The following is a 276,567-nucleotide window of genomic DNA, read 5'->3' as shown; positions in this document are numbered from 1 at the left end:
ACAACACACGTGCACTAGTACACATCACAACACACGTGCACTAGTACACATCACAACACACGTGCACTAGTACACATCACAACACACGTGCACTAGTACACATGACAACACATGTGCACTAGTACACATCACAACACATGTGCACTAGTACACATGACAACACATGTGCACTAGTACACGTCACAACACACGTGCAAGATGCTTGGCTGTGGAGTGTCTCTGCGTGAGTTGAAGAAAACCTGGAACCGCTCTAAGGCAGCGGAGATTGCACACACACAGCACAGTAGTATTATTATTAAAGTGTTTATTAATCACCTTGTAATAAAGATTTTTGCACATCTGCCCAGGGACGAAATGCGTTATGCATGCTGTCTTTCAGGATATTCTGCGGACATCTGGGACAAAAAGGGGTTATCAGAGGGACAAATTTCACTCTTGTCCTTGTGTGGGTTTAATATGGTCCCTTCCACGTGAGCATTTAAACGAAGGCTTTGTCACCCAAGGAAGCCTTCGAGTTTCCGAGCACTCATGAAAGTTTATATTTGATGTCCAATTATACAAATATTCCTTAATCACACGGCTTTTTGAATGTAAAAAAACATTTTGACGCGATCTTTGCTTTGAAAATCGGTTTGCCTACTGTTCAATCTGTTGGGTTGGCCAGATGAGGTCATTCTTACGTCGATATCGTGACAGGCTATACAGTATGTATAGTACAATCACCCGCTCCTCTGGGAGCCTGCTAACCTAACGGAGTTGTTCATCAAACAAGGCAGCGATGTCACAGAGGTGTGTAGAGACCTACGTCTAAGGGTGAACAATGGTGGTTGGCAGTGCTCCAGCCTCGACAACAACGAGACATCAAACGATGTGGTCTTAAACAACTGCAGTTTGACGATCGTGACATTCGTCAAATCGACCACCGAGGGCCACCACCGTCTCACGATGTGTTCCAGTTGGTTGCAAAACTGTCAGGACAAGCATCACGCTGACCTCACCACGAGATTCCTCTCCAGAAGGGCCACAGCACTGTGGAGTGACGCTCCTGCTTGACGCATGAGGAGCAGCAAGAGGACGATGGTCCGAGAAAGGTGTGGAGGAGACACGAGCGCAGGAGCCAGATAGATTGTGGCATTGGAGGCATTCGCGTGCACAGTGTCCATGCGACATACATGCTACATACATGCTACATACATGCTACATACATGCCACATACATGCTACATACATGTTACAATCCTTCGTGTGGCGTGTATAATGTGCACGCGATGTCATGGGCAGCAGCAATACGTTTCCCCGACAGTGAATGCATACAGGAGGCAGCGAATACTTTTGACAATCAATGATAGTTGTAAACAAACTAACGCGAACATTGCAGCATAGACCGCAGGTCGCTGCACACGGGAATTGGACGTGGAGAGCGAATCAATGACACGAACACATTTCGGTCTTCCTGGGCCGAGTTGTTCCTCCCGCCGACTGGGGCAGTCAGCGATGCTGCTGCTCATGTCACCAAACTGGTTCTCCCAGGGCCGGTGACACGTGGCCAGGCGGGGCCACACGTGACGGACCGGGGGAGTTCCCGCTTTGGTGCTCCTGAGATCGCCCTTCTCACTCACTCCTCACTCACTCACCCACACACTCACTCACCCACTCACTCACTCACCCACTCACTCTTCACCCACTCATTCACTCACCAACTCACTCACCCACTCACTCACCCACTCACTCACCCACTCACTCACTCACCCACTCACTCACTCACCCACTCACCCACCACTCCTCACTCACTCACTCCTCACCCACTCACTCACCCACCAACCCTCCCACTCACTCTTCACTCACTCACCCACTCACTCACTCTTCACTCACTCACTCCTCACTCACTCCTCACTCATTCCTCACTCACTCCTCACTCACTCACCACTCACTCACTCGCTCCTCACCCAACTCACTTACTCACCCACTCACTCACCCACTCACTCACCCACTCACTCCTCACCCACCCACCAACCCACCCACCCACTCACTCCTCACTCACTCACCCACTCACTCACCCACTCACTCACCCACTTACTCACCAACCCACTCACCCACTTACTCAACAACAACCGCCATTCGCCACGAAGTGACGGTGACATCAACACGGCGCTTGTGCCAGGCTGTGTGCACTTTAAGGCCACGTGAAGTGTCGAACGCCCGCCGGCAGGAAGTCACGGGACAGACCCTGCAGGTGCCACGTGGTGACAGAGGCGACTGGCAGATGCACCACCTGGGTACCCGACTGTGCCAACTTGCTGCGTTTTAGCCGCCCGGCGCGCCGCTCGTTGCTGTCACCCGCCCAACTCACCCACCCACCCAACTCACCCACCCACCCAACTCACCCACCCCTCCACCCCCACCCAACTCACCCAGCCCTCCACCCCCACCCATTCACCCAGCCACCCACCCCTCCCACCCACCCGCCTGAGCAAGTCTTGGCGAGTGACACGCAGCGCGTCAGGCCACAGGTGAGCGGACATCGTCGCTGAGCGCGCGCACCGCTCCACTGCCGCTCCCGACCCGCTTCGTCTGACCCCGCGCGGCTTCGCCTGACCCCGTCTGACCCCGCCTGACCCCGCCTGACCCCGCCGGCTTCGTCTGACTCCGCCTGACCCCGCCTGACCCCGCCAGCGAGCGGATGAAGCGAGGCGAGAAAACAGCCGCTTCCCCGGGGGAGCTTCCGTGCGCTGCTGCTGGTAAGTACCCAGGGTTATGAACCGATTGTCAGTGAACCGGTAACCGTTCTCAGAACCGATCACCTATTCCGATCGACAGGAATCGTTCAAGCTCTGATTGGTTGGCGGCAAACGTGTTTAGATCGAAGTGACCTACCGCGTCATTTGTCTTTGTGTGCTCTGGTTAAAGGGTAAAAGCGCTCTTACTAGTTCACCCTAACGATTGCAGGTCTGTGTGAGTGGGTGGGTGGACATGAGAGTCTGAGCGAGTCAGTGGGTCTGAGTGAGTCAGTGAGTCTGAGCGAGTCAGTGGGTCTGAGTAGTCTGAGCGAGTCAGTGAGTCTGAGCGAGTCAGTGGGTCTGAGTGAATCAGTGAGTCTGAGCGAGTCAGTGGGTCTGAGTGAGTGGGTGGGTGGACATGTGAGTCTGTGTGAGTCTGAGTGAGTGGGTGGGTGGTAGAGGCCGACCGAAACTGAATTTCTGGTTTCGGCCGACACCGAAACCAGATCGAAAGTTAAAAATTGACTTTCGGCCAAAACCGAAAGTATGCCGAAAGAGGCCTCTAGTGGGTGGACATGCGAGTCTGAGCGAGTCGAAGTGAGTCAGTGGGTGTGAGTGACTGGGTTAGGAGTGAGTGAGTGGGTGAGTGAGTCTGAGTGAGTTAGTGGATGAGTGAGTGGCGGATGGACCTTCACGAGAGGCCCCTCTAGAGGGCATTTGGTCTACTCTTGTACGCTGTTGGAAGAGGTGAGCGTAGCCACATTTCGCCCCTCCACACGCGACCGACTACTTGTGGTATTCACCCATTCTGACTTCTGGGCATGGGTGCAACGTGCACCAGGCCGACTCGACCCGGAGACGTCTGGGTGGCGATGAGCCCAGTGGCACTCTCGACTCGAAGCCACGACACCGTCACAGCCGCCGCCTGCCTTCCCAGTCGGCCCGGCACAAACAACGACAACTCTGGCTGCTGCTGATGCTGCCCACCAAACAAAGATCCCCCGTGTAGCCTTCATGGACCGTAGGGGCAAGTGGTGTTAGCGAGCACCTGTCAAGGACAGAACGGCACACGACGGGGTGGGTGGCCAGCACCAACGCCCAGCCACCTTTGTCTCCCCAGTGCCGAGTCGATCACACACCACAACAACAACACAACAACGCCACAAAGTGGCGGTGATGTCACCACGGCGCTTGTGCCACTCAAATACGCCCACACTCACACACAACAACCGCCATTCGCCACTAAGTGGCGCTGACGTCACTACGACGCTTGTGCCAGGCCATGTGCACCTTGAGGCCACGTGAAGTGTCGAACGCCCGCTGGCAGGAGGTCACGGGGCAGACCCAGGTGCCACAGGTCGACTGAGATGACTGGCCGATGCACCACCTGTGCCCCCTACTGTGCCAACTGCTGTGCTTTAGCCTTACAGCGCTCCGCTCGTTGTTGTGAGCATCGCTCCTCCACCATCTGTTGTTGTTCGAGGGCGACTGCCTCCAACTGCCCGGTAGCGTCCTTCACGAGCCTCCTCCACAGAGGCCGATCTTGAGGTCTTGTTGGAATTCCCTACACCTCTGCTGTAGCAGACGGACAGAAAATATGGCACTGCCCTTTCCTGAAACCGCATTGGGGCTCCGCAAGCCTCTCCTCAGCGTGCCTAGCAAGGCGATGTTGAATAATCCTTGCCAGGACCTTTCCCGGCACACTGAGGAGTGAGATTCCCCTGTAGTTGTTACAGTCTCTGTGGTCCCCCACGTGCAGCAGCTACACCGCGTGCAGCAGCTACGGGCCCCACACTTTCAAGGGCCCCGCGCTAAATGCTTTCAAGCTATCAATTCCGGTTCAGCGATTCTGCACTTGCTCTATTCCTATAGTACTATACTTGCCTTCAACTTTTATGAACGACTGGGTGTTGAAGGTTAGTGATTTGCCGTATTATCTGGCTGTATAGCAAATGAAAACATGCAATTACTTTACAATGCAAGCAAACATTTTCTGTTTTAATATATTTTAGTTTTTTTTATTTAGGGCCCCTTTATAACATACTACAGGCCCCGCACTAACTTCGTCCGGCACTGGTGAGTGGTCGTGGCCTTTGCTCAACTCGTGGGGGTTTCTTTCTTTCACCGTCTCTCGCAGATAACAGGGACGACGATGATGATGGTAATGATAATGATGATGATGACGAGGTTGTGATGATTGATGACGACGACTGACGAGGTTGAGAGAATGATGGCGATTAGCGACGATTCTCAAATATTTCCAGTGCGTAACAATTCTACTCTTGACGTGAAACTAATGCAGCATTGTGTTTGATCTCAATTGCAGATCAAATAAGCGCTGAGAAAAATATGAACTTTACCCTCAAAAGGTTGGTAACCTCGATACTTGCTCTGCTCCTGTTTGCCTCTTTGCTGCACCATGGCTTCGAGTCGCTCAACAAACGCACGCAGGGGCCTCTGCAAGTTACCAAATGCTGCGGCCAGACGTGTCTGCTGCGCACGGAACCCTTTACTCCAGCACTGCGCGGCAAACATTCTGATCGTGTCCGCCTTCTGGGACAACAGGAAGTGGCCAAACGTCGTTCGTATTTTGGCCATCGTGAACCGCAAGAGGCGTTACGCCCTCAGATGCAAGTTTTGTTCCAGCAAAAGCTTAATCCATTATGGAACTCCAGCCAAGGTGTACGTGCACAATGACCATTTCAACTTCCCTTGGGCTCTAGCAGACATCATATGTCTTCCTGTGTATTACAAAGAACATTACACTCCCGACTTTGTCGGCTTGCAGCACAATAAATCCACGTTTCCACTCATACCCATCGAGAATACGAGAATACGACTGTCCAAAGAGTTTAGCTTCACCCACGACTTTGGCGTCTGCATCTCCACCCTGTTCGGAGGCTACAACAACGTGCTGCAGTTCACGCAGGCCATGGAGATGTACCGGCTGCTGGGAGCGGGACGCGTCACCATCTACAAGAGCAGCTGCGGCCCCGAGTTGGGCCGGGTGCTGGCCCACTACGCGGCCACTGGTCTGCTCGAGGTGATCCCCTGGCCAATAGATCGGCACCTCACGCCGTCCACGGGGTGGACGTACCCAACTCACCCGGGCGACGTGCATTACTACGGACAAACAGCCGCCCTCAACGACTGCCTCTACCGGCACATGTACGACACGCGCTACCTCGTGATGAACGACGTCGACGAGATTATAATTCCAGTGGATTGCGCAGACTGGCGTTGTCTTCTTACAAGGCTCAACAGGCTGTACCAGGCCGATATTTACATGGTTGACAACCACGTCTTTCCGTACACAGCCACGGACGACTTTGGTAAGATGTTCGATAAGTGGAAGTTCATCCCAGGGCACAATATTTTGACGCAGGTGCGACGTGAACCTAACATCCCGGGCATCTTTAACCCAAACAAATTGATTGTCAATCCAAGAAAGGTCATTTGGACTTCGGTGCACTCTACGGAGAGAGCCATTGGTAAGACGGTGCGTGTGCCCGGTAGGATTGCCAAGATGCACCACTACCGCACACCCGAGCAGCCCAGACTGCCCAAAAAAGAACTCATCTTCGATGCTAAAATGTGGCATTACTATTCTGCCCTTATTGACAATGTAAACACCGTTTTGTATGAAACGGGGTTTCTTACCTAGAGTGGGTCGGATGGGAACAGCGTGTATTGTGTGCGAGTAAAGAGCTGGGTTCTGAAGTTGGCGCATGCGCGACTTCCACGGACACATTTGACATGTTTGGTTCCAAAATTGCTTTTTTGTGTGAAAGGTCCAAAGTGGTATGTTGTCGTCTCTAGGATTCTGGTTTCCCTGCGACATTGAGATATGCCCTGAAGCCAGGAGCTGTCGTGGTTATTCAGTGAAACATCTCAATGCTCGACTGATTGGGGCTGCCCGGTTATGGATGGGGTGCCTGGAATACTGCACGAAATTAAACAAGCCATTGCATTGACAGATAACACAACACATTCAATTCACATGTAGTAATGTGATAGCAAGTAACGAAGTATTTATAATTGTATCGGACTTGAAAATAATATCTCAATTTTATTCAGCATTATTCATGCAAATTGCATCTCGCAACACTGCACAATATGCAACACACGGAAGTGTACACTTATATTAAGATGTTTTCAGAGAATGAGAATGTGTACACGTGGGAGGGAACGGGAAAACGTGTGCGAGGGGGCAACACTCTATCCCGAACAGATGGGACAGATGACATTATTCCACACTGTGCTGTACCGCTGTCTCCTGGCAAGCCGGGGTATGGCACCTCGATGCCCCGTGCTGGATTACAGGTGTGCAGACCCACCACTTCCCGGCACAAATCGTTGAACAATAAAGTTTAATCCGAGCCACTTAACCATCACCGTGAAGCAGAGGATGAAGGCTGAGGTTCACCTCGTGTGGAAGGCTCCGTTTATTTTATTAAGTTATTTATATAAATATGAGAGTACACCGAGAGCACGTGGACCTGTGCAAGTGCACAGGTTCACCAAATTCCATGCAACAGACAAGCACTTGATGTGTGTGTATATAGAGCTTTAAACTGGTTGGTACACATACTTGTGTCAATTGTATTCACTGTATTACAATGGTCAGGCCTGCAATTGGTAGACAATCAGCCTATGAGCCAGGAGCAGCCCATGGCACTGCTATTGTCACCAACTGTCATCCTATCTGCTAGATCCCGGCACCTGTTGTGCAGCTAACACCCAGTCGTCACCAAGGCCCATTGTTGCAGTTGGCCACCATCTGCCTTTATAACCCAGAGGATACATTTTCAGAAGTACGTGTTTCTCAAGCCGAAGTTTATTTTCGAGAAGTGAATAAACAGTTGCTCAGTCTTAACACCAAAAAAATGGGTTTAACATAAGAAATGATGATTACCAGCTGAGTCCACTCTCAGTAATTAATTTGTCCAAAATAATATCTTACTACGAGCAGCTCGCTAAATGTTATTGTTTTATCAACAAAGATATTTCAAAACCTCGTCAAAATGCTGTTCATTACATAGTGCTTTCTAAAAGAAAGTCTGTTTATAGTTGTCAAATGTATATATCAATATATACAGTCCATTATTTGCTGATACCAATATGCTATATCTCGAGTGAGAATGGTCATGAAATGTCAGGTTGTAAGGGGCACAGTTCAGAAAACGATGGTTACCTGGTCCAGGGTGGCCAATTTACGTGCATTGTGACAGGTTGTCAAGGTCGGGTGATGTGCGACGTCTTCGTTGATGTAAATGCGATCGTACATTTCCAAACGGTCTCAAGTGTCTTCACACGTACAGCTGAATGAGCTCGTCGCTCACGGCAGACGGAGTGAGAACCCCCAAGTCGGTGATGAGCAAAGTGAGGAACGCGGGCGGCGTGTAGTCCGTGCGTGGGTGGGCTTCTGATCGAGCTTCGTTTGACAGCAACACATCCGGTTCGTACTGGCAACACAGCCACGGACAATACACAGTCACCGAAATACAACGTACTGGCAACACAGCCACGGACAATACACAGTCACCGAAATACAACGTACTGGCAACACAGCCACGGACAAAACACAGTCACCGAAATGCAACGTACTGGCAACACAGCCACGGACAAAACACAGTCACCGAAATACAACGTACTGGCAACACAGCCACGGACAAAACACAGTCACCGAAATACAACGTACTGGCAACACAGCCACGGACAAAACACAGTCACCGAAATACAACGTACTGGCAACACAGTCACCGAAATACAACGTACTGGCAACACAGCCACGGACAAAACACAGTCACCGAAATACAACGTACTGGCAACACAGCCACGGACAAAACACAGTCACCGAAATACAACGTACTGGCAACACAGCCACGGACAAAACACAGTCACCGAAATACAACGTACTGGCAACAAAGCCACGGACAAAACACAGTCACCGAAATGCAACGTTGCAGGGCAACACGATATTAAAATGTCATCAGCCCTGCATTTGTCTGCTCAGCCGGCGCTGCCAGAAGGGCCTCCACTAGAGGGAGCTCTCGAGGGTACTTGGCCTACTCTTCTACGCTGACCAGTGATGGGAGTACTCGCGGGCTTTGAGATTTAAGAAATTTGCCCATTTCAACTGCCGCGCCGAAAGATTGAATTGAATGCAAGTCCATTGTGCAACCATTACATCACAGCAGTTCCCTACCATGTCATAATGCAATAATACTAATAACACACGTTAATTTACATTCATATATTTTACCTAAGGGAAGACGCTGGCAAAACCAAACAGCTTCACTCGCGAAGAGAATAAATCCACTGAAATGGCATCACTCAAGTGCTCCTTGTCGATTTAAAACTGTTTAGCTCCGACTTTCAAGTCGTGTCAGGCACCTAACCTTGTATCTGCCAGAGCTGTTTGGTTTCTGGTTGACATCTCCATTGAATGGAATAGTCCAGTGAACAGAAAGTCAATCATCAGATAACGTCTCACCTGCAATGTTTCTCAGTACAGTCCGTCAATGGCTGAGTAACGTAATGCGACAATTGAATTCCATTGTGTGAATAAGTATAAGTATATTTGCATTCAGAATTTGGTGGAATAGTTTCCCTATATCTATGAAAGACTTAATGTCCACCAAAATATGTATTGGTGGAAAAACAGTCCAAAGCAGTAGACTCCTGATCTGCGTCTTGCGACTCGGTGAAGCTTCCCTCGATAAAGGGAATTATTATTAAGATAATTAACATTGGCCCTTAAAAACTTTAACAAGTACTTGGCACTAATTTTACTTCAATCAGATACATTCATTTTACGGACACGTATTATAACTATCTTGGCAACAGACTGCAAACATTCATTTATATTTTAAAATATTAAAAGCTAAAAAAGAAAAACTAACAATAAAAAAAGAAGCTTGCGCTAACAATAAAACAATAGGCGCAAAGTTCAAGAGTTGCAGCAAGTGAAGCACTCTAACGTGCACTCCCGCCGACGCACGCTTGTGAACTATTGCCCTACATGACACACACAGCCACGACCGGACACAGCTGGCGTCATTCTGCAGAGAGATTCGTGGCACCAGCGTGCAAACAGCGGCCAACGTCAAGTCCATCTCTACGCCCCCCCAGGTGAAGAAGGGCCACTGCCCAAAACGTTGGCCTCGTGGATTTATTGTTCTGTTATGAGGCAGTGTTTGTGAAGAATGTGTTGAGTTATCTGACATGTGCTTGTGCACCACTGCCAATGTAGCCCAATCAATCTCTGTTGGAAAAACTGCCGTTACATAATTACCTTGTATTTTTCAGGTACGTCCTGTTGGTTTAACGGGTAGAGTCTCATGAATTTGAAACTTTCTGCTACCACATACAGCGGTTTATTTTGCGCCTTAGCACATATTGCCATCTGGTACGTGCCGATCTGCAACGCACAAACGCACAAAGGTTAAAATTGAGTATGAATGGCTCAACAATGTTGGTGGTGCTCACTCTGCTTTATATAATATTCATGCAATTTATAACACATACAATATTTCACAAACATACACCGCAATGTCAATGCGCTTTTTTATATACACAGGGCATACATACTTCCACAGATACGGGTACAATAGACATGATTCAGATGAATAGAAATGGAATCAATGAATAGAAATGGAATCAATGTATCCTGTGCTCACCGCAGAGGTGCTATGGCCACAGACAAACACAGCGACATGCACACACCCCCACACACAAAAGCACACAGACGTACTCTCACGGCAAGACTAATGCACACACAGTATGCACGTGAGCAAACAATGAAATTAGATCCATTCGGCATTGACGCACGGAGTGATAAAACTCGACCGGTCATGTGCCCCCCACCCCATGCACCAACCCGTAATGACCAGGGTGGTGAAGTATGGTAACACAACGCCTATGACTGACATGGCATGGGCAAGCCTTCAGCCAGGCAGCGCGAGTAGACGATGACTCTCTGTAATTAGGAATAAATGTGTATATCATCCTTCAAGGATTTAAAAATGAGGACCTATTTGTGGTTGTTCTATGCACTGACCCCTACCAGACAAATATGGAATTCCAACACTGGTTCAGGGCTGGCAAAATAAAGATGAGCACTGGCCAGTGACGTGATAATGAATTGTGAGAATAAGTCAACAGATATATCGTGATAGGAAGGATGCATTCTGGATGGAAGTGGCTAGATATGAAGAGGATCTTCCGGCCTTCGGGTCCCGGTAAGTGGGGAGAGAGAATGTTAGTCACTTTATTCCAGAACCTGCGATGTTATTAGAAGCGCATAATATTAAACGGCAGGGAAACATGACAGACGCTCTTAAAAAGAGGTTCCAATGGCTGAGGTCAGTGTTCCGGACAACGGAGGAGGCTGGCAAGGCAGAGGCACCTAAACGAGGAAAGGACAATTGAAAAGTAGTCTTTGCAGATCAGGTGTTAAAGCTGCACAACCGTTACAGATTCTCGAATGTGTAAGCAATAGCGACGTTTGGTGCATCAACGGCAAAAGCCGTGATGCCACCTTGTGTCTTTGACAAGCACAGCTATCCCCACGCAGGTACACGGACGTGAACAAGCATGTGTCAACGCGCACAAGCTCACGAGCAAAGGCGCTTGGCATACCTTGTTAATGATTCCTCCGCTCTCCACAACTCCTTCTGCTCCCACAAACACCAAATCCACTTGCTCCATGATGTAGCTGAAGACAGTGCCAAGGACACCACAGAAAACCACTCAAAGCGTGTATGTACTCTGTCACTACCATCAGCACAAAATGCACCATGCTTATCACAGTTGTCATGGGTTGAAAACTTACAGAACTTAATTGATTTGTTTAGTGTCATAACTGGAGGTCGTGAGTTTGCATGTAATATGTATGTATGTGGAACTTCTTTCGCACCCTACGTAGCCACCCATAAACTTTCCACAGCAGAACTACAACAATCCACACCATTTACATCTCGGCCACGTGACGCTGCTTCGGCTGGCTGCCTTCTGTTCCTTGAGCTCTGGCTCCGTGCCGCCTCCCAGTTCTGGTTCCAACGCTCTGTCCCATTCTTGAAATATGCGCACGTTATAAATTGTGTTTATTATTCGTATTTAGAATTATTACGAGGGACGACCGTACCAACGTGGATCCCCCCCAATCCACGGCCCACCGCAGAGGTTGCGCAATCTGCCACAGAACACGTGGCCAGCGCATCGTGCCGCGCGTTACGGGAGGGAAGCGCGGCACGTGACCCGCCGCTAAAGTAATCCGCGATAAATTCACAATTACAAGGTATGGGTTTTTCTAAGAACTAAACGAGACATCTATCTGCCGTATGGGTCGAGGTTGAAGGATATTTAGCATTTTTTTATTTGACATGCAAGTTTAAAAAATGCTAAATAATTTTCTCCTAAACAAATGCAGCCAGCAGACACAGCTCATCTGTGCAGATGTAAAACCAAATTGGGAAAAAACCCTTGCCTCTGCGTTTCCCTGCAGCCCGACTCTGCAGCTCCACGTTTTCCCCAGCCACTTCCACGGGTTGCAGTTTGCAGTTCCGCGAGGCATTTTCACTCCGCCGCAGATTACGGGGGCAGTCACCAACCGCCAATAACTCGCAAATTACAAGGGATACGCGGATTACTGGAGTTCTGCTCTATCTGTAGATAATGTGTGGACTAAGGTGCGGCGATATATACGTATGATCTCCAGTCAAATTTATAACATGTCCCTGGGGAAGCTAAAAGCCAAAATACTCTCTGCTTACCCGACTGCAGCATCCAGGATAACAGTTACAGGAACGGAAAGCTCCCGGATTCGCTGGGCCATGGCATGTCTGCGATTCACAATAAACACAGTCACACACATCTAACGGAGCCCACCACGGCACATGCACAACAGTTGCTGAACAATTCAAATCTGTAACATCTCAACAGAAACATCAGCACAGGCCAGAAAAACGAATGGTTTAACAACATGCAAAAACATGCACTTAGTATATGTTGAGCCCTCTGCCTTCAGCATTACGCACAACCACCATTTCCTGAAGACCAAACATGACTAACTCGTCTGCAGTTGTTTCTTTATGTCACTGCTGCCTGTTTGGTTCATCATGGAGAATTTTACAAATGATGTTGTACAGCTCTGCCACGTAAAGGACCCCGATTGGTTCTTACCTGGTTTAAATAGGAAGGCATACACGAAACATTACGGTTGCCATAAACGGTGACAAACGTTCTCTACGCAGTGTCCACTGTAGTTCTCTGATGCATTTTCGGGTTGTACCGCGCATTGTTTAAACTATACTAAACTCTTTTTTGTTTCATCAGGTATGGCCCACGAAGCTATGTAGCTCTTTTTCAGAAGTGACCTGGCCACAAATGATAGCTTAACAAAGTGGCTTATCACGTGGAAATGTATAGCAGCCAAATACTCCAAACGCACGTTTCTAAATGCGGAGGGAAAAACCGGAGGACCCGGAGAAAAATCCACGCGACCACAGGGAGAGAGACACGCCAATTCCAAATTTCCAGGGATCAGGGTCAGGATCGAACCCACGACTTCATGCATACCAGGCAAGGTAGTCAACATCTCGCCACCGTGGCGCCATGTCCAACGTAGCTCCCGGCACGCACAGTGAAATGTCGGAAACGACGACGAGCCACACGCGGCACAACCCGGGCTCGCATGGGGGAGCTACACAGAAAACTCCGGACACTCCACGCACGGCGAGGGTGTTTACCCCGAGCGGTCGGGGCAGGACTCCGTGACGTAAACGTGGAAGCGCTTCTTGGAGGCGGCAGCCTCCGCCAGGACGCGCAAGGACGACCCGCGAGCTGGAGTGGGTCAGGATCGTCTACGAAGCAGAGCGTGACAGAAAACACACAGATATGTCTGCCTACTTCCAGCACGCGGCACATGAGACATCGGCAAAAACGTGTTTGGGGATTTCCAATACGATGTGGTTTTATTCAGCATTAAAACACGACGATGCTCAATTGTAACACAGTGATACAATATACACACACTTGTTACACGTTGTGTGTATTGTCAATAAAATACAAGCGGTCATATAGATATGGGTCCTAGTTCAACTCAAAAACATAATACGTAACACAAAACAACTTGAATAATTATGTCCAGCAGAAAGCTACTTGCCCATAAACATCAGGGAGTTCACGATAATTGGCCTGAGCAAGCCTGATGAGACTATGAATGTTGAAACCAGTACACTTTTTAATGTGGAGACACAAATATTTGTCTCTTTATTGATTTGGTTCCTCATTCTCCACAATGATGTGTCTCATCGTCCCAGTCTCCTGCCTTGTTCCCACTTAACTCCTCGGCCAACTCTATATGCCTCTTCCTAGGAACTTCCCCACTCTGCTCGTATTGGTTTATTAAAGGCATCCTCCTCCCGTGTTCCTTACGCATGTATAGTCAGGGAGAAAAGTGTTGATGCTCAAGCGACCTATGGCACTGTGCTCTATTGGAGGCCCTGAGCACACAGTAGAACTCCAGAAATGAATGGACGCATGAACTGGCATATACCGCCAGGTTTGACAGAATGTAAACATTTAGATATGAATACATTTTGACTTAAAACTGTCGTGACTGCAGGAATTCATATTCTTGGTTCTTTCGGCAAAGTCACGTAGATAGGAAAAGGATTTTTTTTTATAAATAAAAGCAAAAAACCACGTTTCGATCGCAACACAAGCGGTCTTCATCAGGTGGATTTTAATTAAATTAAATTTTTATTTTCTATCTATGTACCTTTACAGAAAGAACCGAGAATATAAATACATGTTTCACAGTATATAATTAGCATGCAGTGTTAAGGACAATTGAACATTTCTGTAGGCAACGCAAGAGAATGCGATCACGAGCGTAGCTACACACCACACAGTTGCACGGATCACTTACCGCGCCATCACGAATGAACGACTGCGACATCTTGGCAATCTTGTTCCTCGAGTCTGAGATCTTCGACAGAAACAATTCGCCTCTCTCGATCAGGATCTGCCGGCACTCAGCGATGGGCTGTTCACCACACGGTATTGTCGGAATAAAGACAGAGAAATATTAGGCACTGACACTTGGAAAGAGTCTTTGACTTTTTTTTACATACAGTGATAAAAATGTCAGCTGCCTGAACGTAAAACATTCCAATGATTCCTAATCCACAAATGGATGAAGGCCAACCCATGCCATGTCGGTTATGGGGTTTTGCTTTTGAAAGAACATTTCAAGATCGTACTGTCAAGATACATTTCTACATTGAGTTTGGCGATGGGCATCAGTGTTTGGCGAGAGTGAAAGCAAGTTAAACACGCTCTCTCACCTTCTCATCAAGCTTAGTGAGAGTGATGGTTCTCAGGAACAGTTCACAGCAAGAGGACATGGACACAGATGCGTCGATGCCACTCAACAGGCGCATAATGCTCTTGAGGCTCTCCCTCAGGCCCTGCAGGGTCTCCCCTATACACGCACAAACACAAGACAGAGGCCCCATCACAGTCTAACCTTGACAGCTGTTGGAACAAGTGCAGCACCTCCGATTAGCGCTGTTGGCTATGTACGGCGCGAAAGAAGTTCAACATACATACAAGAAAGTTCCTAAGGCAATGATGGAAAACAAAAGGTGGTTAATCACTTATTTCAAGTCAACATGGTGTATCCGATTTGTGGTCGTCCTCCGATCCACTGCGTTCCTTCGTATTTTTGTGTAATCCCCAACATGCATCTCTCCACGTTTCCTTTTTGCACTTTTCAGCTGTTGTTCAATTTCCATCGACACCGAACACACTGGATGTACGCTCCCACATGTAGCATGATGATACACGTGGTGCGCAAGAGGCTTACCGGTGTCCCGCTTGAGGAAGTGGATGAGGGTGCGGATGGCAGCCACAGCCGACGGATTGTCTGGGTCCTGCTCTATTTGACCTTTGAAGAATGCAACCACTCCTAAAACAAATATAAAATGTCACATCAACACAAATCCAGAACGGTGTGTAACCTTCCCATCAGTGCGCATCTCTTAAGTTGTTTAACATGGTTCCCTTGTTCTGATCTCATGTGCTTCATAACAGCACTTGCCTCATGCTTGTCCAGTTGCATGCTGCCACTCTCTCCCCGTGTGTTCCTCAGGCCTGGCTCACAAAGTCCACAATAGCTCAACGGGAGCTTACCTGGATTAAAAATGCACTGGCCAGGGAATAAATTCGGCTGGCATGCAGCACTGTGCATTGCAGCAGTCAATGTGGATGTGTGCAGCCCTTTGTAGATCCACTGCTGGATGAGGGTCTGTGCATGCTGTGTGGGTCGTGAAGGTCGTTTGACCACAATGCATGTCACAGTCCGTATGGTTTTGTACAGGCTGTCAAGGGCGCAAAGAAGCCACGGACAGAACCGTGGATTCTGCTGCACTGCCCTCTGCTGGCCACCACCACCGAAACGCATAACCACCAAACACACCGTGACGGACAAGCACAGCATTGGCATTCCCCCTTGGACACACCGGGACATGTCAACCTAACTTGACGTGACATCTCATTTGGCTGTGATGTCTACTGTGAAGATGGCCGTGCATTGTGACGCGCACCGCTCAAATACCTTCGTCGTCCATAACTTGAGGCATTGCGATCTCCGTGCGGCACCTGTGTCACAACGCGTCACCTAGAAGATAAAAACGCGACACAGTGGAGCATTGTGTAAGCGGGCCCCGTGTGTGCGGAAGTTATAACTCGGCCAAAAGCCTCAGCTGGGAAGCGTCACATTGACACTTGGCGATGAGGCGCAACCAGCGGTAGAATTCTCGTCGTCTCCGATGCCAACATTCAATTAAAGAGCAGCATCTTCACACGTGGCGTGAGGGCAGTGCCGACTCCACGGCAAAGTACGTGAGGTGCGTATGGTGGTGGTGTTAGTGGTGGTGGTAGTGTTGGTGGTGATGTTGGTGGTGTGGGTGTTGGTGGTGGTGGTGTAGGTGTTGGTGGTGGTAGTGTTGGTGGTGATGTTGGTGGTGGTGGTGTTGATGTTGGTGATGGTGGTGGTGTTGGTGGTGATGTTGGTGGTGGGGTTGGTGATGTTGGTGTTGGTGGTGGTAGTGTTGGTGGTGATGTTGGTGGTGTGGGTGTTGGTGGTGGTGTTGGTAGTGTTGGTGGTGGTGTTGATGTTGGTGATGTTGGTGGTGTTGATGTTGGTGGTAGTGTTGGTGGTAGTGTTGGTGGTGGTGTTGATGTTGGTGATGGTGGTGGTGTTGGTGGTGATGTGGTGGTGGTGTGTGATGTTGGTGATGGTGGTGGTGTTTGGATGGTGTTAGTGTGGTGGGTGTGTTGATGTTGGGTGATGATGGTTGGTGGTGGTAGTGTTGGTGGTGATGTGGTGGTGGTGATGTTGGTGTGGTGTTTGTTGGTGGTGGGTAGTGTTGGTGGTGGGTTTGAATGTGGTGATGGTGGTGGTGTTTGGTGGTGGTAGTGTTGGGTGGGTGGTGATGTTGGTGGTGGTAGTGTTGGTGGTGGTGCTGTTGGTGGTGGTAGTGTTGGTGGTGGTAGTGTTGGTGGTGGTGATGTTGGTGGTGGTGTGGTGGTGATGTTGGTGGTGGTAGTGTGGTGGTGGAGTAGTTGGTGGTGGCGTGATGTTGGTGATGGTGGTGGTGTGGTGTGGTAGTGTTGAGTGGTGGTGATGTTGGTGGTGGTCAGTGTTGGTGGGGGTAGTGTTGGTGGTGGTGGATGTTGGTGGTGGTATGTGTGGTGGTGGTAGTGTTGGTGGTGGTAGTGTTGGTGGTGGTTGATGTTGGTGATGGTGGTGGTGGTGGTGGTAGTGTTGGTGGTGGTGATGTGGTGGTGTAGTGTTGGTGGTGGTAGTGTTGGTGGTGGTGTTGATGTTGGTGATGGTGGTGGTGTTGGTGGTGGTAGTGTTGGTGGTGGTGTTGATGTTGGTGATGGTGGTGGTGTTGGTGGTGTTGGTGGTGGTGTTGATGTTGGTGATGGTGGTGGTGTTGGTGGTGGTAGTGTTGGTGGTGGTGTTGATGTTGGTGATGGTGGTGGTGTTGGTGGTGGTAGTGTTGGTGGTGGTAGTGTTGGTGGTGGTAGTGTTGGTGGTGATGTTGGTGATGTTGGTGTTTGTTCGTCTTCAATGCGCGAGCTCTGCCACTCACTCCACGCCGCACTTACCCGCGCGCCGCCGCTCGTGTCAGAACGGAGGTTTTAAATAAATAAAAACCTCCAGATCTCGAGGCAAACCCTCAGTATTGTGAGCAAAGATTTGACGATAGATCCCGTGGCCGGATTAGAAGTGTACGAATCGGGTCACACACAGCTCGCCTTATTAGAGGCGCCCCAAACTTTTGCTTTACAATAACGGAGGGAAGTTTGTCTTGTCAATCCGTAGAATGCGGTCAAGAACACCACAATTGTGCTCCCCTCCTTTGCAGACGTGTAGATCATAACGAGAACACGCGGGACAGACCTCGACATGCAGAGACCAGCACGTGGACGCGTGACTGCCCAAACTCCACGCCGATGTCAGCTGCTCCCAACTCTCCCAATGCTAGAGCATACACCCCTGGCGGGAAGGGGTAACCCTGGTGTTAGTTCTAATGTCTAATAGATAAGACAGCTTCGTCGTGGTGAAAAGCGACGTCGCGAAAATCGTGAAACCTCGATGTACAGTAGCAGCAGCGCTACTGTACCGCGCAGTCAACGATCCGTGCGGATCGGACACGTGCGGGAGTCGCATCGATTCCTCGAGTCGGAGTCACGAGAATCGATTCCCGGAGGAGAATCGGAATCGCCGTTTCATTGAATCGCGGCAGAGCACGTGGTCAGCGGCGTGCGGCGACTCCTCCCGGCTCCCCCCGGCCTCTTCTCGGCTCCTTCTCGGCCTCCGTGCCCTCGCCGCAGTCACCTCGCCATGGACCCCATGAAGGCGCAGCAGCTGGCGGCAGAGCTCGAGGTGGAGATGATGGCGGACATGTACAACAGGCGAGTGGCGGCGGCGTGGGGCTGCACGGAGCTGGGGCCTCCCGCGGCCGTGAAGGTTACCGCCGGCGGCGGCCCCGTGGCCTCGCGTCATCTCCGGGGCTCTGGCGCGGCCCCACGGGGTGGCTCGCTCGGCAACCCTTGCCCTGTGCGCTGTGCTTAGACAATCACTGCGCTCTGTGCTTAGACAGTCACCCGTGTGCAGTGGCGCCGTGGATCTGTGTTCTTCTTTGGTTTGGCATGTAAGCAAGTTTGTGTAGATGTCACAGTTGAATGTTGAGGTGCTTCAACCAATCCAAGGCGACGGTAGATGCTGGCGAGCGGTGAGGGATGACGGTGGCTTGGGGAGACTTAGTCCAGCAGTGGCTTGACCATGGCTGGTGATGAATACATGTACAGTACTGACATTGCGTGGTTCTCACCGCATAGAGCACGGACTCCTCGCAGTGGTCAAGGGTCAACCCTTGCTGCTGCTTCATCACCATCATCATCATGATGGGTGTAAACGTCTACCGTGGGCCCGGTTCCCCGACTGGCATTCGCGACAGGCGCGTGACCTTCACGAGCTGGACGCTCGTGCCGCTGCCGCTGCGCCCCACGTGGGGGCGCCGGCAATCTCCGTCTGTGATCACAGACGGGCGGTGCGGGGGGGGGGCTCCCTGTTGTTACCCAGCACTGCTGGAGGCAGCAGCAGCAGCAGCGAGGGTTGATGGATCACCGCGCACAAGTTGTGAAACTCCATGCACGACGAGGAGGTGCCATTCCCTGGCTCGCCACGACAAGGCCGCGGACAGCGAGTGGACTGATCGCCGTCTCTTTATTCCATCTGTACGGGGATAGAGTGTTTCCCCCTCGCGCGCGAGTGGGTTTTCTCCGGGTGCTCTGGTTTTTCTCCCGCATGTACAATAAACACTCGCCGCTAATTGGCTGAAAATATCTTTAAATAAAAAACAAACGCAGGACCCTCCTGAAAGAGCCCTGCGACTGGGTGTCGTTCTCCTGGGTTAACAAAAACTAAACTTTCCGGCAAGTCAACGGTGCTGTTTGTATGATATCATGGTACACTGTGTCTCGCCGTACAAGTGACACTCGTGGTAAGGTAACAGTGGTGAAATAGAACAAACGTCCCGTCTCCTTCAATAAAATAACGTTTTAATCGATCAACCTGCGTTGCTGCTGAATCTGTGTCATCCAGAGACGCATTTGTTGAAGGAGGAAAACCCTGGGCAGATCCTGACTTCAGGATGGGGCTCGTACAAAATCGCGGCACACCTGGGACCGAACCACGGCAGCACGCCATCCGCGTGCCAAGCACTGCTCTTGTGGAATCCCTTCAGCCAGCCGTGGCATGAAACTAAAAACTAAACTTTTTATGTTACCAGGTAAGGCCCACTGAGCTGTGTAGCTCTTTTTCAGAAGTGACCTGACTACAAATGATAGCTCAACGAAGTGGCTTATCACATGGACATTTACAGCAGCCAAATACTCTAAATGCATGTTTCCAAATTGGAGAAGAAAACTGGAGGACCCGGAGAAAAATCCACACGACCACGGGGAGAACGTGCAAACACCAAATAAACAGCAGGCATCAGTGTCGGGATTGGATCCACGACCTCCTGTGTTGCGGGCGAGGTCGTCACAGCTCCTAGCCACCTTGGCGTGAGATAATATTTGCAGGGCGGCACCATCGCCCGTTGAATCCTGCACGACGGCTGCGTGTGTGTGAGTGATGCGTGTCGCACAGAATTTACAAACGCGTCATCCAGGAGGGGTCCCTTCGCTGTGGCATTGACGGTGGCGCGCGTCGCTTGTGCCCGCAGGATGACGAACGCGTGCCACCGCAAGTGCGTGCCGCCGCACTACAAGGAGGTGGACCTCTCCAAGGGCGAGGCCGTGTGCCTGGACCGCTGCGTCGCCAAGTACCTGGACGTGCACGAGCGGCTGGGCAAGAAGCTCACGGAACTCTCCATGCAGGACGAGGAGACCATGAAGCGCTTGCAGCAGGCTCCCTGATCCGCGCCGCAGCCTTCGGGGATGCATTCCCCCCTTCCTCCCTCCCTCCCCCGCATTATAATCTGTACATACCTAAAAGGCTTCTAGGTTTGTGATTGAATGGTCGATCGTCTTGAATAGCGTCGCTCTTATCCGAGTGTCCACGTCTCGATGCCTTAGCACGTTAAAGGAGCCTTTGTCCCCGTGAGAGGATCGACATCGTCACACAGACAGACGGTGCGGCTCGTGACGTCCCCGCTTGACTGTGACGATGCCAGAGGTGGGAACTGAATTGCTGAGAACCTCCTATGCACATCGCCTAAAGGTGAAGATTGCTCCTAACTTTTGCTTTGTAATAACCAGGAATTTGTTTTCTATGATTTAAAAGTAATTCTTGGACTCATGTTAATTGTGCATGTAAGAATTTACTATTTATGATTTATCTCTCCACTAGATTCATATTATAGATTTCCATAGTATTATCTGCGGTGCATCACAACATCGGAGTTAATTGGGCAGTTAGAGAAGTATGTTACGTTTACACGACTTCCATTTGTTGTATCGCCGTTGAACGTTACCATTATTTTCAGAAACATTTTTTAATACATTATGTAAAAACATGAGCACATCCCCCCCCCCTGCACTGAGCAGATGTCCACTTATCCGTTGACGTGATGAATTGCATAGAAGAATCGATTTTGTTGTAATATTCAACATCCTTGGTGATGTGGCGAGTTGATTTGCAGACGTGCTCTTTTGCACGTGATGATGTGGTGTGTGCTATTCCCAAACAGGAAGCAGTACATGTGGATTTACCTGTAAGCGGATTTTTTGTATCGTATGGCTCCTGTCTATCTTTGCGGGAGATGTCACGCTGCTGATGGTGCTTTTCCGGTTCGAGTTTCCCGCGGGAGAAACGAGGCAAGACGGGGTGGTTTGCGATGTTACAATCGCTTTAACCAAAGTCGTCGCTCGCGACAGGATTGAAATGGTGTACATCGTCGACATGTTACGATGGGAAATTCCTCCGTCCTGTGATGCCATTCACTGCAACGGGCTGTTATTGTTGTTCGCACGGACTGGTGACCATCTGCGATCTTTATTCTCGGTGTCGCTGTGGCCGCCTTGCAGCGTGCGTGACGCTCGCGGCGCCGTGCAAATTGTGGGAGGGAAGGTGAAGTGCTAGATGTGGGAGGGATGGTAAAGTCGTCGATTAAAACTGAATTTTGGGCTCACGAAAACTGCATGTGAGAATGTGTTATTCACTCTTCGTGTGTACACTTGTAAGTGGATGCTACTGTAGAGGGTTGGGGCACCAATAAGGGAAACATTAATTATTCAAGGAACCTTGCACACAGTAAAGCGTGGAGAGGGAGTGACTCATTATAACCTTGGGATGCAGTTAAGGTTTTTTTTAAATGCATCTAAGCACCTCCACAGATAACAGGATCTGTATATTTGTTTTCTCTGAGTGTGTAGAGTATGTGGGGGAAATGTTAATGCCAATGTCTACCTAAATAGTGTTCTATCTTTAATTTGCATACCATTTTACTTCTGCACATTAAGTGACCTTGACACCAATGTACAGTATGATTTGCAGTCACAATGGCAGTGCATCAGCCCTGTTGCTCTCCCCTCAAGGGCCATTGCCAATCATTTCGAGTTGTACATCTTTTCTGTAACAAGGCAGTATTATTTTATGTATTAACTCATAGAAGGTGATTTATTTTTGCTTGTGCACCAGTCAGCATGGGTCCCATGCCGTATAACATTCAGAAAGGGAAACTTGTTGAACGGTAATATAGCAACAAATAAATCCACATGATTGTGTTTATTGCAGTAGAGTGAAATATTCCCACCAGTGACCTGTTAAAATGCAGCGTCGTCGGACACAATGCAACCCCCCGCTGGATGAAGACCCCTCCCCAAGCCGTCGCATTCTCATCACGGTCACGCGATGCACCGATCCATCCAGCAGCTGCACGTGAGAGTGGATTTCATAGCTACAGCCACCTGGAGATCACGACGACCCAAACCCACTTGACAGCCAATTTTATATTTATATGAACTTAAAAATATTTTAATTAATGAATGTATTAACATCATTACAGCTCAATGGTACAATATCAATTGTTGCATAATGGAAAAAAAAGCTTACAAGGTGATATTTTAGTTTTTTACCATTTTGGCAACATTCACAAACTGGATCTCAATTTATAAATGATTTTAAGGATATTCTAAGGTGTTTTCGGTAAAGTCACGTAGGTAAAACATCAAAATTAATACAAATAATAAAATAAAATAAAGATCACGACGTGTCGGAGGCAACACAAGTCTCCGTCATCAGGTGGGACAGTCACAGCCAGATCAGCTGCATCTTGATGCATCTTGACTTGTGTTGCCTCCGAAACGTCGTGATCTTTATTTTATTTTATTATTTTTATTAATTTTGATGTTTTACCTACGTGACTTTACCGAAAACACCTAAGAATATGATTCCTTGCAGTCACGAAAGCTTCAAGTCTAGATTTTAAGGATGTGTATTTTACCATTATTTTTAAATATGTTCAACTAAATTAGCTGACGAGTTTATTGCACGGTCAATTAATTAGATACATTTTTACCCTATACATCACATACATTTACCTGCAGTACAATATAGCTAACATCAAATCGCATTAAAATTCTGCACAATGGTGAACCATTCATTTCTAGAATCTTCTAAAATATTTGGCACGATGGAAAATGTGTTTTATCAGTAGAACATGCATTACTTTTTCAAATATTTTCATTTGAAAAAGCTCACGTTGCAAGAGTCAAATTGTCCAACCGGTCTTACCACCCTTCTCAGATGTTTATCGCAAGCATCAGCCCTTCTCATCATGTGTCTCCACATCAATAAAACATTCTTTGACATTCAATCTGCCACACGGCCTCTGGGGCGTGCACGCTTCTGCTGTGCACGCAGCCGCCACAGATGTTCACGTTTGGCAGGCACAGCGATGGGTTTCCGCAAGTCCTGATAATCCTACTCCAAAACTCTCATTGTGGCAACCATTTAAACGTACAATATTTACTGCATTTTACGAGCATTGTAGCAACAGCGAAAATACATTGAGGTATCAATAATAAATAACTAAATATGTTCAACTGGGCACCGTCCCCTGGGTGGGTGTGAATGCATGCGATGTGGTGTGGACTGCCGTGCCACGCGAGACGGTGCAGGGTAGGGCTGCGTGCTCCCATCACGAATCGGTTTCACGTCTGCACCTGTAGAAGGACAGATATTACATGAACGATACAATAAAACATGATATTCAGGTATTTTTTTTTAAGATCCCAATAGTTGTTTCTCTGTATTGCACCCAATAGCATTTGGGACAGCATTCTCCTGCCGAGGATTGGGAGTGCACTATGCGGATGGCAGAGGTTTGGAAGCTAGGACCTTGGTTGAGACGTCAATGATGTTGGCATGCTTTGGTGCTTGAGACTGAACACTGCGGCCTTTAAGGCGAGGGTTTTAGACATTGTGCCTCCATAGAAGCGGGGACAGGTCGCATGGATGTTGAACTTCTTTCACACCGCATGTCGCCGGCCGTGCTCACCGGAGGTGCAAGTTTCGAGGGAAGCACTCGGATTTCCCGAACGATAATTTACAATCATTAAAGACATCTTCAAGGCCAATTAGGTTCATTCCACAAGTTTTGACTGTCACTTTCCGTCTGCGCAATTCTTGAGCCCCAAGCTCTGATGATTATATACAATTAGCTGAATATGTTGGCTTTAAGTCTTGCCTTTCATCAGCGTTGTGGTGCCAGTCCAATGCCTGTCTCATTACCCGAGTGTTCAGCCGCAGGATATTTTATATCTCGCTGCACGGCATGCTCTGGATGTACATAAGTAACATTTCACTTTTTAGAAAATCTCTAAAGTCGTAGTCTGCCACACTTGCCTCTTCGTACTTCCTCTCTCGGTAGAAGGGGCTCTTCTTGCTTATGTAGAGCAGGACGAGGTCGCAGAGGAAGACTCCCTGAAGTTGGAGACAAACGCACAGGATGCGAGACGACGTGCTGCATCACGCGATACCATCCATCAGTGGAGCGATCATGGCTCGTGATGATGAAGATGATGATGAAGATGCAATCTCGAGTTCAGTCGGTGTGCGGCAAATGTGTGGTCCACTCTAAGCTGCATCCACTGCACAAGCCGAGGCATTGATGCGGATTCTCGATGCACAAATGGAAGCTGAGAGACTATGGGTCACCCAGAAGAGACGGCGCACGACAACCCAGAGCCGCGCGCGCTGATCCAATTGAGTCAGTTGCTGGTCAAGTTTCAACGTTGGGATATTTGGCCAATACCAGTGAGAGTGTGGAGTTTTGCTGTTGTTGTTGTTTAAGCTGTGGGAGGAAACTGGAGACACCCAGAACAGGGGGAGAACATGCAAACTCCATGAGCCGCGGTGGCTATGAGATGTTAACTACCTCGCCTGGTATACAAGAGGTCTTGGGTTCGATCCCGACCTTGACGCCTCTGTATTTTGAGTTTTCATGTTCTCTCCGTAGTCGTGTGGACCTTTCTCAGGGGTTTCCGGTTTTTCCTTTCACATTTAGAATCCACATCACGCGTTCAGAGCGTTTGTCTGCGACACGTGATGATGATGAGCCACTTCGTTGAGCTCTCATTTGTGGCCAGGTCGCTTCTGAAAAAGAGCTCTGGAGCTCAGTGGGCACTTACCTGGTAAAAAATAAATAGTTTAGTTTCAAAAAGTGTCAGAACAGAACCCAGACCCTTCGTGCTGCGAGACACGAGTGTGTGCGCTGCGCCACCCTGTGCCACCCTGTGCCACCCTGCGCCACCCTGCGCCACCCTGTTGTCACCCTGTGCCACCCTGCTGTCCGAAAAAATCGCGCTCCTTACTTGCGGAATGAGAACTTGGGAAAGTGGATGCTGTTCTTGATGAACACTGTGAAGTTCTCAGCTCCAGCCAAGATGAGATGCCTGCACACGCGCGCGCGGGTAGGCGGGTTATATAAACGTGCCGTGTCTGCATACGCGAACCATCGCGGAGCCAGTCAATGCTAACTCGTCCATGATGAGATTCCTACTGATGACAGTCGATCGGCACAGGCAGAGTGGAGTGGGGGCTCTATAGAGATCCCACGAGCGGAGGCCCTTCCCAGCAGCACTGGCCTGAGCCAGGAATTGGAGGGCTGCGCCTTTACCAACGACGACGATGATCGTCGCTGTAGCCCCGAGAGAGCGCCGGGGAGACAAGGGGACACCCGCGGGGGGGGGGGGGGGGGGGCCGCGCGCTCGCCGCGAGGAGGGTCGCCACCTGGGGGCGCCGCCGCCGCCGCCGCTCTCCACGGGGCACCAGGCGCGCACCTCGCAGCTCCGCCGCCCCGACTCGCCGCTCGCCACGCAGCGGCCCGTGCGCACTCCTGGCGCGGGGGGGGGGGCGGGGGGGTCCCCCAGGGGAGGGGGGAGAGGGGGAGGAGGGGAGGGGGAGGGAGGAGAGGGGGGAGGGAAGGAGGGGAGGGAGGGAGGGAGGGGAGGGAGGGGGAGGGAGGACGAGGGGAGGCAGGGGGACGGAGAGAGGGGGAGAGAGGGGAGGGGAGGTAGGTAGGTAGGGGAGGGGGAGAGGGAGGGGAGGGAGGGGGAGGGAGGAGGGAGGGGGAGAGGGGGGAGGGGGAGAGAGAGAGGGGGGAGAGAGAGAGGGGGAGGGAGGAGAGGGGAGAGGGGAGGGGGGGAGGGGGAGGGGGAGAGGGGAGAGGGGAGGGGGAGAGGGGAGGGAAGGGGAGGGAGGGGGACGGGGAGAGGGGGAGGGAGGGGAGGTAGGTAGGTAGGGAGGGGAGGGGGAGAGGGGAGGGAGAGGGGAGGGAGGAGAGAGGGGACATTGGGAACGTTCACACTGCACGAGGTAAACTCCAAGGGTGCGATGGCAAATGCTGAATTCCGAACCGGTGGTCTATTCACATGTACAGTTTGCCAGCATTAAGTAAAACATTTTAATTATAATTATCAACACAACAAAGGTCAGAGTGATTTCCCTCACACTCTACTCTTTGGTTCTTTCGGTAAAGTCACGTAGATAGAAAATTAATAGATCACGACGTTTCGATCGCAACACAAGCAACCGTCATCAGGTGAAACTACCACAGCAGGAGAACTACTGACGTAGGAGCGAGTTCAAAACGCCCGTCCTTGATGATGTTGCTAACGGTTTTCGTAGCGTTTTCGAGGATAGTAGCGATTTCAGATCTTGCTACGTCTGCCGGGATGTGTCCAAAGCCTTTGAGAGCTACGTCGACCTGGGCAATGATATCATCCACTGGGATGTGTTTAGGGGTGACTGCGAAATTCAACCCTTTAGCTAATACCGATTTTAGGCTGTCGAAAATTGCGCTGTTACTCTTATTGATAACAATCTTGTTGACATCGAACTTTTACTACTGTATGTGGCACTGGCTTCTTCTTCGACAGGAAGTTGAATTTAGCAATCGGGTTAACTTTACATTTGGCTGACATTGTAGCGGCTGAAGGAACAGTCATGTTATCTACACGGTCCCAATCAGATGTGGACATTTTATCTGTCAATGCTACGTGCGCTTGTAAGAGATTCTTGTCTTAATTATCAGGTTCAAATCGGAGCGGTCTGCTTCTCTCTGGGATCAGGGCTCGGCTAGGCCTGAACAAGATCCGTTCAATAGTTCACTGAAGCGGTGCTCATCTCGTGTTCACAGCCCTGAGACAGTGATTACAATTACACAATCTCATGGCAGGGTCGAGTCCGTCCATATGACAACCATTGTTGGCTTCCTCACGAAGCGACACTCATGTTATTGCTCCTGGAGGGGGGGGGGGGGCTGAGTCAACCCCCCACCAGGGTGTGAGTTGTCGACGAGGGATATCTACAACTCTCGTACCGTTGCCAGTCGCCATCGGTTCCCCAGAAGGGCAGTCGCTGTCATTGGAGCAATGCGCTCCAGGAATGTCAGGATTCTACACTCACGCAAAGACAAAGATCACCCGTGTAGCCTGAACAGACTTTTGTGGCAAGTGCTGTGAGCGAGTACCTGTGAAGGCCTGCACGGTACACAAGGGGATAGGTGGCTAGCACCACGCCCGGACGCCCTTGTCTCCCCAGTGGCGATGTTTACACAAGGCACCAGGTAGTCAATTGAGGCTGAGTAGACCGAGGGGAGGCCCAGAACCGGTTCAGATAATCGCCACTGGTGTTGGTGGCCGTGAGCAAAAATCCCACGGGCTCGTGACAGATCTCGCTAAACACGACACCGCCGTTCCCCGCTGAAGTGCACATACACATATATACACAATATATACGTGATTAATTCTAATACTCTCATTCTATGCATTAGTTATGTTTGTGGAAATGTACTTGACTGTTTCATGAACTGAGAGACAAAATAGCCCTTGTACGTGCGATCACAAATGGCATTGATCGTGAACACTCATCCCGTATTGAAGTCGAGTGGGATGTGCGCAGCAAGTGGTAAAGCACGCGTTTTCTATTTCGTCTTTCCCAGTCTTCAAACGTTTTGCGACACAGTGCGGGGTCTGGCGAGCACAGCACCCCGGAGGGGTCAGAGGTCAGGCGACAACACTCAGGGTCGCAGAATCAACCCCAGCTCGACACCGCTACAGAGCAAACAAGCCCAAGCACAACGGGAGCTGTATGTACAGCGCTAATGACTTCTCTCCTTTATTTGCTCGTCTCTCTATATGATTGATAAAAAAAAAATGTTACAATAGCGACACCTCCGATTTCTACGGTTGGCTACGTACGGTGCGAAAGAAGTCCAACATAAATACGTAGTAACTCGTACAACTATTACCTGGACACATTCATCAGATTACACTGCGGCCTTAACAAAAAATATACAAAATAGGCGACGTTTCAGGCAATGGTCCTTCTGCACAGAGACGCTGGGTCTCAGCGGCCTCTCAGCTGGTTATAAATACTATGAATACATGTGAAATGCATCACGTTATGCCATTAACACGACCTTTAACCATGTACCAAACGACGTGTAATTGTTAGTTCCAGGAACGTGTGTGTTTTGAAGTGAAAATGAAATTACGGTGTCACCGTGCGAGTTCTGTCCGTGGTGCACGCCCGCTGGGCCCCGTGATGGTGGCGTGCGGGTTACCTCGGGACAGACGCCTTGACACTGTCCAGGGGTTGCAATCATGTTCGTGACAACAAAGAACACATTCTCTCCCTAGGACACAGAGCGCACGCAGTCAATCACTCGGGTGCAGTAAAACATGCACGCCCCATCCACATGCACATGCACACATCACACTGCCCGTAGCCCATGGACTGCAGGACATCCGTGGCCGTGGCCTGGTCGTCCAGTCAGTACTCTCTGTCAACATTGCATTCATCTTCTTGGTTCTTTCGGTAAAGTCACGTAGAAGGAAGATAATAAAATAATATAAATATAAAACAACAACAATTCTCACGATATTTACATATTTTGAGTATCTCCCTTCTACGTGACTTTACCGAAAGAACCAAGAAGATGAATCCCTGCAGTCACGAAAGCTTTAAACCAAAATTGCATTTATCATGCAACTTTTGTTTCCATGTGAGAATAGCCGCTTATTAGTACGGTGCATATTTGTTTCAGATATGTTTCCACTACAGTTATGAATCGGCAATTGAACACACAAGAAGACAATGGAGAACACAAGAAGACAATGGAGAACACAAGAAGACAATGGTCCCTTGCGCACCGCCCTACGCAGGTGCAATACCGCCCTTGCCCACCAGTGGGGTGGTGCAGTCCAGTTGTGACGTCAAAGCAACGTCGTCGCCCACCAATCAGAGGGCGCCGGTTCAATCTCAAGGCACGGCGGTTGAAACAATGGGAAAGCGTTTTATCTTAATCTATGACAGTTCTAAAATTGTACATACGATGAAAGTGGTTCAGATAAAGAGTGGGGTTGTTATTCAAGGTGGTGGTGTAGTTATGGTGACAGGATAACAGGCAGGAGAAGTTAAGGTGGGGTTGAGATACAGTTAGTGATAGGGGTAAATGTAGTGATAGGGGTAAATGTAGTGATAAGGGTAAATGTAGTGATAGGGGTTGGGGTAGTGATAGGGGTTGGGGTAGTGATAGGGGTTGGGGTAGTGATAGGGGTAAATGTAGTGATAGGGGTAAATGTAGTGATAGGGGTTGGGGTAGTGATGGGGGTTGGGGTAGTGATGGGGATGCGGGAGGGATGTGCCGTGAGCCACACGCGGAATCTGGCATCCTCATTTGTTCCGCAAATATCATCGTGGACTTCGGCGTTTGCTCTGCTTGTCCCATGGAGATATGCTGAAGCAATAAAAGGGCTCAGGTGATAGCGACACTCTGCCCGGAACAGCTGCGAGATTATTGTTGCCACAAACCACACGCTCGACTCACTGGGGCCGGGTATCCAATGGTGATATTTATTTTGAAACTGTTCCCGGTATAGAGTGTCCCCAATCAATAAACAAACGCTCTCACCTCTTTTAGTTGAGGATACATTAGCCTGGCGCAGTGGTTCACACAGCTCGCTGCGGACCCAGTGACTTAAGATCGATACCCAGCCATGACTGACATTGGCTGCGAATGACCGCGCCAGTCACGTGTCCACCCTTCCTCAACCACAATGACCAACGTGGTGAAGTATGGCCAACACGATTCCCATCACCGAAATGGTGTGCGGATGCCTTCATCCAGCAGTAGATTGGCAAAGGGCTGTAAAATATGTAAATAAATTACCCATTACCTGTGGAGGTATGACATAGTCAGCGGCATCCCAAACATGTGCATCTCCGTGTAATGCACCACTTGTAAGTGGGACGCTGGGTTGGTCTCGTGTCATGTCGGGCTGGAGCTCAGACACCAACTCGCCAGGCGGCGCGGCATCTGAGCCTTGCGTTAACTTCCCCTCCTTGGGCTCAAGACGACGGGCATCGGTTTGCCGATCTCGGAATTTCACCTTTGACTCTTTCATTTCTGCACCCGCTCGGAGCGGCGTATTGCCCCGTGAAGCAGGTCGCAGAGATGCGGAGTCCGGCTCAGCTCCCTTCCCTTGAGTCTCCGACTGTTGGCGGATTTTCAAAAGTGCCTCTGGCAGGAACCGCCTATCTGGCTGCTGCTGCTGCTCTGTTGCGTCGGAGTCGCCCTCCGCGGCTCGCGGTCGGGGCGCTTGAGTTGGCCGTGCCGTGTCGGGCTCTGGCCGCCGGGCCCCCGGCCCGCGGGGGACACCGGAGTCGGGGCGCGCGGGGAGTCGTGGGGGGCGCGCCGGTGACGGCCGCGCCGCAGCGACGTCGCGCCCCAGCAGGGCGGCGGCTCCTTTCACCTTGGTGATGACGGAGCTCTCGATGCCGGTATCAGTCTCCTGATATGCTTTCTTGGTCACGAACACCCAACTTGGGAGGCGGGGGACGGACAGCGCGCGGGGGGTGGGCACAGAAGCGGGCAGAGGACGTCAGCTGGAGTGAAATCGTGTTGCGGTAAATTCAAACAAAACATCGCAGGGCTGCGATTACTCCCGGAGCAAGCTGGAGATCACAAGAAGAGTATTCCATCATCCCACATATCCACGATTGAGTTAGCCTCCACTGTACTGTGTTCATTGTATCGCCCAGGGCTAGAACGCCCAACAACGTACAATATGACAGCGAACTCAATCGTATATCGCACGACGCGAACGGCACTTGGCTAACGAGTAAATCTCAAAAACGTCGAAATCCATCAAGGGAGCTGATGTGATGTGACATGCCCTCGCGGTGACGACAGTGGAGAACTTCCACAGAGACCTCACTCAGTGTTGGGCGAGAGCAGTGGACGAGTGTGCAACCGGAGGCCACGGGCGATGAATCGGTCCTGGGCCTCTCTTAGGTCGACTCAGCCTCAAATGAGTACCTGGTGCGGTGTGTAAACATCGCCACTGGGGAGACAAAGGCGGCCGGGCGTGGTACTCGCCACCGATCCCCTCGTGTGCCGTGGCGGGCTTCATAGGTGCTACCTGCTAACAGCACTTGTCCCAACAGTCCGTTGAGGCTATGCGGGGGATCTTTGTCTTGGTGGACAGTGGGCAGAGCAGCCTCTGGACGTGTGGATGGTCTCTGCAGGTCGACACGTGGAGTTGTAAGCGCAGCGCGCGAGTCGAGGCGCGCTGCCGGCGAGAGGCGACGGCACGAGAGAGAGGGAGGGGGGAGGGAGGGAGGGAGAGAGAGAGGGAGGGAGGGGAAGGGACGGGGATGCTGTAACGCGAGCAGCAGTCCCGGTTCGCTACCCAGTGAGGGTTTGAAACTTAGATTTTTTTTTGAAACAGAAAAATCCCCTTTGCTGTACGATTAGTCAACTTGTCAAACAAGGCGGCGTGGCGCACGGTGACGCCTCCTCGGCTCCTGCGTCCCCACGGCGACTGGTGCTGCCTGTTTATAGTCTACACTCGCAGTTTGCCGAGCAATCTGCGGCATCGCTTCTTTACCCCCCCCCCGCCCGCCACTCGAACGCATCCTTCTCCAACAACAACAACAACACCAACAACCAGGGTGAGGACGCCTTCAAAGCAAAGCTGTCCAGCGTGTAGATGATACCAGGTGACATGTCGGGGGCGATGGCAGCTGCTCGCATCCCGCAGAGAGGTCACAGCGCTCGGTACTCCGAGAGCGGCACACTCGGCCAGGCAGTTTGAGTCGTTGCCTGCTTTGTGATTCTTCCAAGGCGCTCTTCACACAGAAGTAGCGTTGACGTGTCGCTCTTTACTATGAAACGGCACTCAAGTGAAGCAAAAGTTGATACGGGCAGCCGGAGTTCTCAACAAACCAAGGCCGAGGTCACAAACGAGCACGTAAATAATAACCCGTTTACAAAAAACGTAACAGCCACACTGGCAAGATGATGACATCAATACCCACGGAAACACGCCAACAAGCGACCAGGTGACCCGGCCTGAGGCCAAGTCGCACGCAGCGCCAAGGAACTCGAGATCTCTGTGTGAGCGGCACAACTGGGAAACAGCAGAAGGTGCGCGCCGTGCCATCGTTGAAGGCCGACCGGAATCAGAAATTACGAACTAACGGGGCAGACTGGAGGAGGAGGAGGATGGAGTGGTTTTGGAGAGATGAACTTGATCAAGGAAAGGTAACAGAGCAATGCGTACAAAGAAGAAAAAGAGTCGAATGAGTGGGTACCACCTGCTATGACCGATGTGGTTAATGAAAATAAATCCCTAACATATGAACGGTGCACAAATAGCCGTGGCGAGAGAGACTCGTACTCGGAGTTGCACCGAGAGACGGAAAAACACGCCGAGACGGCGCGAGACGCACGGCGGCCGTCAAGAACACGATGGAGTGGCAGCCACGTGGTGGGTGGATTATTGAAGAGTATTGATGAGTATTGATGAGTGAGTTTTGATGATGAGTATTGATGACACCGCGTGCCGGATCGCGAGATGGCACCGGCTCGAGGGAGACCTTCGCCCTGAGCGTTGAATCGATCCTCGCTGAAGACGTAGGGCACGTGCAAGAACACTAAAAACCCCCACAATCCTTCAGAGGCGCATTTAATCCACACACCGCCTTCTGACCGAGCATCAGCCTCCAAGCAACCCAGCCACGTACGACGACTCTGACGTATTGTTGTTTATTATTTGTGTTTGCTGTTCGTTACTGGCACGCGAAGTGTCAATCCGACGATGAACAGATTCGGGTTATTGGGGCCCCACGCGGCCAACTTGGCTCGAGTTGTCACAACAATCGGCACGCACGGCCACCCCGCACCAATGCTTGGTGTGTGTGTGTGTCTCTTGCCTCTGCGTTGCGACACGGCAGAGTGTGTGCTTATCCACGCATCATATCCACTGTAAGCTCCTGAAACTACACGTGGAAAATTCGTACAAAGAACAACTTTGCCTTCGAGCCACGTGGTGTTGCAACACGAAAACAAATTGGTTTAAGCCTTGTGCCTGGACTAAGCTGCAGGGATATATATAATGCAGTGTTCACGCGACGGATGCGTTGAAGGCGCACCGCCTTCCACAAGGCGGTTGCTGTAATAACATCACATGAAAAGGCGGCTCCGCAATTAATAACAATCACAGATTTGCCATTCTGTCAACAATTGCAGGTTTGAACACGAGGGTGCCACTTTGCCGCCGTGCGGTCGCGGTGGAGGCTTCAGCTCCCCTCTGTTTGCTCAATCGGCGCTCTTCATTTAAACACAAAAATCCGTGTGGATTCGCGGCTGTCCCGTGACTCACCAGGATAGTCGCAGGTCGGTGAAGCCGCGGACTGCATCGGCGCTGCTGTTGCTGAGGAAGGCGGCTCACGAAGCCGAGTTTCGTTGTGGCATTGCAGTAAACTCCCCTGACGGAGATTTAATATCTCTTGTGCTGAAGCGGCTTCACTTTAGTTGCAGTGCTATTGTATTGTGACGTCGGTATTGCATTGTGACGTTAGTAGTGTGAAGTCAGTAGTGTGACGTCAGCATTGTGACGTCAGTATTGTGACGTCAGTAGTGTGACGTCAGTATCGTATTGCCACTTGCACGGACAGCACACAAGGCGCTTTCACCTGGGTGACACGTTTGAGACTATGGCCAGATTCACCTGAATACATTTGAAAATCGTTGAAGACAAATCGTGGCTGATATTCGTTGGGTTTTTCGGTAAAGTCACGTCGATAGGTTCAAAGAAAATAACCAAAAATTAACACAAAACGACGACGTTTCGTCACCACGAGGAGGATGAAACGTCGTAGTTTTTTGTAAAAAAAAAAATAATGTTTTTTTCTTTGAACCTACCCACGTGACTTACCGAAAGACCCAAAGAATACGAATTCCTGCAGTCACGAAAGCTTCGAGTCAAGATTCCGTGGCTCGCTGCGCAGCATGGACGGCTACGCCACCTCGGCGTGCAGCGTGTCACTGACGCTGTGCAGGTCCTCATGCCTGCACAGTGCCAGCGTGCCAGCGAGCCGCTGCAGTGCAGCAGCAGCAGCGGCTGCGGCGGCTCTTGCACGCGATGCGTGGCCTGCTAATCCTGCCCCGGGGGATATTGGGGTGGGGTGGGGGGTTCTTTTCGACATCGCAGCTGCTCGCCGCACCACGCCCGGCGCACGCCACGCGCGGTCCGCCCTTCCATTGCTGGCTTCGACGCGCAGCTCCGTTTCTCGTCTTTCTGGATCTGCCATGGCCCCTGAGATGGAAGGGTGCCCGTCTCCCGCCCACCCCGCGGAGGCCGGCAGCGCGGCGCGCCTCCTCACCCAATGAGGTAGGCGAGCACCGCGACTTGTATGGCCCGGAACAGCACGCCCACGGTGCGGTTGTGCGCGATCACGAACTTCTCCGTCTTGTAGTCGAAGAAGCTGCAGAGGAGGCTCCTGGCCGTCCACGCGTGCTCCTCCATGCTGCACGGCCCGAACCGCGCACGCCGTGAGACAGAGAGACACACAGAGGTGGTGGTGGTGTTGGTGGTGGTGATGGTGGTGGTGATGTTGTGGTGGTGGTGGTGGTGGTGATGCTGGTGGTGGTGATGGTGGTGGTGATGATAGTGGTGGTGATGCTGGTGGTGGTGATGCTGGTGGTGATGGTGATGGTGGTGATGTTGCGGCTGCGTTATTGCGCTGCGCTTTGCTCGAGCCTCAACTCCTCCCTCCTCCTCGCTGCTGCGGCAGAGACGCTCCCTGCTAAGGCAAAGACAAAGATATCCCGTATGGCCTCCACAAATTTTTGGGGCAAGTGCTCTAAGTGAGCACCTATGAAGGCCGGCACGGTGCACGAGGGGGGTTTTGGCAAGCACCAAGCCCGGCCGTCTTTGTCTCCCGAGTGGCGATGTTTACACATCGAAGCAGGTACTTATTTGAGACTGAGTCGACTTCGGGAAGGCCCAGGACCGATTCAAATTTTCGTCACTGGCGTTAGCCGTGAACTCGGGTGGCCGTGTTCGTGGCGCGGTGCCCTAACCACTGCGCCACCGCTCCCCACGTAGCCCTGCGTACTACACGCATTGGCCCAGCCGTCTTTTCGGTCACAATGGTGGGAGCAAACCAGAGCACGGGAAACTCTCGCCTCTGATGGCACAACCCCCACGTGCCTTCTCTGATGGTCACTCGATTTCTCGGCCATTGCGCGCCGTTGCTCAAGTTCAAGGTCATTTATTTGGTGTAGCCCTGTGAGCCATTCGGCTCTTGAATCGGGTGCAACCGCAACAAAAAAAAACATGAACAAGAAAACATCTTAAAGTGACTATGTGCAAACAGAAAATCCAAGAAAAAACAGCAAAATATTGCAGAAAAAGCACCGTACACCAACACTATCTAAATCACTCTCATTCATGTAAAGCGCCTGGAGTTAAGGCTATCTCCGTGTCAACGTAAAATGAGATAACAATCTATTGTACTGCACTGTTGACGCTCCCTCCTTCACCAATCCATATTGACCAGCGTGGTGAAATTTGGTCAAATCATTGCGACGATGGACGCATTCATCCAGCAGTGGGTTCGCCAGGGGGCCGCGCGTGCACGAACGGGGCGACCCGAGCGGGCTGCAGCCGTCGACTCCCGCGGTTCAACCACGGACGGCTCAGACCCGGATTCAAATCCAGCTCCTCAACGGCGCCGACTGAGTGCCCTGAGACGCGGACGAATCCACAGCCCACATCGTCCATTCCTCGAGTAAGTCGACTTGAGTGGAACACGAGAACGTCCGTGCACGGCGGAGGCGTTGGGCGGTCGCTCGTGACCGAGACCATCAACTCGCCGTCACCGAGAATCCGTGCGGTGAGAATCCGGATTCGATCCCAGCGCGTCTCTTGCGCTGCAGCCAGGGTCTATGGACGAGAACAGCACCTTCGCAGCCACTGGGCTCGTCACGCGGTATCATTAGTCAAGATAAATCATGATCGCGATAGGTTTCCCGTGGCGCTGTCATTGCGATGCGTTTGCGTGTAGCTGCACCTCCAGCACGAATACAGATCGCCGGACTTAACTCCACACGCTCCTCGATGATGACACCGTGGCCGCAAAATGAAAAGTTTCCGAAGCTGATGTACTTTATATGCTGCATCATCTTCCCGTGTAATAATGCGCTCGTCCGTGTGTCTGGTGGACGATCCACCTCTCGTACCAAGTCAGCCCTGGAGCCTCGACATCTCCATGATTTTGGAACAAAAAGAATCGACAAATATCTTCACAAATCATGCAAAGCGATAAAAATATATATATATTTTAAACGCTGCGCGTGCCCTGTAAACATGACTGAGTGGAGTTTGTTTATTGTACATTATCAGGAGCTTGTCTATGTACATTATCAGCTTGTCTATGTACATTATCATCAGTGTCTATTGGACACCATTGTCGTGACAGAATGAGTCACTCGAGTAGGGACACGGGAAGCTCGGAGAGAGGGGGATTATGGGTCCAGCAGCCCGGCCTGCCAGTGAGTCACGTGGGCAGAGTGAGGGACCTTCTGATGAGAGCCAAAAGGGGCCGTGGCCGAGGGCGGAGCCTGGCCACGCCGGGGAGGATAAAAGGGAGGCTCCGACCGTCAGTCGGGGCTGTCGTCTGGGAAGAGAACTCGTCGTGCTGCCGGCGTCCTCGTCGTCACGTGCTCGGCATCGTCGGTCGGATGGCGTGAGGACCGTGGGTAGATATCCTGTGTGGCTATATGGAACGGAATAAAAGATGTGCCTCCAACTCTTAGTGTGTCCAGATTGATACACATCATCATCATCAGTGTGTCTATTGTACATCATCATCGTCAGAGTGTCTATTGTACAAATAATTTATCAGCAGCCAATTCCCGAAGCGCTTTGCGAGTCTTCCCTCTCCCGCCCTGCCATTGGTCCGAGATCATCACGAGCAACGATGATGACGTCGTGGCGTTATTTTTTAATACGTGAAAAGAAAAATCGAACGATACGATTATGGTGGATCTGGTATTGTACGATATATATTTCCCCGCAGTATTTCCGCATCGCGGCGACCATATCGATCACGCTTGCAACACCACGATCACACAAAGACAAAGATCCCCCGTATAGCCTCAACAGACTGTTGGGGCAAGTGCTGTTAGCGAGCACCTACGAAGACCGGCACTGTGGCACACGAGGGGGTGGGTGGTCGGCACCACGCCCGGCCAACCTTTGTCTCCCTTGTGGCGATGTTTACGACACACCGCACCAGGTACTCATTTGAGGCTGAGTCGCCCTAGGTGAGGCCCGGGACCGAGTCAGATGATCATGACTGCTGTCGGCCGTGGGCGGAAATCGCCGGGTTCGTAGCGCAGCGCGCTCACCGCAACACCGCCCACTCAGCCCGGCACGCACCCTTCTCGCCCCGTCACCTCCGAGACCCAAGACGAGACGAGCGTTTGCGGCACTGCGTGGAGGAGGCGCCACGCGCTCACGACGAGTACTGCCGAACTGCCCCGCGGCTCCTCCATCGCGCACGGCAGTTGCTGCTGCTGCCATCTGTGCGGCGCGACCGCTGAAGCCGCCCCACCGCCCGACTCGCGCGAGAGGAAATTGTCTCTCGAGAGGACGAGGAGGAGGAGTTGCCCACAGACATTTGAACATCGGAGGAGGTTTGCACCATGACCCCGACTGCCAAGAGACGGTGAGAGCCCTCGTCTCTCTGAGCATTGCCACTGCGACCGCGGGCTCCACTCGGAGTGCTTCGCTTGGACCCTGCTTCCTCCTGGCTTAGACACACACACGCACATCATTATCATCCTAACAACACAGCTGTTGTTTCTAGACCCGAATTACAACACTTGAACATTAATATTTACCTTTTATTTTTCTGTACTCGACTCTTCTCCTTCTCTTCGCTCCGTCTCCTCGTTTCATGTTTCTCTATTTGTTACTTTCGCTCCGAACCCAGAGACTCTCGTGACGACGCCGACACCCTCGGCTCGGCTCCTGCCGAGGGCGCAGCCTGCGGGAATAGCTCCGCGCTCACAGCAGCGCTGCTCCACATCTCTCCGCCTCCCTCACCACCCTCTCCCTCTCTTCCTCCCTCTCTGCCCGTCTTTATATTTACTTATTCCTCTTACCAGCTCTCCTCTCTTCTCCGTTAAATTTCGTTTTTTTTTCTTATTGTTTATTATTTTAGCGGCGGCCAATGTTGTCGGGAAGGCCGCACTCTTCACTGCCTCCTCTTCCCTGAACCACGCGCTCGGGGGGCACTCAACCCTTCACTCACTCACCCATCCATTCACTCACCCATCCATTTACTCACCCACCCACTCACCCACCCACTCACTCACCCATCCATTCACTTACCCACTCACTCACTCACCCATCCATTCACTCACACACTCACCCACCCATTCACCCACTCACCCATCCATTCACTCACCCATCCATTCACTCACCCACCCACTCACCCACCCACTCACTCACCCATCCATTCACTCACCCACCCACTCACTCACTCACTCACCCATCCATTCACTCACCCACTCACCCACTCACCCACTCACCCATCCATTCACTCACCCATCCATTCACTCACCCACCCACTCACCCACCCACTCACTCACCCATCCATTCACTCACCCACCCACTCACCCATCCATTCACTCACCCACTCACCCACCCATTCACCCACTCACCCATCCATTCACTCACTCATCCATTCACTCACCCACCCACTCACTCACCCATCCATTCACTCACCCATCCATTCACTCACCCATCCATTCACTCACCCATCCATTCACTCACCCACCCACTCACTCACCGACTCACCCACTCGCCCACCCACCCACTCGCCTACTCACCCACTCACCCACCCACTCACCAACCCACCCATTCACCCAGACATCGCATACAAATCAGCCCCCAGTACTATACTTAAGACGCTTGACTCAATTTATCACTCGGACTTAATATTTGCATTGAACTGCCCATATAGGACCCACCACTGCGATCTCTACATTGAGTGAAACTTAACTTCTCTTAATGATCGACGGCTTGTGCATCAGATCTCATTTATTCATGATGTACTTACAAAAATATCAGCAGACTACCTGCTGGATCTCCTCACTGTTTCGAAGAACAAATGTGACCTAAGGTCTTCGCTCATGTACCAGCTTCGCATTCCTTATTGCCGTACAAATACTGGAGGAAGGGACTTTTCTATTGATGCCCCCAGGGTCTGGAATGCTATCGCCAATAAACTGCAACTTGGATCACTACCTATGAGATCTTAACTGAAAACTGCTCTAGAGGAGTTGTACACCCCTAGCTGCCACTGCAATTCAGAGTGGACTGAAATCATATGTATCATTCCAGATGACTGCTGCATGATCTTGAGTTTTGATTATAGTGTGCTGATCTTTAAAGGTAGATTGAAAAATGATGATACTGATGCTCCTGCTGTTATGGAGTGACTCATGCAGCCAGCTCTGGCTGCAAAGTTTGGTCGTACATGTTGTGAATATCGTTTATTGTTCATTTTAATCACAGTTCCTATGATCACTGTTACATTGTTTTATAGCTTTATTTTGGTGATTTTGAAAACGTTTTGGTTTAGCCATGTTTGTTTGTTGTAGTACAGAGTTAGATGATAACTTTTATCTAAATTGTCTATTGGTTGTTATTGTTTGACTTGCACCCCACTGGGATTTTTGCAAACAGTGTTGAAATACGGTGTTTTTCTGGAAGACTTTGCTGTTTTTTCCTGGATGTTTCTGTTGCACGTAGTCATTTTAAGATATTCTTTGTTCATGTTTTGTTTGTTGCGGTTGCACCCGAGTCAAGAGCCGCATGGCTCACATGGTTATACCTAATAAATGAAACTGAAAAACTCACCCACTCACTCATTCGTCCACTCACACACCCATTCACTCACCCATTCACTCAAACATCCACCCACCCACTCACCTACTCACTCACTCACTCACCCACCCACTCACTCACCCACTCACCCCTCCACTCACTCAACCACTCACCCAGCCACTGACCCACTCACTCACTCACCCACTCACCCCTCCACTCACCCAGCCACTGACCCACTCACCCACTCACTCACTCACCCACTCACCCCTCCACTCACCCAACCACTGACCCACTCACCCCTCCAGCGTGGTCGCCCACGATGCTCCCTCCGGACTCCCTCCCGGGCCGCGCCGTTGACCCCGCCACACGGACACGTGGTGTGTTCGCAGCAGCACCCCCCCCCCACACCCCGCTGGCCCTGTGACATGTGTGTGTGAGGGTTCCTCTTTGATACCAACACGAGCCTTTTGCCCGTCCATGGACGGGTGTCTCGCAGTAAATCTGAAACTTGCACGCAAAGAGCAGACCGCGACGTGATATCCATTGCATCAATTCGTGTGCAATTTGTCAGGGCGCGGTGATACAGACTTGTTTAATTTTAAGGTTATAATCCCTTGTTCATCATGACGTCCTTTTTACTTCGATGTCTCAACAGCGTGATGGAGATCACGTGACGTGAGGGTTCTGCCTTTGTAGTGAGGGTTGTGAGTTGACGCAGAGGAGGGGGGAGAGGAGGCGCCTCGACCCCCCATGTGGAGTGACGTCACCCGATAATTATTATTAATGGGGGGGTGACCATTTGCAGGACGTCACCTGCTCATGATTATTAATGAGGGGGGGGGGCATGTGGAGGACGTAACCTGTTCATGAATATTAATGAGGGGGGCTGGTCGACGTGGAGTGACGTCACGAGCGTTGCACACAGACATTCTTGGCTCATTATAGTAGCTAATAATAATGGGGGGGGGGGAGTGTCTATTTGGAGGACGTCACCTGCTCATGAATATTAATGAGGGGGGCTGGTCGATGTGGAGTGACGTCACAAGCGTTAAGGATAGACATTCCTGGGAAAACTCGCCCCCTCATCTCAATTTCCGATGCTAAAATGCTCCTCCTCCTTCCCCTCCTCCTTCCCCTCGTCTTTTCTCGTCTCGACTCCTGTCATTCTCTTCTTCTTGGTCTTCCAGCCGACGCTTTCACTCCACTGCAGCAAATTGAAAAAGCTTCGGCCCCCAATCCTCTGCTCTCCATTGGCTGCCCGTCAACTGCCGCTCTTTATTCAAACTCCTCACCCTCGTTTGCAAATCGCTCCATCGTCCTGCGCCACCCGATCTCGCTTCCCTTATTTATTATTTCGCTCCAACTCGGCCCCTGCGTTCACAATCTCTATCATCCCTCACTTCCTCCTTCCTGTGCTTAGTCACGTTCCGTTCCGTGACTCTTCTGCCTCCCCTCCATTGGAATAAACTCCCACGCCACTTTAAACAGGCGACTTCACTAACCAGTTTCTTTCCTCCCTTAAGACTTAGCTATTTTCAATCGTGTATCCCACTACTAGTTCCTGACCTCGTCCTTATAACCTAAACTAGGGGTCGGCAACCTACGGCTCCGGAGCCGCATGCGGCTCTTTACGAGCTGCTTCTTGACGATATGTACGTATGTACATAGATGCATTGCGGCTCTTGAAATACTGAATTTTGTACCGAATTGGAAAGAAATGGCTCTTCTTGTTATTTTGGTTGCCGACCCCTGACCTAAACCATCCTCCCCCTTCCATTTCCAAACCTCGCCACTCCCTTTTCCTATCATCACCCTTCCTTGCCTTCTCTTACCCTCCTCCAATTCTGTTCTCATCATATATAAACAATCTTGGATTAAAGTTAAATCACTCATAATTACATCTCTTTGCCAACACGATTTTGATATAATTCAATATTAACTGTGATCAATAAAATTATCCTTAATCCTAAAAATATGGAGAACATGGTTTCTTCCTCAAACAAAAATCAAGTTTCTTTCTCTTCACCTATTATAGATGCCAGAAACAACACCATTGAACGAACGGGGTGCTTCAAATACTTGGGATTACTAACTGATTCAAAACTTACATTCCAACCCCATATTGATCACTGCCTGGGCCTCCTTGAAAACATGCTCCACTGGACTCGCTACTGCCATTGGCACTCCATCGCCAGCGCTTCACTGTCCTTTACACTGTCCTTTACAATAGAACAAGTTTCACCAGCATATCTTAAGAAATCAGAACTCGATACTGAGAACCCTGCCAGTTACCAGTCAATTACTAACCTCTCCGTGGTGTGGAGGTGAGTGGTTGTGGTGGTGGTGGGTGGTGGTGAGTGGTGGTGAGCGGTGTGGTGGTGGTGTGGTGGTTAGTGGTGGTGTGGTGGTGTGGTGGTGAGTGGTGTGAAGGTGAGTGGTGGTGTGGTGGTGAATGGTGGTGGTGTGGTGGTGAGTGGTGGTGAGTGGTGGTGGTGTGGTGGTGAGTGGTGGTGGTGTGGTGGTGAGTGGTGGTGGTGTGGTGGTGAGTGGTGGTGGTGGTGTGAAGGTGAGTGGTGGTGGCGTGGTGGTGTGGTGGTGAGTGGTGGTGTGGTGGTGAGTGGTGGTGGTTTGGTGGTGAGTGGTGTGGTGGTGAGTGGTGGTGAGTGGTGGTGGTGTGGTGGTGAGTGGTGGTGAGTGGTGGTGGTGTGTTGGTGGTGGTGTGAATGTTAGTGGTGGTGGTGTGGTGAGTGGTGGTGGTGGTGGTGTGGTGGTGGTGAGGTGGTGAGTGGTGAGTGGTGGTGGTGTGGTGGTGAGTGGTGGTGGTGTGGTGAGTGTTGGTGGTGTGGTGAGGTGGTGAGTGGTGGTGGTGGTGTGGTGGTGAGTGGTGGTGGTGGTGTGGTGGTGAGTGGTGGTGGTGGTGTGGTGGTGAGTGGTGGTGGTGTGGTGGTGAGTGGTGTGACCAGGTATTGTTGTTCAACTCGACATCCATTAAGCGTTGCCATGGAGGATCGTGCTGGTTTTTTTTCCATTTATTTCCAAATGGAAGTTGAATTTATCTTTTCACGCACCCATATTCGTACCGTATGCATTGCCATATTTAGTTTATATTTGTTGAATTTAAATGTTTTGAAATACCATGGTTTTTTATTGTTCCTGATGTAACCCTGCTAGCCCTCGCCAAAGAGGTGGTGATGATGATGGTGGTACGTCTCAGCGCCTTCAAGTCATCTCATGGCCCATTGAATGATACATTCTCTACTTATTTCCGTTGTTTTATACGTTTGTTAATTTTCACTCACATCGTCTGTTAACCCACAACTTTGTAAGCCACACACATCTTGAAACATAACACATGTAGGTGTTGTATGTAATAAAATAGTGAATTGCATTTGTGAACCTAACCAATTCATCAATTTCTCGTGTGCGCTGCAGGTTGAACTCTGCAGTTTGTGGTCACGTGAAATGGAAGGTTTTGGTGGTTTTGTCGCTTTTCGTGCTCGTGTGTTTACTGCTCAATCTTCGCAGCACCTCGCGGATGTTTGTCAAGCTGCGGAGAAAGCAGAGATTGAACGTCACAGTGGAATCCTCCCGGTGTTTTTCGCAAACGGAAATATTGCAACCGATTCCGAACGGGAACGCCCTGGTCGTGTCGGCGTATTTAGACTCGCGCCAGGAACCGGGATCAGTGCGCGTCCTGGCCATTGTGAAGAGATCTTCCCCCCTTGAGCTCCACTGCTACTTTGCATGCCGCAATGGAATTTTCGTGGGGGCTTCCCCAGCCGAAGTAAATTTGTTTCATAATCACTTCGGCTTTCCTTGGGCCGGAGCTCATATATTGTGCTCCTTGCATGATAGCCCGTGCGCCAAGCCGGACAAAGTGGCACTTGTGCCCTCTGAACAATCTGATGGGCAGTGCTTCGTGGCAAACATTCAAAACGCAGCCCCACCACAACCAGAGGACAGCTTCACCCACGACTTTGGCGTCTGCATCTCCACCCTGTTCGGAGGCTACAACAACGTGCTGCAGTTCACGCAGGCCATGGAGATGTACCGGCTGCTGGGAGCGGGACGCGTCACCATCTACAAGAGCAGCTGCGGCCCCGAGTTGGGCCGGGTGCTGGCCCACTACGCGGCCACTGGTCTGCTCGAGGTGATCCCCTGGCCAATAGATCGGCACCTCACGCCGTCCACGGGGTGGACGTACCCAACTCACCCGGGCGACGTGCATTACTACGGACAAATAGCCGCGCTCAACGACTGCCTCTACCGGCACATGTACGACACGCGCTACCTTGTGATGAACGACGTCGACGAGATTATAATTCCAGTGGAGTGCACCAGTTGGGCTTGCCTCATGATGCACCTCAACGGGATCTACGATGCCGATGTCTACAGATTTAATAACCACGTCTTCCCCTACACGGTGGTGGACGACTTTGGCCGTGTGTTTGATAGATGGAAGGGGATCCCTGGCCGTAACATTCTGACGCAAGTTCGCCGTGAACCAAACCCGTTCTTTGTATTCAACCCGACCAAGATGATTCTGAATCCGAGGCAGGTTGTCGAGACGTCGGTGCATCACGTGGTGTCTACCTTTGGCCAAAGGGCGTTGGTCTCGAGTTCACTTGCCAAGCTGCACCACTATCGATCGCCCGAGAGGCCGAATCTCAATAAACGGGATCTCATCATCGACCCCGTGATGTGGAAGTACAAGGCTGCTCTCGTGAGCAACGTGAGTTCCGTGTTGCACAAAGTGGGGCTTCTCCGTTAATTATTAAGTGATTTTTTTTTGTGATATAAAACCAATAAAGTTTAACTCGTGGTGCTGCCTTGTATCACTCCAGGGCACGTAGGTGCACGCGTTCAAACATCGCGTTTTAAAATGTGATCTCCCTTCTCCACACCTTCTCGTGTCTGCTGCATTTGGATAATGCGAGTAACATCCTGAAATTTGTGGATTATTTTTTTCTATGTTTTATAACGTTTTGGAAATTGTAAAGACTGCAAAAGGATACGGTGTAAAATAAATAAATAAATCGCGCATTTTCCACTTGTCGAGGTTTTTTTTAATGAAAGTTGACATTATCCAAGTTTCTGTAGGAGGACAATAATGCTTTCAATTTCAGACATTCATCGCTGTCACGGATGTATATGAACTCTCTAAACCCGGCAGTGGTAGCTGCAGTGTGTAAGTTTTGGCATCTGTTTGCCGTTGCTGATTAATAGCCATACGACGGCCCCGAGCCAGTAATAGAGTAGCTTGTGTTCAGTGAGCACAAGTTACTGAAGCTAGTTATTAACGTTAGTTTTGTAACTACATAAAACGAAGAGAATCCTAATGTAGGAAGCGCTTGCTGACGAGTGAGACCGGGCAGCGCTGGACGAGGAATCTCGCACGCGCCCCCTTCATCCACTCAGCCAATGAGAGCGACCCCCTCCCGCCTCCGTGATTTTATTATCACGGTTCTTGGTCGCAATTGAATTAAACAACAACCATCGTGTCATGCTCTTTGTTCTCCAATGTTATGAGTTCTTAGCCAGGTGAGAACTCGTAAGACCGGGATACAGCCTCAGGCTCCACCTCAGAGAAACCTCACCACAGACATCTCGAGTGAGGGCATCGCTCAGAGCACCGACGTCCTGGAGCTCTTCTCTGTCAATCACCCGGACTGGGAGCGCAGCAGCAGCAGCAGCAGTAGCAGCAGCAGTAGCAGCAGCAGTAGCAGCAGCAGCAGCAGTAGTAGCAGCAGCAGGCAGTAGCAGCAGCAGTAGTAGCAGCAGTAGCAGCAGCAGCAGTAGTAGCAGCAGCAGTAGCAGCAGCAGCAGTAACAGCAGCAGCAGCAGCAGTAGTAGCAGCAGCAGTAGCAGCAGTAGTAGCAGCAGCAGTAGTAGCAGCAGTAGTAGCAGCAGTAGTAGCAGCAGCAGCTCCTGCAACGTGCTCCCCCTCCTCGTCCCCCACCTCGTCTGATGCCGGCTCTTCCTGCCAAGCATCTGTGCCACCCTGCACCGCTATTAATGCCCCGAGAGAGTTTCACATCACAGCCCTCCTCCTCGCCCCGTCGCCCACGGACCTCCGGCAGCAAGGCACTCCGCGTTGAGCTGGGTGGTCACTCAGCTACGTGCGTGTGGCATCGCCTCCATGAGATGGTCACGTAACCAAGTGCGCCCATGGGCTCCTACTCGAGGGGACCCCAGATCACGAATAGCTGAGGAGTAGATGGCCGTGGCCAGTGTCCTTAACCATTCGCGTTTTTTGTGGTATTATAACAAGAAAAACTCACGTTGACCCTGCAACATTGGTGTGTTTGTCCGTCCCTGTGTTCACTCGGGACACAATAGTGTGTGGAAGTAAACTCAACACATTTATCAGAAAGAAAAACACTACTGTATAATAGGCAACGTTTTGGAAAATGCTCCTTTATAGCACGCCAACACAGAGGCCCGAGGGATGGGGTGGGTGGATACTACTTTACACCATGGGACCTGGTGATTTAAAAAAAATGTTTCCTACCTGGTGAACGGGTTTTAAACTAGCAAGTTAATAGTATGCCCAATGAGAAGTTGTTAATGCACACACGTTTGACGTCGGTGTAGGTGTCAGAGGGTATCGCAAGAAGCGTGGGATCGCAGAGGGGTGCCGGCAGGGCCTGCCCTTCGTGGCTAACCGACCCGATGCAGGAAATAAAAAGATAAATTCGCAAACTTGCTATTTCGGGACGTGGGACCAATTGTTACGTAAATGTTCCGATTGTTGTTATTGGTACGTTTGCATACCCAGGATAATCCTCACTGAGTCTCGAAGACTCTTTTTCAGGAGGGTCCTGCCAAGTGTTTTGCAGTCGGGGTGCGCTGTTCCTTTGCGACAGCCTTGCCTGCAACTCACTGGGGGCATTGGGCGGTGGGTATTGCCTGAGAACCACCCTTGTGGCGGGCGTTCGATGGACAGTGCAAAGGTAACTCGAGCGAGCTGTCACCAGTGGGAAAGCCGCCAGCTTTAGCATGCTCGACGTGGAGTGTGAAATGAAACACTGTACTGCAAAATCTCCCGGATTGAAACACGTGTATTTAACATTAACGCCATGAAAATGGAGCTAAATGGCAATGTCGGGGTTTGTGTAGTTTTTACTCCCCATCCTTTGAAGGAACGCAGACGACTGATTTACTCTACGGCTCATCGTTTGGGTTGCGTGGCCGCAATTGCACGACTGCGGCTTGTCTTGAAATCCCCATTCATCAAGGAGATGTGCGCAGTGACAGCTTGATGTGAAATGGCTCATTTACGTCCACTTCAAAGTGAAATTCTGAACGCCCGGTGTAAAAGTGTAATTGCACTTTTAAATCAAACGCAATACCTCCCGGTTTTTGGATGATGAATGAAAACGTTACGGTAACCTACTATTTTTTCATCGGTACAGTTAATTGGATTCATCTAATGCACGGTATATTTAACATTATTATTGGTAGAGTTGAAATCGCTAAAGTGCTCATTATGTAATATTTTGAACAGCAGGCATGCAACTTCATGTATTTTATAACATTTCAGTTGTATAAATTGCAAACTTTTGATACGTGTAAATTATTTTTCCAATAATGTGAATGTTTTTATTACTCGAATACAACCTGTTGCCGTGACTATCCCAGGTAAGAGTTCATCTTCCTACTTGGTGGCTTTCTTCACGCCACTTCGGTGTAGAGGTTCCACCATTATTTATTATTTTAACGATTTTTTTCAAATGTTCTTACACAAGCAAATTGGCGCACCACATTAAAGAGCCCGTTCTGCCTCAGTGTCTTATTAACCTGTAATTGCTCTTGCAATTCCCTATTCAGGGAATCTCCCGTATGCTTTTAGCAGCCTTAACCTCAAGGCCGATGGGAATAGGATAAGGATCGCAACAACCTCGTTGTGGATGTCTCATTGTCTTTATTGATATTCATCGCCGCGTTATTCACCATAAATGCCTACATTGCAGGATATTTGCTACAAAAGAGGAAATTATACGATAAACGGGAATATTTAAAAATGCTTACTTTATAAAAAAAACTACATTTTAATTCCGACTAATGTAAGCAACAACTACAGGTAAATTAAACAATTACATGGCACAACTTCAATGATCCCTAATGTCCCACTCTTCCATCGGGCGGCACAGCGAGGAGCTATGTTTTTGTACCCGCCTGTTCCTCCTTCCCGTCCCAAGAGAATTGTGAGTTAGCAGCGAGGCGTCCCCTGGGGCGTTCGGAAGAGCGCTCGGAGCAAGAGCGTCTGCGTGACGCCGGCGCCGATCACGACGATGCTCTGCAGCGTGGACCACATGTCCACGAGGGCGACGGTCTCGTGCAGCATGTAGATGTCGATGCCTCGACGCACGCGCATCATGTGGTAATGCCGCCACGTGGCAAACATATTCTTCTGCACGTGTCGCGATGTGAACTGCACGCACGAACACACCGCACGTGGCACGAGTCCAGAGAAAAGCAAAATGCAGTTATGGGTCTGGTGGATGTTTTCTGAAAGTCACACGGGAATTGCATAAAGGGTGAGTAGCAACATTTCTCTCGCATCACGAGCATTCCCATCGGCATTCTATACACATAAGAGTGATCTCCAGTCACGTTTTCCTAACGAATGCCAATTTGGATAAAATGTCTCAGATTTGTCTGTATTTTTATGCAAAGTGTCCGTATGAACGACTGCACCATTGGGCCGAGGCAGCACCACACAGCACCGCACAGCACCACACAGCACCGCACAGCACCACACAGCACCGCACAGCACCGCACAGCTCCACACAGCACCGCACAGCACCACACAGCACCACAGCACCACACAGCACCGCACAGCACCACACAGCACCGCACAGCACCACACAGCACCGCACAGGGTGCAAAGGTGGGTGCTGCTCTCCGACTTGGCACACTGGGTGGAAAAACAATCAACTGCAGCCTCTCTCTCCACTCAGAGCCCTGTTCAACAAATGATATGGCGATGTCGCTGCTGCTTTGGCAGTGGTGTACAAGCACGAATAACAAACTCAACATATTTGTCAATAACACTGTGGCCTTGAAAATAAAAGTGAATCATCGGCGATGTGTCCGGCGTTTGGCAATGTGTCCATGAGCTCGATGCTCACCACGAGAGTTCGTGCGATGCTGCTGCTCCTCCGCTGAAGGAGCGCAGGCTACAGTGGTTGACCACGTGAGTCCATAGTTCGAGTTGCATGGCCACAGTCGCACTGCTGTGACTTGGCCACTGATGGACCCGCGGACCTTGCAATCAAGACGAGTGGGGTGGCGTGCCGGAGCGATGCGTCTGAGATGGTCAACTGCAGAGGTCGTGCGCCCTCTATTGGGCGCGTGCAGTCTGGCTGAAGTTCACACGGTGGGGTTGTCGCCGGCAATGTTGCGATTTGTGCATTAATGGTCGTGGGTCTGGCCACATTTGTGTCGTTAAGAGCATCCACCGCCCGACACAGCCAGCCAAGTGCAATGTCCACGCGCACGAGCGTTTGACGAGCCAATTGCGATCGCTCCAACTCACTCCCCGATGGCGACTTGAAGAACAATCGACTTCCATATTATAGAGGGTTTTTTTAGGGTAAGATTGCGTAAATATAAATGTGTCGTTAAATCCGCCACCACCCGACGCAGCCAATTAGTAAGGGTTGTCACGTAAACACTTCGCGTAAAACAAAACAAACCTTACTAACTGGCTGTGGCGGCTTTGACGACACATTTATATTGACGCGATCTCACCCAAACAACCTCTAATTTTGATTTGGAGCTTTCGTGACTGCAGGTATTACTCTTTGGTTCTTTCGGTAAAGTCACGTAGAAAGGAAACAAATTAAATAATAGCATACGACCGAAACGTCGTATGCTATTATTTAATTTAATTTCTTTCTACGTGACTTTACCGAAAGAACCAAAGAGTAACCTCTATTTTGCGTAATATTTCTCGCGAAAGCCAAGCACGTGTGAAACACTCGACTTGCAGAAGAGCAGCAGTCCACGTGGCCGGGCCGGGTGACGGTGACTGCGAGTGGCGGTGTGGGTCGCACGTCGCAAACCTCGATAGCGGCCAGGGAGTCGTTGCGCTGCGCCGCCTCGGCCTCTCGCTGCTCCGCCTCGAGCTTGTAGAAGATCCCCAACTCCAGGAAGACCTGCTTCTTGCCGAAGCGGGCCGCCGAGTTGTCCACACACACCTCGTAGGCGCCTGGCCGCACCGGTACAAGGTCGAGAAAGAGGGGGGCGATTGGAACACTTAAACACACACGCACACGTGTTACACTCTCACACACACACGTGTTACACACACACGCACACACGTGTTACACTCTCTCACACACACACACGTGTTACACTCACACTGCACACACACACGTGTTACACTCTCACACTGCACGCGGAAACGACTGGACATCTGTGAAAAAGAGCTTTCTCGCTCATCGGATTCCTCCAGTATCAATACTGTTTCTCTCATGGTTCCTAACATTGGACTTGCAAAACAGAGATTCTTGGTTCGATCTCCCGGCACAGAGGTTTTAAACAACGGGATAGTTTCTTAAATGTCCTCTCTCCCATGCATCTGCCGCTGTCCGTGATTGGGTTCCGTGCGATGGGGTAAAGTGTGAGCACACTCACCTCTACCACGACGTCTGGTGAGCGTGAAAGGGTAGGACAAATATCCTCAAAACCGGGGTGCTCTCTGGAGCTCACCAAAGCAGAATCGTGGCACACACTTCATTGTACGAAAGGTCTTGGGAATGTTCGGCATGCGGCCGACAAACGCAATTTCTGTTGGATTCCAAATGCCATTCGCACAGACACACGGAGATGTCCAGCAAGCACCGACTTGCTCCCCCAATTAGCGCACACACGTGGAGATCCCCTGCACGCTGCGCGTACCCTCAGTCGTGACTTGGAACTCGATGGTTCCACGTTGTCTCTCGTCCAGGTTCGCCTCGAGACGTCCCGACGGGCTACGCACGAACGCCCTGACAGCGTTCTCCTGCTGGAAGCCCAACGTCCACTGCACCTGAGACACGTGGACACACAGACGCACGTCACTCCCTGCGGGGGGTGCGAGACCTGTGACACGACTGACGCCCTCATTCTGGCGAAACGGACGTCGTTAACTCGAATCCAGTCCGTATTTACGTAGAACTTCTTTCGCACCGTACGTAGCCAAGCGTGCTAAACGGAGGTCCGTTGAGAAGAACAACAATCAGTTCAGCTAAATGCCGAAAACAAAGTCCCTTGCAGCACCAGAAACCGATCGGACGAAATAAATGTTGAAAGCCTGAATACCTACACGTGACTTCCTGCCTAGAGACCAAAGGCAGTAGTAGTATAAAGTAGTGTAGGTATCGCAACTCGTTGGGCATGATATTTCCTCGTCCATCTGGTGAGGGCCCACCCGCCTACGTGAACTACAACAACCCTGTGAGCATTAATGAATGGAATGAGTTTTCAACATGACTCTGAGCTGCAAAAACATGCGGGCAGCTTTAAGCTATTCCGCAATGCAGAACGGGGAAAATAACTGCAGACAACGTCGGATAAGAGGGAACCACGGAGGTTGCGGTTGAAGTGAATATTTACGAGCGGTGGTGCTGCAGTTAACGCGCTGCGCTGCGCTACGAACTCGGCGACCCGAGTTCGATTCCCACTCACGGACAACACAAGTGACGATTATGTGATACGGTCCTGGACCCCCTAGGTCGACTCAGCCTCAATGAGCGCCTGGTGCGGTGTGTCAACATCACCGCCGGGGATACAAAGGCGGACGGGCGTGGTGTTGGCCACCTAATCCCCTCGTGTGCCGTTCTGGCCTTCATAGGTGATCACTAACAGCACTTTCCCCAACAGTATGTTGGTGCTACACGGGGGATATTCGTCTTTGTGTGTGTGGCATATCGTGGCCCCTCTTACCTCAAAGGTAAAGAAGAAATCTCCACCAGGACGCGCCGGGACGAAGTAGCACTCCTGCTTGCCTGCGGCCACGTGCACTGCGAAGTCGTAGCGCGTGCTGCCCTGGTGGTCCCCACTCCACGGGGCCTGCGAGAGGACCAGCGAGCGGGGGGGCATCGTCAGGGCCAGGCCGAGGAGGAGAAGGCAGGGCAGGAGTGGAGAGACTCCCACGCTGGCCATGATGTGTCTCGAGTCAGGCTCGGTGTTAGCGCAAGGGAATGGGTGCTACCGCAGGCAAACGCCGCCGTTTTTATGCCCTTGGGTTTGGGAAAACAAGCAGGTGCCTTTTTTTGTGACATCCACACCCCACGTGAATCGATAATTATCATTCGGGGTCACATTTCCATGAAAGTAACGTGTGATGACGATGAATAATGTCGTTTCACGATAATAGTTATGATGAATAAGGTGGCATTAATGACAATTGTTATGATGAATCAGGTAGCGCAGACAATGTGTGATGGAGTTTTATGTCCAGGACGTCATCACCACCACCATCACCACCATCATCATCACCACCACCATCACCACCACCACCATCACCACCATCATCACCACCACCACCATCACCACCACCACCATCACCACCACCATCACCACCACCACCATCATCACCACCATCACCACCATCATCACCACCATCACCACCACCACCATCACCACCACCACCATCACCACCATCATCACCACCACCATCACCACCATCATCATCACCACCACCATCATCACCATCACCACCACCACCATCATCACCCCCACCATCATCACCATCATCATCACCACCACCATCATCACCATCACCACCATCATCATCACCACCACCATCACCACCACCACCATCATCATCACCACCACCATCATCATCACCACCACCACCATCATCATCACCACCACCATCACCACCATCATCACCATCACCACCACCACCATCATCACCACCATCACCACCACCATCATCACCACCACCAGCACCACCATCATCACCACCATCATCACCACCATCACCACCACCATCACCACCATCACCACCATCACCACCATCACCACCACCACCATCGCTGCTGTCACCGCCAACACACGAGGCAGTCGCGCACGTCTGTGGAATATCGTTTGATCTTCGTTTGAGTCATTAATGTTTTACATATCCATGCAATATTTGTATTGGCTATATATTATTAATTATTGCCAATATATTACCGCATCCCCGATTAGTACGGTTGGCTACGTACGGTGCGAAAGAAATTCTACATACATAGATATTGCACAACTAGGATGGATATATGTGGGTGGTGGGGGGAGGTGGTGGTGGAGAGGAGGAAGGCGGTGGGGGTGGTGGGGGGGGCGGTGGGGGAGGCGGTGGGGGTGGTGGGGGGAGGAGGTGGTGGGGGGGGCGGTGGGGGGGCACAACCCGGACGTGACGTCCCACGTGACGTCACTTCCCGCTCTGCCACCCTCGGGACGTCGCCATTTCGGAGTGGTGTAGCGAGTGGCGCTGTTCGAGGTGAGGTCGCGGCGCGTCCCCCGCGGGGTTCCTCGCGGGGGGTTCTCGCGTCTCGCCGTCGATTATCTCGCTCTTCACTGGGCACGCGGCGGGTGACGCGCTCGCCACGACGCGGGCGGTGGCCGCTGGCGACGCGCCGCCAGTCCGTGCGGCCTGGCGGCGTGCGCCATGCGGGGAGGGGATGAATGGGGAATGGCGGCGCCTCTGCGCTGCGGCCTCCGCCGCCGCGGTGGCGGAGGCGGTCGCGGCCTCCGGGGCCCCCTTCGTGGCAGGGCGCCGCGTGTGGCCACCTCGCCCCGCCCGGTCGCAGCCGCCCTGGGGCAGCGCCTTGTTAGAGGGCGCCGCAGTGGCCAGGAGATGTTGACTACCTCGCCCGGTGTGCAGGAGGTCCGAGGGCTCCATCCCCGACCCTGACCGCCTCCTCCTCCTGCTGCTGCTGATGTATATTTGGGGTCTCTGTCTCTCTTCTGGTCGCGTGGGTAAATTATCGGGGCTCCGCCGGTTTCCCCCTCCACATGTATAATTAGCATCACGCGTTTACAAGTATTTGGCTGCTCTGACTCTCCGCACGACAAGCCACTTGGTCGAGGTTGTAATTTTTGATAGGCAGGTCGCTTCGGCCGCTTCTGAAGGAGAACCGCGTAGCTCAGTGGGGCCTTAGCTGCTACATGAAACTAAAATAAAACTAAAATAAACGAGAGCCTGCGGGGGTGACACCGCCGCCTCGATCCAGCACAGGAATCGATTCGCTGTCATTGTGCTTAGGGGGGGAGCGAACTAAATACATATCGATTATCTTGTGTTCACAATCATATTATTCATGCTGGAGGACTCCGATGAGCTATAAAGCTTTTATTCTTTGGGTCTTTCGGTAAAGTCACGTAGATAGGTTCAAAGAATCGATCGCTTGTGTTGTGATCGAAACGTAGTTTTGTTATTTTTTTCTTTGAACCTATCTACGTGACTTTAGCGAAAGACCCAGAGAATATGAATTCCTGCAGTCACAAAAGCTTTAAGTGAAGATCTAGAAAGTTATTTTTTCGCAGATGTCCAGTAGGGGCAGGTTATAACGCTACAACAACGACACAAACTACGTCGTTTTGCGTTGGAACTATGAACCCCATGTCCAACCAATCGGGGTATTTATTGCCTATAAACATTTGCCTGTTCAGCGTTTTTTTAGATAAAAAAAACCGCGAACCGGACTGCTGATGATGCTGAACGTTGAAACCGCCGTTCCAGTGTTGAGCCCCAGTGCTGCTGAGATGATGAGCTCTCAGAATACCGTGTGGCTGATGGAATGTGTAAAAACATACATTTGTTTACGTGGAGGGACTGAGATGGGATGGTGGTGCGAAACGTCTGCTGATTGTGGAACTTACAGGATGATACAATTGGGGATAACCCCACTCAAATTAGCAAGACATTTGAGAGAAACGGTTTCAAAGGCTCTGTCCTTCCAATGTCAAGACTGTACCCACGTTACGTGTGTGTGACTTTCTCCCGATACACGCCGCTTGCGGCATACAGTGCTGGAAGTCGCCATTCGTTATCCGTGGGTGTTGTTGGCCTCCTGATGAGCCGTGAGCGTGCTTCCTGCTTTAGTTTGTGCCACCACTGCCGATGAAATCCTCTCGTGTCCAGTTGGCAGCTTCCCAGTTTCTCGGCACGCTGCTGCTGATGGGGTTGGGTTGTTGAATCGCGACCTTTCGTGAGAACCACAACCCGCGTAGAGGCTGTGAGATTTAACATTTGAATGAATGAACGTGGATTTTGAGAGGAGAGCGAGGGTCCCTCCGGTCCAATATGTGACGGACTTCTTTTGACCTTGGCTCGGTAGCCGTTTGCTTTACAAATCACCTTCACTTCCCAGTAGGCCAAGCCATCCTGTCAGCTGTGCCGCATTGCACGGCGAGGAGTGGGCTCCCACGGAACGATGCGCAGACGACTGAGGGATGATGACTAAACGAGGCGTCACTTCTGTAGACTTTGAAAAGCAACTCTTTTGTCGATGGATTCGTCGCCAAGTCGATTTATTAGTGAAAAAGTTTTTTTTATAACACGTTGAAGTTCGTGAACACTAAACTGCGAGTCTTAATTTATTATCAAAGTGAATCGTGGATAAATATGCATTAAGTGTCAACCACAAATATGCTAACGGAGCGAAAACGAAAGTTCTTGGTTAAAGGAACGGCGATGCATAATATGCAAACAAAACAGGCTTATTAGATTTTAAATCGCCATGGAAAGGACGCTATATAGGTCCGGAATAGAATAGAATTACGGCAGGTGGGAAGTCCCCCCAGCAGTCATGAAAGGCCTCACGTTGCCAATGGATTTCTGCGATTTTATTCACCGATGTAGGGTTGGGGCACCCCTCCTATACAAATAACAACTCGACACAATCGTCAATACCAATGGCCCTTCGTCGAGAAAGGATTTTGTGTTATAAGGGCATCTTTATCGGCAGTGTTACTAATGAATTAATATATTGAGTTTTTGTGAATGCATCGTCACAATTTCATTGACCATTTGAGCAGGGAGATGCACTGTCTTGTGTACTTATAAATTCCCCTTTTGTGTGCGTTTAGGTTTGCAGAGTGAGCTCCGGTTAAAAACCCCGCGCAATGGATGCGAACATGAAGGTAAGCCGCTTCACAAGCGGTGACTGTTCAACGAGAACACGAACGCCATCAGATATGCCGTACAAGATTCTCTTGCCTTGTGCCAGCAGTCGCAAGCCTTGAACGAGCCTTGAACACCAGATTCAAATCAATGTTCATTATGAACAATGCTGATTACAATTATAGTTCTGCAGCAATAGCTAGCCCCCCTCATCAGTGCAGTACTATTTCAGATGAAGGTATGATGTTTAAAATAGTTTTAACCTTGACATTGGTCAGGTTCGTAGTCCATACAAGTGGACATGTGTTGACTATATGGAAGAAGCAATGCTGTACAATTAGATTTGTCTGTCAATATGGATCAGTTTAACACGTATGGTCAATATGGATGTTAGTATTTCAAGGTTGCTCTCCCAACATGAGTTTTATAATGAAATGCCTGGTACACACTAGAGCAGATACAATTAGTTTTGTTATTCATTACATGGTTTATTATAACAGCTGTATTCTCTTTTGTAAAATAAGTGAATATGGCTCACCCTTGAATCTATAGAAATTCAGTTGAGCATTTGTTGAACAAGATTTATTTTTATGTCACTCTATGGGAGTCATAGACATGTCATAAGTGTGTTTTCTTTACTTTGGTTGGCTCACTCAAACATTGAATCAGAATTTAATAATAGCTACCTGTGGCCTCAACCATTTGTAATCCCCCTTTGTGGGATCAGGAATGGTGATATATAGCTGTTGATAATACAGTGTAAATTATCTTCTGTGATGACGCAACATTTGCACAAAAACGCTTACTAAGCCTGGTTTAAATAATGAGTTGAATCTTGGCTGTGTTTGTAAATGACCACCAATATTGGTGGTAAACAGGTTTTTCTGTCAGTAAACCATGTTTACTGGCTCCATTTCTCGTAGATGTTGGCCATGAAATAGTCTGTCACCAAATACGGTCTTTGCCGAGAAATAAAGAAATCAAGGCTGCCGTGTCTAGTGTGTACAAGGCAAGAGGCTATGGTTAAAACGTTTCCTCTGAACCACACGGAAACATTTTATTTCCAAGCCAAATTTTTTCTCTCCAAGCCATCGAGCCTTCGTGCGTGCAGCTTTTGGGCATTATTGCCGAATAACGGAATTATCTTCTTGTGAAAGTAGGGACGCAGAGACAATGTGGCATACGCCTGCATTGCACAGCTGGCAGAGGGGTGGAGGAGAGGCGACCTTGTGGAGGAGAGCCCTGGGGGCCACACAGGTGTTGTGTGGCCCCAGGACACGCGAACCGCTCACACTCTCCCTTGTGGGCGGACGCAGTTGGGCTGCGTTGTGTTATAACCCACTTTCCAGTGTTGTATTCCAGCCCAAGCCTAGATATTAATGTTACTAAACTCGCTCCCCTCTGCTTGCTGGTTTTCCGGACAAATTTGATCCATGCTGGTGACGTGCCGAAGGCCGAAGATTTTCAGTCCTCCAACGGTAAGTAAATCAGACAAGCAAACCTATTTTCTCACATACCCATATTTTCTAGGTCCATAAACAAGTGTAATCCAATTGAGTGTCATTGGAGATTGTAAGCAGTCGACTCCAAAAAAAAATCTATTGCCAATAACGGCTGTGAGGTCTCGCCTCCAAATTGCTCAGATTTGGGTGCCTATTTTCCCACCAGCTGTGTCGGCATAGATTTTCACTCGTGAGTAAAGGCTTTAAAAAAAAAAATCTGCACTTATGTTGGAGCCAAAAAAGAGTAAAATTTTCCAGAACTATGGTTTACACGTATTGCCGATTCATGCAGTTGTATTCCGGGGAAATTGAAAAATGTATAGCATTTTAATTTCACCCGAAATACCACGTATATACAGTGTGTGCATAAACATATACTGTACGTATTCGTATGGATACATTTCCAGTCGTGTACACACATAGTTACGTGCTGAGTCTGGAATGCCTTGCAGCAATCCAACTGCTTGCGCTGTTTGACACTCATGTCCTGACACTGTCGGGACTTGGTGCCAAACATTACCAAAGTAACCAAATGCATATTTGGTATTCGAAACATCTTGTTATTTATGCTACTTCAGTGCAGGTATCTACATATAAAAACATTCCCAAATGATTAAGTTTAAATCTCTGTTTATTGTATGACTGCTATTGTAGAAAACTAGGTGTTTAACGATTCATTGCTAAAAGCCCGTTCTTACGCTTGCGTGAGAAAATATTAAAAATATCTGCAAATTACATGGTCGGGTGAATATTGTACAAATGAAATGGTTGATGAGGAACTATCGAATTGATACAAATAGAATTGGTTCTTGAATCAAATCATGGTGCCATATCATGACGATTCATCCAAATTGTAAGGCGGGTGGATCGTTACATGCCTAGTAGGAATCCTGTGCCGCATTAACAGAACGTGTTTAATTTAAATATTTATGTGAAATGTATCTGTCCACAATATCAACAGCATACATAAATGTGCATATACGGACACGTTAGGGATGCGTTGCCGGTTTTCGGAAAACGAAAATCCAGCCGAGCTACAACATTTCGGATGATCTGGAAACCGTTTTGTTTCGGATTGGTCTGAAAGTATAACGTCACATGTCACTTCCGTGCTTTTCCCAGCATAAGTGACAGTCAAGTGTCATCGGATGACATCACTTTTGTGAGCACGAAGACGTGTTAAATAATTATAATTACGTTGTGTGCGTGATCAGAAAATGTGAATCCGAAATTGTCATTTTAAGTCCGAAATGTTTAAATCCGAAATGAATCCCTGATACACGCTTACGCATACATACGGTATAGAATTATATTGAAAACCACACTCTTTGCCCAATTGATGTGATACTTTTTTGGCTCATGGGAGGGTGAAGACATCAGCTGGTTCATCCTCCATCTTTTGTAATAGCTTTGGTTTGGCCAAAAACTGTGCAGCAGTGTTGGGGTATGTGAGAAAAATATAACTTCTTAGCATTTCTGGCTTTAATTAGCCGAACCAATGGAACCTTTGACCAGCATTAAGTTGCTGGTTACTTCCATTAAGTTTTGATTGTGCTTTTTTAAACTTTATCCAATTAGTGACGTTTTAGTTTGTCATAAGTTGATTGAGCTCTTTTATTTTTTTAAAGCATCCCCCATTTTTGTATTGAAAACCTTGCACATTGGGATGGTAACAGTAATGAGCATAATGCAGTCAGTTGGAAGAGCACATGTAACCATGAGTGTCAAATGGCTCTTTGATGTAGCCGGTGGGTTTATTGGATGAGTGGAGCTACTGGAGACAGTTGTGTTTTCAGTTTTATATTTGATTACAGATCTCGGTAACCTCTGTGAATACAAGCCATTCAGCTGTGAACATAATATCTGTATTCTTTGGGTCTTTCGTTAAAGTCATGTAGATAGGTTCAAAGAAAATAACAAAAACTACGACGTTTCGATCACAACACCAGCGATCGTCGTCAGGAGTAGAAAACAGAAAAGCTGCTGAGGCAGACTGTTGTAAAGGTTTAGAATTGTTGTAGCCCAAGGGTCATACACGAAATGGGCGGGGCTCGTGATGTTTATGTGAGAAATTAGCATGTTAATGTTAGATGGGAGAGCTGCCTCCAGGTGTGCGTGGAGGTGGCTATGTTAATGTGAGAGATTGGCATGTTAATGTGAGAGATTAGCATGTTAATGTGAGAGATTAGCATGTTAATGGAAGATCGCAGAGCAGCAACGTCGAGCTCGGCGAGCGAGGTGGCTGAGTTAGCGTGGGAAATGTAACCTGTTAATGTAAAATCAGAGAGCCGAAAATAACAACTAACATCGGAAGGTGGCAGGATGGGAACATCACAGCCAGTTATGACTTCAACTGGTTGATAACCTCCTTCCAATCATTGCTCAGTTTATACCTATCTTCTCAATTGAAGTTGTCTGTCTGTATATGTGGATGGCTTCAGGAACAAATCTTTGTTGATAGCCAGTGGGTTTGCAAAGTACCATCGTCCTAGAGAAATCAATTATATAATATCTGTGTTTCAAGCTGTAGCTGTAATAGATTTGTTTTAGCAATTGTTTAAAATCCTCATTTACAAAAATAGTTTGAGATTAGTGAGTTGTATTAAAAACACATACGCTTGCCTTCCTGGTGTCTACCACGGTGAGATTGGTGTTAGACAAAATTCTACGCTCTGGGGCAAGACGACCATTAACATGCACACAAATTTATTCATTAATTCATGAAAATGTAAACTCTCCATTCTAGTGCGTACATGCATACAGTACAGCTTTCAGGTATAAAGTTAAATACGTATCTGTCGTCTTATCTGTGAACCGTGCATGGCTACGGTTTAGCGGATCTGCAGTGCTTGCCGTGACGTGAATCTCCTACGATTCGCAGAGAAAAAAGTTGAGAGATGGGAGAAGAGTTTGAGTGCCATTGTAAAGTCTTATCTGTGGCTTAATCATGCACTGCACAGTATTATAGTGGTCCACATGAATTACTGTTCGGCTATATTTCCCACTTTGGGGAGAGGTGGGAGCACTTCTTTACTACCTATGACTTAGAATCGTCTGGAAATGCCAAAAACTGCATCAACATTAAGGCATATGCATTTTTTAGAGAGTTATGTGGAAATGACTAGGAATTAAAGGCCGAACTCGGGCAACGTGTGGAATTTCTAGAGTAGTGGGAGAAACGGCATCCGGATCCAAAGTGTGTATTCAATGCACGCCTCTTAAGCATATCCTCAACAATATACATCCTCAAGAATAGACACACAAGCTGTGGTAGATACTAATTACATAGAAGATAGAAATATTATGGATCCACATCTGTTCAGCATCCATTGATTTTAGCATTAGCTGGATCTGCTAAATCCAACTTGCGTGGTGCTTTTATCGATGTTGATGCACAGCATTGCGATAGTTAAACGGCTCTCACTACACATACAAGATGCTCATTTCAACTCCGCTTCCAGCTATAAGTCACTGGCCTCCAAAGGACCAATCTCACCATTTAATGTGTCAATATAACTGAGCTAATGGGGTTCGCATTGTGAATGGAGGCGTGATGATGATGACTGGGTTAACGTTGAGCCTGCACCAACACTTGGTAGCTGTATGGCAGAGTGACTGTGCAAGTAGGTTGGGAGGCTCATAGTCTGGTATCTGATGACCGCTCTGATCCTTCCCCCCTTAACAGTAAACACTTCCATTTGCATGCAAGGCTCTGCCAATCTCCTTGCAGTTGTCCACTTGATGTTATTTTAGGGTGCTATATTTCCAAGTCTAAAAATTGTGTTCATGTGAACTATTTCAATGATTGAACTTGGAAGAGGTGTTGGGCATCTTGTGATACAACATAGGTATATAACTTATACAATAACACCTTAATGAGTGCATCTTTTCTTGAGCAATCCAGGATGTGCTGCTGTGCAAGTAATAGATCATTATCCATGCTAAACTGTTCTCAGTTCTATCTGGCTGATGGGAATTACATGAGTGCATGATCGATTATCAACATTTAAGCCTAATTATACTCTTGCATTGTAATTCAAGATGACCATCACAAAGCTTGTACAATGTGCATTTTGAATGTATTAGAATGTTGTGACTTTTAGCTTCTATTAGATGAGGTCACTTAACATTAGCATCCTTTAATTCTGTGTGCGGAAATGCTTTTACAAGTACCCCATCGTATTTGATATCTTGCATGTGGAGATTCTACCATTCGTTAGAGAACTACGAGATCATTTCATCATCATTTGGATATAGACTTGTGTGCTTTTTTATATTTATAAGATATTCAAATACTTTTATCATAGGCGATGAACTGATCAACAACTGTAGTCCCGTGATGTCTGCTTTTTATGCCCGTTTTTAAAGTCAATTTCACAAATTGAACCATTTTCCCCTGACCGGTATCCACTCTGGTGTTTGCCATCTAATGCCCCCAGTTGCGCTGAAGTGGTGGTAACAATGCATGTTTGTGCGATCTTATCGTTCCTCTCTGTGTTGAGCGTGAGTATTTATGTTTACGCCAACGTGTTTTCGTCCAGATGGATCTGAGTACGGTCCGAGCCTTGCATCGCACCTGCAGAAGCAGCCACCGGACTTCCCAATTGTGGGTACGTTCAAACACATCATGGGGTTCCTCATTTTATATTCCGTAAATGCCAGATATGTTGCATGTTTTCTCTCACAACAGTACATTCAGCTCATATTTGTAAATCTGTCACAAATTAACCTGAATTTATATTTGATATTTCCATTCGTTAGTAATAGCATTATATAATATGCAGCTGATCAATATGATAAACAGCCAACAACCACAATGATACAATGACTGCAATATCAATAGGCCTGCATATATTATAACAATACTGTAAGGCCTCGTTTAACACGGTAGATGCGTTCCTGAAAAGTGTCGCGTTAAGTGAAAAGTGCATTAACGCAGTGATTAAGTTTGGCACGTTACGATGACGGTGCACTCAGTAAGATGGCGGAAGAAATAACTGAGGGTCGCTGCCGCGGATTGTATCACACCGCACGGCCGCACAGGTCGAGAAAATAGTTTGTCGTCTGCCGCTCAGAAACCACGTCATAACGGTGTGTGTTATAATGGTGCATGTTATAACGGCACGTGTTATAATGGTGCATGTTATAACGGCACGTGTTATAATGGTGCATGTTATAACGGGCATGTTACGTGTTATAACGGCACATGTTATAACGGGCATGTTACGTGTCATCATGGTACATGTTATAACGGTGCACGTTCCACGTCCTAAAAGTATTCCCAAATGGATGAACCACGTTATTGTGAAAACGTGTTGTGTGAACACTACGCGTTAAGCGAGGACTTGGCGTACTCGCACGCTTTCAAATATTTGGTGTCTGCTGTAGCTGGTGTGAATTGATGTAAGATTGTTGATAAAAATTCATTCAAACTATTGCTGTACATTATGCAATATAATGCAATATAATGTACAAGGAAATGTTGCGCAACTGTCTTTACGTTGACTGTGTGGCACTGTCTGATGTAACACGCTTCGGTTTGCTTTCACGTAAAACCTGCTTGCTTCGTGACATAAAAAATAAACACTGTACGTATCATTATCATTCTACACGTGTTAAAAACAGGATTTGTAAGATGGTAGCAATTAACGGAAGCGTGATCAAATGTTTGTTTTGCCTTGTGTCGTTTGTAGGGTTGAAGTGTATTATGGAGCACCAAAATGAAGGAATGGCACTCACGTATTCGTGCAGTCAGTGCAACGTGGAGGGCACCATGCACCTGGCCGCAGCTTTGGCCCACATCCGCGGCTATAAGCACATCCACAAGTATCTGGTTCGTACAGATATTGTCTTACAATACCATTTATTTAGTGTCCAAACACAACCGCATCTCCGGATGATTCACACGGGGAACAACATAAAATGTTTATCTATACGCACATGAGCACAAATGGATCGTGCAGTACTTTATAACGTGAGCTCTGCAATGTTGATGTCGCTCAATAACGATTTGTATTGCATTAAATGGGGGGAAATTCAATAAAAAATTTATTGGTTTTAATTGCACCTTTTTGGGGGAAATTGCCAGTACACCACACGCAGAAGAGCATGCTTTAATGGTGAGGTAGTCATGTGGAAAACCTACATGTTGCCTTGCAATATTGGGGAAGGCACTCATCCATAGCAAAATGTTTCTGGTAAATGGGAAAAATTAAGGCACCCCATAACTTTTAACAATGGTGCTGGTTACAATTACAATTGTAAGAAGTTGTGCTTTAATTTTACATTTAGTAGTTTTTTTAATCAACATATCTTCTGTTCCCTGGAAATACAGCAATCGTTTTACCCTGAGAAGTTAAGCGCGATTGGGCCAGAATGTTCAAAGTCTGAGCAGCTGCAGCAGCTTATACCAATGGCTTTGGAAGTAATGCAGTTGGAAGGCTGGACTGCTGACCAGGTATGCGCGCGTGCACACTAAACACGAATTTACCATGAGAGGTTTTAATAATTCTATCTGGACACTTTTAGTTGAGCTCTGTTTATACATAGGCACCTCTACGTGAAATTGTCCATCAATGTTGTAGAGTTAGTTTAACACGTAGTAGTCTTTCGCGACCATTGTTATTCATAATAAAAGTTTTTGGGTTAGATCGCGGAATTAGAAATGTGTTGCAACCCTCCACCATCTGACACAGCCAGTAAGGTTTGTCACGTTAACAATACGTGCCAATTAGTTACTACTTCAGCCCAGCAGTGTGTCGGAGAATAAATCCACAATTTACAATTTGAGTACCACGTTTCGCTGGTAATTACATCCACCACCAGCACCACCACCACCAGCATATTTGCCTGAATTGTGCCGCAATCCACCTGTTTTCGGTCTTAAATAGAGCAAGATGACGTCATCCCTCTAAGCCAATCATGTGCAGAGGGGGAGGGTTATTGTAATTCTATAACAATAGATTGTTAATTGCAATTGATTTGCATGCGTTGCCTTTCCTTGTAAAGGCAACACATGCTAATCAACGGTGAATAATTTTTTTTAAAATTAATAATCTTTTGTTAATCGCTGGTGGTGGATTGCAGGTGTATTGTGTCACTATTGGCTCACAGTAATTTTATATAGCGTCATTCATGCAAAATTATATACGCTGAAATAAAATATATTTATTTTTAATTATTTGCCATATTGGTTTTCATCTAAGCAGGTAATGTCTTCTGTGCATGCATTTTGTAAAGTATAAATATGTTAATCTGGTGTGTGCAATTTTTTTTATTGTTGTAGATAAGCAAAACCAAAATGTATGTTAAAAAACCTACTTATGAAGATCATATTGAGAAAAAAATTGTGCGTATCGAAGGGAAAGGTAAGGAGTGATTTTTGTGTGCTTTTGTGATGTATCGCGTAATATGATGATGTCACGTAGCTGGCTTGCCGGGTATTTGAGGTAGAACCAAATTTAGAAAAAGGTCAGATACATGACAAGATGAACAGCGCACGAATAGACTACTGCATAAAAGTAACGCACAGACACCGCTTTAATAATGGGGAAACTGCTTTACGGTGCTTTTTAAAGGAAGCGAATGTACTCGAGAGTAAGGATGCGTTGTGCTGTATGTGAAAAGGTTAGATTATGTGAATATCCATAGAAAACGACTTGACGCCATGGACCATTACCGACCGGGGTGTACATCACAACATATGCAGCGGGCTGCCCCTTTATTATTGGACATTACTACTGTGGTTGTTTTGTACTTGCACATTGCTGCCTCTACAGTATATCTTGGAATGTTTAATTTGGAGTCGGCTTTGTTGCTTGTTTCGAATTTGAATGTTTTTATTTCTCTGCGTTAGGTCTGAAGGAGCACATTAATGCTTGGTCCAAGAGTGAGCCCCTGCTTGGTGAGTCTACTGGACATGTGTGAAAACGAGCTTCATAGCTCACCTGATTCCTCCAGTATATATAAATATTCTGACTCTTGAGTCAGCATTACATGGCAACACGGTAGCGCACCTCAGACATGATCTCCCTCATTAGGTTTTTTTGCAGGGCGATTGCCATGTTTGTCCACGTGTAGGTTTGTACCTACGTGTTAATGCATGTAATTTTAATTCACATGCTAATGATTACACTAATATAATTATAATTTACAGTTTGTCAATCCACTATCGGATTGAATCCGTCACTGTTCGGGGTTGTTTGACAACGCTTCACCACGCTGGTAGTCAGTGCTGACTTGTGAAGTCAGGGGGGACAGGACCAGCTCAGATCTCGTTTTCCATCGGTGTTCACCGTGGCCAGGAATCAAAACTCTGTTTGCCAGCTACACTAACGACTGGCCCCACAATTCCTCCAACGATTGTGTGTGTGTCGTATTTATGTTGTATGTCTGTATTTGCAGGTGTGGAACACATTATCGAGAATCGACATGTAGGGAGGCCTTCCGAACTCTACTACACATGTGACCTGTGCTCAGTCTCTTCCACGATGATCAGCATCCTCAGCCATCTGGCCAGTGGAAAACACCGCACCAAGTACCTGGTGAGCGTGCATTCACGTCGCATTGTCCCTCATCCTCCTCATTGGCCACTCTTTTGGAGGACTGACTTGCATGTGGATAGATTTGCTGAAGTTTCATTGTTTGTGACGGTAAAGCCACGTAGATAGAAAAATAATAAAAAAATATCACGACGTTTCGATCGCAACATCTTGCATGTTTGAGATTCTGCTTGGCCTTGATAGGCCTCATTGTATAAGGGGTCACTATTCGAACCCCCATTTTATTCATAATGTCCACCATTCACGTTGACAGTGTTTGTGTACCATATTGTGTGATTATAGCCACATAAAGCAACATCAAAATATGCACCCCAAATAATGGCCGTGTCTAGACCCTCTGCTGAAACATTACCATAACCTGCAAGTGCGTTCTTGCCAGCCTTGGTACCAATAATCAGGAGCCTGAAATGTGCCCTGATTGTGTTCTATACACCCAGTGACCAAGTTAAAAAATGGTTATGGGCTGCTTGCCCCCCCCCCCATGGACATGCAGGTGGTTACTGCAAAAATAACCCTCCAGCCTAAGCAGCTGGAGTATTTAGCTGCCTTAAATTTCTGCACGATAAGCCACTTCATTTGGCTGCCATTTGTGACCAGGTCGTTTCTGAAACAGCTGTATAGCTCAGTGGGCCTTGCCTTGTAAAATAAATAAAATAGTTGAGGTTTATTGGTGCCAACTCCAGGCTCTCTCTTTGGATTACGTCGACTGTGGTTCTGTGGCACCAACCGCTCTGAGCCCAGCAAAGAACGTTTCTACCACTTTCAATTAACTCACTTGATTTTATTCGAATGTCCAGCACTCTTAACAGCACATTAGCCCACACAAGTACAGCCTGGCTGGGAGTACAACTTCAAATACAAGGCAAATACATGTATTTAATCTAAACTAGTGAAACCAAACCCATCTTGATGGTATAGTGCAAGAATTTGCAGGGTTAACCAAGCACAAGTGACAGCATACCAAAATTGAGGTTATATCTGAGTGTAGAAAACCTAACTGGAAATATACTGCAACAGTGGCTGTTATACTTTATTTATTAAGTAGAGTTACCAATGTGCTCTTTGCATTTTACGTTCACAGCAAACGTATCAGCCGCTGGAGGAGGCTACAATTCCCAAGGAGCTGAAGGGGTCTGAGCGCATGATGCGTATACGTGATATTGCTAAAGAGATCGTCAAGAAGGAGGGAGTGAAAAACTTCAAGGTAAGCGTGTGACCCAGCCCTGCTTCATCCTCCAGCCACTTACATCGAGACATGAGCAGGGGTTTGACAACCTGCGGCTCCGGAGACGCTTGTGGCTCTTTAAGGACTGCTGCTGCTTCATGACGATATTTATTAAGGACCACCGTGTCTCGTATTCACATTGCATTGCGGCACTTAAAATATAGTTTTTTACTGAATTTGAAAAAAAATGACTCGTTATTTTGGTTGCTGACCCCCTCCCCCCCCTGGGCATGAGCAACAAGTGAATGTGCAATGCGACTACTACCTTGTAAGCTCATAAATCGTGAAGATTGTTGCACATTTGAAAAATCGCACATGTTAATTGCTGTACAAACAGTGGTCTTGTTTGCAGTGATTATATTCACATTTTATAAAACAAGGTGAAGTGTAGTCTATTGTATGTGGCAATATGTTCAAGAGCTGAATGCCATTGGGGGAGACCGGTGTCTTTCTCGCCATCCACCTGTGGCTTGTTTTCGTGGAACTTTGAACACAACTAATACTCTTCTTTGGGTCTTTCGGTCAAGTCACTTGGGTTTCTTTGAACCTATCTACGTGACTTTACCGAAAGACCCAAATAATAGGAATTCCTGCAGTCACGAAAGCTTTAAGTCAAGATACAACTATTACTGTCATCTCGGCAACGTGGTTGTCATTCATTTCCATCCAGATATAATCGGTAGAGCTAAATAAAGTGTATTAAACAAGATATCAACACGGAATTATCTTAGGAGCACAGTTAAAACGCTAGACCGAGGCCCGGCCCTCACCTGTTGGAAAGCCACGCTGTGCGTGAACAGTTAGATGAGGTTATACACACCTTGACGAAGATGTAGGGGTCGTAGGTCATGCTGCCCTCTGAGGTCCAGGGAGGCCTGCACGGTACGTAGCCAGCCGTGCTAATGGGAGGAGCGGGGCGAGCAACTCCACGGCACTCCTCGTTAACTAACACACGTGTGTTGTGCTGCATTGTTATGTTCAGGTGAAGATGTTGAAAACCGATGAGTTCAAGCCCCCTGTGCCTATAGCACGCCAGACTGACAAGAAGGTTATTAAACGACCGTATGTAGACGGTAAGGTCTTGTTACTTGTAACACCTGACTTCACCGATTGTGTTTCATGTCTTTGCTTGTGGCTTATTGACAGTAACATATCAAACGCTTACATTTATTTTAATTGTGAATCCTTTAAAGCGCCTTATGGTTTTTATTTAGAACATGGTAAAATATGTAACTGCACAAGGTTCGAGCAATAGACCCCAGTAGCGAGAAACTGCAGTTCCATAACTAAACGAAATGTGGCAATAGCGTGGCACAGTCTGCTGCACCTGGAGATGAGCGCTTCTAGTCGCATTGCTTGTTATGTTGTTGGAAATGTCAGCAATCTCAGCTGCATAGTTTGTTTAGGAAAGGGAGATTGTTGTCCTTCCCCCTCACCTCCGATGAGCACGATTGGCTACGTACGGCACGAAAGAAGTGCAACATAGATTACTATACAGACACAGATTGCAAGTCGTCATTGCTTTGCATGCAGTTTAATTTCTAAGCTTTGGGAGTGCAATTTAATCCCTCTGCTAGCACCACTGTTCTCCTTGGACTCTGTGCTTTCTGTTGTGTGGGAAGGGGCCAAGGCACACGCCACTGTCTGCCTCTTAGTATCTGTTTGCTTGCAGAGCAGTAAAGTATTATGGGTAAATTGATTTTCTGCAAAAAAGGGCACAGACTTTTTTAAAGTCAACTACTTAATACCTTTCTAAACCTTGTAACAGTCTTGATATCAAATGCCATGATTACACAGCAGGCAGTTTTAACAAGATTTACAACAGTATATTAAAGTGTTATGTTTCCATGCATTTAAAGGATTAAATAGGTATTTTAGTTTTCAGTTAATTGACGAATGTGATTGAGGTGGATGTGTTTCTGCAGGGGGTGTGAGCTGGGTGTGCCCGTCTGTGTGTGTACTGCTCGACTCCGTCCACAGCTCCAGACGGGAAGTTCATGGCAAACAAGATGCCTCGCTTTGGCATGGGACCCCCTCCACCTCCACCATTCGGAAGAGCAAGTAAGCCACCTTTGGAGTTGCTATTTAAAAAATGAAGCTACTATTTCATGCAATGTAGTTATTTTTTTTCAATCAACGTCGTTGGGAATCGTGAGTGAGCTAATTTGTCGCGATTGTGTAATTGTTATCGGTAATGTTTAGACTTCTTACATCGTGGGGGGCCCTACGGCATGGATCGCAATCCCATGTTTGGACGGGGGGCACCCAGACCGATGGGGCCACCTTTACCACCCCCCCTGGTTCCCAGGTACCACGTGGCACACACACAAGCGCAGTAAACATACATAACCAAGTCTCAATTGTTGAGTGATGGCGACAGACGTGGAGAATAGGTTTATCGAATTGAAACATCCATCAGGAGTTTCTCGCCATCATTGCTAAATGTTTTAAGCTAATATGCACTGTTAATTGCTTTAGTTTTTTTACTGACTTTGCTTTTGTGCAAGCGCTGAAGTTACAGTACATGTAATAGACCATAATAAAAATGACACATTAAACATTGCACAGAATTTATCAGACACTCGACAATATATGTGGGAAGTAGTCTGAATTAAATTTTCCCCTCAATGTTGGCGTATAAACGCGCTGTTCTCCAAAGACACGTCTGACTGTATCGCCGCCGCCCCTCTGTCTCAGAGATCCATACGGATATGAACAAAGGCAACGTTACCAACCTCCGCAAGCAAACTTTTACGAAGAGGTGTGTAATGATGTTTGCTATTATGTCTGTAGTGCTCGAGTAAGAATACTTAATGCCTTTTTCTGCTTGTACGTTTTTGATCCACTCAATGGTTGGACTAAGAAGTGCCAATTATTTGTGATTATTTACAGGAAGATGATTATCTACCACCACCACTGCCACAGGGGAGACTGACAAATGATCAAATTCTTGACAGCCTGGTAAGGAGAGCAAGCACTGCACGTGCTTATATGTATTTAATTATCTCAGGTGTTCACATTGTGCTTTTTTATACAACCCTTGAGTAAATACAGCAGCTTTAAAGGCCCAAATAATATTTTCCTGGAGGTAACATATTTCACTCTTGGAGGCTGTGGTTGACATGTTTGAATTTTGCCTTTCAATACCCAGTCTTAGGTCATCGGCATAATCAGCGATGGTCTATTCACTGCTAGATGAATTCCGAGCCATCGCCATCCCTCGTGGCTCGCGTAGTCCACTGTTGCCAATGAACGTTTCACCTTTGTTTGCGTATGTGTAGGTCAACTTTAAAATAGCAGGAGAGGAGGAGGCGTCTGCAGCCCTCAAGGCATCCAACATTCTGACCCAGGCCCTGCTGCAGTACCGTCTGAGAGACATTGGCCGTCCGGTAATGTGCTCATGTTTATTTGTCCACAAGAGCTTTTTAATGTTATACAATGGTAGTTAAATAAGCTTTATAGTTTGACATTTATATTTTGAGGCATCACCAGAGTCGTGCTTTCCCATGGACTGTTGGGTAGCGAGAATTTGCTGCTTTCTCCCTGCAAGTTCTGAATTCACCGGTCTATGCAGAGACATTAACAAAACTTTTCTTAGACCGTTTAAGGGATGAATGCCAAGTCGTAACAGACAAGTTTTGAATTGTACTATATTAATTCAAACCATGTTGGATATGAAAAATACACAGCCACCAAGAAGGGAGTGCTGAGTTTTAAAAATGACAATCGTATTTTTGTGTAATTGATAATAAAATTGTAACATTTTTCAAATTAAACTTCTTAACAGGAACCAAGGGAAGCACAAATGGGCTTCAATCGCACCCGGAGTTACGGTATTGGATTTGCATCTCACGTAGTGCACATTTTTCTTGCATCTTCGAACAATTCTAAATGTTTACCAATGTACAAAACTTAATGAGTAACGGTTAAATGTAATATCTATGTACAATCAGTGAGTGGTGTATTTGCTTGTGTGTGTGTGTTCAGACGACGGCTACGCCTCTGATCTGCCTCCCATGAGGAACTCGGGGATGTCTCCGCTCCGCATGCCCCGTCCCCCTGGGCCCCCGCGGCCCAGTGCCATGCCCATGAGAGCCATGGCCTCCGCTGGGACTGCATCCAGAATGAATGACTACTCCTACTCGCAGTATGACTCTTACATGTGAACCGCTAGTCCATTCTCCTTGTAACGCTACACCAGTTATTGCAAGTTACTGGGGGGGGGTCGGTCTTTAAAAACGAGACCACCCCGTTCTCTTGAGTTCTCACCTGGTTCAACCCTAAATAGGTCTTCAGAATAATTTTTTTTTTATCAATTCCGTATTTTCATCCAAATGTCATTCTACCAAGTATCCATAATCTTTATTGATGTACTAATGCTTAACAAATACATTGTAGATTGTTTCAAAGCAATGTGTGTTAATTTTGCTCGAGAAATGTGACAATTGAATAAGATTGTACACGCAGGATTTAACAATTTTCAAAAAGTTTTGGACTGGAGCTGCTTGTGAAAAATAATGCAACTCTTCCAAAAACTGTGCTTACTCAACATAGGTAAAACATGTTTCGGCACTTAAAGACATGTAGTTAATTTTGTGGATCTGAAAATATTGATCAAGAACACACAGTTTCAGCGTTAGCCTTGAGCGTCCACAAGCAGAGAACATCTACGGCTCATCCAACAGCAGCAACGGGCTGCTTGAGTTCAAATGTCGTGCCCCAAGATTGTTTTGTAATTCTTCACTGTTACACTTTCTAGTAAACACACATGTTGTACCACATTTGTTGCATTGAGTAAAGGTGTGGAAATAATAAAGTTTTTTTTTACACATAAAAGCATATTGTTTAATTGGTTTTCACCTGTTGTAAAGATGGTCCTTAAGTATATCTAGGATAACCTTTTGTATCTAACATTTTCCCGTGAGTGTAATCTGTTTTTAAGACGTCAATAAAGTGGTTGCTTTTCAGTAAAATACGTGTAGTTGTGTGGGCATCAGAGCAACCAACTGGTAGTGTTATGAATATTTAAATGAAGATAGACATCAATAGATGGCTTTGGCAGTGCTGAGCAAGCACACTTCCAAAGCATCGTTAATAAGTAATTTTGCTTTGTATAAAAATGATTGCGTATAGTTTTTTACCCCTCTGTCAAACCAGGGTATGATACATCAATGCCTCCGGGAAGGGCGTGTCACGATGTTTGTGCGACCCACCAACCCCCCTCAACACTGCCGTATTGCAGGCGTGAGCCACCACCACCACCCGGCTAGAGGAATGTCTTCCTATTGATGACTAAACCTCGGCTTTACTATTCAGCACAATTTAGCACAACGAAGGGTAAAAAAACGGGTACATTTGCCAAGAGGTCGTGTGATTTGTGGCGTATGATGGCTGATCACCGTGTTAATTATTTGCACAATGATAGAGCAGATTAAAACATTACCATCAATTTAAAAGCTACTACTTTTTGACGTTGGTCAGTTTTTCATTCTTGTCCAGAGCCTCTCTACTTTGTACCGCACGGGGAAAGAAACGTAATGTTGATTAAGTACAGTGGATAATGGGATCATGGACATTGTCGTCCGATCTCGTGATTATGTTTACGCAATAAGTCCAGGTTGTAACATGATGTGTGTATTAAACACGTGGATTCATCACTGCGACTCGCCCGCCCACTGGTCAGGCGTCTGAACACGAGGCACTTCTACTGGGCCAGCGGTGAGCAAGGAGCGCGTCTGTCTTTGTATTAAAAGAAACATTCTGAAAGGAAATGTATTTGCTGTGGGGTGTTTGCGGTTTTTGTCTCGTCATGTGTAACTGCCCGTCGGTTTGTTGTGGAAACAATTTAGTGGTGACCTCAAGTATTGTGTTGCGTGGTGAGCATTTCTCCGACAGCAGACTGCCAACTATCTCTAGATTTAGCAAAGCATGTTTTCAAACATCAACTGTAATATAAAAAGCTTAATTATACAAACTAAAGGTAGACAATAACACCCCAACCCCCTACCAAATTACTCGATGCAAGATTTACTTCCATCTGTCAAACTGAAAGAGCCAACATTAAAGTTCTCTTAGTTTCAGTGTGTTTAAGTTCCTTGTGCTAGAGGATAACATGTTGATCCATGTGTAAACCCAAAACGATATAAAATGCCTTTCTCAACTCATTGATCGTAAACAACGCGGTGCCCAAGCGCAAACAAATCGCCTTGCGCGTGCAGAGCGCCCGCTGGATGTATTCGTATTCGCTCTGCAAGTTACTCGCTGGTTAGGGATACTTCACAAAGTATACACTTGGTTAAGCTATTGATGTTCATTATTCTTACATTTAGTTCTCAGAACCCGTGCTGGGTCAGGCAAAGAGGGGGGGGCGGTCCTCGGTTTGAAACTAAAAATGTCCAACAAGGGCGGTAGCAGCATCAGACAAAGGCTGAGAGAACAACCTCCTGGCTGCCGCAGTGCTGCACCATCGCCATCATTCAACCCACTTTGTTTGGCCGTGGGAGCCGCTGCTGGTTGCCAGGGCGCCCTCGGCTCGGCACTCCAAGGGGCAGGGGGCGCATTCAACCGCGAAGGGCAGCGACGTGGCTCCCCACCCCCCTACCCACCCAGCCTCCAGGCAGTGTCGAGTCGCCGTCGACCTGCCGCAGAAGACGCATCTCGCTTCTCCCACCACCACCAGCTGGGCTCGTGCCGTCACGTCCCTCCACGTCGTCCCGGGCTGGAGGCGAGTCGCCCTCTGCTTCCCCGCAATGCCCGTCGCGTGTGCTCCACGACCACTCGGCATTCCAGTGGCTCGTGCGGCTGTGTGCTGCTTGAGTAAATGTGTGTGTTGAACTTCATACTCTTGAGTCTTTTCGGTAAAGTCACGTAGGTAAGAATAAAAATAAATAATAAAAAATATAATATTAATATTTGTAGTCTTACCTACGTGACTTTACCGAAAAAAATCTAAGAGTATGAATCCTTGCAGTCACGAAAACTTTAAAATCTATGTTGAACTTCTTTCGCACCGTACGTAGCCAACCGTGCTCGTCGGAGGTGCGGGGCGACGTCGCGTGCGCCGTAAAGGCTCGCGAACGCTCGCGTGGCCTGTGCTGCTGTCGGGGCGATTCGGTGTGCGCACAAATCACTGCGGTCTCTTTGATCGCGTGCGCATTGTGAATGCCATCGCGAAATGAGAACGTTGCACTTGCCTTGGTATTCGCGATAATGCTGCCAGAGGTTTCCCTTCTGACCCGTGACAATGCGGCGTGATTACAGGAGACCCGTGCTCGCGTCGTCCAGCACTACAGACGCTGCCCTTCGGGCTTTCGACCCAACTTTATTTGTAACAAATACGAATGCGGCCGAGAGCAAATTAGTCGGTGGCGGCAAGAGAGCAATTCGTCCCGAGCGCTTCCGTTGCTTGTCTCAGAGCGTTGCGGTTCGAATCCGTCAGTCCGCCCTGGTTATTACCTGTCGAGTGTATGAACCGTAAATAGACTGCGCTGTGTGGCCTTTACAGTGGACTTTAAAGATCCCGTGCCGCCATCGTTCAAAAAGAGTGGTTCAGGCCACAGCGTCTCTTGCTCAGAGCTGCTGGACATTCCACATTCCCGTGGCGGAGGCCCGGCGCTTCACCGGCCGGCAGGCACAAGCGGAACTGCCGCCGCGTTGGCTCCATTCACGGGGAAGTGCCCCCCCCCCCCCTCCACGGAGGGAAGCTGTGCAGCGGTATCCCCGTGGCAACACGACACACTCACGGCTCGCACGTGTTCGTTTAGAGAAAACCCACAGGGCGATGAGTTACTCACCTCGCTGCCCAAAGACGGTACAGTACCTTGTTTCTAAGTTGGTATGGTTTATAATGTGCTACGATGGACACACATTGGCAGTGAACTGTGTTCATGAGTGGCGCTTTAACCCCCTTCACACCCCGGCGCTGTTGTGTGCGGTGCGCAGCAGCGCTCTCGAGAGGGAATCGCGTTCATGGAGCAGCAGCAGCAGCAGCAGCCGCCGCCGCAATCACAGTAAGATTCACTTTGATCCTCACAGGCACTGCGGCTAATCGCGTAACTGACACTGCTCGTGATGCACAGTCGTTGTGACCGGCACGCACGTGGTGCCGCTTGACCTGGAGTGCCCTCCCACGTGGCAGGGAGCCGAGGGGTGGCGGCCCCGCGCAGCGCCACGCACACCCCACGGCGCGCACCCTGCAGCTCGCTCAGCCTCGCAGGGCGAGCGGCAGGTGAGGAGCGCTGGGCACGTGGGGCTCGCCACAGACACTTGCCCGCTCACTGCTTCACAGTCCACGTTCACGTGGCTGTGGGCAAGTCGTCCACAGCACAGCCACGTGGTGTTCCCACGCGATCAGAATCATCATCACCATCAACTTTGCTCTATCCTCTGCTGGATGATGAAGCCCCCCCATCCCCACTATGTCGTCCCCATCCACCATCCACCATGCTTCTGCGACAACACAATCCATTACATTCGAGCGCATCAGCTCAGCTCACCTCTGCCTCTCTGCGGTGGTCACCCTCTTGGTGTTGTGTCGTCTCCTCCGGCTTCCCGCGTGTCCTCCCGGCTCATGCAGCTGCTCTAGTCCCCCTCCAGCGATGCGCCCTCATGCAAGCACTTTCAATTGCCACCATGTCATCGTTACTAACGCCTTTTTATATATACACATCGTATTTCATGTTCTATGTTACGTGCATGCTTTGTGCTCTGTGTATGAATGATTCGCTTTGTTTGCTGGGGAACTCTTGCAACTGCTGTCAACTGGCACAAGACCCCCTTGGGAATGAGACGTGAACCTCAAGAGTGTTATACCGGTTAAATAAAGACTGCTATTCATAATACTGTAATAGTCATTGAGTCATAAACGAGTAAAATACAATTGTTTTGTCCCTTTTGGCCTGTGCTCCGAAATGGAGATTTTAAATTAAAGTGGCCGAACACTCGCGCGTATCACGTGCCTGGGCCACTGACAATGCCGGATCCCTCGTCTGTGTGCACAGCTGCCCGGCCTCCACAAGCAACGACAAGTCCGAGTCACCACGGCGGCGTCCTCCTGTCTGGCATTGAGGATGGCATCCACGAATTGCGCTCGCGCAGTGCTCGTGATGATACACTCACCGGGTTCAACATTTCATGCAGTAACCTAACCTACATTTAATACATATTTTCACGTGAATAACACATCTCGTTTTTTGCACTAGAAATAATAAGGCACTCGTAATATGAATTGTAACGTATGGAAACGTGTGTGTATCGGGAGTGGGTAGGGTGATCGTCTACCCCAGCGCTCTTCATGGCAAGCCCCGCGGGCTACTGACGGCCCCGGGGGCCTTTAGTGCGGCCCCTGACAATACGTCCGTCCTGTGTGGGGTATTTAACATTCTGATTGACCCACACTAGTGGTGGATGGTGCCTCCAGTTAGAGGCAGCATCACTGGCAGCGTAACCAGAATGAGAACGCAACCAATGTACAGGGTGCTTCAAAACAATGTGAACCCTTGCGAGAATTTGCAACGATGCCACGAGAAGTGCTGCCTCCTCCGAGCTCTGGAGACCACCTGGGGAAGATTCCAGGCACGCGTTGACAACGATGGCGAACACGTGGAGACTCTTTGACTTTTTTGAAGCTATTAACATCCATATCTTATCATGTTGCAGTGAATTACCCGTTCTTTTTCCATTACAACGATAGTCCCATATAAGTGTTAAAATATCCTTGAAGCACCCTGTATTGCACCAGTCTTGGGCTCCCACCACATCTCAAGCCGAATACACTGCAAGCGCCTCTTTAATGGAGAGCAATGATGATGCAGCCACTGCCATCACACCGCACACACAGTCAATCAATCCACCCACCTGCACGCATTACCCGAGATGAAGCCGGACGTAGACTCTTGCCTGCTCAGCCCGGAGCGACGAGTTGCCACCATTGCATTCTGAGACGAATTAAAGTATTAAATTAAACATTTAGAACCAGAAAACTTAGAAATGTGGATTTTACTGTTACAGTCAATGCAGATATACCACCTTATTCTCGGTGCCTTGAGGTACTGCTGCGTTTATAGGACTCATGCAACGAATGGGCCTGCCTGCAGTGCAGTATTCAGTGCACCGTGAACCCAGTGACCCCTTACCTGCGAGTATTGACACATTTTCCCACTCGTTTACAATATAAATAGCAAGCTAACATTCAAGTTATTTCGTTTTCTTGCTTTCTACAATGAAAAAATTATGTATGGAGCCAGCATTAATAAACTTGTGAATTCACCATCGGTACTCGTTGTCATGATTGTTGCTTGAAGCGGTCTTTGTACACCGATGGCGTTCCAGCACACAATATCCCTCCAGTGAGGATGGTGATGGAGCAGCCAACACCATGCCAGCCATTCAACCCAATCGAGCAGACACACACCTGTACAACTGGTTGCATTACGGTGCCATTGCTTGTATCTGTTGATCCCTTGCCCACAACTATTATCTGCGCGGTCAGGTCGAACTGGTATCCGTATTACCCACAATTCTACAGATAATAACAAAAGGGAGGATGGCGTCAAGAAGCATAAACCATCAGGCAAACTTCGGTCATCCTCGCAGTGGCTTTTGGCTAACCGTTGAACAAAGATGATCACTGTATCGCGCGCTTTCAGATGCGCTTCTGCGGCCGTCTGGAACGCTCTTCCTTCCGATATTCGGAAGCCACTTGAGCTATGCACTTTTTTAAGTAATGTAGATTGAAAATTAATTTCTTTAGAACTGATTTTTGTGTTGTTTGGCCTTCCCCCGCACCTCCGATTAGCATGGTTGGCTACGTACGGTGTGAACGAAATTCAACTTATTTACATGCTATAAGTGGCCGATTGTTCCCAGCATTGGCATATAAAAGGGAGGCTGTGCACTGACCTTGAACCTGCTAACAACGCCACAGATGGGCTCAGGGACAACCAACTTTCACTCGTGGAGATGCACAAGTGGCAGAGAGGTGGGCACTAACTTCGTCTGCTGTTTCTCATGGATACGATAACTGCACACAAACACGTTCTGTCATTTTTGCACTTTATTTTTCCCACCAGCTCTGAGAGATACAAAATGTATATCGAGTAAAAAACACATTCACATAGTGCTTTACACAGATTATAGCCTCGTTCATTCACACTGGAAATGAACTGAGTCCTTCAGTGAGTCATTCCGTTTCCTGGTCCAGGGCTCTGTCAGCATGGGTTTCTCTGCTGTGGATGACGATTCCCACAATGCAACAGAGGAACTATTCGTTGTAATTGAATCATACTTTTAAAAACGCTACTTTATCAATATATTGTGATACATTGGGGCATGGGAATAGAGCGAGAGGGGGAGATGACTCATCTGGGAAACTGTATGACAGAAATGGAAAACCTTATTTCACCAAGGAAGTCTTCATGGGCCCACGTGGCTGCTTTATGAGTGACACGAACCCAGTGCTATTCTCTACGTCCAGATTCCAGGTCTGATTTCTCGCTCTTCCAAAGGCAATCCAAGCACAAGATAAATGTTACCCCTCTTTGCCACACTGCCACATGCCGTGTATGTGTGTGCGTGAGAGGCAATTTCAAAAGGGTGGCCGGGTGGCACAGTGTAACGTTAGTGCCTAACGGCAATTGGCTCCTGGATTCGATTCCCAAGCGACAATTATCTTTGGAGTTTGTTTGTTCTTCCCGTGTTCTCCAAAGGTTCCTTCCGAGTTCTCTGGTTTCCTCCCAGAGCTTAAAACAACCCCCATAATGTAACATCCCGATGCTGACAAAAATACCAGCAGATTACGTAAAAATCGGCCCCTACTGCAAACCTTTGCAGGACCATTCTGAAAGAGTCTTGAAACTCAGCGAGGCTTACTGAGTAAACAAGTGAATGAATAATAACATAACAATCAAAACCAGTTTGCCCACCACCACATTGCAATATAAAGAGTTAGTGTCCATGTATCTCACAGTATTCTCAAGATTGTAAGTATTTTCCCACAGCCCTTTTGTTGTGATACAGTGCATAAACAGGACGATTGTAATATTGAGCCATTTGTGTCTGTACGTCAATCATGAATATAAAGCATTCAAATCCACACGCTGGTCCTGAGCAAGAGTGAGCATACACGAGACGATTGTGTTCACCAGAGAGTGTGTGCATGTCTCACACCAGCTCATCACGGCGTGTGCGCGTGTGCCAAATGTCTCATATAGAGATTTGATCCTCAAAGATGGCCAGCAGCACCATGATGGCCCACCCTGCCAGCAGGCCCACGTTCTGCAGCGCAAACACCACCCACGGGAATTTGCCGGTGACTTTCATCAGCTCCGGCATCTGTGTGGGGGAGCGCACAGAGAGCGTGGCCATTAAATATCGCGTCCCAGCGTGCCGCTTGAGGCAATTTCGTGCACGCGTAAACTCTACGCGTGTGTGAAAATTATTTTACCATTTTACGAAGTCGTATCAATAGTGTGGAGTATATTTAAATGCGTGCTGCTGTGGAATGCTCGTCGCACAGACTACGTTTGTGAACAGGGCACAGTGCATTCATGCACCAGGTGTATGCATACATCTTGCCATATTGAAGAATAATACACAATTGACATAAACACACACTAGAGATCTCCTAACTATGCATGACTTGGGAATTTACGATTTTCCAAAAACAGATTTTCATATTTCTACGCCTAAATCTTCAGATTCATTTCATACCTTCGGTTTAAAACTTATAACATTTGAATAATTTGTATTTAAGTACTAAATGCAACAATTTCAACGTAAAACATGAATTCATAGCTTTAAATGTTAAATTATTCATTAGTTTTTTTTTAAAATAAAGTTCAAACTGTAAAACGATAATTCTGATATAAACATTTTAAGTTGTATTTTAGACGTCACTCCGTGTCAGGTCAGTTCTAAAACGATGTTAATTTGGGAATACCCGAAATTTGATATCTAGGTTTCTGTGGTTCTTCAGATGAATTAGAAAATCGGGGAATATGTTCTTAAATGGCAGAGATAATATCAAAAAATGAGATCCAAATTCAGTTCCATGAAGAGATTGTCGACCCTATTCATCGTTGACATCGACTTTCAAAGGCTTTAGTTGTATCCCGTGATAAAGAATATTAATGAATATTCCATCAGCTATGAAATCAAAATAATTCTGATGATGATTAAAACAATGATGGATAATGAAGATAATGATGCCAACCATTATGATCTACGTTGTTTGAAAATGCTGAGAAATTGCTGCTACCATCGCATCCCAGGTACTGGTACAGGGCATCGCACGACTTCCCATCTGGCTGCAACCCCAGCAGCAGGCACTAGAGGGCAGACAGCGAACAGCACGAGTCGCCATAAACTAACATGCAAGGTGGGTTCCTTGGGTGATATCGATAATTATATTATCTAGGCTCATGATGCACGCATCCAGAGCCGGATTCTGGGAGGCAATCGGGATAATTCTCCAGGCCCCAAGCGGCGGGGGAGGAGAGGGGTCTGTTCTGGTGTCCTGGGGCAGATCAACAATCATGGTTCTGACGCGTCGTCTTTGGAGAGCTGTCCTGGTGAGATGTGCATCGCACCCTTAGAGGCCATGAACAACATGTGTCCAAATTTAACTGTGGAAAGTTCACGTGGATTCACATTCTACATTGCAGCCACTCTGAACTGATCATGGTCTCGGGTTGTTAATTCCCTAGGTACTCATCAGAGCTGGGTGTAGCGTGTAGCCACCACGCGTGGCGCGTCAGTGGCTGCGAGTCGGTGTGGCGTGGGTGGGGCACTGACCAAGTCGACGAGAGAGATGTAGTAGAACATTCCGGCGGTTACAGAAAATATCCACTGCTGCACGATGGTGTCATTGGAGAGGGACAGGCCCACGTAGAGGCCCGTGAAGGCCGTGAGGGAACTAATGAAGTTGAGGACGAGGGCTGGACACACTCTCATCCCGGAGTTCAGCAGCGCTGCAAAGTCCCCTGAGCGTCCGAGGAGAAAGGGGTGGTGGGGGCGTGCGGTGTGAGCACACTCGTCAGCAGCTCTACGGTTCTGAGATTCACAAGCTCTGTGGCATTGTATGTACGTGTGTTGAACTTCTTCCGTACCGTACAGACTATAGCAATCCAACATTGATCGCTTCTGTGATCAGTCAAATTTAAAAACCCTATTTAAAACGTTTAAACGAAGTGCATTCTTTTATTTTATTTCTAACTACGTGACTTTACCGAAAGAACCAAAGAGAATTGATTCCTGCAGTCACGAAAGCTTCAAATCAAGATTGAAGCGCATTCTCACCACAATTATACAGAGACCGACCGACGACAGAGCGTGGATTTGAAAAGCGTCCAAATGCGCCCCCATTTCAAGATGCAGCCCAAACACACAAAAGCAGGGAGGACGTGGGCGAATCGCACGGAAGCAGGTCACCTATCTCGTGAGGAACCTCGTGAAAGAAGATGGCGAGCGAAGTGGTCAGGCCCGCGCGGTTTGAGGCCGAGAAGGCAGCACCCATGGCGAGCCCGTCGGCGAAGTTGTGGATGCTGTCGCCAACCAGGATCATGATGGCCAGGGAACTCATTCCTGGGGAGTCGCGCAGGCATCACCACAGATGTGCTCGGGTCAAGCAGCGCTGCAACCGTTGGGAATTGTGGAGCATTAAATGCCCGCAGATGTGCGTCCACGTCCATTTGCCCCCTCAAATAGCGAGGCAGAGGAGGCGGACAGCCTGCTGCAGCAGGAGCCTGGGAGAGCAGTCCAGGCCACGTGGACTCGTTCACAGCCATCGAATGTTACCAAGTGAAACCACCGCAGTAAAGCTGTGCAGGGTGGATCAGGGGCGCACCGATTAGCACCGCACTGCACTATGCATCCAGCAACACGCGTTTCATTCCTGTCCGCAGCTAACATCATTATCTGAACCAGTTGTGGGTCTCCACGTTCGCCAACCTGCATTGCACAGCGTGGTGAAGAATGGTCAAACTTCTCATGACTGAAAGGCCGGTAAGAACAACAAACTAAAGACAAAACGTGAATGGACAAAGGGCGGTAACCTCTAATTATCATTGCAGCTCAGAGGGTTGGTAAATCTAACCCACGCGATAACAATCGGGCATAAAAGCTCAAGTGAAGCACACGGCTGTCGAGGATCTGACCTTTGAACGTGCCACGATGCTTCGGAAGCGCGGCCAACGTCGGTGTCACGTCGGCCTCTTCCTCCGTGTCCTGGGAGGGGGCGGCACGGCACATTGGCAGCCCCCAGTGCCAGCGGCACAGCAATCCTATCTCTCACACCCTTAATGTCGCTTTCAAGTGGCAGACACTACTGATAATACTTGAAACAAGTGTCATTATTTGCATTATTATCATACTATTACTCTTTAGCGGAGATAGATTTGGTATTATCCTGCAGGAAAGCGAGCTCGGTGATTATACTATGGGACCGATGTGGAACGACATGGATGGCAGCAGCATGGAGCGTGCGGTGTTCCGTGTGAGCGTAGCCACGTGGGTGGCGGCAGCGCTCACGAGGCGTGTGGTGGAGGCCGTGCCGCGTCCGGCCTTGCCGGCTCTGAACGAGTCGCGCAGCGCCAGGTCGTGCGAGTGTCCGCAGTGGTTCTGCTGCTGCTGCTGCTCGCGTTCCTGGCCGCCGTCCTGCTGTGGATGAGGAGCAGTGGCACTGCGGTTAGCCGCAAACGCACTGCCAGTGCACGTCCAGCAAGGTCGGCTCTTCCCCAACACTGCTCTGCTGTTCTCCAAAACCTCACATCCGATTGGCACGGGTGGCTACGCACGGTTGGCTACGCACGGTACGAACGAAGTTCAACAAACATTCAGACATCCAGCGATCGGCTCGTCCCCAACACTGCTCTCCTCTTCTCGGCAACCTCCCACACATGCCCCGTATATTATCTAAAGCAACGTAATTATAATCACATCTTGACACAATCTGCTGATAAGTTCGTTTTAATGTTTAATTGTGTATGTGGGATGGCAGATTAAATCTCGAGCTGCTTTATGTGTAAATTACTCTCACGGTGTAATACTGTGCTCAGAGATTTTGCATATTATAAAAAAATATATATGCAGACACGCAAGTGTGCATTTATCAACGACATATTTTGTCCTGCCAGGTGATTGTTGTTAAAACCAAGTCAGGCAGCCACCTGTGTGGTCTGTGTGTTTGCTCTTTGTCTGCTGCATCGGCAATAAAACATTCCACACGCCCAGCAGGTCTGTCCGTGATGAAGCGTCGACCAATCACTTGCAGCATTCACCCCAGACACAAAAGATGTCGGCATGAACAAACGTCAACACACTCTGTGGCCAGACAATTGTAAACGTACGATGTTTATGTTCCACGTAGAAAGTGTTTCTTGTTTTCACTTAAAAGGCTTCTGCTCCGAATTAATTATTGACTGGCAATCCCAGCTGTAATTGTTTTATACGTGTGAAGGATATCACATTCTCATTTCGCAACGTGCAGTTTTTTTACATTCACACAACTTCAGTTGTTATTTTACAGTTTGCAAATGTTTTGGCAATTGCCTCTTTCTTTGCAGTGTTTGTTTCTAAATCTTCCTTCCTGTAGCTGCTGTTCTGCATTTGACACAAAGTGGACCCCCGCCTATCTATAGGGTGCAACCTAAACCTTGTGTACGGGATGCCAAGAGAAACAGCTACACTCCGCGGGTCTAAGGGCTCCTCGTGAGTTCCAATGGCGTGCCCGGCACTCATTGACGAGGAGCGACCGTGGGGGCGGAACCGATGCAGGGCACACGATCGGAGTTGAAGACGGAGAGCATTCACGTCGAATTGGTTGTCAGGAAAAACACTAAATAGATATAAGGGGTCGTTTGGGAGACCGTTCTAGGAGAAATTAACGGGATTGGCGGAGAGTCGTGGAACGTTCCAGAAAGGACAGGGAAGAGAATGAAAGGAGGGAGAGATGGGGGTTCGGGGCGCCAACTGAGCGCAGCGACTCCCTGGTGTGTGACGACACGCTGTGCGGAAGACGTGATAAAGACGAGGTTCAAGTCTCACCCGGGCTAGAACTCCTCTACACTTGTTACGCCAGAAGTGGTAAAGTCACACGATTGAAGCCCTTCAGCTGGAAAGAGTCAACCACCCATCAGACATCAGCCAAGTCTCCCCGTGCCGTGCGTGTCAGCTTTCCTCGGCGCTGAAACACGTTTCTATGTTTGGGTCCCAGCGTATATATGAGGTGCTTGTTCAAGGAATTTTCAATGAGTGCTTATCAGGGATGATTTGGCAAAATAACGAAATGCTTTTGTAAAGAGGCTGCTCTTCCAAATTACATGCCTGAACTTGAATCAGTAAAACAAAGGGCCCTTGTGCATGCGGCCTTACACCCAGACGCGACACGCGCCAGTGCCGTGCACGTGAACTCGCTGCGATGCGGCATGTCGCTATCGCACGCTACTGACAAAGTAGCTCACTCCAAGGCCCTGCCCGCAGACCGCGCCTGCATGTAACGCTTGCTTCGTCACAATGAGGTGCCGCTCGCGTACCCCTTGAGATGAAGCGATCAGCAGATGGAAGATCTTCTCCACCAAGAAGAAGATGTAGATTCCTCCCAGGAGAGCCATCAGCTTCCACACGTGACTGTTTTTCTCGACAAAGTCCTCCTCGGCGTGGTCGTGACCGTCACCGTGGTCGTGCAGGGCCAGCATCTGAAAGGGAAATGGTTTTCAACCCTCACCAGCCACTCTGAGATTTGTTCCTGCACTTTAACACGTGGCAGGCGTAGTCAACAGGTCAAAGTGCATTCCTGCTCAAATAATGAGCATTGCGACGTTGGTGCTCATCTCCTCTATAAATAGCTGAGCCAGTGGTGGTAAATTCCCATTCCCATGGCAGGGTGTGTGATTATATCCAAAGGACCGCCACTGTTGACTTCTCCATAAAGTGGTACTCATTGTATCGACCTGCAGAAATGACGGGATGAGTCAACCCCAACCAGGATGTGAACTCGAAACCTTCTATCGCGAGTCACTCACTCGACCGGTGAGCCACCTGGCCGGTTTTACATAACCGAGTGATTGTATTCGAGTGTGTAAGTCAAGAGGCGGAGATTTCCCCATTGGATATCTGCAAAGCAAACTCACTTGGTGCTGCACATTGTGATGACTATGCTCGTCGTGCTTGGGATTGGTTGGCAGATCCCATGTGTATGGGTTACCTCTGAATTCACAACTTAGCCTGAACACATCCGTGTTGCTTAGCCGGATCATCACGTGACATTCGCAAGATGGGCCGATAATTGCGATGTCGATTCCCTTCGAGTAATTGGAGGGACATTTTTCAAATTTGGATCACGACGCCACACGCGGTGGCCTGCTCTTGTGAATGACGTCACGGGATCTATAAGGCCCGCCGCAGTATTAATCAGGGCGACCGCTGAATTCGAACCGCGAATCTCTCAAGCAAACGGCGAGCCCAGCGCTACCGCTGGGCCGCGTCACCACCCACGGGCCTCGATGCAGTTTCACCGCCTGCGCCCCCCACGGCTCCGCCACAGCAGACATCCTCACGGAGCACGGCCCCACTAGCCTGCTGATAACCCGAGGCCCACATCGCCCAAATGTCATGACTACAGTATTATTTATATATTTTTTTAAATTCCTTGGAGTAAGCACTTTTCAAATTGCGAGCGATTGACTCTCACGGAATCCCCGCAGTGTGTAAGAGCAGGGCTGTTACAAACACTGCTGTTACAAACACTGCACCATTGTTGAGCTGTCGAGCAGTGGGGATATTTAATCCGGATTATGGGTTAATCCGGAATGCGGCTGTTTCTTTAACTATTTACTAAGGGCACCCGAGCTTTTAATGAGTGGCGCCTCGCTCATACTTGTGTGACTACACCTGCACTTGGGGTGATAAGGGCACCATGTTTATCCCGAGCAATTACTGATATTTGTACATACAAGTATATGGCCCTTTTCGTCACTCCACTGCTGGATGAAGGCATCCCGTGCCGTGTTCGTCGTGGGGGTTGTTTGACCCGCACGTCGCTTCACCATGCTGGGCAATGTGGGGTGAAGCAAGACGCTTAGACGTGGGGGCATAGAAGTACGGTACAACGTGCCCACCGTCTATAATTTCTGTAGTCACCTATGACAATCTACGAGTGTGCACGGTGAACATCTATGCAAGAACTATGCAGGCTCAAACCTGCTTAGCTTCGGAGATCTTGTCAGAGCAGGTGCATTTTTATTTTTCAAACGTGGACCTCGGGTGATGTGTTGTCTCGAACCAACACTTCTCTAATTTAATTAACGAATTTCATAAATTTCAACAACAAAAAATAAGCAGACGAATGATCCATTCCCCATATATGTACTTCCACATCCAAAATACAAGTGGATTGCATACATCCCATCAGCCAAGTGTTGTTCAAACCAGACGCACCTCGGGAATCAGGTGCAAGGTGGCATCTCCGGAGAGGGTGCCCACAGCCAGAGCGATGAACGTCTGCAGGATGACTCGGTACGTCTCCTGGCACGACGTGAACAGGATGACAGCGACTCCCATCAGGGAGGAAAGGCTCACCACCAGCACCGCCAGGGTTCCATACCCATACTCTGGGGAAGGAAACAGAAAATTGCTCATGAAACAATTGTCGTGATTGACAGACCTTGGTCAACGCACTGCTACGTGAAGGTGTCCTCGTGTGTCGTTTCGGTCGTGGGGGTTGTTTGACCATACTTCACCATGCTGGTCAGTACAAGTTGGTGATGGGCGCAGGCCAAGGATCGGTTTAGATATCGCTCGGCAACGAGACTCGGGCCACCGGGTTCAGACTGCAGGGTCATAGCCGTCGCAACGCCACTCCACCGCAGCTTGTGTACACGTCGCGAAGAGTGCCACGTGTTTACGATTGGCGTGTGCTAATCTCGTGTGTGCTTAGGCAAAGGCAAAAAGGGTGGCCTTAAAAATATGTGTGTGAAAGGTGGAGGTGAATGTGTAGCAGAGGTTTAAGATTGACAATAAAGGTGACCGAGATGTTTTTTTCACTGCGCGCGGCCTATTCTTGTCTCTGATGTCACGGGGTTTTTAATCTTTACTGTGGGCCTAATTCCAAGAATGGCCACTTTCATGAACTCATAGCAAACTCCCAATTCTAGCACTGTGCACCGAGTGCACGTGACGGATGTGTTCCCGATGTTTAATTTATTCATCTTAGAAGAGGGCCGAGGCACGACATTGCAACCGATTCTAGAATAAAAACGGGTTTTGGACTTATCCGAGGTGATGACGTCACGGCACACATGCCGTGAAGTCGGCGTGCGCACGTTGGAGCAAATGGTTGGCAGATCACCGAGAGATTCATTAAACTTTCCAAACCTTAAATCTTGACTTAAAGCTGCTTTCGTGACTGCAGGAATTCATCTTCTTTGGGTCTTTCGGTAAAGTCACGTAGATAGGTTCAAAGAAAATAACAAAAAAAATAACAAAACTACGACGTTTCGATCTACGTGACTTTAGCGAAAGAACCAAAGAATATGAATTCCTGCAGTCACGAAAGTTTTAAGTCAAAATTTAATTATGTTCTTACACGAGAAATAGAATTTCTTAGGGAGATCAGATGCCAACGTGACTGAGCGCGTCATAATAAAGCAATTGGAGCGTGAATGCTCACAAAATAGTGTTGAAGATTGGTAAAGCTTATGGAAATAACTAAGTACATCAAGAAGAAATGTGATCAATATTTACAAAGATCAGGGCCACGTAAAGTATTGGCACATTTGACGTGCCAGCTTGACTGGCACATGGAATATATATTCATGAATTACACACAAGGCGACGACGCGTGGCGCTGTAAAGTGATAGAATGAGTCTGGGAATAAAATGGAGGCCTAAATTATTAAAAGATGAAGTAGGTATGTCATGCTTAATTAAGGTTAAGCTGAGCGTGTGTGTGCTTGTCCATATAAGGAGTTGCAGAGCAAGATGCTAGAGAAACAATAGCGATTCTGATACCATGCTCGAGCCCATGCTGGATCCCAAGATCTAACCCGTGCTCAAACACACGCTTGACCACATTGCCGTAGACAGCTCAACCCCGTGCCAGATCTCTCCGCACGTGAACACGCGGCCATTCCGATTCCGACTAAACGTTTCTGCGACGACACAATCGATGCCTTCCATTGGTTGGTGACCGCGTGGCATCGTTTCCCATTGGCCACGCACGCGTCGTCCCTCCTTAATTCACGGACAACATCGTGTCGCCACCACGGCGCGAGCGAGTCGAGGTGAGCGTGGGGTGACGGTGGGTTAGGCTCCTCACTCTCCACAGTGGTGGGGGGCGCGCCGGGCGCCGGCGCCTCCTGGTCGCCGTGGGCCCGGCAGGCCCCGCTCAGCAGCTGCTGGACGATGGCCACGGCGAGCGCGGAGAAGTTGCGCCGGACGACGCCGCTCGAATTGAAGTCGAAGACGTCGCAGAGCTCGTGCGCGCTGTAGCACGTCTCCTCGGGGCCGCGGTGCTTCTCCTCCTCGTCGTCGTCGTGGTGGTGCGCCTGCTCCTCGTCGTCGTGGTCCCCGTGACCTTCCTCCGTCTTGCCCAGATGAAGGCGCTCGAGCAAGGCCGCCAGGTCTGCCGCACGACAGCGCGCTCGTCAGCCCCGAGACGTGGCCGAGGCGGCTGCGGTGGCTCCGTGTGCGAGTGCGAAAACATATTGGGGCGCATCACATAATGCCGGAGGTTGTGAGCGAGACCGATTTGTGTAACTGGATTGACGCCAGGCACAGGTTTGGGGTGCGTCTTCCTTTCCGGAGCGTCTTATAAACCGGAGAATATGGTAATGGTGTTGTGTGTATAGCAGATTGTGGATATGTTACACAATGTACAATGTTTGGCTTTCCTGACACTCATCTAAAGGTTCGCAATGCAGGTTTTAACATTTTGTGTCCTGAATGATCAAACCTTTAAAACCTGGCGGTGGCTGGGGGATTGTCCTCCCTCACCACTCACTGCCCCCTCTTACCTCGTGAGAATCGGTGTTCTTTGCGCTCATTCGCAATACTCGGTTGCCTTGGTATTTATGATCGCTCCAAGCCCGCGCCAACTGGATTCAGAGTTTTGTTAGAGGCTCTATATTTTTGCACTCATTTATGATTCTCTTTATTTCACAATATCTGGTTATCGGGGTCCGTTGCGGCAACTCGCACACAGGCAGCGTGCTATGTATCATCACAGAGCCATGCTGCCCGATGTCGCAGTGATTCTTCTGCACTTAACCGGTGCCTAAGCCACGCCGCCGACTGCACGGGCTGCGTTGAAGTCTCCCGGCTACACTCTGCACTCTGTTCAGCCGCGAGACTGATTGTGGTCGTGAAGCTCTGCCCGGTTCAATCCGCAAGTGGGAACAATGTGGCTGCTATGTTCCACATCGCCATGAAGTTACTAAAGGCCTACTTTGTAAATCAACATTGCAGCTCCAAGCGTGTTGCCCATCACCAAGAGTGATCTTACAAGTAAGCGATGTCTGAGTTATTGGTGTGGTTGTCACGAGTAGAGGTGTTAATTTCGGATCGAGTCGTCCGGCCAACGTACGAACAGCGACATCGTCTCGTAGTCTCTGGCTCCAAGAGGGATGTTGGTCGTGAAGTCACCCACGCCGCTAACACTGCACTCACTCCCCCGCTTGACCACAGGGTGTGAACGCACCTCGCAATCTCTCTTACGTCAGTGTTGCTCCGAGCAGCATCAGAAGGTATGTGTTGTGTTGGGATACTACATTCATACAATCACCAACACCGGTTTCAATCGCTATCTATCTGTGATCGGCGGGATGAATGTCACGTGAATTCCAACGAGACCTAACCATTTGAAGGGCTTGAGAACGTTTAAACACAGCGCCTTTAATTTATAATTATTAATAACAGGATATTCACCCTTCTCGGATGTGTTGATGGATTGCGCCGTGTCTTTGTTGGGCACAAAGTCCGACGTTTCGCTTCGTGAGCTGGGACGTCGCTCCCCGAAACCGCGCGGCAGAGCCGCCGTGCGGCGACGGCGGCGGAGCGACAAATCGCGAAGCCACCGAGAATACCTTGCTCGGTCATGGCGTCGGCCGCGCTGCTGTGCGTGCGGAATATGTGGTCGAGGAAGAAGTCTGGGCCGAGGAGCGAGTGCCTCAAGCAGCGGTGCGCCCCGGCGAGGAAGAGCGCGGCCACGCGCCCGAGCTGCCCTGCCTCCACCGCCCGGGCCGGCACCGCTCTCCGCGCGGCAGCGTCCATGCACTGCACATTTTTTAAAACAAATATTACATAGAAAACAGGGGGAACATAGACATAGGGTAGGGAGGGGGGTAGAGAGAGAGAGGGAATGGATAAAAAGGAGGAGAGCAGAGCGTGAAATCTTTTGTGAAATATTTCATTAAAAAAAGCATTGAAAAAAACGAACTTACGAACGAAGCAAAGTGCAGACTACACCGAGCATCTTCTTGCTTCCTCTGATCGTAAAAAAAGAGGGAGGGATTGGCTTCTCCAAACCCCCGTGGTGTCCTTCTCTCTCTTGATCGGTAAAAGCGAGAATCGGTGTTCTGCGCGCTCAATTGCAACACTCGGTTGCATGATTATTTATGACGGCTCCAAGCCCGTGCCAGCTGGATTCAGTCGTATTAGGCTCTGTATTTGTGCACGCATTTATGATTCTATTCACTTGACAATATCCGTTCAGAGGGAACCCCTGCTCCTTTGCGGCAACTCGCACACAGACGCAGGCAGCGCGCTATGCATCATCACAGAGCCATGCTGCCCGATGTCGCAATGATTCTTCTGCACTTAGCCGGTGCCTAATCCACGCCGCCGACTGCACGGGCTGCGTTGAAGTCTCCCGGCTAAACTCTGCACTCTGGTCAGCAGCGAGACTGACTTTACCAAAAGAACCAAGAATATGAGACTGATTGTGTTCGTGAAACTGTGCCCGGTTCCATTTACAAATGGAAACAATGTGGCCGCTATGTTCCACATCGCCATGAGTTTACTAAAGGCCTCCTTTATAAATCAACATCGCAGCTCCATGCGTGTCGCCCAATTGCCGTAACGATGATGCACAAACGATACGTTGGTTATAGAATTTGATGTGGATATGCCCGAAGCAATGAACCCTAACGTGGGCAATGGAATTGATCCCATCATGCTTGATACCCATGTAACGTGCAGCGGATCTCAATAACAACCGCAAAGCACCACTGTCAGAGTCAGAGCCACTGGGGAGACAAAGGCGGTCGGCCGTGGTGCTGGCCAACCACCCCCTCGTGTTCCATGCCGGCCTTCATAGGTGCTACTCCCTAACAGCACTTGCCCCAACAGTTTATTAATGCTATACGGGGGATCTATTGTTTTGAGTACCCTGTGTGTGAGTGTAGGGACGAGTGTGGTTTGTATACACTGCCACACTCAGGGCTAAACCCTCGTGTGTGTGTGTTAGTGACTGTGTGTGTGTTAGTGATTCTGCCTCGTGTGTGTGTGTGTTAGTGACTGTGTGTGTTAGTGTCTGTGTGTGTGTTAGTGATTGCGTGTGTGTGTGAGTGACTGCGTGTGTGTGTTAGTGACTGTGTGTGTGTGTTAGTGACTGTGTGTGTGAGTGACTGTGTGTGTCTGTGTGTGTGCGTGAGTGACTGTGTGTGTGTTAGTGATTGCCGCTGTGTCCCCTCGCTGTGTCCTTGCTCCTTGACCTCCGCATTCCTCTTCCTTCCCCACGTGTTCACACAGAGCGGCGGTGGTGGTCCATGATGCGATGGTCGACGATTCGCCTCTGGGCTCACGAATCTCGCGGTGCCTAAACTAGACCTGGGATCCGGCTTCTGGATCCATCTCAACCTCCCGTTACTAATTAGAGCACCGACTGTAAGAGAAGTTTGTTTTGGGCTAGATCGCGTAAAAAGATAAATGTGTCGTGAAAACCCGCCACCACCCGACACAGCCAACTAGTAAGGGTTGTTGACACGTAAACAGAAAGTGCCAATTCGTCACTAGTACAGCACTAACCGGTGTGTTGGAGAGCCAAGCCACAACATTTACAATCTGAGTTCGACGTTTCGCCAGTAATTACAATTAGCTTCATCAGGCGACGTACATGATGCATGTGCATTATGCGAGCCCTTTGATCTTGTCCTTCCTATCCATTGTGTGTAATAATCCCTATTGAAGTACGCTGCCCTTTGTAGACACGCACTTAAACAATGTATTATTAGATGATTCGCTTCCACGCAGCACTAAGGCGGTAGCGATCCGAACGGTTAAAGTTATTTTGATTTCTTTCAATTTTTATAGATTCTCTAATTAGTCTTGGCCAGTAGTAGCTAGTTTTGCACAAAACTTCAACATTATCAAAATCAATTGAGTGTCCTTGTTGGCACTCGTGCTCTGCTACTGCTGACGTTGTATTTGGGAGTATTTAATATTTCTCTGATGTTCTTTTAGTCTCGTGCTGATCATTCGTCCTGTTTGCCCAACATAACATTTACCACACGTGCAGTTAATCCTGTACGCACCTTCTGTTGATAGCTTCGGTCTACATCTTTTGATATTGGTCGCGAAAGCCTCCGTGTTAAACAGCGACGGTGTCAGAGTGACGCGGTGTGGGGAGTTGTGACACTCTGCTGAACGCGCTCCCTGCACGGCGCCTTTGCTCACGCATCGCGAGCCAAAAGAAAACCACTTTCTACTACTGGACAATCTGTGAAAAAGAGCTTCACAGCTCATCGGATTCCCCCAAAATTATAAATAAAGATTCTGAGAGTGATCAAGAGTCTGGTTCTGACGTGCGGTGGGTCGGAATCCGCCACCAGGAACCTGAGCCGGAGCGCGTCAACACGGAGAGCGGCGGCAGCGTTTGGCGAGAGAGGAGAGAGAGGGGGGACATGGAGTAGGGAGAGAGGGGGTAGATTGAGAGGGGGTAGAGAGAGAGGGGGGGGGGGTAGAGAGAGGGGGTAGAGAGAGAGAGAAGGGGAAAGGAGAGCAGAGCAAGATATTTTTTTGTTAAATCTTTCATTTAAAAAGGGGGAGGGGTGTACGTAAAGCAAAGCATTAAAACAACGAACTGATGAACGAAGCAAAGTGGCGACTACACCGAGCATCTTCTTGTTTCCTCTGATCGTAAAAGAGAGAGAGAGAGGAGCGAGTGGAGCGAGTGGAGGGACAGAGAGGAGCGAGTGGAGGGGCCGAGTGGAGGGGGGGCGAGTGGAGAGAGGGGAAAGAGAGGAGCGAGTGGAGGGGGGGCGAGTGGAGAGAGGGGAAAGAGAGGAGCGAGTGGAGGGGGGGCGAGTGGCGCTCTGGGGCCACTCCACCGCCCCAGCTGCTCGCAGGGGACGAGGGCCCCGCCACCCGGCAGCGGTGGACAAAAATAATAATATAAATATTTTGTTTTTACTATTATTTCTATTTGTATTTCAATTATTTATTTTGTTACCTACGTGACTTTACCGAAACAACCTAAGAGTATGAATCCTTGCAGTCACGAAAGCTTCAACTCCAGAATGGCTACGGCTGGTGGACCTGCTGGTAACGACGTTATGTACTCCAACAAAATTATACTTTTTGGTTCTTTCGGTAAAGTCACGTGGGTATAAAATAAAATGAAGCACGACGTTTCGGGCGCAACACAAGCGTCCTTCATCAGGTGCTTTCCCACCAAAGAGTATGGATTTCTGCAGTCACGAAAGCTTCAAATCAAGATCTAACAACATTGTGACGTTCTCTACAACATTGTGACGTTCTCTACAACATTGTGACGTTCTCTACAACATTGTGACGTTCTCTACAACATTGTGACGTTCTCTACAACATTGTGACGTTCTCTACAACATTGGCATGGTTGGCTGCGAACGGTGCGAAAGAAACAAAACGTACGATGAGAAAGAGACGTTGCCAAAACCGTCACCTACTATTATATACACGTTTACATTTTGACTTAAAACTTTCGTGACTGCAGTAATTCATATTCTTGTTTTTTTCGGTAAAGTCACGTAGATAGAAATTTTTTAAATAAAATTTAAATGAAACCAAATTTTATTTTATTTGTAATTTTTAATAATTTATTTTATTTTTATTGTATTTTCTATCTACGTCACTTTACCGAAAGAACCAAGAATACGCGCACGTTCACTTGTCAGGCCACGGTCTCATTGACAGATGCTGTGCTGTGTACACCACTGCTCAGACAGCAGCAGCATCAGCAGCATCAGCAGCAGCATCAGCAGCAGCAACTTGCAGCAGCAACTTGCAGCAGCATCAGCAGCATTATCATCATCAGCAGCATCAGCAGCAGCATCAGCAGCATCATCAGCAGCAGCATCATCAACAACAGCAGCAACTTGCATCAGCAGCATCATCATCAGCAGCAGCATCATCATCAGCAGCAGCAGCATCATCAGCAGCAGCATCAACAGTAGCATCAGCAGCAGCAACTTGCATCAGCAGCATCATCATCAGCAGCAGCAACTTGCATCATCAGCAGCAGTATCATCAGCAGCAGCAGCAACTTGCATCATCAGCAGTAGCATCATCAGTAACATCATCAGCATCATCATCAGCAGCAGCAGCATCATCATCAGCAGCAGCATCACGGGACATGCCACCCAAGCGGCTCCCCCGTGGAGGCGCCGCGCTGCGCGCTGCCCGCGACCTTCTGGAAGAGGCGCGTGGCGGGAGGGAAGCCGCTCCGCGTGGAGTCCAGCAGCCCCAGCGTCTGCGAGGAGGAGAGGCTGCCGCTGCTGCCGCCGCCGCCGCCGGCGGCCCTCACGAGGCCGTCCAGGAGGAAGGCGAGCGGCAGGGTGGCGCCCTGTCCCGGCCCGCAGCCGCGGCCGGGCTCCCTCAGCAGGTGCAGCAGCAGCAGCGCCGCGTGAGCGCCACTCACGCCGCCCGCCGCGGGGCCGAGCGGCGCCCACGCGCCCGTCGTGTCGTTGAAGCACTGCGAGCCAGGAGCGGGTGGGTGGGTGGGTGGGTGAGTGGGTGGGTGAGTGGGTGGGTGGGTGAGTGAGTGGGTGGGTGGGTGAGTGAGCGAGTGGGTGGGTGAGTGAGCGAGTGGGTGAGTGAGCGGGTGGATGAGTGGGCGGGTGAGTGGGTGGGTGGGTGGGTGGGTGGGTGAGTGGGTGGGTGGGTGGGTGAGTGGGTGGGTGGGTGGGTGAGTGGGTGGGTGAGTGGGTGGGTGGGTGAGTGAGCGAGTGGGTGGGTGAGTGATCGAGTGGGTGAGTGAGTGGGTGGGTGAGTGAGTGGGTGGGTGGGTGGGCGAGTGAGTGAGTGGGCGAGTGAGTGGGCGAGTGAGTGGGTGAGTGGGTGGGTGGGTGAGTGGGTGGGTGGGTGAGTGGGTGAGTGAGTGGGTGGGTGGGTGAGTGGGTGGGTGGGTGAGTGAGCGAGTGGGTGAGTGAGCGGGTGGGTGAGTGGGTGGGTGAGTGGGTGGGTGGGTGAGTGGGTGGGTGGGTGGGTGAGTGGGTGGGTGGGTGAGTGGGTGGGTGAATGGGTGGGTGGGTGAGCGAGTGGGTGGGTGAGTGAGCGAGTGGGTGAGTGAGCGGGTGGGTGAGTGAGTGGGTGGGTGGGTGGGCGAGTGAGTGAGTGGGCGGGTGAGTGAGTGGGCGAGTGAGTGGGTGAGTGGGTGGGTGGGTGGGTGAGTGAGTGGGTGGGTGGGTGGGTGAGTGAGTGAATGAGTGGGTGGGTTGGTGAGTGAGTGAGTGAGTGGGTGAGTGGGTGGGTGGGTGAGTGAGTGAGTGGGTGAGTGAGTGGGTGGGTGAGTGAGCGGGTGGGTGAGTGAGCGGGTGGGTGAGTGAGCGAGTGGGTGAGTGAGTGGGTGAGCGAGTGGGCGAGTGAGTGGGTGGGTGAGTGAGCGGGTGGGTGAGTGAGCGGGTGGGTGAGTGAGCGAGTGAGTGGGTGAGCGAGTGAGTGGGTGGGTGGGTGAGTGGGTGCGTGGGTGAGTGGGTGCGTGTGTGAGTGGGTGGGTGGGTGCGTGGGTGAGTGGGTGGGTGAGTAGGTGGGTGAGTGAGTGGGTGAGTGAGTGGGTGGATAATGGGGGGGGGGGAGAGACGCTGGCGGTGAGCGCGAGTCGTGCGAGCCGCTTTGTTGTAGAGGTTCACGGTTCGGTAGCGGCGGGCCGCCCTGGTCAATTCAGAACTACGCGACGTCGTCTGCATCACATGGGATGTTCAAGAGCCACCCGTGGACGTGGTTTTCTCTCCGCTCTAAAACGCAAACCATTGACCGCACATTCCCAGCATATGGCTTCTAAAATAGGATTTACAATCAATGTCTGCCATGTGTGAACAACGTGTAAACTATAATTTTGTGTATTAGGAAATCGTAAATTGCGCTCAGTTTCCTGAATATTTACCCCACGTGTCATCGGGAAGGGAATGCCGAGCTGTGAAGAAGTTTGTGTATTCAGGTGTGCACTGCTCAGTGAAGAGCTTTTCAAGGGCGTTACAAGGCGGAATCTCGAGATGTATGGCCTCAAGCTGGCTGTTTAAAAGAACATTGTTTTACAATGGGGATGTTAGGCTACGAATCAGGAGTAATAGGATCCTGGCAAAACATTTAGAAAATAAGCCCCTTGCCTCTGACCCTATGGACATTCAAAGGATGTCGGGAATTTCATGGCAGGCTAGAGGGGGAAATGACTCGGGAGCTTGAAGAGAACGTGGAAGGAAGAAACCGTGGACACGATCACGAGGTGCTGGGATGGGCACGTGTGCGGCTTGGGCAGTCAGCGAGTGGCACCCAGAGGCGTGACACTGCCGGAGCGCGCCAGCTGAGAGAGATCGCCAGCTAGTCGTGCCGGCTTGGCGGGAGAGGCTGGCGAGTATGCGGTGTGGACACCGCAAGCACCATTCACCACTTCGCCGTCGTCGGCAGCTTATTCCATCGTGAAAACAAGTTGCCTTGATCGAAACGCCTGCATGGTGACAACAGCCATCCCGAGCGTGCTAGCGGTGCCCAATAACCACCACGGGAATCTTTGTTGTGCCTGTAGACCAGGGTCGCTCCCGCACACTCGCACTACATTTATTTGGGGAGCGGTGGTGCAACGATTACAACTGGCAGAGCACGATGGTCACCAGCGTCATTACAAGCATCGTCACGATCACCATCATCATCAACTCCAGCGTCAGGGTGAATCCGCTCATCATGACTGAAAGAGAATGGTGATGGTGATGATTATGACCGTCGTCCTTAAGTTCAGGATGAAGATCATCCCCATCGTCTTGTGCTTGTTAAGAACCCCAACGACAGCATGTCACGATCGCCGTCACGCCACATCTACTGCCATCAACCCATCGACACGGACACCATCACTGCCATCACGATGGTGAGAGACCGGACCGAGTCCAGCGACTCTGGGATTCGGGGCCAATCGAGCTGCTGTTGTGTGGCCACACCGCAAGCGGAGTCCAACTTGGACGGCTCAAATCTACATTCGGTGGTGCAGGGCCCACCCGGCACCCACGGAGCGCGGGCCGTGTGAGAGACGCGGCTGCCATCAGCGCTGCCCCTCCCCCTCGTACCGGCACGCAGAGCGCCTCGTCCCCGCAGCGGGAGCGCGCCAGCAGCGCGGCCAGGGCGCGCGTCTCCTCGGCGCTGGGCTCGGACGACTCCCCGTCGCCCCCCGAGTCCCAGTCGGGGTTGCCGTTGCTGCTGCCGCTGCTGCTGCCGCTGCTGCTGCTGCCGCTGCTGCTGCTGCCGCTGGGCTGCGCCTCCACGACGGTGCCGAGCAGCGCGGCGAGGCAGAGCGCGGCGAGCGGCGCGGTTCGCATCGCGAGTCCGAGCGCGCGGCGCGCGGCGCGTGGCGGCGCAGGTTCCTTGGAGCTCGCGGGGGCAGCGGAGAGGGCGGCTGCTGCGGGAGAATGGGAGCTGGGTCCGCGGAATGCGGGGCTGGAGGAGGTGCCAGGGTAGTGGCAGGAGGCGTAACAATGAGGGGGGAGGAGGAGGAGAGGGGCGAGGAGGAGGAACGCGACGCGGGCTCGAGACGCGCAGAGCCTCCCGCGGCGCGCACCACCTCAGACTCGGAGTCTTTGTTTACACTGCAGGACGAATCCGATGAGCTATAAAGCTCTTTTTCACAGATGTCCCTGCCCGGAGTCATGCCTGAGCGTGGCTTCACGGTTGCACGGCGTTGGCAGCGGACTCCGTAAAGGCGAGCACGGCCCTCCGATTAGCACGGGTGGATACGTACGGTGCGAAAGAAGTTCAACATACATACACACTGCCTCTGCAATGTCTTCTTAACGCGACTTCTGGCTGGTGGGTATACACTTGAGGGAGAAACAGGTAGCTCCTCTATGATGTATTTGGCCTACTCTTTCGCGCGGACGTCTTGGAATGATGTGAGAGTACCCGCACCCGAAACCGCATCCACTGCACCAACCATGGCAGTAGATGCGGATACCTGCTGATGATGCACAGATGGAAAATAAATAAATAAACTCTCCAGGAGTAGCGTGCGACTGTGGTCATCCAGAACTGACCGTACACCAAACAACGATGCAATGCCCAGATCCGCAAATACGAAGGAGACATCGTCACAGCGATCCACCGCGCTGCTCCTGACACGGTGAGCTGGGCCTGAGCACCTGAATGTGACATCGCAGTCGTCGCTCTGCGTCTACATCAGCTGCCGTACGACCAGAAGATGATGATGATGAAGATGATGATGATGAAGATGGTGGCGGGGTGGCGCCCAAAGGCTGAGCGCGTCCCAGGGAGGCAGCTCTAGTCGTGCCCTCTGACCTTGGAGGCGATGGAAATTGGACTCAACCACGGAACCAAACTATCCATTTAGAATGGAGGAATCCAATGAGCTATTAAGGTCTATTTCACGGATGTCCAATAGAGGCGGGTCAGCAATAATAATAATAAAGTATTTAGAAACGATAACTTCCATTCACAACGTCGTAAGAGCCACACAGAGATGACGTGAAGATAGCACAGACAGAGATGACGTGAAGATAGCACAGACAGAGATGACGTGAAGATAGCACAGACAGAGATGACGTGAAGATAGCACAGACAGAGATGACGTGAAGATAGCACAGACAGAGATGACGTGAAGATAGCACAGACAGAGATGACGTGAAGATAGCACAGACAGAGATGACGTGAAGATAGCACAGACAGAGATGACGTGAAGATAGCACAGACAGAGATGACGTGAAGATAGCACAGACAGAGATGACGTGAAGATAGCACAGACAGAGATGGCGTGAAGATAGCACAGACAGAGATGACGTGAAGATAGCACAGACAGAGATGACGTGAAGATAGCACAGACGGGCAGACGTCGTGGGAGCGGAGCCAGGCCACGTGACTCGCTGGAGACAAATTGGTTCCCAGCAACTGGAGGAGGAGATTGTGTTGCGAAGGTTGGGTTGCCAGAAACAGTTGCATGAATGGGAATGGAGAAAACATCTTGAACCACCTCCTTAGATTTGCTGGGGGGAAAAGTTCATTGTAGCACCCAATGGCGTATGAACTCCACAAAGTGTTACACGAGCTTAATGAAAAAGGCTGCCGTGCACAGAGTTGATGGAGCGATGAATCGAGCTCGTGTGGAGCTCCTGAGATGACCGTTCAAGACCTTCGATCGGGGGAGATGACAGCGGCTTGGGATGGCCTTCTTGCAACAGTATATTGATCATGGCTGATGATGAATTTCCAGCTATCAATTCCGTGACATGACATTTAAAGGTGGTCGTGCAATACAACCCATAGGCTCTGCAACACTGCCGTGAAAGCGCAGAAAATTGACTTCACTCTCGCACGAAAAAAAAAAGCCACGACAAGATTGCAGATGAGCACAAGGTGACCTGGTTTATCGGGTGTTTTATTAAAAGAAAAATTCACTGACCACGAATTTACAAGCGCTCCGCGTTGAGTGGGCGTGTGAGCGGTGAGCGGTGAGCGGTGAGCTTGAACTGCTACGCCGCGGACACTCGTGAACCCGTTGCCCACGATGGAATGTTCGACAATTTAAGTAATCGCGTTACTAAATCCCTCACACTCGCAATATTCTTGCCAGTTTCACTTGTTGCCCTGTCAACGAAAAGGCTCAGTTCCAAATCAGTTGGACTTTGCAATGGAGATGGGAATTGGGCCGGAATGCCCTTGGGTGTTAAGGTGGCTACGAATCCAACTGCAGCAACGCAGAGTGATCACAGCTGATGGCAATGATGATAGTAATTCGATCATGTACCGATGTCGAAGCAATACTCGCCACAATGCTTACAGGAAGAGTGAACAGGAAGGCATTGTAGGGGCTTGAGGATAAATGTAAAAAGCAGCGATATATTTTTAGCCAAGAGTTGGCAATTTCATTGAGGAAGCCCGACTTCTTTCAAGACCAATTGTGATGGCCCGGACTCTGCAGCGTGCGGCTGCCATTGCAGTTACCGCTCCGTGTATTCCTGATCAGACTCCTCGGCGAGACGTCTCATGTGCATGGAATTAAGCTGGGCATTCCTCACGTGGCTAGGAGATGTTAACTACCTCGCCTAGTATGCAGGAGGTCGTGGGCTCGATCTCGACCCTGACGCCTGTTGCTGCTGTGTATGTGGAGTTGGCGTGTCTCTCTCCCTGCGGTGAGATGTTAACTACCTCGCCTGGTATGCAGGAGGTCGTGGGCTCGATCTCGACCCTGACGCCTGTTGCTGCTGTGTATGTGGAGTTGGCGTGTCTCTCTCCCTGTGGTGAGATGTTAACTACCTCGCCTGGTATGCAGGAGGTCGTGGGCTCGATCTCGACCCTGACGCCTGTTGCTGCTGTGTATGTGGAGTTGGCGTGTCTCTCTCCCTGTGGTGAGATGTTAACTACCTCGCCTGGTATGCAGGAGGTCGTGGGCTCGATCTCGACCCTGACGCCTGCTGCTGCTGTGTATTTGGAGTTGGCGTGTCTCTCTCCCTGTGGTCGTGTGGATTTTTCTCTGAGTCGTCCGGTGTTTCCCTCCACATTTAGAAACCCGCATTTGCAAGTGTTTGGCTGCTGTACATTTCCACGTGATAAGCCACTTCGCTGAGTTATTCTTTGTGGCCAGGTCGCTTCTGAAAAAGAGCTCTAAAGCTCAGTGGGCCTTACCTTGTAAAACAAATTAAGTTTAGTTGCACGAGTATGCTGAGATTGTTGGTGTCCCACAGTACAGGTCGCTCCCTCTGACTCATGGACGGTATCAAATACCCGATGTCCACTGGCACATCCGAGCCAGCGCAGGGCTCAGCCCACGCCGAGCTGCGACACATCCGTGATACGCTGGCCTCACGAGACATCTGAATCTGGCTCGGGGCAAGAAGAGCCTGGAGCGGCCACTGACGCATTCATTGCACGCGATGTCCGTAAACAGAACGTGAGGAGGACGCGCCGGCGGCGGCGTCGTCACGTCGCGCCGTGACGTCGGTGACGCGGCTCGGCTTGCGCAGTGGACAGACAACCCGACCCGTGCCGAGGCGCGATGGCCTCGGCTCAGCTCGGCTGTGGGAGGCAGTCACTCGCCGAGTCCCATTGCCCCCAAAGTCTCGTGACATGATTATTTTCGGGTGGAATGACATTAATATGACTAAGCTACGCACGTGACCGTTTGAGGTAGTTAAATACTACAACACAGACAGGGATACAGGGCGATCTGGACTCTCAATAATGACTCTTGATTTTCAGTGATCAGTGATTTTTGGTGATAAAAAATACATTAATGTTCGTAAATTATACAATGTGTTCCTAACCACGAGCATATAAAATACAACATCATTCGTTGCAAATTAAGTTGTATGCCAGGGGACTTTTAATTGCTCCCAAGTTGGGAGATACGGTGCCAACTATACACACAAGAGGGGCCCTTTTTGTTCTACCAGCATCAAAGTCTGAGAAAATCAGAACAGGTTCGCTGTTCGACTTTAGGCGTTGTCTGGCCTGGCACTGGTGAGACTGGGCCCTGAAGAAAGCTGTCTCTCTGTCAGTTTCAAAGACGATGCATCATATCATTATCAGAGCAAGTTTGTCTGCATGTTCACCACCAATACTAAGTGTGCTCAATGCAGACTTGGTGCCTTGCAAAAGGTTTCTATTTGGCGTTTGAACATCCTGTTTTATTGCAATAAAGGAAAAAAAAACCCTATTGTTATGTATCCACATACACGTCAGTAGCACGACACAGTTACACGACGTTTCGCAATACGCCTCAAGCAGGTATACGGCTATGCGGTGCGCTCAGGGCCGAGACGGATGTCAATTACATCTCAGAGGCGGATATATCCCCACCTTCAGTAAGTAGACTGCGAGTTCCAAAAGAGAGACGACCTATTTTTTATGTTACAAAAAGGTTGAGATGCTCCTCCTGCACACACTGCCACGGGGATCAGCGGTGGTCTGTCGAGAGCGAGGCCCGTGGGTGACTACAGCACGGTGGACTGTCGAGGGCGAGGCGCGTGGGTGACTACATCACGGTGGTCTGATCCTGCTGGCTGCACGAGAGCTGCGTGCCCGCGCTGCTGCCGCGCAGCAGCAGCGAGACCCGCGTGTTGCCGCCGCTCCCGGCCGCGTGCTGCTGCTGATGCTGCTGATGCTGCTGCTGATGCTGCTGCTGATGCTGGTGGCGCTGCTGCTTGGAGCTCCGCACGAGGAGACGCTCCGATCGCCAGCCGCGCCACTTCCGCCTCAGCTCCAGCTGCACCTGCACAGAAGCCGGCGAGACGCGGTCACGCCTGAGCAAGCCGCAGGTGGAACACGACAAATTCCCCCTCCCCCTATAGCCTGGACAGGCTGCTGGGGCAAGTGCTGTGAGCGAGCACCTGTGAAGGCCGGCACGGCACACCAGGGGCTGGGTGACCAGCACCACGCCCGACCGCCTTTGTTTCCCCAGTGGCGACGTTCACACACTGTACCAGGTACTCATTCGAGGCCGAGTCGACCTAAGGGAGGCCCAGGACCGGTTCACCGTGGTTCGTGACACAGACGGGTTCACCGACATAACGTGCGCGAGAGTTGCTGTGTGAATGTCTGCGGTGCCCCCTCACCTCGCCATTGAGGAAGCAGTAGAGGAGAGCCACGACGAAGCCCTGCGTGCACACGCAACAGCAGCGAGCGCACGGGTCACACTCGGGGCGTGTCGCTTGCCAGCCACAAGCCGCGTCTCGTTACAGCGGGTGCTGCCACCGAATGAACGCCGATAGAGTCATTCACTTGCCCAGAAGGCCGTGGGGCCAATGGGTCGTGTAAGGGATATTGGCCACGCAAGACAGAGAGAGTGCTTACCGATTCCAATTTACAAACTTGCGGGTGAACGTGAGGAAGTGTCTCAAGTAGAATAAAAACAAACACAGTGGAGAGCTCAGGGTCTCTCTGCGTCTCTGGGAGAGATGCAGCACAGGTTTGGTGTCGATGCGGAGCCTCGTGGTGTGCAGGCCATGACCCCAAGCAGTGGAGATTTGATTGTTTTGTTAATGTCACATTTTCGTGAGCAATATTATCCACAATAAAGTTGTCTGGGTTCGTAAATGTGTCGTAAACCCACTTCCACCCGACACCGCCAATGAGTGAGGTTTGTCACAACACGTGCCAATTAGTTAGTTACTACTTCAGTACACCGGCTGTGTGTGGAGAGCAAACCCAGCGAAACATTTACAGTTTGAGGAAACGACGTTTCGCTGGTGATTACAGCAACAACAACAATCAGCATCATCAGGCGATTGCCAGAATCGTGAAGAAGTCTTCCTGCTTCCGGTCTGCAACCACCTCACCAGTGAGTCCTGGCCAGTAATAATCCCTTTTATGCAAAACAGATTTAAATATTCTATTAAAATTATTATTGATCATTGTTTTGTATGTCCCATGAAATAACGGTTGGCGAGATAATGAACCTCAGCTCGCTATTCTCCGGCTACATCTGATTTAAGTGTGAATTCTTGAGCATTAAAACATTGACATTATAATTCTACATCCCTCGCCGACACCAAACACAGGCCTTGTGGATGAGACGATGACGAGTAGAGGATGTTCGTTCTCGAGATAAATGAACGGCGGTTTAGCTTTGGAGGCGCTGTGCGTTCTACATAACGCTCAGGCGAAGTCGAGACAAATCCCCCCGCGGGTATCCCGATCCTAGGCCAGAGATATCTTCTTGATCTCAAGAAATAACTAAGACGGGAAATTGTATTTGACCTTGAGAGAGATGTGTGAATGTTCGTGTTCGCACATGACTGCCGCATTGAAGGCGTTCAAATTCTATGCATTTAAATCACATTTTATAAGCGTCTATTTATTCACAAATTACCTTGCAGTGTTGCCAAAAATCGCGTGTTATTGCTTTGCATTTAAACAGCGATGTCTACTACATTGTCGTGTTTTTAATGAGAGCGGACAATTACCGCGGGCTTCCATTCCCAAAGGTAATAAAACATAATCGTTGGCGACTATAAATGGCACGCTCCAAACAAAGAAGCGTTTTGCAAATCCGCCTGCGACGCCACGTGACTGCATGCCGCACAACGCCTCCACGCATTGATCAGCGGCCAAATGCACATCAGCGGTGTCAGTGACTGGGACACCATACATAGTAGCTGGCGTTATTAATATGTAACCCGACCCGCACCGCCGGCAACCCACAGTCCCTCCTGCTCCTGCTGCCCCTGCTGCTGCCCCCACGCTCCCGAGTCACCTGGAACGACCCGAGCGCGAGCTCCAGGTAGAGGCGCGTGTGCGTCGCCAGCTCGCCCGCCTCGTCGGGGAAGAAGGCGAACACCGCGTAGTGGACGCCGAACAGCGGGATGAGCAGCAGCGTCGACTTGGCGAGGCGCCTGCACCCCCGAGCGCGCGCACGGCACCCCGTGAACGCGCGCACGGCACACCGTGAACGCGCGCACGGCACCCCGTGAACGCGCGCACGGCACACCGTGAACGCACAGGAACAAAGACCCCCCCCCCCCCCATTCCTCGTGCAGAGTACGAGCGCGCTTGGGGCTGAGTGGTGTTGGGCGAGCGCTGGAGCAGCAGCAGCAGCCCGGTAGATGGGGCCGCGCGCTCGTGAATCGCGCCAAGTGAACATGTAGAGGTGGCACAGATGTGGGAAGGACGAGCATAGACATACATTGTTGTAGCTATTTTATAATAATATAACATAACAGATATATCCCTTCCGAACACAAGGAACACCAACTGGGCTTCCTGGTATCCAGCTGAAGTGCTCTGTTAATTGTAATTATACACATGTTGAACTTCTTTCGCACCGTACGTAGCCAACCGCGCTTATCGGAAGTGCATAATCAACCGTTGTAATTGCGCATATACCGGATAACGTCACTGGTTATAGTGTTGTTAATTTAAAGTTTGCTTTGTAAATGTTATCAGACTGACTCATGCACAGGCCTTCAACACCACAGCCGCAGTTCACACACGAGAAAACAAAGACAAAGACCCCCGTATAGCCTTAACAGACTGTTGTGGCAAGTGCTGCTAGCGAGTCCCTATGAAGGCTGGCACAGCACACGAGGGAGTGGGTGGCAATGTTTACATATCGCACTAGGTACTTATTTGAGGCTGAATCAACCTAGGAGAGGCCCATGATCGATTCAATAATGCCCCACACACTCACACACTCACCCACCCACTCACACACTCACCCACTCACACACTCACCGACTCACCCACTCACCCACCCACTCACACACTCCTCTACTCACACACTCACCGACTCACACACTCACCCACTCACACACTCACACACTCACCCACCCACTCACACATTCATCCACTCACTCACTCACCGACTCACACACTCACACACTCACTCACTCACCCACTCACACACTCACCCACTCACTCACTCATTCACACACTCACACACTCACCGACTCACACACTCACCCACTCACCCACTCGTGCACACGCTCACACACTCACCCACACGCTCACACACCCACCCACTCACACACTCAGCCACTCACTCACCCACTCACTCACTCACACACTCACCGACTCACACATTCATCCACTCACACACTCACACACTCACTCACCGACTCACCCACTCACTCACACATTCATCCATTCACACACTCACACACTCACCGACTCACCCTTTCTGCTTTGGCGTTCGCAACGTCTCAGCTTTGGAATCCCCTCCCATCATCCACCATCCCTATTCCCACCGTCCCTATTCCCACCATCCCTATTCCCATCATCCACCATCCCTATTCCCACCATCCCTATTCCCAATCTCTTATGATCATCTTGCTCAATTCTATAGGTGTTCGCTCTGATCTAGTACGACTTTTATCGTGTTGTTTTTTACTCTGCTCGGCACTTGACATTCTGGGCCTGCGATCAGCAACTGTGTTAACATAATAATATATAGTCACGCTACAAAACTGATAAATGTAGTGGCTAATCAATGTGCATTGATTAATTGTGTTGGTTTATGCGGTAACAAGCATTCAGCCATCAGCTGTTTTTTTTTAAATGACCGGAGGACATTGGTCAACGATTGAACGTCCAGCGACAACATCAGCACGTGGCAGACACTGAGGAGCGAACACAGTTGAGGAAAAATAAGAAGAAGTTTTACCCTTTCTGGCAAAAAACACGTGTTAAGATGTTCAAAAAACACCAAAGAGATACCATGTGCAAGGCATCATGCCTGCATTACCCACACATACTTGTGGCAAAACGTTCAAACAAACATGCTCTATACTCTTTGGTTCTTTCGGCAAAGTCACGTAGGTATAAAATAAATAAATCACGACGTTTCGGGCGCAACACAAACGTCCGTCATCAGGTGATGTCGTGATTTATATTATTTTCTACCTACGTGACTTTACCGAAAGAACCAAAGAATATGGATTCCTGCAGTCACGAAAGCTTCAAACATGCTCTGATACGACATGGGGCATTGTCTTTACAACTGATTGACCTGCACCAGAGACAGTCTTCTTCATGGCCTTGTCTCCCAGTGTTCGAGCAGAGCTCGCCAGAAGGCGAGCAGTACAGAGACAACGCCAGTATCAGAGCACTTCGAGCTCGCGTCGAGGAAAACAACATTCAAGCCACGCGCCATCCAAGTCACACGACCGGCACCATCGACCTCGCAGCACCGTGCAGGGCTGGAGCGCACATCTCGGACACGGAGGCGCCCCGTGGCGGGGGCTCTCTCCCCCCACCGAGGCGTTGACGCATGACTAACCACAGTGCACGTCTTTCCATGACAAAACATTCTCTCAACATGTAAATAATGGGGTTTTCCCGCACGCAAATACAATTTTTAGCGCTCGCGCACGTAGACATTAATGATTCTGGGAAAGCGTATTGTGTAATCGTAACCCCTCCACAACTCTGAAAATGGTTCATTGCAAAAACAGTAGCACAATCATTAACTATGCAATTGAGTGGCCAAGCAACCTTGAAAATACAATTTAGCTCAATTCACGTTTCAATGGGAGAGTGTGTGCCTATTGTTGTGTTCTTGTCCATGGAAGAAGCCCTGCTCCAAGTGAAGTGTTGCTGTTTCATCCAGTCGGTAATAATAATAATGATCGCGCTCTCCTCTTGAGTTACAGAGCCCTTGTTTTTGCCACAGAGGGCAGCGAATCCTGGGGAACACAGAGCTACTGCCTCACAGTCGTGAGGGCAGCGTGGGGAGTCTCCTTAGAGTCGTGAGGGCAGCGTGGGGACTCCCCTGAGAGTCGTGAGGGCAGCGTGGGGACTCCCCTGAGAGTCGTGAGGGCAGCGTGGGGACTCCCCTTAGAGTCGTGAGGGCAGCGTGGGGACTCCCCTTAGAGTCGTGAGGGCAGCGTGGGGACTCCCCTTAGAGTCGTGAGGGCAGCGTGGGGAGTCTCCTTAGAGTCGTGAGGGCAGCGTGGGGACTCCCCTTAGAGTCGTGAGGGCAGCGTGGGGAGTCTCCTGAGAGTCGTGAGGGCAGCGTGGGGACTCCCCTGAGAGTCGTGAGGGCAGCGTGGGGACTCCCCTTAGAGTCGTGAGGGCAGCGTGGGGAGTCTCCTTAGAGTCGTGAGGGCAGCGTGGGGAGTCCCCTGAGAGTCGCGAGGGCAGCGTGGGGAGTCTCGAGGGAGATCACGACAGCACTCCCGTGGCGAACTACGTGACCCCCGCGGCAACGGGAATGAAAATGAAACATGAAACAGTGACTCGATGGGAAGCGAATTGAGCTCAAGTGATGGGACGTGAGCCAAGTGATGGGATCGAGGTCATGGGGTGGGATTTGAGCCATGGGAATGGAAAAGGGAGTGAACCGTTGTTACGCGCACGCATGCACATGGTTGCACTAATTGAAACTAAACTCTTTTATTTGCTAGGTAAAAGGTAAAGCCCACCGAGCGTTTTAGCTCAATTCAGAGGGAACCTGGCCACGCATGTTTACTCATCAAAGTGGGAATATCGAGCAGCCAATTCATCTCAACGCACGTTTCTCAATGTGGAGGGCAGACGCGTAGGACCACGTGACCACCACGGGAAGAGAGAGAGACACGCGAACTCCAGACTTACACGAGTCACGGCTCGGGATGTCACCCACCACCTCCTCCGTTACAGGCGACCGGGATGACGTCTCCCCGTCACCACGTGACAAATACATTGACGTAATTCTATTGCCACGAAGGGGTATTGTGATTCGATTTAAGCATAATTGTCACAGTTTTTTTAAGCGCCATTAGTATTATTTCACAATTAACTGCGTCTAGTTTGGTCCAGATTCTTGAGCAGAGCAGCGGGCCAATTGCCCGGTACACTGCAAGAGGAACTCAGTGACCAGAGCTCGATTCTGGCCACGGCATCGCGCAGAGCCTCGCGGGGCCAGAACGCGTCTCAGACGCAGCGCGCTCCCAGTCGCCGCCAGGCGGCGTGCGAGAGGCAGTGGCGATGCCATCCGCACACATTCACGCGCATGTGCGATGTCTGAGCTTAGCTCATCGCTCCTCTTCGCTCCCTGTGGGGCACACGGCCGCGACAAAGCCCACGCCGTGGCGGACGGCCTTTAGCAGCTTTCTCCACCTGAATTTAAGACAGGCCCATGGTCTTAAGTTGGTTTATTTGCAATGTCTGACGTTCTCATTATTGATCATTCCTGAAGATGCTTGACTCATTGTCAAATTGAACGTCGTACCTAAAATGAGCTGTGAGAATCGTTCTTCAGCGCACCGCTGAGTGAGCCCAAATGAGAAGACTCAGCGCGTTAAACGCTTGCACACGTGACAATCGTTTGGCTGTGTTGGGTGGTGGAGGGTCTTAATGACACAACTGTGGCCAATTCATTACGTAGCCTAAGCAGGAAATAAATTATGAATTGATTCATGTCCACGTTTGGCTCCTCCATTCCATAATCAATTGTATGCTCTCTATGTAAAGGTTATAGTAGGTGGGATTAGGGTTGATAGGTCATCAGAAGTACTTTTTTCTCGTTATTTACGTATGTATCTTTTAGTGTTTGATTTGCTAAGTAGTGGGGGTTTGGTATTGTATCATTTGTGGAAGGAACTCGCTAATTGATGTGCAGCGTTGTGGGATGCAATTGCATGAATGGCGCTGAATAAAGTTAAATTATTATTTTCAACATCACCATCTTCCTTTGTCATCATTAGAACTATCATCATCGTAATCATCATCACCGCCACAATTATCATCATCAACATCATAATTGTCAACATCGCATGAAAACCAACGCCACGTGGACCGGGCCCTCATTGTCCAGGAACGCCGTTGACGACCGATGCCGCACGCGAAAGGCCGACATCGCGTCCACGTATTAATTCTAGATTTGAAGCTTTTGTGACTGCAAGGATTCATACTCTTAGGTTTTTCGGTAAAGTCACGTAGGTAAAAAATAAAAATAAAATGTATTAATGTTTATTTTTATTTTATTTTTTACCTACGTGACTTTAATTTTATTTTTTACCTACGTGACTTTACCGAAAAAACCTAAGAGTATCGCGTCCACGATTCATCGCGCGGCGCGTGCCACTGACTTGTAGTGATGGTTGCTGCGTGCTCCTCTGACGAGCGGCGAGCTCAGCTTCTTGAGCAGCATGTGGATGATGCTCACGAAGAGGGAGAAGTTGATCTGGCAGCACACGCGACCAGACGATCGTTAGGCGCGCGCTGCAGAACCTGGCCACGGCGATGTTCTGACGGCTCGCCAGCTCGTCAGAACCTGGACACGACGAGGTCCTGACGGCTCGCCAGCTCGTCAGAACCTGGACACGACGAGGTCCTGACGGCTCGCCAGCTCGTCAGAACCTGGGGGGTGCCGCCGTGTCGACCGCCACTCGCACCAGGGCCCTTCCCAGCTCACATCGGGCGCGCACGGCCGAGGCCGAGGTCGTTGCACGAATGTTTGGTCAGAACGAGAACGAAACGCAGCGCCAGGAGGAACAATACACGAAAAATGTACGGAAAAGCCACTTTCCACACGGGATGTTTGTATACTGCAGAGGGCATTGCCAGTCTACATTAAAGCCTGGAGCTCTGCTTTGACCCAAACTGTGACGAGATCGCGGTTCATTGCCGGCCGTGTTATAAACGCGCCTTGCGTGTATTTCTACTGCTCACAGTGATAGTTCCGAACAGTTAAGGACTGTTAAGTCACCGACGGCCGTGCTCACAGCCTGGCACTCAATTCCAACAAAACAACCCGCACGCCACCGATGCCTCCTCCACGGGCGATACGGACGGCGACGAGCATCTCCGCGACTGCTGCTCACCAGGATGGAGAGCAGAATGGGGCCCTTGATGATCCACCAAGGCAGCGTGCTGCCGTTCGTGTCCCAGCAGCTGCCACGCACACGCACGCACACAAACAAAGACCGCCCCGTGTAGACTGAACACACTCGGAGCAAGTGCTGTTAGCGAGTAGCAACCTATGAAGGTCGGCACGGCGCACGAGGGGATGGGTGGCCAGCACCGCACCAGACCGCCTTTGTTTCCCCAGTGGCGATGACTTTTACACACCGCACCAGGTACTCAATTAAGTCTGAATCGACCTACTCACACACACGCGTGCAACCCAGAGACAGGTCATACGTATGTATGTAGAACTTCTTTCGCACCGTACGTAGCCAACAATGCTGATCAGTGTAGGTGTCTACACCGCTGCTAGTCGAGCGGCAAGGCACACGTGATGGGTTATGGCCAGTGTGGAGGAGGAGTAGGCCAAAGTACAATATTGAGGGGTGCTCCCAAGAGCTCCCCCGAGTGGAAGTCCTTCTGCTCCTTCACCCCGCCACACGCCCCTCCATTCCTCGGGGCTGTTGTGTTGAGTCTGCTCTCCTACTCCCGCACCTCCGATTCGCACGGTTGGCTACATCGCATACACACATTGTCTGCCTGGTAAACTATTAAACCTGATAATTGGGTTTTTACCCTTTTATCTGGCAACAAAACTGACACCTTTTTTAACAAGGAGTCATGTTTGCATTGACCACAATACCTGCAGTCGGAATGCAAACAAAAAAAACATAACTCTGATAATGTATGCACTGTGGACCAATCAATTTCAAGGACAGTGCATACATTATCAGAGTTATGTGTTTTTTTGCATTCCGACTGCAGTTATTGTGGTCAATGCAAACATGACTCCTTGTTAAAAAAAGTGTCAGTTTTGTTGCCAAATAAAAGGGTAAAAAAACAATTATCATATTTTGCTACTGGCAAATGAGCTTCCAATGGTGTAAACTATTAACCAGTTGAGGCAATTCAATGCAAAGCGCGTCGAGCACGTTTCGGATGCCTGACCGGCACCGTGGGCTGCCCGTGCTCGGCGTGAAGAGCCCGCGCGTGCCGTGCGGCGCTCACCCCGTGTCCTCCAGCAGAAGGCGCGAGGCCACCCAGGCCAGGGCGCACAGCGCGGGGGCTCCTGCGCACACGCGGGACAACTCAACTTGACCTCGCCCCGCATCGCCGCCGCCGCCTCGCGCCGTAGTTTGGCTGTGAGTGCGCACGCACACACGCACGCACACACGCACGCACGCACACACACACACGCACGCACGCACGCACGCACACACGCACGCACACACGCACACACACACGCACACACACACGCACACACGCGCGCACGCACGCACACACGCACGCACACACGCACGCACGCACACACGCACGCACGCACGCACACACGCACGCACACACACACATGCGCGCACGCACGCACGCACGACTTGCCACCGCGCACGCGTGCTGCGCTCACCCCAGCCGAAGGCGATGTAGCAGTAGAAGTAAGTCCGCTCGGGGAAGAAGGCGACGAGCAGCAGCGTGTGCAGGTAGAGGCCCTCGACCAGCAGCCAGCTGAAGTTGACCACGATGCAGTACTGGAAGAACACCATGGCCAGCTTGCACCACGGCTGGCGCAACGGGGGGCGGCACAAGCGGGCGGGGGGGGGGGGGTCGGGGGGGGGGAGAAGCTGAAACGGAAGTGGCGCGAAGGCGGCGTGCACGGCGTCACCCGGCACCGTGCAGGCGAGGGTAGGTGGATCACGCCAAGGTCGTGACAGCTGTGGGCACCGATGTCACCACCTCGTGGCCTGCCAGGGAACGTCGGCAGCGCAGCGCGTGGGCAAACTTCCATCGGTGGGGGCACCGCGCGCCACGTGTGAGAAGACTCGTGGACGGAGTTGATGAAAACATCGCCATGTCGGACCGTAAAGCTTGGACAACTGTTGGCACCAGTTCTTGCTGCCTTCTCACTTGCTTGTGGTGTTTCAGCATCTCTGAATCATCCCCTCTCTCTTGAGAGTGAACAAAAACTGTCAGCGTTACACATTTTAAACCATATTATAAGCACGAACTCTTTATTTCTATGCACTACAAACTGCTGTATACAGCAGTGCCCTCAACATCAAAGCGTGACGCTACGAAGAATATTGTACTTAACTCTTGTCCTAGAATCACCAAAGGGTCGTGCTATGTTACAGCAGCTATGAAAGACTTCCCGCGCGCGTGATTATAAAAGCACGCGCGCCTTAATGGATAATCGATTTCATCTCCATCATCCACCGGTTATGTTGCTCATGGTGTGACGACGCCACCAGCCGTTAGCGAAATGAACGACGGTATTTTTTTTAAGGTATTACACGGACACTGTCAAAGATAACGAAATAAAAACACAGCACGAGTCACGTCAATGCCGCGCTTGATGTAAAGTGGGCCACGTGGCCACGTGGACGCCTCCCAGCGCGAGCGTGGAGAGGGCCCCGCTCAAGCGCGCCAGGCGCAGCTCCCGGGTCTCGAGGAGTCTCGAACGAGCGACGGGGGCGGGGCGGTGGGGGTGATGGGGGGGGGTGATGGGGGGGTGATGGGGGGGTGATGGGGGGTGATGGGGGGGGTGATGGGGGGTGATGGGGGGGGGGGTGATGGGAGGGTGATGGGGGATGATGGGGGGGTGATGGGGGAGGTGATGGGGGGGGGGTGATGGGGGGGTGATGGGGGTGGTGATTGGGGGGGTGATGGGGTGGTGATTGGGGGGGTGATGAGGGGGTGATAGGGGGGGTGATGGGGGGGTGATGAGGGGGTGATGGGGGGGTGATGGGAGGGGGGTGATGGGATGGTGATGGGGGTGGTGATTGGGGGGGTGATGGGAGGGGGGTGATGGGGGGTGATGAGGGGGTGATGGGGGGGTGATGGGAGGGGGGTGATGGGGTGGTGATGGGGGTGGTGATTGGGGGGGGTGATGGGGTGGTGATTGGGGGGGTGATGGGGTGGTGATTGGGGGGGTGATGGGAGGGGTGATGGGGGGGTGATGGGAGGGTGATGGGGGTGGTGATGGGGGGGGGGGTGATGGGGGTGGTGATGGGGGTGATGGAGGGGACATCACAGCTCCATCGTGTGGGCCAGATCCGGTTACATCCACAAGTAATGGCCATGTCCGCATCGATCAATACGACACTCGAATCTCTCCTCTCTCGCGGTGAAATCGAGATGCGACTGCGACAGACGATGGCAGGTTGCTGTAGTCAGAGCCACGTTGCATGGAACATTGCAGAAGATCGCTCGCGACAGTCGGCAACGCAACAGTTGCGGTGTTGCCCAATTCACTCTGCCTGTTCACGCAGTCACACAGCGCGTTCAAACTCTGCGAATCAGTCACTCGAAATATCCATCATCACCATCATCACCATCATCATCACCATCATCATCATAATCACCATCATCACCATTATCACCATCATAATCATCACCATCATCACCACCATCATCATCACCACCTTCGCCATCATCACCATCATCGCCATCATCGCCATCATCACCACCATCACCATCATCACCATCATCACTACCATCGCCATCATCGCCATCACCGCCATCATCACCATCGTCACCATCATAATCACCATCATCACCATCATGTCCTGTACTCATCGTGTGTCCTGCACTCATCGTGTTCATGCCGACGGTGCAGGGCACCCTCCTTGGCGGCGGACAGAGCTGGCGAGCAGCAGCCCCCTGCCCACAGCCCCCTGCCCCGGGCTAATGTCACATTGACGCCGCGGTCCACCCACACGGCCCACCCGCACGGTCCACTCCGCATTCTTGAACTGGGAAATTGAGTTTTCAGGTCCAGACGGCGTGCAGCCGTGTCGACACGGGCAACATCAGTTTGTGTCTATGTGTTTGTGTGTCTCCCTTGCGAGGGACTTTGTAGGATGAACGTTGACATGTATAAGGGGCACGGCGTGACCAGCAAGGTCTGCATGATCTCTACTAAGGTGGGGCACTGACAAGGGGCTGACAGGCGTGTCTCCAGTCAGTCCAGTGCGCCGCGTGGAGTGGCCACGTGGGGCCGGCCTGCCCTGGGCGCTGCGCCGTGCTCCGGGTGCGGGGAGGTTCGACTCGGTGCAGGGCGCCGCCGTTACCGTGGGCGATCCGCAGTTGTCGGAGTCCTCGTTGGAGAAGAGCACGACGTCTTTCACCAGCACGGAGCTGGCCCGCAGCATGTAGGACGCGAAGAGCTGCACGTGGATGTAGTTCCTCGTGCAGCGTAACTTTCTGCAGGTGCACATACAGAGACACACACAGAGAGACACACACAGACACACACACACACACACAGACACACACACATAGACACACACACAGACACACACACAGAGACACACACACACAGAGACACACACACATAGACACACACACAGAGACACACACACAGAAACACACACACAGACACACACACAGAGACACACACACATAGACACACACACAGAGACACACACACACAGAGACACACACACAGAAACACACACACAGAGAGCATCACCGTCGTGCCCCGCGAGAGGTGAAGGTAGCTCTGAGTAAACAAGGCGAAGTGTTTGCTCACAGAGCGCCGCTCTTTATTTGAAAGAGCCCCACAGAGCGTGCGGTGCCAGGAGCAGAAAACTATGGTGGGAACACCACGGGACGCCTCGCAGCCTCGCTCACTGGGCCAGTCAGTGCCCTGGTCGGGGCCACGACGCTTGTGCCAGGCCATGTGCACCTTGAGGCCACGTGAAGTGTCGAACGCCCGCTGGCAGGAGGTCACGGGGCAGACCCAGATGCCACGGGTCGACTGACTGAGATGACCGAGATGATTGGCTGATGCACCACCTGTGCCCCTTACTGTGCCAACTTGCTGTGCTTTAGCCACCCGGCACTCCGCTCGTTGTTGTGAGCGTCGTTCCTCCGCCCTCCGTTGTTGTTGGAGGCCGCGACTGCCTCCAACTGCCCAGTAGCGTCCTTCACGAGCCTCCTCCACAGAGGCCGATCTTAACACCGCTGGTACCAGTCCACTCAGCCTCACGGCCTCCTGCACCACATCACTCCATCTCATCTCTAGCCCGTGCCGCGCCCGTTTAGCCCCCTCGATCCGGCCGAACAAAAGTTGTTTAGGCATGCGGTGGTTGGGCATGTGGGCTACATGACCCAGACAACGCAGCCTTGCCTGCCGGAGGAGCTCACCGATGGGACTTTGCCCAGATCTTTCAAGGATTTGTGAGCTCCTCACACAATCTAACCTGGTTAAACCCAGGATGGATCGTAGGCAGGCCAGCCTAAATGTTTCTAACCGGCGAAGATGCTCCATTAGGGGTGTCCACGTTTCGCAATCATAGAGAAGGGAGGGAATGACTGTGGTCGAGAAGACCTGAAACTTCGTGCGGAGCGACAGACCAGGTAGCTTCCACACAGCGTTATGCAACCGATGAAAAGATAATGCCGCTCGACTGATTCGGAGTGAGACCTCTGCTGTTAACCTGGAGCCGGTCATAAGCACACTGCCCAGGTATGGGAAACTCTCCACTCTCTCCACAACTGCCCCATCACCGATTGGGAGTTGTGGGGGTGGAGTGTCCGATGGTACAAAATACTCAGGCAGGTACTTAGTTTTGGTGGGGCTGATGGTAAGGCCCCACCTCTTAGTGGCACGCTCCAGTCTCAGCAGCAGCGTCTCCAACTCGTCCTCTGAATGAGCAGCTATTACCAAATCATCGGCATACATAATGTGGTTGACCAATAGGGAGCCATCCCTTGACCGCACCCAGGCATCGATCAGCCTCCCATTATATCTGTACCAAATGGAAATACCCCTGGTACAGCTATTGAAGACTTCACGAACTACGTGGTCAAAATAGATGTTAAATAATATGGGAGCCAGAGGACATCCCTGTCGCACCCCAAGGTGTACAGGGAATGGCTCTGACTCCCGGCCACGTAGATTTACCCGGGCCCGCTCACTATCATGAAGGTCCTTAATGATCGTGAGTAGAGGGTCAGGGACTCCGAAAGCACGAAGAACAACCCAGAGCCCAGGCCTACTGATGGTATCATAGGCCTTGACCAGGTCAATAAAGCTGAGATGTAGGTCTTGTTGGAATTCCCTACATCTCTGCTGTAGCAGACGGACAGAAAATATGGCATCCGTGCAGGACCGCCCTTTCCTGAAACCGCATTTGGGCTCCGCAAGCCTCTCCTCCGCGTGTCTGGCAAGGCGATGTTGAATAATCCTTGCCAGGACCTTTCCCGGCACACTGAGGAGTGAGATGCCCCTGTAGTTGTTACAGTCTGTGCGGGGTCCCCCTTCTTCAAGAGGGAGATCACCAGGGCATCCTTCCAATCCTGCGGAACCCGTCCAGTGGTCCAGACTGTTGTTATGATGTCATATAGGGCAGTCTGTGCACAAACGCCACCCTCCCTCAGCATTTCGCTTGGGAGATCATCTCTGCCCGGTGCCTTTCCTGGTCTCAGACTCCAGATCGCCTTCAGTACTTCTTCAACAGATGGCACCTCAGCCAGCCACTCACAGGGGGTGACTTCTTCCAATATTTGAGGCACCGCAGCCTCAGCAGGGTCATCCCCACTTTGTGCCACGATGTTCTCGTGTGTTTTTTGGCTACGTATGGTGCGAAAGAAGTTCAACATACATACAAACAGCAAGGCGCACACGATGCCCGCTACCCACCTGAAGAGGCACAACACAAGCATGGCAGCAGAGAGCAGGGCGAAGGAGAGGCTGTAGCCGACCGTGTACACCTCTTTCACGGCCAGGTAGTACAGCCTCTGGGGCGCGCACGGCAGACAGGGACCGCGTGGCACTGTTAGCAGCGCCTGCAGCTCACGCCGACACCAAATCCACAACAACCTCCCATCCGAAATGCAGACGTCCGTGCTGGACACCGGCCTCGACTCTTCTGTCAGCCTGGACAGGATGCCCCGAGCCAGCCGCGGGGAAAGAGCCGCGTCCCAAACGATGACCGCGCTGAAGAGCCCACAAAGCGCTGATGACGCTTCGTGAGGTCTTCAGCGGTGAAGACGCTTCGTGAGGTCTTCAGCGCTGATGACACTTCGTGAGGTCTTCAGCGCTGATGACGCTTCGTGAGGTCTTCAGCGCTGATGACACTTCGTGGGGTCTTCAGCGCTGATGACACTTTGTGAGGTCTTCAGCGCTGATGACACTTCGTGAGGTCTTCAGCGCTGAAGACGCTTCGTGAGGTATTCAGTTCTGGACTCTCTCTGCTGCCGCGATGGCAGTGGGCACCGCTCTCAACCGAATGAACAACAACAGGCGAGGAATGAGTGGGAGTGGGGATATTGATTAATACATAGAATGATCAGGAACTCCACCAAACTGTGAATGCGTTGGGGCGCAAACCGTCAGTGTCATATGACGACTGATGAGTGTCCGATACAACAGCCCTGATGTGTGTAGTGGGACAAGCGGTCTCCACTCAGCTACCACCACGGATGCTGCAGTGGAATGTCTCCCAACAGTAAACTTACAATCGTAGCCCTGCTGCTGCTGATTTCTAACGCCGTACGAAAGAAGAAGAAGACGACACCGCACCACACTTTACAATGCACAGAGCAATACACGTCAGTGCAAGGTGAACCTGCACGTTCTCGACTGGACACAGCCCAGCAAACTTGAGATCACCCGAGGTGATGAGGGAGAGAGATGATCTGGATAACAGAAACCACAGCTGACCTGGGGGTCTCGTGTCTACCAGCCACGAGACCGCGTCGTCTCACCCCCACTGTGTCCAACTTCCACACTGCAGGTCACAGCAACACAATCACTCACTCACCAGCTCGCTCACTTGCTCACCCACTCACTTACCAGCTCACTCACTCACTCGCTTTCTCACTCACTCACTCACCCACTCACTCACCGACCCACGCTGCGAGGGCTCCGCGCCGCGTGCGAGAGACGCCGCTCACCTTGTCCACGTCCGTCAGGCTCGAGTTGTCGTAGCCGCACGCCACTCCGTAGGGCGGCTCCGGCTCCGTCCACCCCTGCGCCGTGCAGCGCTGCGTCACGGCGCCTTGCGGCACAGAGACAGCGCGCTCGCGTCACGGACACGCCGCTACTACCACCGTTGCTGCTGCGTGTAAACACGCCGCGTGTAAACACGCCGCGTGTAACGAAGCACACTCCCGGAGCACAATGAGGGTGATGGTTTTTTTCATTACAGAGAAATGATTTATGACTCTTTGCCAAATTCACTGCTGGATAATGTCTTCCCCATTGTAGTTTTCAGTCATGGGGGTTTATCGGCCATGCTTCGCCATGCTGGTTGGTCAGTGCAAGTTGGTGAAGGGGGAGTATAACCCAGGACCGATTCAGATTTAACTCGTCACTAACGTCAGCCGTGGCCAGATGTTCCGCCGTCTTGGTTCCAAAGCCTCCAGGTGACCAGCGGCTTTGGGGTTTTGATTTTAGGCCAGGGAAACAATTCCATTAATTCGATGCTTCTGTTGTGCCCGATTCTTCTGGGCACATGAGGGCCGAATGGGCCTCCTTGAACGCGAGCAACATGCGCGAGAAGCGAAACGTGACGTTAACAATCTAGATACAGCACTACCACTGGGATCATTTTACGAAAAAATGTGCGCTGCATTTTTTTTTGCTCAGCGAAAATGTTCGGAGAATAAACAGCGTGCTTGGCGGAGACAGCCTCCCAGCGAGATGTGCGCACACACACACTGGCACACACACACTGGCACACACACACTGATGCCCTCCCGCGATACCCGCGGAGCAACCCCCTGGGGTGACACCAGCCTGTGGCATAGACTTCGGATCAGTGATCAGTGATCAGTGCCTGGCTGCATGAAGCCCTCTTTGGTGCTCCCCGTGAGGGCGAGGCACAGGCGGGATGGGTCACTTACCCGAGGCACCGTGACACGGGAGCCGCTGCAACGCCTCATTAGAAAGCAACAATGAGGCGTGCAGCGATCGATTATCCCGCGCAAGTAAAATAGAAATATCAATGGTACGCTAAAGTTACGTTTAGGCTAACGGGGCAACTCCGATTTGCGCGGTTGGCAACGTACGGTGCAAATGAAGTTCAACGTACACACATACAAACAGAACGGTGCAAGAGATCCAGAAACAAACGATGCAATTGGGAACGGTGAAAAAGGAGACAAATTAATAATTGACTCCTGAATAAAATGGTCACCCCAACCCATAACCACTCCGTCACTGCGTGCCCTTGCGCCCTGCACCCTGCACACTGCACACTGCACCCTGCGCCCCGCGCCCTGCGCCACTCCGCGGCCGCGTTGGCAGCAGTGGGGGTGGAGGAGGAGGCCACGGCCTCTGGACGCTCTTTGTTCGGCTCACTTCGCCTGGTGCCGGGTCGTCTATTTTCATTGCGGGATCAAACCCCACTTCGCTGTTCCAAGTGGGTCCTTGTGCAGGCACGCCGGCCATCCCCTGGCGCGTGTGTGGGAGCTCTGCACCTTTTCATCGACCCGGCAGACGGAACACGAGCGGCCAATTCGACGTTGACACGACGCTGCGTCACGCGCAGAAATCCGCAGTGGAGCTGGGGATGTGTCCAGCGTGCGCACACCTTGTTTGTTGATGAAAAAGAAGATGAAGTCAGGGCACGCGAGGGTGACGTTTTGGCCCAGGGCGGTGTGTGGCCAGCAGGAGACTCTGTCCCACGTGCCTTCGCAGCCTACGGGCAGAAGGGAGCGAAGCGAGTGTGACGAGCGATTCGTTTGCACCCGGCCAGCAACAGACATACACGCACACACGCACGCACACAGACGCACACACGCACACAGACGCACACGCACACACGCACACAGACGCACACACGCACGCAGACGCACACGCACACACGCACACAGACACACACGCACGCACACAGACGCACACACGCACACAGACGCACACACGCACACAGACGCACACACGCACACAGACGCGCACACACGCACACAGACGCACACCTCCAGCAGAGACCACGAATTCCACTCCCTGTTCCCCAACCCAGCGGTGGCCGCGTGGCGTCTCCCGAGTGGCATGCGGCTCTTTAATCCACCACATGCGGCTCTATCGAAGTACCGTAGAATGTGCTGTCACAGTAGCAGCAAAGAGATAATGAACGAGTGTGACGTGGGGCACGTGGGTGACGTGGGGCACGAGTGGGTGACGTGGGGCACGAGTGTGACGTGGGGCATGTGGGTGACGTGGGGCACGTGGGTGACGTGGGGCACGTGGGTGACGTGGGTGACGTGGGGCACGAGTGTGACGTGGGGCATGTGGGTGACGTGGGGCACGTGGGTGACGTGGGTGACGTGGGGCACGTGGGTGACGTGGGGCATGTGGGTGACGTGGGGCACGTGGGTGACGTGGGCACGAGTGTGCGAGTGGGGAGCGATGATCGCTGTGCATCGTCCCAATGGAGCAATCTGCGGGGCACGCGGTGGCTTGTGAAGCAGACGGTGTGTAGTAGTAGTAGTATGGCTGCTATTACAACTGCGGTATTAACCAGGGCGGACGCTGGATTCGAACCGTGAGCCTCTACAACAAGTGCAAACGCGCTCCCGCTGTGCCCCGTCACTGCCCGTCAATGTTGATACATCACAGTGGAGCAGCGGGCTCCGTGTGTTCAGCGCTTTTAAACCTCCACGCGTGGCAATTAGCACTCGGTAATAATAATAAATACATAAAATGAAAATAACTAAACTCATTTTATTTATTTTTTCACGTGACTTTACTGAAAAAAACAAAGAGTATGGATCCTAGCAGTCACGAAAACTTCAAATCTAGAATTAAGTATCAGTCTTTGAAATGGGCTGGTAGTTTATGCGTGAGAACGCATTCATAATATTTAAAAAACACATTATATGCGGGAAATAATTGCTAGTCATTAACTCAATTAAGGATTGGCGTTCAATCATTTGTAATAAAACTGTGGAATGCAAATGTGATATTCCATCATATTTAGCGCCTATATAATGATGTTAAATTATGCATTAAATTAACCGAGACCGTAAATTATGCATGCAATAAACCGGCGAATCTTACATAATCACAAAATAGCCTCAGCAAGCTAATATGATGTTAATATGATGTTAAGTATGAATAACGTCCATGCTCAAGGATTAATCATGGGCCGTGTGTGTGTGTATCTACAAAATGTTGACTGTAGAATTATGATGAAGGCGACATCCACATTATTCACCCAGAATTTCCATCCAGTGGAAATGATTGTGTGCAGGCCGAGAGAGACGACTACGTGGCATCTGTTCCTTGCTGAGGCCATCAGCACACTCAGTGAGGTCCGCCCTGCAAGGGACCCCCGCAGTGACAAAGTAAGCGACAGAGCGGGTTTCCAGGTCGACAAAACAACCTCGGAATACCCGACAAAGACAAAGGGCAAGTCGCGAGCAAGGTCGCTGGGCAAGAGCAGGCTCTGTGTGAGGGACACAGCGGCGAGAGGGTGGGCCGAGAGCAGCCGCTCAAGGTGACGTGTAATGCAGGTGAAGTGGGATCCAGGTGAAGTGGGATCCAGGTGAAGTGGGATCCAGGTGAAGTGTAATGAAGGTGAAGTGGAATCCAGGTGAAGTGGAATCCAGGTGCAATGAAGCGTCGCAGGTGACGGCGCTTTGTGGAAAACTCAGCTTGAGAATGCAAAGTAACAAATCGATCTTCCGAAAGAAGAGGGATTCCTATCGGGGACGCATGATTGCAATCACATTGAGAGGCAGGCACAGCAGCGCGTGGCTTTGAGGACAAACGCAGGTTAATGAAGTGATTCAAACGTTTAAGAAAAATAAGCGGCCGTGGGCAGGAAACCTCGCCAGAAGCATTGTTGGCACACGGTCAAGAATATTCATGGCGCTGGCTGCCAAGGAATGGAACTCGTCTCCCGAGGAGATGGACCAATGAAATCAGTTCGTGCGCAGATTCCGGGTGGATTGTCATCCCGCAGTGGATTGACCATGTCTGATCATGACGATGACGACGGCGATGTCGACGGTGAGGACGACTGTGTAGGGGCTGCCCCTGTCAGTGCTGCCGAGGGGGTGCGGTGCGCACCCACCCGGCTCGTGGCTGTCATTGCGCGTGGCCAAGAGCCCCTCTGTGCAGCGCTCCTCTGCGTGTCTCAACGCCAGCATGAACCTGCACTCGCGGTGCATGACGTCCATCTGCCACAATGCACGGTCACAGACACAGACACAAGCGCGCCTACTGATGAAGCCACCTCTGCATCGGAATATATCATCGCAGCATTTTAAAAGCGCGTTTATTTCGCACACGCGTGGCCGCGCCGCGCCGTGATCACACGCGCAACCAAATCGACACCACCCCTGTGCAGCCCTCAGATATCCGTGAAGCACACCCCGGCACTCTGTATGTGCAGCTCATGCGCAGCCTGGGACGCGGGTACAGCTGCACATCACCGTCTCTAGCCCCGTGTCCCCGTCCCTAGCCCCATGTCCCTGTCTCGCTCTCGGGCCCCGTGTCCCCGTCCCTATCCCCGTGTCCCCGTCTCGCTAGCCCCGAGGACGCGGGCACCGCGCTCCGCCCCAGGCTGAACCGGCACATCGCTGAATCGTCCAAAAGCGACCACGCGCACGATGCCCGCCCCATGTGGCAATCCACAGCTCGGTGCTGGCCTGCCCACGTGGGGATTATATGGCCATACTTCACCTCGCTGGACAGTGTGGGTTAAAGGCGGGGAGAATAGAAGTGCGGTACAACAATGTGTGTGCTGCGCTGCCCTCTGCCGCCCCTGTGGGCGGTCAACAAGACACGGGGAGACAGACACGGGGAGACAGACACGGGGAGACAGACACGGGGAGGCAGACACGGGGAGGCAGACACGGGAGGCAGAGACGGGGAGACAGACACGGGAGGCAGACACGGGGAGGCAGAGACGGGGAGACAGACACGGGGAGGCAGACACGGGGAGACAGACACGGGGAGACAGACACGGGGAGACAGACACGGAGAGGCAGAGACGGGGAGGCAGAGACGGGGAGGCAGACACGGGGAGACAGAGACGGGGAGACAGACACGGGGAGGCAGAGACGGGAGACAGACACGGAGTCTGCGAAGAGCTCTCCGGGGCGAGACGCAGCAGCGTGAGTCGAGTGGAGACGATCGTGGGCATCCGCATCAAGTGTCTACAGTCGTGCTTCGTGTAGCGAGGCCACGATCGGAGGAGTCTCATTCTCAAGAGTTAACCCCGCGGTCAACAAAATGCAAAAGTAAGAACATAGAGCAAGTACCGTACAACAATGAGCGCCCATAGAAATGTGCACAAAAATCAGCCGAGTTACAGATGAAACAGCCCAAAAAAATTGTCCAACAAACATAATCAGCATCAAACATAATACGTTTCCAATGATATAAGTTGGCTGGGATAAATTACTTTTAAACCCATTGGTAGTGAAAGTGAAGTGACCGACCCCGTGATGGCGCGACGGGGACGTGCCACATGCCACGTGCGGCGCCGCGGTGGCCGCCGCGTGCCGGTCGAGCGTCTCGGGTGGAGGGGGGGGGGTCCCCCATTAAGCAGCAGAGCTCCCTGCCGCCGCGTGCCCCCCAATCGGGGTGGCTGGGCGGACACGCGAGATTCAAGCTCAATAGGTCACCGTGGACAAAGTCGTTGATGGCCCCGCATCTCGCCAATTCTCTTCTTCGACACGTGCATTGAGAGAGCCCACACCAGCGCCTCTACCCTGAGCGCGTGAGTCGTAGAATCTACACGAGCACGGCATCCCGGTGATGCACCCACCTGGCTGAGATGATGACGATGGTGGCGATGCCCCGGTGCTGAGATTGGGTCAGCCCCGAGAGGCGACAAGGTTCGTGGGAAATCTCGAAGCAACGGAGCTCGCGTGCGCCACAGTGAAGACCCCAGCGGTTCTCCACCACCCTCCTGGGAAGAGGTCCCCTGTCACTCAGTCACCACTCCCGTCTGGAGTCCAGGGACTCGGGTGCTGCCTGCACACCCCGCGGAACCGTCATCGGCAGCAGCGGCAGCGATAGCGGCGGCAGCGCTGCGCGTGGCCGCTCGAGTCGCGCACGCGGTGCTGAGTGCGCGTGCAGCGGAGAGCGCAATTATGTCGTGTGTGTGTGTGTAAGGGCACGTGTGTGTGTAAGGGCACGTTTGTATGTAGGGGCACGTGTGTGTGTATGAGCATGTGTATGAACACGCGTGTGTATGAGCAGGTATGTGTGTGCCGTGATGGCCTTCATAGGTGGTACTCGCTAACAGCACTTGCCCCGAGGGTCTGTGAAAGCTATACGGGGGATCTTTGTCTTGTGTGTGTGCACTCTGACTGAGCGGGTAGCGGGGTCATGCAGGACAAAAATAACCTGAGCAGCACCAGGCGCTGGGGGAAGGGGTCAGCTACCGGGATTCCACTTCACCTGGCTATCTCACTCTTATTATTATTATTCATTCCATGCCCGTTTAGCCCCATTTATCCGGCCAAACAGAAGCTGCTTGGGCATGCGGTGGCTGGGCATGCGGTGGCTGGGCATGCGGTGGCTGGGCATGTGGTGGCTGGGCATGCGGTGGCTGGGCATGAGGGCTTTTCACCCAACCAACGCAGCCTTGCCTGCCAGAGGAGCTCACTGATGAGACTGTGTCCAGATCTTTCAAGGATCTGCGAGCTCCTCACACAATCCAGTCTGGTTAAAGCCAGGATGGATCGTAGGCAGGCCAGTCTGAATGTTTAAAAAAGGCGCGGGTGTTCCTTTAATGGGGTCCACGTTTCACAAGCGCAGAGAAGGGAGGGAATATCTGTGGCCGAGAAGACCTGGAGCTTCGTATGGAGCGGTAGGACAGGTAGCTTCCACACAGGGTCACATACCACCTCTCACACTCTGCAGAACACGGCAAAGCAGAAACAAGCTCCACACAGAAAGACACGTGAGTCGGAAATCGACCCCAGGACAGTGTTGCTGTTCGGCACACGCACAACCACTGCACCACACCGCCGACGATTAATTTCCGTTGATTCGAAAACAAGTTTTTGTAAAATGAATATGACGTGTTAACTCAACGACTTTTAAGTTAACTAATTCATGTTTTTATTTTGAAGTTTCGGTCAGGCGCCCTTTTATAATCTACTGCTGGATGAAAACCTCCCCATATCTTGTCGGTCAGGAGGTTATTGGACCATACTTCACCCTAACTGGGGCGGGGACAGGGCTGGTTGGGATACCACTCGTCACTGGTCACACTCGCCACTGGTACCACTCGCCACGAATCGCTGCACAACCGCTCATTTTAGCTGTGAGTGAAGGTACCACAATGACATGTTCAGAGTGGTATTCGAACGCTCTTAACTGATGTGAAGCATGCCTGGACAACGTGGACACCTCTACACCACTCGGGCTGCCGTGTGTGTTCTGTCTCCCGTGTCGTCGCTGCGATGTAGACACGTGTTTTTTGTACAATATGCTCTTTAAATGTTTCAGATTTTTGCGAGATGAGCGAGCCTGCGTCGGAATCGCGTTGATTTCCATGTATGAGCAAAATTGGACGACATTCTAACACCAGGTGTCATGCGTGTTTAGCTGTGTGACTTTGCAAATATGAATTCGCATTTATTGCGTTGGGCAGTAATGCAGTAACGCAGCGAGATGTGGAGTGGTAGTGAAGTGGCCATCGCACTGCGCTAGCTACGAACCCAGTTACCCGAGTCTCATCGAGTTCCATTCCCGGCTGTCATCAGTGGCGATTAATATCTGAACCTGCACGAGCGCGATCTGCCGGTGAGAATCGATTCAGATTCACGACGGCAGTTCACAACTGCTGCACTGCCTTGACAATGTCACGTTAGGTTCTTGGTGGTGACAAATTATCCATACGTCACCTACGCTAAACATGATCGGACACGGAGTTGATGTGTTGTTGTTGTTATTGTTGTTGTTTTTCATCACTATCTGACCATCAACCCCTGGCCTCACTTGCGCATTCGGTGTGGGCCGTTCTCGAGCCGTTCTCGAGCCGTTCCCGGGCCGACCTGGAGGCGGTGAGCACGAGGCGTGGCAGCGCTGTCGTGATTGTAGCCGAGGTATTTCTACTTTCGATGTTGTATTGTTGTTTAAACGTGACATGTACTTTTGCAATTATCATACAAAAAAAATAAGAGCAGTTTTTTTACGTTTGCAAGAATTTCATATGCTCATTGATTTTTTTCTGTGGAATTGTATATATCAAAGCACGCGAATACGATGTTATTGATACACGGAAAACTTTGTTTTGTTAAACTATAACGGATCGCCTGTTTTGCTCATATTTTTACGGGTTATGTCATGTGCAAACAGCAGGCTGTGTACAATTTGTGCTCTGTTATTAAGTTAACCGTGCAATTATGGCATTTTCCACATGGTATCGCGGTGCATTGAGAATGCAAAATAAACATCTGAAATTATTTTAAAAAATCAATCGCCAAATGCGAATCCAATGCAATATCTCGCAGTGACATTTCATGACACCGCTGCAATGCTGGTCGGAACAGTAATTTATCGAATTTATTTTTGTTATCACCATTTCACTCAGCTCGTTATCGCTGCCCGAGATTAAGCGTTCATGCCTGGACTGGCAATGTCGACCCAGGCAGAGAATGAGAGGTGAGGGCCACGGCATTCCAGAAAGTCGACTCGAACACGGGCTCGTGCGAGACGCGTCGCCATGGCGGCTCCGTGAGTGAAGCGTGGCGGAGAGACCCACGGAATGATACACACGGAATGAGACCCACGGAATGATACACACGGAATGATACACACGGAATGATACACACGGAATGATACACACGGAATGAGACCCACGGAATGATACACACGGAATGATACACACGGAATGATACACACGGAATGATACACACGGAATGATATACACGGAATGATACACACGGAATGATACGCACGGAATGATACACACGGAATGATAGCTACAGAATGATACACACGGAATGATACGCACGGAATGATACACACGGAATGATACACACGGAATGATAGCTACAGAATGATACACACGGAATGATACACACGGAATGATACACACGGAATGATAGCTACAGAATGATACACACGGAATGATACGCACGGAATGATACACACGGAATGATAGCTACAGAATGATACACACGGAATGATACGCACGGAATGATACACACGGAATGATAGCTACAGAATGATACACACGGAATGATACACACGGAATGATACACACGGAATGATCGCCACGGCATGCAGCTTTGATACCCTTGGAGTGTTTGTTTATCGGTGTGCATAGCGGAGGAACGTGTGCCAGCAAGTTCGTGTGCATGAGTGTGTGAGTGAGTGCCGGGTTAGCGCGATTCGATTCCCGCTCACAGCCAACACCAGTGACGATTACTTGAACCGGTCTTAGGCCGCCCTTAGGTCGACTCAACCTCAAATGAGTAGTACCTGGTGCGGTGTGTAAACATCGCCACGAGGGAGACAAAGGCGGTCGGGCGTGGTGCTGGCCACCCACCCCCTCGTGTTCCTTGCCGGCCTTCATAGGTGCTCGCTAACAGCACTTGCCCCAACAGTCTGTGACTACGATGGGGGCGACCTTTGTCTTTGTGTGTGCACGTGCAGTCGGGACGCGCCAGTCACAATGGCACGAGACAAATTGGCGATCCGCCACAGAGGCAGCTCCCAGTGGCACCTTGTGGTTGATGGCTGTCGTGATGACGGCAATTAAAGGGAAAAAACACAAACACGCGCAGTTCAAATACAAGCCGTGTCCGACCATTATAGTCATTTAGTGGTCACACAGGATCTCAAAAACTAAGGCGTGTATTAAAACAAATGCATTTAGAAATATAGAAGACGATCTTTTATAGTGCGTTTAGATTTTAACGAAAAGAAGACCGTGATAGAGCAAGTATGTGGGGTTCGTGGGAGGTAAGAAATGATGGATGTTTGGTATGTACAAGGTGCAGGTCATATCCTGAAGGTCACAGCCCTATCGGTCCTACGCAGCACAGCCACAGCAAACAACACGATAAATGTTTCCATAGGAAGGCTTTAAAGACCAATGGTACGATTCATAGTTCGTGTTTTGGGTTGGAACACGCCAGTTACAGCTGTGTGCCCTCCACCACCCAGCACAGCCCACCACATTGAGTCGTGGCGTCTGCACAAACAAACTCAAGTGGGACGTTTTGTTCACGCGTGGCGACTCTACGTGTTGGGTTGCGTGGCGTGGTGGAGGGTGCCCGCCTCCGACTGGCGCGACACCCACGTGTTCTAACCCACAACACGTGGCCACCGCGGTGGCGAGACGCTCGCTCCCTCGCCCGGTATGCAGGAGGTCTCGTGGCTTCTTCGGTCCTGACCCTGACGCCGGCTGCATATTTGGAGTTTGCGTGTCTCTCTCCCCGTGGTCGCGTGGATTTGTCTCCGCGTCCTCCGTTTTTTGTTTTTGTTCCCCTCCACATTTGGACTCGACATCGCCGCGTTCAGAGTATTTGCCTGCGATGTATTTCCACATGATGACAACCAACTTCGTTGAGCCGTCATTAGTGATGGCCAATGTCGCTTCTGAAACAGAACATCGCGATACCAGTGGGACCGCAAACCTCTGTCCGCGGTCACGGCCCAGCGCCGTCTGCACAGTGCAGCAGGTGGCGCTGCACTCCTCGCCGGGGGTCGCAGTCGGTGTGCACCGCGTGGCCATCCAAGTGATTTCGCTGTGCCGGGTCGTGTAGGCTCTGAGCGATACACACTCAGTAAGATCGTTACGTGGCCTCACCCTAAATCAATGATGAGTCGGTGTCCCGTACGAGCTGGCGATCAAGGCCCGAGTGCGTCCTAGATCACGCTGCGTTGGATCACCACCTGGCACCTCCGATCAGCACGGTGGGCTACGTACGGTGCGAAAGAAGTCCAACATACGTACCATGTTCAGGTGCAGCGTCTGTGGTGCACCTCCTACTGGAACACGCGTTTGTTTACAAGACACGTTCCATTTCTCAGTCAAGTTCGAAAGTAAAGGCAACAAACACCCTCAAACAAAGCTCATTGAAATTTCCGAAGTACATTCACCTGCCCCTCTCACAGGGCTCAGGAATAGGCGCCACGGTGGCTAGGAGATGTTAACTACCTCACCCAGTAGACGGGAGGTCGTGGGTTCGATCCTGACCCTGACGCCTGCTGCTGTATATTTGGAGTTTGCGTGTCTCTCCCCTTGGTCGCGTGGATTTTTCTCCGGGTCCTCCGGTCCCCCCCCACTCCACATTTAGAGTCAACACGCGCTTATAGTGTTTGTCTGCTATACATTTACACATTCTGATAAGCCACTTCGGCGAGATATCATTCGTGGCCAGGTGGCTTCTCACAAAGAGCGACACAACTCAATGGGCGTCATCTGGTCAAATACAAAACGCGGTTGTGTTGACAATGTTCCCCACACCTCTGGCGAGGGGTCCGCCTCGGGATGCATCACTACGGGGATGGCGCCTTGACCCCAACGGTGATACCCAGCGTGCAAATACGCCTGCAACATTTTACAATTAAACTTTTACTATAAATTAGTCTATTCCGCAGCAAATCATTGTGGTTTTTTAACGGTTTGTTCGTTCCTCAATAGGTAGGTGCCGATTTAAAAACAGTTTATCCGGAAACATGTGTAAACTGTAGTTAGTATATTCTTTGGGTCTTTCGGTAAAGTCACGTAGATAGGTTTAAAGAAAATGACAAAAACTACCTTCCAGCCTGATGACGACCGCTTGTGTTGCGATCGAAACGTCGTAGTTTTTTGTTTTATTATTTTCTTAACCTACCTACGTGACTTTACCGAAAGACCCAAAGAATCTCAATTCCTGCAGTCACGAAAGCTTCAAGTCAAGTTGTAGTTAGTATCCGCGTCCCGCGGTGTAAAGTGCGGTCTCCAACTCGTATTGCCACCATCTGAGCAGCATCTCCAGTTGTGTGCTATAAAAAAGGGGCATTGGTCCAAACGTCGATTATTTTAAGGCTGCACGGAGCTGTTGACGAATGTTTAGAGTGCGATTGTTACGTACATGTAGTGGGTAATAAACTAGAGGAAACTTTCTTTGAGGCCACACGTTTATTACAACTTATGAAACTACAATACAAAGGAGTAACGGCCCCTTCCACCCGATGTCCTACGTAGCCGGCTAGCTCGCCTCTCCGGCTATCACGACGCCTACACTACTGGGGCTTGAGTCTTCTCTGGAGTCTTCGCTGGCTATCAGCTGGGAGCGTCACTGGTACAGCTCAAGCCTCACCCTGGCCAGGGGTTCGGCTTTGCCCACAGAGCTCTTCTCTCGTCAGGGCTCCAGGTTGATCTTCAGTCTTCAGCCGGACGACACTGAGCCGAGCCGTTCATGGCCCTGCCTTATATACCGGGTCCCGGCTCACTGCGCCTTGGCCACACCTCCCTTCCAGAACCTTCTCGAAGGCCCTGGGGAATGACCTCATCCCCCAGCCCCCTCCCGAGGGCCTGGGGTCCCAACCGCTGGTCCCGATGCTCCCCCCAGGGATTGCCGAGGGCCAACTGCCCCTCATCATCACCCTCGAGCAGGTCCGGTCTCCCTTCTGCTCTCTACTGGCCTGAGCTAGGACTGCCGGCTATGAGGAGTGGCGATCGTGGCTAACTATGCCACGACATTTACATTTGTCACGTCGCCTTTAGTTTACTGTAGAGGGCAAGAGAAGAACTCCGACAACCGTGTTCGTTTTAACCCACGTGCGAACGGCGATTTAATCAAATATAGTGCTCCACAATTGTAACAATGGGGAGCGTCATTGGAACCTCATTTGCCAGAAGAAGAAATATGATAATTGTTTTTTTTACCCTTTTATCTGGCAACAAAACTGACACCTTTTTTTACAAGGAGTCATGTTTGCATAGACCACAATACCTGCAGTCATAATGCAAACAAAAAACATAACTCTGATAATGTATGCACTGTCCTTGAAGTCCTTGAAGTTGATTGCTCCACACCCGAGACAGCTTTCCTTAGAGCCTAGTCTCACATGGTGTTGGACCAGATGACGCCAAAAGGCGCACCTTCAAGGACAGTGCATACATTATCAGAGTTATGTTTTTGTTTGCATTATGACTGCAGGTATTGTGGTCAATGCAAACATGACTCCTTGTAAAAAAAGGTGTCAGTTTTGTTGCCAGATAAAAGGGTAAAAAAAACAATTATCAAATTATCAATGGGGAACTTGTCTACGACTCGTCACTCTGTCCACAAAGAACTCTCCCTAACCAGCCGCGCCGTCTTCCTCTCCAGGCTTATCTCAACTCTGCCATTCCCACAACTCCGATCTGCCCTTACTTTGACTGGACTTCTCTTCCACTTCATCGAAGGCATTGACTGCTGCACCTCCGATTGGCTACGCACGGCCCGAAAGAAGTTAAACACACATGTCCTGTACTTGGCGTGAGTCATCCTTAGTGTGGGAATGTGTATGAGTGATAGTGTGTGTGAGTGATAGTGTGTGTGATAGTGTATGTGAGTGATAGTGTATGTGGGTGATAGTGCGTGTGGGTGATAGTGTGTGTGGGTGATACTTTATGTGAATGATAGTGTGTGTGGGTGATAGTGTGTGCGTGTGCGTGAGTGATCGTGTGTGTGAGTGAGTGATCGTGTGTGTGAGTGAGTGATCGTGTGTGTGAGTGATAGTGTATGTGAGTGATAGTGTGTGTGAGTGATCGTGTGTGTGGGTGATAGTGTGTGTGAGTGATCGTGTGTGTGAGTGATCGTGTGTGTGTGACTGATACTTAGTGTTTTGCGAGATTCTGGTGAGCAGGATCGTACCGAAGAGTGAACACCAGAGATGATGGCACGTGTTGTTAATTCCAGAGTGTTGTAGGTGAGTGCCAGGCAGCTGTGTGATTGATGCGAGTGTCCGTGTTTTTGAGTTTGAGCGATTGCTCGTTAGTGCGTGTTTGTCTACTCGTGAGTAAGGGTGTGACCCCTTGACTGCTGCTGCTGCTGTTGTTTGTCGGTGTCCTAATGATGGGCCACTTTGTTGAGCCATCATTTGTGCCCAGAGCGCTTCTGAAAAATGAGTTAATACCTCAGTGGGCTTTGCCTGGTAGGATGGGGATGGTTTAGTTTAATTTGAGTGTGTTTGGGTGATTTGTTTACCTCTCTTGTACTTGACACGACTATCGTGTTGTTGTGAACAGAGAGGAGGGTATCGGACAGATTATGCTCGTTTACCCACGAAGCCTCTCTGAGTCTCAAAGCTGTTCTCCAGGAGGGTCCTGTCGGGTTTTCCGAGTCGGGGCGATGCTGTTGCTGTGTGTGTAAGGAAGTTGTGGGTCATTTTTCAGCGTCGGGATGTTTGGCCAATACAAGCGTTGGCATTATGTGCAGCCCGCTTACTGGGCATAGTACCACCAGCCCTAGCGGGGCTTGGGTGAGCGCTGGTCAGCGCGGAGGCACCGCGTGCAGTGTGCGGTGCGAGCTACTGGTGAGGGAGCGTCAGCCAGCCAGGGTTACGTTGGGGCACGATACGCTGGTTGACCTGCCGACACGTGACCGGATGATATTGGAGGGGGGCCATCGGTGGACGGGGGCCGCTGGGCGGTCACGTGGTATAGAAGAGCTCTCGGGAGCCTTCGGGAAAGAGTTCGAGAGATCGAGAAGGTGGGCGGGGCGAGGGGCGGAGCCAGCCCCAGCCCAGGCCGATATAACGGGGGCCCCGTGAGGGGTGAGGGGTTCTTCGTGTTGCTGGTGATGAAGATCCACGTCGGGTTCAAGAAGCCTCGAGCCACGCGGCCCGGGACCCAGATTGTGGTCCAGGCCGGGATAGCGAACCGTGTCTAGTTCTGCCGTAGCGTGGCTAGATGAGCATTCAACATCCAAGTGTAGGTTGTGTTGTGTTGAGTTGTGTTGAGTTGGTGTAATAAATAGTGTTGCTCCCAAGACAACGTCTGTGACTCAGTTGGACTCACTAGACAAGTTACATTGTGTGTGTGAACTCGAAGGAGACCCATGCAGGATAGGGGAGACATACACACTACACACAGACACATACACACTACACACAGACACATACACACTACACACACACTACACAAAGACACATACACACTACACACAGACACATACACACTACACACAGACACATACACACTACACACACACTACACACAGACATACACACTACACACAGACACATACACACTACACACAGACACATACACACTACACACAGACACATACACACTACACACACTACACAAAGACACATACACACTACACACAGACACATACACACTACACACACACTACACAAAGACACATACACACTACACACAGACACATACACACTACACTACATACACACAGACACATACACACTACACACAGACACACTACACACATACACACTGACAAATACACACTACACACACACTACACAAAGACACATACACACTACACACAGACACACTACACACTACACACACACTACACAAAGACACATACACACAGACACATACACACTACACTACATACACACAGACACATACCCACTACACTACACACAGACACATACACACTACACTACATACACACATACACATACACACTACACACAGACACATACACACTACACACATACACATACACACTACACACAGACACATACACACTACACACAGACACATACACTACACACAGACACATACACACTACACACAGACACATACACACTACACACACTACACACAGACACATACACACTACACACAGACACATACACTACATACACACAGACACATACACACTACACACAGACACATACACACTACACACAGACGCAGTGCGAGTGTCAGCACTGCGCCACCCTGACCCCAATTGTCAATATTATTGGCTACGATACAATGTTTTCATACACCACAGTTTCCTGTGTGGTACAATAAAGTAGTTGTGCATGTCTCATACACATAAATGTACACAAACGGCAGGGTTAAGTCATAAATTATATAAACTCTGCACCGTGACGCTAAATGTGGCAATGCTGGCCCTAGTTGGCATTGCACGCCCTTAAAAGGGCAGGACGGGGAGTGATGAGGTTGTTGTTGTTTTATTGCCGTTATCTCCTCCGCCTCTGATCCAAGTCCACCGCGGTGTCTTCGCTGTCGGGTAATAAACTCAGCACATGGACAACGTCCGTCCTGGCATCTTGATGTAGTCAAATTCGTTCAGGTCAACGTACCAGGGGCCTCTCCACTGCTAGATATTTAGTCCACGTACAAGGGACGTGTGACGTATCCTTACGTATCGCTATGGACCGTGGCGATGGCACGCTCCATCTGGTCTGTGTGATAACTGTGCCAGCACCATGTCGATACCACCGAATCAACGTGGACACGATCAGCACGCATGTCGCTAGTAAACTGAGACACCGTCAAACATTCGCATGCTCTCTTCTTTGAGTCCACAAAGGCCCTCAGTGACCGCCTGCTCTCCGACCCCTCATTATCCTCATCTTGTATGCAACAGTACGCGACTAACAATGACGGACATTGTATCTAATGTGTGTCTGTTGAACTTATTTCGCACCGTACGTATCCCACCGTGCTAATCGGAGGAGCTAAACCGGGATGAGGGACAACACGTGCTGCGAATACAATCCCGGAGTAGAGGATCGCTAAATGAAATCAATGGAGCCAAGCTCGCAGCGAGTGTGGAACGTTAACGGTGTTTGACGCCACGTTTTCATTTGACCGAGTTAAATTAATACCGATGTCAGTGGCGTTGTTACATTTTTATAGACGCAAACACCCCGATGCAACGCGGAATGTATTCCTTGTAAGACTAAAAATGTAGAGAGATTTTTTTTAAAAGGTGGCACATTTTACTTTCGAAATATGCTGCGGCGTTTTGTTTCCGATCATCGCCACTGTCGAGCAGACCGACAGATGCGGCTCACGCGGCTCAGCCGAAGCTGGGCCACTCAGCTGCTTCCAAAGACGACGAAGGAGGCCACGTTGAGAGGCGACTCGGGCTCCTCAGCGCGTGGCTTTGAGCCATGGCTCACCGGGCCACAGCCAAGCGTGAGCCTGGCATCTTGTACAGAAACAGGCGTCGTCTTACAATTGCAATCCCTGTAGATACATCATCGAATCTACAGTCATTCCGTTATTTGACGACTGTGATGTATCCTATCGGGTTGTTTCTTCGGTTGAACTTACACTCACACAATCTGTACACTCACACAATCTGTACACTCACACAATATGTACAGAGGTGCTGCGTGAAGGAGGCATCACCGTGTCGTTTATGCCATGGCTGGCCAAGTGTCCTTGGAGGTGAGAAGACATTTTGATTGCAGGGCTATTCTCCATCCCAATGATATTGTCAGTTGCTCTGCTTTTATTTGTCTGACCTCTTGTTGTTGTTGTTACCGTTGGACAATCCCCCCAGAAATCAGCGACGCGCATCTCATTGTCTATGAACAGTTCCCCAGATTTCTCACGCAATTTGGCTCACAACGCATTTAACCGAGCTGCTGCCACAACCTTTTTGGAACCACCACCCAGTTTCGCCTCTTGACATCTCTGCGCTCATTTAAACTTAATTTCTTAAAATCGCCAACGTTTAAAATGTGAATGCAATTTTATAAGATACATTCTTTTTTTTCAAGTTTGTGTTTTTAAATCTGTAATTGTGGAATTCTTTGATGTTGTCTGCCGGGCGGAATAGCCCTTTTACAAAAGAGCTTCCGATCTCAATGGGGCTTCACCCAAAGGGAAATAAACTTGTGAGTTGTGATTCTGTATATGGGGGGGCTCGTCGTCGTTGGTGAGCTGCACGCGCCGGAGCTGAGGTCGCCCCTGCCTGCCGAGTAAACACCACGAAGTGGAACGCGTCCATTGGCTGGTGGTAAAGTCGAGCTGCGTTCATTGGCAGCAGGTAAAGTTCAACTGCGCGTGGAGCTGTACCAATCCGTCCCGGCGCGCTCTCTCGCAGCAGCAGCAGCAGGTTTGTGTCTCATGCAACGGCATTCGAATCGTAATAATGATAATAATAATGATGATGAAGAGTAGTAACTTGAATGTCACATTGATGGTAGATTGTTGGATGTTATCCAGACTTTGTTACGTCGCTATGGGTCACGCGTTCTTGTTCTTGTATGTTAATCGATAACGCTTGTCCAACAAATGCTATTGGTTGGGAGTAACATATGTACGCGGGTTGAACTTCTTTCGCACCGTACGTAGCCAACCGTGCTAATCGGAGGTGCGGGAGAAGGATAACAAAAACTGTTGTTAATAAATTAGTTTTCAATCTAGATTTAAAAGTGCATAGCTCCAGTGGCTTCCTAACATCGAAGGTCTATAATCCAATATGATATTTTTAAAAAGCTGTTGTATAATCAAATAAACTATTCATCATCCAGGGTCTCTCTATGCAACAATCCATCTCGTCCCACGTGGTGGTCGTCCTCTGCGTGTGCAGCTCCCCGCCGGCGGCTGCCGCTGTGGCGCGAGGCGCCACCGCCGTCGCCCAGCGCCCAGAGACCTCGCGGGGGCTCTCCTCTGCGCGGCCACTCCGATCCACCTCTTCATAGTTTTCGTTTCCCACCAATTTCCAACGTCTCTTCTCACTTTCCAACATGTTCTGCTTTTGAGTCATCTTCTCCTGCTCCGCATGGCCGATGTCTTGATGTAGAGTAATGTTGTTTTTTAGTTTGTTACATTTTCTTTGTCGTTGTCCGTGTTTTGTTATCCACGTGACACACTGAGCAGCAGGGAACGCTCACGCTGAGCACCACTTTCATGTTTAGGAACGTTGTCACGTTGGTTTTCATCATCATCATCAACATTATTGAGTGTTTTTACAAAAGGACTGAAAGCCGCTCCCAACTTCCTCTATTTCATCGTCTTGATCTCAGTCCACCTGCAACAACTGCCCTCGTTGTGGCACGCCCGATGTGTTTTCCAGTCTCAACACATATAGGGAGCTCGTTTTAAAATGTTTTTTGTTTTGCTCATATTTCTCTAGTGTGACGAGCTTATTCAAGCATCACCTGTTTTTCTTTACCCATGATGATTGTAACGACGAATATATATCTTCAGAAAATCTGAGATGGTGAATGTTTCTCAATATAATTTTCTGAAAATATCTTCCCGTGTTGATGGGAATAAGGTTAGCGAAAGCCTGGCTACATGCACCACTTCCCTGCTCACGTCTGTTTGTGGTACTTCATGCAATTTCAGTCGCTCTTAAAGTTTGTAAGTAGTTAGTATTTATAAACGTGTGTATTTACTTCATGAATCTCTATGTGATTTCAGGAAAGCACAGTAGAATGTCAAGTGGCATATTTCTTGTGGACTTCATGAAATAATTATTGACAGTATGTTCTTTAAACATGTGATTTAAAAAAAATATTTTATCTTCAAAAATACCATTCAATTCTAGATTTGAATTGAATGGTATTTTTCTAGACATAACTTCAACCGAGATGATGGATTCAAATTGAGCAATCATTGGAAGGATGTAATTAACCAAGTTAAACTTTAGCTGCCGTGCAGTTTACTGCTAGACAGCCAGTTTAGATTTATTTTCATAATCAAATCCATATTCCCAGTCTGTTACCCCCAGCTTCACACACTACCATCACCATTACCACACGTCGTTTTTCATCTTGCGCATTTCTAATTTACCCCCCCCCCCCCCCCCCGGCAACATAACAAGAAGCTGCTTAATCTTAGCTTTCTTATCTACTTCCGCCCCCTGCATCACAAAGCTTCAGTTTGAACTCCATGCGTTGCCTCCCAGCGTCCGTTGCTTCACAACGTTGCCTCCCAGTCTACAGCCCGCCCACACACTCACCATGGCCCCTCCCCTCCCTCCATCCCCCGCGACTCTATAATTTCTCGTCACAGCCATCTCTTAGACACACTTAAGCGGTTGTGCTTTCGCTACGTTGTCCCCACCTGAAGAAGGACGCTTGTGTTGCGCCCGAAACGTCGTGATTTAATTTAGTTGTTTTCATTTATTTTATTTTTTACCTACGTGACTTTAACGAAAAAACCAAAGAATATGAATACCATTCAAGACAAATACAACTGAATATCGAACTTTCTTTTACGGAAACAATAAATATATAATAATTGTTTGCAGAGAGCTGTGTGCGGCTACATTTCACATTCTCTTTATCAACCGACAGCTGAGTCTGGTGTTGTGTTGTGCGTGACTTGTTCTGTAGGCACGCAAGATGAATAGAGTCATAGCCACCGGAGGTTCTTCAATGGAATACCACCAAAGTGTCCAGCACAACAACCACAATTCAAATGCCTACTCTGGATATCCCGAACACAACCGCAATGCAAATGCCTACTCTGGATATCCCCAATACAACCCCAATTCAAGTGCCTACTCTGGCTATCCCGAACACAATTCCAATTCAAGTGCCTACTCTGGCTATCCCGAATACAACTCCAATTCAAATGCCTACTCTGGCTATCCCGAACACAACTCCAATGCAAGTGCCTACTCTGGCTATCCCGAAAACAACCGCAATGCAAATGCCTACTCTGGCTATCCCGAAAACAACCGCAATGCAAATGCCTACTCTGGCTATCCCGAACACAACCGCAATGCAAATGCCTCCTCTGGCTATGCCCAATACAACCCAAATGCAAATGTCGAGCCTGACTATCCTCAATACAACTTCAACCAACAGCCATACCCCATGACAAGCGCAATCGCCTACCCCCCTCCGTACGAGCGCTCTGCGAGTGGACTCGGCTCCAACGACTCACCACCACCACCCCCCGTGCAGAATTACGAGAATTTGTCGGTGGTGGATGACCGCGTGAGTGAGTCGGGGAGCGCAGGGAACGAGACGGCGATGCATTTCTCGGAGAAGTCTATCCGCCACGGTAAGCCTTGAACATTTAAAATATACGCTCATCTATTTTGACAGAGCAAATTATTGCAATTTTAAGTGGTTCGTACTGCGATTTCAGCGGTTGCAGCGTCCCTGTGACGTCTGTGTATATGTAGCATGCACGCACGCTGCAGGCACGAATTTCACGTGCGTGGTGATATGGACAAACTTGGAATGTGAAACTTAGCTGGTGAGCTGAGCCACCACCACTGAGAGGCTGGGTTCGATTCCACGTTTCAGACGCCTGTGATTAAACCGGTCACCAATGACGGCGCACGCAAAAAATAATTCATCCAATTACGTTTTTTGGTTGTGCATTTAATTGGGCTACATTCCAACTCTGAGAATATTTTGTTTTGTGTTTTGACAGTCGTGTAGCAGGGCGGGTGGGAACGCGCCACCCAGTGCTGTGTTCACCAGAGGGCACTTGCGAGATGTAGCTCTGTGACAGCCTCTTCCGTGTGCCGTTCTCCGGCACGAAGGGGTGGCAGCAGTGCTCTGCTCATGGCACCGTCGCCGCAGTGGCGTCTGCTTGCTTCTGTGTTGAACTTCTTTCGCACCGTACGGAGCCAACCGTGCTAATCGGAGATGCGGAGAGTTGGGGGAGAGGAATCACGTGCGCGGGAAGTTGTCTACGATACGAACCGTTGCCGCTTTGTGAGTCGTGTGATGTGTCTATATCTGCATTGTTTACAAACGTATAGAGCCTGTGATGTGTGTGTGTTTCGTCTCTGTGGCAGCATTCATCAGGAAGGTTTACGCCATCCTTATGGCACAACTGATTGTCACAATTGGTATCATCTGCGCGTTTATTTATTGGTAAGGAATCTGTATTTCATATATAAACCTTTAACTTTGTAAATGTTTGCACATTCTGTTAAAGTGTATGCTCAAGTGATGACATTCACATGCAACACACTATATTGTGTTCCGCAGTATTCTCGTTTTCATTTGATTACAATCACCCAATAGTGCCGCGAAACAGACTTTTCTAGAGACTTCAGAAGGACACTGATCTCTTGTTCATCAGATGCTTTCTTTCTTCACTTTCCCCTTGACAATTTCCAGGGAAACGCTCAGGAACTGGTCCAGTGACGTTCCGTGGCTCGTTTATGCTTCAATGTAAGTTTCATATTGCGTAGCATTTCTATAAACCGTAAACCTTTACAATAATTTCTACACGAACATTTTAATATATATTTATGAATTAATGGCTTGTTATGTCCGTAGATGCATTATTGTTAAGTAATTCCCCAATTAAACTTCACAACATTATTATGCAACACAAAGTGTGGATTTTGTCGCAAAAGCGGTAGTTATCTCGGTTTAATGGAGGAGGGTTGGTGAATCACAAAGATGCATGAAACTTCCTACCCATGGCCTGCCAGGCTACGGCAGTACAGCAAGCGGATTAATTTCCATCTGTACGGGGATTCGGAGTTACAGCCACCCCACCTCCAGCCCAGCAAGGGTTTCTCTCCGGCTACTGCGGTATAAAGACTCACTCACCCAGTTGCCCAAACACCCCAACATATCGTCGCAGAGGTTGGGAAATTGTTGCCACCTGTTCTGGCCGCCTTCACACTCGAGTGTGGGTTCCTGTGCGTCCGTGTCAGAACTGTGCGCATTACAATTCTCCAGAGATTTGAGATGTAATTTACTTTAATGATGCTTATATATGAATTCAACACGTTGTTATTATTGTTATTGCATTGATATTAATAGGGTCTCTTCTGGTGTGACTGTTTCCCCAGACCGGCTACGTTCATCCTGCTCGTGTGCTTGTCCTGCTGCAGCGGGATTCGCCGTAAAGCTCCCTGTAACTTCATCTTCCTGCTGCTCTTCGTAAGACATTTACGATGGGTCCTATAACCCGGTCCAAAACTTGTCCCGTGGGTCGAACCCCATGAATTGTCGTTTTCACTTCCTGCAACATGACTTGAAGATGCTTGACGCAGTTTCAAACGAAACGTCAGGTCTAGTTGCTAAACTCGGTTGTGAGAATTGTTCTTCGGGTCACAACGACAATTGGTACATCAGACGCTCATGCGCCACGTGACAAATTTACTTGTGTGGCCACGTCGGGTGGTGAAGGGTTCTTCCTGACACACATTTGGCCAGATCATGGCGTTGGCCTCACACAAAAATAAATTATGAACAAACAAAACCCACCTTGAACAACCCGCACTGACCGACTTGTTAAAGTAAAATTAAATAACCACGACGATCCACACGGTGCGGCCCTTATCCAGCAGAGGATAGATAACTGCCCCGTGACCAATTGGGCAGTGCTCGTGCACATTGGCCGGTAGCCTGTAGAGAGCGAAGTCACCGTCGTGGGCTCGCGTGACTGGAGGTGGCTGGGATTGGGGAGGCGGTGCAGGAGGTTACGCATCAAATGAACCTCATGGCGGTACCCCGGGGTACCAAAGTACCACATGCAGTCATTTTTAGCCTGTTGATGGTCGGCGATGCGGCAATCGACTCATCTCGACGAGCTGTACACTATGATGCACCACTTCGGTGCGTACCGCGAGCGTTCAGGGTTTCATCGCAATAGTCCTCGCTGCGTTTCGACATCGCGGAGTGGCACTGATATCGGATTGATTGGTACCCAGTCACGGAGTTAAACACACCCCTGGAAAAAATAGTGTCCCAGAAAAAACATTGAATTGCCTCGGCCATTTTGTATTGTTTGATACCCCGAGGCACCGCCATGAGCGTCAAATGACCAATTACTCGGTTGGGATTACACAGCAGCAGCAGCAGCGTGACCCCATCCTGCAAAACGCAGCCATAGAGAACGGAGTCTTGAGAAGCAGGAAGCCTGCAGGGCAGTGACATAGTAACAACATTATCAGTGGCGTAGTAACTACATTATCAGTGGCGTAGTAACTACATTATCAGTGGCGTAGTAACGGCATTATCAGTGGCGTAGTGACTACATTATCAGTGGCGTAGTGACTACATTATCAGTAGTGTAGTAACTACATTATCAGTGGTGTAGTAACTACATTATCAGTGGCGTAGTGACTACATTATCAGTGGCGTAGTGACTACATTATCAGTGGCGTAGTGACTACATTATCAGTGGCGTAGTGACTACATTATCAGTGGCGTAGTGACTACATTATCAGTAGTGTAGTAACTACATTATCAGTGGTGTAGTAACGACATTATCAGTGGCGTAGTAACTACATTATCAATGGTGTAGTAACTACATTATCAGTGGCGTAGTAGCTACATTATCAGTGGCGTAGTAACTACATTATCAGTGGCGTAGTAACGGCATTATCAGTGGCGTAGTGACTACATTATCAGTGGCGTAGTGACTACATTATCAGTAGTGTAGTAACTACATTATCAGTGGTGTAGTAACTACATTATCAGTGGCGTAGTGACTACATTATCAGTGGCGTAGTGACTACATTATCAGTAGTGTAGTAACTACATTATCAGTGGTGTAGTAACGACATTATCAGTGGCGTAGTAACTACATTATCAATGGTGTAGTAACTACATTATCAGTGGCGTAGTAGCTACATTATCAGTGGTGTAGTAACTACATTATCAGTGGCGTAGTGACTACATTATCAGTAGTGTAGTAACTACATAATCAGTGGCGTAGTAACTACATTATCAGTGGCGTAGTAACTACATTATCAGTGGTGTAGTGACTACATTATCAGTGGTGTAGTAACTACATTATCAGTGGCGTAGTAACTACATTATCAGTGGTGTAGTAACTACATTATCAGTGGTGTAGTGACTACATTATCAGTGGTGTAGTAACTACATTATCAGTGGTGTAGTAACTACATTATCAGTGGCGTAGTAACGACATTATCAGTGGTGTAGTAACTACATTATCAGTGGTGTAGTAACTACATTATCAGTGGCGTAGTAACTACATTATCAGTGGCGTAGTAACTACATTATCAGTGGCGTAGTAACGACATTATCAGTGGCGTAGTAACTACATTATCAGTGGCGTAGTGACTACATTATCAGTGGCGTAGTAACTACATTATCAGTGGCGTAGTGACTACATTATCAGTGGTGTAGTGACTACATAATCAGTGGTGTAGTAACGACATTATCAGTGGCATAGTAACTACATTATCAGTGGCGTAGTGACTACATTATCAGTGGTGTAGTGACTACATAATCAGTGGTGTAGTAACGACATTATCAGTGGCGTAGTAACTACATAATCAGTGGTGTAGTAACGACATTATCAGTGGCATAGTATCTACATTATCAGTGGTGTAGTAACTACATTATCAGTGGTGTAGTAACTACATTATCAGTGGCGTAGTGACTACATTATCAGTGGCGTAGTAACTACATTATCAGTGGCGTAGTGACTACATTATCAGTGGTGTAGTGACTACATAATCAGTGGTGTAGTAACGACATTATCAGTGGCATAGTAACTACATTATCAGTGGTGTAGTAACGACATTATCAGTGGTGTAGTAACTACATTATCAGTGGCGCAGTGACTACATTATCAGTGGTGTAGTAACTACATAATCAGTGGTGTAGTAACTACATAATCAGTGGTGTAGTAACTACATTATCAGTGGTGTAGTGACTACATTATCAGTGGTGTAGTGACTACATTATCAGTGGCGTAGTAACTACATTATCAGTGGTGTAGTGACTACATTATCAGTGGTGTAGTAACTACATTATCAGTGGTGTAGTAACTACATAATCAGTGGTGTAGTAACTACATAATCAGTGGTGTAGTAACTACATTATCAGTGGTGTAGTGACTACATTATCAGTGGTGTAGTGACTACATTATCAGTGGCGTAGTAACTACATTATCAGTGGTGTAGTAACTACATTATCAGTGGTGTAGTAACTACATTATCAGTGGTGTAGTGACTACATTATCAGTGGCGTAGTAACTACATTATCAGTGGCGTAGTAACTACATTATCAGTGGCGTAGTGACTACATTATCAGTGGTGTAGTGACTACATAATCAGTAGTGTAGTAACGACATTATCAGTGGCATAGTAACTACATTATCAGTGGCGTAGTAACTACATTATCAGTGGTGTAGTAACTACATAATCAGTGGTGTAGTAACTACATAATCAGTGGTGTAGTAACGACATTATCAGTGGCATAGTAACTACATTATCAGTGGTGTAGTAACTACATTATCAGTGGTGTAGTAACTACATTATCAGTGGCGCAGTGACTACATTATCAGTGGCGTAGTAACTACATTATCAGTGGCGTAGTGACTACATTATCAGTGGTGTAGTGACTACATAATCAGTGGTGTAGTAACGACATTATCAGTGGTGTAGTAACTACATTATCAGTGGTGTAGTAACGACATTATCAGTGGTGTAGTAACTACATTATCAGTGGTGTAGTGACTACATTATCAGTGGCGTAGTAACGACATTATCAGTGGTGTAGTAACGACATTATCAGTGGTGTAGTAACTACATTATCAGTGGTGTAGTAACGACATTATCAGTGGCGTAGTAACTACATAATCAGTGGTGTAGTAACGACATTATCAGTGGTGTAGTAACTACATTATCAGTGGTGTAGTAACGACATTATCAGTGGTGTAGTAACGACATTATCAGTGGTGTAGTAACGACATTATCAGTGGCGTAGTAACTACATTATCAGTGGTGTAGTGACTACATTATCAGTGGCGTAGTAACTACATTATCAGTGGCGTAGTGACTACATTATCAGTGGCGTAGTAACTACATTATCAGTGGTGTAGTGACTACATTATCAGTGGCGTAGTAACTACATTAGTAGTGACTAGATTATAAGCTCAGGGGGTGCGGTAATCGGTCAGGTGGGGCCCCAATATTTGGTTGTCTGGAGGAAACCCACGGGCGGCTCTGTCAACCGCGATGTGATTGCCACTTGTGGACATTTCAAACGTCTTTCGACCAACTCCACATTCCGTGTATCCGCAGACCCTGCTGGAAGGGGTATTGCTGGGATCTGTGTCTTGGTAAGTGTCCGTTCCTACCCTCCTTGACTGGAATCAGTCGTCGTTTGGATTCTTGCATCACCAAGTGGATTACGCATTCACCTCAGTAAAGAAAATCCCAGAATGCAATGTTCCAGCAACATCTCATCATTTGTATATACATTAGTTCATGCCATCCTCTTGGAATATTGAAGGGTCTGTGTCTGTTACTCACGAGCTCCTATTAGGTAACTATTCATATGCCAATTTAAAACACTGGTCATCTGGAAACTTTTTCAATACAATTCCCACCAGGCGCATGGTGTGAACGGGTGCAGTCTCCAACTGCTGTCCACCGTCTCTCGACGTGCTATGAAGAAGCGCCATTGCCTGAAACGTCACCAATTAATCACTTTCCTTCTAAGGCCACAGTGTTATTGACGAACGTGTTCAGTGCTTTTTGTTATTTGTGCTTGTGCACCACTGCCAACGCGGTACAACCAAATAATTTGATTATGATAATTCTATAACCATTACTCAAACACATAATCGCATGTTCAATGTGAAGAGAAGGAGCGCCTCGTCAGATCCGCGTGGCTGTGGAGACGCCGGCGGCGTTAATTTTGGGATCTGAAGAGCCTCACAGATTCGCGGTTTTGAGGCCGAGGTCGTAAGAGGAAAATCAAACCGACAGCCGGACAAGAATATAAGAAGAGACACTTTGAATTAGTTACACCATAAGGAACACTTCTATGGATTACACAATACGGGACCCTTGGCTTGGTGACCGTCTTCCAGCTTGTATCTTTCTCTCCACTCCTCATACTCTCCCCCTTCTATACCCCTCAGCCCCCCTCTCTAGAATGTCCCCTCGCCCCACTTCCCTCAGCCAACCTCCCCCTGTCCTTCAAATCGAACCGTCCCAAATCGTCGCCTCTGGGTTCCACCGCCGTTCTTTTCCGCCAATTCTCCCTCAAAACGTTCCCGCTAATGCTCCCTCAAACCATTCCTGCCAATTCTCCCTCAAAACTTTCCAGCCAATTCTCCCTAACAACTTTCCCGACAATTATCCCTCAAAACTATCCCGACAATTCTCCCTCAAAACTATCCCAACAATTCCCCCCCTCAAAACTTTCCTGCTAATGTTCCCTCTAAACTTTCCCGCCAAATCCCCCTTAAAACTTTCCAACCAATTCTCCCTAAAAATATTCCCGCCAAATCTCCCTCAAAACTATCCCGCAAATTCCCCCCTCACAACTTTCCCGCCAATGCTCCCTCTAAACTTTCCTGCCAAATCTCACTCACAGCTTTCCCGCCAAATATCCCATAATACTTTCCCACCACTTCTCCCTTTAAACTTTTCCGTCAAATTCTCACTCGAAACTTTCCCGCCAAATCTCCCTCAAAACTATTCCACCAATTCCCCCTCAACACTTTCCCGCCAATTCTCCCTCAAAACTTTACCGCCAATCACTCCAGCATCCCCGCCCCCTGAGCATTCCCTGCGGAGACGTTGGTTTATTCTATTGAATAGCCGTGAGGTTGCACATCGACTTCGGTCATGACACAGAAACTATCCAACACCCACACAGCGGGTGATTAAACAACGAGCATCACCTTCACCCTGCCAACCCCGGCCCCCCATCACGACTCTTCATTCTCCTCTTGGTATCCCCTGCCCCCCTGGATATCCGCTCGCCCAGTCACAAACGTCGTCTCCCCACGCCTCCATCTCATCCACGCGCTGCTCCGTCGCCACTCGGTGTTGCAGAGAGGCGGCTTCCTCAAGGAGGCTCGCCGTCCTCACGACGGTGATCTCTACCCGTGCTGGTCTCCATGCCGGATTATCCTACTAGTACAAGGAGCTCCACCTGCAGTGTAGTAGCTACACGTGTAATAGCTACACGTGCAGTAGCTACACGTGCAGTAGCTACACGTGCAGTAGCTACAACACGTGTAGTAGCTACACATGCAGTAGCTACACGTGTAGTAAAGCTTTGTGACGTCATATTTGAGGGGGGGGGGTCAAAAATCGTCCAAAATCGCGTGACGTCATTTATGGACGGCCCCTTGCTCTATTACTACAGTACTATACCGCCTTCAACTTTTATGAACGATTCGGTGTTTAAGGTTAGCGATTTGTCGTATCTGCCTGTATAGCAAATGAAAACATATAATTACTTTACTATGCAAGTTAAAAATGTGTGTTTTAATATATTTGTTTTATTTATGGCCCCTTAATAACATACTACAGGCCTCGCACTAGCTTAATCCGGCACTGTTTGGCCTACCGCTCACCACATTTGGTGCTCACGTTGTGCACTGCCGACCGAAGAGCAGCCGGGGGCTGATGCTGCCAGGGCCACGTGGCAAGCAGATGTGGGGGCATCGACGTCTCGAGCTTGACCTTGTCACTTCAGCAAACCTGTCAACCCATACGGGTTACCCGTATTCTTGTGCAGGGAAATAGAGTTTTCGTCTATTTTTTGTGTTTCTCCCTTGTGGTGAGGGGATTTATAAGGGCACGGGGTGACCAATAGGGTCTGAGCGGGACTAATAAGGTAGGCACTGAGAAGGGGGTTGACAGGTTTGCTAAAGGAGCAGCAGCAGCAGCATCATATCATGTTGGGATATCGTCCCCAAGACACCACGCTGCTTTCGATCATGAAACTGCTACTGAGCGTCATCTTCTACTGCCTCGGTTGGGCTTCAGCTGCTGCCCCACCACAACGCATGCGGCACCCCTTCCTAGCGACTCCACGCAGTAGTCAGGCGCGTTACTCCAAGGCGATACCAAACGGGGCAATTGTCGATCTTCGACTCATCTCGCTCTGTTGCTGTGCTCGGTGAAGGACCGCCACGGTGGGTTCTGTGTTTCTCCCTGGGGCAGCTACTACTCGGCCGCCTCGGTGATGTGGGCAGCGGGCATCACCGCCTTCATCTCCCTGGGCCTCACCATCTTCAGTTTCCAGACCAAGGCACGAGCTGACACTGACCACCACTCACTCCCCTGTGTGACCACCACCACTCACCCCCCTGTGTGACCACCACTCACCCCCCTGTGTGACCACCACCACTCACTCCCCTGTGTGACCACCACTCACCCCTCTGTGTGGCCACCACTCCCTCCCCTGTGTGACCACCACTCACTCCCCTGTGTGACCACCACTCACCCCCCTGTGTGACCACCACCACTCACTCCCCTGTGTGACCACCACTCACCCCCCTGTGTGACCACCACCACTCACTCCCCTGTGTGACCACCACTCACCCCCCTGTGTGACCACCACTCACCCCTCTGTGTGACCACCACTCACTCCCCTCTGTGACCACCACTCACCCCCCTGTGTGACCACCACTCACCCCTCTGTGTGACCACCACTCACTCCCCTCTGTGACCACCACTCCCTCCCCTGTGTGACCACCACTCACTCCCCTGTGTGACCACCACTCACCCCCCTGTGTGACCACCACTCACCCCTCTGTGTGACCACCACTCACTCCCCTGTGTGACCACCACCACTCACTCCCCTCTGTGACCACCACTCCCCCCCCTGTGTGACCACCACCACTCACCCCCCTGTGTGATCACCACTCCCCCCCCTGTGTGACCACCACTCACCCCTCTGTGTGACCACCACTCACCCGTCTGTGTGACCACCACTCACCCCTCTGTGTGACCACCACTCACCCGTCTGTGTGACCACCACTCACCCCCTGTGTGACCACCACATTAGCAATGTCATATTAAAGCTCCATAGTAAGCATATGCAGAATAGGCATGGATAAACATATTCGTAGAAATTATCTATTACCCCCATCAGATTATAGTAAAAGTAAATATTAATACATTACCTCACTTGGATTTGTTCTTAAATAAAACATGCTAAATTAAACCAGCTTAATTAAACGTGCAAAATAAAACCAGCTGCTTGTGTTGTGGTTATTGCAAACATGATGCCTTGTATAAAGGTGTCAGTTTTTGTACCAGTTGAAAGGGTAAAACCCTTTTACTAAAACCTGCTATATTAAACCTGCTATAAAAACCTGCTAAATTAAACCTGCTATATTAAACCTGCTATAAAAACCTGCTAAACTAAACCTGCTAAAACAAGGTGGTTGCAGGATCATCAGGGATGTGAAAATTCTCAAACTGATTTCTCTCGTAATCTCATCGAGATCTTTATCCGATGAGGTCCACATTCCATGGACGTGATAGAGACCCGGATCAGGTCCTGGTGGACTGTTGATCCACGTATTCCTGGTTATTACACACGATTTTGTGCAATCACCGAACCCCAATCTTCTCAAGAGAGATACCCACGACCGACATCTCCTGCCACAGACTTCTGCGCCCAGGATGTAACCTCTGTCACTGTTTTGCGGCTGTCATTTGCAGATTGATTTCACGATGAAGTCCGGGATAATGTTCGTGTTTCTCATGGCGCTGCTGTCGTTTGGATTAATGTGCGCCATTCTACGCAGCGACGTGAGTCGTCACCTTACACTGCTTCACGCGCTGCTGATTTGAATAAAATTGTATCCAATGCTGCAACGTCCATCGTATGATATCGGTGTTGTCATTCTTTAACTATTCCACATTCCCGCAGTGATTACCGTATGGTTCGTGTGCTTTCTTTCAGTGGGCCAACATCGCTTATGCCACACTTGGCGCTCTCATCTTTGCAGTCGTAAGTACAGTAGTTGAGAGTATTTGCAAAGTAGGTTTTTTTTTAAGAATACATTTTCATAAAATCCAACAGTTGTAAGCAAAAGAAACCACGCAATTGTGCAACCCAATCAATTTCAAGGACGGTGCATACATTATCAGAGTTGTGTTTTTTTTTGCATTCCGACCGCAGGTATTGTGGTCAATGCAAACATGACTCCTTGTAAAAAAGGTGTCAGTTTTGTTGCCAGATAGAAGGGTAAACAAACAATTATCAACCCACGTTGGTTTTTCTTCATTACGCAACTGCGGAGTTCCATCGCATTACGCGAACGCGCCGTGCGGTTTTGGTGAAGGAATCTATTTTCTATTCGACGAGAATATTCACGGTCACAAACACTTCGCATTGTCTGCGCTTCTCGTGGTTAATAAGCCAAAGACAAGACGAGCCATGTTCCTGATATCGCTAAGAGGCATCCCTCTGTACCAAACGTGTACAGCCTGTCTGTGTGCATGCGACGTGGATGGCACGGCAGCCCAGCCACGAGAATTCGATTCCCGTTCACGGCCATCACCTGAAGCTGCTGTCCTGGGCCTTGCCTTGTCCTCAAATGAGTACCCAGTGCGATGTGTAAACATCACCACTCGTGAGACAAAGGCGGCCAGGCGTGGTGCTGGCCACCCACCCACCCCCTCGTGTGCTGCTACTCACTAGCAGCACGACCGTGGTGAGTGACGCTCTTCTGCGTGCGCGCAGTACCTCGTGATCGACACGCAGCTCATGATGGGAGGGAATCACCGCTACAGCCTGAGTCCCGAGGAGTACATCTTCGCGGCACTCAACCTCTACATCGACATCGTCAGCATCTTCCTCTTCATCCTCACCATCTTCCAGCGGTGAAGTCGGCACCGCCCGAACGAGAGGCGCGTCCTGACGACGTCCACCGTTCGCGATTGTCCTCGAAGGAAATCAACAAATCTGTCCATGTCTCTAAATTTGTCTTATTTCCATTGTTACAAAAAATTATGTTTAGACATTCTATAATTGCAAGTTTAGAGCATAAAACCTATATTTTGGGGTCTTTCGGTAAAGCCACGTCGATAGGTTCAAAGAAAATGCAAAAAACTACGTTCCAGTCTGATGACGACCGCTTGTGTCGCGATGTCGTAGTTTTTTTTATTTTTGCAATTTTCTTTGAACCTATCTACGTGACTTTACCGAAAGACCCAAATAATATGCATTCCTGCAGTCACGAAAGCTTTAAGTCAAGACATAAAACCTACTTTTAAACATTATGATCTGTGGTAATGTAAATAAGTTGTCGCGATGCGCTACTGCAATGAGTGATTATAGTCTCATAATGATCTATTTAGGCGTTTGACATTGATACTTGTGTGGAACATTATTATGGAACATTGTTTACTGTGGGTAGTACTAATCAGGGTTTCTTAACATCGTGCTGAAGCAATTCTACCAATATATTTACGAATGAACTGCAAATATTGATTTCAACTGTGATGAGATTGTGAAATATTGTCTGGGTTTATACGTATGCTTTCACTAGCAACATTGCTTCGCGAACTTGATTTTGTGAGATCACCGCTCCCACCCCCTTGCACGACAGAACACCTCGCTGTGCCACAGACGAGGCCCCTCACGTCCAGACGTCGATCCTCTGTGGCAGGCCCCCTCCGTCTGGAATGTCATCCCGCCACACATTCACAGCAGCATTCAATATACACCAACTTTTAAGAGACACTTAAGGCCCCAACCTCGACCGCCTGGCTTATAAGTGAGACCGCGCTTGGCCCCGTGTCTCAGTCACAATCGTTCCCATTCTCCATGTTATTATAAGACCACAAGGGCTTTCTCCAGTCAGCTGGGATGGAACCAAACTGCCGCATTGCATAAACCACCACCTCCACAACCCCCATCCTTTAGTCCACTCCGCCGCTCGCCACCGGCACTGCACGTGCTGCCCAGTTCAGTCAAAGCAAGCGGAGGGCAGCTCTCATTGTCAGAGCTCTCGTTGCCGGATACACATCACCGCTGCTAAGATGACTCTGCAATACGAGCACCAAATAAAACCTCAAGTATCAATTCACTGCAAGCACACAAGGCATACCAAAACTTGTTTTAATCCATAATACTATTGGAGTGTAAAATATATCAGTTGCACTGCATTGTACATCGGTTAAACATGATTCGTTTCCGCAAATATCACTTTATTATGCAATTCTTTATAAACACAGAACCACAGCTGTGCCTTATCTTTACCCCATATTCTCTATAAACACTGCGGTGCACTCAGCGAGTCATCTGCACCACTCCCTTGCTCAAGCCAGAGTGCTCTCACCCATAACATCTGGTAATCCAGCAGCATGCGTTTACAACAAGATCGACCCTGCTGATGACACCCAAGTTGAAGCCGGCCCAGAGGTTTCTTGCTTCAACAAATTCTGCTTCATAATATTGGGCTGGAAAACCAAGAGGCTGATGGACGTAAAAAGTTTTCAGATTACAAGAGCACATCTGTTTTGATCAAGGTATGCAGGGTGGAGTATGGTGGCCCAGAGTTTGTGCATTTTGCCACTTGTTCCAGAGGTTCGCAATAAGAACCCAGCAGCAGCCCTAGTTATTACTATGGTTTATCAAGCATACAATGCGTGCCGTCTTATTCACAGTGGACGTTATTCGATATGAGGTCATTGACATCGTGGCGGAAATTTACAAAATTCTGATTACCTGCGAATTACTTAATTGGGATTACAACAATCTTCAGAGTATATATTAATTTAGGCCAGGTGCTGAGTCACCTTGAACCCACTGGGACAGCTGCTACTGGGGATGCCCTTTCAAATGCTTGAGATGAAACGTGATGTAAGTACACTCATCACGTATTAAACGCTCCGAGATGCCCGAGGGAAAGGGCACTCTATTAAACAAATTACTATTCTCATTACCTGTACAATATTATATTAATAATCCAATGACCAGTATATGTGCATCATATATATATAACACTACTGTACAAAATAAGAACATGAATCAGTGCTGTCACTGCAAACAAAGGCCCTTTTCCAGAGCAGAGGGCACAAGTATTTGAAGCAGTCACTTCCCAATATCGTAGCCCACAATAAGTACAGCTCTTTGACGTGTTTTTTGGTTGTACCAAGTTGGCAGAATGTTCGTTTCTTCAGTTCCTGAAGGAGCTCCCAGCATGTGCAGCGAACCATCAGATATCGTTCCCAACGGCACGCGGTACAACCCAAAAACGCATTGGAGACCCACATGGCACAACCGCGAAAATCCAGGCAGTAGCACGGTATACATTTCGCACCTCCGATTAGCACGGTTGGCTATGTACGGTGTAAAAGAAGTGAAACATACATACATACAAACATACATTTCTCTCATAAAACCAGTGTGAATAACGGAGGTTTTTCTTTTTTACAAAGGTGTGTGCACCACTGCCAATACAGTCCTGCCAATCATTCGAAATCAGCGAAAATGTCCAGTGGCCAGGCTGGAAGAGAGTTCACTTTGACTCTGCAGGCAGGGAGTCACTTGGCCGAGCCGGCAGCGTTGCTGGGCACCACACCCAGGTTGGTCCACACGAAGCCCCTCTCCGGGCGGATGGGCACCGTGGGGAATGGAGACGACATGCACTTGAAGTACTCGGAGGGCGCGTGGCACACAAACTCAAAGTACTCCATCTTCCTCGGCAGCTCCTCCTCCGGTCCTGATGGGAGATGGCGAGTGCACGAGTTGTAATTAACACGACGATCATTTAAAAAATGCACAAATTGTGTACGACTATGCTGCGATACCCTGTGATCAAATCATATGGAAGACCACCAGTCCCCACGGATCTCTGAAGCAGAATTGAGCCTGGATAGTGCAAGGATGGGTGGCCACCGTGCGTACTTGACAGGTGCAAGTACGCACGTGTGGCGCCCTCACCCAAGATGTAGGTTGCAGGGTCGAAGCAGCCCCGCGGGCTTTCCTGCGTGGGCAGCAACCACGTGATGACGGCGCTCTTCTCGCAGTACTGGTCCTGCAGGAAGCCGCGAAGCTGAGCGTAGTAGAGGCTTCCATCTTCATCCAGCACAGAGACCACGTCTCCAACTTGGTAGTAAACTCCCTGCGGCACGGCACAGAGGGCGAGGAAGGGATTGCTCTGCCACGGCGGTTCAAGTCACTCATCTGCTACAATTCTCCTCTGGGCAGGTTGCGACCAACTACTGTTCAAGGCCTTAGGCTATGCTAGATAACACACATGGTCATGTTTTAGATCAATTACTCAATATAGTAAATATTGGGGCCATGTTATTATTCTAAACAGTAAAATATGGCACCTTTTAATGTCTAGAAATCGCCATTTACGTGTGTTTATTAGTACTCTTGATTCCAGCACTTACGCACTTTCATTTAGGATAAGTTTCTCACTCGGAGAAAATGTTAAAAGTTGGTTTGAAACCCACTCCCCGCACCCACCAATCAATACAAGAGGATCTTTAAGTGTTTGATTGTACATCCCCAAGCGCCTAGAAAACCCAAGAGCTAGAAAATATTCAACCACAATCTCTCGGTGTTTAATCTCACCTCATGGAAAATAGAATCGCTTGTGACAACGGTGGACACGGCTTCCGATGCACGCAGAGGCTGAAACAAAGTGAAGTCACATGTCAAACACTGTATCACTCTCATCGTTTAAAGTTATTGCTCGCGCTCTCTGCAGTGAAACACGTGGTGGAGGAGAAATCACTCCTCCACTCCACGGCAGTTCGGAAAACGTGATCCGTTGAGCTTTAAAAATATATATATTTTCAAGGGAAAATTAGATTATAAAAATACACTAAAAACATATGAATATACATTTCTCAAAACTTTAGCTTGATGTACAATAACTTGAGAAGTGAGATCATTCTGCATAGAATATCAATGAGAGTTCCTAGCGAAAAATGTAAAGGTGTTATCGGTTGATCACAGTTGATTATATGATTTCACAAGGTCAGAGCAGAACAATTTTCATACCAGATTCTTTCTCAATGTCACCTCATCTGTGTTTAATAAAAGTGCATTACCAGTGACGTAAATATCACAAACGTTATGTTACAATGATGTGCAAAGATAGGTAAAAGGAGGTGGTAGTCAGACCATCCGGGTTTGATTTTAAAATGCGACCGCTTTCCGGACGATGGGCTTTAATCGCAACCCGTTAAACAAATTTGCGCCAGTTTTCAAAATGACAAACCCAAGTATCTATTTTACTCAGGATGATGGAGTCTGTACACAACACCGCATGGATGGACGGCGTTGTCTCCAGAGCACGGGGGATGGAGCAGACACGGCAAGGGCGCGTACATGCTTGAGTTTGAAGATGTGGCGTCTGCCCTTGCCCTTGGCAAACACCTTTTTCTCGGCCACTGGCTGCGACTTGGCCTTCGTGTTCCTGAGACGGGCCGAGCGCCGATGAGTCTCCGCTCTTCCCTGCAGACACATCAACCAACAACACACAGTGTGTGTGCATCTGCCATTAGTGGGGAGCGGTGGGTGCAGCGGTTAGCGCTCTGCGCTATGAACCCGGCAACCCCAGTTCGATTCCCGCTCACGGCCAACACCAGTAACGATTATCTGAACCGGTTATGGGCCTGCCCTAGGTCGACTCAGCCTCAAATGAGTACCTGGTGCGGTGTGTAAACATCACCACTAGGGAGACAAAGGCGGCCGGGCGTGGTGTTGGCCACCCACCCACTCGTGTGTCGTGCCGGCCTTCATAGGTGCTCGCTAACAGCACTTGCCCCTACAGTCTGTTACAGGCTACACGGGGCATCTTTGTCCTTTGCATCTGCCATCTCTGTGGCTAATGAGTCAGATATAATCAAAGGGACTCCCAGAGGCCGTGCCATTGCCTGCAACGTTGACCTCGCGTATATCGTGTGTAGTGTGTATATCGTGTATAGTGTGTAGTTCGTGTGTATAGATTGTGTATGTCGTGTATAGTGTGTATATCGTGTATAGTGTGTATATCGTGTATAGTGTGTAGTTCGTGTGTATAGTGTGTAGTTCGTGTGTATAGATTGTGTATGTCGTGTATAGTGTGTATGTCGTGTATAGTGTGTATATCGTGTATATCGTGTATAGTGTGTAGTTCGTGTGTATAGATTGTGTATGTCGTGTATAGTGTGTATATATTGTGTATACCGTGTATATGTTGTGTATACTGTGTATATCGTGTATATTGTGTATATATTGTGTATACTGTGTATATCGTGTATATTGTGTATATCGTGTATATATTGTGTATGTATGCTGTGTATACTGTGTATGTTGATGTTTTGACGCAATGCACGAGAGGGTCCTGGTGAAGGCAGTCAAGACAAGGCACTGTACAGACACTGTACAAACACTGTACAGACACCATGCAGTCGAGACGAGACACTGTACAGGGACTGTACAGACACTGTACAGACGAGACACTGTACAGACGAGACGAGACACTGTACAGACGTGGCACTGTACAGACACCCTGCAGTCGAGGCGAGGCAACTGGGGGGGGGGTCTGGGCTTCGGGCTACGAAGAGAGACCGTGGGGCACGGGGGGGGGGTAGGCACGGGGGGGGGCAGGGGGGCACGGGGGGGGGGCAGGGGGGGCACGGGGGGGGGGCACGTCCTGCACGCCGCTGCGCTGCGACTCACCTGGCGCCCTCCTCCACCGCCTCCACCCCCGCCGCCGCCGCCTCCTCCACCACCGCCCCCGTTGGTTCTGGGGGGCCCTGGAGACGCGGGGGGCCCCGGCGCGGGGCGGCTGGTGCAGCCCTGGCACAGAACCTCGCCCTGGAGGCCGCGGCGCCACATGGGGGAGGCGCACACCCCGCACGCACTGCAGCTCGGCTTCAGGCCCAGCGGCATGGCGCCTACACTCACTCACTGAGCCAGAGCCCCTCCACCCACTGAGCCAGAGGCTCCTCCCCCCACTGAGCCAGAGGCTCCTCCCTCCACTGAGCCAGAGCCCCCCACTGAGCCAGAGCCCCCCACTGAGCCAGAGCCCCCCACTGAAGGGTCCCGGGCGCGACTCGCCGCGTCCCGCGAGTCGCGCGCTCTCCGCCTCTCTCCCTGCACCGCCGCGCACTCGCCTGGCGCTGCTGCTGCTGTTGTGATTGTTGTTGTTGTTATTGTTGCTGTGTCGCTGTGTGCGTGTTTATAGAAATCGACTGGCGTCTCCGACCCCGACACGCTGCGTGCGCCGTGCCCCCCACTAGGCCGTCCTGGGCGTGTGTGTGCCCCCCACTAGGCCGTCCTGGGCGTGTGTGTGCCCCCCACTAGGCCGTCCTGGGCGTGTGTGTGCCCCCCACTAGGCCGTCCTGGGCGTGTGTGTGCCCCCCACTAGGCCGTCCTGGGCGTGTGTGTGCCCCCCCGCCCACGCGGAACAGGAATCTGTTTTAGAAAGAGCGATTTCGATTCCGTGATCAACCCCCAGCTCAATCCCGTGCTCAAAGCCATCGAACAGATCGATCCCATCCATCCTCGACCCGGATCCAAAGCTGGTGAAATAATGTTCTTAAGAAGGCCGTGTTGCTGATGGGATGTGTAAAGCATAACTGCATTTATGTGGAGGGACAGATCTATGCGAAAGAAGCGTGCAGAGTCTGCGTAACCAATTTTATTACCGTCAGAGAGTAGATTGGGACCGCACATTTCGGAATCGATAATGGAACCTTATTGCGATTCCGCGTGTACATGCGGTGTTGTTTCATCGGTTAATACGCCTCCTGTTTGTGGCCACCAGCGTGGATTATGCCTCCTTGTCAATAGCATAGAATCATAACGGTCAAAATCTATTGAATCTGAGTGAATAATTCCCACCACAGCACGCACATGGAGCCAAACAGATTGGAGTTTATTTTTTAAATCGTGACGAGGAATCGTTACTGAATGAATCGTGGAGAGGGTGAATCCGACACGGATTCTGTCATTCTAGATTTGAAGCTTTCGTGACTGCAAGGATTCATACTCTTAGGTTTTTTCGGTAAAGTCACGTAGGTTAAATTTTTTTAATAAAATGGTGATTTAATTGATTTATTATTTTATTTATATTATTATTTTATTTTTTACCTACGTGACTTTACCGAAAGAACCAAGAATATGAATCCTTGCAGTCACGAAATCTTTAAATCAAAATTTGGTTGAAGAATGTAAATAATTGTCATATGTTAATAAGGGCCACTTCTCAAGGGCTGCGCACTTCGATTCAAGTGTCCATTTTCTGTTCTGCCATTTCGTGGTCACCTTTCACTCCAACACGTGTTTAAGTCTGACAGTCCTGCCTCAAGCACAACGTGCTGCGGGCGTGTGGCAACTCCATTGTCGTGGTAGGTCGCTAACTCCACTTACCCCTGCAGTCCAGGAAAGTGTGGCATGGTGGGTCAATTGCTGTTCGACGATGCTGGTGACCTGAGTCAGATCCCAGGTCACGAAATAAAGGTCTGCGCGATTTCCTTAAGTGAGTTTGAGGAGGTGCTCATCTCTTTACAGTCGCGAGCCGGGAGTTGAAATTCTGCATTCCTACCGCTGCAGCGAGCCTATCCCCAGGATAAACAATATTGATTTTCCGACAAAGTTGTGCTCATTTTTGGAGTACAATGACCCTAAAAACGATTACTCATGAGACAAGTCAATCCCCAACCAGGATTTGAACTCACAGCCTTTTGTTTTGCCGAGCCGATGTCTTTACCGCTGAGCTACCCGTTGTTGAGTCGGCAGTCCATGTGTATCTGGTGAAGTGAGTGAACATCGCCACTGGGAGACTCGGCGTATTTGACACACACGCTACTTGTGTTCCACCCATTACAGTGCGCTTAACACTGGGGACTTGGATTTAAACAGGTTTTTATTTTTATTTTTTGTGAAAAGTCTCATCACCAATCAAATAAAAAAAATACTTTTACAAATTTCCAGATAATAAGCATATCATTATTAATACTGTGTTCAATTTTTTTTACCAAGATTTATATCGATACAAATATTGCCAATATGGCCGACAATAGCCAGATTGATAGCATTTAATGAAAATGTTAAACACCGTGTGTCCTGATTAGTGAATACATGTAATGACTATAATAATTGAACATTTAACTACAATATTTCTTGTTAGTCATGTGCAAAATGTTACGTAAATTAAAATTTCTGCAAAAATATCAATGTCTGATTTGTTACATTGCATTCAGTTAAAACATTAAGCTTAGCTATATGTGCTTGGGTTATGTGACGGAGCGTGCCTTATGTGAGCCATTGCAAGATGCACTTCTCGAACGTGTAGCGATCAAAGGGAAACTGCAAGTGGCGCACGTATGGCACGACACACTTGGTGAGGTTCCCAGCTTCATCCAAAGTGCGCAGTCCAAACGAGTCCTGGGTATACACCTAGAGATTTCACGCACACACGCTCAGGATATTTCAAAATATACACACAGCAGTGTTTAAAATCCCTGCAACATTGTTAAAAGTACTTGTGTGAAATGTGTAAGACGCCAGGAAGGGCGATAGTAGCATCGTTATGGATGTGAGTGCTTCACAATGTATGTTTGTGTGAACCTGGAAGTCAAACGGGTGTCCAAACTTGTACAGGAATGGTCAACATTGACATGTGTGGACATTTTATTTTCCATTGGGCATTGTTCTGTACACCGAAGCCAGATCATTGTAAACCACTTTGGCAAGAGGGTAAACTCCTTCCTGGCTGTGGTAAGTTCTATTGGTCCCTTCTGGGAAATGGCAAAGCTTTTTAAAATTGTTCCTCATAAACAAAATGTTTCCTTAAAAACAACACCATTCAATTTAGCAGTTAATTAAAATATTTTAATAATTATTAGATTCAGTGCAATGTTTACATTGTGCATAAAACTGCGGCGGCATTTTATGCTACTGTAATTAATATTCACTGTTGCTTCGTTGCATAGAGTGGAAATGAAACGCTGCGGATAACAATGCAACAGACGATACCTCCTGCGCTGTCATGCCCAAGATCCCCAGATGTTCGTCATACGTCTCAAAGAAACTGTGGATATATTGAACAGAAAAGGAAGGTTGCCTCATTCAACAAGATGGTGAACACTTACCGAAACGATAACCTTCACACACGGCGCTAGCCGCATTAAAATACTGCACACACTTATTCAGTTTTATTTATTAAAAATTATATCTCATATATGATGGCAGTTACTGGCGAAAATTCGTACTATAAATATATTGTGGGTTTATTCTCCAACACACCGGTGTGCTGTACTCGTAACGAATTCGTTTACGTGACAACCCTTACTAATTGGCTGTGTCGGGTGGTGGCGAGTTTAACGACACATTTACATGTACGTGAGCTAACCCACAACACCTCTATCATGGATAATATTGGTCGCGAAGGCGATGTTTGTGTTTTTCCCCTCACTCAGATCGCATCGTTGGTCACTCATGTGTAAAACATTTCTCGTCAGGACGAGGACTCCTCCCTTCATTATCATCATCATCAAAGGCAAGCACCATTTAAATAAGAGCACAAACATGCATTGAATAATGTTGTCATTGCAAGTGATGTGGAATTATCCAAGAGACAGTGCAACTGTTAGGTCACTTTTGCACGTTAGTACACCACACGTGAAATAACCCCCACTTTGATCAGTGCTCATTCGCACGTTCGGTCGGTAAAAGTCTCGTCCCGAACCCTCCCAGTAGTGCAGTTCGCGTCGAGCTGTGCAGAGTCCGGGCACCACCACCCCCCCACAACCTCCACCACCCCCACAACCTCCACCACCACCACAACCTCCACCACCCCCACAACCTCCACCACCACCAACCCCACCACCACAACCTCCACCACCACCACCACCACCAACCCCACCTCCACCACCACCACCACTAACCCCAACAGGGCCCTCACCACCCTCACCACCACCAACCCCACCACCCTCACCACCCCACCACCCCCACCACCACGAACCCCACCACCCCCACAACCCCACCACCCTCACCACCCCACCACCCCCACCACCACGAACCCCACCACCCCCACAACCCCACCACCCTCACCACCCCCACCACCCCACCACCCTCACCACCCCCACCACCACTAACCCCATCAGGGCCCTCACCACCCTCACCACCACCACCACCACCCCCACCACCCCACCACCTCACCACCCTCACCGCCACCAACCCCACCCTCACCACCCCACCACCCCCACCACCACGACCCCCACCTGGGCCCCACCACCCTCACCACCACCAACCCCACCTCCACCACCCCCACCACCCTCACCACCCTCACCACCACCACCACCACCCCCACCACCCTCACCACCACTAACCCCACCGGGGCCCTCACCTGGACTGCCACGGCATCACCACATCCTCGCCAGGTCCCCCGACCATCACCAGGTTGTTGATGCGCAGGAAGTTTCTCTTCCACGCTGCAGGGTCCGCGCGTGTCAAGCGCGAACATTAATCTCTTGTTGATGCAAACACTTGGAGTCGTGTTTGTGCGACATTTGAAACGAATTTCTCAAACCGATTGAGACCTTCCCTCCCAATGCGGTGTTGGCCATCTGCGATGCCAGCGCAGCCTGCCATCAGGGCTGCACCACCCTGCGGGACTGTTCGCACTGCCTCTTACCCCAGATGACACAGAGGACAGGGAGGTTTCAGTACCAGGCCTTGTATCATTCCGCCTAGACCTATTTACTAATATATTATTGGTGCTTTCGGTAAAGTCACGTAAAGATTTAAGTCACTATATACTACTATGATGAGCCAAGAATGTCTGTGTGTCCCGCGTGTGACGTCACTCCATGTCGACCAGACATCGAAGTAAAAACGACGTCTTGATGAACGAGGGATTATAACCTTCACATGAAATAAGGCTGTGTCACCGCGCCCTTACAAATTGCACACGACTGGATGCAATGAATATCACGTCGCGGTCTGCTCTGCGCTTGCAAGTCTCAGATTTACTGCAATACACCCGTCCTTGGACTGGAAAAAGGCGAGTTTTCTATATTTTTGCAGATAAAGCAAGGTCAATATGTGGAATGCAAGAAAAAAACAGATTACGTTGACCACAGTGACGATAAGAAATTTGAATACGAAAGTTGAATATAAGTGTGGTACATTCGCTTGGGTTATCAATGTGCTGGAAACATATATGTAGAGAAAATGTAGAGAACATGTAGAGAACATGTGGAGAACATGTAGAGAACATGTAGAGAACATGTCGAGAACATGTAGAGACCATGTAGAGAACATGTCGAGAACATGTGGACTCTGTACTGCGTGTCCATGTAAGGTTATATAATCGTCCAGCAGCCTATGGGGTCTGTGAAGCAATGTTGTGGCAGTTGTACCAGGCACCTGGCAGCATCTGTTTAACAGGACGCGCTCTGCTGGTGAGACTCAGAATTGTAAACAGTCCAGGGGTGGTCGTGCGGCTTCAACAAAGAGCAGCAGGGAAAGACGGATTCCGAGGTTTGCAAAGATTTATGGGAGTAAAATATTATATAATCATAATGTGCTAAAACAGACGCATGTCTGTTTATTTTATTTCTATTCCCACCAATCCATCATCGCAGTATATCTTGCAGTTTGTGTAACGTCTAAGTATATACACACATGCATTAATAATTATTGTGTAAACATACATATTTTGATGAATTTTCTTGTACCATTATTTCTTCTAAAATGAACAGCTTCAAAACATACGATTTCCAATTTTTAATTGTGTAACTATATAAATATGTTAGGGATCCTAATATCTTGCATTGTAAAATCTGAGTTGGAGCTCATCTCGAACTCGGAAGTTATGAAACGCAGAGAGTTTTGGTAGAATTCGCATCAGCAAGGGAGGAGGAAGGCCGTGGCAGATGACATTCGTGATGTATACGTACACAACTCTCTCCCTTTCATAACCAGTCTCAATTCCTCCACACGTCTGTGCTTCTGCTATGCAGCGAGTGGCAAGCACAACTATTGGTTGCATAACAGGGGAAGTTTATGGTGCCGTATTTAACCAAATTGCCATTTCTCTGATACAATCTTAATACAAACTTGTTCCAAAGCAGTAAAGTACATATTGCGTTAAATCGATTTTGGAATAAATGTGATATCCAAGATGATTACATTACTGCTGTTTACACTTGCACGATGCTAAAGATTGAATGAAACACATTGTACGGATATCTGGCTTAACTCGGATGTATGATGTTGCAGGAAAGTGTTTCAGTGAACAGCGACGTCATACCGTCGGCGTGAGGGCTGTGCGTCTGGTTGTTGATAACTGCCAGGAACTTGCTGTTTGTCTCAAATTTCTCTTGATGAAGAGGATCTGGACACAATTATACAATTGCAACTCACACCTACAAGTTGAACATACCGTCAGTCGCTTTCAATAATCAGACGCGTAATCCGTCAAGTACTCAGTCGATATGCCGGTGATGATCCCCTGCCACCAGTCCCAGCACGGGGTCTCGTGAATTCTGACTTGAGATTAAAATATATTTACCTTGTTTATGCATTGTTTGTGCCGTCTTGTCTCGACTGCCTTAGCTGCACCAACTGTCTTGTTTGTGTTGTCTTGTTTGTGTTGTTTGTGTTGTCTTGTTTGTGTTGTTTGTGTTGTCGTGTTTGTGTTGTCTTGTTTGCAGTCTCACTGATGTCCGTCTTGTCTCTGCTACCCATTTTCTTCTTGCAGGAATAAAGTAAAAACAAGTCAGGTGATGCTCAGTCTGATGCACGTCAACGTGAGCATAATAATCGATTCTAATTGATGAATGGTTACACACCTGCCAGTAGGTAACTCACAAGGCGTCAGCAACCACGACATAGGCGTGAGAATCCCACGCGCGTCGCCACCGCACGGAGAGGGCCACGTGTGCGTGGCCGGCTCACCGTTCCAGTAGTTGCATATGGAGAGGCGCTGCCCAAGGCCGTTGTAGCAAATGTTGTGGACGTGCGTCCTGGCCATCGGCAAGGCCTTCTGGAACAAAGCTGGAACTGCAGAGGAGAGAGATTGCGTGTTTGGGGAGAGAGAGAGAGGAGAGAGAGACGGAGATGAGGACGGTGGTGGCACTCCGAGCCGTCGCGTTTGCGTCGGTGAACCCCGCACGGTGACCCCGGCGAGGAATCGACGCGCGCCTCTGGCACATTTACCTCCGTACTGCCCCATCTGCGGGGACGCGAGCGAGATGAAGGTGTCCACGTTGTGAAGAGACAGCAGAGACAGCGCCGCTCGACACAGCAGGCCTCCTGGTCGGGCGAGGGTGGGAAACCATCGGCGTCACGTCCACAGGAGTGGCTCCCCTCTCTCTCTCTCTCTCACTAAACACAGCAACCTTCGCTGACGGCCAGCCACGGCGCATCGTCTCGTGCGTCAGAATGACCTGGGCTGAACATCTCGAGGTGATGTCTTTGCAAAAGAGTCGCGAACTAAATACAGAGACGGGGCGAGAGCAGTCGCCTTCACTCCATCACAGACAGCGCGTGGAGGGGCATCGCATCCTCTCACATCACGACGACGTTTAACTTTCAACGTCATCCTGTCTCATCATGTGCAGATGGCGTGGTGAGCACCTTGTGAGTAGCAGAGGAGATGCACACCCTGGGGAGCGCGGCTCATGATGGGCTGCATCTTGTGGATGAGGCCCCGCGCCTGATCCCACATGGGGGCCAGGCTCCTGTAGCCGTCGTAGAGGCTGATGGTCGACACCTCCGTGCCCGGGTGCGCCTGGGCCCACACGAACCGTCGGACAAGGCACGCGACTTGTCACTGATGCGCGTTGATAACAGCTGAAGGGAGCCCGCCGCTTCACAGCTTCAACGCGGGTGCACGTGTGCAGCAGATGTGTGCGTCTCGCATCGTGCGCAGCCAATCATGCTCATCGGAAGCGCGGGAGAAGGACAGCACAAATACGGTTCTAAATAAATTAGATTTCAATCTAGATTTTAAAACGCAATGCTCCAGTGACATCCTAATATCGGATGCAAGAGCGTTCCAGACGGCCACAGAAGCGCATCTGAAAGCGCCACGCGATGCAGTGGCCGCCGGCTTTGTTCGATTTCCAGCCAAAAGCAGCTGCGAGGATGGCCGCAGTGTGCGTGATGGTTTATGCTCCGTGACGACACCAGCGAGGTGCTGCGGTGAATTCGTGACAAGCACTTCGCGTGGAATGAGTGCGACCTTGCCACGTGTTCGCTCAGCAACCGGCAAAAGTGGACCGCCACATCCTAACAAGGAAAAACACTCTTCACACTCGTCAAAAGAAACACTCTTCACACTCGTCAGTAGAAACACTCGTTAGTAGAAACACTCTTCATACTCGTCAGCAGAAACACTCTTCACACTCGTCAGTAGAAACACTCCTCACACTCGTCAGTAGAAACACTCTTCACACTCGACAGTGGAAACACTCGTCAGTAGAAACACTCCACACACTCGGCAGTAGAAACACTCTTCACACTCGTCAGTAGAAACACTCGTCAGTAGAAACACTCCTCACACTCATCAGTAGAAACACTCTTCACACTCGACAGTGGAAACACTCGTCAGTAGAAACACTCCACACACTCGGCAGTAGAAACACTCTTCACACTCGTCAGTAGAAACACTCTTCACACTCGTCAGTAGAAACACTCTTCACACTCGCCATTAGAAACACTTTTCACACTCGTCAAAAGAAACACTCTCCACACTCGTCAGTAGAAACACTCTTCACACTCGTCAGTAGAAACACTCTTCACATTCGTCAGTAGAAACACTCTTCACACTCGTCAGTAGAAACACTCTTCACACTCGTCAGTAGAAACACTCCTCACACTCGTCAGTAGAAACACTCCTCACACTCGTCAGTAGAAACACTCGTCAGTAGAAACACTCTTCACACTCGTCAGTAGAAACACTCCTCACACTCGTCAGTAGAAACACTCTTCACATTCGTCAGTAGAAACACTCTTCACACTCGTCAGTAGAAACACTCGTCAGTAGAAACACTCTTCACACTCGTCAGTAGAAACACTCCTCACACTCGTCAGTATTAACACTCCTCACTTGTCAGTAGAAACACTCTTCACACTCGTCAGTAGAAACACTCTTCACACTCGTCAGTAGAAACACTCCTCACACTCGTCAGTAGAAACACTCTTCACACTCTTCAGTAGAAACACTCTTCACACTCGTCAGTAGAAACACTCTTCACACTCGTCAGTAGAAACACTCTTCACGCTCGTCAGTAGAAACACTCTTCACACTCGTCAGTAGAAACACTCTTCACACTCGTCAGTAGAAACACTCGTCAGTAGAAACACTCTTCACACTCGTCAGTAGAAACACTCTTCACACTCGTCAGTAGAAACATTCGTCAGTAGAAACACTCGTCAGTAGAAACACTCTTCACATTCGTCAGTAGAAACACTCCTCATACTCGTCAGTAGAAACACTCTTCACACTCGTCAGTAGAAACACTCTTCACGCTCGTCAGTAGAAACACTCTTCACACTCGTCAGTAGAAACACTCTTCACACTCGTCAGTAGAAACACTCCTCACACTCGTCAGTAGAAACACTCTTCACACTCGTCAGTAGAAACACTCCTCACACTCGTCAGTAGAAACACTCGTCAGTAGAAACACTCTTCACACTCGTCAGTAGAAACACTCGTCAGTAGAAACACTCTTCACACTCGTCAGTAGAAACACTCCTCACACTCGTCAGTAGAAACACTCTTCACACTCGTCAGTAGAAACACTCCTCACACTCGTCAGTAGAAACACTCGTCAGTAGAAACACTCTTCACACTCGTCAATAGAAACACTCGTCAGTAGAAACACTCTTCACACTCGTCAGTAGAAACACTCCTCACACTCGTCAGTATTAACACTCCTCACTCGTCAGTAGAAACACTCTTCACACTCGTCAGTAGAAACACTCTTCACACTCGTCAGTAGAAACACTCTTCACACTCTTCAGTAGAAACACTCTTCACACTCGTCAGTAGAAACACTCTTCACACTCGTCAGTAGAAACACTCTTCACGCTCGTCAGTAGAAACACTCTTCACACTCGTCAGTAGAAACACTCTTCACACTCGTCAGTAGAAACACTCGTCAGTAGAAACACTCTTCACACTCGTCAGTAGAAACACTCTTCACACTCGTCAGTGGAAACATTCGTCAGTAGAAACACTCGTCAGTAGAAACACTCTTCACATTCGTCAGTAGAAACACTCCTCATACTCGTCAGTAGAAACACTCTTCACACTCGTCAGTAGAAACACTCTTCACACTCGTCAGTAGAAACACTCTTCACACTCGTCAGTAGAAACACTCCTCACACTCGTCAGTAGAAACACTCTTCACACTCGTCAGTAGAAACATTCGTCAGTAGAAACACTCGTCAGTAGAAACACTCTTCACATTCGTCAGTAGAAACACTCCTCATACTCGTCAGTAGAAACACTCTTCACACTCGTCAGTAGAAACACTCTTCACACTCGTCAGTAGAAACACTCCTCACACTCGTCAGTAGAAACACTCGTCAGTAGAAACACTCTTCACACTCGTCAATAGAAACACTCGTCAGTAGAAACACTCTTCACACTCGTCAGTAGAAACACTCCTCACACTCGTCAGTATTAACACTCCTCACTCGTCAGTAGAAACACTCTTCACACTCGTCAGTAGAAACACTCTTCACACTCGTCAGTAGAAACACTCCTCACACTCGTCAGTAGAAACACTCTTCACACTCTTCAGTAGAAACACTCTTCACACTCGTCAGTAGAAACACTCTTCACACTCGTCAGTAGAAACACTCTTCACGCTCGTCAGTAGAAACACTCTTCACACTCGTCAGTAGAAACACTCTTCACACTCGTCAGTAGAAACACTCGTCAGTAGAAACACTCTTCACACTCGTCAGTAGAAACATTCGTCAGTAGAAACACTCGTCAGTAGAAACACTCTTCACATTCGTCAGTAGAAACACTCCTCATACTCGTCAGTAGAAACACTCTTCACACTCGTCAGTAGAAACACTCTTCACACTCGTCAGTAGAAACACTCTTCACACTCGTCAGTAGAAACACTCTTCACACTCGTCAGTAGAAACACTCTTCACACTCGTCAGTAGAAACACTCTTCACACTCGTCAGTAGAAACACTCCTCACACTCGTCAGTAGAAACACTCGTCAGTAGAAACACTCTTCACACTCGTCAGTAGAAACACTCCTCACACTCGTCAGTAGAAACACTCTTCACACTCGTCAGTAGAAACACTCCTCACACTCGTCAGTAGAAACACTCGTCAGTAGAAACACTCTTCACACTCGTCAGTAGAAACACTCGTCAGTAGAAACACTCTTCACACTCGTCAGTAGAAACACTCCTCACACTCGTCAGTAGAAACACTCTTCACACTCGTCAGTAGAAACACTCCTCACACTCGTCAGTAGAAACACTCGTCAGTAGAAACACTCTTCACACTCGTCAGTAGAAACACTCTTCACACTCGTCAGTAGAAACACCCCTCACACTCGTCAGTAGAAACACTCGTCAGTAGAAACACTCTTCACACTCGTCAGTAGAAACACTCTTCACACTCGTCAGTAAGACTGCATTAATGAGAAGGTTGTGGTTCGGGAACCACGTTGAGGTTTTTGAACGCGTAGCTCATCACGTCTGATAACACAAACCACAGTGCATACTAAATATCATCATCATACATTACGTACAAATCAAAAAACATCGTAAAAAAACTAAACAGATATATCCTCTCAAAATGTCATCTCAACTGCGCCCAAGGTGATGATGGAGCAGCGGAGTGGACCGCCGTGCCCAGAGGGACGCGCTCTCTCACCTGCTCGATTCTTCGTGCCATCACGAGGAAGTTGCACGGTTTGCCGAACAAGCCGTGAACGATGACGATCGGCTTGTATGCAGCAGTAGCGGCGACAAAGGCACTTAGGCCAAACAGTGTCACACTCACGATGAACTTACTGCCGGAGAACATGGCCCTGGAATTAGACTTCATGGTGGCACAACAGCGTGCATTTAAATGCATTCACCAAAACAAACAGGACAGCTCAGCGAAGCTGACCGTGCATTGAGGACTTGGAGTTGGCTGCTCGAATTTATACCCTGCCTGAGAGGAACTCGTTTGCTGCTGCTGCTACTGTGGTATGTGAGCAGGGCGGGGTGGGGAGATTCTTTCTCGGATGTTGCTGCAGCGTCTTAATGAGGGTGGAATTGAGATTGGAATTTTCCAGTCTACAATGTTTAGCCATAATTTTAGGCCACATGACCAGGAAACGCTCGCGGCGGCGAATCTCTCGACAATCGCGCACATGTTGTTGTCATGATCGCGTTCACATGTGATTCGATTAATCAACATAAACGTGTCAAGAACCAGACAGCTCGACGGAGGTGAGAAGGTCGTGGAGCCGGCGTCCTGGCTGACATCCCGGTGCCGGGTCTGGTGAGTTTCAGCTGCCCGTGATTAGAACCAGACTGTCAACTGGAGCACGCGAAAAATGCGTCTCATTACATTTGGTCTGTAGCTGGATATTACATGCTGATGGACCATAACGACCAACCACGGATGTGTCTCTATTGCTGTGTACCTCTTGTGGTGTCTATGATCGGCCGATACTCCCTTTCTGTGCATACCTCGATCTCGGTTGCGTTCTTGGGGTGATCGGGAGCTTTACTACGGTGACCCCCGCCCCCCCCCCCCCAGGTGTGGAACTCCCTCCTGGTGACCCCCCCAGGTGTGGAACTCCCTCCTGGTGGTGCCGTTCGAGTCCAGGCTCTCCACCAGTGCTAATATATTTAGCTGCCTACTAAACACACCGATCTGTTTAAGTTAGATTTGCCTCTAATTCGCGTTGTTCTTCTCTGGCATGCACGGTGCCCGACAACTCTCTTGTGAAAGGCGCCTTCTCAGTGTGCATTAGTATGACGAGCGCATGATGCTTTCATGGAGTAGTGTCGACGAGAAGATTGAGCAGTGTTTGACAGCGTACAAAAACATATTTTGTTTAATTTTAAAAACATCTTATTTTACTCTTCGCTTGTGTTTTACTGTCACTTTACACGAAGCCGACACGAGCCATGAGCTAAGAACGGGGGGAGATTCGGGAAAATGTATCACGATCATTAATCATCGTTTTTTTTATGGCGTATGAACTTGAATGTGAAATGTGTTGTGCCAAAATGTTGGTTTGTAGCAATGATAAAAAAAAACAGAGAAATGTTCCCTGCCATGAACATATAATAATCAAACAAAACTATTCTAATTGAATCTAAGATACTATCGCTGTAAGATTTTTTCCCACCGTTTATAGGCTAGCCAGGCACCAAATCGAGTAAACATTGTTCAATGCTTGTGGGAGAACAGCGGCCTAATGCTCCGTTGCAAAAGACGTTCAAGATACTTAAAACTATGCTATAAGTAAGCAAACAATATAGCAGTGTCATTGTGTATGTACGTGGGTGTTGTGTGTGGTGGCGTACACAGCACGATACTATTATTATTATTACTATAAAATCATTATCTTTATCAGCCATGCTCCATCCGCTGCTGGATGGAGCTTTCCCCGTGCCCATTGAGAAGCCGGCGAGGGAGGCGAGGGACGAGCTTGTGTCGCAAGCTCCAGCCGCCTCCACGTGTGCACGGGGTGGGTGTCGAGCCCTGTGCACGGGGTGGGTGTCGAGCCCTGTGCACGGGGTGGGTGTCGAGCCCTGCGCACGGGGTGGATGTGCACGTGCCGCAGTTGACTTGAACGCCGGCGTACGGCCGATTTCAACTCAATTGAATTAAATCTACAAATGTGTAACTCATTAATTGATATTACATGCAATCCATTGTTTAGTTCATCAAAGCGTGTGAGAATAAGTTGTGCTGTACTATGGGGACCTCATTTGCCAGTAAAAATATGATAATTGGTTCTTTACCCTTCTATCTGGCAACAAAACTGACACCTTTTTGCAAGGAGTCATGTTTGCATAGACCGCAATACCTGCAGTCATAAATACAAACAAAAGACATAACTCTGATAATGTGCACTGTCCTTGAAGTTGATTGGTCCACACCCGAGACAGCTTTCCTTCGAGCCTAGTCTCATATGGGTTGGACCAGATGACGCCAAAAGGCGCACAACTCAAGGACAATGCACCATCAGAGTATGAGAGCTCGGGGCAAGCATCTACACTATGGGGACCTCATTTGCCAGTAAAAATATGATAATTGGTTCTTTACCCTTCTATCTGGCAACAAAACTGACACCTTTTTGCAAGGAGTCATGTTTGCATAGACCGCAATACCTGCAGTCATAAATACAAACAAAAGACATAACTCTGATAATGTGCACTGTCCTTGAAGTTGATTGGTCCACACCCGAGACAGCTTTCCTTCGAGCCTAGTCTCCTTGCAAAAAGGTGTCAGTTTTGTTGCCAGATAGAAGGGTAAAGAACCAATTATCATATTTTTACTGGCAAATGAGGTCCCCATAGTGTAGATGCTTGCCCCGAGCTCTCATACTCTGATGGTGCATTGTCCTTGAGTTGTGCGCCTTTTGGCGTCATCTGGTCCAACCCATATGAGACTAGGCTCGAAGGAAAGCTGTCTCGGGTGTGGACCAATCAACTTCAAGGACAGTGCACATTATCAGAGTTATGTCTTTTGTTTGTATTTATGACTGCAGGTATTGCGGTCTATGCAAACATGACTCCTTGCAAAAAGGTGTCAGTTTTGTTGCCAGATAGAAGGGTAAAGAACCAATTATCATATTTTTACTGGCAAATGAGGTCCCCATAGTGTAGATGCTTGCCCCGAGCTCTCATACTCTGATGGTGCATTGTCCTTGAGTTGTGCGCCTTTTGGCGTCATCTGGTCCAACCCATATGAGACTAGGCTCGAAGGAAAGCTGTCTCGGGTGTGGACCAATCAACTTCAAGGACAGTGCACATTATCAGAGTTATGTCTTTTGTTTGTATTTATGACTGCAGGTATTGCGGTCTATGCAAACATGACTCCTTGCAAAAAGGTGTCAGTTTTGTTGCCAGATAGAAGGGTAAAGAACCAATTATCAAGTTGTGCTGTGTTTTGAATTGTATCGATTTTACTCCAAGGAACGTCTTACGTCGTGATGTGTCACGATTCTTGTAACCACTCTCGATAGACCACGCCACTTAGGACCAACAAGACGTCGATCAATGCTGTTCTGCAACTTTGTTAGACTTAAACCATATTATTATGTATTCTATCACATTTTATCTTGGATTTCTTTCTTGTCCTGAAATACTGAAAATCCATCTCCACGCTCTCACAAGGATGTGTCACCGTTTGACGAACGTGTGTGCAAGCTGCACATCATCATCATCACTGCAGTCGTCACAGCCATTAAACTCACTACGTAAGGGCGGTCCAGATGTCTTGTGACCCACAATTGATTAACCCCAAAATAGACTTTATCGAAAGAACCAACGTTTTTCATTGCACATGAATTTATGTTTAAAATGAACCATACTTTAAAAAATATATTACGTTTAAGAGAATGAATTGGGGTCACAAGACATCTGGACCACTCTGTAGAGTGTCTCTATCATTGTTGGTTCCTAATGAGACACGTCGTTAGAGTAACACCTCTCATTGTCCACTGCTCATTCGTGTGTTTTATTTTTCACGAAAAAAGGCAAATGTCACTGTGGTCGGAGCATCTTTCCCCTTTTGTCCGAGCTTCAGATTTCTCTTCCCGCTTGTGCGCAGATTGCGTGAAGCCACAGTCAGGCAGCAGGCAGCAGGAAAGCCGCAGTCAGGCAGCAGGCAGCAGGCAAGCCGCAGCAGGCAGCAGGTAACAGGCAGCAGGCAAGCCGCAGTCAGGCAGCAGGCAGCCGGCAGCAAGCAAGCCCCAGTTAGGTAGCAGGCAGCAGGCAACAGGCAGCAGGCAAGCCCCAGTCAGGCAGCAGGCAGTAGGTAACAGGCAGCAGGCAATCCGCAGCAGGCAAGCCGCAGCAGGCAGCAGGCAACAGGCAGCAGGCAATCCGCAGCAGGCAGCAAGCAGCAGGCAGCAGGCAGCAGGCAAGCCGCAGCAGGCAGCAGGCAGCAGGCAGCAGGCAACAGGCAGCAGGCAATCCGCAGCAGGCAGCAAGCAGCAGGCAGCAGGCAGCAGGCAGCAGGCAAGCCGCAGCAGGCAGCAGGCAGCAGGCAGCAGGCAACAGGCAGCAGGCAATCCGCAGCAGGCAGCAAGCAGCAGGCAGCAGGCAGCAGGCAGCAGGCAGCAGGCAGCAGGCAGCAGACAAGCCCCAGTCAGGCAGCAGGCAGCAGGCAGCAGGCAGCAGGCAGCAGGCAAGCCGCAGCAGGCAGCAGGCAGCAGGCAGCAGGCAAGCCGCAGCAGGCAGCAGGCAGCAGGCAGCAGGCAGCAGGCAGCAGGCAAGCCGCAGCAGGCAGCAGGCAGCAGGCAGCAGGCAATCCGCAGCAGGCAGCAGGCAGCAGGCAGCAGGCAGCAGGCAGCAGGCAGCAGGCAGCAAGCAGCAGGCAACAGGCAGCAGGCAGCAGGCAGCAGGCAGCAGGCAGCAGGCAGCAGGCAGCAAGCAGCAGGCAACAGGCAGCAGGCAGCAGGCAGCAGGCAGCAAGCAGCAGGCAACAGGCAGCAGGCAGCAGGCAGCAGGCAGCAGGCAGCAGGCAGCAAGCAGCAGGCAACAGGCAGCAGGCAGCAGGCAGCAGGCAGCAGGCAGCAGGCAGCAAGCAGCAGGCAGCAGGCAGCAGGCAGCAGGCAGCAGGCAGCAGGCAGCAAGCAGCAGGCAGCAGGCAAGCCGCTTCCCTGCAGCTCGGAGCGGGCCAACAAGCCTCGTTGAACTTGTGCAACTTCCACAAGCTCAGTCTAGTTTTGCTCGTGACGGCTGATTGCTCACTGACACGTCAATAACTGTTGTTCTAGCAATGAAAAACGGCCTTTCGCAATGACTTTGACTTTTCCATGCACTGTTTACCCAGATGGGGTGGAGTGGTCGCAGTGTTGCGGAATCAGAATTTTGTATTTTTGTACTGGAGGAATCTGTTGAGCTGTGAAGCTATTTTGCACAGATGTCCACTAGCGCGTGACACAATGAGTCCAACTACCTGAAATCTATTCCTGGCCATGGCGAACGGCAGTTGCGAGTGATGTCTGAACCGATGCGAGGCTCAGCCCTTTCACCACCCCCCGCAAAGTTGGCTCATGTGGTGAGGCATGGTCCAAAACCCGCCATGACCCAACATGGCATGGGGAGGTCTTCACCCAGAAGTAGATTGACAAAGGCCCATCATTATTATTTATCGTTATATGGAAATATCCCAAATTCTCTCGGTAACAGTAATAAGGCCAATATTGTTCTAAGTTACGGAGCGCATCTACAGACTCTTCAGAAAGAGAGTGCATATCATCACACCGACGTGCCATTATGAGATAAACTATCAGGGGTGGACCGGGGAAAGAAATATGTCCTGGCCCAACTCACATAACCACCACGATCAACGTCAAACGATACCATGTCAAGAAGCGTTTATTTTTAGCATGTGACCAATTGAAATCGACCATAATGCGTCCGATCTCATTGGATCTCAGAAGCTAAGCAGCTTGCAGCCTGGATAGTACTTGGATGGGATACTGGCTGTGAGGATTCTCATCGTGCAAGCTAAACAGTGTAAACACTGCAAAGTGTCTGTACACACGAACATTTATATTAAAAACTGAGTTTGTGAGAAAAAAATCGAATACAATTAAATGTTAAATCTAAACTCCGCAAAATAATACAGTCAATATAATAAAATAAATATAACGGAACGTTCCACTGCACAAAAACTAGCTTAAACATGCGGAGTAAGTGCTGTTTACCAACAGTAAATTGACTATCACGCGACATGTAAACACCAGCTTAACAACACACATCAACCCATCTCATGAGCTCAGGAATTTAACAAAAACTGTTTACGTCAATTACTTGCCTATTTACTGTACTTATTTTTGTGTAAGCAGAGGCGTTGTGATTCAAATCTTGGATTTTGTAGAGGGTTCTCGAAATCAACAACTCGTTGTTAAGGTTCTTTCTTACGCAAATCTTCGCCAATGAAATGTGCACATTACAAAGACTGGAGACCTCTCTCAAGCCCCCCACGCACGGAGAGACCCAGAGTGTGTGTGGAGCAAGGGACTTCTGTAAACATATTTGCGGTGGCGGCTGGTCTGATTTATTATCACGACTACGACTACGCTTGTTTCGCCAGGAAAGCTTGAGTCTCAAGCCGGTGCTGATGAGCTGTAATAAGCACGAACCCGGTCTATCACTCTTTGTTTCCTTCGGTAAAGTCACGTCGAAAGAAATTAAATTAAATAATAATATAATACGACGTTTCGATTGTAACACAAGCAACCATCACCAGGTACAAAAGAATAAGAAAGCAAACATAGTAAACTTGGAAATATAATGCAATACAACACAGAGAGTCGGCCAACAAAACACAAAAAACCAAAGAGTAATTCCTGCAGTCACGAAAGATTCGAACCGGTCTATCACTATATTCTTGGTTCTTTCGGTAAAGTCACGTAGAAGGGAAATAATAAAATAATATTAAGTCACGTAGAAGGGAAATAATAAAATAATATAAATATAAAACAGTAAAAAATATATTTCTATTATTTTATTATTTCCCTTCTACGTGACTTTACCGAAATAACCAAGAATATGAATCCCGGTCTATCACTGTTGCACTGCTGCTGTCAGTCGGTAACATTTGCTCAAATTTATGTTCATGGTGACCTTTTAAGGCAAAAAAAAAAATCTTAATTCAAGTCTTCAGCAACTGCTGATGGTTTTTGCGTAATGCGAAGTGGCTGTTTGGTTTGTATGTATTGTAGCTTGTTGCTTGAACCCGGTGGCCGCCACTGCATCCTTGGTTCCCACATCAGTGCCGCTATTTCCTTGAGAATGTCGTTCTCGAAGGCGCCTGATTATTGCTGTTTTCGTTGTCAATGTTCATCATAGCCCGAGGTATCACCTTGCAGGAGCATCGCAACTGCTACGAAGCAGGAAGAGGCGTCACGGCGCTCCACGGAAACTCCTCAGACGGATTTGAGTTGCGAGATTAAAATTGAAGGACATTTTACCAGTCAACTATTAATGCTGCAGCTGCACAAATATCCCCCATATAGCCTCAGCAGAATTCTGGGACAAGTGCTGTTAACGAGCTCCTAATAAGGCCGGCACGGCACACGAGGGAGTGGGTGACCAGAACCACTCTCTAACCCATTTCGTTGTGCCGTGTGGATCATCCTCTCCATCAGCCATGATCAACCCACTGCTGGGTGAAGGGCCCACAGCCGCTTATTGGTTCCACGTGCTGCGAACATCGAGGAAGCTCCAAAGTGAGCGCCGTGCAGTGAAATTGAAGAGCACCGCTCCCCGAGATGACTGTGTTCCTCATTAGAGCGGTTAAAGTCATTAGGGCGGTTAAAGTCGTGATGTTGTGTAACAACACGCAGGACTGGGGGCCGCACGTGGAACAGGAGCACCCCACGGTGAAACGCGGTGAGCGGTTTGCCACAAACACAATGTCTGATATCCAGATTTGACATTTTCGTGACTGCAGGGATCCATGCTCCTTGGTTCTTTCGGTAAAGCCACGTGGGTAGAAAATACATGTATTTTAATAATGTTATTTTATTTGATACCTACGTGTAAAAAAATATGTATTTATTTTATACCTACGTGACTGAATTTGTATTTATTTTATTTTATACCTACGTGACTTTACCGAAAAAACCAAAGAGTAAGAATGTCTGCTAATAGACACTCGTTTATTTATAGAAATACTACATACAGTATAGCAATCCAGAGGGCCGGCAGTCATACAATCCACGTGGACTGCATTTACAGATGGATGGGCAGGAGAGCAGTGCAGTGAGGTACATGGTTGGTTGTACTGCACTGCTATGATCCGACCTATACGCTACTGCCTTCAGCAGCCAACATTGACCAGCGTGGTGAAGTATGGTCAGACGTGAAATGTAACGTCTGGCACTTGAGCATTCATTCTACCAACCCTGACTGCTGCATGGTGAGACACCGCGTGTTGAAACCGGCGCTTGCAACTGAATCAAATCTGCTGACATTCACTCCCGCAGGGTCGTGGAGCCCACTAGTTGTGTACAGAATACTTGTGTGTTTATGTCCACACACGGGCGTACTGAAGGAGACATTGTCCATCATTTAACCTTTATCTATAAAAACCTTTAAACTGATCTTGCAAGCGAGATATCGATTATGGAATCGGATCCATCCCCACAATGGACACACGCACGAATCGAATCGTGGCAGAGAGGGCGGGTGGGGGCGGGGCGAGGGGCCGTGTCACGTGGTAGGGCTGCTGCTATATAAGGGGCGCGTGGAGGCGGACACGGTCTCTTTGACTCGGGACTCTGCGACGGGTCGAAGGCGGCGCTCTGATGGCCGACGACTCCATCCTCGTGCATCGGCGCGCAACGCGCACCATCGGTAATTAGCGCGGCGCTCAAAGCGTTCACCTGGCTGTGCCAAGTGCGCGGCACTCGATATTGCAGTTAATGATGTCGGCGTAGTCGTTCCATTGCGATGTTTGTGCGAGGCCTTTTTTGCTAGGCCTCATTTATGGTGAGGGCGGCGCGCGTGTCAACGTAACGCAGAATGCTGAAAGTTGGGCACCGATAAATGCTGTTAGCAACAAGCGAGTGATACAATGATGACATTTATTTGCTACTCTCGACTGCCTGGATGACGATGCATTTCAACCACCATTGTCTTGTCTGAGGCACTCCGCTTGGTTTTTTATAAAAAAATTTGGCCACATTGCTGAAAGCTTTTTTGTTTAAACGAGCACTGCTGCAGAGTTTGACTGCAGCAGCGTCGGCTCTGTGCAGATTACTCACCGCCTGTTAAATCGCGGCATCAACGAGCGGCACGAACAGCGATGTGCTGAGTTAAGGCGTTAGACACCGTTCTGCCAGCGCTGCCTTGTAATAAAATTTATAAAGTAGGCCAACTTTTAGGACATTTACCATGAGCTGCATGGCTCTGATAGAGCGGTGGCCATCGACGCTGCCAATAATGTTGCAGGGTGGTTGTACTTGGTGTGAATGGTGTAGACGCCGCACACTGTACAGTATACACTGTATATACCACGTGGGTCTGCAGTGGTGCAGCGCGACCTCGCACGTGTGGGGCGCCTTGGCCCAGTCGCCCACGTGCGCAGAGTCCAGTGCAGCTCCCACGTGTGTGGAGGCTTGTGGACTAACCTGGCCACTCGCTCTTTCAGGCCTAAGAAGAGGGAGGGCGACCTGATTGAAGAATCACGGTGAGAAAAAAATCCTTTTGTGTATTTTGTTATTTTAAGTTGCGGTGCGACTACACACGTAGCAGTTTCTCAGTGCAGTATTGTGTTGCGAGTAAAGCAGACTATGGGCTTAATCACGTTGCAGTTGCTAATGAGTTGATGGCGTCTTGACACGAGACTTGGGCCTCGTTACACGCGCCACGTTTGAGGGCCTTCGTTTGTGGGTGGAGCACTGCGACAAGGTGTAATCACCTTGTGGTGAAGTATGGTCAAACATCGCCATGCTGCGTGGGGAGTACGCCTTAAACATTTTATTGACAGTGCTAGGAGTGGTAAAAAAAATCGTTAAAAATTATAAACTCCTTTTTGTCGCAAGCTCGGGCCCGCGCAACCTGGGACGTGATCTCGCAGCAGCTGTTCAGCCGCTAGGGGGGGGGGGAGGCGCTCGCACGAGTGCGAGTGGGCACGAGGAGAAGGGACATTGCTACATGTGTAGTTGAGATGCCGACTTCACTGATGATGATGACTTTACAAATGGGAATCTCTCCTATCCGCTGTGATGGAATGTTTGTGTCTGAAACGGTTTACAAAAATTACAACCAACGTTAATTGTCAAGTCAAATCTGACCATCTTGATGGGTTTTGTTTTCCGGCAGATGTGCGGGTCTTTACCAAGACGACGCCCTCCGAGGGTAAGGCGCACACACCTGCTTGTGTACAGCTGCACTTGCATTTGTCGGGGATACACGTGATGATTTCATAGTTCAGCTGAGTGCAACTTTGAAGAGATTTTGATTTGTCTTTCGCTCCTATCTGATATCCCTGTTAGAGTTATTCATGGTCTTGCTGGGTTAAAACTTTCTGACTGAAGTTTTGCACGTTTGCTTTTTGACCCTCCAGGTAGAAAAGAGAGGATGCTTCAATTTGAAGGTAATTTACTTTACTGGTCTTCTATCGTTCCTGGAGTAAATGGAGCAGTTTTGGGGCAGTTCTCTCTACTTTGCGAATTGCCTTTAGCCCTCTGAAATGCATCGCTTATTCGTATAAGCGGAGCGATTTTGTAAAGTTTAGTTTGTAGATTATAACTTTCCTCCGCCATTAACCTCATTTTCACTTTATCGATTCAAATTGCACTTAATCTCAATCGGTATTGTGCTGTTAATTTTGCAGTTTGAAGATGTGAAGAACGTCCTGCATTTGTAGCCCCAGTGGTGGCTTGAAGAACGACCACAGGTAAATATGCCCTCTTGGCTCGTTAGTGTTCTGTAATGCAGTCTGTAGTGCCGATGATGATCAAAAACCAGGTCTCTGACATTGATGACACCATTTACACCTTCTGATGGCATGAATGTGCGTGACACAAGTGTTTAGTAGGCTTGTGCAACTGTAGATTTCCAGAAAAGCTATTTTAATCGTGTACATAGTGTTTTGTACTATCGACTCCCCCCCCCCCCCACCCATTGCCTTAAGTATTGGGTGTGATTTTTGATGGATACATTTTTATAATTTTGAGTTGAATAATATTTCAGGCCATTGTTTAAATGTGGCTTTAACACTATCTCCTTTCAGGTCCTGGTGCTTGCTGGATGGCATTGGCGTAGAAGTTCATATGCTCAAGGTTTGTTTCACCAGTTCAAAATATCATTAACTACATTGTGTTTTGAAGCACATGCTTGCCAATGATGAACCATGATTTCGCCATATGAATTCCATGATTCAAAAAATCACCGTTCCATTATTCCTGAGGCATTGCGTTGTGCTCTTAACGAGTGTTTGGTGATTTGGCACTAGCTTATCCAAAATCTTACAAGTTTGTTTTTGTGTTGCAGATATGGAGGATGGAGATGCAAACTACACGTTTTGCAAATCTCCACTTGAATGTGCTGCCGTCTCAACTTGACTGTTTATGAAATTGAACGTGGCTTTGGTTTCGATTCTTTTTTGTGCAAGTCTTGGCATTAATAAAACTGAATTTTTAATACAATGTGTGCTTTCTTGTTGAAACTATGTTAAAGGTGCATGAAAGCAATTGTTTTCCAAACTGCCTTGTAGGAATGGCTGTAATAAATTTCAATCCTAAGGCTGCACTATTCACTCGCAACGACTGGCATGAGGAACCAGATAGGCTGGCAGCCGTGTGAGCTGGTTCCCAAAGATTCTCTAAGCTCTGGGTCCTAAGGTGTTATGGAAAACTTTGCTTGGGAGGAAGCCTCTAAAGTTCCTACGCATGCTAACTATCCCATCGTCCTAGATTTGAAGCTTTCATGACTGCAAGGATTCATACTCTTCGGTTTTTTCGGTAAAGTCACGTAGATAACAAATAGAATAAATAATAGAAATGCTAATAACATTTAAATAAATCACGACGTTTCGGAGGCACAAGGCTCCATCAGGTGGGACTGTCAGCTGAATTTACTGTGAGGAAATCCCCAAGACAAGCCCTTAAATACAAATTAAGGGGGGGGGGGCTTGTCTGTGCTAGCCAGGGGGATGGCCTTTGGTCCTCGGAGCAGGGCTAAAAGAATGGTGCACATCGGCTCATGGTTGTAGCCGGTGTTAGCTGATAAGCATAAAAGTAAGCAATACAGGTAAACGCTGGGGATGTCAACACTCAAGTAGAATAGTATCTCATAGCCCAGGTGGGAGGTTCCTATTGCTGTACGGCCTTTTCAAGCCAAGGTCCACCAACCCTTGTGTAAGTGACTGCATTATAGGTGGACACCTTTTTGGCAAGGAAGAATGTTCTGGTCGTTAGTCCTGGGAGCAGCTTCGGGGTCTAGCCATTGGCACACTAATCAAGTAATCAATTACAACTGCCTCCATGAAAGGTAAACACAGGCTGGTTATTGTAGAGGCCTGTGACCCTTAGCTGGTGTGATACGTGCCATTTGTGGTAGCTACCCACGTCAATGGGAGCCTTACAGGTTGAGTAATCGTGGCCACATTACCATTGTACACCAGGCAGCACCCGGGAACTGCCTTCAGCACTTTATCAAACCACCCTTAGGATGCCAAGTCATTAAATGGTATGCCAGGGTAATTAGTTGGTCTATTTGAAACACGAGGGAGTCCTGGATATATAAAAAAAACGTAGATTTTATTCATAAAAGGATATCGAAGTCAATGCTAACGGGATGGTTATTTGTTCAACTGGGAAAGTCCCACTCAATACTAATTTCACGATGCTCCAAAAAGAGTTTGGCAATTTCTTTAACATTTTTGATGTGCGACAACCAATGTCCAGAGATAACGGTCCACACAGCACCAGAATGCTGCACGATCGTGACCTTGTATATAGATGGATTCAGAAAGGGCCCAGCCAACAGACTGCACAATGTGAATTGAGGTGATCGATTCATGCTTCAGTGGGTGTTTCACTCCAGCCAGTTTTGGTAGACTATCAAATCGTGTAAAATTATAAATATATATATATGCCAATGCGTAGTTCAGGTAGGAACAACCAGCAATAGTACAAGTAAATCAACTTGGGGAAATGATTTGAATGCGGCCTGTCAACTACAAGTAGGCCTTTAACTGAGGAAACAGCATATTCGGGGTGTATCAAAAATACAACACGGTATAAGGGGCTGAGGAGCCAAACACCCTAATTACATTGTGCGTGTAACACATTGGCAAATATATTGAGATAACTCTGAATTTACCACTTAACTCGAACCCTGGTGAAACCCCACCACAATTATCCCAAGCTCCAGTGATTTCCAATGCAGGGGAAGACTGAATATGCAATGCAAGATATTTAAATTAACATCTTATAGCATGTTCGTTGCAAGTGCTGTCATTTGTAATGATGGCACTGAAATGAGTAAAGCCCCTGCCACGTAAATTAAAGGTTCATTTTCCACTTATTCATTTGCACCAACACATGCACTGCGTACGCTACAGTACATTGGTTTACTTTGTAATGAAAAATACTTCCACTGTAAAACCATAATGCACCGTGGATTAGGTGCATTAACCACACCGATAAAGAAAATTACAAGCAGAGTCCAAGTAATGAAATTGGACCAATTTCAAGAGTTCAGTTAAATTAAATACCCCTGCGGGTAAATCAATATCACAAGGCGGCAAGGTATAAGGGGGAGAGAGAGCGCTGCCCACTCAGAGTCAAACAGCATTGCTCAGCCCCACTACTCAGATTTGAGATTAGAGGTTTGGTCCACAAAAAAAGTCCATTTGTTCACTCAATTACAAAGTCCAAGATCACTCGTTGTAATGGGTGATGTGACGAACACCATGCAGTCAATGTTTTTTTCACACATCAACAGACCAAACAATATTTTGAATAAATTACAATGAAATTATTCAGATTACTTGATGAAAATTTTGTCGTAAGCCAATTGACAGTTGTGGCTTCTTTGTGTATCGTGCACAAAAGACTGCCCATTGTAAAGTGACGCGAGTCATTTATTCTTTTGATCCTGCAGACGCAGCAGGATGAGTGCAAGGTCTGGGTCACTAGAGGGAGAGGAGGTCCTCGCCGGTGCAAGCCTCGCCTCCGGGTCGCTCCCGCCTCCGCCCAATTGTAAACTTGCCGAGTATTCCCACTCGTCCGCATAAGGCTCCTCCAGCCCAACCTCGGGGCCCTCCCTGGCGGCGGCGGCGGTCACGGCCGCCGCCGCCGCTCCTTGGGAGGGCTGCTGCTCGGCCCTCGCGGCCGCGCGCGGCAGGGCCCGGCTCTCCGGGCTGCCGGGGGAGAGTTCCCCGGCAGCCGCCCCCAGGGTGGGGATCGAGGCAAGGTGCTGCGAGTGCGTGTCGTGGAACCAAGCCAGCAGGTTGTCGAGCAGGTCCGAGCCGCCCCCGGCCGCCAAGTCTTCGGCCACCGTGGCCGAGCCGCCCAGGGAGCCCTCGGCAGCTGCCAAACTCCAGGCTGTAGTCGTCCCGCACGGCGGCCGCCTCGGCGGAGGCGGCGGCGGCGGCCTTCATTTCTGTCCACACGTGGGAGGGGGTAGAGGCCGTGGTCTGGGGCCAGGGCATAGAGGTCAAAGGGAACGAGGAGGAGAGCCGCGCGCCGCCGTCGGGCCAGGCGTCCGTGCCGTCCGAGGGGCCGGGCGACGCGGAGGGAGAGAGCCCCGGTGGGGCCGGCGGGTGCGCGGGCTCCAGCTCCTGCAGGGACAGCTGGATGGCCAGCAGCATGTCCGCGTCCTCCTCCTCCAAGAAGCCCGGAGGAACCTGCTTGCACGAGATGCAATTCACGTTGCAACTCAGTCTGGAGAGGCTCAGCGGCAGAGCGGCAACATTTAGCAAATCATCTCCACGTACGCTCCGCTACTTAACCAATCGCAAACCGATCAGAAACCTGAATTTATTCAGCTGCCAAGAGCTCAATGAGAGAAAAACCTCTTTTGGGGAAAATAAATCTGCAAAAGAATGGAAGAGAATAGGAATTGATGTGAATGAGTCGGAAATAAATATAGCAAACATGCAAACAGAATATATATTTGATACCATACAATAACAAGATTACAAGTAAAACATAACGAACTTATGAACTAACAGTACATTCACAAAAATCCAAAAACTAATATTTTGGTTTTAGAGCTTTTGAATGGCCTGATTAGGTGTTTGCTAACAGTAATTATCTCTGCAGTCTAGAAGGCTAAATAGGGAATCTAACGTTATGATCTCATATCACTACAGTTTGTGTCATGTGTTGTCATTCAACAAGCTGATGTGTCAAGTAAAGACTCGATTCGAGGGAACAGTGGACGAGTTTAAATGCTGGATTTTACTTGAGTCTTACATTTTGAGAAGGGTGCTGGGAAGCCCGCACACTCAAAGGACCACAAGTGGATGAAACGGTGAAACACTTTCTTGGTGGTTTGCCACATTGCTGTGATCGAAACATCGGCACCCTTTTTGCCACGAATGCTGCACTGAGGAAGACACGGCATGTGGAACCTGTCGCCCAATGTGTCTCTGCTCCAACGAGTGTGGAAAGACGCTCGTTTGTATTTACGGCATTTAAATAGCGGTGAGAATTCCACATCACCGTGGCGGCGCCGGTATCTCCTAAGGACATCCCGCAACACGATACTAATTTTATCGATCCCCGCAGAGATGATGGGCCGAGTAGGCAGGTGCGTACGTGTGAGCGGCGCAGGCGCGGCAGGCTGGGTGGGGAGTACTCCGGCAGAGAGAGGCTGCTCACGTGGCTGAATGAGCGAGAGCTCTCCATGCGGCGAGCCCTCCGTCCACTCAGAGGCGAGTCTGCGGCACGCCACAAAAGACAGAGATCCCCCGTGCAGCCGTTAATAGAATGATGGGGGCAGACGGTGTCAGCAGGCAATTTTGAAGCCTGGCACTGCACACGGGGTGACTGGCCAGCACCACGCCCGGCCACCTTTGCCCAATGCTGACATTTACACACACCGCACACCAGGCATTGAACTCGCAATGCCGGGTTCGTAGCACGAGGCGCGATCCACGACGCTGCCGCTCCCCATTGCGGTGCACCACGCGCACACACACAGACGTGTATCTGGGGAGATGCACATGTACAATGCAGTGATGGGTGCAATGGAGAAAACATGCACACAGATGCCAGCAAATGCACTATTTAATCAATCGTATGGAATATATTATCAGCTCCACGTTACGAAACTGCGTGTATCATATGTGAAGCAACATAACTATAACCCAAAGCTTGCTAATTAAAAATGTTTAAGAAATGATAAAATGTTTAAGAAATGATAAAAAAAAATAAGTCTGGAGCACAGCAATTTTTATGAATTATAGCCTGTCAAACTAAATGGGTCAAACAGTTCAATGTCACATTCCTATTAGCTTCTGCAACATTGGGGCACGTGGCACGAAGGAGCTTCTCTTGCCACGACATGGCATGAGAGGAATACACGTGTAATGGTGTTATTGGACGAACGTACACCATCTCCGGCTAGCACCCACTGCTTACCTGTAGGGGGCGATCGCGATATCCCGAGCCCGGGGCAGGGTGGGCTGTGGGGTGTTTGGATCCCCCCGCCCGTCCCAACGGGTGGGGGGGGCTGCGGGGTGTCCTGGGAAGGCCGCTAGCCTAGGACCCTGGACTCGTCTGACCCGCAGTCCTTGCCAGGGCCGGGTCCGTGTGGCCAGTGGTCGAGACCTGCACCTTGGCGCGGTCAGGTCAGACTAGCCCAAGACCCTAGCTTAGGAACAGGGCGAGTTCAGTGGGGAAGTGTATCCCCTTAGCTAGCGGGTGGAAGTTCACAAGTTGGTGTTATAATAAATAAGTGTTGCCTCAAGTATCCGTCTACGGCGTCTGAAGAAGCCACTACGCACGCGTAGCCTCGGCCTACCGGTGGACGACTCCTCGCGGAGGCCTGGGTCAGTGAGGTGGCTGTGGCTGCTGCGCGGGTCTCCTCTTCGACTGCGGCGCCTGCGCCGCTCCAACACCTCCTCGTACTCCTGCGTTGACAGAAGCCGGCGGTCAAGAACACGCACAATCACGGCCACACACTCAAACAACAAGAACAATCATCCCCGCAAATCCTACACACACTGTCGGGGAGCGCACGCCCATGATGGCCAACAGAGGGGACATGAGGGGGTGGTGGAGCGAGCACCAAGCTCGGCCACGTTTTCTCTTCCGTGCTGATGTTTGTACATCACACCAGCTGCTCGTCATTGACAATCGTTCCACAGTGCAGGGATAATTCAGACAGATTTATGATATTGTTGATTCTGAGGTCCCAAAAGCATCATCTCTGCTTTATTACAATTTAACATCAACATTATTTTCCACGACGTTGTCGTGGTTTTGCCCCCATTCAGACAGACATTGGTTGCATTCTCCAGCCTTCTACATCGCCACGGATTGCTTATGTGGAGCGCGTGGAGCGAAACGTCAGACATCGTGACCAACAACACGGGGCATGACGAGAACACACGTGGGAGAGCTCAGAATGAAAATCTGGAGCATAACCATGGGAAGCGTTGCAAGCCGTGTATGATTGAAGGTGTCCGTGTGTGACTGACGGTGTCCGTGTGTGACTGACGGTGTCCGTGTGAAACACCTCTGGAGAAGAGAAGCCCAGGAACTCCCACTCCCACGGCCGCCCAACGAGCCTGTAAAGGGCACACGCGGAGATTACCGAGAACGCCCTGAACGTCTCGCGTACATCACTGCACTTAAAACTACACACGCGGGAGAAAACAGCTCACGTTACAATGAATAAGGTGTTTTTTGTTGCAGAGGAAAATAACACGCGGTGTTCATTCGGCTGCATGTGCGACTTTGTGTGCGTGTAAAGTGGCTGCGGTGCCGCACGTTCCCACGAGCGTGCAGCCTGCCCGCGCGTGCCCGTGCGTGCGAGCAGCCTGCCTGCGTGCGGCCGCGTGCGTCGCCTCGCGCCTCGGCGTGCGTTCGTGCCTGCGAGAAGACGGCGGCGAGTCCGGCGGGGCCACGCCCCTCGCCACGGACGCCAGGAACTCCTGCCGCTTCTGCTGCGCGAGGCGCGCGGCGCGCACGATCTTCTGCCGCGGCGTGCGCAGGTACGGCCGGTTCACCTTCTGCGCGAGGTCTTCCGTCAGCATCTCCAGGTCCATCTGCACCAGCGGCGGTCGGGAGGCGCGAGCGTCACGGATGCGCAAGCGGCGTCACGAGGGATTACGCCAACCCCGGGGGAGGCAGCGGCCAAAGGAACTCGAGGCCCATCGTGCCCAGTAAGTTACGTCGAGAAACAGGATCGTGATTTGAAGCTTTCGTGACTGCAGGAATCCATACTCTGTTTCAGTAAAGTCACGTCGGTAGAAATTTTATAGAAACTGCTGTTTTTTCTTGCTGTGGTTGTCCCACCTGATGACGATTGCTTGTGTTGTGATTGAAATGTCGTGATCTATTATTTTTCTACATGACTTTACCGAAAGAACCAAAGAGTAAAGAAACATAAAATACGACACCCATTAAATTGCTGTTAATGATGAGGTCTGAAAACCTTTCATAGTTCCTGTAATTGGATGCTTTGACACTTCACTAGATATGAACTGTAGTGAAAGCAACACATGTCGGCTTCGCTCTTTTCATGCAGAAAAGATGAACAATAAAAAATTGTTCCAGAACATAGTTTGTCCTCTATTCCAACTAAATCCCTCACCTGCAAAACTCCTATGAGCTCATTAACTTATTATCTCATTGAAATAACAGCTTAACCACTTGTAGAAATCAAAAATAACATAACTTGTAATTTTATGAAAAGGAGTCAAGGGGCACACACACGCGTGTGTTACACACGCGTGTTTTTACACACACACACGTGTGACACACGCGTGTGGTGGGCACAGTCCACAGTGCTCGTGCCACACCTGCATGAGCTCAAAGATGTCCTTCTGCGTGCTGTGCGGCTCCAGGAAGTAGCCGTAGCCGTAGGAGCCGCGCAGGACCCGCCTGGTCTTCAGGAGCTCCTGCACCGCGTGCTCGATGAAGCTGGTGTCCACGCCCTCCACTGCACACACAAAGACCACCTTGTTCGTGCGCCAAATTTAGCCCAAAGACAAGGATGTTTGAAGCACGAGTGGTATCTATTGATTGAAACAAGTAGGCCATTGTGTGCTGCCATCAGAGTCCAAATGTGGCAAATTTGAAAATGACCCACGAATTACTCACATGGGGTGGTTACATATGGTGCAAAAGAAGTTCAACACGCAGAGAAACATTATTGGCCGGGTCAGAGGTGGACTTTTACGATAAAAAAATAAATATCTGGCTTTTGCATACAGGTGCATGTGGATTAATGTTATAAATGTCATGGCAGGATTGGATTAGCAAGGTGGATGTTCAGACCAACCACGGTGTATCCCAATCTATGCCCCTCTGCTCCTCCTCCTCCTTACTGTTCTCCAGTGCACTCCGCAGGATCTCCATCTTGGCTCGTGCCGTCTGCAGCAGTGGCAGCTCCAACTGCGGAGCGGCACGGGCAGGCAGAGTGAACGCCTACACCGGCACTAACAGGCACACGCTCGGGTTGCCCTCTAAGGCAAAGACGTTGCACTGAGAAGTGGAGAGATGCACGACACTTTCACTTTCTCTGGCAACAGCCGACACTCTTCTGCTGTTCCCTCTCCACGTACAACTGACAAACCTGGTTTTCCAGGCTCTGCAAATTAAACTGCCACGTGTCACTGCCACAGCAGAATTTCCTGACGTATTGATGTGGTACATACATCAGCACTGGTCAGCTGTTTGTGCTTTAGAGCGTTCAGCTGAATCCCTGTACCAGCCCTTCCAACGGGTTTCCCAATCTGGTTTGACACGACCCCCATAACAACATCCGACTAAGCGTGCTCGCAGTAAATGCACACAATACAAACAAACGACTGCCAATCATATGTTTTATATTCATTGAAACACATGGTAAATATAACTCCAGCTCTGATTGTTTCCTTTATCTGTATGTTTTTTTTTTATCTCTCGTCATTTCTCCAAATTTGTCCCCTTGTGTTGCTTTTGCCATTTCCTTGTTTCTCCAAGTGTGAATGTTTGAGTTGCATAAAACAATGCATCATTCTGACTTTATTATGGATAATGGTCGCGAAATCCTACGTGTGTTAAATGGATACCGAAAAGATGGTCAATGCGTTCGTTTTCTCTCGATTTGACTTTTTGTAATTCACCGTCTGCCGACATCCCCCTTAGACCGTTAAGCCGCCTACAACGCGTGCAGAGTGCGGCTGCCAGGATCGCCATGCGGGCGCCTCTCCGTGAACGCACGGCCCCCCGTGTGCTGGCCTCCTTCCACTGGCTGCTGCTCTGGATTCACAACGCAGAGTTCAAGATTCTCCTCCTCCTCCTCCTCCTCACCTACAGGGCTCTGTAGGGTGTTGCTTCCTCACACAGACAGGAGCTCCTTCACCCTTATGTTCTAACACATCTCTGTGGCTCCCAGGATGTGGAATTCACTTCCACTGGAGGCTCGCTCCGCTGACTCCCCCCCCCCCTCTTTTTATTCAAATCGCACGTTCAGAGGCAACTTATTTTCAAGGGCTTTTTATTTTTCTTGGATCCTCTGTTTTAGGATCGTATTTTAATGGTGTGAGCCCGCGTGTGCGTCTTGTACAGCATCTCGTGACCTCCGTGTGAAAGGCGCTTGAAAAGCGTAAATTATTATTATTATTAAGTGTGTCCCAGGCAGTTGTGTTGTGCCAAACCTTGTAACTGTGCTCATGGTTTTTGAAGCGGCTGTAGTAGTGCATAAATCGATCAAGCTCCTGGAACTTCTTGTGCTTCTTCTCAGCCTGAACACAAAAGAAAATGTCAACCATCACAGAGCAGATTCCTGTCCATCCCAAAGCCGAAATAATAACCTTCAAATTACTCAACAGGGATTACACGTAGCAAACAGTGAACACTTGGCAGGATCCCCCTTGAAAAGAGTCGAGATTCAGCGAGGCTTTCCAGGGTAGTAATAATGATAAAAACAATGATATATGTTACGTGATATATGTGTAGAAATGTGTGGAGTGTTTAAATGCCGCGTGCGGCGCGTGCGCGGTGTCACCTCGTTTGCCACGTCGCGTGACGAGTCCTCCACGGCCTGGATGACCTCGTAGCGCGTGCAGCGGTAGTAGCCGCCGGTGGACGAGCTGTGCTTCTTCCACTCCTCCAGGCAGATCCAGCAGAAGTCGTGCTTACACTGCCCAGCAGAGACCCACATCCCTCCCTCAGCACCCATAACTGGAGACAGCTGTCGCTGTTTGAACTATGCCCGGGCCACCTTCATCTGCAGGGCGCTCATGTCGTCAACACACCGCACCGGATATTCACGTTGGTCTGAGCTGGCTTAATAGGGGCCCAGGACCACTTCTCTATAACTTTCCACTGGACTTTTACATGCCAATAATTATAAGCTAGGATTGCAAATTGCAGTGAAGTATGCTAATCACTACATCACATCTCCTCCACACACGTGCGTACATCATTTATGTCATGAGTGCACACCAAGAGCCAGAAATGGAAATAAATGGATACCAAGAATTGAGAGAGGGCTGGAGTCAAACTCCTCAAATCAATAATCTTCTGTTCTGCAAATCTTATTATTTGCAGAACCCAGAGGGTCTGCAATTCCTTCCATTACTCATAGATTCCCCAAGGATTAGTGGATTAATCTGGTGATGATTAATCTGTTTTAAACTGCATATTGTCTCTATAAAGTACAGGAGAAATAGAGCTTGGACCGGACTGAACAGCCATCTTACACCGATACAAAGGACCATGACAAAAAAAGATTAACAAAAATTGGGACATTGTGAGAAACGAAAATGCAGCGTTATGAAGTCTACGGCCAATGCATGGAATGAGCCCCCCCCCCCTGGAACATAAATAGTGGATTTTCTAACCAACATGACATCTAAATAAAAAATCTGTTATTCATAATAAGCTTGACCTACGATAACTTGTTATTTGTAATACGTGATATATTTTTATAATGCGCATTGCCGTTAGCCACTGAAAAATTGCCCACTGTTGACTGAATCAACAAAATGAAACAAAGTTTCCCAAGTGGTGAAAAGTGTCAATGTCATTGGTGGTACTCACCTTAGTACATTGCATATGGTTACACCCATCGTTCTTCTGAATAGGAGACTTGCAGCTGGGGCATGGCTTTGAGTTGGAGATGAGCCAGAGGCAGTTGGCAGCATCCTCTGCTGCAACGCTCACACCGCTCACTACAACCAAAGACAAACATCCCCCCGAATATCTTTAAACAGACTGTTGGGGCAAGCGCTGTTAACAGGCACCTATGAAGGCCGATACGGCACACAAGGGGTTGGAGTGGCCAGCACTACGTCTGCGTGTTCACGTTGCTACAACCACACGAACACGCAGACACCCACAAACACAAGGCATACATAATAATGTAGCATATTTGCTATGCACGCTATTTGAAAATGCAAGGCTATCACGAAGGCGCTATGTTTCACAGTCTGCAGTAGTCTCACAGTCGGGGGCAATGTTGCTATGTGCATTGCCAATCTAGCAATTGAGATTTTTTACAAATTTGGACCACGATGCCAAACACAATCACCTGCTCTACAGTGAATCAGATGGCACATATTTTACGGTTCATACACCTGCAGTAATAACCAGGGTGGACGGTCAGATTAAAAACTCGAACCCCTGCAACCAGCGACGAACGTGTTACCACAAGGCCATGTCACCACCATGTGGCAGAACGCAAATCCAATATGCACAGATACACGAGTACACAGGACAGCAACAAAGACACACACGTGGTGGACGAGCGTGTACAATCAAAATCATCCAGAGTACGGGATCCGAATCCGTAGCATATTCCCTTGAAATGTGCAAAATGAAGAGCAGGACAGCTTTTTCCCAACAGAAATGTTTCATTTATCCCAGAGGCACAGAGACGGTGACTCTAGATCCTGGGTGTTGGGCCTCATGCGTGTACTCACGCTCCTCTGGCTTCATATCCACGATCTTTTGAAGCCACTGTTTCCAGGTGTCACAGTCGCACGGCTCATGGGCCTCTCCCAAACACTCCCTTCGCACGCGCACACACACCACACACACACCATACACACCACACACACACCAAACGCACACACACCACACACACGTGTAAGCCCACAAGCACATATGCTCTCTCCCATAGGTGGTTACAGATACACTCACAAATACAGTACCAGATTTATGTAACCATATAAATCATGATTTTTTCCATAATTGATAATTACCATATATACACAATTATCAAAGCCTATGACCAAATCACCCGGAATGCACTCAATCTGGTCAAAATCTTGGAAGCTAAACTTGGCTGAGCTCACGTAGAAGGCTGTGCAGCTGATACTTAGCTGTACACTGGCCATCACAACATCCAACCATGGTCGGTAATGTGGCCTGTTGTCTGGTCAAGCATGCTGTGAGATGTATAGTGCACAAAAAGCAAAATAGCAGGGCCAGGCAACAGCAGAGCCAGCTCTTCCTCGGCCACAGAACAGCTGTTAGAAGAGTTATTTTACGGCCAACAACGTTCCTGTACTGCGACGAAAGGGCTGCATAGGGCTCAAGGAAGGCTCTTTTCTCTTCTGCCAGGCAACACGATAGCATTGTTCAACAGGTCACATAGTGCTGGTGAGACTCGGGAGACTTGAAACCAGTCCATTTGGGTTGCTTAAACATATATTGGTGCAGTAACATTGGTCTAAATGGCCAAAAACCTGATTGGCAAAAATTGTTGTTTTATGTTTACGTGTGGTAAGAAACCTGTATTATTTTATTAGATACAATCCATCACCAAGACACATATAGTAAAGTATGTCTACAAGGAGCCATGACATTATCCTTATCTTACCTCCTCGCTCCTCTAATCTCTCTGCAGCCCAGTGATCAAACACATCTGCTGAGTAGGAGTCTAAGTGATGGAGTAGGTGATGATCAGGAAACAGGTAAAAACTATCTTAACTTTGGAGCTTTCGTGACTGCAGGAATTATTCTTTGGTTCTTTCGGTAAAGTCACGTATAAAGAAAAAATAATAAATTAAATAATAACATACGACGTTTCGATTGCAACACAAGCAATCATCATCAGGTATAATGAAATAGCGACATAAAATCTAACCAGAAAAAATTATAGACAGACATATAAGCAGACAGATATCACCAAGATACACACAGCGGGCAACACAGGTACAGGGAGGGGTGATCGTCTCTGTGAGGTGGCCTTAAATAGACAGAGGGGGGCGAGAGGTAAAAACTATTTTCTGGAGGAAACATCACAGAGACTTCTAACTCGTGACCTTTAACCTCATGACTGTTTCCCGGTCATACATTCAACCAGCCTGCTTGCATCAGAGGGACTTGTGATGCCACACAAGACTTCCCACGCACGGCGACACACTGGTGTCATTCTGGCTCCGGTCCAGGGACTAGGAACTGCTCATGGAAACGTGGCTTTGGGTAATGGCAAAGCTCAGCATTATTATTGTAGTTCTGCTTGTGTACCCAGGAAATGCTCACCGAGTCCCAAGCTTCATTTTCAGGAGGGTCCTGCCAAGTTTTCACAGTCAGATATGATGTTGCTATGTACGGATCCAATTGAGCAATATGCAGTGTCATTTTTCAGCATGGGGATGTTTGGCCAAAACCGGTTACAATGTAGGTTTTTTTTTTGCTGTCTGCAGAAATTGGAGAACCCATAAGAAACCCGTGCACAACAGAGGGAAAACATACAATTGTACACAGAAAAGCGACTGAGTAGGGAGTTGAACCCAGGACTTTCTTGCTGCGAGGCATCACGAGCGCGTGACGAGCGCGTCACCCCGCCGTCTGCTTGGTGTGCCCCCCGCGCGTACCAGCAGAACGTGTGTCCGCTGCCGCAGTCGACGGCGGTGGGGGTGTGGGCACGCACGGCCGAGCCGCCCGCGGCGCTGGGCAAAGCCAGGCGCACCGCCTGCTCGCAGCGGGGCACCGGGCACCACCGGATGCTAGGGTTGGTGTCCACGAACGCCTGCCAAGCAAGGGTGGCACGGGGAAGCGGTGGAGCCGCACACACACACGCGGAGCAAGTGTCACGTGCGCACAAGCGTTATTTATTTTCTTTAGAATTGATTTTTGTGTTTAGTTTGTTGTCCTTCCCCCGTACCTACGATCAGCACGGTTAGCCATGTACGGTGCGAAAGAAGTTCAACATACATACAGGCAAGATGCAGGGTGCTAATTGTGTAGATACTTCAATGAGCTGTTTGAACCTCTCAATGCTGAGATCTGTGCAATAGTGAACCTGGTGTATTGGCTAACCCGAGTTGATACCGACTGCCTAGGAGAGAGACATTATTCTGGCTGCTAGTGAAGTACCTTGATGTCAAACTGGAGATATCGGCGCGCCATCTCTCTGCACACCAGCACCTCGATGGTCTCAATGGGCACGAGTGAATAGCAGTCATAGGCTGGGCAGAGGATGCTGTGCGCCTTGCCCTCCTGGATCTTCATGTTCAGGTACCTAAGACAACAGCATACAATGGCAATACAATGTCAAGGTTGGAAACCTCAAAATTCCAAACAATCCTAAGTCGGCGCTGTAAGTGCCTTTCCCAGAGTGGCTCGTGAAGGGGCTACGGCAAACACTTGTGTCGGTAACAAGCCGCGTCATAAGCATCCTGCAAATGAGCAATTGCCACTGCTGGGTTTCCCACTGTCTTCATCCCACACATTTGTTAACATTCATTAAAATGGATGTATTTTTTACGATTCCCACCAAAATAATATAATTTAGGATGTTATCTTCGCTCCGCATCCACCCCACATCAGTGACCGTGCAGGAATTAGTTAAAGTCCACTTACTCCTCCCAACACTTCTTACAGAAGAGATGCCCGCAAGGGACATCCACAGGATCAGACTCGGGCATCCGTCCCAGGCAGATCTCACACTGCACAAACAAAAACACAGCAAGGATCCAACTCAACCCCAGGGTAGATGCTGTGAGTACCTATTGAGGCCGGCACGTCAACACTACGCCCGGCCGCATTTGTCTCCTCAACAGTGACATTTAGACGTCGCGCCAGGTACTCATTTGAGGCCTAGTCGAGCTTGGGGAGGACCAGAACCGGTTCAGTAGCTAACCACTACACTGCCACTCCTCACTACCGCTCGTGCAGTACATAAATATACATTGACGGTACACCGCTGCTGTAAAGGAAAGACTTGCATGACTGCGCATTGCTACATTGTTCTTCAGGGCGCGTCCTTGCCTCTGAGCGTGCAAGTGACCGTCCCCCCCTCGCCCGCGTTCAGCTCGTGCGTTTCGTCGCGAGCAATTCGCGCGCCCCTACCGTGCTCAGCCCGTGTCGCAGGTCGCCGGGCGGGGTGATGGGCGAGCGCAGGGGCGGCCGTGAGTCGGGGATGGTGCCCCAGCTGTTCTGCCCGGTGGGGGGTGGCGGAGGAGGCTGCACCCCCGAGCGCTGGCAACACTCGTCAGAGTTCAACATCCACGCCTCGAGCAGCCGCTCTCGGTCCCAGCCTGGGGAGTGCACGCGCCACCAAACACAGAGCTCCACCACGCAGCCTTGAGCAGAGGGCCGTCGACAAGCGCTTATTAAGGCCCGGTACGGCGCACAAGGGGGGTGGAGGCCAGTACCATGCTTGGCCACCTTTGTCTCCCCAAGGCTGTTACAAACTGCACCAAATACTCATTTGAGAGCGAGTCAACCCAGGGGAGGCCCAGGAACAGTTGGGATATGGGTGACTGATGTTAGCCGTGAACAGAAACAGGACTCGTAGCACGGTGCGCTCACCACTGCACTACCGCTCCACTGCTGCAGGTGCACCGGCAACGCCGCAGCACAGACACAAGCAGGCACATGCAGGCACCCACCAGCACAGACACAAGCAGGCACCCACCAGCACAGACACAAGCAGGCACCCACCAGCACAGACACAAGCAGGCACCCACCAGCACAGACACAAGCAGGCACCCACCAGCACAGCTTTGGCAGCAATATTTATACGTGCATAGATTAGAGTATAAACTAAAGTATATGACTGATAATTTCAGATATATTATAGCAATTGAATAGTGCTGCTGCTGAGAATTTTTGGTCAAGATTTCCTTCTGAACGAGATGTGTGCCGTTTCAATATCAGCGTACAGCCGTTCTTCCACACGAAACCCAGAGGCTGTCTTGAGATGCAGCACTGGGACAACTTATCAATGCAATGTCGACTGGATTGTATTTTCAGCCGCAATCAAGCTGCAAGCACCAGCCTGCAGCTTGAACCATTCACGATGACCATAAGCTCCATTCCAGGTTCATTAAAGATGTGTTTTTGATAGAGCACCCTTTATACCCTCAAACATTTCAAAGGGCATCCCCAGTGGCAGCTGCCCCTATGTGGCATTAAGGACGATATTGGTCGCGAGACCTACGTGTTAAACTGCGAACATCAGGTTGGTGTGAATGGCATTGGCCACGATGACCTTCTGACCCCAGGGTTGTGGCGCGGCGGGTACCGTGGGAGCGCAGCAGGGCCTCGGCGGTGAAGAGCGGCACCTGCAGCATGTCGGCCGTCTCCACGATCAGCAGGTCCTTGAGCTCCCGCAGCTCCTGCGCACGGAGGCCCTCGAACGGCTGTGGGGGACGAGCAGACAAGGCGGCGTTACCACCATGAGCGGTCACGGCAGGCGGTGAGGCCAACTCGTCACATTGTCTGTGCCTTCAGCAGATAATAGGACTTCAGACTATGGTCAGGGGACCGATATATGACTTCAGTGATGCTCTCGGCAAACAGGGGAGATACCAGCCTCCTTATGCTCATCTTAATCACGGAGATCTGCTGTAAGTTAGCACTCAATGCACCTTAACATCTGCGATTATCCACGGATAACTGCATGACAATGGAGCTCAATGTCTAGGCTAACAGGATAAAAGGATGATAATTCCTCTTATTTGCTTATCTGCGACACTTCAGCGCAGATAAGAGGCGTTTTACCATGTACATACAAATCTTGAGCGAGGTTTTGAGCTCAATCATGAAGAGCAGCCGTGCTGAAGAGAGAGGGGGGGGGGGGCTGGGTGTACAAACCACGACGGGAAGAGGCAAATACGGAGGGCAGACGAGTCCACGTGGGCGAGGGTCGCTACCTCTCGACAACCGTGAGCGAGCGGCTCCTGGGATTCGTCCCCATCCCCGTCAGGGTAATCCTGCGCCAGCACCATGCGCGACTCCAGGTGCAGCGCGACCTCGTAGTGACGGTTTATTTCGGCACGGTCGCACGGGGTGGCTCCGTCCTCGTTCTCCACGAACAGCGACGCTCCACGCACCACCAGCAACTGCGCAGCCGCAGGGAAACGCAGCCGGACAGGAGTCCACCACGAACAGCACTCAGACAGAGACAACCCACAGCGTACGACGCTCGTACTCACACGCACACAGGGAACAGCACTCGCACGGACACAACCACAAAGGAGAACGTTGCACCAGTATCTACACAACCGGAAATGGGGAATTAATATCACAAAGCCACATTGGGAAGAGCACAAACACAGACCCAGCCAGGGCATTCACCTCACAGCCACAGGGGGGAGAGCACCGGCTGAAATAAAACCACGCAAGGCACAGCACCGGTCCAAGAACTACACGCAGGAGTAAAGTCTGGGAAATGCAGGAAACAGTGTTGACAGGAAAGTAATGCATTAAAACAAATTCACTTAATTCAGACTAAAGTTTGTTCTTTTTGTAAAGGTTAACTCAAGTACTTTGCAGGAATTTCAGTTTGAAATAGCAACATTGCAGATAGTCCAGCAGACAAGGCCACATTTCATTAGGTTGACCTTTGCTAATTGCAGCCAGGTCAGTCCCACTTGCTACTTCAATCAAACACTCAATTGACTTCAGCATTATTTCATTTATTCCTTGAATGGAAAATATGTATAGACGATAACCCACCAGTTTTACCATTTTAATCTTCTGTAATATTCATACATACCACATACATAACACAGACAACCACAAACACACACACGTACACAAATACACACACGCTTGCACACAAGCCAATTTGAGTAAAACAATGCATGCGTTCGATAAGGCAGCTGCGCAGGCCAGAACAGTGCCTTCATGTCACTACTTGATGCATTCACAGAAGGTTGGTTTAGTTTAGTAGATGTTTGTGCTTTAGACATTTCAAGTAAAGCTAACGAATTTGTCTTTGTCTGACAAAGAATCTCACACATGCTTGGAGGTAATGAAAGTCTTCAGTTGATGCAGTCATTAACTGATATTTTGTTGGTTCTTGTCGGGTCATAGGAAATTCCACTGCACCATAATCATGCTTTAGTATGCCTTAGTATGGCACGCAGAATATACTGGGTGCTTCGCCCAAGCCCCAAGGCTCATAACCGTGACTTTATATTGGCTATTTGGGTCCCAGCGTTTATGACTGAAGCCAGTGAAGCCAGTGATTATGACCCAAACGAAGCTTACATTTTAGCTAGTTCAGCCCTTGAGAAGAATTTAAAATATGCAACACTTTATATTTTAACAAATGACACCTCGCCGAATGCCACCCGGACACAGAGGTCCACATCTCAACAACAGATGCCACTGAACTGGCAGAGCACGGCCACGACTCATCTGTCTGCAGCCACCAATTCAAATCTGCGCGGAGCCACGGCCGATGCAGCCAGGAACCCCATTAACATAGCCGCTAGGCACTTGTGAGCGGCAAATATTGACAAGATGAGGTAGAGCTTTGGTCGGCCAGCACACAGCAAACTGGTGGGCTGGGCGCGTAACTGACAATCAAGTCACTTTGTTTGTTGATAATCCCCAACAACGAGGCCTGCCCTGGAACCTGTCAACAAGCCTTCACCACTTCACGTGGCCTCAGCGTGCATTCATTCTAAATAACGAGGCTTCACCACTTCACGTGGCCTCAGCGTGCATTCATTCTAGATAACGAGGCTTCACCACTTCACGTGGCCTCAGCGTACATTCATTCTAGATAACGAGGCTTCACCACTTCACGTGGCCTCAGCGTTCATTCTAGATAACGAGGCTTCACCACTTCACGTGGCCTCAGCGTGCATTCATTCTAGATAACGAGGCTTCACCACTTCACGTGGCCTCAGCGTTCATTCTAGATAACGAGGCTTCACCACTTCACGTGGCCTCAGCGTTCATTCTAGATAACGAGGAGCTACAGGGAGATAGCCGCTACCTCGTCGTGGTCATTGGCGGCCGCAGGTTTTGTCAGTGTGGAGAGACAAGTTGGCGTGGAATGCACACGTGATGACGGGACTCCCACCGTTAGGTGTTATGTACACTGCGACGAGACGGCTGTCAATGACAATTGAGATGCACTGGGTCACACGCCATGAGGTGTGTTTTATCAGAGGCAGACGATCTGCTGCCGTTGTGGCGCAGCGTGTCACGGCGTGCGTCGCACCTCCACGCAGCGCTTCATGCCGGAGCAGGCGGCGTAATGCAGCGGCGTGTTCCCGTGGTGGTCGCGTGCGTCGATCTTGGTGCGCTCGCGCTGCTGCGGGCCGAGCAGGGGCCCCTGCCAGTCGAGCAGCATGCGCAGACACAGCAGCCGGCGCTCCTCCTGCTGGCCCGAAGGCGGCACGATGAGCACCGCCAGCGGTGTGCAGGCGCAGTGCAGGGCCGTCTCCTCCAGGCCATTCCGCTTGTTGGGATTGCCTTCCTTCTCCCTCAAGAACACCCTGAAGAGAACGCACACGCACACGTGCACGCGCACACACGCACGGATTGTGCCCCACAGTCTGTTGAAGGCTACAAGGCAGACTGCCGTCCTAGTTGCGCATGGGCACGTGTGCGTGCGTGTGTGCGTGCGTGCGCTCACGAGAGCAGGCGGGGCATGGCATGCCGCGTGGCGTAGTGCATCGCCGTGTTGTTGTCGTAGGCCTCCCCGTAGGAGGCATTGGGGTCGAGCTGCTGGGCGAGCGGCACGTTGGTGTAGTACAGTTGCAGCGCCAGGCCCTCGTCGCCCGCCTGCAGCGCCTTGCGGAACTTGGTGGAGGCGCTCCCCATGGTGGCGGCAGCGCCGCCGCCGTCGCTGCTCGCCGCTGCGCGTCCACGCGACTATGGGGCCTCGAGCCGGAGCATGGCGGCGCTGATCGAGCAGACCACGCGACAAAACGCCTGCGTCGCCACGGGCTCGCGCTGCGTCTCGCTTCCTCCGCAGCGGTCACAACTCTCAATTATCCAGGATTGTGGGGGGAGACGGATGACTCGCGTAAAAGCAAAAATGCAATTAAAGTGAAAAGTGCCGTTTGCCTACGTAGCGTTTGGTGAAGAGACACCGAAATCGTTATTCTACAAGGCAATGCAGGAAACAGGTTATGTATACAGTAAATCTTCATTACACACTGAAAGAAAATTCAACCATGTCAGATTTTTCAAGCATTATTAAACCCCCATGTTTACTGTTACTTTGGATGTGGCCACTGAGTCACTGACCCTCTAAGCAGCAGCTAATAATAGAATCAGCTAGTGAGAGTAGAGATATTTTATTTATTTCTTCACAACCACGGTTAATCTATAACCCAGATAACCTACCCACATAAACAAGAGTTAACTATAATTCCCTCCCATGCGTCTATTTTCTTTTGGTTTATAAGACATGGAGTTGTATCATCAAATATTTATGTTATCCGACTACTTCAGCAGTTTTTTTTTCTTGCTGTAGGCGTCTCACCTGATGACGATTGCTTGTGTTGCGATCGAAACGTCGTGATTTATTTTATTTTCTACCTACGTGACTTTACCGAAAGAACCAAAGAGCATGGATTCCTGCAGTCACGAAAGCTTCAAATCACGATTATGTTTTCTAGTTTCCAAACAAAGGCGAAGGTTAAAGGCATTTAGTTAACTCCTCACGCACACAGACGGGAACATGTTTGCAGATATTGATCCTCAATATCTGCAAACAGATCATGGTCTTCTGTGCTGATGCAAAACTAAAGAACACATCGTGTTAATGTACCTACCTTTCTCTGTGAGTCTATCTTCAGCTACGCTATTCACACAATTTACGGAGTTTGCACTGTACAGAAGCCGGCAATGCTAAGCGCTTAAAAAATATTATAAAAGCATTTAAAAAAAAATAATAACATTGTAATGCATTATAATAATCCACAGACACCACTGATGACACGTCACAGAAACATGTGGAATGCAAGAAATCGGCAAAGCAGCATAAAATATTGGTGACAAATTCACACTTTGTATTCTTGATCTGGCCACAATTCTCAGCAATCTATACTATCTGGATTATAGTGTGGACTGTATTGCGATATTGGTGATTAATAGTTTCCACCTATTGGGAATTTAGGATGTGACGACAATATCAACTTGGACAAAGCAATTACTTGTGATGATGGTGACGATGGAATATATTACTTCTTCAATATATCAGGAGTCATCACATGGCCTGTTCATAGACCTGTTCAAAAAAGACATTCGCCAGAATGCCAATTATATAGGATGAGGCTATTTCTGTTAAGATTAATGACATAATTACGAGGTTGTCATGAATATTAGCAATGCATGAGTGCAGCTAAATCAGATAAAAACACCCATCAATCTTGGGAGTGACAGTAATTCAAGTTCATATGAATCCTGAAGTAAGAAGAAGAAAAACATTCCCTGTGACCAACATGGCAAACATGGAAGGCCTTCATTCAGCAGTAGATTTGCAATGACTGAAAATTATGACTATAATCCACAAATTATTCGCTTAAGATTGTATTTTTATCTTTCCTGCCTAAAAGGGAGGGGGGCAAAGCGGTCAATAGACTGGGCGGGCTGTTAATGTGGAGGGCAAGGGAGTGTGGGGTGGCTGTGTGGAGGTGATGTTGTCAGGGATCGAGACAAACACCCATTCCGACACCTCCACAACAATGCGTGCGGCCTGAAAAGCTTTCTGCACTCCACACTGAGCAAGGGTCACTGTCAAAACGTTGTCCTGTGAATATTCTTCTGTTCAAAGCAGTCTCTGTGACCGAAACTAAAGGACAGCTTCCTGGGCGTACTCGAACGCAGGATATCAGCAGGCGCTCCATATTCCTACAAGCGCAGCATTAAAGCCCAAGAAGGCACGAGAGCCACGGCTGTCTGCGAGAGAGGGAGGGGGGGCAACGTGGGGCGGGCCGTGCGATCGCACCAGGGTGGGATGCCAGCGAGCGTGGGGGACAAGGCGGCGCTGCCGATGTTGGTGAATTCGTTTGCATCAGCCGCGACTCCCGATGGTGGCTACTGCTTCCCTCGCTCCATCTAAGCAGAATGGAATGAAACAAAAGGCAGAAAACCATTGGGACCACAAAAATACTGTACTGTGACATTGCAATGTTATAACACAACTCTCCAAATGGCAAAAATAACTGCAGCAATATAGATGTGTGCAGGAGAGTGCTTTATCAGTAAATATTCTGTTGACAAATGTCAACTCAAAACAGAGGCTCACATTTTTTTGACAAGTTTGCAAACGTCACGTGGGTTGAATGAGTAAACAACATCCAAGAGCCACTTGTGACATACAATGACATCATCACTTGTGACTAAAGTACTGTGGCATTGTGGCGAACTTTTTAGACGTAAATGCCGCCTTCTTCCCAAACGTGTCACCATATAAAATGTTAAATATTTCTTTCAAAACTCATTGGCTGAAAAGCCTTCTGGGAGTGCTTCTGCTCAACACCATTGGCTCAATGCAAGCAGACTCTGAACCGGTTGCGACAATCAGTGTCACATCCACAGACAGGCTTGATTAAACCGATTGTAGTGAACGACCCCATGTTTGAAGAAAATGATTCTCCTTTGTGTATAAATGCTCGTAATCAAAGTAATACAAACAATACATTGGTCCTGTAGAGAATTACAATGGCAAAAACATGTAAATGTATTAATCCGGACAAGGTTCGCTCCAGGGTGCACACAAACGAGCAGAATGAAGTTGTCTGTGCCATCTGCATCGCGAGCAACGTGGCCCCCTGTCACCACCAGAACAAGCATCGCTCTTCAGCACAAAAGTTAAAAACTAACTGCAGCAGGTGCACAATGTTCCCTCTACGTCGTGTTTTTAAACCACCCACGACATTACTCAAGTTGTCTGGGAGACAAATCTAAACTATTCCGCAATATCCCAAGTCTTAAGATAAAATTTGAACCTAAATCGTAGTCAAATATGGATTAACATTGCACAACGTTTCATAAATACCATAAATACCGTAAATATTATTTGTCCTTTCAGACAACTTATGTCACGTAAAAAAATCAGACAGCCAGGAAACATTGCATTATATGTGTTATGATTATTTTGCCCAACACCATTCCATGTAATTTGCAACAAGTAAATTTCAATAAATTATCAGAATACAAATAAATCTAGATTGTAGGAAGACCCAACCCAGAACACACACAGCTCTTATCCTGCAGGTGCGTAACCCAGGTTATTAACGAAGTAAAATACTTGAAAACGCGTCAGGACCTCCGCTACAGCACTTTAGTGACGTCACTTGTGGATCACTCCAATACAATGTAGCACAGCAATACAGTGATGTCAATAGAACGCACCATGACAAATCGTAGGACCATGACTTTAGTGTTTTTTTGCTTTAATAAACCTTAAAGCTCACATCGGACAGCTAAGGACACAGCCTAGGAGGTAACTACAGGTTAAGGATTGTTTCTTTTATGGGTAATGTCATCCTTTAAGTAAAACTTGAGGCATAAAATTCATATATGTTTTCGTTGTGGAACAATCTGTTAAAACATTGCAACTGTAATTGCTTGTGTTCAGTTGCACATTGCACAGTCAATATCTACAATGATTAATTAAGTGCAAGTCAGGTTATACCCAAGCCTCTCGCTCCCACCCTGGCTTGCTACTCAGAGCTGGCGCTTCAAACTTTTAAGAGACCCCTTTATGTGTCTGAAGGAAGTGCAATGCCCTATGGCAGGCAGCCTTGGCAGGCAGACGAGGTATCCCATTGTGCTGCTGTCCCCACATTGTAGCCGACATGAGGGCAAGGTACTTGGGGGACAGCACCACCACATGTCACAGCTCTGAGAATTGTGGTCCGAGCAGAAATAATTCAGGCAATAGACTGAAGTGTTATTTTATTTCGGTAGTTAAACAGACGCCTTGACGTTTGATCTCATGAGTTATTGCTACAGGCTTTGACATCCATGTCAAGGCAACCAAATCCCCTGGGGGATTCGACCCAGTGAAAAACTTAGTTTGAGAATTTCTGGCCTGGATGGCCCGGGCCAAGATGTCTCCCAAACCAAGCAGGAGATCGAGGCTAGGAAGATGACCTGCTTAGCCTTGGAAATCCAAAAACGTATCAAACCACTATTTCAAAAATAATTCTATTTTCTGCAATGATTGGGGTGGACAAGGATCACGAATAAGAGAATGTGCAGGTAAGATAAGAGCTATGTTTGTCACCTCCCACTGTGATCCAAAAACAATAATTAACCGTTGGTATCATTGTTTATACAACCTTGTCTCATCACAGATTAATGTCGCGAGTCCCATGGGCCCAAGGCTAAAGATCTCAGCGTCTCACTGTACGCCTGTGATCTAACACCAGGGAAGAAACGCCAGGCAGAGACACCATCACAGGGAGTCATGATTGTATGAAGCGGAGATCCTCGCGAGAGCCTCCCATGCCTGAGTGCCGCGGTTCAGTCATAGGTGGAGCCTCATCATTATTTATAGTGTTTACCGCACGGCTGGCTTTGTAAACACAGCACTTAAGCATGGCCAGCCAATTGCACCGTTCTGTGATGATGCAGAGCTCACGGGAGAAAAAATAAAGCACGTAGAGTGAGCAATTAAAATCGATGTGGGGTGATGCAGCCACTTGCATTTGTGGTGAAAACAGTGGCGCTGCTCAAAGCCCCCCGCCTCGACATCGCGAACTGGCACCGGTGTCTCCCACTGCTTTGATCCTTTCTGACGTCACCTTGTTCATGCTCATTGAATATTACACACTTTCAATGAAACTCGATAATCATACATTTGTTGTAGTTTATTAGTGTATTTGAAGTGTGCGCTAAATTATAATTATCCTAAATATGCTTTAGGCTCAATTAAACAATTTTGCGGACACTGTACATTGTCCAATTCATTTTAATGTGGCTCAATTTTATGCATGAAGAAAACGAAAAGAAATCCCAATTTCAGGCACCTATACAATAAACGAGTGGGAAAATGCACATGTGAATACACTCAGAGCCGAATTTCTCACCGAATATTTTCTGGGTTACTAGTAGAGTGGAGCAGGCATGTGACGATAGCCACAGCTACAGTGAGAGTTCTACTGGATATCACGCGCGGAGTATGGAAATATATTCCTGTAGGTGACCCCGACATACTCGGTTGAAACTATGCCCAGAATAGATTTTAGCTGACTACTTCTCAATGTAATGGTATCAATCCACTGCTGGATAAAAGCCTCCCAAGACAGTATTGGTAAAAGCCGGGGTTATTTGCATCTCATGAATGGCATAACAACTTGGACTGAGACCGAATGACGACGGCCTCGTGCATGCTCTCGTGCCAATCTTGGCTTTTTACAGATACATCCGTCTTGGTCGTACAAATGCATTTCTGAAAGTCTTTCAAAACCTTGTTATGTTTTTGTTGCCAAGTAAATTAATACTACCTCCTGTATGTAGTTTAGCAGGTACACATTAACAAATGCCCCCTCGGACCCCACGGATCACGTGACCACTCCTTCACAGCGCACGCACCAATTTTATGTCCACGCTAACTTGAGCTGTGCATCAACATTGCTTCGTGTATTATTACGCACTGAAGTTAAATGCCACTCATTGTTTATATATAGTGTGACCACCCAGTACATGGCCTACCTTGAAGCGATGAGTGTTGCCCAACTGTTTGAGACTGCAAATGAAACTGGACGCGACAAGTCGAGACTGGGGCAGCCGGTCCAACAACCTTAATTTCCCAGCTTGAGGAGGGGACACTTCCCAAAGCTGCATCTTCCACCGCACTCCTCAAAGATGTGCCTTCCACATGCACTCACAGTTGCACTTATTTCTAAAAGTATGGGGCCAAAAAAACACACACACAGGTTGTGTTTAAATATAATTTTTTTACATAAGTTGAAAACACGTTTCAGTGATAACCCCACAAATATCTCTTCCTCCCAATGCTCTTCGTGTGTGCCAACACCACCAATTTCACTTACGAAGACAAAGGATTGAGCCTGAAACCCCATTGGATGGGTTTCCAACAAATGCCTTCTCGACATCATACACTTAACCAAGACGAGGAACACCATGAAACACACGTGACATCATCCGTACATAATACAACAAACCCTACGGGATCTTTCTTGCCAGTATCAAAACATGACAACAGGCTGTAGCCTTCCTGGCAATAAAGCAGTTGCGTTAAGATGTTAAAACACCAAACAGAATGCCTTTTCAAGGAAAGCGTAAAACCTATTGTTATACAACAAACCCTTTTTGCATCTACAAAATGAAGTATAGACCAATGCGCATGCATTAGCGTAGGGTAATGAGTGACACTCCACAAGGGGAAATGTTCCAGCGAAGAGAGTTACAAAGAGCCCCAGCTGCATGACAAATGCACTCACTTACTGCACGGAACAGGCAATGACACTGCACCACAGTCCAAGCAATGGTGGAAGGGACAATTATTCATTTCCCAAAGTCGGTAATCTCAAAGTAAAAACGAACGTGGTTTAATGTAATAAATCACCCGCTGCAAGTGGAAGTATCAATAATGGGTTTTGAGTTTGAGCTTATTTTATTTGTTGCACGGATAATCCTGTTTAGCCAGTTGCCCGGCAATTCTACTTGGGAGCAGGGTGGAGTGTGAACACAGCGACAAGGAAAAAGAAACACATCAATGTTGCAGAGAACGAATACTGAGTCCTTCGGGAATATTGCACGAAAACAGAGGTATTTAACAGACGTCAATTAAATATACACGAATCAAATAAACAGCGCAAATATAATCTGAGGGCAAGAAGTGCCAGAACAAGTTGGGTGGGGGTGCAAGCAAGCTGTATAGGGCCTCACCTAGTCCTGTAAAGTAAGTTGCCTCCTGTAGAAGACGGCTGGACATGGTTAGAGACAGACCCAGCGTGCAGCCATCATCGTGAGTCTCAAACACGTGAAGACACTCTATTACTCCCTGCAGGCCACTCACGTCAATGAGGCTTCACGTGGTTCTATGAAGACAATCTCTCCTTGTAGAACAGAGGTGATCTCAACACGGTCTCACCATATTCTAGAAAGCCACCTAGCCCTGCACATGAGGACCAAGAACCTCAACGTGTTCCGTCTGCTTCTTTCACCTCGAGGTCACTGCGCTGATCTCCACAAGTGGAAGATTAAAAGCAGCCCACTGCGACTGCGGAAGGACACACACATTGCAATATCTCATCAATCCCTATGCCTCCACGCTCATTCGGAGGTAACGAACTCATCCACAACCTCACCCAGGAGGCCCTGGATTGCCTAAAGATCTGACAGAAACCTTTGACAACTCGCTTGCATCCCTTACAAAAAATATGCTATTCTGCAGCCAGCCATACGACGGGAGACCTGCTTCTATAAAGACGTGAACCGTATACATACGATATCATGACTCCTCAATGTCTGACCTGGCTCTATAAAGACGTCGCCCCTACACATGAAGAGACAGTGAATATTGGAGCGGTTAACCTGCTTCTAGAATGGAGGCAAGTCACCCCATGTCGTCTCGCCCGGTGTGTATCACGAGGACAGCATCTCAATGTGCCTCTCGCCTGCTTCCAGAGTCACCCGCCAGAGACGAGACAGTGAATCTCAGCGCGACTGACCCGGTCCTACACAGGACAGTGGGTCTCCATAGCCGACAGCGAATCTCAATGTGGTCTCACCCGGCTCTACAACGACTATCTGGGTTTTATAAAGACACCAGGAGACATGGGTATATCGATTGTGGATATATAAAGACAGTCACTCCCTGTGCCGACGAGAGAGTGAATCTCAGCGTGGCTCATATACAGGCGAGTGACCCTGCATATGAGACAGTGCATCTCTCTCTCCCTGTAGAGGGTGCATCTCCATCGAGAGCAAACGTGTCTCTGTAGAGAGAGTGAATGTGTTTCTGTGTGTCTGTGTGTGTGTGTCTGTGTGTGTGTGTCTGTGTGTGTGTCAGCCAGTCATCTCGGTCATATCGGTCAGTCGACCCGTGGCACCTGCTGGGTCTACCCCGTGACCTCCTGCCAGCGGGCGTTCGACACTTCACGTGGCCTCAAGGTGCACATGGCCTGGCACAAGCGTCGTGGTGACGTCACCGCCACTTACTAGCGAATGGCGGTTGTTGTTGTTGTATGTGTGTAGGTGTGTGTGTATGTGTGTGTATGTGTGTATGTGTGTCTGTGTGTGTCTGTGTATGTACGTGTGTGTATGTGTTTCTGTGAGTGTGTGTATGTGTGTGTGTCTGTGTGTCTGTGTGTATGTGTCTGTGTGTGTGTCTATGTGTCTGTGTGTGTGTCTATGTGTGTGTATGTGTGTATGTGTGTGTGTCTGTGTGTGTCTGTGTGTGTGTGTCTGTGTGTCTGTGTCTGTGTGTGTGTCTGTGTGTATGTGTCTGTGTGTATGTGTCTGTGTGTGTCTGTGTGTGTGTGTCTGTGTGTGTCTGTGTGTGTGTGTCTGTGTGTGTCTGTGTGTGTGTGTCTGTGTGTGTCTGTGTGTATGTCTGTGTGTATGTCTGTGTGTGTCTGTGTGTGTCTGTGTGTATGTGTCTGTGTGTATGTGTCTGTGTGTATGTGTCTGTGTGTGTCTGTGTGTGTGTCTGTGTGTGTGTCTGTGTGTGTCTGTGTGTATGTCTGTGTGTATGTCTGTGTGTGTCTGTGTGTGTCTGTATGTGTGTATGTGTGTGTGTCTGTGTGTGTCTGTGTGTGTGTGTCTGTGTGTGTCTGTGTGTGTGTGTCTGTGTCTGTGTGTGTCTGTGTGTGTGTGTCTGTGTGTCTGTGTGTATGTCTGTGTGTATGTGTGTCTGTGTGTATGTGTCTGTGTGTGTCTGTGTGTGTGTGCGCGTGTGTATGTCTGTATGTGTATGTGTGTCTGTGTGTATGTGTATGTGTGTCTGTGTGTATGTGTGTATGTATATGTGTATATGTATGTATATGTATGTATGTGATTGTCTGTGTGTGTCTCTCTCACCGCCGCTGTTGTTGTTGTTGTTGCGCTTTTCTGGACGCGGCCGGAGGCCCGCGACGTCGCCTCCCTCTCCGCCTTCACAATTCCCAGCACGCACGCGCGGCCGCCGGCCCCGCGCGTCGCCATTGGTCATTGAGCCGACCACGAGCTCCCAGCGACCAATGGGAGCCGCGGAGACGCGGGGGCGCCGCTAATCCGCGCTGGGAAATTCAGAAGGGGCTGTGACGTCACGGCCACGGGACTCGAGTGTTCGATTCCTCGACTCCGCGCCGCGATTCCGTCGCGCGAATCGAGAGAATCGATTCTTTAATAAAAATCGATCCGAGCGAGCGGTAAGGCGACGTGGCCTCATCCTCTCGGGTGGCCCCCACCGTCGTCACGCGTCCCCGTGCCACCTGAGACATCATCAGCGTGGGGGCCGCCACGTTTGAAACCGTCGTGGGTTTGGCAGCAGCACGATGCTGATGGGAGTGGTGGTGGTGGTGGTGGGGGGGGTCACTGGGTGTCTTGTCGGGGTCGCACGGCAGGGGGCGCCACGGGGGGCGCCACGGGGGCCGCTGCTGGACACGACGAAGGCCGTCGTCGTACGGGCGAAATGGACGTCGGTTCATTCGAATCCAGGTCAGGAGAGCTGCATGCTGACAATGAATTAATTCCACTTTTATTTAAGAGCCACAAGCCGATCGGAGAGGTATTCGAGTGAAGCAACTGAACGTTGAAGGACTCTGGAAACCTAAACGTGACGTCCTCGTCAGACGGATGGCGCGTTGCAGATGGAATGGCGACAACTCTTGCTGCTGCTGCTGCTGCTGCTGCCGCCATCTGACAGGCTGCACGTGGCCGGCTCGCCACCTGGACTTTGCGGTCCAGGGCCGCAAGTGACGGTCCATCGACGAGCCCCACGTGACGGGGGTCACCGAAGTGTGTCAGCCCCCCGGGCGAGGAATGGCCAACTCAGCCAGCAGCCACTCACCCGGCGACTTGCACAGCCCCCACCAGCACCACCACCACAGTGCGGCTACTCGGACGATGACTACGCCAGAGAGAAACTCGAGAAATGTCTGCTCAGAATCCAAGACTAGAATGGAGCTGCCTTCGTGGAGATGTCGTATATTGCGGGAGTAACTGTGGTGCCACGACCGCGGAGAAACTCCACAAGCGCCGCGACTCCCCCCCCCGGCCCCTGCACTAAACACGCGACCCGCACGCAGTGCACTCACGGAGTGTCCCGGCGGGGGGTCGCCTGGCACCACGGGTCTTCATCCGAAGGGCGCTGAGAGGGGAAGTCCCACGGTTTCCCGGTGCCAGGAGATTGGCCGACCCCCCCCCCCCCCAGGACAAATTAAAATTGTATGGGTGCACAGAACCTCACCGGGCTAACCGCAATGAGATGCTCACAGCAGCGGAGAGGGCCCAAGGTGAAATATTACGCGAACAGCCCACCGCGGGTTTGTATTCGGCAGTCGGGCGGTCAGGGTTAAGGAATGCGGGCACATGGACAATGGGCCGGGGGATAGCGTAACGTAATGCCCTAGGTAAAGGCAGCGAAACGTTTGACAATCAAAAGGTAGGCGCATGATTGGCTATGCAGGATGACGTAATGTAACCCTGGATTTTTAAAATCCCAGGACATAAAAAGGGGAACCCGAAACGGTTCAAGCGTCTTCTGATCTCCAGCCGCTTGGTGTCAGGGACCGACTCCCTGCCTGCCTCCTCCGCCTCTCTCCGCGTCCGTGCGACGCAGTGAGAACGGCTGCGAGGTGCGTCACAGGGCGCCTGAGTATTTGGGGGATTGCGTAGTGATAGGATAGGCTCTGCTCGCAGAATATTTCCTCTGGGCAGTGCAAGGTTTTGCGCCGTGAATAAACGTTAGCACAGAGCATCGGTGCAGTGCGATTTGTGTGTGTGGAGCCGCTGCGTGGGCGGACGAGCGGCGAGAGCAAGGGCCGAGCCGCAGCCCGAGCGCGCGTTAGAATGACCGCCTGCAGGGGCGCGCGTGTTCGCGCCGCTGCTGGCGTGTTCACCGTGGGGCGTGCGCGCGTTAGGATGACCGCCTGCAGGGGCGCGCGTGTTCGCGCCGCTGCTGGCGTCGTGTTCACCGTGGGGCGTGCGCGCGTTAGAATGACCGCCTGCAGGGGCGCGCGTGTTCGCGCCGCTGCTGGCGTGTTCACCGTGGGGCGTGCGCGCGTTAGGATGACCGCCTGCAGGGGCGCGCGTGTTCGCGCCGCTGCTGGCGTCGTGTTCACCGTGGGGCGTGCGCGCGTTAGGATGACCGCCTGCAGGGGCGCGCGTGTTCGCGCCGCTGCTGGCGTCGTGTTCACCGTGGGGCGTGCGCGCGTTAGAATGATCGCCTGCAGGGGCGCGCGTGTTCGCGCCGCTGCTGGCGTCGTGTTCACCGTGGGGCGTGCGCGCGTTAGAATGACCGCCTGCAGGGGCGCGCGTGTTCGCGCCGCTGCTGGCGTCGTGTTCACCGTGGGGCGTGCGCGCGTTAGAATGATCGCCTGCAGGGGCGCGCGTGTTCGCGCCGCTGCTGGCATCGTGTTCACCGCGGGGCGTGCGCGCGTTAGAATGATCGCCTGCAGGGGCGCGCGTGTTCGCGCCGCTGCTGGCGTCGTGTTCACCGCGGGGCGTGCGCGCGTTAGGATGATCGCCTGCAGGGGCGCGCGTGTTCGCGCCGCTGCTGGCGTCGTGTTCACCGTGGGGCGTGCGCGCGTTAGGATGATCGCCTGCAGGGGCGCGCGTGTTCGCGCCGCCGCGACAGCCTTAGTCGCAGTGCGTGCGCGGTTTGGGATACAGCTGCCCACCGACGCGCGCGTGTTCGCGCAGTCGCTGTAATGTTCACTGTGGGGGCGTGCGTGTGTTGTAGTATAGTTGCACGCAGGAGCGCGCGCGTTCACACAGCTGCTGTGTGTGTGTGTATGAGTGCGTGTGAGTGCGAGTGTGTGTGTGCGTGCGAGTGTGTGAGTGCGTGCGAGTGTGTGTGTGTGGTGTATGTGTGTGGTGTGTATGTGTGGTGTGTGTGTGTGTGTGGTGTGTGGTAGGTGTGGTGTGTGTGGTGTGTGTGGTGTTGTGTGTGTGGTGTGTGTGGTGTGCGTGGTTGGTGTGTGGTGTGTGTGTGGTGTGTGTGTGTGGAGTAACCCCGTGCGGCGGTGAGCCACGCGGAGGGGCCGATGACCCGGTTGGCGGGGGCCGATCGACGCGGCGGAGGAGGAGGGAGTGGCGGGAGAGGAGGAGGAGGGAGTGGAGGAGGAGGAGGGAGTGGAGGAGGAGGATGGGGGAGTGGAGGAGGAGGAGGAGGGAGTGGAGGAGGAGGATGGGGGAGTGGAGGAGGAGGGAGTGGAGGAGGAGGAGGGAGTGGAGGAGGAGGGAGTGGAGGAGGAGGAGGGAGTGGAGGAGGAGGAGGGAGTGGAGGAGGAGGATGGGGGAGTGGAGGAGGAGGAGGAGGGAGTGGAGGAGGAGGAGGGAGTGGAGGAGGAGGGAGTGGAGGAGGAGGAGGGAGTGGAGGAGGAGGATGGGGGAGTGGAGGAGGAGGAGGGAGTGGAGGAGGAGGAGGGAGTGGAGGAGGAGGGAGTGGAGGAGGAGGAGGAGGGAGTGGAGGAGGAGGAGGGGGGAGTGGAGGAGGAGGGAGTGGAGGAGGAGGAGGGAGTGGAGGAGGAGGAGGGGAGAGTGGAGGAGGATGAGGGAGTGGAGGAGGAGGAGGGAGTGGAGGAGGAAGTGGAGGAGGAGGAGGGGGGAGTGGAGGAGGAGGGGAGAGTGGAGGAGGATGAGGGAGTGGAGGAGGAGGGAGTGGAGGAGGAAGTGGAGGAGGAGGAGGGGGGAGTGGAGGAGGAGGGAGTGGAGGAGGAGGAGGGAGTGGAGGAGGAGGGAGTGGAGGAGGAGGAGGGAGTGGAGGAGGAGGAAGGGGGAGTGGAGGAGGAGGAGGGAGTGGAGGAGGAGGAGGAGGGAGTGGAGGAGGAGGGGGGAGTGGAGGAGGAGGAGGGAGTGTAGGAGGAGGAGGGGAGAGTGGAGGAGGATGAGGGAGTGGAGGAGGAGGAGGGAGTAGAGGAGGAGGAGGGGGGAGTGGAGGAGGAGGAGGGAGTGGAGGAGGAAGTGGAGGAGGAGGAGGGGGGAGTGGAGGAGGAGGGGAGAGTGGAGGAGGATGAGGGAGTGGAGGAGGAGGAGGGAGTGGAGGAGGAGGGAGTGGAGGAGGAGGAGGGGGGAGTGGAGGAGGAGGAGGGAGTGGAGGAGGAGGAGGGAGTGGAGGAGGAGGGAGTGGAGGAGGAGGAGGGAGTGGAGGAGGAGGAAGGGGGAGTGGAGGAGGAGGAGGGAGTGGAGGAGGGGGGAGTGGAGGAGGAGGAGGGAGTGGAGGTGGAGGGAGTGGAGGTGAAGGGAGTGGAGGAGGAGGAGGGAGTGGAGGAGGAGGAGGAAGTGGAGGAGGAGGAGGGGGGAGTGGAGGAGGAGGAGGAGGAGGGAGTGGAGGAGGAGGAGGGAGTGGAGGAGGAGGGAGTGGAGGAGGAGGAGGGAGTGGAGGAGGAGGAGGGAGTAGAGGAGGAGGAGGGGGGAGTGGAGGAGGAGGAGGGAGTGGAGGAGGGGGGAGAGGAGGAGGGAGTGGAGGAGGAGGAGGGAGTGGAGGAGGAGGAGGGGGGGGAGTGGAGGAGGAGGAGGGAGTGGTAGGAGGAGGAGGGAGTGGAGGAGGAGGAGGGGGGAGTGGCGTCCCACTTGCCCGGCGAGGGCGGTGGGGTGGACGCCGGCCCCCTGCACAGAACTCACCAAACGAGCCCGACGATGATTGGAGTGAGATGTGACACGGTACTATACAGCACATACACAAGCTGATGTCTGGTACTGAAGATGAACTCCCGAAGCTCACAACAGAAGGTGTTCACCCGATCATTTGCTCCTGTGACAAAGTGGCCAGACCGGACGAAAGATTAACACGAGGTTAAAATAATACCAAAGAAATATGAAATACAAACACAACTGTCAGAAGTTGCAGAACGTACCTGCCAACAAGGGCATTTCATTGAATTTGATAACGTCGATTAAAACATATTTTGAAATTGAGATGAATAAAACAAATGATATAACCATTCTGATCGCTATAAGCCTCAGTGCTTCAGGGAAGCGTATTGTTAATGCCACGGTGGCTAGGAGATGTTAACTACCTCGCCTGGTGTACAGGAGGCCGTGGGTTCGACCTCGACCCTGACGCCTGCTGCTGCTGTATATTTGGAGTGTGCGTGTCTCTCTCTCCCCGTGGTTGCGTGCATTTGTCTCCGGGTCCTCCCGTTTTTCCTTCCACATCTAGAATCGTGCTTTTAGAGTGTTTGGCTGCTCTACATTTCACACTTAAAATGAGCCACTTCATTGGGCTATCATGTGTGGCCAGGTCGCTCCTGAAAAATAGCTATTTAGCTCAGTGGGCGTTACCGGGTAAAATTTAAAAAGTATTTGTCGTCAACGGCAACACAATATTTAATGCACCTTCTTTGAAACGGACATAGCTGTAATATAACACCACTAAACGTGTAGTATCTTACACACAACACACCACATTCCATGCACACAACACTTTAAATTACACCACGGAAGATCATGTGCCATGCACACAATACCAACATAACTCCACACAACACGCGCACTACACACCCGACACATCGCTCCCACAATCACGTGCCAGGCACACAACGCAAAACTACACAAACACGCCGCCCGCTGTATATCCTGCACCTAATGCCTATTCATGTCATTGTATTGATAAACTGTGACTAACCCAACCAGTAACATGTGTTGCATAATTGTATATTAACATAACCAGTATAATGTATATGACTGCATTAAACCCTCTTGGCCTTTGTAAGTCCACAGTGATGACATCACCTGACTCCCTTGAAGACCAGAAGCAGGAAGACGTCTTCACAATTGAGCCTGGAGGAACCCCACGCAGACAACGGGGAGAACGTACAAGCTGCACGCAGAGAGGCGCCCAGGTCAGGAATGGGATGCAAGCTTCTGGCTTTGGTCGCACAGAAGAGTGACCGCTGCCACCCATGGGTGATGCTCAGAATTGCTGATCTCCAGCGTGATACGTAAAATGTGTTGATGATGAGCGAGGCGTGATAAGGAGCTTTAATGGAGATGGAAATAAATGCATCAACAAAAAACTGTCATTCCAGAATAAAACACCGCTCAAATTTACAGTTTTCTTTATTATTTTTTTATTGACATCCCAGATTTGGTTAACATTAATGGAAATAAACACACGAACTCAATACAAATAAGACAATGGGAGAAACATCTTGTGTAGAGAGATGATATTGCAAGGGATAGTTATTTCAATTTAATTTAACAATGGTTTGGAAATTGACATTACTTTTCTTCTCAATCTAAATTTGGTAAATACTTTAGTGTTTATGCCCCGAAAGTGTCCATCATTGTCCTCTTCAAATAATTGGTCGACAGGAGAGTAAAAAACGTAAATCAGTCATCCACAGGCCACATTTTGGAAAACATGGTAAAGTGGTAAATAAAATGGCATCGACTTTGTTTACATGCAGGAGGTCGGACTACAGGCCGACTAAGCACCTGAAATAGCACCAAACGCATTCTCCGAGTTCTGCAATTGTCAGCACTGTTGGTCTAGAACCCTCGTGTTTGTAGTGCCACAGGGACCCTCTGAATAGCTTGAATGTTTTCTTTGTTGACTGAGGTAGCTGCATCTGTGAGGACGCTTTGAAGTAGCACCTCCAATCCGAGCAGGTTAAGATCCGTGTACATTACACACGACTATACTCCCCATCGAAGTGCTTTGGGCAACCTTAACGAGACTCAAAAACGCAACAGGCACAAAGCACGACCGGGTGTAAACATTACGTGGAAACTTCTGGCACTTGAAGCACTAGCGTCAGCTGAAACCACCTTGCGCTGGCTTCTGCGGGGTAGATGAACGCTCCTTGTTCACAATGAAATCCAAAATGCAAGCGGGTGGATGGACCGTTTCTGGACAGGAATCACCATTTCAGTGCAGCAGTTCTGGAGATGTGTACAGAGGGCTGTGTCCTTTTACAGGAAGCAAACTGGGCCAATATCTACACCAAACTCCTGATCGGGGCCACCCACATCCTTGGGTGCGATGTCCACAATAGGCAGACGGCTGGTCTTGGGTGTTCTGTACTCAATCACCGTCTTGCCCCACTGGCCGGTGTGCATCTGTGAACAGGAGCAAAGGCGCACGCACTCTTAGAGCCTCCTTACACACTCACGGTCAAGTTTCAAGGAGCCGTTAGTCGGCGATGATTGCTGCTGTGTATAACCCCAATTGAGCAATGTGTGGTATCACTTTTGAATTTAGCAAATTTGGACCCCGATGATTGGTAACATCCACCGTGAAGCAGACGCCGTGTATCATTATGGTCATTACTCCGGCAGTATTAATCAGGGCGGCTGCTGGATTCGAACCGCGAGCCTCTGCTACAAGCAGGGAACGCGCCACCGGTGGGCTGCGTCGACAACAACAACAACAACACAGACTGACAAAACACAACGTGCTGCTGTGTTCACTTTGGCCTCGTACTTCATCACCCAGACTGCACCACAAATGTACTAGCGTTGTGCTGCGCAGCTGTGCTGCCACCTTCGCCACCGTGCACTGACCAGCATGGTGAAGTCTGGCAACAAATGCCCCTGCAAACCGAACGGCATGGGGAGGCCTTTGTCCAGCAGTGGATTGACAAAAGGGCTGTCCATGTACACATTTACGTGAACAGATAACTGCGAATAACATCACATTGTCAAGCGTGTGTGACTATGAGTGTGCGAGGCTGTAATGAGTTTGAGGGTGTAGAGTATACCCACGTAGGGTTATTGACGTGTGGCGCTGTGCTGAGTTGTGTGTGCGGCTACGCATGCCAACGTTTGTCTAGTGAGGTCGTGGGCGATGCGTGTGAGAGGGCGGACGTGCCTGCCTGTGACACCGTGTCGTAGAGTGGTACCTGTGTGTTTACGAATGTGGCTGCCTGTGACTATAGCGAATACATTTGGCCAAATATGTAGAACGCACAAGTTTTATTTAGCTTATTCTGAGTGTGGTGTGAGTGTGCATGTGCGTGGTGCTACGAACCTGGCGACGATTATCTAAACCGATCCTGGGCCTCCCCTAGGTCGACTCACCCTCAAATGAGTACTTGGTGCGATGTGTAAATGTCAACACTAGGGAGACGAAAGTAGCCGTGCATGGTGCTGGCCACCCACGCCCTCCTGTGCCATTCCGGCCTTCATAGGTGCTAGCTAACAGCACTTTCCCCTACAGTCTGTTCACCCTGTATGGGGGAGCTTTGTCTTTGCACGTGAGTAGGCACGCCGTGTGGTGCAGGCACTTACGGTGCAGCCATCTTCCAGCACAGAGTAGGCCAACTTGGAGTTGCCCTCGGCACGGATTTCCATCTCGTTGGAGCCTTGCAGCAGCAGCGCCTGCTGCAGATTCCCAGCGGCTCCGTTCTGGTAGGCCACGCTGTTCTTGCAGTGATACGTGATCTTCTGCGAGGCCTCCGTGGAGAAGAGGCGCAGGAACGTGAGCTGGATCTCCGTGCTGTGGCTGTCTTCTCCGTACGTGAACTGTGCACAACAGGGGGAAATCATTCGCTCGATTAAACAGTTACCCTCTCGATGACAAGGACGCACAAACTTTGGAGGCATGCGCTGTTTGAAAATCTAAGACCGCATCAGCCCACGGATGGGTGATAAGGCCACTCGGAAACGAGTATGGAATTTATGGACACTTGGAACCAAGTCCTCATTGTAGGATCAGATAACCTAGGTGAGACTAAGGCCAGGTTGAGATACCAATTTACACTGATGCATATTGCCAGGAATCAAGCCCAGGCAGCAACTAAATAGTTTGATCAATTAATGAGCCAACCTCCCTAATTAACCTCTTCAAAAAGTCAAAGGAGTGAGCTCTTGCTTCTGCATTTTTCAAACTAAATGGACGAAGAAAGCTGAATGACTATTGAGCCATGGTGTACAAATGACGAGGGCACACACTGGAGGACCACGAGAAGAGCCATTTCTCCACGTTACCAACCCACGTTGATGTCCTTCCTGCTGTCTCCCATTAGCAAATGCCACCCCCCGCACCTCTGAAGCAGCAGCAGCAGCAGCAGCATCGCGTGCGCTCTGCGCCACTGCCAAGTGGGCCGTGTGTGTGTCTGTGTCTGGATGCGTGGCAGCAGCAATGACCTGGGCATCTGGGCTCATCGTCACTCCGAACCAGACGTGCTTCTTGCTGCCGCTGGGCTTGAGCCACCAGTTCTTGCGGGCGATGCTGGGATTGTCGGCGTTCATGCAGCTCTCTCCTGTCTCCATGTTGCACCAAACCTGGATGGCGTCCGACTTGGAGCCCTCGTTGGGGTCAATCCAGTACAGGCCTGGTGGGACAGGAGGGCACCGTTACGCCACAGCAGGGGCGACAATGCCACGTGTGGAATATTTGAATGGTGGTAAGTGAAGGCGGCACGTGTTGGAGGTAAGGTGTTGAGAATTTTACTAGCTGACTGCAATTGCCCAGTTAAACCTTTGTATTATCAAAAGACTTTCAAGTTAATTTATGATTGGGAAATCTGTGTTTAGTTACTCCATTATATTAAAATATTATCTAAATTAGTCATTTTTTACTAAGTCACGTTTTAACTTTTCTACAATTAATGCTGCACATAGCTGTATAACGGTCATTTGCACTATTTGATAAAACCTCTGCAGGCGCGAACATGTACGTTTACCGCCTTTGCTTTCTAGACGAATCATTGATTCACCTTGCACCACACCGCGTGTGCATGCCGCCTCGGGCCGCTGCGGCGTGTCGATGCGCCTGGGTGGCGCGGTGGGGTGCGGGGTGGGGGGTGGGGTGGGGAGAGGGGTGGGGGTGGCACGGTGGGGTAAGGGCTACGCACCGCTGGGCAGGTCGGGGTAGCACAGCTTGAGGTTGCGGCAGGTGCGTGCCGGGTTCTTCTGCGAGCCGTCGGGGCTCACCATGTTCTCCACGCGCACATTCAGGGAGCTGATGGAGGCCTCCAGCTCGAGATTGCGCTCGCCCTGGTTCTGAGCCTCGTCGGCGGCGAAGCCTCCGGACGGGGGTCCTGGGGGGCCGGGGGGACCGGGGGGACCCTGCCGGGGCACAAGCAAGCACATGTTGCGTACGCGTCGGGTGCGCGTCGGCCACGCGTTGTGTACGCGTGGCGTGCGTTTCGCTACGTGCGGCCCTGTGTTACGCTTGTTACTTGTCTGATGAACACCGACAGGGGCTGGTTGACTCCGATCCAAACGGTCCAGTGCCGTACAGGGTTAAACACATCCACCTCCTGTCATTCGATCTGTGTGCAATGTTACCTTCTGTTATGGATGATACTCGCTACGGTAATGTTATTTTCACATATGGCAATCAGTTACATGCAATATTATGGGATGGCAGCCATCCAGATGAGGTCGCTCACAATCACGTACAACTTTTAACATTATCTGGCCATGAATAATTAATCAATTGCGGTGGTTAGGGAATAACTGAAAACCTTATTTCAAAAGTAGAAAATTGCCATCGACAGTCTATCTGCCGTGACTGTCATCAATGAGGACTTCTGCGCCAAGCAGTGAGAGTGGGTATGCTGGCATGCGTTGGCTGCTGACGAGGTTGGTACGTGGGTGAGCTGCTAGTTGGGGGTGGGGATAACCAACTCAGCACACGGGTTGGTAGATGTATTATATATTGAAAGGAATATTGAAGGTTTTGTGTATGGGCCAATGCGTGGGTGGCCAATGAGAGCAGATAGGTGGGTTCATGATGGATGAACTCATGCATGGGCTGATGGGTGAGCTGGTAGGAGGGTTCAAAGGTGGATGAACTTGAAAGTTGTTGGCCTATTAGTTTGATGTTTAGATTGCTTGGCTGGATAATACACGGCGGAAAAACCGTCTGCCAGTTGATGGAGTGCAGATGTGGGGGCACTCACGGCGGCACCAGCTTCTCCGTTGCGTCCACGGGGGCCGGCAGGACCGAGAGGACCAGGAGCACCATTGGCACCATCCTTACCGTGGGAACCAGCGCCACCAACGGGACCCTGCAGGACGCATGTGCAGAGGCACGCACATCCTCAACAAACATCGCCAGGGGCTGCGATTCCTGATGGCCTCTCTGAATATCAGCAACACAACAGTGGCATTGACCCAGCACGATCTCGGTGGTGAGATGAGCGTTGTCGAAGTGCTGCCACCCCTGGTTAGGTGAGAGTCGTCCTCTCGTGATGCCGGTGCCGACGGCTGCCCCCCCGCTTCCCAGTAGCATAATTCAGCAGGCCCCTCTTTAGAGGCTGAGCTTGACTCCAGTGGCAAGTCCACTACACTACAGCTCCTCCTGGCATGACATCAACCTCTCTGCTCTAGAGCCCTTCCTGCACTAACTTAGCCCCTTTAAGCTGGCCAAACAAAAAGTGCCTGTCGGCAACGTCACTCTGTTGTTTAGACATTCACATTTACTTTATTGGTCCTTCGAGTTCATCAATTCGGAGGATTCTCCTATTTACACGATTCTAAAACGGGAGACCTCGCTGCTGCATCTCAGCGTGCACTCACCCTCGCTCCAGCAGGGCCCGCGGGGCCGGGCGTGCCGCTCTCTCCGCTCAAGCCCTGGTCGGGAGGAGGAGGTTGCACACAGACACGAGTGGTTAGTTCCTTTGGTGGTGCGTTTACTCACAAGACCGTTCACCGCGGCGGCGGTGACGGTGCGGACTTGGCGGCACGCGGCACGACGGCAGAGCGACTCCCTGCCGGTGAGACGCGGTGGCCACGGCACGTGGTGCGGCACGCGGCGAAAACCGAAGAGGAACGTCGAAAAACAATGTTGGGAAAACTACAGCCGGTCGGTGCGTTCCGGCCGTGCGGAACGCAGCTATGGTCGTGCCGAGACGGACAGCCATTCAGTGTGGAGGGGTCTGGAATGGACGCTGCTGGTAACGATGACATAGGTGGTGCCAATTACAGATACGTAGAGGAAACATTCTGGTCAATGTACTTGCTTGATCTTGAAAAAAGGATAATGAATATGGACATCATGACATGAGCGATCACCATTATTGAAGCCTAATATATGATGATGATGATGATGAGAAAAATAATGAGATATACGAAAATCTATCATTTGATATATTTGCAATGAATTCGCGGTAGTTGTAAAGAATACATGGTGGCTGTGTGTGTCTGTGTGTGTGTGTCTGTGTGTGTGTGTCTGTGTGTGTGTCTGTGTGTGTGTGTCTGTGTGTGTGTGTCTGTGTGAGTGTGTATGTGTGAGTGTGTGTGTCTGTGTGTGTGTGTCTGTGTCTGAGTGTGAGTGTGTATGTGTGAGTGTGTGTATGTGTGTGTGTGGTGTATGTGTGTGTATGTGAGTGTGTGTGTCTGTGTGTGAGTGTGAGTGTGTATGTGTGTGTGTGTGAGTGTGTATGTGTGAGTGTGTGTATGTGTGTGTGGCTTACGGGTGGGCCTGGTGGGCCAGGAAGACCGGCGAATCCACGGTGGCCCTTGTGTCCCCTTTCTCCTGCTGCGCCGCTCTCCCCTCGCTCTCCCAAGCCGCCCAGGGGGCCCTGCACGGCACGACACAATTCGATCGTGTGCGTGATGACACGTGTGAGAGCCTGTGTTGTGCGGGAGAGCGTGCATTCGTGCTTTATCAAGTTGTGTGCAAGTGCGATCATAGGTGTGATAGTCCGCTCGATTGTGTTTTGGGTTATGTATTGTATGTAACTGCGTGCACGACTTATGAAATCGTGTTGTTCATGTTGCAGATGGCAGTGCCCACCTTGGTGCGTGCGTGACTCTGCGCGTGTTGAGTTTGTGAATCTCAATTCGTGTGGATGCGCGACCGCGCGCGCGCGAGCGTTACCACGTGGTGGATGCGTTGTGAGACATGTGACATTGTGCACGTGGCGTGTGTCAACGCGTGAGTGAGCTGTGTCACGTGGAGGTGCCACCTACCACGGGGCCACGGGGTCCAGGTGGGCCGGCAGGTCCGGATGGCCCTGCGGGGCCCTGCAGGCACACGGGAGGTTAGATGCAGCAACCGGCTCAACACACACTCCGCACCACCAGCACAGCACACATAGTTCTTTGCTGAATATCAAATGCCGTTTAGGAGTTGTATCTGCATTGTTTGATATTTTGACCTCATACATTGTTGTTATTTTTTTCAATCCTTTATTGCACATGCACTGTATTACTTTCACGACCCAGCTCTCCCTAAAATAAAGGAGGATAAATCACGCTTATGCACAGGTTCTGAAGTCACGCTTTCCAACACGTGGTTGTCCTCGGAAGTATTTAATTAGCGATAGCAGTGGTGCTCGCGCAAGGAGCTAGAAGCCACGGCGTCCCAAGGCCTCGGCCGTGATGAGGCACGCGGCTCGGATCACGTCGCTGCCGACGGGGGAGGGTGGGGAGGGAGGGAGACGGGGCGAGGCCGGCAGGGCCGGGAGGCCAGGCCGGCAGGGCCGGGAGGCCAGGCCGGCAGGCCCGGGAGGCCAGGCCGGCAGGCCCGGGAGGCCAGGCCGGCAGGCCCGGGAGGCCAGGCCGCGTGCATTTAGCGCTGAACTTTGTCTCAACGATTGGGGCGACCCTTTGATCAATGGGGTAAACTTTTTTTTGGCAAGCTCCTTACAGCAACACAACTGGATACTAAAGTCCGTTTGCGCTGAATCATTTTGTACGAGAGTTATCATGATCCCTTCTTACAGAGGGCGCACACAGTTAATGCATTGCAAACGCTTTCAACCGGCGTTGAAAAGCGTTGAAAAGAGGATTTTAGTTCCGATGGGCTCTTGTCTTTCTAAATATAGGAACCGATTGACGTATTAAATTATCAGGGCACCACGCAGGATTGCAGACCCAGGAGAGAGTGGGAGCTACAGGCAGAGGTGACGCTGGACAGGGCAGGGCAGTCCCAGTGTGCGTGTGTGCATGTGTGCGTGCGACTGTGTATGCTCCACGCGAGTCCTTACAACGTCTCCCCTCTCCCCAGTGCGGCCTGGTGATCCTGCCTGGCCGCTAGGACCAGATGCCCCCGGGGCTCCAGCGGGGCCGGCATTGCCAGGGGGGCCACGGTCTCCCTGCACTCACGGTAACACCGCAACGACGACACACACGCACACCGTCACCCTCCTGGCTGACGCGCCGCCCTCACCCGCACTGCCCCCGTCGTCGCCACCGCCACCATGAACACCTCCACCCTCATCTCCACCACCCATGCCACCAACACAAAGGCCAACGCAACTACCACCAGCAGCGACATTATCTGTAGCACTAACAATACCATCAGCAACACCACAACCAACAATAATGAGTGAGTGGGTGAGTGGGTGAGCAAGTGAGTGGGTGAGTGAGTGAGTGGGTGAGTGAGTGAGTGATGCTGCACCTTTGGCCCTTGAGGTCCATCACGCCCTGGCAGACCATCAGCTCCAGCAGCGCCCTGAACGCACGGTCAGAGTGGCACAGCCACACACATGTGCGGGTCACCATCGTGGTCACTCCAAGTGTAAGTTGACTGTCATTACATTAAAAAGGGTTACATTTCAAATGTTCATATGCTGTATTATCCAAAGAGTTATGAAAATTATAAATGTCATGATAAATGTGTTCTGTACAGTATCTGCATTTTCTTGACTTTATTTGCTAGTTACATTTATTTTATTTTATTCATCTGGTAATTAGTGTTAATTAGGCACTCGAATAGTAACATAAAAATCACAGATTTATAACCTGGGGTACTCTTTACGAATTAATTTAACCAACAGTTTTCAACCTTACTCTGGCTGAGAAAGTATTACAGCTGCTTAAAAGAATCTGAGGTGGCCCCGTGACAGTTGCCAGCGTTTTACAGGAATCTACAAACATACGCACGCTCTGCTCGCATGGTGTTAGTGAACCCCACGCTAATTAGTTCATTTGGTTGAGCTCAAAGCTCTCCGTTGAAAGGAGACAAGTTCAGATTCCAGCCAGGGCCAACTCAGCCTCCCACGTCTCCGAAGCCAGTGAAACAAGTCCACCTGATCAGCTGGTCCACGCGGGTGACAAGTCACCTGATCAGCTGGTCCCTCACCAAAGGGACGTAAAACTCTCAGCAATGGCTCAGCGGTGCCAACGGAGGCAACCACTACACGTGAACCCGGCGACACCATTTGACCCCGGCGACACAGTTTGACCCCCGTGACACCGTTTGACCCCGGTGACACCGTTTGATCCCGGTGACACCATTTGACCCCGATAACACCGTTTGACTCCCGTGACACTGCTTGACCCCGGCTCGCTCGGCCTATGCTGGCAACACTCACGTCACGGCCACTGTCACCGGGGGATCCTGCGGAGCCCATGGCACCGGCGGGACCGGCTGACCCCCTCTCTCCGCTCGGGCCGACGGTACCTTGCTTGCCAGACTCTCCCTGCACACACGCACAAAGACAAATATCCCCCGTATAGCCTTAACAGACTGTTTGGGCAAGTGCTGTTAGCGAGTAGCGCCTACGAAGGTACCGGGTACTCATTTGAGGCTGAGTCGACCTAGGGGAGGCCCAAGACCGGTTCAGATAATTGTCACCGGTGTTGGCCATGAGCGAGAATCGAACTCGGGTCGCCGGCTTCGTAGCGCATCGTAGCGCTAACCACGCACGCACACACACACAAGCACCCACGACGCACCGCAAATGCCATTCACCACCATAATGGGGATGATGTCACCAGGGCATGCAGAGAACCCCCCCCCGCCCCATTGAGACTCGAGGTGAGGCACACTGTGGCGGCAAGGCTCGCGTGGCGCACGGCAGGGCGCTTTGGCCAGCACCAGGCCCCAGTGCCGCTGGACGGTGCCGGTGTTTACACACCGCACCGTCCACTCACTTGGCACTGAATCAATTTGGGCATTGCCAAGAACTGGTTCAGGTACAGTGTCATAACCACTATAGTGATACTTCCTAACAAGTCAAATAATCACTTAATCACATTGAAAGGGATTAACCCTGTGAGTTTCCACAGGGCGCCTGAAATTATTTTGTTGTGTGGTAACTGCAAAGTGAAGCAAGCTTAGGTAAATAACAGTCATAACATGTATTCACACCACGGACATGACCTTGCAAGGAATTCACAACGGAATTCACAATGGGAATCTCATTCGGAGCCTTTGTCGCATCACATTCGATGGTTAAATGTCAGTTGTGCAGAGTTTAAATGTGGAATAGCCTTGTAAGTATGATCCATGTTCTTGGCGTCCTTGAATATCCACAGCTCAGTAACTTGCCAATGAGGTTTACGATCACACCATGGGGAAAATCATCTAATGGTAAAAGTGCTACAGTTTAAGCAAGTGCTGAGTTGCCATGGCCGTGGGTCATGATGTCACATTGGTCACATACCACCTGATCATCACAAGAGTGCCTTTCAGTAACTTCCCCTTGTGGCTAAAGCAAGTTTATAATTGGCAATGAAGTCATGTGAATGCACGGCTGGGAGAGCAAGACGAGGAGTTCTACGAGGCTGGATGAACATCGACTGGTGAAGGAGAAGAAGGAGCTGTGTGTACGAATGACAGGGCCTCGTGGGGGTCATCCGCCGCTCCCTACGCGAGAGCGTCGACTTGCTGCGTGCGGACGGCGCTGTAGGTGTGGTGACCGGCACTCACCGCGGGACCAGCAGGGCCATTGAATCCCCTCTCTCCACGCTGTCCGGGCAGACCCACCACACCACGGCTACCAGCCAATCCCGAGGGGCCGGGGGAACCTTCCGCTCCCTACGTGGGCGCGCACACACACGCACACAGATTATGCACAATCACGCACGCGTGCCAGCGCTTTGCGCGTCGGCACACTGATGCGCGGTGGTTCTGCCGGCTTCATTCCTCACAGCGCACACTTCGCCGTTTGGCGCGTCGAGGAGCGACTGATGATTTAAGAGTAAAACAAAGTGCACGTGATTAACGATTAACGTAAACGACGTGAGCGGCCCTGAAGCATTCTTCCGATGCAATTGTGGCCACGGACTTGATTGCAGGTTCGTCGCGCGGTGTGTCGATGCGGTTTTCCGTGAGCGTCGCCGTGCCGACGGAGAGCTGCGCGGAGCGGGCCGCACCAGGGCGGCACTCACCACGGAGCCGTCGTCTCCGGGAGCTCCCTTCTCGCCCGAGGGGCCTGTGACTCCTGCGGGGCCTGGCGCTCCCGTGCTTCCTGGGGGCCCGGTCTCTCCGCGAGGGCCCTTGGTGCCCTCCTTGCCATCGGGGCCGGAGGGGCCGGGTGGCCCGGGGTTTCCCTGCACAGAGGCGGCAGCATCAGTACTGCTCGCAGCGCCCTCCGCGGCTCCTGCTGACATCTGCATGGCGCTGAGGCGCCTGAAGACAGCTCGTTGTTATTTGTTGTTATTTGTTGTTATTTGTTTACCCAGGAAAGCTTCGCCGAGTCTCAGTGTCTGCAGTAGGGGGCGATATTGTTACGTGTGATGCCAATTGAGTTATTTGAGGATAATATTTCAACTTTGAGATGTTTGGCCAATACCGGTTACATCGAGGAACGTGAAATTGCAAGCTGCTCTCCGATTCAACAAGAAGCATCCCTCCACTAAAGACTGCTGCAGTCTTAGTTGATGTCCATTCAATCCACATTAGTGTGTGGGCTAGAAGCCTGGGTTTCAGCGGCCACGTGGTAAAGAGCTTTCGAGTAAATGTTCGATAGAGGGCGGCACTTTGTGAAGGAGCGCCGTCCTGTAACGAGTGCGTCAGGGACGCTACCGTAGGAGTCCGCAGGTGTGCTCCTGAACAGGTGGGGACATCAGTGCAGCACTCAGATGTCCCAATGTATGCATCCCAAATCTACCCACTGCATCCGCCCACCGACATCGCAACAATGTCACTTCCCCCCCTGCGCCGCCTCTGCCAGTGAGGGCGACGTCACGCCGAGTGGGATCACTGCGAGGGAGTGGCTCGGCTACTCACAACGGGGCCAGCAGCGCCCACGCGACCGGCAGCGCCGGGGAATCCAGATACACCCTGCGCACACACACACACAGGCACACAGGCACGCCGGTAAACAACCACACACCTCATTGCTAATCGCTACTGCACTTACAGAAAACATACAAATGATACGCATGTATGAAGACAAGCCACCGACTGGAAGAGCAGTATAATAAATGCAACTGCTTTCTTCCTCTCTCGAGGTTGCGAAGGCAGAGCAGGAGGAGGGTCGAGGAGTGGGAGGTCGAGACGGGGTGGGGGCTGGGGGGGGTGAGGAGCCGTGTCGAGGGTGATGAGGAGCTGTGTGCGGGTACAAGGGAGGAGGAGGTTCTCACCCCTGGGCCAGAAGGACCGCGATCGCCCTTGGGACCGGCTGGCCCGGCAGGACCCTGCGGGGGGACACGCAGAACGATACTCAACCACAGAGACAGCCGCGCTCTCGCCTGTCGTAATTTGCGTGGGGCCCCGACAAGCCGGCGAGCGACGCCGCCGCCGCCGCGCTCCGTTCCGCGCCTCTTACCGCGGAACCGGCGCCTCCTGCGGGGCCGCCTGGGCCAGCCGCCCCCGACTCTCCGCGGGCTCCGGTCTCTCCCGGCTCTCCCTTGCCACCGGGCAGTCCGTCCAGACCCTGGGGAGAGGTTCGCACGCGGGGCGGAGCGCGGTTAGCTCTGCGAGCGCGCGGGGCGGGGACGAGCGGCCGCACAGATCGCTGGAGCAGCCGGCGCGGCCGGCACTCAGAGCACACGCGTCAGATGTACGGAACGGATGTGATGTGATACTAATACGACATTCGGCTTGTACAGCCGCTGCGTGAGCACAACCAACGGGAGTCGTTTCACTCCCACAGGAGAAACCAGCATGGCAGCTGTGAACGCAATCCTGGAGAGTATCATCCGATAGGAACATTCTCCTGTCCAGTTTGATATCATAGTGCTGTGGCTGGAACAAGGATTTGCGGAGTTGCCGGCTGCACAACAAGAACCTCTTTGAGTCTTGGGTGTATCTACCGTAAGGACCGTAAGGACCCTAAACGTGAATTACAATGGCTCAATACGCTTTATTGCACGCTACGATTCCCAATCGTACTTTAAATAAGGACACAGTTTAATGTTCAATTGGCGGCATTAAACGCAGCACAGCAGTGCTGTGCATGATATGCTATCCGACGCACTGCTCATGCCGCACACGGCACCGTGATTAGTCGTGAATGTGTGGGCAGTCTAAACCCCATTGACTAATCTGCCCGGCACACTGCCGTCACTGCCGTGGATGGCAGGCGCATTCACAGATCACTCACCGATCAGAGATCACTCACAAATCACTCGCAGATCACTCACAAATGACTTGTGTGCCCGAGAGTCATTTCATTGATGACGCTCGGCGCTGCCTCTTGAGCTTGTTTTGAAACCCCCGGCATCCGAATCTCAAGCTCGTGAGCCAACAGCAGGAGAGTGACTGAGCAGTGTGGCTGAGCAGTTCCTGTTGAGGCGGTGCCAGCTACATCTCTACGATTCTGACGTAAAGTCAGAAACAAAAGCTCGAAAAAAGGGGCATTGTATTTTTATCTTAATTATGCGGAAGATCTTGAAGGTCCCGTAGTGGCAAGGATGTTGAAACTAATACTCATCTTTAGCCGTTATCTACTCCCTGCTGCATCATGGCCCTGCGATGCACCAATCCATCTGCACACGGAGCGACTCCCATCGCTCCGTCTCCTCCTCGCTGGGCGTCCTCTCTGGCGAGTTCTCTCATTTGGCTGCCACTCCGTCGATCGTCTCTGCCACCACGAGTGTGAGTGTGCCACCAAACGCTAACGATACATCTGTCGGGTTCCAATACTGTGGGCTTTCTGTGCACTACGTAGAGTCAACCACTGCTGATGAACACAACGACCTCCTGTACCCAGCAGCCTCGGTGCTGTGCACCCCCGGCGACTGAGCGTTCAAACTCAGACTCGCGGGGTGGCGTTGGTGCGTGCGGCGCTGCCGCGTGCGGCGCTGCCGGACGTGCGTGGACTCACGGAGGGACCGGCGAAGCCAGACGGACCGCTGGGGCCTCCCTCTCCACGCTCACCCTGCGGAACACCACGCGAGACGACATCACGTGTGAGCGCGCGTGGAACCGTGCGCACGAGCGCGCGTGCGGTCGTGTGCACGAGCGTGCCGTTGTGGTGCTGGGCGCGTGCTGTGCTTGTGGCCGTTCGTTGTTTTTGCCACGCGAGCGTCGATCAGTGGCGGTGCGGCACACTCACGGGAGATCCACGGCCGCCGATGGGACCGGCGGGACCCGCGGGGCCCCCCTCTCCCTGCGGGGAAGAGAACGGGAAGGTGGCGTCAACACGGCCACTCGCGGCGCCGGAGCCCCTCCCAACGGCAGAGCATCCTGGGATCGTCGCGGGGTGAGCTTGGAAGAAGACGCCGCAGAACTACTTGCGAGTCACATTGGTCGGTCTCACCCAACTCTGGACCACAACGCTGGGATGGACTGAATTAATGAAAAGAGCAAATGTAATGGTTTTATTCCGTGATTGGCGACCAGGCTGAGACTGTGAACTTGCTGTCCCTAAGGAGACGCATTCATCACAGATTGCCGCTGGGATACGCTCAGCGGTGCTGCGTCAATGCCTGGGCGTGAGTGCTCCGGACCTCACGAGCCACTCGGCTCCCTTCCTCCAATCAGATCCCCGATGGCCCTCTTTGTCCCCGGAGTCTAATCTCATCTCGGCCAATCACGAGCCGAGTTGATTCCGCAGTGTGGAACTCCGTACCTGGTGATGTTATCGTCAGCTGTGCTTGTGGGATGGTGAGGATTTTTTTTTAAGTTTCAGAAATGAACCGAGTTATTTTTTCTGCACGACACCAGAGAGCCGTGGCGAGTGATGACTTTAAGTCCACACTGTGCTTACGCGCACACGCACACATTTGCACGCGCACGCACACATACGCACGCGCACACGCACTCACCCTCTCTCCACTTGGCCCAGCTGCTCCGGGGGAACCAATGGGACCGGTCAGACCCTGGAAGACAGCAGATGTCAGTTAATGCCACGTGCAGGAGGGAACAGGAGAGCCTCGTGTGCGCGCCATGTGGAGGCCACGTGAAACGAGGCGGCGCAGCGCTTACCCGAGGGCCGTCTTTCCCTGGGCCGCCATCAGCGCCACTGGGACCAGGCTCGCCCTGTCACGCACGCACAGACACAGATCAATACTTACAGATACGCAGATCAATACTTACAGATACACAGATTCATACTTACAGATACACAGATCAATACTTACAGATACACAGATCAATATTTACAGATAAACAGATCAATACTTGCAGATACACAGATTCATACTTACAGATACACAGATAAATGCATACAGTACAGATTAATACTTACAGATACACAGATTAATACTTACAGATACACAGATAAATACTTACAGATACACAGATCAATACTTACAGATACACAGATAAATACATAGAGATACACGCGCGCACACACACAGAGATACGTATGCACATTACACGCACAAACACGCTCGTGTCTACGCACACGCAGGCACATGCACAATGTGCACGTTCAAGCGATCTCGAATGCGTACAAGCACAGCGATGCCGAGGGAGGCAATGCCAGTAATGAGTACGGCACATATTACAAGTCACACCTGCAGAATTAATTATTAGAAACGTATAGAACTACAGGTTAAGAGCATGTAACTCTCATAGCTCTTTGTAATTCATATATATAAGCACTGAAGAAAACGTTACGTTTTGACATCTTTTCTTAATAGTCCAGAGCTAAAACCAGATTTTTGTGTGGTTAGAGTTGTGGTCAGGTTCTTTGCTGCGGTTTCCAAAGCACGTGGCCGTGCAGCGTTGGCTTCGATGCAGCGGGGTGCCCGGGCGCGCCTCTGCTCCCTCTTTCCCTCGCGTGTTTCTATTTAACGAGTGGCACGGCACTCTTTCCTCGTGGCAAAAGGCAACCGTTCTCAAAGCGCCGTGTTCACGGGGCCAGTAACCGGCCTCAACAACAGCCGCTCTGCGCAGATGGTGCCATCTTCAGCAGCAGCACGATGCCCACCGATTATCAGGGCAGGGACGAACACACACGCACACACGCACACACACACGCATGCGCACACACGCCACATGCATATACGCCACACACGCACACGCGCACATGCACACACACACGCACACACACACGCGCACATGCGCACACGCGCACACACGCACATACGCCACACACGCACACGGCACGCGCCCCGGGCCTCGCCCCGCGGGCGCCCCTCCGCGGGGTTGAGGCGGATGCCCCCAAACGCAGAGCGCGCGTCTCTTTGATGCGCGCGCGCGGGACTCACGCGGTTTCCCTTGGGTCCCGGCATTCCGTTCGATCCGCCCTCACCGGGCATGCCCTGCACACCAGGGGCTCCGGGGCCTCCGGGAGGTCCGGACGGGCCCGTGGATCCCTGCACATGCGCACCGGACACACGCAAACACGAACGGGAAGCGTGAACTCTTGCGGCACGCGCACGGCGTGGCGCGCCGACGGCACTCTGCCCGGCTACGTTTGTCTCCTCGGTGCCGAGGTTCCCACCACCCCAGGTAGTGAACTTTAGGCTTGTGTCCTAGACAAGGCTCGGGGCCTCGTGTAGGTTTAAACTATACTGGCCAGAGCAGGGAACGCTGCCGAGTTGCTGTGGCTGCTATCGTGGCTGGGGCGGTGACGCGGGCCGGCTGGAGCGTGTTCCTCGCTTGTCGCAGAGGCTCGCAGTTCTAAACCGGCCGACTGCCATGGATATTACTGCGAGTGTATTAGCCGTAACATCCTTCGCACCTTCGACCTTCACACGACACGTTAAAGGTCCGGCGATGTCATCAGAAATCGGAAGGTCATTGTGTGCCAGCGTCACGGTCCAATTTTTTTCCAAATTAAAAAATCACACCGCAAATGACGCGATTGGAATCACGCGCGGAAACATCGCCCCCACTGCGACACTTCCGCGAACTGCGTCTGCGAACCGCAGCAGTGCCTTCCTTCGTGATAGCCTTGCAACGGCACCAATACCAAACGTACGCAATAATTATGATGACTGTTATTATCAAGTGGGTGGGGGTTATTGTGTGAAACCGCTGCTGCTGCCGCTACTGCGGCTGCTGGCGTGGCTGGTGGCCTCACCTTGGCTCCATCATTTCCGGGGGATCCAGGGGCTCCAGTAGCGCCGGTGGGGCCAGAAGGCCCACCCTCTCCCCTCTGTCCCGCAGATCCACGCTCGCCCTGCAGCCACAGCACAGGCGGTCGCTCGGTGAGTCACGGCAAGGGGCGCTACCATCTCCACTGGCGCCATTCAAACTGCTCGCAGAGATTCTCGACCAAAACAGTCTCGGCGTTCTCTATAGATGCAACATTGCCGAGCAGAGACCGGCATGAGGCCCGGTCTTTGGCCTAAATATCATCAGCAATGTCGTATTGCCGACGGCACCATGGCGAGAGAGAAAGCGTCGGCTGTTGACGAGTTGATTCTTATTCACCGCAGGTCGTGAGTATGAGAAAGAATCTCGCTCGCGACGGGAGTGAATTGCACGGTTCGGAACGCGGGGGCCACGGAGGCACCGACGGGAGGGACGCCATCACCGCGCCGAGCGAGCGAGCGAGCGCTGTGCTCGATGTCTTGCTCGGACTTGAGGGCCGTAGAGATCGCGACAGCACGAGGAGATCTCCCGTGGTTAACCCGATAGTTATTGTAGAGTTACCATGCCCAGCATGTGCTGCACGCTGAGTGTGTACTCTGCGTGCTGTGCGATTCTGCACGCTGAGTGTGTACGCTGCGTGCTGCACGATGCCGCACGGTGGCCGTGCGTCGGTGCAGTCAGGGTTTCTTACCCTAGATCCAGACGGCCCAGCTCCTCCAGACTCACCGGGGGTTCCCTGGGAAAACACGGCACGGCGTTTACTCCGAGATTCGCTCACACCCGAACGTCCCATTCCGGGTCTCGCCCTGGCTCACACAGTGCTCCCGCCTCGCCGTGCGGGTGAGCGTGCGTTCACGTTCCACCCGGCGTCGGTGTTTTGGCAGTGCAGAGGGCAGAAGAGCTCGGCCTCCGGGCGAGTTCTGATCGACTGTTGGTCGGAGGATGTTCACATGATCACCACTAGCCCATGCTGTTAATGCAGCCGAGGTCTTATTCATGCTGCGTTGGTGTTGAACTGGGGCTGGTCGGGTTGGATTGCAAACTTAGAATAGATTGAGTTGAATACGATGACGTAGCTGGGCTGTGCGGTGGCCAGCGGACAGCAGTACATCAATCGCATCATTGTACTTGTGGGCAAACTGAGTTATGATTCTTCTTTAGTTCTTATGTCACAGGCCTGACAAGAGCCCTGAAGTGCGACTGCCTGGCGAGGGCCTCGATGAGGAGCGTTACCTTCTCTCCTGGCGCCCCAGCCTCTCCGTGAGCTCCAGCCATGCCGGGCAAACCCTGCGGGAGCACACGGCACGGAGTGAGCATCGTGCACGCCACACCGGCACCATCCTGGCACCAGGGTGGTGCCAGTATACATTCTGAATTTAGATGTTATTGTCTTGTGGATCGTTCACATTGCAAATAAAAATGTTACGTAAATAACGGCGACCTCGCAGGGAATACGAATTGGATGTTTTGTTGAAGGTAAACGTTGACACGCTGTTGTACCTGGAACCCGGGGCCACCTGCCGCTCCCTGCTCTCCCTTCTCGCCGGAAGCTCCCTGGAGACACACAGACCACGCACGTCACACGCCGCACGTCACACACGCGCATCACGCCGCGTGTCACACCGCGCAGTCACACACCAGTCATACCACGCGTCACACCACGCGCGTCACACACCTGTCACGCGGTGTCGATTGGCGGTTGCGGTGCGTGCGGTGCGTGTGGTTGCGTTGCGGGCGGTTGCATTGTGAGTGGTGCGTGCGTTGCGTGTGGTGCATGCGTTCACTCTGCGTGCGGTGCAGCCGGACTCACAGCTGGTCCAGCAGGGCCGGGGGCGCCGGTGTCTCCGTTCTTGCCAGCGTGTCCCTGTGACAGGGGGGAGGAGCGGAGCAGCGCGTCAGATTGAACAGGCCTCGCCTCCGCCATCGTTGCCGGTCACAATTCTTAGCGAACGTGAAAAGTCGACAGAGCTAAGCGCTCGTTACGTTATCAATGTAGCCCTCTGGCTGGGAGTCATTTCATCCAACAGCCGATATGCGCAGATCACCTTTAAGAATGCAATTTTAATCTAAATAGGTTATCGGACTCTTATTGAAGCAACAATTATTTCTATGAGAGCAAATCAGGTGCACAGCGCCAAGTGTTTCACTGCAGTTAGGATACGAGATATGATTTGTGTAACAGGTGACCGAGTTACAACGAGACATTACACCTCAGGACCAACTTAATCCAGATCACTGCCCTGATTGTAACCCCGCGACCAGTACTGCTGAGTGGGTCAAGTAGCAGCGTCCACCAGCGCGTGACACGGAGACCAAAACTATCTTCTCAACCTCCTGCTCATCCACGCCGGCGGCGTTCATTCCGTTAGGGCGGTTGTGGACAATGCGGCTCGGGGCTCTGGGTGCAAGGAGAGAGAAGCTTACCACGCCACCGGCTGGGCCCACATCTCCACGCTCTCCCGACTTCCCTCCGTCTCCCTGCACGTGCACGAAGAACAACACACCGTCAAAACACATGGACGGCAACACACGCCATGCTGACACATGCAACCATACATCGCACACACCTTCACGGATACGGCAAAACACCAGGCTGGTCAGCCACAGATTTGAATGCTCACGCAATAATTTACACTTCATGAGTACATCTCTTGGGCCCAAGAAGAGGCCCAAAAGTGAGGCACCTCGGTAGGAACACCGAAACTCGAGCGACTCAGAAAAGGGCGCACGGAGAAAGGAGCACCCGGGCAATGAAAATGGTTCTTGGGTTTAAACTGATCACGACATACCATCCTTGTAATGGCTTACCATGTTATGGCACTTAAGAATTTGTCATTATCATCATTATTATAACATACCTAGTTTTACATTTAAAAAACAATCACAAGAACAAGTTATTTCTCAAAAACTGCAGACCACCGGAGGTGTGAGGCCTGTGCAGCCACCGTGGAACCCAAGAGGCAACGGAAACCCCGAACCTCGGCGCTTGGGCCCCTGCGGGCGTGCGTGACAACCACGGCGGAAGGAGCCGGAATCAAAGCGACGTCTCCCCGAGGCCCGAGAGACCGCCGTGTGCGGCGTGCGACTCACCGGAGCGCCACGGCCTCCAGGGAAGCCCATGACTCCAGGCTGGCCACGTGGTCCAGGGGGACCGGCGGAGCCTGGGCTGCCATCACCACCGACGGGGCCCTGCGCGCGGCACACACGGGAGGGGGGGGGGGACGTTACGGCACCCCGCGTCACACCCGCAGCTCTCGTCAGAATCTCACGCGAGCCGTTCCGTGGCGAAGAGGGTGGCGGATCCTCTGTGTCCGCAGCAGCTTTGCTAAATAACTCTATAGGCGATGAGAGGGAGAGAGTGTCTCCAGTGCACGTAGCTGATGCTCGCTGAAATGGCTCGCCTCTATCACAAGGACGCATCGCAGCTGCTCAGGGGTTCCATGTTGACCTGGGTGGCCAGGTGAGGTACAAACGTGGGGACTGCTAAGACTAAAAACATCGCGGTGCGGTCACACCGTGGTATCTGGCGACAAATGGCCATTCGGAACGTTCCGTGAATCTCCAAGTGCAAGCTAGGCCCCGGTGAGAGCCTGCGTCGCCTCGTTGCCAGGGGCGCGTGCGGCACTTTCTCGGGGCGAGGGCCGCCTGTGAGTGCTCAGCATCCCTCCATTCGGCTCACCGCGGGTCCTGGCTTCCCATCTTGCCCGGGGTTTCCTGGGCTGCCGGTCAGACCCTGTGAGAGACATCCGCGTGGGAGACATCCGATGTGTTAGCTCAAACAAATCCCGCACGTCACCTCGCGTCGAACAGGAATGCGTGTATAAGCACAATGTCAACAACGCACGTATAATAGTTCACATGTTCTGGCAATGAGCCTACCAAATGACATCCTGTCAAGTGATTGACAAATAAAACAATCGTCTGAAATCTAAAACTTTTCAGGGAAGCACTTGATGGGTCATGTTCACAAGTTTCGTAATTATTTATCGATATATTACACTTGTTTACCCTGGAAAGCATCACCGAGTCTCAAGATTCTTTATCAGGAGGGCCCTGCCAAGGTTCCGCAGTAGAAGGGTGATGTTGTGGTTGCTATTTGTAATCCCTATTGAGTTATTTGTAAGTTGTTGTGGCATCGGGATGATTGGCCAATACTAGTTACGTTGTACGGTTTATTTTTTGGGAGGAAACCGGAGAACCCGGACGAAAGGCACGCACAACAGAGGGAGAACATGCACACTCCACACAGAAAGGCACCCGAGTCTGGAATTAAACCCAGGCCTTCTTGCGGTGCGGAGAGGGTGTTCCCACTGCGCCGCCGTGCCAGACGAGCTACGGCGATGAGGTCTCCCCGAGCCGCGAGACGTGGGAGGGCCCGAGGCAGCGGCGCTCGCGCTGGCTCGGCACGAACTCACTCACCCTGGCGCCGGGGATGCCTGCTGAGCCAGAGATGCCGGGCTCTCCAGACTCTCCCTTGGGCCCAACGGGGCCTCCAGGCCCAACCTCCCCACCAGCGCCCTGCCGGAACGCACGCACGCGCACACGGAAGCTTCCTCACCATTCAACCAAATGATTTCACGCCGAAGGTGTCTGGTGCCTCCGAACCCACGACACCGTTGCTACACTGCTGGGTCTGTCCAGTGACCTCCTGTCCGCGAGCCTTCGACACTTCACGTGGCACAGGCGTCGTCGTTATGTCGCCGCCAATCGGTGGCGAACGGCAGCTGTTGTTGTTGTTACAAGTGCGTTTGTGGATGTTTGTGTGATTCCGTGTGTTTATTGCTGTTATTATTATCATGACACTGGTTTATCCAGGAAAGCCTTTTCCAGCAGCCTCCTGCACAGGTGTCACGTTAGGCTGCAATGGTCGCTGTGTGTGATCCAAAATGAGGACATTTTCTGGTAATTTGGACCATGACATCGGCACACAATGGCCTACTCTTACAGATAACATCAAAGGAACTTTAATGTCCACCATGAAGCAGCCCTCAGTATTATTACTGCGGTAGTTAGACGCACAGTAATAACCGGGGCGGCCACTGGATCCGAACTGCTCCACCTCTGTGGGGAGCGTTAGCATAACGGTTAGCATGTTGCACTATGAACCTGGCCAGCCAAATTCGATTCCCGCTCATGGCCAACATCAGCGACGATTATCTGAACCGGTCCTGAGCCTCCCCTAGGTTGACTCAGCCTCAAATGAGTACCTGGTGCAGTGTGTAGTAAACAACGCCACTTGGGAAACAAAGGCGGCCGGCGTGGTGCTGCCCACCCACTCCCCCGTGTGCCGTTTCGACCTCCATAGGCGCTCGCTAGCAGCACTTGCCCCAACAGTCTGGTTAAGGATATATGGGGGAACGTTGTCTTCGTGTGTGAGTGTCGAGCGCTGTCGGTGCTCACCCTTTCACCCTGAAGGCCATCAGCACCTGGAGCTCCTGGAGAACCGCCAGGCCCCTAGACAGACGCACGAAGCAGCAGCAGCAGCGGCGGCACAGCGGATGCACGTGCGCATTTGACAAAACTCTTCACGAGCAGGCGAACTCCGAACTTTCAGCAACTCGGTCTTACAAGGCTGTCTGTCACGAACGGGAACACCTCAATCGTCTTCTTTAAAAGGCAAAGGCGCAGCCCTCAAATTCCCTGCTCCCGCCACTGCTGGCGGAGAAGCGTCCACTGGAGGGAGCCCTATAGAGGGTGTTTGGCCGGCTTTTCCACGCTGGTCAGACGTCTTGGAAGAGGTGCGAGCCCCACACTTTACCCCACGTGACCCACCTGTGGCGACCCCATTCACACTGCTGGGTGGACAGACGCAAGGGGGGAGATTTAAGAAACTGCCACGCCAAGAGGTGTAACCGGTGACCTCTGCTGACCTTCACATCGCGGTGGACCTGACCTCAGGTACAACAGGACAGGTGCCGTGGCTCTAACGTTTTATTTATTTCTAAACTTTTATTTTACCAGGGGAAGGCCACTGAGCTATTAGCTTTTTTTCAAAGGCGACCTGGCCACACGCGATAGCCCACCGAAGTGGCTGACATCATCACACGTGAGAACTCATAGTCGGAGCCAAATCATCTAAACGCACGTCTCAAAATGTTGAGGGTAAAACTGGACGAACCCAGAGATATATCCACGCAACCACGCGGAGAGTGAACACGCAAACTCCAAATATACAGGAGTCAGGGGCCGGGATCGAACCCACACCCTCCTGTCGCCACTGCAATGCCCCTTTCTTGTTCATTGTTAAAATCTAACAGTTGCGGCCCTTGATCTCGAGAACAACATTCCCAGTGTAACAGTCGACGTCAAGTGAAATGAGAAGCACTGCATCATCAGCTTTGCGGAGTGCGTGATCGGTGGCCTACCCTCTCTCCAGTCGGCCCTGGGGGCCCTCCCGGTCCTGCCTCCCCGCGAGCGCCGCGACGGCCTTCAGGTCCTGACGGGCCGGGGGGTCCGGCGGGTCCAGCAGAGCCCTAGGGGTGGGGGGCACGAGGGGGACGAACGGGGGCGGTCACAGGTCACGCGGAGCGCGCTGTGGGTAGCGCCACATCGCTACGGACGCCACCTCGAGGCCTGCGGGCCGAGTGCGGAGCCGTGAGGCGGCAGCTGTAGGAGTCGAGCTGCAACCACGCGGCGTGGGAGTTGTTTCGAGCTAAACTGATCGAAGCTCGGAGCTTGATTTGCCACGGTCTGTCGAGAGACCAAAGAGGCTTTGCAAAACGATACAAATTAATCAGCCTCGTTGTAATCCGCGCACAGATGTGGGCTATATTGACGCGTACGAGAACACCGCTGACGCAGCACCTTTCACCGCAAGTGGACCGAAGAGCACGAGCATCAGCGGCTCAGCAGCGCCAGCGGAGACGAGCGTCGCCCCACTCTAAATTGAGCCTCAGCTGATACGACAGCAAAGTGAACCCTGCCAATAATTCAAATTATAATTCTGATTTGTATTTGATATAACACTGCCCCATATGCCGGGGCATATCAGAGCGCTTCAGCATCACGTCCCATCTCACACACGTGAAAGGGCATCGCCTGTAGCAGCTGTCCCTGAGGGCACAAAGTGACTCGGCACCTGACAGGCAGTCATCTGCTGTCAGAAGGGGGCGGTGATTGTGGCTGTGTGCAATCCCTACTTTGCAGCAAGCGGTACATGTTAGAACTTCGGAAATGTGGATCCCGATGCCGGCACACAACGACCTTCCCTTGCAAACGACGTCACGCGATCTTTAACGTCCACTGTGCAGCAGACGTCGCGTGGCGGCATCGCTATGGCGATTACGCCCACAGTGTTTACCAGGGCGGCCGCTCGATTTGGACCTCTGCAACAAGCGGGCGCCGCGTCACCGCCGCGTCACCGCCGCGTCACCGCCGCGTCACCGCCGCTGCCAGCAGCCGAGGGCCGCGGGGAACCGGACGCACGACCGGGCGTCCCCTCGCCATCTGCTTTATTGTTGTCGTTATTGTGTCTATGCATCACTGAGAACACCACGGTCGCTGACGACTGACGATCCCTCGTGTAGAAAGCGTGTGCGCTGTACCCGTGGCGAGGAAGCTTCACTTAGCGTGAAGGTGCCACAGGTTCGCGTGCGGGGCTTCGAAGCCGGCGACCAGAATTCAATTCCCGTTCACGGCCAACACCGGTGACGATTTTTTGAACCGGTCCTGGGCCTCTGCTTGGGCAACTAGTACCTGGTGCGGTGTGAAAACATCGCCACTGGGGAGACAAAGGCGGCCGGGCGTGGTGCTGGCCACCCACCCTGTCGTGTGCCGTGCCGGCCTTCATAGCTGCTACTCGCTAACAGCACTTGCCCCGACAGTCTGTTACGGGCTGTGCGGACAGCTCCATCGGATCAACCCGAGCGAGCAGCCGTGGCGTTTGTTTGAATCCGCGACGTGGCGTTTGTTTGAATCCGCGACGTGGCGTTTGTTTGAATCCGCGACGTGGCGTTGCCCGGCGCGCTGGCGAGCGAGGCGAGTACTCACGGGGTCTCCCCTGCCACCGGGCTCGCCCTTGAACCCTGGTGACCCGGCCTCGCCCTGCACGCACACGTGGGGGAGGGGGGGTGTGAGCGCTCCCGTGAAGCGCACGCTCCGGCCGTGTCGCACCGCGCGGCGCGCACGACCCACGCCGAGGAGTTGACATCCCAGCCTGGGGTCTGTTGAACCCGTCACCGTCAGGGGCGGTGAGCACAGGCGGTGAACATCACATCTGGGACCGTGAGAGTGAGGATGAGAGTGGGACGAGAGACGTGGGGGTCTAGGAGCAGGGCACAGGGGAAGGGAGTGGGAAGTGTTTGCGTGAGAGAAGCCGGTGAGGGGGATCCAGGAGGACCGACGTTCCGGGTCGTGCCGCTTCGAGGAGGTGGTTGCCGGGCGACGGAGACCGTGGCGACGAAGCGCCGGCCAGATCCGGCGACCGTGCCCGGCGAGCCGCCCAGCGTGGGAGTGAGGAGCGGCGAGGGGCGAGCGAGCGCACGGGAGGAGCGGTGGGCGGGCGAGCGCATCGCAGGTGCGGTGAGGTGAGCTTTAATCGGTGAGTGCGTGATAGGTGTGGCGAGTGGAGTGAGCGTGAGGTGGTGAGTGTGCGATGGGTGTGGTGAGCGAGGGCTGGGTGAGCGCTGGGCCCTGCTTACGTTCGCTCCCACGGGTCCTGGGGCTCCAACGCCTCCGGCCGGGCCGGGGGCCCCGCGCTCTCCCGGGAACCCTGGGGCTCCCGAGCTGCCGGCGTTTCCCTGCAGACAGCGGACGAGAGCGCAACCTCACACTCCCTGCCTCACTCTCCCTGCCTCACTCTCCCTGCCTCACACTCCCTGCCTCACACTCCCTGCCTCACACTCCCTGCCTCACCATCGCGCGAACTCCGGTCACCCTCGCAGCAACAGCTTTTGGTTCGTGCTTTCAGATCCGCTTCTGCGGTCGTCTGGAACGCTCTTCCTTCCAATATTAGGAAGCCCCTGGAGCTATGCACTTTAAAATGTAGTTTGAAAACTAATTTCTTTACAACTGCTGTCTTGTTTAGTTTGCTGTCGTTCCCAGCACCTCCAATTAGCACGGGTGGCTACGTACGGTGCGAGAGAAGTTCAACATGCACACGTACACACACACGTACACACACACGTACACACACACACACACTCACACACACTCACACACACACACGTACACACACATACACACACAAAATCCTGACCCGCTTGCGTTTTCATCGCGAGGTCGTTTTTACAACGGTGCAGGCAGGTGAAGCAGCATCATCACACAACTGACCACATTTTTAATGTATCGAAACTACGGAACTCCCAAAAGATTATGAAGGAAAATATATTTAAATAACTTTATACACGCTCAGGAAAATATCGAAGTAGGCTCGAACATCAATGGGAAGCTGTGGCACAGGCCAACAGCCCAATATATCAATCACGTGAAGAACAGCCACTCTCAGCAGAATTCTAACCATGTAAGAGTATGAATACATGCTGTGTGGTCCTTATCTGCATTTCAGCACAGATTGCTATGTACTTATTGCAACATTCACATTCCTGTATTCAAATAAAACTATCAATGTGTATGATTTCAGAACAGTATTGCGTCCACGCCACAGCTATCGCGTGAGCGATGCACATTCGAGGAAATTCGGCTTTGCTAAATAGAATAATAATAATAATATATAAGCTGCGAACAACACTAGTGGCAGGGCAGCAGTAGAGAGGAGAGAAACACGTGGAGAGATAACCGAGGTGGAGGAATCTGTGCAGTGGACCCTGACAGATGCACAGCGCCCGAGGCGGTTTCATTAGAATGAGTAGACGACGTAGGTGAAGGTGGTGGTGGCGGTGATGATGAGTAGCAGCGTGTGACATGGCAGATCCAATGCAAGCCGACGCGCGACCCCCGCTTGTACTCACAATCTCACCCTTGTGGCCCTGCGGTCCGTCAGAACCTGGCGTGCCCTGTTAGGAAGAGAGCGAGGGGTTAAACGCGTTCCGGGGGCCGGCCACCTCCAGCCAGGGCGGCCCTGTGGCTGGGTGCCCACGCACGCCGAGGCTCGGCTTGGCGATGACTGCTCCCAACGGCGTCAAGGTCGGCCTCTGGGCCGGAGCCCTGTGAAGGATGCTGCTCGACAGTTGGAGGCAGTCACTCCCAATAAGTGAAGTGCCGGGTGGATAAAACTTAGTGAGTTGATACAGTGGGGAGGACACGTGGTGCATTTGCCGGTCATCTCGGTCAGTGAACCCATAGTGCCTGAGTCGGTCCGGTGATATCCTGTCAGCGAGCCTTCGATACGTCACGCGGCCTCAAAATACACCCAGCTTGGCACAAGTGCTGTGGTGGTGTCAGCGTCGCCTAGCAGCGAGGGGCGGATGCTGTGTGTGTGTTTGTGCGCGGATGTTGTGTGTGTGGATGCTGTCTGTATGTGTGCGGATGCTGTGTGTGTGTGTGTGTGGATGCTGTCTGTGTGTGTGTGCGGATGCTGTGTGTGTGCGGATGCTGTGTGTGTGCGGATGCTGTGTGTGTGTGCGGATGCTGTGTGTGTGTGTGCAGATGCTGTCTGTGTGTGTGTGCGGATGCTGTGTGTGTGTGTGCGGATGCTGTCTGTATGTGTGCGGATGCTGTGTGTGTGTGTGTGGATGCTGTCTGTGTGTGTGCGGATGCTGTGTGTGTGTGTGCGGATGCTGTCTGTATGTGTGCGGATGCTGTGTGTGTGTGTGTGGATGCTGTCTGTATGTGTGCGGATGCTGTGTGTGTGTGTGGATGCTGTCTGTGTGTGTGTGCGGATGCTGTGTGTGTGCGGATGCTGTGTGTGTGCGGATGCTGTGTGTGTGTGCGGATGCTGTGTGTGTGTGCAGATGCTGTCTGTGTGTGTGTGCGGATGCTGTGTGTGTGTGTGCGGATGTTGTGTGTGTGTGTGCGGATGCTGTGTGCGTGTGTGCGGATGCTGTGTGCGTGTGTGCGGATGCTGTGTGTGTGTGTGGATGCTGTGTGTGTGTGTGTGCGCGGATGCTGTGTGTGTGTCTGGATGCTGTGTGTGTGTGCAGATGCTGTGTGTGTGTGGATGCTGTGTGTGTGTGTGTGTGGATGCTTTGTGTGTGTGTGGATGCTGTGTGTGTGTGCGTGCAGTGGAGGGGACGTACAGCAGGGCCAGGAGGGCCGCTGGGACCCAGGGGGCCCATCTCTCCACGGCCGCCAGCGCCTCCATCGGATCCGCGGGGGCCGGGGGGACCGGCATCACCCTGGAGACAAGCGGCGGCACCATCAGCGTCAGACACCGTGGTGACATCATCACCACCACACATAGCGACACCATCACACACCGTGACATCATCACCGCGACCCATCGTGACACCATCACACACCGTGACACCATCACCACCACACATAGTGATACTATCACACACCGTGACATCATCACCACCACACATAGTGACACCATCACACACCGTGACATCATCACCACCACACATAGCGATACTATCACACACCGTGACATCATCACCACCACACATAGTGACACCATCACACACCGTGACACCATCACCACCACACATAGCGATACTATCACACACCGTGACATCATCACCACCACACATAGTGACACCATCACACACCGTGACATCATCACCACCACACATAGTGACACCATCACACACCGTGACATCATCACTACCACACATAGCGATACTATCACACACCGTGACATCATCACACACTGTCACACAATCACGTCTTAAAGATTATACTTCCAGCGAGCTTAGTTTATTTCTGTTAAATAATTTCAAGTGGGATACTTGGTGATTAGTAAGGAGGCACGCTTGTGTGTCACCTGAGCGGGGAGTTTCCTCTGACTACTTTAGATCTTTGTTGATTAGACGATCATTATTGACTGGTCATGTGAGACGAAGGCACGCTAATAGCCTCGGCTCCTTGAGGTTTGTTTAACGTAGTTTTAATGAATATTTGTACCTCAAGACAGGTTGACCAAAGAACATTTGCAATCATCCTGGCAGATCTGCAGGGTACTTTGTTAGTCCCCCCATCATGCTGTGATGTCCACAGACTTGAGCCGAGACTGCCCTCGTCATAGGGACTAAGACTGTTCTCAACTGGCTCTGGGTCAGCGGCAGCGAAGAGCACAGCCCCGTGGGCGACGTGGCCTGGTCTCAGCTGCCAGGGCCACAGCCAAGATGCCACGCTGCTTCGTCCCACACAGCCCATGGGAAGTGGCTGCCTTGTGTGCGTGGCTTTTAAAACGCAGCACGCAAAGGACACATTTTGAACCAAGCGCTCATGAGTTGATCTGTGAACACCACCTTATAAAGGAAAGCCACCCCTCAGACTCCGTTCATGAAGGCCAGAGGATATAAAACTTCCCAGAGTTTTTCATCTGCAGCCGCCCCGGCGGTCTGGAAGAGTCTGCCAACTGAAATTCGCTCAGTCGTGACGCTCGGTGCTTTTGAGATTGGACTAAAAACCATTGATTTTCTCTTCTGCTTGAGTTAAATTTAGTTTTAGTTTTATCCGTGCCATCCGCACTTCCATCTCAACGTTTTGCTCAATATGGCGCGTCACAAATCTTGGACCCATCGTCGAAAGCCTTTGTGGAGGCCAAGTGAAACCACGGGGGCCCTTTCTCGCCTCGAGGTGTTGCTACGAGCGCGATCGTGTTGTGAGAGCACAGAGCGGAAGGCGCCATGCTGTGAGACGCGGTGAAGACGAGAGGGGCATTACCTTGGCGCCTGGGCCGCCTGGGAAGCCTGCAGCACCTGCGGGTCCAGCCGAGCCCTGTGAGGGCACACGCAGTCACACACAGTCAGCCACGGTCACACACAGTCACACGCAGTCACACACAGGACACGTGCGGTCAGCCACGACTCGACAGATGTCACCGCGGTCAACTCGATCCCGTCGTGAGGATTGCGACGTGTGCGGTGGTCTCTGGTTGAAAGAACCCCACAGAAGATGAGTCACTGCTTCCACTTGTTACTGTGACCATGTTGTCACATGGACACATCCCCACTCGGAGATGCTAAGAGCCTGCAGACAGGCAATGCATTGCTTCACCATGAATCAACAATAACACTTAGCAAACCCTTATGGGTGATACATTTAGTCCAAGATTTCCTTAAATTATGGTGCATTTCATTGTAAAATAGTATATTACCTATGCCTTGAGATATTTTTTTAAATGTTTAAATGTGGGCCAGATTAATCCAGAGTGGTGTAGCCTGGGGCCTGCGATTTTGAGCGACCCTACCATGAGTAAATAAATGCAGCTTTAGAACGGGTGAAACACATTAATAATCACGAGTGGGTGACGTCACTCCACATGTAGCACCCCCCCCCCCCTCATGAATAATCATGAGCAGGTGACATCACACCACATCGAACAGCCCACCACATTAATAATCATGAAGAGGTGACGTCTTCCAAATGGACACCCCCCTCTCATTAATAATCATTAGCGGGTGACGTCACCCCACATGAGGGGGGGGGGGCGAGGCGCCTCCTCCCCCCTCCTCGGCGTCAACTCACAACCCTCACTGCAAAGGCAGAACCCTCACGTCACGTGGTCTCCATCACGCTGTTGAGACGTTGGAAGTCAAAATGACGTCATGATGAACAAGGGATTATAACCTTTAAATTAAATAGGTGTGTCACCGCACCCTTACAAACTGCACACGAATGGATGCAATGAATATCACGTCGCGGATTTTCGCTTGCAAGTTTCAGATTTACTGCAATACACCCGCCCTTGGACGGGCAAAAGGCGAATTAAACTTGATGTGGCCTTGCCGCCTGCCACCCAGGTGAGAGTAAAGCAGAGCAGGATGGTGGGGTCACTCACTGGGGCTCCGGCGGCTCCGGCCTGTCCGTCATTGCCACGGCCTCCCTGCGGGGACACGGACACGCGCATTAGCGCACAGCCCGCGGGCACACGGACCGCCAGGGTAAGATGCACAGACACCACGGGTTAAACATGACACGCATTGTCACAGAGATTCCATAATATTCATATTTTAGTTTTTGTTGACATTTAATCGTGTGGACGTAGGAATATATTTGCTTTCATGAATTTGTTTTTGGCTGTAAATACAGTTCCACGTGGAGCTGAGACGGCTATGTCAATTAACCAACAAAACACTGGATTCGACTCCTGTACTGGCTTTGTGGTTGATTACTGCGGCCCCTTTAGATATGGGGGTCACCCTCACATCCTACATTTGAAGGCAAGAAACCCCTAACCAGCCAAATCCAGCGTGACGTGGCTTCTGATAATGATTACGTCACGAAAGTCCGCCCGTCACCTCCCGTCCAGCGGCACACACGGATGGGAAGTGAGATTTTTACTGCCAACGATTTTCATGTTATCCAATGAGTCGAGTATTTGAACCAACAATTGTGCGTGCGCACACGTGTGCTGCAAGAGCACCGCATCTCAACAAAACCCAAGCAGCGTGTAAGTGAGAATGTAGGCTTTCACTTTCGCAAGAGAGGTCCCATCAATGATGGGTTGGCATCGGCAAATCGATGGGCTTGTTGGGCTGTGCGCCTGGCCCTTAGAAGTAAGGGCTTCAGAAGCTATTACCTTTAAAGAATCTCTCAAAGCTCTTGACTGGGTATTAAAAACGGATCATATAGCAAAACGTTGCTATACCTCCGCATGTCTTCATCGTCATCAATGACCGCTCACGCACACTCAGGGGAACCCGTGCTCGCGGAGAACGTGTGGAGTGCTCGGGACTTACGGCCGGGCCACTGGGTCCGGGGCGGCCCCTCTCTCCCGGAGAGCCGCGTCCACCCTGGGGCACAGCGCACGGAGCGACAGCCACACGTCACACGCAGACACACGTCACACACAGACACACGTCACACGCAGACACGCGTCACACACAGACACGCGTCACACACAGCCACACGTCACACGTAGACACGCGTCACACACAGACACGCGTCACACACAGACACACGTCACACGCAGACACACGTCACACGCAGACACACGTCACACACAGACACGCGTCACACACAGCCACACGTCACACAGCCACACGTCACACACAGACACACGTCACACACAGACACACGTCACACGCAGACACGCGTCACACGCAGACACGCGTCACACACAGCCACACGTCACACACAGCCACACGTCACACACAGACACGCGTCACACACAGACACGCGTCACACACAGCCACACGTCACACACAGCCACACGTCACACACAGCCACACGTCACACACAGACACACGTCACACACAGACACACGTCACACGCAGACACGCAGACCACCGACGTGTGGAGGTGTGGCCGTATCAAGTTCTGTGCTCGAGTACTGTGAAGGGAAGCGACTACAATCTCGTGCGCTGCGAGCGTGCCACGCGTGTGGACGCGGGCAGAGTGGTGCAGGGCAGGCTGTGTCGCGGCGCTGGCCTCTGGCTCGCGCCGCCACAGAAACCTCACAGCCGTCCTCGCCGCTATGCCCGCTGCCACCCGCTCGCCAAATAAGTAGGAAACATGTTTAGAGTACTGTAGTGGATAACATAATGTTATAGCTTACAATACGGAACTAAAGGTGACATTATAAAGTCATGAATACGATACAACTGACTGAGAAGACTAGGACTGCCCCCGCTAGTATTTTGCATATGGCAAAACTATGGCGATGAATTTGAATTTCCAATCATTCGTCTGCAACACATTACAAATGACAATACAATCCTGATCTACCAATCACTTGTAATCAGATCTACACTCATCTATTGGTCGTGATCACATCTGGTCAAACTCACACCTCCCACACAAGTGTGCGAACTCCTATGTGAGCCAACTCTGGCATCATACACACCCCGATGGGTGTGTGCGCTATTAAGTATGTACGCTTGGAGCAGAGATCCTAAACCAGAAATTGAAAATTCCTCATTCCTCTGCCGTGGACCTGTCTCTCCATAGAATTAACAATTTATTACAATAAATGGGTTCGGTGAAGCACCGTTGTGTTGGTTACATGACGGTCGTGACCTGCAACTGATGACGATAGAACGAGCCCAACGGAAGCATTTCAAATCCTAGCTCCAGATTCTCGATGTCTCAACCAGCGCCAAGGGGCGCGCGCCCCGCCGACTCTCAAGACACGCGGCACGCGCTGCCCGGCACGGTGGCGATGTACGGAGTGCGCAACTCACAGAAATGCCCACGACTCCGCTCGATCCAGGCGTGCCAGCCTCGCCCTACCGAAGGTGAACAAACAGGCTGAGTGAGACAAGCCGGGCGCACACAACAACACAGCGCACTGTGGATGTGGGGCGGGTGCGCACGCTCCGTGAGCCGGGATGGAGAGGCAGCACTCACCCTGGCTCCTGCGGGGCCAGTGTCTCCCTTGGCTCCGTCGTTGCCGTTGAATCCCTGCGAGACAGAGACAGAGAGAGAGAGACAGCGCCCTGTAGATCTGTCCCACTGTCTCCACGCACTCACCTCTCGCGTTCCCTCCAACAGCAGCAGCAGCAGCGGGACACTGCGAGCCGGCTCTGCTGCCAGCACAGCCGGCTCGCACCGTACCCGTCGTGGCTCTCGGTGCCAGCCCCCCCCCCCCCTAGCGTGTGCCCTTGCTTCAAGGGGAGGTGGGGGAGCGACACACACACTCACGGAGTGGGGCGTGACACGGGCAAAGTGAAACTGTGGACATGTCACGGCCCAACGACGCCATCTGCTGTCTCTCTCTCTCTCGTCTGTCGCTTGTCCTGCTCGAGCCCCCCTGGCCCGCCGCAGCTGTAAAGGGCAGCGCCTCTTTAGGTGACGGGGAACTTAGAAGTGTGGGGGGCAAGCACCCCCTGCCAGCCACGGCACTGTGGGGGTGGCTGAGTTACAGCAGCAGGTCGCCCTATATCTGTAGCCAACTCTACTTCATACATACTACAGAAACAACAAGGGGTGTTTATTCTCATAAAATAACCAGTTAATTAATGAACAAATTGTCACTTGTTTTTTTTTGTTTTTTTCCTGGAGGGTTCTGTCAACCTTTGACCATCCACAGCTGGGTGTTGACCAGGCCCGGCCCAAGGGACAGAGCCCCTGAGCCTTGAGGAGCCCCCTGGTCGCACGCGACTGAGCAAAGCCCCAACTCGCAATGGTTCATCTTCAAGATGACAACACGCATACGACAGAATTTCAATTCGCTCTGCAGAAACACCGAGAATATTTACAACCCAAAAGATTACTTGTTTACACGTCTAACGGGTCGATGTGCTGTAATCAGCTGATTGAATGAGAGTAACACATCGGTTTAACCTGTTTAAGGCTCATGATGAAGACAATGGAGCTTTGTTTTGTTCGCTACTTATAGTTTGTGAACGCGTACTCTTAGCTGTTAGCCGAGAACAGGCGTCGAGGATTGCCTGGGAGGTTATTCGCCTCGTCGCATGGGCCCACCACATTCTGCCACCGGCTTATCACGAATGGACGACTTTGAAAATCAGATATGAAATTGTCATTGACCGTTGAAGATTAAAATAAAATATTTCACGTGAATCAAGTGGTTGATTGGAATGACTGAAGTATGTATTGCTGTTTTTATTCTTGAGCAGAAGTCAACACTAACGTGTATTTGTTTTCTGACTCCAATGTAACTCCTGAGACTGCATACCCGTCAACCCACATGGTTTACCCGGTGTTCTTGTTCAGGGATATTTAGTTTTCAGGGCCATACGACCTACAGCCGTTTCGATACGGGCACCATAAATTGTCTATTTGTTTGTGTTTCTCCCTTGTTATGGGACTTTGTAGGATGAACCTTGAGATGTATAAGGGCACGGGGTGGCCAATAAGGTCTGAATTGGTCTGTAATAAGATAGGCACTGATAAGGGGTTGACAGGTATGATAAGATTTCCATCCTCAAAAATAAGTACAACTCCACAATCCAAAAGAAGTTCCCGTTTTCTTCGGCAGTCCACGTGTGAAAGAGCACGCGTGGCATTGCGCAGCCGTGTGTTGGTGGCACTCACTCTGCTGCCCTTGATTCCAGGGAGACCTGGGGTTCCTGGGAATCCACGGGGACCCTGGAGACACAACAACGACAGTGACGTCCCATGAGAGAGGCGTCTTGACGTGGGGCGCGAAGGCGCGCACAGAGCCCTCGCCCTCCAGCACGAGGAGGCAGGTCGCTCTACGCACTCCAGCAGCTACGCACGCGGCAATTACACTTCTGGGGCAGGTGCTGTTAGCGAACACCTTCGAAGGGCGGCACGGTACACGAGGGGTGCGTACAACTCCACTACCACCACAACGTCGTCGTAGGCTATTTTCTCGCAATCAAGGATCATTGTCTTATAAATATAAAAGTTCGATTATTATCTGTGGGGGGGGGTGAGTAGGGGGGGTGAGGTGGGGGGGGGTGAATAGGGGGGGTGAGTGGGGGGGTGAGTAGGGGGGGTGAGTGGGGGGGGTGAGTGGGGGGGTGAGTAGGGGGTGAGGAGGGGTGGGTGAGGCGGTGGGGGGGTGAGTGGGGGGGTGAGTAGGGGGGGTGAGGGGGGGTGAGTGGGGGGGTGAGTAGGGGGGGTGAGTAGGGGGGGTGAGGGGGGGGGTGAGTGGGGGGGGTGAGTGGGGGGGGTGAGTGGGGGGGGTGAGTAGGGGGGGTGAGGGGAAGGGTGAGTGGGGGGGGACCATCGCAGGCACACCGAGGGCACTCTTCTGTTGTACTCTACTATGCTGGACTTCTATGCTCGCTACCTTCAAACAGCACTGACCAGCGCGGTGAAGTATGGTCCAATAACCCCCACGACCCACGCAGCGTCATCCAGCAGCGAATTGGCAAACAAGGGACTGAACACGCAGTAGACGTACAGTACGTCATGGGAAAGAGTATTGACCGTGCTTCTTGCTGTTTAAATTAGTTCAACTATTTCCTACCTCCACGTTCACCAACTCGTTTTTGTGGGGGAGCAATGCGTGTGGTGCTGGGGGCTGGGGGCGAGGTGGTGGTCTCACCTGTGCACCTGGAAGTCCCCGATCTCCGGGCCGTCCTGGCCTGCCTGGCTCACCCTGCAGCAGAGGATGAACGCACATCGTCACAACGCGTCACTCTGACACTCAACCACCCACCCACTAACCCGTCACTCTGACACTCACCCACCCACCCACTAACCCATCATTCACCCACTCACCCACCCACCAACCCGTCACTCTGACACCCACCCACCCATCATTCATCCACTCACTCACCCACCCACCAATGCATAATTTACCCACTCACTCACCCACCCACCAACCCGTCACTCTGACACTCACTGAGCGACGTCCACCTACTCGCACCCAGCATATGGCTTGTCCGGGCCTGGAGGGCGTGCTGGTGTGGTTGGGACTATGTTGGTCTCATGGCGAATGTGAGATATTTGATTTATGTGTGGGTTCTGGTTTATATGTTAGTGTGCTGGTGTGTATGTGAGTGTGCTGGTGTGTGCTGGTGTGTGTGTGCCAGTGTCTGAGTGAGTGTGTGTGTGTGTGAGAGTGTGTGTGTGTGCTGGTGTGTGTGTGAGTGTGCTGGTGTGTGTGTGAGTGAGTGTGAGTGAGTGTGTGTGTGTGTGAGAGAGTGTGCTGGTGTGTGTGTGAGTGTGAGTGAGTGTCCATGTTGGCGTACATCCTCTCCGTTCTTGCCGCTGAGCCCTGCGGGTCCAGGAGGTCCGGCTGGGCCCTGCACCCCACGCGACATGGGCACCGAGTCACTCCTCAACATCTCCGCTCTCACGCTCAGCGGCACCCGTCGCCATGAGTTATATTCTCGCGCGCCTCGTGATATTCGGTGGGAATTCGAAAGAATATCAGCACCGATTACCTTTTAACGTCATCGGAGTTTAAGAACTGTGGGTAGGCTTAGCGAGCGAGCGATTGATGGGTCAATATATGTCTATTTCGTGCCCTGCGGTTGACGCTGCCGAGGTGTGGATGGCAAAGTGTGGATGGCGAGGCTACGGGACGGACACAGCCGCTGGCGACATCGCGCCACGACAGGACACGGGGGTGGCGAGACACCCGTGGGCACCCGTGCGCGTCGCCTCGTACTCACACTCGGTCCGCTCTCGCCGGGCTCTCCGGGGCTGCCTGGGTATCCTGGTGGACCCTGCGAGACACGGAGGGAAAGGAACATGACGGCCGTGCATTCTCCGGTGGGCGACAGCAGGCGGAGGCCGCGGACTGGGAGGGTACCGCGTGGCCCTGCGCGGCGTCGTGGGGACACCTCGTGGCTGCGCTACGGGTCACGCCGAGTCGGAGGCAGCGGCAGCATCTTGAGTGGAAGAGACACCGCGGTCTCTTCCCCTCGTGGACACGTCTAACGATCTCACATCAGCGCAGCTGCACGTCGAGGCCTGTGTGAAACTTCCAAATCGATTCCCCCATCCGTGCGGAAAATCTGAAAGAGATTTCGCTTTTGCCCGCGCGTCTCGATGCGCAAAGCGGCAAGTCGATGGACCCGATGTCACCCGGGCAGTGCTTTGTGGGAGCCCCTCAAGACAATCGAATGGGCGCTGTGGAATTCAACATGCGGAGTGGCCTCCTGCGTGTCGCCCGGAGCCAAAATTGAAAGTTGAACTGTCGCATTGGCACCAATTGAGTTTAAGACTATTCAATTGCTGAATAAATATAAACAAACTAAAGCACATTTCCAATGAGGGTATGTCGCATTTTAGCCGTAATGTTTAGACGGCAGGTTTCCTCAGCAGTGGCCGAGCAGGGAACGCCGAGCTGGCGACGAAGACTCCGGAACACGCGCAGAGGGCTCGACGCATCAGGCGCTGGGTTCATGAGGCCCACAGGCGCCCTGCCATGCGGTGCTGGGCTTCCTCAAGCCGCGTCTTGAGGACACATTTACATCGTAAAGTCACATCTGTGCTGACCTCATATTCTACTACAGTCCATCGTAAAGGAAGACAAACATACATCGGGTGGGAGAAGAATGTGAAGGACTCATGGATCAGTTCGGGAGAGGAAGAAGAGAAGATGGATTGGGCTGGTGACTAGTAGTGAGAGAGAATGAGTTGAAGGAGGTGATTAGGCAGGTGGTGGGAGTGAAGGGAATGAGTTGAAGGAGGTGATTGGGCAGGTGGTGGGAGTGAGAGGGAATGAGTTGAAGGAGATGATTGGGCAGGTGGTGGGAGTGAGAGGGAATGAGTTGAAGGAGATGATTGGGCAGGTGGTGGGAGTGAGAGGGAATGAGTTGAAGGAGATGATTGGGCAGGTGGTGGGAGTGAGAGGGAATGAGTTGAAGGAGATGATTGGGCAGGTGGTGGGAGTGAGAGGGAATGAGTTGAAGGAGGTGATTAGGCAGGTGGTGGGAGTGAAAGGGAATGAGTTGAAGGAGGTGATTGGGCAGGTGGTGGGAGTGAGAGGGAATGAGTTGAAGGAGATGATTGGGCAGGTGGTGGGAGTGAGAGGGAATGAGTTGAAGGAGATGATTGGGCAGGTGGTGGGAGTGAGAGGGAATGAGTTGAAGGAGGTGGTCGGGGAAAATCTTTTTGGGGAAAGACGGAGAGGAAGAAAAAGATGGGCGACGCTGGGCGATGTTGGAGAGGGACGGACGACGTGCGGACAGAGGGAGGGAGACAGAGGGAGGGATGGTAGAGGGAGGGAGACAGAGGGAGGGAGACAGAGGGAGGGAGACAGAGGGAGGGAGACAGAGGGAGGGAGACAGAGGGAGGCAGACAGAGGGAGGGAGACAGAGGGAGGGAGACAGAGGGAGGGAGACAGAGGGAGGGAGACAGAGGGAGGGAGACAGAGGGAGGGAGACAGAGGGAGGGAGGGAGACGGAGGGAGGAAGACAGAGGGAGGAAGACAGAGGGAGGAAGACAGAGGGAGGGAGACAGAGGGAGGGAGACAGAGGGAGGGAGACAGAGGGAGGGAGACAGAGGGAGGGAGACAGAGGGAGGGAGACAGAGGGAGGGATGGTAGAGGGAGGGATGGTAGAGTGGATGTAGGCGATAAAAGTTCATGCAAATAATCTAAACCGTTTATTACACAAAACCTCAACTGCAGCTGAAAATGTAGAGGCAACTTCCCCAAGCACCCTACTAACACATTGTCTGCTTATCTATGTTGTTATTTGTATTCTACACAACAACGCTCGGGATTGTTTTGATATCTGAACTCTCCAGTGATTGTTCAGTGCCAGAAATCCCGACAGAAGCAGGAGATCCACGGCGTTGGTTATCCCCTGTACATGCAAGGAGATGTCAACTCGTGGTTACAATGACAATCCTATCTCGATTTAATACTCTGTCCCTCAGCTCATTGATCGGCCTATTAGGGGCACCTCAACCCCCAAGACGAACGCGATCTCAGTGTTTGAAATGTCATTGCGACCTGTGACCTCAGGACACACGCCAGCCAAGTCCAGTACAGGTGCAGACCGCTGAACTTAGTGAACCAACTCTGGTTATTGTCCACAGTTACAGCCATCGTTCATGCCAGTAACGTCACGGTGGATAGAGAGCGCGCTCAGAGCACATTCACCCGAGGGGGCCGTGCTTTGCGGATGTTTCGTGAGAAGGATGTGGATCTGTAAAGTATCCCGGTTGCAATGTGTTTAGTGGAACATTGCTGAAACTGGCAAATGCAAATAATGAAATCCGTTCTGCGTCGTTCACCCTTCGCTGACAAACGCAATGGTGGCTGGGCCGTTTCTTGTGTGTGCGGTGCAGGGGGCTGCGTGTGTGGTGCAGGGGGCTGCGTGTGTGGTGCAGGGGGCTGTGTGTGTGGTGCAGGGGGCTGTGTGTGTGGTGCAAGGGGCTGCGTGTGTGGTGCAGGGGGCTGTGTGTGTGTAGCAGGGAGCTGTGTGTGGGTGCAGGGGCTGGTGTGTGGTGCAGGGGGGCTGCGTGTGTGGTGCAGGGGGGCTGTGTGTGTGGTGCAGGGGAGCTGTGTGTGTGGTGCAGGGAGCTGCGGTGTGCGGTGCAGGGGGCTGCGTGTTGGGGCTGTGTGTGTGGTGGTGCAGGGGGCTGCGTGTGTGGTGCAGGGGGCTGTGTGTGTGGTGCAGGGGGCTGTGTGTGTGGTGCAGGGGGCTGTGTGTGTGGTGCAGGGGGCTGCGTGTGTGGTGCAGGGGGCTGTGTGTGTGGTGCAGGGGGCTGCGTGTGTGGTGCAGGGGGCTGTGTGTGTGGTGCAGGGGGCTGTGTGTGTGGTGCAGGGGGCTGCGTGTGTGGTGCAGGGAGCTGCGTGTGTGGTGCAGGGAGCTGCGTGTGCGGTGCAGGGAGCTGTGTGTGTGGTGCAGGGGGCTGCGTGTGTGGTGCAGGGGGCTGTGTGTGTGGTGCAGGGGGCTGTGTGTGTGGTGCAGGGGGCTGTGTGTGTGGTGCAGGGGGCTGTGTGTGTGGTGCAGGGGGCTGCGTGTACTCACGGAGGCACCGGCGGGTCCTGGTGCCCCGCGTGGTCCCATGGGTCCCTGCGGTCACAGGGGCACACAGTTACACACGGTTACACACATACACACACAGGTACACACAAGTACACACAGTTACACGCAGTTACACAGTTACACACAGTTACACACGGTTACACACATACACACACAGGTACACACAAGTACACACAGTTACACGCAGTTACACAGTTACACACAGTTACACACGGTTACACACATACACACACAGGTACACACAGTTACACACAGGTACACACAGGTACACACAGTTACACAGTTACACACGGTTACACACATACACACACAGGTACACACAGTTACACAGTTACACGCAGTTACACACAGTTACACACACGTTTACACACAGACACACACAGTTATACACACAGTTATACACACAGTTACACAGATACACACAGTTACACACACAGTTACACACACAGTTACACACACAGTTACACACAGACACACGCAGTTACACGCAGTTACACACGGTTACACACATACACACACATACACACACAGGTACACACAGTTACACAGGTACACACAGTTTAACACAGACACACACGTTTACACACACGGTTACACACAGACACACACAGGTACACGCAGGTACACAGTTACAAGCAGTTACATACGGTCACACACAGACACACAGAGTTACACACAGTTACACACAGACACACACAGTTACACACAGACACACGCAGTTACACACGTTTACACACACGGTTACACACAGACACACACAGACACACACACAGGTACACACAGTTACACACGGCCGGCACCCAGCGAGGGTGGCGCTGACATTGACCATAGCGGACAGGTCGACTTGCAGGAGGCCCAAGTCGTCTGATGTAGACACCCAAAGCCACCAACGGGCGTCATGGGCAGAATTCAAACCACCGTGGTTGTCATGATCGAAGTGACGTGCCGCCGCGTAGGCCACATCTACCCACATCTACCCACATCTACACACATCTACCCACATCTACAAAGATAAAGATCCCCAGTATAGCCTTAAAAGAATTTTGGGGCAAGTGCTTTTAACAAGTCACCATGAAGGACGGCACGGTACACGAGGGGTGGATGGCTAGCACCACGCCCGGCCGACTTTATCTCCCTAGTGGTGATGTTTACTATACACTACACCAGGTGCTCATTTGAGACTGAATCGACCTAGGGAAGGCCCAGGACCAGTGCAGATAATCGTCACTGGTGGTGTTGGCCATGAGCGGGAATCGAACTCGGGTCGCTGGGTTCGTAGCGCAGCACGCTAACCACTACGTCACCGCTCCCCATAAATACACGCAAACACACAACAACATTCACATAAGTAATTTCATTCACGATGTTATTGTGCAATTCGCATGAAACAAGGCTTTGGCTTACGTATTATTCGACATGTGTAATGTCACGGGGTATTAAACATGGACTCAGCTCTCTTTATATCGGATAGGTTGAGGTTAACTTGGCAATCTGGCAACCAGGCATTGCCTAGGAAGCATTTCATCCGGGGTAAATATCTATTCCAAGTGACCATTTGTTCACAATGCCACGCGACAGCGCACCGGGTGGTGGTGTCCAACTCGTATGTATCGTGCTGGCGGCATTGCTCACCGGGGCGCCGGGAGGAGACGGTCCTACGGGAGCCTTGTACTGGGCAGCGAACCTCTGTGGAGACAAGCAGCAGCACACGAGTCGCCAGTGCTCGGCAGGGCGACCGGGCGCAGCCTGGGCCGTGCCCCACGCTCGCGACGGTCTCCGTCTGTTGCAGCGACGGGCAAGATGACTGACGCCCTCGTTTGTGAGTCGTTTCCAGGGAATGGGACAAGTTGGTTACATGGGCACTTTGACGTTTTGCGTCTGTTCACGACCCACCGGTCGAGGGCACACTGCCTGGTGGTGAGGAATAGTCGCTGTGGGCAGCATGAGGAGGATCCGCTGCCCCGTGGCGTGGAGATTAGAGGGAGGACGGAAATGGGCCCACTTCGAGATGCAAGGTTACACGCGTGGGGAGTCATGGGAAATGAAGTGAAATGGGAACGAGTAAGGGGGCGATGAAGATGTCACTAAGATTCTAATAATTTAATTTTAGATCGCGCCACCCGTGCAATTACTTTGCATCAGAAACACGTGTGGTGGCTGCACGAGGAGCGTGCTGGGTTGTGAGAAGCCCACAATCACAAGTCGGCGTCATGTCAAGCACGTTGCTAAATGCAAACTACCAGCCAGGCACGCCGAGGGAGCGAGCCGCCCGCGCCCTCTGTGTACACAGTGCGCCGCCTTGTGTACCCTGATTCCCTTCGGTATTATTTGTTTCATGCGATGTGTGCTGCACGTCCTGTACTGTTGCATGCTGTGTGCTGCATTGCCGCATGTTGTCTGTGTACATGTCTATCCTGTAAGAGACGTGCTGCAGCTTGCGTGTCGTTTGTACGTCACGTGTGTGTGTGTATGTGTACGTGTGTGTGTGTATGTGTACGTGTGTGTGTGTATGTGTACGTGTGTGTGTGTAGGTGTGTGTGTGTGTAGTGTGTATGTGTGTGTGTATGTGTACGTGTGTGTGTGTATGTGTACGTGTGTGTGTGTGTAGGTGTGTGTGTGTAGGTGTGTGTGTGTGTAGGTGTGTGTATGTGTGTAGGTGTGTGTATGTGTACGTGTGTGTGTGTAGGTGGTGGACTCTCACCTCGCCCATGGTATGAGTGAGCTGACTGTCATCTGCGCTCTCCTGCCAGACACACGCAGCAGTGCACAGCGCTCACGCGTCGCCTCCACACGACACCGCACACGCGCCGCCTCCACGACGCTCACACGGCGTTGTGGAGTGTGGTGGAGTATGGTGGAGTGTGGTGAAGTGGTGTGGAGTGTGGTGGAGTGTGGTGGAGTGTGGTGGAGTGGTGTGGGGTATGGTGGAGTGTGGTGGAGTGTGGTGGAGTGTGGTAGAGTGGTGCGCTATTCACTTTGCACTGTGCCCTGCGATTACGTCTGAGTGAATTTGTTTTGCACGAGCACTTCTCATTAAGTAGATCGTGATGCTGTATTGACCAATCTTATAATTACAAACCCATTTCCCAAAACGTTTGGCAGTTGTTATTCTGTGGTTTTATATTTTCACGCATTATTTTACGCATTAAAAGGGAGAGGACAATATTTATTTAAAGTGTAATATCGGCAAATAAAGCTGATAAATCATTGCAGACAGCATTTTGTTTAACGTGCACCTACAGACGTTGTATGACGCTATATATTTAAACATCACCTGATGTCATTCTGTTAGAATTACAGTTCACCCTTCATACATTCACATATGCAGTGATTGGAATTTATACTAAAATAATGATTTAAATTAAACAGGACATCAATTGACATGCGCAATGTATAGGCAAGCTGATGCATTGACACATCACTACAACTAGATGGAAATGTTGCGTATTCTCGTTGCTTTTCATCTCAACTTGCAACTCGTCACACCGCATTTGCTCACTGTCGTGGAGAGAGAGCGACTCGGGCGCGAGGAGGAACCACAGACGAGCGAAAAGGCCACCACGCGCTGAGCCGGTGCCAGCAATTGGCCAAGCTCTGCGCTCTTCTATGTATTCAGGTGTTGTCGGCCAATATAATGCGCATTTACGTTTGAGAGGAAACCGAGCACCCTGAGAATCCCACGCGCGTGGCCTGGACTCCAGGCCACGCGCGTGGCCACCACGGCCCGGCGTGGCGCTGCGTCCCACTGTGAGCAGCGGAGTCAATGTGCGTGGAGTGGCTACCGCACGTTCGCAATGCGACTCTACACCGCGTGCACGCTCAGGCTGCAGTGCCAGCAGCCGGAGCGAGCTGCTGGCACCACGGCGAGCCGCGTGTCTCGCTGTGGCCACTCGGCCTGCCCGCAGAGCCCCCCACCCCGCTCCTCGTTCAGCACCGCGGACAGCAACCCTCCCCGGCACAGCAGCGCGCACGCTACTTACGTCTGTGTGGCGGGCAGAGGTAAGAGAAGGAGACACGTGCACAACACAGACAAGACGAGAGTTACATTGTGTTCGACCACGAGCGGCATCACCGCACGTCTGTGATTTTGTCTTGTGTACGAGCTAAAACCATTGTACGAGATAACTCCCAATGTCATCAATGGCAATGCGTGTTAACGAGAATGTTGGGGTATGTTCCCAAGCCTACAGTGAGAAAACGCCACGCGGGGAAGTAAAATCCGACTCGAATAATCGAGTTTTAATTGTGATTAAAATCTGTTCAACGACGTTCCAATAAACTGCAGCCTTTCTTTCAGTCTGCGCAAAATACGTGCGCATGGAGACGATGCTACATCCGTGGAATCGCATCTTCAAAGCAATGGCCCGATATCTCTGAAGAGCTCTCTCCCTCTCTCTCCCGCTAGTAATTGCTGTTGATCGCAGTGCGTGGGGGTGGCGGGAGCAATGTTGGACGGTGTGCAAGGCGGCCACACTCCAGAAGTGAAAATCAGAGCAAGGCCGTCGGACAAGCTGACAAGGGGAATTCCTCCTCACAGAATATGCCTGACTGTGGGATAGCGAGCGAGTCGCGGATGCTCCCACTGCAACATGAGAAGCATCGCTTTCAGGGCCCTGCTATTGTGTGTGTGTGGATGTCTATTTATATATAAATAGGTGAAATCATTGATATGTCTGCCGTCGTGTGTGTCCGATCGTGTGAATGGGTGCACGGGCGCCGCGGCTCCAGCCTCTCCCCCTCCTCTCTCGCCACCCACGCCTCACGCGTGGAAGCGAATGGCAGGCGCTCTCATGCCAGTGCACGTGCACCTTCATTGTTATAATTGTTTACAATTAAGGAAACATTTTCTAAAATTTAATTTAACCCCCGGGTCAAGAATACACTGATTAAAATACGGGTTTTATTGTAATAGTAACGTTTTCGTAGTTCCGTGAAGGATTTGATAGGTTTCACTTGAAATGAATATTGCCATAGTAGACTTAGCTGGAGAGCGATCGAGGTGAACATAGACAAATACATAATAACACTCAAGATGCATCTCTACTCGTAGAGAAAATATAATAACTACTGCAGACCACACTCGCATGAGTTACAGTCCGTCAAATATTAAACATCCCTGATAGATACATAATTGTCCTGCCCTGATATAGCGTTGCACAAGAAATTCAAATGACCGTTGAGGTTGTAATCTCTGTCAATGTGCACATCACAATGTTAATATTCTGGGTAATGCATCTGAAGGCCACCTTCATTGGAGCAATGGCCTATAGAATTAAGTATAAACTGATATCGCGAAGTTATGAGTCGCATATATCATGATAGGGAGAAATCAAGTTTATTTATTTTATATAAATCGTAGCCTATATCTTTCAAAATAAACGAATTATGCTACACAAAAATATATTTTAAAGGATAGACGTGCGGTAAAGACGAGGCATACGAGAGAGAGGCTAAGGGAGTAGGATTCGACATTTCAGGGCAAAACAACACATTGTGTACAACAGGCAAAGTCGGAAGATCACATCATAATAATGTATTCAGACTCAAATTAAAGTGAAAGTTATAAATCCTCACTTTTAAAATGTCGTAAATATACAATGACAATTATAATTGCCTTCCGTATCGGACATGCACAGTACATTTAAGATGGGACAACGAGTGATTGAACATTAAACAAACCCCAATAAAATTCAACTTTTGCCTGCGCGATAAACCATAAACATCGTTTCGTGCTTTAGTTTGACCCAGCAACTCTACGGCGAGGCGATCACTCTGTGGATCTGCCATTGTGACGTTCACATCGAGGCCAGCCTCCCTACAGAGGCCAGACACTGATTGCCCCACAACGCGGAGTGGGCCCACAGTTGAGGCTGCTCACGGCATTGCCCCGAGAAGAGTCTCTGCTGGGCCGCCCGTTCGACGACCATCACTTCCCTTCACACGACTCACAGTGGCGGCCACGTGTGCAGGGAGATCAAACTGGAGTTTAGAAAATCCCACAGAAAGCAATAACAAACGACTAATCATAATCGCCCGAATTAACGATTTCCCATTCACAAGGGTACATGACAACATTGTGTAATTACAATTGTCGATTTAGTGACGATTATGATTACATTAGCTCACTAGCTACGACATTATTTAAGATGCCTGCTTTCAAAATCAAATTATAAATGATATTTAAGAGGCCGCGATGCAACGTGGTTGCTTTACTAAGACGAATGTAGGGTTAGCAAGCTCGCCGCTACCTGCGTGTGCCCTGAGACTAACGCAGTGCGGGTTCACTCCCCTCGTGGGTGAGCGCAGGCTGAGATGTCACAAGTGAGGAGGGCTGCATCGCAAACCTCTCTCGAATTCCACATTAAGAGGCCAAATAGCATCTTGCAAAGTGATTTGTTCGGGTACCAGGTTGTTGTTTTTTAACTGTGTTTAGTTTGAATCGTCATTGCAGGCCGCGCTTATTAGCGCACGTAAAATACATATGATGAACAGTTGAAGCTGTTGGAAAACAGCTCATTGGAGTGAATTAGTTCAATATTCTCTAACAGTTGCTGTACTGTGGTTGTATGTGTGTGTATATATATATATATATACTGTGGCGCTCACGCAAACGCACGGTTGGCTACATACGGTGCGAAATAAGTTCAAGTTCAACATACAAACATGGAGAATACCTTCAGGCGCAATGGTTCCCATTGGCAACTGCGCAACAGACCCGCACACTGAGACCGCAGGCTTGGCGATCGCGGAGCGCAGCGCATCCCACGCCTCACTAATCAGCTCCAGCTAGGACACAGAGCTCAGTAGTGGCCACTGGGTTGAATTACAGCTGAAATAGATTTTCCGGAGTTGGTTCATCTAAACGTATCAACGTATAAGTTGTGAGAATCAACTCTAGCAACTCCCTTGCCGCGGTGTACACGCTGTGTACTCACGCTGTACACACAGCGTGAGTACACAGCGTGAGTGCTCACGCTGTGTACTCACTCAGTGTGCACACTGTGTACACGCTGTGTGCACACGCTGTGTACTCACGCAGTGTGCACACTGTGTACACGCTGTGTGTACACGCTGTGTACTCACGCTGTGTGAGCACACGCTGTGTGTACACGGCGTGTGTACACGGTGTGTACACGCTGTGTACACGCTGTGTGTACACGCTGTGCTCACGCTGTGCCCACGCTGTGTCCAGCTGAGATCCACCTGCTCGGTCTCTACCCCGCTGGCCTCATCGCTGCGGACTCGACTCTCACCGTCCTCCCGCGCCTCGTGTCCTGCTGCTGCTGCTGCTGCTGCAGCTGCAGCAGTCACAGGGTGCTTTGTTGTTCACGATTTTAACTTGAGAGTGCTATAAACGATTGTCTCTGGTGGTTGAGCCACAGATTTGATTGTGTATGATAACGAGCAGGATATAAAGATCTAATACGTTATTTAAACATTTTGCCAATTAAAAGCGGCATTAATTAGTGTCGAATGTCCCAAAGTCACACCGACGCAATGACTTCAAACGTGGGGTAGCGTGCGTGCCACGCCACTGCAGTGCCATGTGGGCACCCGTCCTGCTGCTCAAGTGAGATCCTGGACCTGCGCTCATCGAGACGCTGAGTTCGCGTCCAGAGCGCGGCGAGTTGCCGGCGCCGCTCGCATCGCGCACGAACCTCGCAGGTCGCGCTCTGCTCCCGACACGACGCTTGGCGCACACGAAGGGGACCCCCGTGCACTGCCAGTCGCGATGGAGCACAGGATGCTCCCTCGAGGGTCTTTGATTGTTGTTGATGTGTCTTATGAACTCGGTCGTAGGGGTAAACACCGACAGCATACGCCCTTGCACATCACGCGTCGTAACCGCGAAGAGGAAGAGCATCGTACGCGCCCGTGATATGTTGTCGAATCAATGCATTAGGACGCAATGAATGAACGTGTGAGTTGACATGCGGCACACTTGACCGATTCCATCCAACCACGGTCAATAGCACCGTATACCAAAGAAGATATTGCCGTTTTGGAAAACGGTCAGCTGAGTCAACTGCTTGTGATTGTAAACCCATTGAGAGGCGATTCTAATCGCGAGGAAGCGGAGTCGCATCCAATTGCACCGCGGATGGAGCGCAGAGGGCGGCTCGAGACCACGCGCGGCATCGTTCCGCGCGGTCCCCTAGGGGTGCGACTCCACCCCTACGCCCCCGACTCGACCTGCAGGCCCAGCCTACCTGTAGCGCCCGGCGTCGGGCGCTGTCCGAGGTACCGCGGGCATCGACGGACCCGGGCGCGTGACCGAGCGAGTGACAACATCGGAGCGAGGCGATGACACTTACGGTTCTCCTCCCGTCCGCTGACGAGGTGTATCGCTTGTAACGCCGCTAGCAGCAGCCATATCCGGGTATCCACAAAGCAGAGCATGTCTAAATATTAGACACGCACTTGCGGGGAAGAATTTGTGCGGATTACCGTGCCGGCATAAAAGAGAACACTCGCCCTTAGTCGCAGCACCGGGCCCCTGACGTACTATTTTAACCCCAGGACTCTACTTTGCAATACAATTTATATGTGGAGCCCCGCCTCCCGATCCATGCGACAGGGCAATCCGATTGAGCCGGACGCCTGACCCTGCCCACTCGTGTAACGTGAGCCCGCCGCCCGCCTCGGCGCTCCTATATTGCTTGGAGCGGTGCTTGGCGCAGCGAGCGCGCCGGCTCCGAGGGGCACCGCGGCCACGCGCCTGGCGCGCGCTCCCTGAGCCTGCTGGCAGTGGCCCAGCTTTGCACTTCGCGGTGACAGCCGCGAGTTCACTGTCAATGTGAAGATCAATAGTTGACCAATGACCCGCGAGCTTACAGAGTGAAGCAGACAAACTTACACTGTTGGAAATTCGTGGTGAAATGGGATTACGGCTGAAGCTACGGCCATGGTTCATGTAGCAGTAGATCGAGAATGGCTGTAGTCGCGTGCGTGTATTGTGTGTACGCTGCATCAGATCTAGCCGGGTGCCGCCGTGCTGACTGAGCGCTTGACTCGTAACCGGCAGGGTTACAGGTTCACACCCGACTCCGGGCTCGGCTTCAGGCACCATCCTTCTTGCATAATCGATACAATGAATGAGTCGTGGGAAGCCCAGAGCGGGCCCCGTCATGGGAATGTGGAAAATCTACCGCTGGCTCCGGGTGTTCAATGTTTGAGCGAGGAGACGTTTAAATTGATCTCCCCCACCGCCCGGGGAGATGTGAACGGAGCCCCAAGCAGCGTCCCTCGCTCTTGCCGTTCTCGCCACGCCACTCGGGCCGCCAGCCTCTCTTATCGTGTGGAGTTCTTTATATTTAATACATATAGAGTTGATATATTATACTAATACATCGTTATAGAGAGCGCCTTAGCTCTACAAAGTTTCAACAGCTGTAACCAAAACGGAGCGATTCAGGTGGTGAGGGCACAGTGCAAGGGCCGAGCAGTCGTCAGCGACCGTGACGGAGGGCGCGCGTGGGGGTCACGGGAGGGCAGCAGGAGAGGCACGGCGCGGGCCCACGGGGCGAGGGGAAGGCCGAGGAAGGCCGCGGCGCGAGGTGGTCAGCTGCACTCGCCGTGGCGCCACGCGTCGTGCGAGTTTGGGGGAAGCCGCTCCGAGAGGAAATGAGAAGCTCGCCGCGGTAGCTGCGCCCCAGTAGCAGCAGTGGCGAGCGCTAAGCACGGTGCTTATGCAAAACAGACAAAGATTCCCCGTATAGCCTTTACTGCCTGTTGTGGCAAGTGCTGTTAGCGAGCACCTGTATGAAGGCCAGCACAGTCCACGAGGGCGTGGGTGGCCAGCACCACGCCCAGCCGCCTTTGTCTCCCAAAGGGGCAAATATTTACACACGGCACCAGGTACTCAGTTGAGGCTGAGTCAATCTAGGGGATGCCCAAGACCGGTTCAGATTATCGTCACGGTGTTGACCATGAGCGGGAATCGAACTCGTGTTGCCAGGTTCGCAGTACAACGCGCTAACCGCTGTGCCACCGCTCCCCACTCCAGGTAACACGCCCACTCACACCTGCTGATCAGCCAGCCTCCCTCCCTCCCGCAGCATTACCAGACGCGACTCAGACATCGCTGATATTAGCCATGGTCAGGACTCAATCTGAGGTGTGTGGCTCGTCAAACACGGCGCGAAATCTGTTCCCTTCTCGCGTCCCACACCAAAAATATCGCCTCTCAAAACCAAAGCGTCGAAGTCACGGGAATGGGGCTGCCCGTGTCGCGCGTGGCACGAGAGGGGGTCACGTGGCACGAGAGGGGGTCACGTGGCACTAGAGGGGGTCACGTGGCACTAGAGGGGGTCACGTGGCACGAGAGGGGCGCGTGGACCACGCGGCCCCTCAGCGTGGTTGGGGGGGAGGGGACTGCCCCCCCCCTCCCGTGAAGCAACTCCCTCTATAAATTATTATAGTCAAGTCAAATAGAATGTTGGTACAATAATTTAGACCGGTGGAGATTTATCTTCTAAGTTCAAGGAACGCATCGTAGATGAAGGCAGACGGCATATCTACTCATTCTGTCTCCTCATTCTGTTTAGCGTTTAAAAAAATGTCTCGACTGTCTAACATTCACTGTGGTGCCTCTCTGAGAAGAAGTTCACCCTGCAGGGTTCATGCGTGGACGGAGCACGTGAACAGTGGCTGGCACCGCTGTTAATATTCAAATAAACATCTTCACCGTCAGCTTTACGAACTGTGGTTTACTTTGAGTTACCCAGTCATGTTTACAATTGCAGGTTTATGGCAAGATCGTGATGGCATGGCGAGAATGGGTAGTAGTGTGATCAGTGCGGGGGTGCAGCAATGTCAACTGTGCCAATGTTAGTCGCCCATAGGGTGGAGTTAACAGGCAGGAGTGGTGACTGCCCGTGCAGGTCACAGAGCCGGGTCTAACAAAGCCCTCGAGATAGAAGCGGGTGGCCTTTGAACGCCGGGAACTTGGCCACAGATGCCACTCATGGAAGTATCAGGTCAGCTACTTGGCAGTAGGGAAGAGGAACGTGGCATATGCATGTTCGTGTCATTCGCATCTGTGACGACGGGAAAGCCCATCGCAGCCAAAGGAAGCTCGCGCCATGAAATACCACGGCTATGGTGTTTGGTCATGGTGCTTGGTCATGGTGCTTGGCTATGGTGCTTGGTCATGGTGCTTGGTCATGGTGCTTGGCTATGGTGCTTGGTCATGGTGTTGGCTATGGTGCTTGGTCATGGTGTTGGCTATGGTGCTTGGTCATGGTGTTGGCTATGGTGCTTGGTCATGGCGCTTGGTTATGGTGCTTGGTCATGGTGTTGGCTATGGTGCTTGGTCATGGTGTTGGCTATGGTGCTTGGTCATGGTGCTTGGCTATGGTGCTTGGTCATGGTGTTGGCTATGGTGCTTGGTCATGGTGCTTGGCTATGGTGCTTGGTCATGGTGCTTGGCTATGGTGCTTGGTCATGGTGTTGGCTATGGTGCTTGGTCATGGTGTTGGCTATGGTGCTTGGTCATGGTGTTGGCTATAGTGCTTGGTCATGCTGCTTGGTTATGGTGCTTGGTCATGGTGCTTGGTTATGGTGTTGGCTATGGTGCTTGGTCATGGTGCTTGGTCATGGTGCTTGGTCATGGTGTTGGCTATGGTGTTGGCTATGGTGCTTGGTCATGGTGCTTGGTCATGGTGCTTGGTCATGGTGCTTGGCTATGGTGCTTGGCTATGGTGCTTGGTCATGGTGAACCTCCTGTCGTATTATTCCAGCGCCTTTAGTATATATCGGGAACATTACATACGAACAGCAACATACAGACCTGGATTAGAGAAAAACTTTTTATTTTCAAAAATTGAATATGATCAATACTTCAACATAGACGACCATGTTTCTGAAATTCCAGCGTTTTGTGCCCTACTGAGAGTGCCTGCTAGAAGGATCGATATTCTTGTTGCTAGAAGGATCGATATTCTCGTTGTTATAAGGATCGATATTGTCGTTGCTAGAAGGATGGATATTTCGTTGCGCAGTTCAGGAGCAGTATGGAGTCACACGGCTACGTGAGGAGGGGGGGAGCCGCGCCTCCTTGCCAAACTCCTCTTGTAAAAAGAAACTAAACATTTGTATTTTACCAGGTAAGACCCACTGACCTTCATAGTTTCTTTTCGTAAGCGGCCTGGCCACAAATGATAGCTCAACCAAGTGGCTCATCACGTGGAAATGTTTAGCAGCCAAATACTCTAAACGCACGTTATAAATGTGGAGGGGAAAACCGGAGGACCCGGAGAAAAAAGCCGCGCGACCACGAGAAGAGAGACACGCAAACTCCACATATACAGCAGCAGGCGCCAGGGGAGGGATAGAGCCCACGCCCTCCTGTATACCAGGCGAGGTAGTTAACATCTCCTAGCCACCGTGGCTATACTACGTCATGCACAGTCATCATTCAATGTATCACAGACAAATACTCGAAGCGCTCGTCTCGCGTGCACTTTGTAACGCTTCATCCACGACTCGTTATGGTAGCTCAGGCAGTCACGCCGACATTTGAAGCTGTTTTGCGAAATGTGTTCTGGGAGAGATTCAAATTAACTCACTACGAGTGGAGAGAATATTAAATCATGGCAGCTTTTCTGATGATACGGTCATGAGAACAACCAATGAGCATGAAATGTACAGGGTATTCTTGAAGAACTTCATTATGCTTAAGGTTTAAGATTAACAACAACAATAATAACGAGTATCAATCCACTGCTAGATGAAGGCCTTCCCACTCCGGGCCGGTCATGGAGGCTGTTTGGCTATTTCAGTGACGCCTTCGGAGGCTTTCATCCAGCAGTGGATAGTTCATGGCTGCTGCTGCTGATAATGATGATGCCCGAGGTGCTACAATGAAGCCGTGCACAAACAACTCCATGCCTGATCTATACGTGATCTGCTATCTCGGACCCATAATTCTCAGAGCACACGAAGAGAATGCGCATTATACTTGGCAGCCTTTCTAAATTACAGTACCATTTTCTAAAACCACAGTTTCTAAAGTCCTTGTGGTATTTTTTAAAGCTGCAGCAGTGCAGGCTTCTCTCGGGATGACCCCAACACTGATGGCCGTCCACTCCACACAGACTCCTCCACGCAGACTCCGCTACGCAGACTCCTCTACATAGACTCCTCTATGGAGACAGAGGCGACGTTGTAAAGCGTCACGGATACAAACTGCGGCATAAGAGACAGTGGCTCGCTGAGATATACAGGCATGGATCGCGGAGATGGAGGCGCTTTAAGCTGCTAGGGGGAGCGAGCAGCATTTGGGGAGCAAATGTGGCGAGCGCCATTCCGCGCTGACCGCACGCACACACGTGGCGGGCCCGCGGGCACGCGGCACGCCGCGCCGAGGAGCGCTTTGAACCAAACGGCTCCACCGCGAAAACACACGGGGGGGGGGGGGGATGGGGTGCAGTACAGACAGCACCACACCACCCACTCTCACCAACTCCACGGTTCACGCATTCACTGTTCGAAAATTCAACCGCTCGCAAATTCAACTGGTCGCAGATTACATTTTTCACCAGTGCCACTATTCACTGATTCAACAGTTGTCATGATGGGAAGTGTCATCGTGGGTCAATGTTACTTGCGAGAAGAAGTCAGTGTGCCTGGCGAGAACCACTCACAGGAGGGGTTCACAGAAATACTAATTTGCATAAATTAAGCAGTCAGCAGACCACTGGAGGAACGATCATGTGCAGGTGGCTGGCGAGGTGCTCCACTCACGCGATGATCTCCGCAGGCTCCACCAACTTCACTTGCAAAGTTCTAAAATACGGGGGGGATACCCCCACTAACACCAGTCACCCCCCCACTAACACCAGTCACCCCCCCACTAACACCAGTCACCCCCCCACTAACACCAGTCACCCCCCCACTAACACCAGTCACCCCCCCACTAACACCACCCCCCCACTAACACCACCCCCCCTACTAACACTAGTCACCCCCCCACTAACACCAGTCACCCCCCCCCCACTAACACCACCCCCCCCACTAACACCAGTCACCCCCCCCCCCCACTTACTCGAGTCACCCCCCCCCCACTAATACCAGTCACCCCCCCCCACTAACTCGAGTCACCCCCCCCCCACTAACACTAGTCATCCCCCCCCCCCCACTAACTCGAGCCCCCCCCCCCCCACTAACACTAGTCATCCCCCTCCCCCACTAACTCTAGTCACCCCCCCCCCCCCCACTAACACGAGCCACCTCCCCCCCCCACTAACACCAGTCACCCTCCCCCCCCCCACTAACTCGAGTCACCCCCCCCCCCACTAACTCGAGTCACCCCCCCCACTAACACGAGTCACCCCCCCACTAACACGAGTCACCCCCAGCTTTGCATCAGCTGCTCGGGGCTCCAACCCCCAACTTGAACCCAGCATCGACGTGACCGGCTGACAGAACTACAGAGCAGAAGTACAGAGCAGAACTACAGAGCAGAACTACAGAGCAGAACTACTGAGCAGAACTACAGAGCAGAACTACAGAGCAGAAGTACAGAGCAGAACTACAGAGCAGAACTACAGAGCAGAAGTACAGAGCAGAACTACAGAGCAGAAGTACAGAGCAGAACTACAGAGCAGAACTACAGAGCAGAAGTACAGAGCAGAACTACAGAGCAGCGCATTCAGTGGACGAGTTTAGTCTATTCTTGTTTTATCGGTATATTTTTATCTACTGTTTCGGGGTTTCTTGATGTCCATAGCGGGGTTTTTCATATCCAATACAAATATAAACGGCTTACGTGTGTATATATATATCCGTGTGTTCATTAAATGTTCATCAGCAGAAGCTGAATCAGGGTGTTGTTTGTTACAGTGACGTCGTCTATCCTCCGAGCGTGTTCCAGCTTCACGGTGCGCTCTGCCCTGCGCACCTCTAACACCGTTTAGCTACAAACATTACAGCAATGATTGGAACGCCGTGACGACTGATATTAGATGAGTTAACGTGGAAGAGTAGGATTATACACACCTCAGACATGTTGTTAAGAACGAAAGTTGTAAAAAACGAAGTTGCCTTTATTCCAAACTCAAGATGCGCGATGATCGGAGACACCAGTGACAACGGGTCCACAAACTCTGTGATGTAGCTCCACACTTTAAACCCTGTTGACTAGAAGTGTATACAATGATAAACTGCTGATTTGTACTCTGACTAGACCACCTTGTATCAACTAACAGTCGACTCGAGCAATAAAATGAATGACATCTCCAGACTTAGATCAAACTTCCACACCAGCGCGGTCATATCCACTAGAATTTGTCTGTCCACTCACACCGCCATGTCATCATATCGTCAACTCTCAAGCATCTGGCCTTTAAATGATGACAGGCCTCTCTCCCAGGCTCGTATCACCTCCCTGATGCTAACCGGGACCCGATTTAGTTCTCTCAGTTTTCTTCTCCCTAGTTTGATTTTTGTCAAATTGGGAAATATATTTATACATAATTAAATATGATCAAATATGATGGGCCGATGTACCACGCAGTCAGTGAGACCATTCCACACACGAGACACGTGGGCAAGGTTGGGAGGAACGCGCAAGCGAGTTGACTCCACTCTGTGCGCTCCACTGGGATAGCGACACGGACGTGTCCAGCACTGCCCGCCACGTGCCCCCCCCCCCCCTTCTGCACGAGGCTCATCGCACATGCCGCGAAACGACTCGCAGCCCCAGCCTGGCGCTGCACGGCCCCAGGCTGGCGCTGCACGGCCCCAGCCTGGCGCTGCACGGCCCCAGGCTGGAGCTGCACGGCCCCAGGCTGGGGCTGCGTGGGGGTTGTGCGCTCACTCGGCGCGGCCCCTCCTGGCGCGCGTCTCAACGACTCCGGCCTCGCTCGAGTCCGCCAGGTGCGGCGGCGGTGGCGCTCACGGTGTGCGAGCTGCAAGCTTCTCGAATGATTTGGGATGCATTCGCAGTTGGTTCTCGGGCGCAGATCGCTAAAGGGGGGGGGGGTGGGGGGGCTGCTTGCGACACTTTGTGGTTTGGCCGTGAGCGCAGTTGCCGCTTTTTTTGTAGAATATAAAATTCATCCAATATGCTCCTCCGCATGTGGCGCGGGCAGGAGAAGTCTGGCTTGATTTTACTCAGCGGGCCAGGAAACAGTGGGCTAATGAAGTCAATATTTGCTAATTCCATCTATCGAGTATGGATCAGTTGTATTGATCTTAAACGAGGCAGCCTACCCCATAGCGGCATAGCGTATTTACATTCTTTACTTAAAGCTTTCGTGCCTGCAGGAATTCCTATTTTTTTGAGTCTTTCGGTAAAGTCACGTAGATAGGTTCAAAGAAAAGAACCAAAAATAACAAAAAACTACGACGTTTCGATCGATTGTGTTGCGATCGAAACGTCGTATTTTTTTGTTGTTATTTTGTTATTTTCTTTGAACCTATCTACGTGACTTTACCGACAGACCCAAAGAATATGAATTTACATTGTCGCATTATAAATTAGATTAATTGTAGTATTTTTCCATTTCAAGTTGAATGAAGCCACTTAAGAAACCAAAAATACAAATTCACCCTAGCGATGGCTTAAATACGCCGAGAATAAACACTGTGCGGGTAGTGATAGCGTCCAATCCACAACAAGTCACTGTCACACTAAACACATACTAAGGACAGGGTTTGTGCTAATTCTACGAATAAACATGTAACCACGACAACGCCTTCCTGCAATGGACCTCCTTGGTATCCTGATTCGACTCCAACCCACTGAGCTCAGAGCCGACTCGTGGCGTGTCGCGTGTCTCGTGACTCGTGGCGTGTCGCGTGTCTCGTGACTCGTGGCGTGTCGCGTGTCTCGTGACTCGTGGCGTGTCGCGTGTCTCGTGACTCGTGGCGTGTCGCGTGTCTCGTGACTCGTGACGTGTCGCGTGTCTCGTGACTCGTGGCGTGTCGCGTGTCTCGTGACTCGTGGCGTGTCGCGTGTCTCGTGACTCGTGGCGTGTCGCGTGTCTCGTGACTCGTGGCGTGTCGCGTGTCTCGTGACTCGTGGCGTGTCGCGTGTCTCGTGACTCGTGGCGTGTCGCGTGTCTCGTGACTCGTGGCGTGTCGCGTGTCTCGTGACTCGTGGCGTGTCGCGTGTCTCGCGACTCGTGCCGTGTCGCGTGTCTCGCGACTCGTGCCGTGTCGCGTGTCTCGCGACTCGTGGCGTGTCTCGTGACTCGTGCCGTGTCGCGTGTCTCGTGACTCGTGCCGTGTCGCGTGTCTCGTGACTCGTGCCGTGTCTCGTGTCTCGCGACTCGTGCCGTGTCGCGTGTCTCGCGACTCGTGGCGTGTCTCGTGACTCGTGCCGTGTCGCGTGTCTCGTGTCTCGTGACTCGTGCCGTGTCTCGTGACTCGTGCCGTGTCGCGTGTCTCGTGACTCGTGCCGTGTCTCGTGTCTCGCGACTCGTGCCGTGTCGCGTGTCTCGCGACTCGTGCCGTGTCGCGTGTCTCGTGACTCGTGCCGTGTCTCGTGACTCGTGGCGTGTCGCGTGTCTCGTGACTCGTGCCGTGTGTCGCGTGTCTCGTGTCTCGTGACTCGTGTCGCGTGTCTCGTGACTCGTGCCGTGTCGCGTGTCGCGCCTGCCGGCCAATCTGCAGCGCAACGTGGAGTGCGTGAGCTGGGGGAGCGGTGGGACAGTGGTTCGCCCACGCTGCTCCGAGTCCGACGACGGGAACGTGATTTCCGGTCACACCAACATCAGTGGAGAATGATGTCTGAACCAATCCTAAGTGGCCACGCTTCAGACGCCCACACGCACCAGCTTGGTGAAGGATGGTCACATATACTTCACGACACATGCAGCGTGGAGACACCTTCATCCAGGAGTGGATAGGCAAACATCCGCACACGCGGGTGCCGTTTTCTCCGTGATTGTCAGCCCTGTTGGCTGGATCCCTGCCAAAGTGTTTTTGTTCAGTTCAGGTAGAGGCTGCGCCCTCCCTTGTGACCCTGTCCTGATATGAGAGACGCTGCGTCCTTCCTTGTGACCCCGTCCTGCTATGAGAGAGAAAGAGAGAGAGGAGACTTACCCATTGCCGTCTGTCACTGGCAGAAGCCACTACACTGGGCACCCTTGCAAACGAGATGTCCCAATAATAATATCATTGTCTTTATTCGGTATCAATGCTGGCCTTAATCACTAACTTTAGTCATTGGGTGATGTGCGTATGTTGAACTTCCTTCGCGCCGTACGTAGCCGACCGCGCTAATCGGGTGCACGGGGGTGCTGGCGGTCGCACGACTTGGGCAGTGCTCATCACGCTTGTTGCTCTTGATAAAGTGGGGTCCATTCCACATTCTTATGGCAGGGATTGCCGTAAATGGAACAGGTGGCTTCCCATCCAGCAGGGCAGCTTAAGCAGCTGTTTCTGATTTTACCAATCCGGCAGGGATGCTCATGATGGTGCAGTGATTAAGGAACGAAATCGATCTTGGTTTTTGTACGACCTGTTTTTTTTATATTACTCCACTTTAGTTTCAAATAAAAAATGCTTAATTATGGAATTCATCGTCATCATCTTCTTCCGTTATTTATCAACCGCTGGATGAACGCCTCCCCTCGCCATCACCATCCGTCAAGGCCCAGTGCTGCTTTCATCCACCTGACCCCTGCACATGGATTGATTTCATCGCTCCATCTCCCTCTTAGACGTTGTCTGTCCTTTAGCTGTCATTCCATCACCAGTCTCGTCCATCGGCCATTACCCTGTCTCGTGACGTGACCTGCCCACAATCAAATACCCAGTCTGTGTGCGATGCACTGGGTACGTCTGCGCATTCTAACACACGCGATGTGTGGTGAATCTGCATCCGCGTTGTCGTCACAGGCGGAGGGGTTCGCGTGCAGGCGCCGCCACTCAGGTGGGGACACCGCGTCGTGCTCGCCACGCGCTCGGCGCGCCACGCTCCTCCCTGCCCGCGATCACGGATCGCCGCGCTCACAGAGGGGCCGCCATTCACATGGAGAAGCCCTCGCGATTGGAGGCGGCCACGTGGCTCAGATGGAGGTCAGAGCGTCGAGCCGGCAGCGTTGAGGGCTTGGGCTCGTTTCCAAGGTTCAGCCTCAGCCCGATCACGAATGGCTACACAGAACAAAAAACTGCATTAAATTTGGTTCTGAACTTAATTTGGCTAAATTCCAGCTGTGAGAACTAAAATATTGTCTAATACAGTAAAACACCGAGTAAGTGGGAGACTGCTGCCCTCTACGATGTGGACTCGAGGTCACTTGAAGGCGTCTCAGAGGTAGCCCTGTGAGATCCGCTTCTGTGGGTCATTCCGGTGCATGAAGAGTCGAAGTGCCCTGCGAGACACCCGATTGGGTACTTCGTATTGATACGTGACCCCAAGAGTACACTCGGGATTACATTTGGGTAAAATTACAAAAAAAAATGGATTTTAGTGTATCGATAATGTTTTGTCTTGTTTGGGCTGTCTTATTTTGACCTTAACATCTGTTATGGTTGCCTGGTTTATTTGTCTCCGCTGTTCTGTCTGTCTCATTTCTACTGTCTCATGTGTACTGTCTCACGTGTACTGTCTCACGTGTACTGTCTCATGTGTACTGTCTCATGTGTACTGTCTCATTTCTACTGTCTCATTTCTACTGTCTCACGTGTACTGTCTCATGTGTACTATCTCATGTGTACTGTCTCATGTGTACTGTCTCATTTCTACTGTCTCATTTCTACTGTCTCACGTGTACTGT

At 50.6% G+C, this 276,567-nt stretch overlaps 14 protein-coding genes, 2 long non-coding RNA genes and 1 other non-coding gene across 22 annotated transcripts; 8 read left to right on the top strand and 9 right to left on the bottom strand.

Moving 5' to 3' along the window:
- The first annotated feature begins 2,479 nt into the window (after positions 1 to 2,479).
- LOC133344568 (beta-1,4-galactosyltransferase galt-1-like) lies at positions 2,480 to 7,509 on the top strand. Its single transcript, XM_061554561.1, is given in 3 exon segments — positions 2,480 to 2,737; positions 5,043 to 5,242; positions 5,244 to 7,509. Coding segments are annotated over 3 exon segments (1,395 nt in total). The 5' UTR covers positions 2,480 to 2,679; the 3' UTR covers positions 6,381 to 7,509.
- Positions 7,510 to 7,535: 26 nt separating this feature from the next.
- Positions 7,536 to 18,470, bottom strand: EIF2B1 (eukaryotic translation initiation factor 2B subunit alpha). Its single transcript, XM_061554563.1, is given in 11 exon segments — positions 7,536 to 8,181; positions 10,014 to 10,139; positions 11,360 to 11,435; positions 12,493 to 12,561; positions 13,468 to 13,547; positions 13,549 to 13,581; positions 14,652 to 14,768; positions 15,070 to 15,206; positions 15,591 to 15,692; positions 16,341 to 16,403; positions 18,198 to 18,470. Coding segments are annotated over 10 exon segments (921 nt in total). The 5' UTR covers positions 16,366 to 16,403; positions 18,198 to 18,470; the 3' UTR covers positions 7,536 to 8,025.
- Positions 18,471 to 18,543: 73 nt separating this feature from the next.
- TIMM10 (translocase of inner mitochondrial membrane 10) lies at positions 18,544 to 22,531 on the top strand. Its single transcript, XM_061554564.1, has 2 exons — positions 18,544 to 18,712; positions 20,530 to 22,531. Exons 1-2 carry the CDS (start codon positions 18,642 to 18,644, stop codon positions 20,720 to 20,722), a joined length of 264 nt encoding a protein of 87 aa, XP_061410548.1. The 5' UTR covers positions 18,544 to 18,641; the 3' UTR covers positions 20,723 to 22,531.
- Positions 22,532 to 23,959: 1,428 nt separating this feature from the next.
- On the bottom strand, positions 23,960 to 38,111 carry LOC133344478 (uncharacterized). The gene is made up of 9 exons (XM_061554453.1): positions 38,045 to 38,111; positions 34,983 to 37,379; positions 30,491 to 31,136; positions 28,876 to 28,947; positions 27,631 to 27,706; positions 26,040 to 26,145; positions 25,622 to 25,702; positions 24,654 to 24,771; positions 23,960 to 23,971 (listed from the first exon to the last, which is right to left on the bottom strand). The coding sequence occupies exons 2-9, from the start codon at positions 35,123 to 35,125 to the stop codon at positions 23,960 to 23,962; spliced, it is 1,254 nt and encodes a 417-aa protein (XP_061410437.1). The 5' UTR covers positions 35,126 to 37,379; positions 38,045 to 38,111.
- A 109-nt stretch (positions 38,112 to 38,220) lies between these two features.
- Positions 38,221 to 45,435, top strand: LOC133344569 (uncharacterized). Its single transcript, XM_061554562.1, has 2 exons — positions 38,221 to 38,333; positions 43,934 to 45,435. Exons 1-2 carry the CDS (start codon positions 38,311 to 38,313, stop codon positions 45,270 to 45,272), a joined length of 1,362 nt encoding a protein of 453 aa, XP_061410546.1. The 5' UTR covers positions 38,221 to 38,310; the 3' UTR covers positions 45,273 to 45,435.
- Positions 45,436 to 48,419: 2,984 nt separating this feature from the next.
- Positions 48,420 to 53,026, bottom strand: TMED6 (transmembrane p24 trafficking protein 6). Its single transcript, XM_061554437.1, has 4 exons — positions 52,436 to 53,026; positions 51,410 to 51,539; positions 50,572 to 50,717; positions 48,420 to 48,935 (listed from the first exon to the last, which is right to left on the bottom strand). Exons 1-4 carry the CDS (start codon positions 52,652 to 52,654, stop codon positions 48,714 to 48,716), a joined length of 717 nt encoding a protein of 238 aa, XP_061410421.1. The 5' UTR covers positions 52,655 to 53,026; the 3' UTR covers positions 48,420 to 48,713.
- An 871-nt stretch (positions 53,027 to 53,897) lies between these two features.
- Positions 53,898 to 72,713, top strand: LOC133344566 (uncharacterized). Of its 2 annotated transcripts, none has more exons than XM_061554560.1 (18): positions 53,898 to 53,975; positions 56,567 to 56,620; positions 58,054 to 58,074; positions 62,643 to 62,712; positions 63,796 to 63,935; positions 64,437 to 64,559; positions 65,388 to 65,469; positions 65,958 to 66,005; positions 66,506 to 66,645; positions 67,745 to 67,867; positions 68,871 to 68,961; positions 69,869 to 69,949; positions 70,091 to 70,196; positions 70,586 to 70,649; positions 70,781 to 70,849; positions 71,170 to 71,277; positions 71,676 to 71,721; positions 71,876 to 72,713. In XM_061554560.1, the coding sequence occupies exons 2-18, from the start codon at positions 56,603 to 56,605 to the stop codon at positions 72,052 to 72,054; spliced, it is 1,509 nt and encodes a 502-aa protein (XP_061410544.1). In that variant the 5' UTR covers positions 53,898 to 53,975; positions 56,567 to 56,602; the 3' UTR covers positions 72,055 to 72,713. The 2 variants fall into 2 exon arrangements, with proteins under 2 accessions (XP_061410544.1, XP_061410543.1); XM_061554559.1 differs by having other exon boundaries at positions 53,900 to 53,975; positions 58,054 to 58,078; positions 62,644 to 62,712.
- Positions 72,714 to 78,923: 6,210 nt separating this feature from the next.
- LOC133344565 (zinc transporter ZIP12-like) lies at positions 78,924 to 98,779 on the bottom strand. Of its 2 annotated transcripts, none has more exons than XM_061554558.1 (11): positions 98,410 to 98,779; positions 95,544 to 95,828; positions 90,964 to 91,153; positions 89,199 to 89,504; positions 87,320 to 87,492; positions 85,417 to 85,578; positions 83,414 to 83,539; positions 83,041 to 83,110; positions 82,316 to 82,468; positions 81,680 to 81,867; positions 78,924 to 80,218 (listed from the first exon to the last, which is right to left on the bottom strand). In XM_061554558.1, exons 1-11 carry the CDS (start codon positions 98,656 to 98,658, stop codon positions 80,090 to 80,092), a joined length of 2,031 nt encoding a protein of 676 aa, XP_061410542.1. In that variant the 5' UTR covers positions 98,659 to 98,779; the 3' UTR covers positions 78,924 to 80,089. The 2 variants fall into 2 exon arrangements, with proteins under 2 accessions (XP_061410542.1, XP_061410541.1); XM_061554557.1 differs by having other exon boundaries at positions 83,414 to 83,542; positions 98,410 to 98,769.
- A 4,540-nt stretch (positions 98,780 to 103,319) lies between these two features.
- Positions 103,320 to 125,671, bottom strand: LOC133344474 (vasoactive intestinal polypeptide receptor 2-like). The gene is made up of 13 exons (XM_061554451.1): positions 125,389 to 125,671; positions 123,688 to 123,793; positions 121,204 to 121,311; positions 119,564 to 119,667; positions 118,308 to 118,405; positions 115,732 to 115,864; positions 113,070 to 113,223; positions 112,676 to 112,736; positions 111,586 to 111,655; positions 110,851 to 110,945; positions 105,540 to 105,678; positions 103,900 to 103,941; positions 103,320 to 103,556 (listed from the first exon to the last, which is right to left on the bottom strand). Exons 2-13 carry the CDS (start codon positions 123,791 to 123,793, stop codon positions 103,320 to 103,322), a joined length of 1,347 nt encoding a protein of 448 aa, XP_061410435.1. The 5' UTR covers positions 125,389 to 125,671.
- Positions 125,672 to 137,445: 11,774 nt separating this feature from the next.
- LOC133344562 (protein lifeguard 2-like) lies at positions 137,446 to 152,678 on the top strand. Of its 3 annotated transcripts, none has more exons than XM_061554553.1 (11): positions 137,446 to 137,617; positions 138,095 to 138,303; positions 139,848 to 140,523; positions 141,272 to 141,350; positions 141,600 to 141,653; positions 142,286 to 142,376; positions 146,501 to 146,538; positions 149,387 to 149,474; positions 150,896 to 150,985; positions 151,140 to 151,187; positions 151,923 to 152,678. In XM_061554553.1, exons 3-11 carry the CDS (start codon positions 139,857 to 139,859, stop codon positions 152,064 to 152,066), a joined length of 1,299 nt encoding a protein of 432 aa, XP_061410537.1. In that variant the 5' UTR covers positions 137,446 to 137,617; positions 138,095 to 138,303; positions 139,848 to 139,856; the 3' UTR covers positions 152,067 to 152,678. The 3 variants fall into 3 exon arrangements, with proteins under 3 accessions (XP_061410537.1, XP_061410538.1, XP_061410536.1); XM_061554554.1 differs by having other exon boundaries at positions 138,095 to 138,308; XM_061554552.1 differs by lacking the exon at positions 138,095 to 138,303.
- Positions 152,679 to 153,370: 692 nt separating this feature from the next.
- Positions 153,371 to 158,800, bottom strand: GATAD1 (GATA zinc finger domain containing 1). Of its 2 annotated transcripts, none has more exons than XM_061554556.1 (5): positions 157,869 to 158,800; positions 156,582 to 156,659; positions 155,772 to 155,831; positions 155,130 to 155,310; positions 153,371 to 154,908 (listed from the first exon to the last, which is right to left on the bottom strand). In XM_061554556.1, the coding sequence occupies exons 1-5, from the start codon at positions 158,079 to 158,081 to the stop codon at positions 154,730 to 154,732; spliced, it is 711 nt and encodes a 236-aa protein (XP_061410540.1). In that variant the 5' UTR covers positions 158,082 to 158,800; the 3' UTR covers positions 153,371 to 154,729. The 2 variants fall into 2 exon arrangements, with proteins under 2 accessions (XP_061410540.1, XP_061410539.1); XM_061554555.1 differs by having other exon boundaries at positions 156,534 to 156,659; positions 157,869 to 158,787.
- Positions 158,801 to 160,103: 1,303 nt separating this feature from the next.
- Positions 160,104 to 170,349, bottom strand: LOC133344561 (lysosomal thioesterase PPT2-like). Its single transcript, XM_061554551.1, has 8 exons — positions 170,059 to 170,349; positions 165,780 to 165,933; positions 165,360 to 165,455; positions 165,099 to 165,203; positions 164,452 to 164,535; positions 162,544 to 162,628; positions 161,172 to 161,226; positions 160,104 to 160,592 (listed from the first exon to the last, which is right to left on the bottom strand). The coding sequence occupies exons 1-8, from the start codon at positions 170,260 to 170,262 to the stop codon at positions 160,449 to 160,451; spliced, it is 927 nt and encodes a 308-aa protein (XP_061410535.1). The 5' UTR covers positions 170,263 to 170,349; the 3' UTR covers positions 160,104 to 160,448.
- An 8,285-nt stretch (positions 170,350 to 178,634) lies between these two features.
- On the top strand, positions 178,635 to 181,528 carry LOC133344458 (uncharacterized). Its single transcript, XR_009755346.1, has 6 exons — positions 178,635 to 178,730; positions 179,527 to 179,565; positions 180,201 to 180,474; positions 180,715 to 180,777; positions 181,114 to 181,162; positions 181,374 to 181,528. It is a non-coding gene; the product is annotated as an uncharacterized LOC133344458 (long non-coding RNA).
- Positions 180,282 to 180,369, top strand: LOC133344919 (small nucleolar RNA snR60/Z15/Z230/Z193/J17). The gene has a single exon (XR_009755395.1). It is a non-coding gene; the product is annotated as a small nucleolar RNA snR60/Z15/Z230/Z193/J17 (small nucleolar RNA).
- Positions 181,529 to 182,631: 1,103 nt separating the features above from the next.
- Positions 182,632 to 210,294, bottom strand: ANKIB1 (ankyrin repeat and IBR domain containing 1). The gene is given in 24 exon segments (XM_061554550.1): positions 182,632 to 184,415; positions 184,417 to 184,734; positions 185,651 to 185,772; positions 186,858 to 186,966; positions 187,575 to 187,626; positions 187,931 to 188,106; positions 188,863 to 189,002; positions 189,391 to 189,457; positions 190,705 to 190,791; positions 191,055 to 191,189; positions 192,092 to 192,222; positions 192,973 to 193,061; positions 194,875 to 195,029; positions 195,377 to 195,521; positions 195,863 to 195,948; positions 196,352 to 196,539; positions 197,529 to 197,646; positions 198,160 to 198,348; positions 200,466 to 200,742; positions 200,883 to 201,152; positions 203,205 to 203,314; positions 206,921 to 207,110; positions 208,121 to 208,454; positions 210,257 to 210,294. Coding segments are annotated over 20 exon segments (3,222 nt in total). The 5' UTR covers positions 201,071 to 201,152; positions 203,205 to 203,314; positions 206,921 to 207,110; positions 208,121 to 208,454; positions 210,257 to 210,294; the 3' UTR covers positions 182,632 to 183,965.
- Positions 210,295 to 216,421: 6,127 nt separating this feature from the next.
- Positions 216,422 to 259,610, bottom strand: LOC133344558 (collagen alpha-1(I) chain-like). The gene is made up of 48 exons (XM_061554549.1): positions 259,539 to 259,610; positions 258,470 to 258,523; positions 256,820 to 256,864; positions 253,505 to 253,558; positions 253,079 to 253,132; positions 252,430 to 252,483; positions 251,448 to 251,501; positions 249,798 to 249,851; positions 249,632 to 249,676; positions 248,189 to 248,242; positions 247,288 to 247,332; positions 246,171 to 246,224; positions 244,577 to 244,675; positions 243,350 to 243,394; positions 242,081 to 242,179; positions 241,431 to 241,484; positions 239,807 to 239,914; positions 238,842 to 238,895; positions 237,861 to 237,959; positions 237,121 to 237,174; positions 236,532 to 236,630; positions 235,866 to 235,919; positions 235,252 to 235,305; positions 234,942 to 234,995; positions 234,675 to 234,728; positions 234,133 to 234,177; positions 233,428 to 233,526; positions 232,610 to 232,717; positions 231,381 to 231,434; positions 231,221 to 231,274; positions 230,509 to 230,562; positions 230,278 to 230,331; positions 228,778 to 228,885; positions 228,593 to 228,646; positions 228,237 to 228,290; positions 227,396 to 227,557; positions 226,935 to 227,042; positions 225,595 to 225,702; positions 224,679 to 224,732; positions 224,266 to 224,373; positions 223,247 to 223,300; positions 222,748 to 222,855; positions 221,852 to 221,905; positions 221,233 to 221,340; positions 220,180 to 220,393; positions 219,470 to 219,657; positions 218,612 to 218,845; positions 216,422 to 217,441 (listed from the first exon to the last, which is right to left on the bottom strand). Exons 1-48 carry the CDS (start codon positions 259,545 to 259,547, stop codon positions 217,295 to 217,297), a joined length of 3,834 nt encoding a protein of 1,277 aa, XP_061410533.1. The 5' UTR covers positions 259,548 to 259,610; the 3' UTR covers positions 216,422 to 217,294.
- Positions 219,553 to 222,378, top strand: LOC133344559 (uncharacterized). Its single transcript, XR_009755355.1, has 2 exons — positions 219,553 to 219,729; positions 221,203 to 222,378. It is a non-coding gene; the product is annotated as an uncharacterized LOC133344559 (long non-coding RNA).
- Positions 259,611 to 276,567: the final 16,957 nt, after the last annotated feature.

This window comes from Lethenteron reissneri, chromosome 20 (assembly GCF_015708825.2).
Source record: "Lethenteron reissneri isolate LAM-NWPU_2019-01 chromosome 20, ASM1570882v1, whole genome shotgun sequence".
Taxonomy (NCBI): Eukaryota; Metazoa; Chordata; class Hyperoartia; order Petromyzontiformes; family Petromyzontidae; genus Lethenteron; species Lethenteron reissneri.
This window is presented reverse-complemented; position numbering and strand designations above follow the sequence as displayed.

Bases quoted from the DNA above. Each gene is read 5' to 3' on its own strand.
- LOC133344558 (XM_061554549.1), bottom strand. The intron at 248,243-249,631 runs GTGAGTTGCGCA...GCTGTGCCCCAG, and splicing joins GCGGAGTCGTGGGCATTTCT to GGTGGACGCGGCTCTCCGGG. The intron at 237,175-237,860 runs GTGAGTGAGTTC...TGTCTCTCACAG, and splicing joins CAGGCATCCCCGGCGCCAGG to GGTCTGACCGGCAGCCCAGG.
- TIMM10 (XM_061554564.1), top strand. From the start codon at position 18,642: ATGGACCCCATGAAGGCGCAGCAGCTGGCGGCAGAGCTCGAGGTGGAG. The intron at 18,713-20,529 runs GCGAGTGGCGGC...TTGTGCCCGCAG, and splicing joins ATGGCGGACATGTACAACAG to GATGACGAACGCGTGCCACC.
- LOC133344566 (XM_061554559.1), top strand. The intron at 58,079-62,643 runs GTAAGTAAATCA...GTTTTCGTCCAG, and splicing joins AGATTTTCAGTCCTCCAACG to ATGGATCTGAGTACGGTCCG. The intron at 62,713-63,795 runs GTACGTTCAAAC...TGTCGTTTGTAG, and splicing joins ACCGGACTTCCCAATTGTGG to GGTTGAAGTGTATTATGGAG.
- TMED6 (XM_061554437.1), bottom strand. From the start codon at position 52,654: ATGGCCAGCGTGGGAGTCTCTCCACTCCTGCCCTGCCTTCTCCTCCTC. The intron at 51,540-52,435 runs GTAAGAGGGGCC...CACGTGTCTCAG, and splicing joins ATTTCTTCTTTACCTTTGAG to GTGCAGTGGACGTTGGGCTT. The intron at 50,718-51,409 runs GTACGCGCAGCG...CGGTGCGGCCAG, and splicing joins GTTCCAAGTCACGACTGAGG to GCGCCTACGAGGTGTGTGTG.
- LOC133344569 (XM_061554562.1), top strand. From the start codon at position 38,311: ATGACCCCGACTGCCAAGAGACG. The intron at 38,334-43,933 runs GTGAGAGCCCTC...TGTGCGCTGCAG, and splicing joins ACCCCGACTGCCAAGAGACG to GTTGAACTCTGCAGTTTGTG.
- LOC133344478 (XM_061554453.1), bottom strand. From the start codon at position 35,125: ATGGAGGAGCACGCGTGGACGGCCAGGAGCCTCCTCTGCAGCTTCTTC. The intron at 27,707-28,875 runs GTAACCCGCACG...GCGTGAGTGTAG, and splicing joins GTCAAGGCGTCTGTCCCGAG to AATCCTGACATTCCTGGAGC. The intron at 24,772-25,621 runs GTAAGGAGCGCG...CGCGTGATGCAG, and splicing joins CCCAAGTTCTCATTCCGCAA to CACGTCGTCTCGCATCCTGT.
- LOC133344565 (XM_061554557.1), bottom strand. From the start codon at position 98,658: ATGCGAACCGCGCCGCTCGCCGCGCTCTGCCTCGCCGCGCTGCTCGGC. The intron at 91,154-95,543 runs GTCGCGGGCAGC...AAAAATGTGCAG, and splicing joins CCACGCGCCTCTTCCAGAAG to TGCATGGACGCTGCCGCGCG. The intron at 85,579-87,319 runs GTGCGTCTGGTT...TTTCCCTTTCAG, and splicing joins CCTTGCACCTGATTCCCGAG to ATGCTGGCCCTGCACGACCA.
- LOC133344474 (XM_061554451.1), bottom strand. From the start codon at position 123,793: ATGGACGTCATGCACCGCGAGTGCAGGTTCATGCTGGCGTTGAGACAC. The intron at 118,406-119,563 runs GTGAGCGGCGTC...TGCGCGCCCCAG, and splicing joins GCCTGACGGACGTGGACAAG to AGGCTGTACTACCTGGCCGT. The intron at 111,656-112,675 runs GTGAGCGCCGCA...TGTGCGTGGCAG, and splicing joins CTTCTGCTGGAGGACACGGG to CTGCTGGGACACGAACGGCA.
- LOC133344562 (XM_061554552.1), top strand. From the start codon at position 139,857: ATGAATAGAGTCATAGCCACCGGAGGTTCTTCAATGGAATACCACCAA. The intron at 141,351-141,599 runs GTAAGGAATCTG...GACAATTTCCAG, and splicing joins ATCTGCGCGTTTATTTATTG to GGAAACGCTCAGGAACTGGT. The intron at 146,539-149,386 runs GTAAGTGTCCGT...TCCCTGGGGCAG, and splicing joins TTGCTGGGATCTGTGTCTTG to CTACTACTCGGCCGCCTCGG.
- LOC133344561 (XM_061554551.1), bottom strand. From the start codon at position 170,262: ATGCATTTAAATGCACGCTGTTGTGCCACCATGAAGTCTAATTCCAGG. The intron at 165,934-170,058 runs GTGAGAGAGCGC...GTGTGGGCCCAG, and splicing joins TGGCACGAAGAATCGAGCAG to GCGCACCCGGGCACGGAGGT. The intron at 160,593-161,171 runs GTATCGTCTGTT...TGAAATCTCTAG, and splicing joins TGGGCATGACAGCGCAGGAG to GTGTATACCCAGGACTCGTT.
- GATAD1 (XM_061554555.1), bottom strand. From the start codon at position 158,081: ATGCCGCTGGGCCTGAAGCCGAGCTGCAGTGCGTGCGGGGTGTGCGCC. The intron at 156,660-157,868 runs GTGAGTCGCAGC...ATGTGTCTGCAG, and splicing joins GCGGTGGAGGAGGGCGCCAG to GGAAGAGCGGAGACTCATCG. The intron at 154,909-155,129 runs GTGAGGGCGCCA...ATCTCCCATCAG, and splicing joins CCCTGCAACCTACATCTTGG to GACCGGAGGAGGAGCTGCCG.